We start from the raw sequence: 255022 nt of genomic DNA, 5'->3' as shown, positions 1-255022 counted from the left end.
CGTTCGGGCTGGCAATCTGGTTGTAAATCTCGGGAGGCACGCCGGAGCTGGCTTCGACAAAGCAAAACGCCGCCTCTTTGTAGCGTTCCTGACCTAGCGCCGCGATGCCATTCGCAATCTTGCTGTACGTTTTGAGGGCTTTGGCTTTCGGGTCGGAGTCGTTTACCGAATTGAGGGGCTTCAGGTGATTGCCGATGGATTTCCAGTCGCGGCGTTCAATTGCCACTCGGACAAGGAGCTTCCCAAGGTCGACAAGCTGTTCTGTCGAGCTAACCTCCGTCCTCATCTTCCAAAAGCTATCCATGGCAGCCTCGACATCGCCGATGGCTTCAAAGTGCTTCCCTAGATCCTCGTTGCCCATCTGTAAGAAAAAATTGCAAAAGTGCATCAGCTTAGTATCGTGGTTCTCAACTCTTGTCCGGTGGCACATGAAGAACATACCCTGATGCTTTCTTTGATCAAGTTGTTCTTATAACCTTGAAGCTCGGCTTGTAGATGAGCCGTAGTGTCTCGATTCTCCTTTTCCTTGGATTCCATCCATGCCTTATCCAACAAGGCTTCGGGCTCGTTGGGAGCTGCTTGGAAGAGGGAGTTGACTGCCATTTGGTACCTGAGAATGTCGCTGCCAGCCTTGGCCTCCTGTACAGCAGCTTTGAGTGCATCGACACATAGCGGTACCGAGCTCCTGCCAATATGAAAAAGACGTTCGAACCGTGTACGTCCTGGATACTTCAAGTCAGATATGAATATGTACGCCTGTGCTTTGGGGAGGAAATGTATACCTTTGTAATTCTGTATGTAAAGATCAAGGTCGAATTTTGGCGTCTCTGCAAACAGAGCAAACAATTAGCACAGGTGATCACAAAAAATCGGCAAGTATGACCTAAAGCTGAGAAAAGAGGATGATATCTGAACACAAGGGTCTATGCTGGAAGAGGGATGTTGTGAGAATTACCTTTGACGATGACGCCGCCTTGATCCTCAATAGCCGTGAAGAAGGCTAATTTGCGGTCGTCCATGTTGCTAGATTCGGCCGTGAAGCTAGACGTGTTGTCGATATGATATAAGCTAAGCAACCAAAACAATCCAGTGAATAATTGCTGCCGTTATGCTGTCGCTGCAGTGTAGGGTAGTGGTCGTGAAGCTATCACTCAGTCGTGGCTGATGGAGGGACAAGGGTACCGTGTAGGTTAGGTTGCCTGCGGTGGAGTGGCTTGGTGATGTGAACACAAGTGGAAGCTGAACGAGGTGGGATGCAGGGATGGTGGGGGTCGTTCAACCGATGTCCAGGGGCATGGCCCGGCAGGCACGACAGGGCGGGGTAGCTGGTTCGCAATGTGGGGCCGATAATCCTATGTATCCCACAGGAACGGAATTCTCTCCTTCAGCACCCCCTTCCCAACAGGGTCGAGGTACAGATACCGTACTTATGTATAAATCGCGGGAAATTGAAGTTCGGTGTCATGCAGAAGACGCAGCCTGAGGTTTGAAGCTGAGGTTTGCCAGATGCGTTCTGGCTGTCGAAGAGCATCTACGTAGTTGTTGCGGCACCTTTAATTCTACCTCTACATTCCCCAAGCTCAAAATTCAGAAACCAAATTATACTTTCAGGTTCCTTCGCCAGAAGAAACTTCCGTCACTCAAGTTCAAATTGTAACGAAACCTCAAACGACTTGTAGAGAACGAAAGTCAACCTTCACTACTAGTACATAACTTTGGCGAGCCGCATCCACTGCCCACTACAACATATTGACTTGCCCGATAAGGTCCCAAGACGCTTCCATACCCTTGAATTATGCGTTTGCGTTGATGCCTTCGGATGCGCGACATGAGTTGAGGGCTGCTGTTCACTGCCGAAGCTGAACGACAATCTTGGTTCTCGTGACCGTCTTTTACTGCTGTCGAGGATCCCCAAGATGTATCAAGTCCGTTGAAGGACAACTAGACACTTGAATGTCGGTGCTTGTTCAAATTGATAACGTGGAGTTGCAGGTTGTCCCCCGAGACAAAGTCCATCAGTCAAGTTTACCTACACTGTACATACCCCGAAGGTGTGTGCCGTCGTGATAGCCTAGTTGCTAACATCGCAGGCATTCCGATAGGAACCTTTCCGTGAGACTACCAAGTCAACTACCAGGGCTCGAGGAGTGTAGTAACGTCAGAGAGGATGGTCGTCCCCGTTCTCTTCTCAGCAAATTGCCGTCAGATCACGTTTTGATACCACGATGCTGAAGATCGTCATCCCATTTGACCCTGTGTCCTGGAAGCTCGATCCTCGCGGCTTGGGATCTTGGCGTTCAATGGTGTTTCGGTTTAGTTTAGACCGAATAGGGGCATCTTGTACATACTTTGGCGGTGGAACCATGCTCACCATGCTATGCCTGCGGCGAAACTGTCGGCAAATACCATGGCCATGATGGAGTAATGTACATGACAAAGAGTTGTAGTGTATCAGTATGGGATGCGGCGAAGGATGAAAAGCTCGACCGACATATTTTCCCCGAGATCGTCAACAGAAATTCCTACCTAGTGCAAGCCGACGCACTGGGAGATCCATTCACGATAACATATCTCCAGGTGAGCCAAGCCATACGAACCACGCATTTACGGCGTGGATATGTACAAACCATACGACGATGTGGTCTCCTAGTCAGTGCTAGTGCTGCACCGTTCCCCGGCACTAAATCTGCCCAGTTAGTCATTCTTTCCCCTGTGCTTTTGTGAGGTCTGGACAGAGCATGTCTCGGTCGAGTTTGAAGTCTTTTGGACTGAGACGGCACACAATATGGGCAGGGAACGGAACAAACTGAGGTTTGCAAGCGCGGTAGACCTGCCACTCCCGTAGTATGAGTGAGGGAAGCAGAAGCTTGTCGTTGTCTGCTTAGTTGTCAAGGTCTTGTGAAGGCGTTTATGGTGAGGTTTACCCAAGAGCCCACCATCTCTGCCATCCCACCCTCACTAGATCGAATGCTAAAACATGAGTGGGACTAATCGCGAATAGGCCGTTTTGTGGTTTGTGGTTTGCACATCGTGAAACAAACCAGATCCAAATGCCTGCGCAGATACGACACCTTTGTATTTTTGATTTTTGTGATATGGGTCGATACGCAGAAGGAGTCCTGGAGATGCATTGGACGAAAAGAGAAAGTGTCCTTGTGCGCATCTACAGATAGCGGAATAGCCTGCTACATTGCCAAGGGAAGCCAAGCGTGCGTTCTCGTATATGAACTCATGAAGCTCAATGGTGTCATGTCTTTTGGTCTTTGGAAACGGGCGCTGTCACTGAAGTGCTTGACATTTTCGGTGGGGAGTAAAAAGATACCTACGGGGGATCGAGGGGCGGAAAAGTGCGTGTGGGCTGGTGAGCGAGGTGGGATGCGGCGGAAGCTTGACCGTAAAGGTACCTTTACGGAAAACCCAATGCTTCCGCAGTGTACTTGGGGGGTTCTGGGCGCCAAGGCTTCCTTTCCCCCCTCTTTATCCCCTCTAAAGAGGGGGCGCGGAAAATTTGGGACAGCAATTAAATATGGGACACTCCACATACAAATTTACTAGCAAAGTAACCCATCTATATACTCAACACCCATATTATATATTGAAATTTATTAATACAACGTCGTTAGGAAGCCCAGTAGACTACCCAAATAGGAAGAGTATATATATAATAAGAGATCTAATAATTTATTTTATCTATTTAAGTACGTTATAGTATTGTGCGTATAGCCAATTGAACTCCCTCTTTGCTTGTACATACTTTAGACTTCCTCCTCCTACTTTAACGAGGCTTACCCCGGCCGTTACCCGCTTAAATACCTTATTCTAAGTCGGACTGTACCTTCGATTAATAGTTTTATTGTACTTCCCTATATAGTATCCTCAAATCTGCGTTCTCGTAAGAGGAGGGGAGTTATAGGGGTAATTACTAAAGAGGGATTATTAGATCTAAGTAATAAGGTTATATTAATAGTAGGGGGTATACGCTATTTAAACTTCTTCTTAGGAGTTAGTATAATTAGGAATTTAATTAATTAGGTAGTTGGCTAACCGGCTAGCTCAATCCTCCTCTTACTAAGTAGAAACTCCCCACCTTCCTTATCCTCACCGTTACCCTCGTCCTTATCCTCCTCCTCGTTATTAACTTTCTCCCCTATTACTATAGCAATATCATCCTTATAGAGATCTTCAATAAGAATCTTATCCATCTCATCCTCGAATTATATTTATATATAGGGGTCTTTAATAATTTGAGAGAAGGTTTCTAATTAGGACTGGGACTAGGACTAGGCGGCTAGCTGGCGGCTAGTAATAATTCTAATATCCTCCTTATTATTAGAAATAACTAGTAGGGGGTACTTTATATAATATTAGGCTTACTAATATACTAGCAATTTACCCTCCTTATCGATTTAATAAGGGAAATTCTCCTTTATATTAAGTATATTATTATTATAAACGGGTATATATTCTTATTAGTAATCCTTCTTATATTTTTTAAACTACGTAGTCTATATAACCTTCTTTAGCTTACTACCCTCTATATCCTTCCTCTATTGGTCTTTAAACTGTTTTTATATAATACTATTAATCTTTTTTATAGTTCGCTTTTAACGTTTTATTTCGTCTTATATCTCTCGTTGAACTCTCTTAATTACCTTAGTATTAAACTCGTTTTTTGAAAGTGATAGAGATATACTACTATTGGGAATTTTATATACTTTCCTCCTTATTCGACGGTCGAAGTTGGCTTCTCTTTCGTAGTTATATTAGTAATGTTTTTAAATTTTATTATAATTAAGAATCGCTTTTCAAGTAACTTAGAATATATAAGGGTAGTTAATACGGGTAGAAGAATTGAACGTATAAGAATAACGATTAGTAATACGGTTAATAATTTTAATAGCCTTCTTAAAGCGGTCCTTATATAGTATTATAAAGGGATAAGTAGGGTTGAGTTCAAAAGAGCGTTGCTTAGCTTTAATCTGTAACAATACCCTTTATTTATTAATTAGCTAAAGATTAGTATCTTTAAATCTATTTATAATATTATAGATTATAAAGTTATTAGTAATAATCTTATTAAACTTTCTAACGAACGTTGTACAATTGAAGTTATATTCCCCTTGTTATATAAATTTACGAAGAGCCTTCTAGTAATAGGATTTAAATAAGGAGAAAATTTTTATATTAAGCGGTTGTATAATATAGGTAGAGTGTGGCGGTAAAGCGAGGATTTGAATATCGAATACTTTAATATATTATTTAACTGTTATATTACAATAGTTATTAAACCTATTAATTATAAATAATTAATATATAGGGTTTGTATTAGGGAGCCGTCTTTTACTAACACCGGTGTTACGGTTCGCTGGGTTTGCTCAGAAACTCCAAATATCCATTGATGTAATTAATAATATTAAAGTAAGAAAGCGAGATGCAGGAAGGAAGATGGGCGGCCATTGGCCGGCCCAGACAAGGGTCCTTTTATGCTAGGTCCCTGGTCTAGGCGGGGCCTACCCTAGCTTGCAGGGCGGGCGCCCCACTTCCCGACAGCCGCCTGCCAATGGCAGCCGACGGTCCTACGCTCAACTATGGTACTGGATTGGGCATGGCCCAGTCGAGCTGTATGCCAGCTTAGCACCCTACTCTATAGCTAATCGTATATATCCGGTAATAAGTCCCGGCTCACATATAAAAGACTACTGTCCTTAGTAGTACCTCAATCCTTCTTATGCCTAGTCCCTCTCCTTATAGTAATCCTAGCAATACCCTTCTTTCCTTTTGTAGGCCGTCTACTATGTCTTTCCCAATACTCGGTAATTAATTGTCGGGCATTTTTTAATTGCTCCTCTGTTTGCCACTCGTTGTCCTTATTGCTATACCCTTTCTACTTAATCTAGTATTTTATTTTCCCTCCTCTCAACTCCTTATAGGTTATTACCCTTTTTACTTTATACCGGGGGCCTAGCTCGGGTTCGGAGTCTTCTTAAGAGTCTTCAACGGGTCCTAGAAGCGGGGGAACGTATTAGAAGGGATCTTCTTCCCGGGGTACTCTCTTAAGGTATGTAATTGAAATTACTAGGTAAATTCCCTTTATAGTATAGGGAAGGTCGAGTTTGAATACTAGTTCTCCGACCTTTTTGATAACTTTGAAGGGACCGATACGTTATTAGGAAAACTTTTGAGAGGGACGATCCTGCAAATAGTATCCGTAGTAGAGCTTTAGGAAAACCCTATCCCTAACTTTGATATTTATGGGCTTATAATTAGGGTTGTAGAAACGTTTGGCTTTAGCGGTAGCGAAGTCTATAGCGAGCCTAGCTTCTTCCCGAATATAGTCGCGGATAGTAGGGTTGTACTCTTGTGAGGTAGTGGGGTTACTAAGGGATTCTAATAGTCTTTGTAAGCGATATCCGAATAGGTATTCGTATAGGGAAGCCTTAATAGCTTCGATATATACGCTATTAAGATTCTATTGTAGGGATGGTAGTAATAATAATTAAGTATCGTCGGGGTAATCGAAAACGTAGAAGCGGATAGCGATTTTAATAGATTAGTTTTTACGCTTTAATACGCTATCTCCCTATAGGTAGTAGGCGGTTATTATAAGTAGTTTAATACCTAAAGCCTTTTATATACTTTATTAGAAATTAAAGGTAAATTTCTTATCCTAATTAAAGATAATTCTTAAAGGGAGTCCCCAATCCGATAAGATTAGGGATCGTACAAATGTAGTGCCTTATTCCTTAACTGTATAAGTTGAGTGTCTAGGGATTAATAGTAATTACTTAAATATAATATTAGTAGTGGGTATAAGGGTATCGAAGACGTTGTAGCTAAGTAGCTTCTATAGAGAGTTTATAGCTAGTATTAGTAGTAGTCCGACTATAAAGTTAATAGTTATCGTTCGTATAGGGAGGGCGCTATTGAATTTGGGATAAATAGGTTGTAAACCTCCTATAGGGGGGGAGCGATCGGTTTAGTTAAAGTTATAGGACGGGCAGTTTCGTATATATTTCTTAATTAAGTAATTTTTATTAATAATAGAAAATCCTTTTAGGTCGTAAAGTATTCTATTTTGGCCGAAATAGTATTTTTCGTCGTATACCAATTCTAGGACCTTCTACATATAGTTATAGGGAATACAAAGGGTTTTTAATCTATTTGGCTAGTTGGTATAGATTATACTATCGGTTATAAAGAACGGGTAGCCCGGCTAGCGAAAAGAGGCAACGTCTTCGTTATCCAACCTAAAGTCCTTTAAATCGTTAATAATAACAGTATACTTCTTATCCTTACAATAGGCGGCTACAAATTAGTCCTTCTAATTATTATCCAATATAACTTCAGTAATAACGAGCAGTACTTAATCGATGGCTAGCTAAACGTCGTTTAGAACTAAGGTACCTTCTAGATATAGCTATACATTATCTATAGTCCTTAATTAATTTAAAGCGTCGAGTACAAAATTTAATTTGCTAGGTAAATAATATATTTTAATATTGTATTAGGATAGGTAAATAGATGTATTAATTAAGCGGCGATTATCCCTATCCGTAGAGGAGGTGCAAAAGGATCTTTGCTCAATAATGCCCTTTATTGTCGAATAGTCGGTAAGGACAATAATAATCTTATTATAGGAGTAGATATACGTTCGAAGCCTTTTTACAGCCTAAATTAGGTAAGCAACTTCTAATTCGGAGGGTCTATATTGTGTCTCGGCGTTGGTTAGGCATTTACTAAGGAATAGTATAGGCAAGATTTAATTTGCGGGGATTTGCGAGCTAGGCTCCTATATATAGTCCTCTTTTAAGTAGAAGAGTATAACGCCAAATCCCTTCTTAATAGAGTTATCGATTTGGAAGAAGGTTTGTTTATTAGGGTTGAAGTAGTAAAGTATAGCTCTACTATAGATTTCGGACTGGATGGCTTCAAATAAGGTTAATTCGTCCTTTATTAGTATAAATTTTATTTGGGAGTAATAAGTAGTACGCTTCGCTAGCTTACTATTAATAATAGCGCCTTCTATACGGCCTGCTACAAACAATTATACTTTTCGTCGCTAGAGAGGCTCTGACAATTGGGCGTAGTAAGGGATTAGGTAGCGTAGGAAACCGGATACGTCTAGGTACTATTCGAGAGCCTTTAATTAATTAGGGAAAATAAGCTTCTTAAATGTATTAACGCGCTACTAGGTATTCCAAAGCCCTAGGCTATCTACCCGGAAGCCTAGGAGTTCAACGTTAGAATACCCTAAAAATAATTTTTTAGAGGAAAGAGAGATATTCCTAAAGGTAAATAAATTAAAGATAGTTGTGAAATAGGCTATATAATCCTCCCAAGTATTGGAGATAATAATAATATTATCGATATAGGTACGGCAATAGTTTTTATAGTTGTAAAGCAATTGGTCTATAAATCTCTATATATACGCCGGTATATTTCGAAAACCTATTTATATTATTATAGGGGCCTCCAAACCCCTATAGGTTATAAGGGTTAGGCGGTCCCGGTACGAAAGTTATATTCTAAATTAGTAAAAGAAAGTAATAGCGTTTATAATAGCAACGAAGCGCTTTCCGTATATAAAAGCGATAACCTTGTCCTACAACGGGAGGAGATAATTATCGGGGACTGTTAGGCTATTAATAACCCTTATATTAATAACGGAGCGACCCTTTTATTTCCTATCTCTTATTTCCTTCTAAACGACAAATATAAGGTATACGAATAGCATAACCCTAATAATTTACTACATCTTACTTTACTTATAGAGGGCGTCGAAAACTTCGTCGATAATAGTTTGCTCTTTCTTACTTAGGGGGTACATCCTTATAGCGACCTTCTGGTTCTACTATCCTTCCACTAGGGGCATACATATATATTCCTCTTCTAGTATATTTACCAACCCTCCTTCAATTTAGAGTAATAAGTACGATCCTACTAAATCTTCGAACTCTCTAGTATAATTTAAATCGTTGGTATAAATATAAATACCCTCCTTTATTACGACTTCGGGACCGTCTATATAGATACTTAAAGTTAAATGCTTTTTTGGAACGGCGGGTACTTTTATCGAGTCTCCGACTAAGGCTTAGGTTAGTATTAGATTAGCGGATCGTTAACTTCGTACGGCGGCTTTAATAATTAGGGTTAAGTTTATTTTAAGGTTAATTAGGGGAATATAATTAATTATTACGTACTTAATTGCTTTATTAATAGTAATTCTAAGGTCTTTGTTGAGGGCGTTAAATATTTGGATAGAGAAGGCGACGGTCTTAATTTTATTCCAATTGCTTATAAAGTACCTACTATCCTTATACTCTTCAATATAACCAACATACTATTTTTTGGGTATAATTCGAATATTATAAATAGAATTCTTAAATAGGACTAGTTTGGGGGACTTATAGTTAATTACCGCGTTAATAATACTATCGTTGCCTAAATTGAATATAAAGTTCCAGCTTTTTAGTAGGGGCTTATAATAAATAGGTACTATCGCTTCTTTACTAAATTGGAGGATAGTCTTTTTTAATACTATAACCTTCTTTATATATTTTACAGAGTGTCGTTGGACGTTGAAAGGTACTACTAACGGTCCTATATTGGGGAAGGTAATATATTCGGTATTATAATCGATATTTATTTAATAGGGATAGAGAAACGAATTTACTAATAGAAGATTTAGTTGTAGCTTATCTATTACCTATCCGGTTGTACGGATCTTAATTAGATTAGGCTTACCGTTAATTGTTCCTTCAAAATACAATATAAAGGTTACCTATTCGGTAAACTTTAGAGACCGGCCGTTTACCCCTCGGATTTTAGTAATGTATTTTATTAAAATTGAGTATTCGAACGTTAATAGGAAATTTCAACTAATAATTGTCTTCGCAATGCCTAGATTTATATAAATTTCGGTTTCTTCTACTTTAGGTAAAGTTCTAACTATAATACGAAGGTAGGTATAATTTAAGAGAGGCCCTTTAAAGATTTCTTTATCCTTATAGACCGGTACTTTGATTACTAGCAGTCCGTCGGCGGGAGATGTTAGCTTCCGAGGAGAGGGACGCCTATACCCTACTTTAATATCGGTGTAAGTATTAATATAATTAAATAAGGTATTTCGGGAAGGGAATACCTCTAGGTAGTATATATATATTTTATACGAGGGGGCGATTGCGGAGGGCGTATATAATTACTTATATATTAGACACAATTTTATATAGCGGCGTTTTACCTTTATTAAGGGGAATTCTTTATAATAGCAAGTATATTTTAATTTGCTACTAGAATTAGAATTAATTACATTTACCACATAGAAGATACTAGCACCGTTAGTAGAATTGGAATTTCCTAATAAAACCGAGATATTACTAGCGTAAGCAATTTAGTTATCTTCCAAATCCTAATTAACTTCCTTATTATTTATATTATTAATATAGTAAGTTCTATCCCTACAGTTATTGTAATAATTGTAGTTGTTATATTAATTATAATTGTTATATTAATCGTAATTATTATAGTAATTACAGTTATTATAACGGTTATAATTATCCTATTAATTGTAATTATCGCGTCGATTATAGTTGTCGTAGCAATTATCGCATCGAGGGCCCTAACTAGTACAATTATTTTAATTTTACTCGTATTAATTAGCGGGGATAACTACCTCGACCTTTATAGCGGTACCGGTAATCTTCTAGCGAACGTATAAGTATCGCTCCCGGGCAGCCGCTAATAAAATTGCCTTAATACCTTCGGTTTCCACCAAATACTCGGCGAATGTACCCTTCTTACTAGGGGGGTTAAAGTATTACTTAATTTTAAGGTCTATACTAATTTAGATCTAAATTATAATACTATGCCAATTTTCGCCAATACAATAGAAAATACCTATTGCACGAACGTAACGGAATTTGCGCTAGATGAATTAGAATAAGGTATTTTCATTGCAAACGATATCCTTAAATTTAAGGCAATCCTCGGTAAACTTTCTAGTTGCAGTAGCGGAATTGGGTAAGAAGTAATTAATTAGTATTTTAAGTACAAATTCGAGGCTATTCTAATGAAGATACTTTCGTCTAAGGGGGTCGATTTCGTTACTCCACTACAATATAGCGGCACTACTAAGTAGGGTAGAAAAGTATTGTATAATTTACTTCTCGGTATTAGCGGTAGTATTTTTATTTTCGAAAAACGAGAGGAGGCGTTTACGAAAGAGGAAGGCGTCCGTATAGACTAGTATCTTACTATTAGTAACTATACTAATATCATTCGGGTCGGCGTAGAAAGGGACGAATTGTCTAATATCTTCGCGTTTCAGCCTAAAGTCAGACTTTTGAAAATTGGAGGAGTATCTAATATCGATAGTACTAGTACGATAACGATCATCAAATTCGTCTTTAGGGTCTCTATTTCTACTAGGGGGACCGCTTCTAAAGGGACTACCACCGGGAGGGGGCCGAGGAGAAGGAGTATTTCTATCCTTGGAGTTAGAACTATCGGGATTAGGGTCGCTACAGCTACAACGGCCTAATTTATAGCGTTTATCGCAACGAACCTTCTTAATTTTACAGTATTTCTTATAGCGGTGCTTATACTCCGAATTGCTTAAATCCGACTCCTTAAAGTTCGAGTTTAATAATAGGTCGCTATTATTCTTTAACTTAGGGGGTTTACCGCTTCCGTTGCCCTAATTCGAAGTCTTAGGGCTAGAAGCTCGGGTTCTTTTGGTTTAGTCGATTATAACGCGGACCTTTGTAGCCAACTTCTTTTAAAGCTAAGTAGTAGCTTCGAGGTGCCCTTAGAGCTCAGCTAAACGATGGTCCAATGTACGGTTGTTATATTTAAGTAATAGTCGTAAATTGGGGCTAGGGAGTTAATCGTTATCGTAATAAGGGGATAGCCCTAAATAATTATAGCTAGGCGGGGTATATAATTAATAGAGTGCCTCTACCTTATTAATATTTAAGGAAAAGTTGACTAATTTAGCGCGATAGAAGCGGGCGGGGTTAGGGCTTCCGGTATTATCAACTACTGTAGCGTGATACTTATTGGGCTTAATGTTGGATTTAATATTAGGGTACTTATAGTTGGCTACTGGCTTTTCAATCGAATAGAATTCAATAGTAGGAATCTTGGGGCTCACACAAATTATTATTTCCACTAATTTATTAATAACTACTACCTCAGCATTATCGAGGGCCTAATTAATAATAGGGGAATAAGTGCCGGCCTTGCGGAGGTTAGTAATAGAAAGTAACTACTACTTAATAGCCCTAATTATATTAGACATTTTCTCGGCCTAGGCTTCGCTAATATCTATAGATTTAACTATACCTTCAAAACGACAGTCAATTTCAACCTATTCTCTACGAAAGGCCATATCTAAATGGCTAACGTTAGTACTAAGTAGGTTAACTTTTTGATTAATACTATCCAATCCGTTACCTATATTTTTAATTATACTATAAATATTCTAAGAATACTTTAGGTTATCCTTAATATCTAATATAGCATCGTCAATATCTTTATCAAAGTACAATATATCCTTATCTACCTTAGCTTTAAAATTATCGATACGAATATCGATAAGATTAATTTTAGCCGCGTTAATATTAAGCTCGTCCTAGATATTATCGAATTCGCAACCCGTATTTTAATTATAATACTTTATCCGAATAAGTATAAACTAGTTAGTATTCTTATTAGCTAGTAAGTTAAGGGGGGTATTTATATATAGATAGTTATAGCCGGGCGGAGTACCGCTTCTAGTCTAGTAGGACTTCCGAATAGGCGCTACAGTATTAGCTAATAAGGCACGGAGCTTGGGTAAAGTAAATAAGGTAACATTTAACTGGGGTAATAATATTAGAATGGGGTTGAATAGTTTTCGCGGGCTGGGGGTGAAAATTCCGCTAATTAATTCGGCTGGAGGAGGTATAATAGGGGGAAGCATACCAAGAGGGTCGGCCTTATCGGGACTATCCAATAGAAGGGGTATAGCCGGAGTAGCGGGACTATCGCCCGGTCCAACGCTTATAGTACGAGAGTCGTAGTTAAATCGAAGGGTAATTTATTTAATAAGATTCTCGGATATTTCGTAATAAGTTATTTATTTAATAAAGTTAGGAGGAAGCGGCGCCGGATTACCGGGCGGGTCCTCGTTATTAAAAGAACTAGGTATAGGGCTTACTATAGCGACGGGGTTATAGTATAGTATTGACGCTGCGATTACGGAGCCGTATGGATATAAAGTAGGGGGGGAGATCGCTAGGTGAAATTACCGAAGTGAAATCGCTAGAGCGAGGGATACCCGTCGCGTCAAAGGATCACGTCGTACGTACCGAAGTCCGCGGACGCAATAGCTTAGATTAGGGTAGTATAGTTGAAAATCAGCGGTGATAGAGGTGCGTAAGGATCTTACTGAGGGGCCGGAGTACGATCGAATAAAAGCGTGGAGGAAAGGAGGGTAAGTAACTAAAGTAACCGAAGCGGCGATGGTTAGTGAGGGGGTTAATCGCGGGGTCGATACTCGCCGGAGAGAGTTACAGGATCTGACGATCGGTTTGGAAGCGTAAGGCGCGTTGAGGGCGATTAAGCGACTTCCCAATAAAGGGATCGATTGATCAAGAATGGTTTGGTCAATTGGATTTTTTAGTTGCAGCTACCAGATGTTACGGTTCGCTGGGTTTGCTTAGAAACTCCAAATATCTATTGATATAATTAATAATATTAAAGTAAGAAAGCGAGATGCAGGAAGGAAGATGGGCGGCCATTGGCCGGCCCAGACAAGGGTCCTTTTATGCCAGGTCCCTGGTCCAGGCGGGGCCCACCCTGGCTTGCAGGGCGGGCGCCCCACTTCCCGACAGCCGCCTGCCAATGGCAGCCGACGGTCCTACGCTCAACCATGGTACTGGACTGGGCATGGCCCAGTCAAGCTGCATGCCAGCCCAGCACCCTACTCTATAGCTAATCGTACATATCCGGTAACAACCGGTAGTATAATCCTCTAATTAGCGACCGTTAATATTATACTTATATTAATTATAACCGAACTAATTTATAAAGTTGTATTCTATCTTTTCAAAAGTTGGTAATACCTTAAAATTATATAAATTAAAGTACTTTAATTAATCGAAGGTAAGCTTTATATTCGAGAAATTAGTTGGTAATTTTATAAAGCGTATATTACTAGGAAGCTTATTGTTAATAAATTCTTTTATTAAGTTAGTTTTAAAAATAAGGTAAATAGGGATATAATGCCTAATAATATTTATTCTAATAATTAGAGTATATAACTCTTTATTAGCTAGATTAGATATTTCTAACTAATTTAATAATTAGTATAGTAGAAAGTAGAGGGTAAATTGTACAATTAGAAGGGATTTTACTTAATTAAAGGGTATCTCTTATTAACCTTCTTTTTATCCCTTAATTCCTTTAATACAATAACCTTTATGCAACTATTTAACACACAGCCGATACGAGTACTATATTTATTATTATTCTAACGGTTATAAGGAGGGATAGCGGCGGCGATATTTTCGTACTTATTAAACTAGTCGTTTATAGACTCAATATTCAACTCCTAAAAGTAACGTTTGAGATCTACGGCGCAATACGTCGTTAAGCGCAATTCGGGGTAATTAGTAATAAACTTCGTAAATTAGCGTCCGTTAAGCTTAATCGACAGCGGGCTTACCCTTATCGATTATAACCAATTCGTAGCGCGTATTATTATCGATTACAATACGGGGAATCTTCCTTTGAAGTAGAATATTATATATATAACGATAGCCTCCTCCTTAATAAAGGTTAATAATTGTAGGCGCCCCTATAGTTGTAATAATATAGCTAGCTTACTAGTCTCCTATAGTAATTTTGCGTAACGGCCGATTGAGCTACGAGACTTCCTAATTATACGTATAATATCCCTTATTGAAGGTAGCTTCCTATTACTATTACTAAATCTTAAAGAACGATATCGATAGCGCGCGTTAATATACCGTTAGGCGGCAGCTATACCGGCGTAGGGGACGAGGGAGTAATTTACAGGCACTGGCACTAGTAAGTTAACTAACGACTCGATTAATCTATAGATATATAAAATTCTTACTAATTTACAGCTTTACGAGGCAATGCGACGAAAAATGGCAATTGGGCACTATTGTTGGCGTCGTTGTTGTGCGAACTTCACGATGCAAATGAGCGATTTTGCTGGGCGTTAACAGGCAAATGTGCATGGGTTATTTCGGGCACTGTCCCAGATTAAAATGCTGTCCCAAATTTTCCGCGCCCCCTCTTTAGAGGGGATAAAGAGGGGGGAAAGGAAGCCTTGGCGCCCAGAACCCCCCAAGTAATCCCGTCAGAAACCGACGCTTGAAGGTCCCTTCGCTACCGATTCGGCGATGACGGAAAAGGTCTCGCAAGGCTGACTTGCCCTGTGGGGAGTCAAGGAGTCCAAGCAAGCCCGCCGACAGCTTATCGATCGTACAATATACATAATGCTGGTTTGTGGGTTGAACAAGGAAGTTTTGGAGCTCTTATTGGCTTTGCAAAAGAGAACCTGTCCTCCGTTTACATAAAGCGATATGGGACAATGGCAAGGGTATGTGACGCCACACCAGCCTCTGATGGGTATCCCTCTCTATCTCCCCGAAGGCCTTTGAGACCGGAAGATAGGCCTTGAAGATCAAAATACCCGATAGTTACGCTTTGGCTCTGTTGTATCAGATTAGGGCAGATTTGTGCACATATCCAAATGTATCCATACACTACACCAGTCGTTATGTTGTGTGACCGGTCATAGCTGCCTGACTACGTACAAACATGCTGATGGATCGGTTGAATGGAGTCATGGAGCTGCGTGATTTTAGCAAGTCGCGATAGTTTCTTGGCCTTCCACTTGCTGGATGGAGAAGGGGAAAAACTCACCCCTGGGATGCATGGAAGTCGCAGAAAAGGGGTAAGAGATTTCTAACGTAGCATGCTATGTACGTACCGCCCCCCGTGTGTACCATAGTATGCACATGCTTCCACGTAAGGTACCCAGTAAGATGTTTGGAAGAGGCTGATATTGGGAGGAGGGGGAGAAGAAGATCTTGTTTTGTGATATCGCTGCCTACGCCTAATATCTCTTGGTATTGAAGGGCTCCAATCGATCTGTACCGTACTATGTCCGAGTTCATCGCTGAATGACTCTTGGGCGGCTCGTATCAAGCAATGAGATTCTGGTTAGTTCCCATGACGAGATTGGATGTAAGCTTCCCTTTGCTGCTGAGGTCCTGCGAGGTACCTGTACATACTTGCCGAGGCTACCTCGTATCACGCCCGCAACTCTCCTTTTTCCCAGCCAAAAAGGCTCGGTTTGACGTTGAATTTGCGGTGTTCCTGGTTGCGGCTATGTGTGAATGCTTGCGCCCAAGATTCAAGGGATATCTCTGTTCTGGCACAAGCCAAGCAGGCGTCTTGCTGGCAGAATGGGAAACGGGGAAACATCAAAAAGGCGAAGGTGGGAATTGTGATTGGCCGTGTGTTCAGATCCGAAAGGGAAAGCCGCCAGATGGATATGGGCTGATTTTTACGTTGGCAAGGACGGGGCCTACCTCCTGCGTGGTAGAGGTGCTGCATAGTAGTACGTCAGCCAAGCGATTAGCGCCAAATGGCTGCAAAACAACGATGTTCGGATCCCTGTTGGTCCCTTGTGTCTTGCCCATTACAGTGTACAACCGTCCCGTCCCAAAACCGATTTCGCTGTTCGCAGCGCCTGCCATCAACCCCCGAGCCCCCCCAAATCCAGCCAATTCCCACTTTCCCTGCAACGAGAGAATCTGGCGGCTCTTTTCTCAGTCAGCCAATTTGTTCAATCTGCGTCTTGATGCAACAAGGTGTGGTGACCGGTGTTCCAGGAATGCTTGACCTTTCTGCGCTATCTCTTCTTGGCTTCCATTCCGGCGGGGGGGTTGAAGTCAAAGTGACCTGACCGATCTCTGACCGACGGTGGAAGCGCACCTCTGAGAAGCAAAAACGAGGGTCTGCCTGACAATTGAACTCGAGGCTCGGATGCTGACAGATCAACCCCCAAAACCTACTGGCGCGCGGCTCTTGTTGGAAAAGGTATTCTACACTACTATGACACTACTGTAGTGGTCTCGCACATGACGATTCCTCAGTCGTCAGTCATCACAAGTGGAAAATCGCCAAGCAATCTTACTCGCACGGCGTGGCTGATGGAGACGCGGAAAGTTCTTTTTTTCACACGAAAATCTTCTTTTCTCCAGTCCTGAGCGGGCACCTCCTGGCTTTCCGCCTGGTCGCAAATTTTCGAAAATGTGAATGCTGGTCGCAGCACCGGTGCATCAGGTCAAGACAGACTCCAGTCCACCGCCTCGGGACCCTCATTCGCCGACTGCTTCTGCGAATGGCGCTCAACCCGAGTCCTAGGCGTGCCACGGTGGACCCGGGGCCGCTCGGCGTCGATGCCCTTCGCAAGTACCTGCCGGATCCAGCAGGCTTCCGTGCTCTTCGATCCAGCGCATCTAGCACCGGGACCGGGTCTTACCGGGTTTCCAAAGCTCTGCTTCGCAACAGTGTACGATCTGGTATGTATTATCTATGTAGTGCTGGGTCGATTGTTGAGTTGGTACCTACAATTACCTAGGTTCTTAGAGTTCTCACTCATAGCACCCGCACTGGACGAGATATATTCCAAATTCTTCTAAACCTTTCAGGGACTGAACAAAGGCTCGATATGGGTCCGACAGGCATTGACAAAGTCCAAAATCAGCATGATCAGAGTGAAAACGCCTAGGGAGGTTGCCCAAGGTTTCAAGCTAACAATCAAACCAGTATTGGACTGTAGTGTAAGCCGCGTTGGGGAGGACCTTCGCAAGGGCGGTTTCCCTTTTGGGGGGGGGTGGCTTCTCGAATTGTTTCTGACTGCGTTTGGAAAATCGAGGACAATCGCGTATGCACAGTGCATGCACCTTGCAACGATAACATGCGTGCTGGAGACGCTGATGGGGGCATCGGGGGTTGTGCATTGCGGAGGAAGGTTTTGCTCTTGGTCAGTCTTGACCAACCTCGTCCATGATCGGCCGTGGGTTTGGAGGTAGACATCCTCAAGCGTAGGTCTACGCAGAATGGGCCGTGGAAGCCAGGAAGATGGAACGGAACAGGTTCCATTGCCTCGAAATGCTACAGTCAGAGCACTGTATCATTATATGTGACTAGGTACTCATGTAACGTGTAATTGGCGATGTGAGTGGTAAATGTGGTGATGTGTACAGGCAGAGAGGTAGGTCAAGGTAAGCGTACAAGACATGCCTCCGGTCTCTGGGCGGGTGCTACCTACCTGTGATGGGCGGATGAGTGCCAAATTTTTTTAAGATTCCGCGGCCTCTGAATGGATGACTTCAGTTGGACCACTGACAACTTCCACCCATTTGGAGACGAACATCCATAGACCAGGTACATCCACCACGGGACGCTACCTTGCCTCTTGCAGCAGCATTTCTTGACCTTTGCATCCACCAGCAACTGGAAAACCACTCGTGACTTTCCTCAACACGCATGAGGGGCTTGGCATGCTATACAGTTGGCCCGAGACAAATTGTGTCTGTTCCCAAGCTATGCACTTGCTTCGTTCATTAGTAACGGTAAGGTAAGTAGACTAAACCGTCTGGAGGTATTGGTGCGGTTGTTGAGAGGCGTTGACTATCAAAATTCAAGATCATGCGCCAAGGATGTGTATCTGTCTGTCTGTGATACACAGATTAAACCTTGGGCCCTCGTCTGAATGGTTACGTCGTTCCCTTTTTTGGGGTCAATTTGGAGTCCGCTATCTTCCGTCCGGGGGAAACTCATAGATCGGACCGACATGGACAGGACCCCTCTTTAAACCCTCGTCGTCAGATGTGTGTCGCAACAGGCCCGGGCGGTTCGTGACGTCCTGACATAGATGCCATAATCTATTGGCTCGACGATGCGGTGGGAGCTTCGACAAGGACCTTCTAGCATCGAATTTGGAACCATATTCATTTTCTGATCCTCCAAGTCCACTCCCATACCTCCTCTTACGCCGGCGGCTTCCGCAGTAGTGTATATGGCAGGTAGCAAGTGGTCAGTGACAGACCAGTGCAAGCCGAAGCAAGGTAGCGTTGCCCTGTGTCCCAACAGCTTGGAGACCTGGTCCCCGTCTGGCTCCTCATTCTGTTGGTTTTTGCGTTGAATTAGATAGCGGTGAACCTCAACTTGGCCGCCGACCTTCGCCCATCTACCTGTACTGTTGAAACAAATGTCTAACGACAACAGCAAACCCCTTCCCTTCCGCCCACTTACCGGTACAGTACAAGCACATCCCTTCCGATCGTTCAAAAGACCCTTCGTTCTCTTCCTACCCAATTTCTCCCCCCCCCCCCCCTTACCCTGCAGCACCAGGTCGGTACCACTAGCCTCACGGTACCTTTACCTACCTACACTTGCTTCCCTTCTCCTGTGCTCAACCACCCCCATCTGTTCCTATGACCCCCCTTAAGCTAACGCTGTCCACCTAGCAGATACTGTACTGTGTACTGCGGATGGTCGCTTGGATGCCGTGCAACACATGCAAAGTCAAATAGACCTTACTTAACCCCTGGTTACAAACACTAAGCAGAAAAAAAAAGAAAAAAAAAAAGCATGTGTACCCCGTCTCATATCCACACAGTCCCTTGTATGCATTGAGCATTTCTTTGACCTCCTGAGAAGTGAAAAGACGACTTACTGCGATGGGCGGCTGGACAAGGGAGCTCTCTTCTTGTGCCCTGTGTAGTGTTCGGGTTGCTCGCTTGATATAAAATTTCAAGACAGGTCCGTTCGGGGTTAATTATTTCCCCAGGTTTATTTCCGCCAAAGCATCTGTAACAGAAAAAAAAAAGTCCAATCAGCAAATCTTGCGCGTGGTTGTTCTCGAAACCATTGACGCCCGCTCTGAGCGAGTCCACCATTGCCAGTCGATTTCTCAACGGGTAAATCCTTCCCTAAAACGAAACAGCTGTTGAACCCACAGAAGTCTCCAAACTACCCGGTTGGTACCTTTCTGCTGACACATCTGATCCAAAGTACCACTGGGTATCGGAACCGGCACGCCCCTCCGCTATAAAGTAGTGTACACAGCAAAACCTCTTGCCTTCTTGGACTATCCAGCCTTTCTAGCGGTTCCACCTCCACGCGGGATCTTGTCACCTCTTGCGGATCTACACTGGCTTTTAGACGCTAAGAGAAGGACAGTGTTCAAACTCTTTCCCCTGTCAACAACCTTCCCTTCTTTGTCCAGCGGAGTGAGACCGAGCCAGGTGGATAGGACATCCAGAGTTCTTCGACGACGTCCACTTCTCGCAGTTCGTCAGACTGCTGTCGGTTTCGATCCACCCCAAGTCTTCAACGGCCCTGACTCCCGGCTCGGTAAAAAATACTCCCCTGACCTTGTACATTTTGTCAGACACCAGTATACTACTACCTTGAGCTTCCCACGGTTTTCTAGAGTCTTTTTCTGTTACTTTTGGTTTGGACGTTTATGCGATCAAGTCCGACGAATCGACAAGCCAAGCAGCCCAAACCGACCACCGAAAATCAAACATCAGCCCACTACCTCCTTTCCCCTTATTATTTTATCGCCTGTTTGGTGACCGGCTCAAGCGTGGCCCAAGAAGTGTCTTTCGAGTGGGGTCTGACTGTATCCGAAAGCCCTTGAAGCCTCACACGAACATGCTGATCAGGCGAAGGGGTTGTTGAGACGGGTCACAAATCAGACGGAGGTCAAATCAGGGACACAACACAGAGTGAAAACCACACGCCGAATGCAAGTCAAGAGAACAGACAAAGTCATGGTCGACCAAAGGAACACGATTTCTTCGGACGCCAGCACAAGTTCTGGTGCCGTCACCGAGGCTGCGAGAGCTCGCCAAACCCGCCCTGCCTCACAACCTTCTAACCCTTCTGGAAACAGTACTAGTACCAACGGAGTATCACTGAGCGCCGGTGGCTCTAGAAACTCCCCCGAAATGTACGAAGATGACTCGCTGGAACTGTCCCAGCACGATCATGCCTCTCCTTCGGAAAGCGTAAAGTCCTCGGCCCACGGCCCGTTAAAATCAGAATCCGAAGACACACCCGGTGACGCAACAGGGCATGCCTCGTCCGAACCCCCGACTCTGCCGGTACAGAAACGCCGCAGAGTCACGAGAGCCTGCGATGAGTGCCGCAGGAAGAAGATCAAGTGCGACGGCAAGCAGCCATGCTCACACTGTTCAATCTACAGCTATGGTAACACAGACACCGCTTCTAGCTCTCCCCGATGTTTCTGGCCGACCCCTGCTGACGAGACTCCCAGACTGTACATATGACAAGCCGTCTAACCGACGCAGAAATCCTGCGCCACAGTACATTGAGGCACTCGAGAGCCGACTTCAGCGTGCCGAGTCTTTGCTGCGCAAGTTCGTCCCGGACATAGACCTGGCCGACCCTAATCTCGACCCGGCAATCCAGCAAGAGTTTCGGGCTAGGGAACAGGCAAGAGCGCGGGCTGCCAAACTGAAAGGCGAAGCCGCCCCAAAAGAGCCCGAGGCCCAGGATGCACAAATCATGTCCATGATCGATGCAATCGGGCAACTCGACATGAAGGAGGACGGCGAGTGCGACTTTCGCGGCATCTCTTCCGGCGCTGTTTTCTTCGGACGCATGAAGGAGCACTTCAAGGGCCTACTAAGCAACGAACACAGCATTCCGTTTCTATTCCGAAAAGCTGAGAAGACCGGCCTCTTCAGTCTCAATTCTCCCCAAACCACGGCTGGATCACCTTGGGAAGCGTCATCTGTACCAAATGTCTACGAACTACCCCCCTTAACTACGGTCCAAACTCTGTGCTATTACGCATTCAGCTGCGCTACTTGCCTTCTCCGGGTTGTGCACAAGCCGACGTTCTACGAATCACTCGACAGGTTATACGAGAAGCCCCAAGATAGCTGGGGAATCGAAGAACATAGATTTTTGGGTCTGTTGTATGCTGTCATGGCGCTCGGAACCATGTACAACATTGACGAGAATCCGGGAAATCCTACGACTCATCAGGCAGCAATGGAGGAAGGGTAAGTTAAATCATCTTCTGACTCATGGTCGGGTTACCAACCGATATGTCTGACAAGATTTTGACAGGATCAAATACTACACATCTGCACGATTGCTACTGCAAGACATCGCGGAATGCCGAGACATGACCTCGCTCCAGGGGCTTGTCTTCATGATTCTCTTCTTACAAGCTTCATCGAATATGAGCGCCTGTTATGCTTTCTTGGGAATCGCCTTGCGCTCCTGTATACGCATGGGGCTTCATCGTCACTTGCGGCATGCCAGGCTTACCCCTATCGAAGAACAAACCAGGCGGAGGGTGTTCCACGTGGTGCGGCAGATCGATATATACGTTTCAGCTATTCTTGGGTTCCCAGTCTTACTCCACGCCGACGATATCGACCAACCACTGCCGACGGAGGTGGACGACAAGTATATAACCAAAGATGCGATACTCACGCCGGATCCGGACGAACGCCCATCCTTTCTCCAGGCATTCAATGCCCATCATAGGCTGATGGGTATTTTGGCTCGACTTATCAAGTTCATTTATCCAGTCAAGGGCGTGGAAGATTGTGCTCTGAAAAGCGACAACGAAATGGCCACCTACACTATCAGTTATGCGCGGATCAAAGAGATTGAGCGACAACTACACGAGTGGTTTGACCAATTACCGCGGTATTGGCGGCCTGGTCCCGACGACGACGATATAGAGGTGATTCGGTAGGTGGACAATTTCCAACAAGGGAAGTGTACGGGTGGCTTACTAACTCGGTATCATAACAGTGTTCGAACCCTCTTACGCTTCGCATATGGCCACGTGCAAATGATGCTGTACAGGCCGTTCTTGCATTATGTCTCCGCTCGCATGACAGCAGGCAAGAGAATCGACGACCGATACTACAACTGTGCTGCCGCTGGGATCAGTGTGTCTCGCAACATTGTCCACATTGGCTTGGAGATTCAGAAACAAGCCCACCTGATCGGGCCGTACTGGTTCCTTCTTTATACGCAATTCTTCGCGATCCTCTCTCTGGTCTACTACGTTCTAGAAAATCCAGACAAGACCGGGTCCGCCGAGATCCTTGCGGATGCCAAAGCCGGTAGGGATGTGATAGCCAATCTGACCCAGAGAAGCTTGGCGGCAGATCGGGTAACGACCGCCTTGAACGTAAGTACATCTACTCCTAGCAAGTTGTCATGAACCCCTTTTATTGATGACTTCCATGTCCCTAGACACTCTTCGACCAACTGCCAGAGCAACTCAAGAATGGTACCCACCGACCTGCACCAACAAAGAAGAGGTCATACGCCCCTGGATCCAAGGCGGGCAGCAACTCCATCTCTAGCCATGCTCAGACTATACTACACGATACCTTGCCTCAGCGGAGATCCGATGAAATTGTCCGTCCACAAAGCGGCCCCGTTCGAAGAGAGACCCATCACCGCCATCCCCAGCGAACAACTTCATTCGACACTGTGGCACTTCACCAGCCTGGCATGCCTGGTCACCACTTTGCGACGCAGGTTACGGCTTTTCAAGACCTGCTGCCACTAGACATGAGCAGTATGACGGGCTCTGACACAAGCTCGAACCCTGGAGCGCCGCCAGTCATGCACAGACAACAGCATCATCGCCAACAGAGCGGCTTCCAACAAGCCCAAACACCTACAACCGGGGCGCTCTATAAGCTGGATGCCATGATGTTTCCCTCTGGGGACCCTTTCGCCTATCCCACGCCACTGCTCGACCAAACAGGAGGAGGGGGGCATCACGCAGTATCTGGCCAGCCACCGCCACCCATCTCGGCCGGATCTGTGGGACCAACGCCCGGGGCCGCCGGACCAGATAACATGCAGCTTTACATGTCCGGCTTCTACGACGACGGCAGTATTGAAGGACAAGTACTGGGCCCAGTAGCGCCCTACCTGATGCAACACGGCGGGCCAGAGCCGCCGCACGCTGGGGTTTTGGATCCTGCAGCGCAAATGTCCTACACAACAATGCTGAACTTGCAACTCCAGCATCAACAACGGCAACAGCAGCAACAGCAGCAACAGCAACACGGGCAAGATGGAAGACCGGGGTCGGGACCAGGGCGGGGACAACAACAACAACAACATCCGAGTATGCATCAGCGACATGCAAATCAGTCACATCAACATCAGCACCCGGGACTTCATCATCAGCAGCGACACCAGCAGAGCGATATGATGGAGGGAATTTTTAGGGGCGAATGGGAGGATATCCTTGGGGGTGGAGGGGCGCCGCCAGGGGCTGGGGGATACCGATGATTTAAACACAAGGAACATAGGGGCGGCTTGGTCGGTGGACGACATGAATGAAGAATTGAGCTACGTCCAGGATTCTAGCTTGGTGACAACTTGGCTGCGTTGAAAAGACCAGCAGATCTTCCGCCACTGAGTCCCCAGTCAGGCATTCTTATCAGAAAAACAAACCACCAACTTGGCAAAATCACGAAATTTATCACAAATCTGAAGAGATGGAGAGCATGGCAATCATGCAGATATCGCCTATGCCATTTGAGATGAAGAAGAAAATCAGCTTGTGTATGCAAGCTAGGTGGTATCAGGGGGAGCAACAGCGCCCCGGCGGTATCACCACCGAGCGAAATGGATAGATCTGATCTTCTCCAATCTACTTTGAAATCAATTCACTAGGCGGGATCGTGGAGCACGCTAGCACCAAGACGGTGGGGCCAGAACAACAGCGGACTTTTACGGCGCCGAAAGAAGAGCGGCAGAGTCATAGGAGGGATAGAACGCGGACGAGAATAGAGGATTACGAAGGAGGAAGGACGACAGGCGGCATGAAAAACTATTCAGTCCGCCATGCGTGAATGATAGGCACAGCCTAGTACAATGGCGGTGAGGATGCGGTTCTGATACCCGGCTTCTCATATCAGCATAATACAGTCGAAGGGGTTTCGATCACTTCAAAATTTCCTCACGGAGTTCTTTAGGTACCAGTTCGTATCTGGAGAGTTTGTATGGGAGTCATGAGTAAGGAACAGGAATACAAAGAGAAAATATAAATACCTAATCACAACTATCGTATTCTCGATTATTCAACTCAAAATGGCGCTGTTTAGTCTCTCTTGAATCCGACGTTACCCACAACACCCCGTCACATAAACCAATTCCTTCCCCAGTGGCTTGCCGTTTGCTATCTCGTTAACTAGAGGTAAGCTACACTATGCTCTATCCGCTTTTAACAACCCGAAACGATAACGGGGATTCATGATTTCCATGCCATAAAAAGCGGAAGGGTTAGGGTTGAAGCGCTTCAACAGGCGTTGATATCGCCTGATGGAAGCGAGCAAGATCTCAAGACATCAAAATGACCAACTTTCACGTAATTGGAGCATTAATACGTTACCTACCTTAGCTTTGATGTCTTGGGCTTCCACACCTTCAAGGTCAGATTTGAACAATTTCTGCCATGCATTCATATTTCGGGAGCATTCTGATGCCCTACCATAGACTGCTGACTACACCAACCACTATCCGGATAACCCCACTTCTCCGCATCGAGAGTGCAACGAGTGAACAAGTGTTGTCGGTCGGACCTTCTCCGAGAGTCATTCCTCTCTCCACCAACAACTTCATTTTCAGGGAGTTCATCCGCAATCTTAAAGTAACTTGTTTACCTCGCCGACAAAGGGCCCACACCCCCAAGTGCGAGAAGTTCGTTCAGCTTATCATCACCATCATCATTGTCAACAACAGGGACCGACACATTAGCAGACCGTCATGGCCAACTCAGGTCAAGAACATGAAATTCATTACAATCTCGTCGAGGACGATGAATTCGATATTGTGTTTGTTCAGCCTTTCCTTTGCATCTACACTCTAAAGTCTTTTTCCATCCGTGGCCCTATATCTCCCTCCTCCCACTCGTCCGCATCTCTGTCCGTTTGTCAAGTGTTCCATCCATCCTCACATGACTGCATCCGTCTCACCCACCACTCCCCTCACCCATTGACAGAATAAGTCGAGATCAGCTCATCTACAGAAACTGACCACTAAACTCCAGGAACATCGTAGTTGAAGGCACGGATGGAATCCATAGCGCTGGCGCAGCACCATCCGCGTCCGTAGGTGTGGGAATAAAGTCTCCAATTACTTCTCAACCACGCATTCCAGGGCACCCTCTCTCCCAAAAGTGGCTTCATGAGGAGCTTGGAAAGTATCCAGGTAAACTTGATTAGCCCCTTCAATTCATTACAGGTGTTGATTACCATCTCTTATACAGCTAAAACCCATGTACAAAAGGTGGTTGAGGAGCTTGATGCGCCTAAGAGCGGTCTCATTTACCTCCGAGGCTTCGATGAACCACTCTATCCATACTCGGACCAGGGGCCACCGTTTCGGCAGCAACGACAGTATGTCTTGATAGTTGTCTGCCCCCAAAACACGCCAGAAGAACACAAAACTCTAATTGCCACACTTTACCAGTTTCTTCTACCTTAGCGGCGCCGACTTTCCCGGTTGCGCAGTCACCTACGACATCCCCCGCCAGGAGCTGATCCTTTGGATCCGCCGTAACGACCCACGCCTATCCCTATGGTACGGCACCACCCCCTCCATCGACGAATCCAAGTCCAAATCCGACGTCTCCGACGTCCGCTACATTGACGGCCTCACCGCGTACCTCCATGCCGTCCTGACTCCCGAAAACGGCGGCGGCGGCGGACCTCTTTACGTCCTCTCCCCCGACCAGCTTCCCAAACTCTCGCCCTCGCCACCGCAGTACAGCTTCTTCAAGGGCATGCATGGATCTGCATCTAGAGGACTAAAAATCGACACTACCTCCCTCCTCCCCGCCATCGAAGCCGCGCGCGTGATCAAAACCCCGCACGAAATCTCTCGCATCCGGCGCGCCGTGAGCCTCACCTCGCTCGCGCACCGCATGGTCCTTCAACGGATCAAGCACCTCACTAACGAGCGCGAAGCACACGCCGTCTTCGAAGGGTTCTGCATCTCGCAGGGCGCACCGCACCAATCGTACGCGGTCATCGCCGCTTCGGGCCCCAACGCTAGCACGCTGCACTACGACGCCAACGACGAGCCGCTGGAGGGGAGGCAGACCATGTTGTTGGACGCGGGCTGTGAGTGGGGGTGTTATGCCAGTGATGTGACGAGGACGTTTCCGTTGAACGGAAAGTGGACAAAGGAGGGGGAGGAGATATACAAGGTGGTGGAGAGGATGCAGAGGGAGTGTATTGACGCTATCAGACCCGGGAGGTTGTACTACAAGCTGCATTTGGTGGCGTGTTTGATTGCGGTTGAGGAGCTGATGAAGCTGGGGATTTTGTATAACGGGACGAGGTCAGAGATTTTGGCGAGGGGGACGGTAGCGGCGTTTTTCCCGCATGGGTTGGGGCATCATGTGGGACTGGAGGTGCATGATGTTAGTGGAAGGGAGAGGCTGTTGTTGACTGGATCTACCGTTTCTTCTTCAGGCGTGAACAGTCAAAGAGTTCCGGGCTTTCAAGAACCAAGAAGGCGCATGAAGAGGGAACAAGTCACCCCCGAGGACTTGGCGGCCATGTATCGCGAGGCGATGATGGATAGGGATGACGTTGAGCAGAACGTCGTCGGGCCTCCACCACCTTACAAGGGCAGGCAAAGACTCAGGGAAAATATGGTCGTCACCATTGAGCCTGGAATGTTCGTATATTTTCCTTCCCTTTTCCCCCTTCTTCTTTTTCTCCTCCCCCAACTCTTCTCTCTTTTTCTTTCTTCAGAAGCTTCCAGCAAGACTAACTCCCTAACCCAAAGTTACTTCCACCGCCCCTACATCCAATCCTTCTTCCTCTCCAACCCCGATCACGCAAAGTACATCAACACCAAGGTACTAGACAAGTACTGGGACATTGGCGGCGTGCGCATCGAGGACTGCATCCTGGTCACCAAGGACGGGTACGAAAATCTGACGACGGCGCCCAAGGGTAAGGAGGCATTGAAGATCATTAACGCGGGAATCCCTGGGTTTGGCGGTGATGGTCAGGCTGGCGGTGGGAGCTCGTAGGTAGGCGCGCGGACGGATTGTGTGTGTGTGTGTGTGTGTCAGAGAGGGAAAGAGAGAGAGGGAGAGGGAGGGGGGAGGGAGGCCTTCTTCTATGTGGTTGGTTGTCAGGCATGGATGGCATTGCTGTGGCAAATTGAATTTTTTGTGCAATTTTTTTTTTCATCTTTGCTTTCTCACAGACAACTCCGATTGACTGACTAGTAGTGTCAGCTTTCACAAAATGAATGAAAGGACGTGTCAAAAACACCTTTCCCAATCACTGAAATCAAGACTGCAGATGTAACTTTGTACTAATCCGGCCTTTTTTTTGGCATCTCTCGAGTTGTATGCATATTCTTTGGTTTGTTTACTTCCAAGCAGAATGTTTCGGCATTGGCGCGTACCCCTGGCTTCGACCTGGAGGCACCCTGGCCCATTTCTTTAAACCCCGGCTAACTCCAGCCTACCTTGACCTTATCCCGGGTGAAGATCGCTAACTTAATTAGTGTAAATGTCTCTAACGTCAGACAGATGACGACATGTGATGAGTAGGTACTTAAGTGACTATATATATATATATATATATATATATATATATACCTTTCCTTGGGCATGTGATCATTGAAGAAAGGAAGAGTGATGACTGAAACGCCCTCTCTGAGATTCGAGTGCGATTTAAGGGGGGCTTAGGTACAATGAGAGCTCATTAGATAGATCCTGTAGTTTCGTGGTTGTGGCTGTGGTTGAGGATCATCCTCAGTTTATAGTAAGTAGGTATTCCATGTGTGAATTGCTTCAGTTTGTATCTATAGCTACTTGTACATACAGGTATAGTGGAAGAAGGAGTCGGGGATAGAAACGCAGGTATCAGAAGGGGGGATATAAAGGTATAAGAAGTACATATAACAGCAACTTGCAAATAATAATGATACCCTCTTTTCACGAAGCCAACATTTCATAAAACTTGACCAAGCAAAAAAAGAAATAATGATCATACTTGCAATGCAAATAAACGGGTATGATAAAGGGAAAAAAAAAAAAAAAAAAAAAACACAGAGTGTTGAAGTCTTGACGCAACAAGCAAACAAACGAACAAACAAACAAGGTGATGGTGATGATGACGATGATGATGATGATGATGATGATGTCTGTTACTCGAGCCCAACCCAAAATCCCTTGCAAGGAAACAACCCGAGGCTTGCTCCCTTGCGCCCTTAATGCCTCCCATTTGCTGTTGTTTGTTGCACGCAATGCATCGTAATTTTGTTCAAACCTTTTTCCTTTCCCTCCCTCCTTTTCCCCCCTTCATCTTCCCTTCTCCCCCTTCCTTCCTTCCTTCCTTCTTTCTCTATTGTATCAAAGCAGATGTTGCCGCCCGTCCGTCTATGGTTGAAGTAACTCCGTCGCCGCCGCCTTCTATTTGATCCTTTGGTATCCAATTTCTAAAGAGTTATATCGTATTTATAAAGTTTGGGTGTGTACATGCTTGTGGTGTGATTTTTTTCTCACGCCTCTAAAGAGAGAGAGAGAGAGAGGAAATAAATTCCATTTAGAAGCGAGAGATACCACGGCCAAAGACCCAGGACACGAGCCAGTAGATGGGCACGAGGAACCTGTTCCTCCAGGACATGGACTTGGCCAGGTAAGCGGAGCGCCAGAGGACCCAAGCGGCCCAGCCACGGAGCTCGTCGCGGGGGCCCTGGTGGATGGCCTTCCAGCTGCCAAGGTAGGTCATGACACCCCAGTTGCGGAACTTGAAGCCGGGAGCGTCCTTGACGTCGATGACACCCTCGTTGGCCTTGTTGAGGACCTTGGCGAGGTAGGTGGCCTGCTGAGCGGCAACCTGAGCGGTCTTGGGGAGAGTGCGCTGGCTCTCGATGACGGCGGCGTCACCGAGGACGAAGACGTCACGGAGGAGGCTGTTGCTGGAGGAGGTGGGGACGATCTCGGAGCCCTTGGCGGCATCGGTGGTCTGGGTCTCGATGCGAACACGGAAGTGCTCGTCAACGAGGATGCCACCAGTGCGGGCATCGGTGGCGAGCTTGGCCTTGGGGCGGCGGGCCTCGGCGCGGTCCTCGGGGGAGATGGGAACGGCAAAGTCCTTGGAGGCGAGCTGCTTGATGAGGGGGTTGGCCATAAGACCGGTGGACCAGACGACGAGACCGGCACCGACCTCCTTGTCGCCGTACTGCTTGATCTTGAGCTTCAGCTCACCGTACTCGGAGCCGAGCTTGCCATCGGCAGGGCGGACGCGCTCGATGTTGTGCTGGGTGCGGATCTCAATCTTTTGACGCTTGAAAGCATCCATGGCATACTTGGAGAGAGCCTGGTCAAACATGGGAAGAACCTTGGGCGAGACATCGTAGACGGTGATGCGGACGAACTTGAGGAGGTCCGGGTACATCTTGGAAAGATCGTCGTGGATGAGATCGTGCAGCTCGGAAGCGTACTCGATACCGGTAGGGCCACCGCCGACAATGGCGAAGTGGAGGAGGTTGGCGCGGTCCTCATCGGTGAGGTTGTCAACACCCTTGGGGTAGGCGCACAGCTCGAAGAGGGAAAGAACCCTCAAGCGGATGCGGCGGGCATCGCCAACATCGCGAAGGAAGTTGGCGTGCTCACGGACGCCCTCGATGCCGAAGGTCTGGGAGTAGGCACCGCAAGCAATGACAAGCTTGTCATAGGGAACGTCGAAGAGAGCGCCCCTGGCGGAGGCCTGGTTCAGCTGGCCGCCCTGGCCGATGGGGACAACAGCCTTGCTAGCAGAATCGGCGTTGGCGTTGGCCTCGACGCGGATGGTCTTGTTGGCGAAGTCGATGTCCTGGGCCCAACCCTGGTGGAAGCCGATGCCGTAGTCCAGGCGGCGGATGGGCTCCAAAACGGTACGGAACTCGAGAGTACCGACGGCAGTAGAGGCGAGCAGGGGGGTAAAGACGAAGTAGGAGCGCGGGGAGATGAAAATGCGCTCATACTTCTCGGGATCGAGGTCCTTGGCGAAGGAATAGCCAGCCCAGCCGGAGCCCAGGATGACGACCCGCTCCTTTCTGTCTTTGTCTATAAGGAATGGTAGTCAGCAATGACGCTCTCTTGGCGAGGTGGGACGACGAGGTGGCTTCAGAAGGGAAACGTGCTGTTGAACTTCACGGTGGAAAAATTTCTCGCCGTCAAGGCCAGTGGTGCTGACCGGGTGGACACCTGGAGGGAAGAGGAAGAGGTCCTCGCGAAGCGTGTAATGGAAGCCATCCTGAGACTTTAACCGGCTGGCGTTGATGCTATTATGGTGTTCGAGTAGGAGTCAATAAGCTCTCCATTACCGATAATCAAGAAAAAAAAAAGACTTTTTGGACCGCGTCCAGTGGGCGAATCGCGATTTTTATTCCATGTGGCCGTTAGTTGCGCTATCAAGGTTCAATACCCTCGGCGGCGGGTCGGCCCTAGCTAACAAGGTAGACGCCGGTATATTGCCCTCCTCCTCCCAACCTGGAGGCCGGGATCCATAGTATCCACGGGGTGTCCATGATGACGGATACATACGGGAACCTGTTGGGGGGGGACCTCCGTCCTGCACGCCAATTACATTGTTGGATTTTGTGATGTCACCGAGAATCATTGAGTCGGTCTGAGAAGCCAGTTGCACCCATTGGTGAACTGGTCGATGGGAAGAAAGGAGAGAGAGGTACAGGGACTGGGCACGATTCCGAGGCAGCCGGCTTATTATTTTTTCTTGTGTCAGAAATGGTATCGAGGTATATCTTTTTTTCTCATTTGCTGGAAATGTCCTCATCTAAGGCGCAGTGGGCCGTCTGCCTCTGGTTATGGAAATTTTGGAAGAGAACTGCCCCCGACACAGGCCGATAACAACAGACTCGCGACGAAGTGGAGGCATTACGATCGAGAGGAAAACTTTGTAGTGTACCTAGTGTAAAAAAAAAAAGGGTGAAAGGGTCGTCCGCGATCTGACCCGTTCATTCGTCGAGAGGGTGGTGTGGTGGAGGTCTCGTGGATGTCACAGACCACCAGCAAAGGAAATCATGACCGGGAGAGCCCGGCATCCCGGATACAATTTGGATTGATTGTCTATCAAAAACCCAAAGATGAAGTTGGAGTTGGGAGGTTTTCAACATGAGTCGCGGAGCGTCCGTGCGTCAGTTTTGGTAAGTTCTGGCATCTACGGTGGCTTGAGCGCTCATCTTGGCATTCACCAACCAATGGTGAAGAGCCCAGCACCTCCCGGGACAAGTGGCGGTCGGATTGCGGCTGGACTGGAGCGGCTCCCGGTCCGGAGATTTGAGGCTCCTATGCGCCAACATCGAGGCGTTTCGTCCGGAAGGCCTAGTACGTACCATCGTTCCGGCGAGGATCCCAAATGCCCTGACTTGGATCGTTGGACCCGGAGCCAAATTTAGACTTTTTGGGTTTAGGGACCTGTCAGATCGTGAATGAAGTCAGCATCAGGCCATGCCAATGAACACTGTCGCATTAACGATCCCGTCGGCGCGGGAATGGGATCATGGCCATGTGAGGAGGTATGGGTGAATGGTGATTGTGCGTGGGCATCACTCAAACCCGATATATCAAGATGGCGATATCCCGAATTACCATATGAACCAACATACATCGTGTATGCTGTACGATACATCTGATTTTTGTCTCTTGATGAATTTGGCAACCGAACCACGCAACCGCCCAGTCAGCGACAACCAGAAACAAGGATAGTGTAACCCCCCAAATCCGGTGGATCTCCGCCCTTCTCTCCCTTCCTCCGTCTCGGCACTCTGTTCAATGCCGCCAAAGGCCGACCGCGCGATTAACGTCACCATTGGCCCGTTCCAATTGTGTCGTCCATGTATCCGAAATTCAGTCTTCCAGAAGCCCGCAAGATCCGAAGACAGAGATGCCATGTCAGCACCCAATCTTGACCATGGAGTTCCGATCATATAATTGTGAACGGTTCCCCGATTGTCGATATTTCTCCTTTGTTTTCAGATCATGAATGACGGCAACCTTGACTCGGGTCAAACACGGTTGCGCTTACAAACAACATCACTACCGACAACCCCTAGTTTATCGTTTTGTTTTGTTTGCTTGTTTGTAGAAAGAACATTGTACGTGTGCCGGATCCGATCATTGTTCAAACCGGCATGATATGCTTCCAAAGTGTATGTATCCGCAGAGGAATCTTCCATGCTGTTTAGACGTCAGGAAGCGGCGTTTCTTATCGCAGCTCTTATCTCCAACACTTGCACGGCATCTTCAACTCCGGCCGTCGACGCTCTAGAGACATGAAGGGGGGCACAAACGAGATGTTACAAGACAACAACAAATATTGCCAAAAAAAAAAAAAAAAAAAAAAAAAAAAAAAGGAGTAGGATCATCATGTCACTCGACCACAGGATCACATCAGACAAAAGCCAAGGGATGACTTGAGGCCGTCCATGAAAAACACATCAGGCCGCAAGCTCGGGCTTTTGAACCGCTCTTCCAGTCGTATCACAAAGAGTCTCGAGTTGTCTCGTTGAGGCTTCGTGGTGTGCGGAAGATGGCGGTAATGAATAGGACGGCATGTGTCTCCGTAGATCTGCAAACTCCGCCATCGTGCTTCATCCGGCTGTCCCACGACAACGACACCCAGGCAAGGGGGAAAGGGGAGGAACATGGCTGTGTAAACAAAGGAGAAGGCAGGAAGGAGATTTAGGGGGGGTCAACTTGAAACATATAAGGCCAAGCAAAGACCCAAGACCTCGCCTCGCCAGGCACAATCGGCAACAGGGCACACTGGGAGCTTTTTTGCTGAGTCTAAATGGCTGCATCCAACCATCTTGTGTTTCCAATACTTGAAAAAGTATGTCAGCCACTTCACATGATTGGAATGGAAGCCTTTCTCGAAGCCCCTCTCGAAGCCCCAAGCCCCCGCAAGCTAACGAACACTGCATCGAATTCTCGATGTGGTATAATGCAAACGACTCCTCTCAAAGCCGAGTTCATCATGTGGCTTTGATGAATGCGTTCCCAGTCTGCTGAAGACTCGCAAAGACTGCCGGAGGCTTCTTCCTCCCTTGACTCCCCGCCAGACTGTGCCAGAACCAGGACGGAAGTCTGACACTGCAAGGTACACAGCCAACTGCTCATGATACATACTGCAGGTGGAGAGCTGACATGCAGACTGAGAAGCCGAATCGGGGGATATTTCGTTGCGGTGGGATAGAATCGTGGGTGTGGCTGGGCCCAACATTCAAATATGTAACTATCTTAACTAAACTGCCTCTGCTCCTGGAAGAACAAAAAGGCCGCGTCTTTCCACTGTTTCTAGACTTCCCGTCCCGGCGATTTTGAGGGGGCTGGCGGTGTTACAGATTGATTGGGAGGACCGGCTCCTGTTCAGCGTTGGTTGGCAGTCGGCAAGTCACCATCAGTGGTCGAGGTGGTCTCACTGTGGTGTATCGTCGTGTCGGGCTGGTCGGGTGGGGTCTGATTGTATGCAAGCCACATGATTTTTTGGCTTCAGCTGCGATTCGAGCCCCTCTCATAGGTGAATCATGTTTTTCGACGGACTTTCTCCCTGCAGCAGCTGCATTCGGTGCATTGAGGTTATGCCCTGGGACACTGTTCTAGGCGGCACGCTAGCCTGCTGCTAAGAGACACGCACAGGTGGAAAGCGGTCCCGTCCCTCCCTGCCTGGCTGCAGTGGTCCGCAGCAGTTGCGGGCTGTTGCGTGCGCGCGGTGCTGCCGTGGTGTTGTGCACATCATCCGTTAGTCGTACCCTAGGTAGGTACCTAGGTAGGTTGCCAGTGCGTTGTTGGGGTTGCAGTGGTCGCTCTTCCTCCAGGGCATTTCACAAGTGCAGGGCCCTTCCATCAGATTCCGGCGAGCAAAACCAAGGAACAAAATCGAGTCTCAAACCATGGTCGCGCCAGGCAAGAACGGGTGGTGCGCACCTGTACCTTGGTGTTCTAGCGTTACTACAGCAACTCCACTTTTCAAGAGAGTGAGGGGGTCAAGGCTCGTGCTGGTCGCTTCCCAGCCAATCAGAGGCCGTGGTTCATCCTGTTACCGGAGGATGCCTTCCATAAACACCACGACCAAGGTCAACCCCGGCGAGCTGGACCTCTCTCCTCCCCGTCTCCAACCTTCCATTTCCACGACTCCAAGCTGACTGCTGCTTGCCCTGCCATTGACCAACTCGACTCCCAATCCGCAACCCAACTTTGCACAGTACAGTCAACCCAACCCAAATTGCTGTCGTCGTCTTCGCCGTGGCCGTCGTCTCCTTGTTGTCAATTTCTTGCGCTCGACCGGCCATCCATCCATACCTCCGCAATAACAAGTCTGCAACCTGAACCACATCGTCATTTTTATCGCCCTCATTTGCGGTGTGAGAAACGCGTGCTTGACCGACTACTTGAATACGACCGGGTCGCCAATCAGTTGTTGATATTTCCACGAGGATTGCCAGTGCAGCACCCAAGCGAAGCGTCGCATCGCAACCCAAGCGCGTCCCTGGAAGTCCGCCATTTCACAACCCAACTTGTACACAAGCACAACGGGGACGGCCGCCTCTACCTCTCTCTACTTTCTTCTCTACTTACCACACATTTCCCTCGTGTGTGTATGCCCTTGCTTTGCGCGATCTTCAATCTGTCTCAGTGCGCGGTACCTTTTTTGCTGCCTCGCCGATCCCTTACCTACCTTGCTATGCCATCGCTATAGCAAACGGCTCCCGCATCAACGCAAAGTAATTTGGTTGTCGACCACCACTCCTCCCTCCTGCCTGCTCCATCGAGCCACGCCCAACCGTCCATCACCACAACCATGGCGTCGGAGGAACCGGTAGGGCGCACCATCTCTCCACTGCCCTGTTGGGGCAATGACCTCATTGGTTCACTCACCGCTAACTACGTGGCGCGTCTAGGTGCATCCCCTCCGCCTTTCCAAGGGCAACACTATGCCTATCCCGTCCAAGACGCAGAGTGCTATCCCTCGGCCGCTATCCGAGATCTCGCCCACGGAACAGAGAAGGAACTCGCCCGGTTCCAGCCAGGCACAGGCAAAGGTAAGCCAATACATAGCCGCTAGACCCAGGAGCAGAGCTCCATCAACTTCTCCTTGCTCCATGCATGTCGCATATCTCCTTGGCCTCCACTGCCTGTACCTGCATTCACCATGCTAACGTCGGAGGAACAGTCCAAGATGTCGCCTCTAAATACCGATTCCTCCCCCTTCCAGTCGTCGCCCATGTCGCCCGTGGATAACGCGACCTCCCCGCGTGTATTTTGGCAAACCCGTTTCAACTCGGAGAACAGTCTCGATAGTCGCACCGGATCCCCCTCGCCTGTCCGTCGCTCCTCCATCGAGCGTCTGCAGAAGGCGTCCCGCGTCAAGAACAGCAACATTCTCGCCTCCGAAGTCAAGCCGGGCCAGGAACCCCCTCGCCCCCCGGTCGAACGCCCGCTGTCCAAGATCCAGGGAAACGCATTTGGTGGTATGGGATTCAGCGGTTTTCGTGGCCATGGGAGGAGCCAAAGCAGCACCAGCATCCCCGTCTTGAGCCCCCCTCTTCGGCCTACTGCGCCTCCAGTCACCCTGCCTGCCCAGGCTCGCCCGGAAACACCGAATAGGGATAAGGAGCAAGGAAGCCAGAGCCTGTCCACCTCGCCCATGAAGTCATCGCTCTCAAGCCGATTTAGGAGCAGTTTTGACCACGATAATGGTACATGGACGACAGACGAGAACGGCAATGAACTACCAACCGGCAGAGCGCTCCACCGCCACGCAAAGAGTGTCACTTTTGATGCCGCTCCGCCTCAAGTGAACGAATACGAAATGGCGACCCCGGATCTATCGTCAATCGGCAGCAATTCCAGAGAGGGGAGCTACGATTCGGAGGAAGACGAGGACGACGATGATCATTACATGTTGCACGATGATGATCACAGTGAAAGTGGGGACAGCTTTGATGCCTCGCTTGAGGATACAGACAAGACCCCCGTTGTTGGCCCAGAGGACTGGAGACAGGGCGAGAACGATGACCCTTTCTCGAGAAGTGTCGGCTCGGAGGGGACTTCGAATGGTGACCATAGGCCATTGCCACCACTTCCTGGACAATCATCCAGGAGCGATTCTGCCTCTCCCAACGCCCTTTCTCCTGTCAGGAGCCTGCCTACTCCTCCGCCGGCTCCCTTGACCAAGGCGGATATGCAAAATATCGGCACTGGTAAAATGTCTCTTGAAGAGCGCCTCAAACTAATGATGCTTTCTGACGATGGCAAACACGCTGCTGAGCAGCAGCGGGAGCGTCGTATGCGTCGTGCTGGTACCCACGCCCGCGGCGAGGGCCACAGTTCTGAACGGGAGCCGCTGAGCAGCCCTCTTTCACATCCTGAGGAGGATGAGGAGGAAAACGATACCATTGGAGATCTTGAAGACTACCAATTGCCACCGCGTATCTCACGCGAATCGATTCTGCGTCGGGTCAACGGTAAGGGTGAGCGGGAGTCGGATTATAACTTCTCTGACCCCCCAACCTTGTCTCCGCCTCGGCAATCAGCTGCCTACGACCCAGACGTGCCAATTCCTAGCACCGAAAACGACTCGGACTTCAGCGATGAAACCGACAGCGAGGAAGAGGGAAGTGTCATAATCAAACGTCCACACCATGATTACGACAGTGAAGACGACTATTCGGTTGCGGATACGTATGATCATACCGAGACTGTCGACAGCGAGGCGGATGCATCCGAAACACACCGTGACGATGAAACCGAAAGCCAGTACTCTGTTGGCACAGATCCCGAGAAGGACGATCATGAGGATGATCAGGTATCCACCCCAAGGGCATCAATTACCCCTGCAATTGAGGTGCCCGCGGTAAGAGACATCTCTTCCTCCAGCATGAGCGGCTCTCTGGAGCTCTCCAAGGAAGACAAGGATGGAGATTTTGCCGAGGGATTGGAGTCATTCACAAGTAAACCTGCTGAGTCGGAGAAGGCGAAGGAGCCCGAGCAAGTCGCTGAGCCAACAAAGAACAAGGAAACGGAAACGCTGGCCGTGCCGGAAATCCACGTCGAACAGAGGCCAGCAACGCCCAGCAAGAAGAAGGTGCTGTCAAAGCCCGAATATGATGGCTCGGGTTGGGGAGACCCTGATGACGAAGATGAGTACGAAGAAGAGCCAGGTACTCCAGAGTCCGTGATCCACCGTCCCATGCCCGACAGTGATGAAGAAGAAGCTCGCGCATCGCCCGCCATCCCGGAACAAGTTGCGACCATTAAGTCAGCGTCTGGTTCCAAGTTGAAGACTCGGCCGTCGGCGACACCTGCCGATATTGAAAGCATGCGTGAGGCTCGTCGCCATGTTAGCCGTGAAATTCCCGCCACGCCCCAGATTCCAGAACGCCACCGTAGCCGTATCTCGAAAGACATGGAGCCAGAACTCCTGAGAGCCTCGGCCGATGATTACATGATGCGCCATCCTAGCTTTAAGAACCGCAGTCTCACCCTAGATATCGATGTTGGCCTCAGCCTCGAAAGAGATTTCGAGAGGGTGATTGAGGCGCAAAAGGTTGTTTTTGACAATTTCCTAAACAAATCCCACACCACAACCGGAGGCTTTACTTTCACTGGACAAGCGTCCGAGAGCAAAACCAAACCCGACCCAGTTCCACAAGATGTATTTCTCGATGCTAACGTTACGACCCGTAAACAGCGCGGTTATCTCATGCGACAGAACACCAAAATGGTTACTGCCAGTGATAAGGATGGCGACGATTCTCGTAACGGCTACCGATCCGCGGGCGGCTCACCCGTGAAGGCGAATCGTCCTCAGTCGTGGACAGTGGAGCCGTGGAATCCTCAACCGAGAAAGAGGAGTCTAAAAAAGCGACCCAGTACCACCGGGCCGGTGCCACCACTTCCTGGCCAGGAGAGTAATGCCACGGCAACAACCTCGACAACCGAAGACGACCTCAATGCCGGGATGGAGGGGCCAGAGAGCGGGGAGAGGGGTCGGTTGTTCGTTAAAGTGATGGGAGTGAAAGATCTCGATCTGCCCATTCCAAAGAGTAAGTCTCCTGCTTTGACGACAAAAGGCGGTTCGACTAACCATGCTGTAGACGAACGGACTTGGTTTGCTTTGACCTTGGACAACGGCGTTCACTGTGTGACGACGGCTTGGTTGGAGCTTGCCAGAAATGCACCCATCGGCCAGGAGTTCGAACTTGTTGTACCAAACGACCTGGAATTCCAATTGACTCTGAACGTCAAACTGGAGAAGCCCGCCCCGGTCAAGCAAAAGGCGATACCATCTCCTGCAAAGATTACCAAGGCCAAGACGTCGACATTCAGCAGAGTGTTTGCTTCACCCAAGAAGCGGCGCGAAATGGAGATGCGACAAAAAGAAGAGGAAGAGCGCCTGGCGCAACAGCAGCGTGAAGCTGCTGCCCGGCAAATGAAGACTCAGCCTACGGCATGGGATCTTCTCTCCCCTTTGGCCGCCGAAGACGGAAGTTTCGCTCGTTCCTATGTGTGCCTTAAGGAGCACGAAACGCGCTGTTTCGGACGCCCGTATACAGTGGAAGTTGCAGCCTTCAACGAGTGGGCTACGGAAGAGGCCGGTTTTGCCTCAAGCGTCAAGAGCAAGCGCGGTAGTACCGGGCCTGTTCGCCGTGCGCCGTATAAGATCGGAAAGCTGGAACTCCAGCTTCTTTTCGTACCTCGTCCCAAGGGAGCGACCGATGAGGATATGCCCAAGAGCATGAACTCGTGCATTCGCGAGATGAAGGCTGCTGAGGAGCGCCTGGCCCAATCTTGGGAGGGTGTTCTCAGCCAGCAGGGTGGAGATTGCCCGGTATGTTTGCGCTCATGTCCCGTAATGACTCTTGACGTTCTTGCTAACAAGGTTTGTTATAGTACTGGCGTCGCCGTTACTTCAAGTTGGTTGGTACTAAGCTGACCGCCTATCACGAGGCAACTCGACAGCCACGAGCAACCATCAATCTCGCGAATGCCAAGCGGCTCATCGATGATCGTCGCGCCCTCATGGAGAAAGAAATTACTGGCAAGAACGGCAAGCGCCGTCGCTCTGCGTTCGCCGAGGACGAGGAAGGCTACATGTTTGTCGAAGAAGGGTTCCGGATTCGCTTCAATAACGGCGAGCTGATCGACTTCTACGCCGACAGCACTGAGGAGAAGGAGGGCTGGATGAAGGTTCTCGGTGAAGTCATTGGTCGTGACACGATTCTTGCTTCCGATGACGACACGGTAACGGGCAGCCCATCGAAGCTGAAAGGCAAGTGGTGCGAGTTGGTGTTGAAGAGAGAGGAGACGATTCGCAAGCGTGCCGAGGGCCGACGGGTACACTCGAGAACGAAGAGCAGTCTTGTATAAGTCAGGCTGGCTCTCGTTTGCGCCAAACAAGTGTTGTAATGTTGAGTCATGAGAACATGCTGTGAAGAGATATGAGAGAATTGGGAAAACAAAACAGATGATGCATGGAAAGAGGTGCCTTTTGGTGGTGGAAAAGCCCGGTGCTTGGAACCGTGATAGGGCACCGCGCGTGGAGTATGACATCATAGAACCATGATCGTGCTCTTTTCTGCCCGTCGTTCAGCGAAGCGCGGGATTCACGGAATGCACACTACATTGCATACATGGCATTTGGGTGCATTGCGGTGGTCTGGTACATCAATTCTGGCTCTGGCATGTTTGACGGGTGGATAGCAAGCGTCGCATAGCCTCGCTGCCTTCTTTTTATTTCTTCGCTTCAACAGGACCAAGGTCATTTTACTACTTGTCGTTCTCTGTTTTTTTTTTTTTTTTTTTTTACATATCTCTCTCTCTTTTCTTGCCGGGCTGGTCTGGATCTGGAAGCTTGCTGGCGCGTTGGTGTTTGCTGCCGGTTGTTCTATGTTGCCATCATTTGAGTAAAGTACACACGTTGCCGAGTAACACACACTACTTAGTACCTACCTACTCTTCATTGTCTAATTGGGCTGGTGCCCTCCTTAATTCTGTCGAATTCTGGGTGTCTTGTTAGTAGAGCAGTAATAAGACAAAGAAATGCGAGCAGAGATAAAGAGAGAAAAGAAAATCTTTCTAAGAATTTGACCTTCGTAACTGGTCATGAGCTGTCCGCACATAGACTGAATTGTAGCTATTGGGGTAGGTGCTCGGTTTGCATATAAAGTTGATTCACGAACGTTGCTCCGTCGTGATGATAGCAAGGACTGACTGGTCTCTTCGTGTTTGCTCCCTGCATCGAAGTGTCGCCCACCATCTCGAATCATGAGGTTGCGCTTCAATGCTGATGAGTCAAAGAGGTAGCTGCGTCATTTCCACAATGTTTGCAGCGTGGCCTCAGCAAGACTGATGCCCGAGGGAACTTGAAGGCCTGCCCAAGGGTGAGCTAGTTGCGAGAAAGGCTCAAGATGTATCAGAGCCCTTCCGAACCGGTGTGGAAGCATGTGCTCAAAACATCCGGCACCAGGCTGACAACGACTCAAATATGATCGCCTGACACAGTTGTAAAACGCGCCGGGATGTCTTGTCCTCCCGGCCATGCCGTCCACGGCGAGCACGAGGCAAGGACGTAAAGAGGGGGTCCAGCGCAGGTGAGAACCAGAACCTCGCCTGACCCAAAAGGCAAGAATCATCAATGAGGCACAGGCCCAAAACGCGCTCCTCACCTCCTCTTCCTATGCCCGCCCTTAGCCTTTCCACCCATTCCCCTTCCTCCTCTCCCGACAGGTCCCGAGTTCTCCATACTCCTGATCTCTCTTGAACTGATGGTAAGTTGTGCGCCCCTCATCTTTCCTATACCAGGCATATCCACCGGCCTGTCTCCTCCACTCCTCTTCTTCACAGTACCCTTGCCCTTGCCGGACGCCTTCTCCAGGATGATGCCATTCTCCCTGGCCTCCCGCCTCCTCTTCTGCTCGTACGTCTCTGACGCCTTCTTGATGCCCTTGCGCATGTTCATCGGCATCTTCTCCTGCTCCAGCACACTGCCCTTTGCCCCAAGCGCTTGCATGCGCATGTCCGTCGTCTTTTTGCGGATGCGGCCCTCGGCGAAGGCGCGCGTGTTCTTATCGGTTTCGGCGGCGGCGCTAGAGAGGTAGTGCGACGCGTTGCCGCCGGCGGCGGAGAGGATGTGCGACTCGGCGATGAGGCGCTGGAGAGCGAGGTCGTTGGCGAGGAATGCGGCGCTGTCCTCACCCTCACCATCCTTGTCTTTTTTGGCCTTGGTGCCGTTTGTTTGGGAGTTGGAGTCGAGGATGGCGTTGGGGGGTTTGGAGGACTGTGGTTTTTAAAGGTGGGGATGTGTTAGTGAACTCGTCCGTCCTCCCCAGAAGAGTTGAGTAACACGATGAGAAAAGTGGAAGAACGTACCAAGTAAGCTTTTAGCTCCTTCTTTGACATCTTGGACGTATCCACCTTTGACGGGTCCTTTGAGTAGTCCACCACCATTACCTTAGGGGCATCCTCATCATCCTTTTCCTCCTCTTCACTGTCGCTGCCACTATAATCCTCCTCATCCTCTAAGCCGGAAGAGTCGTCTTCCGAGCCTGAATCTACCGCATCATCGTCCTCAAGTATTTGGTCCTCGTCCAAATTATCACCGACGCCGTCCCCATCCTCTTGGGCTTTCCTTGTCTTGTTTTTGGTCGACTTTGATTTCTCGGCCTTTGTTGTGGTAGTGGTAGCAGGAGCAGAAGCAATTGGTTTGAACCGAGCCTCAAAGGCGCGCTGGAAAACGGAAAGCGCGTCGCTGATATCTTGTTGTTCCTCTTCTTCCTCTTCGTTTGCCTTCTTCACGGGCTTTTCCTCCTTTTTGGCGAGTTTCTGCTTCTTTCTCTTGACCTCAAGGTCCTCCGCAACTCGCTTTTTCTTCTTCGCCTCGGGCTGGGCGGCTATGCTTTTACGCTTTCCTAGTAGTGTGGCTGACGGCATTTTTTAAGACGACGTTCGACGACGAGATACGAGACGGTATGCAGTTGAAATTAAGTTGGTGTTGCGATTATGTTGCAGCGGGTTGGTTTGCCGCAGTCCAAAATTTTTGGCTTGCAGTTGGTCCAATGCTGGACAAGGGACCATCTGGGGCTTATCGATAAGGTACCTCTAGCATGCATGCAGCTCCCCTTTCGGGTTCCTATACCTACGCAGTAGTCGGCATGCAGTGGAGTCAGGGAGGGATCTACAGCACTGTGTCCGGCACTGCCCGGTAGGGTACCTCTAAAGCCCACTGAACACATAGGGCTACCCTACTGAAACATAGCGAGTGGCATCCTTGATTGCGATTACGGGCTCGTCACCTCACCTAGGTCCGGCTGGGCCCAGATGGTGACGCCCGGGAATCTCACATTCCATCCATCCCATCCCATCCCGTCCTGCGCGTCACCCACACTAGAACCTTGACACCTGAAGCTTCACCTTTTATCGAGTCACATCAACAACTCAACAACTTAAACCCCCCACCCACCACCCTACACCAAAATGACGCGCTTCCGCCCCTGCATCGACCTCCATGCCGGCCAAGTCAAGCAAATTGTCGGCGGCACGCTCGACAGCGCGACCTCGGAACTCAGGACCAACTTTGTTTCTCCCCACCCCCCTGCTTACTTTGCCAAGCTGTACCGCGACAATGACTTGTCGGGAGCGCACGTCATCATGTTGGGGCCGGGGAACAAGGAGGCGGCCTTGGAGTCGCTGAAGGCTTGGCCGGGCGGCTTGCAGGTCGGAGGCGGCATCACGGATGCGAATGCGAGGGAGTGGGTGGAGGCGGGCGCTGAGAAGGTTGGTTGATTTTAGTTTTGTGTGGTGTTTTGGTCAAGCGGTTTCCTGGTTTTACCTCAAATGGGACAGGTATTGGGCATGGCTGTTGTTTGCATTTTGGGTTTGAGTTGGGGAGTTGTGGAGGGGCATGTTTCTGTTCTCCTTCCCAGAACGTTTTGTTTGTTTACTTTCCTAAAGGGGTGCCGCATGCTATCATGATCCATCCCTCTGACCTCTGACCTCGGGCTCATCGAGCTTCCCTTCCACCGTCGTTCATACCTTCCTTCTCTTTTCACAAGATCACCCCGCTAAAATGTCCGCTTCTACTATCACAGGTCATCATCACCTCCTACCTCTTCCCCAACGGCAAGTTTTCCCAGTCCCACCTCGACGCCGTCCTTGCCGCTCTTGACGGTGACAAGAGCAAGCTGGTCATCGACCTGAGCTGTCGCCGCCAGGGAGACGACAGGTGGTTTGTCGCCATGAACAAGTGGCAGACTATTACTGACATGGAAGTGAGCGAGGGTAAGTCTATATTTATGTCTTTTCGTTCCTCATTTACCATTTGCGTCCTGTTCTGGTGTATGACTCACCCATTGATCCAATTTTTTTGACTCAATCACACACAGAATCCATCAAGGCATTGGAACCTTACTGCTCTGAATTTCTCATCCACGCCGCCGATAACGAAGGGTTGCAAAAAGGCATTGACGAGAAGCTCGTCCAGCGGCTGTCCGAGTGGTGTTCCATCCCCGTTACTTATGCCGGCGGCGGTCGCAACCTGGAGGACCTGGAGACCGTCAAGAGACTGAGTGGTGGCAAGGTTGACCTGACTATCGGCAGCGCGCTGGATTGCTTTGGTGGAAAGGGTGTCACGTTGCAGGAATGCGTGGAGTGGAATCGCCGGCAATGAGTAGTGCGTTTGCAGCATAAGATGATGTGTGTGGAAAAACGAAACCAAAAGGGGGGTGAGTGCTGTGTATAAAGAGGTAGTCATATACCCTCGAGTGTATTCGGGTCTAAATACCTATGACCTCAGACGCCCTGCTCTGCCTCAAAACGCGGAATGGAACGACGATGCAACATCGGCTGATTCACACCAGTCTTTACGAGCACGTTTATTGAGACCGTTTCTTGATAAGGGCAGCATCAGCAGCATCGGAGACTCGGTGTACGAAGACTGTTAGGAAGGGAAAGAGTAAACAGCTGTGGGTGTCAGAGGTGACGTTGAAAACGTCAATAAACAAGCAACAAGATAAAATTAGTCTATCCGCAACAACTAATGCAGGGGCGACCACATCGTTTAATTTCTAGATACTTGTGACTCACAACTGAAGATGAATGGATAATGAGACGCGTGGAAGGCGCACCCCAATCCAGTTTTCCGTTTTGGCAGTATTTAGACCTGGCCTGGTGGCCCGCCACTCCTTTACTCTCCTCCAAGCCACAAATCCAGCATTTCGCCCATCATTAGAATTACTTCGTCTCAATGACGCGAATCCAATGACATCCCTGTACCCGCCTACCGTACCTTGCTCATCACTTACAACCCATCTCCGCGGAGCCGTCTCGAGACAGAACAAAACAAGCAACTGTGACCCAAAAACGGATACGAAACCATAGGCGACCCTTGCGTTTACATCCAGTCAAGGTACTGTCAACCCAACAACTATACAGAATCCCTTCGCAAGACCATCCCTCACTTCTCACCTCTTCTCTTCCTCCAACAGCAGGTCAGCGGGTCAGTCGACGAAGCCCACGCATACTCAGAGAATATCAAGACCACCACCACCATCACCACATAACACATTATAGATCATCTCCTCCTGTCATCCACCAAATGGACAACAAGCCTCCCCCAAAGCACGAATCCGTCGGCCAAAAACTCAGCGGTAAGCAAGAAGAGGAGCTGGAGAGATCAATGAGGCTGCTTCAAAGCAAGATGGACAAGGACCAGTGGGAGGCTGAGAAGAAAAAAATGCACGAAGCGGAGAGAAAGGCCAAGGCCGAGGCCGCCGAGAAGCAGAAGATGAAGGAAGAGGCTGAAAAGGGTACTGGCACTCAGTAGCAGGGGCAGGACCAGTGCCAATGACGACTGACAAGGCTACCGTGGAAACCACTGCGGAGGCTGGTGAGGGAGCTAAGAGTGGTGATAAAGGTGAGGGTAAAGGATAACAACGATGGATTGGTACGGAGGGTGAGGATAGATGGGGAGAGTGTTAGGTAGGGCATGTAAGGTTGGGAGAGGGGGTTAAAGGAAGCGGGAAAGGAAAAGGGATGATTGATTTAGAAGACGGTAGCATGCATTTACGCCCAGATGTGGGGAGCGGATTGAGAGGCGATTTACGCTTCACGCGGGCAATTGCCAGAAGGAGCGGGTGTTGATATATCATTGAATCACTCCATTATTCTCCCCTATAAGCATGTTCTGGCCTGCTTCAATGCCATGTCTGCGTAGCGCGTCTTCGTTGTGTTCTGAACCTGAGACTGATGATGCGCATCTTCCCTACTGCGATCAACAAAAGCCTCCTTCAAAAATTCAAAAAAAAAGGAAGAAGAAAAATGCAAACACCCAAATGCTTTATCTCCAGCCATCCCGCTATTCGATGGAAATCGCAAAAAGCTCGGTCGCCCAGGTAAGCTAGTGGAACGAACCACAATGCTCCAGCTGCAACGTACGAAAACCATGCCACGAGTACCGCGCACCCGGCAATGTTTTCATCAACGGAACGGAACCACTGCGCCATGAGACCAGCACAGCAGAGCCCGTTGTGGTGAAGGGGTCAGATGAGAGACGTTATATGGTGCCTGCAGGCTGCAGCCGGCAACTTTGGAGCGGGCAGGAAGCGTCTTGTCGTCCAATGTTTCAGGGTGATCATTCCTTGGTGCTAGTAGGAGACGTCTCAACCTCCATCTCCATGTCCTGGTCTCTGTCGACGTTATCACTCCCCTTGTTTTCGCCGTCCTCGCCCCTATTCTCCCCGCTACTCCCCGGCTCCGGCGCCACCGGAAAATGCAGGTGCTTCCAGTCCTCCAGCTCCTCCGTTACTGACCGCAACCGGTCCCGGATACTCTCAATCGCATAACTACCCAACAGCAGCCTCAGCGGCGGGTACGAGCAGTGGCCCAGCTGCCACACCAAGTCCGCGCACTTCTGGGCACTGGTCGGCTGCTTATCGCCCAACCACTGCACCATCCTTTTCGCATGCAGCGCCGGCGACGTCGCATGTGAGTACGGTTCACTGGCCGGCTTGATCAAGAAATGGCCCCAGCGGGGCACCATAGATGTATCAGCCTCGTCCCTCCTTACCAACCCCGGTTCGACGAGGGTGGCCTTGATGTTGAACGCGTCGACCTCGTAAAGCATCGCCTCAATCAGACCTTCCACCGCATACTTGGTCGCACAATAGGGTCCCAGACCCGGCACGCCTAGCGCCCCAGACGTAGAGCTGAAAATGATGTACCGCCCGCCGTGCCCTAACTCGCGGAAATAGGGCAGGCTGGCCTGGATGATGTGCACGGTGCCCATAAAGTTCGTCTCGAACTGGTTGCGGATCTCGTGCTCGTCCTGATCCTCGCACGCGCCGATGACGCCGTAGCCGGAGCAGTTGGCGATGCAGTCGATGCGCCCGAACCGGTCGAGCGTCTGGTCAATGACCCGGTTGACCGAGGCGTAGTCGCGCACGTCGCACAGAGTGCCGAAGGCGTTCTCTGCTTGCGGGTGGTGCAGGTGCGCCGCAGCCATCTGCTCCCGCGTGGACTCGAAGATGCGGCCTACGATGGTGACGAAGTCGCCGTGGTTGAGGCAGCTCTTGACCAGGGAACGGCCAATTTGGCCGGTGCCGCCGAAGACCTGCGGTAGGTGTGTGTCAGTCAAATGAGGGGTTTTGGAGTATGGGAGGGAATGAGGCTTCTTACGATCCAAACTAGGGGCTTCCGTGGTACGCCAGGCTGTGGTGGATCGCAACTCGCTGGGAGTGCGACCTTCCCCTTTTTACTAGGAGTCTCACTCCCGGTTATGCTTGGAGTTCCTTGTTCCATGACGGCGAGGTTGTGATGAAGGGCGGTGGTTTGAATTCGATGTACTCTGAAGCGCCAGAAGGCCCAAGTGAAGGTTCCTATTGAAGCTCAGGGATAACAACTGGCAATGCCGGCGGTGCAATGTGCGATACGCAGACGCCCGCTCTATCGAATCTCATGTCATTGTCACGACCAGTGGGAATAGCAATGATCTAATGACCGAGTCAAGGCCTGAGGTGTCGTGGACGAAGCTTGATTGAAGAAAAACGTGATACGATGATGAAAACAAGGGGTGTTATGAAGTCCCGAAGGAGCATCAGCCCTAACATGTTCACGAGATTGGATTTCACAGGACACATGAAGGTGTTAGTCAGACCCCAGTAGTTGCATTTCTCCCTTCCTGGCCCGATACAAGCATTCGCCCGCCTTAAGTGATCTCTACATTCGCTTCCTATCAATGCATGGTTATGTAAGTGTACGAATGATCCGTTTATGGTAACTTGATCGATCCTGTTAAACGTGTGTGTTTCACGATGTTTTTCAAGCATATTTCCTTGTTGAAGTAACATTTAAATCTTGTTATTAAGATGATTACCGATACCGTCAGCAGCTGCACTGACAATGGCTCATCTGGATGCTCCGCAAGGACCATAAGTCGTCACCAAGAACACGTCCCTGGCAGCAGCACAAGCAGCAACCCTGTACAACATCAATGTTTACTACCCCTGAACTAGAAATCCGGGCGGTCGTGGTAAAGCCGAGCCGGGTGATCAAGTGCCGAATCGTTGTATCGAGGGGGCGATGGCGCAATTTTCGTACAGCATCTCACCAAAGAAAAACCCCTCCATACGTCACCCGCTTTTGTCGTAGAAAAACATGGGCATGGTATGATACAACCCGGCCACAACCGAAAATTTGTCTGTGGCAGTGTGAAATCCGGTCCAAAAAAAAGGCCTCCATCTGAAGTGTTTCTTGAGAATAAGGAATGAACTCTATATAGTCTATACACATCATCACACTTAAACCATCATCCCTGAACCATCTCCAACCATCTTGTTTCCACCTAGCTTGCTGGCCCCACAATTCATCGCAACAACACCTAGTACCAAAACCCCGCGGCGTCGTCTCATTGATACCTCTACCCCCCGTTCCAGAAGCAGACAACTATCAAACAGTAAAATAGCCCGGCAAAATGAAGGCCTACTTCTACGACAACCTTCCTGTAAGCTACCTCGACACATGATCCAACGGGACTCACTTCGTTCCCTGTTTGCCTGTCTACATGGGTTCCCGTCATAGAAAATCTTCCATTCCTTCCCCAGGCCCAACACTCATCCATCACCCGTCACTAACCACGTAATAAAAAAAAATGATCAGGGTGATCAACGCCTCCCCCACGACTCCGGCAAGGAAGTGACGGTCGCGGAGCTTGAAAAGGTCGGCGTCCTTTACTTCCGGTTCCCGGATGTCGAGGGCGTAAACACACTGGCGGCGGAGCGCGGCTACAAGAACCGGGACGAGATCATCGTCTCGCCCGAGAAGATGGGGGCCATCTACGAGACGAAGGTGCGCCAGTTCTTCGACGAGCACCTGCACGAGGACGAGGAGATTCGGTACATTCGCGATGGTGCCGGGTACTTTGACGTGCGCAACGAGGGCGACGAGTGGATTCGCATCAAGCTTGTCAAGGATGATTTGATCATCCTGCCTGCAGGCATTTATCATAGGTTTACTACTGATGATACCAACGTATGTTTATCCCTATTCCTGTTTCGGTGGAATCGGCATCCGATTTTTGGAGATGGAGAACTGACATACCCTTTACCGTGTAAAAGTATATCCAGGCTATGCGTCTGTTCAAGGAAGAGCCCAAGTGGACGCCTCTGAACCGTACCGAGGGGCTTGATGAGAACCCCTACCGCCAGGAGTATGTCACTCAGTTCCTGAAGGCCCAAGCTGAACAGGCATAGGAGCAGCCAAAAGGGATGGGACATAGCCTTTATAGCCACCACAACTTGAAACAAGGAAAGCACAAAACAACACGCTAGCCGAGTTCGCTACTTTGCGTTAAGCGCCACATATCTATACCCAAATGCATGCGAAATATCTATAGCACCTATCAACTAAAGTCTGGTGTGCGACCATTCAGGTGTTTCCCTTTTTGCCATACCGACCTGGCCGCTACCTAAGCTTGTGGTAATCGGGCTTTCTGGCATAGCTGGTTTGACGTGGACCTGGTTTTACTCTTCCTCTGATATGTCATGGTGTTGTCCTGAACGAAACCGCAAGACCGCATGCATAAAGTGCGCTACTTTTGTGCCGTAGTGAATGACTGTCTTGTGTCAACTGATCCCGAACTTCCTAAAAACGCCTGGTATCCTCCTTTTGAAACAGAAATGTCAGCAAATTAGCATGACCTAACCTGTCATGCAGTTGTAGCCCGTGGTCCTGACTAGGATTGTACAACCGGCTTCCCATTCCCCAATTCACACGCCTTAGCGGACCTCGGGTGGCGCAACTTCGGGAGCGCCAGCGACTGCAATCTCGTTGTTGATACCATCCGTGGTCTCCTCGCGTGGCCGGCCCTCTTTGAGATCGTTGTTAGCATATTGTACATCGGAGCAGCAAAAGGAAGACTACATACCAAAGATACGACGCCACCACATGGGCGGGTCAAGGGGTCTTGAGCCGCCGTGAAGAGGAGGATACACGTCGGTGAAAAAGTACCAGATATGACCAATGACCATGCCCATCAACTCATCCTTGGGAATTGTGCCATGAAGGGTCAAGCTAAAAGCCATGAGTACCCACGGCAAGTAGGGTGCGCTAAACACCAGTAACCCAAGGAAGCTTAACCGGGTATCTGGGTTACGGCGAGACCATATGTAAACCAGCGTCGACGAAAGCGGATGGCCGAGAAATGGCATGGAAACGAGCGGCGACAGGATCAGGAGGAACACCATGGCGTACAGTAACAGCCATGAGAAGTGTGCTGGTGATCGGCCTGCCGATTCTTCGAGTAATCGCGAGTAGCGTTGCAGGAAGTAGACGTGAAAGAGAAGGTCGAGGGAGAAGGGCCCGAAGTAGAGGAAGGTGGTGAGTAGTCGCCAGTACTGAGCAGGAACACCAACAGCAGCCATGTCAGCGAACTATTTCTCTCGTAGAAATATGAACATGTACACGACGAACCTGTGACTTAACAAATACGGCGCGGTAGCTATAGAAGAGCTGGAAGGGAGTTATAAGCTCGCACTGGACCAAGCCACTCATGAGCATGGTTGCCGTCGTCCACCACCTTGTACAGATGGGCATCTCCCAGAACCACGTCTCGAGCGGGAAGCGGCCGGCATCGCCGCCACCACCACCGATCATCTGGTCCATGGTGAAATGTTCGTAGAGCAAACGACTGCGCAGTTGGTGTTGATTCGTTATCGGATGCTTGGCGGGTCCTGTCTGCCGGGCGATAGCGGCGTCGCTAACACGGATGGTATGAATTGGGTACCGTCTCCAATCTGGTGCAGGTTCAACGGCGACGATGCGTGGATTCGGATTGGAACGAGGAGCAATCTCTTGACGGAATACGTTTGACCTAGCTATGTGATAACGCCTACCCCGAGGGAAAAGAGCGTGGGAGGTTACGTTGATGAATGACTAGATGCCGCGGTGTTGATGATGTCGTGTCCTCTACAAGGTTTCCAATAGGTGCACAGTTTACAAGCTGGTTAGGTAGGTAGAGGTAGTAAGTAGTCTCAAGACGGGAAGCAAGGAAGACGGGGCCACGGGCTGGCGGGTTCGCTAGCGGAACTAGTGTATGGGGAAAGGCGGCTGCAGCTGCAAGTGTGGCAGTGGAAAGCGCTGAGGTGCCGTGGCCACTGGAAGCGCTGTGCGTCGAACTTTGACAGGGGCGAACGACATGCCCAGATATGATACTATCCGTAGTGCCTACCTATGCATTTATGCATACCTAGGTAGGAATGTAGTGTAAATGTATGGACGTTGACAAAGAACTGCTTGGGCCGGACCCCACATTTCCCCGCTGCCAGTGATCCAAACCCCGGGCTGCGTGCCCCTGCCCGCTGAGGTACCTCTAGCGGACTCCCATTCCTCGAGCTCCATTATGGAACCCCACAAAATTCACTGTGACCGAGCGGCGCGCCCAGTCGCGATCAAAAAGAAGCGTAGACCTACGCGTCAAGGTTCCCCATTCCAGCGAGTCGACGTTAGACCCAACCACTCCCCTTGTGTACAGACACCGTGGATAATAATTGTGTGAGTTGGCATTGCCGGCTTTGTTTAGTGGGCAACCTCGGATCTTCTTTGTCCTCTTTCTTGCCTTTCGATCCCGACAGCGACTTTGCTCATCCTTGCTGCCTTGCACCGCCGGCGCATCCACTCTAGAGCTCCCGACGTAAACAACAACACCGACCCAGCTCTCCGGTCTTTGGTCAATTGCGATCACCTAGCTTCAGCTTCCGCTACCTCCACTTCGCTACATTCAAAAACGACTTATCGATAAACAACGGCCTCAAGCTTCGCCATCCGAGTGCGTCACTAGCGAACCAACCACCTATCAATACATTCACCATCATCGATAAACAACAATGCCACCAAAGAAGGGAGGAGTAACAAAGTCAAAGGCGGTGTCTAAGAAAGCCGCGGCGGTGCCGACGCCCAAGGCCACTCCCCCGGGAAGAAGGAAGTCGCGCGCCAGCAGTGTTCAGCGTATGTCGTACCACTCCATCCACCTGGTCCCATCTACGGCGGTGCTTTCAGCGCAACATACCTAAGGCGCGCACGCGCGGAGAGTATCGATCCATTGGATACGACCCCAGTTAGGATCGCATGCAGCTAACATTGACAAATTCAGCCGGCGACCCCGTCCCCCAGGGCAAGAAGAGGCGTTACAGACCCGGCACGCTTGCGCTCAAGGAGATCCGCAACTACCAAAGGACGACAGATCTCTTGGTTGCCAAGCTTCCCTTTGCGCGATTGGTACGTATTGTTGTTTATGCATAGTACGCTTCTTCAAAAAAAAAAAACCTGATTCCGTGACTTACCCTTTCTTGTAACCGTAGGTCCGCGAAATAGCCATGCAATTCCGCCCCATGGACGAGGAAATGCGTTGGCAGTCGCAAGCCATCCTGGCCCTGCAAGAGGCCGCCGAGGCCTTTCTCGTCCACCTGTTCGAGGACACCAACCTGTGCGCCATCCACGCCAAGCGCGTCACCATCATGCAGAAGGACATCCAGCTGGCTCGCCGGATACGCGGCGTGTGGGGAGGTGCTGGGTGGGTATGAGTGTGATTAGCGCATGGCGGTGCGGCTGATGCAGCAACAGCAGCGGTAGCGGAAGCGGAAGCGCAGTCGAAAGTTGTTGCTACTACTACTACTACTTCTACTACTTATTACTACTGTAATGGACCATAAGGTTTAGCCTGGCATGGTCTGGCTATGTCAATTTGGTCCAAGTCAGTCAGATATCCTATCTCGAGCAGCGAGAAGGGAACGGGAGGTGTTAGGGAAGTGGAAGGGATGAAATTGCCAGGGTATGGGTATTCCCAAAAGTTGAAGGCGCGCGACGTTGGATCGTGTCTTCTTGCTCGGTTGGGTTGTAGGAAGGGAGAGGACACGGGATTGTGATATGTCCCGTGACTCCGCCTACAGAAAATCCCATCGCCAGTACGACGGCAGAAAGAACGATGAACGGACGGCAGCCAAGAATCTGCGCGCACTTGGATGACTTTAGCTGGCTCAAACAGCTTTAGCGTGGGGGCCAAAGAGAGAGGGGGGGGGGGGGGGGGGGGGAGGGGGTCAAACGCATAATCTGATTGGAAAGAAGGGCCATGAGTGCGAAAGGGAAATCTGGCCACTCTCTGGCATGCCAGGTCGGAGAAGTCTCGATGTGTTTTTTCGGGACGGTCAATGGTGGTCAAAACGCGACAATTCCAGTCAGTGGTTGGCGGAAAATGGCGCGGCTCGGCTCGGCATTGATCTCAAGTATGTGTATGGGTGTGCTGGTTTGATCTTTGGGTCGGCAGGCAGGCGGCGGCGGCGTTCAATGGCATCCCGTGGGGAAGATTATCATTTGATTGATTTTGCGCTCAAGGAAAAGCGGCGTTAAATATTGTGTTTTCAGAGACAAGAATGAGTATATATACGTTTTCGCATTATTGTCGAGTCTATTGGGACATGCGCCTGAACTAATATGGATCCGGAATTCGTCTCTTGGGAAAAGAGAATAAAGATAAAATATCATAAAGATAAAATATCATAAAGATAAAATATCATAAAGATAAAAGGAAAAAAAAAAAGGATATGGATTGCCCATACTAAGCACAGATTGGGTAGACAGACAGCGTCCTCTGTACACCAACGGTCATACACGAAGCTTCTGTGAATACCATCGAAAAGGGAAAAGGGAAAAGGAAAAAGGGGGCCGGCTGTTGATAACCTGGTAGTCTATGTGCTTAATTTCCCGTTGGGCACTCAATACAAGCTATAGTTTTACCCAGTAACTGATCCGATTTTCAATAATCATAACCATATGCTTAGCTAATGCCAGCATGATACGTGTGCTCAGTGTCCGCAGTGCCGCTCGCTCGACTTCTCCGCTGAAGAGCAATAACAAGTAAACATAGATATATGGTCATCAACAACTCTGAAGGTACTTTTTGAACCCTCTCAAAGCGCAACCAACCTCTACATTCTGTACCTTCTATAACGCTTTTTTTTCCCTTTTCCTTTCTGTTCTTCTTCTTCTTCTTCTTCGTCTTCCGTCGTCTTCTTCGTCTTCTTCTTCTTCATTTTTTCTTTTTTTCTTTCTCTTTTTTCTTTCTTCCTGGTTTGGTGTGTTCTGTTGAATGAATTGACATGAGGAAAGATTATACAGCTCCCGACGAAGAGAAACAAAAGACCGGGTTAAATCAACCTCCAACTCCTCTCATGTGCCCATGCCCTATCGGGATTCCGTTCCTATCCACCAAGTACATCGCACCAGCATGGCCACCGTGGCTGGGATGACCATGGCCTTGCCTCAGTTGATCAATGCTATGCATCAACTGTTCCTTTTCCCTCTCAAGAGTATCCCGTTCCTTCTCCAACGATAATATGTAACGCCTCGACATATCCAACACCTCGGCCTTGCTCAGACGCCGTTCAATACTAAAGTCAAGCGAAGGGTGTTGGCCCGGTATAACGCTACCACCACCACCATTGCCGTTGACGCCGTCCGGGTCCCCGCCACAGCCGCCGATCATGGTCATCGATGAGCGCACAGAGTCCGGGAGTACAGCCAGGAGCCTCTCAAACTGGGCATTGAGTCGGTTGCGGTACTGCTTTTCCACCAAATTATGCGAGTTGCGCGACTTTCGCTCTTCCGGCGTCTCTTCCGGTCGCGGCTGGATGTTCTTGGGAGCCCGTGAGGCGCTTCGCAGTTTTCCTTTGTTCTTGCTCAAGGCGGCAGTTGCAGACGCGGTCCCTTTCGCGGCCTTAGCAGCACCTCCTGGTACTGCTGGTGGCACTGCTGCGGCTGCGTTGAACGGTGACGCGCAAGATATCGGTGTCATGATTTGGCCAAAGGCCTTCTTTTCGCCGGTATTCCACGGACCGTCCTCGCTCTTGTTGCATCCCTCCATTGACACGGTAGTAGTTTGGACCCATCGATGTTGCTGCGACTGCTGCTGCTGCTGCTGCTGTTGCTGATGATTGGCTCTCTCATCAATGTTTGCATAAGCGACGCCGTCCGAGTGATCCGAAAATCCAGTGTCGGATGGCGCGCTGATTGACTCGAATGTTCTCGCAGTCGGTGATGCTATAGCTCTTTGGGAAGGCGTGTTCGATCCAACGCTGTTAGGCGGGTGACCGTTCGCCCACAAGAACCCAAACCCGGGCTGTATTGGACTCTGGACAACAGGCGGCGATCCGTAAGTGCTACCGTCACCAAGGCAAGAACCCGAAATATCATGCGAAGGCGCGAATTCGTAAGGTGTCAAAGCCGGAGGTGCTGGAACCGCCGTGTGTTCGCGGTTGTACAGAGCGGCGGCGCTCGTGGATGGTAGTTGTTGTTGCTCCCACCCAGCCCCTTGCTGATAGTAAGGAGGCTGCGTGGGATTCTCAGGAGTCGGAACGTGATATGACGCTGTCGTTACAGGGAAACTTGGAGAAGTTGCAAGCGTGGTTTGCCGGGCTGAAGAGGCGAAGTTCGGATAGGGTAAGCTCGGCCCGCTCCGCTGGTGTGTGGTGTGGATTGAAGTGGTTTGATTTTCGGAGTAAGTGGCGTGTTCGGGTATGCCAAGACCTTTCGGACCGCTGCCGAGACTGAAGGCTGAGGGTACTTCGGTCATCATCTCCTGAAAATGCATTGTGATATGTCAGTTATACTGCGATGGTCGGATTTGCTTGCTTGTGAGGCGTATAAAGGCATGCGTCTAGTCCCGGCCCTCCATCTCACGTTATCTCTACCAACCTCATGACTGCTTTTCTCCCTTTTCGTCTATCTGGATGACCCCGACAACGAAATTTCCTCACAGTGGTCTCCTGTCTCCCAGTTCACGATGCTCTCCTGATCGACCATGTAATGACCGGCAACTATGCCATATACGCACCGAAGTCTTAAGCATCAATGAGGACATTTTGCTCACTCGAACTCTTGGGTTTCAAGTCACCCAGTCATCCACATAGGCAGCCTTGGCTGTGGAGTCTGACTTGCTCGAGTTTCTTGACCTGTAGAGCCTGCACGACACAGCCGTCTCCAGCCACTTGGGTGTTTGAGGGAGGGCAATGCTGATTCTCTGACTGTCCCTCCGCTCACCCAGCTGGTCCAGCCCTCAAATCGCTAAGCAGGGGACAGAAATGGTTGACTTCCGAGTGAAAAGGCTCGGTTCAGATCGGAAAAAGGCGAGTAAGGCAATAAAAGTTTGCGTACCTCATATGTTCCGGCGCCGTAGTTGTCGAAACCCGGTTGATCGCCGTAAGTTCGTGCCATCTTTTGAAGCGGTTGTGTCCCAGGTTATGCGCAGCGGAAACCCAAATACGCAAAGCCGGGAAATTTGAAGTTTTCGGTGAAATATGGCGTGGCCCACAAGCAATTGGACACTTGACTCCTCGTTAAAGGTCACTATATACTTCGATGGATAGATGACGACCAGGCTAAGATCGGCTCTTCCATTCGCTGTCAACATTCAGGTGGTCCTCAGGCCGCCGACGCCTCGCTCAGCACAAATTACCTAAGTAATTTACTCCGTTCGGGATCAAGGGATCTCACAGGTTTCTCGCCTATCCAGTCCAGCCCTAATATGCGGAAGTGAGACTCAGACGGCTTTGGGAGGTTGTGCTTGCCGTATGCCCAATGCCCGTGGTAGATCGAGCTTGTTCGAGATTGGTCTTGTTTGCGCTGGCCGTTGTTCTGTCGTCCAAACTAAGTTCCGGCTACCCTTAAGAAACTGGTAGAAGCACAAGAATGGGGCAATGCTTGTTGAGAAGGATGAATGGTGGTGGAGTGAGCGCCTATGGCTTTCAGGTCTCCCCACCTGGTAGTCAGTAACTTGGGCTAAACCTAAACAAGTGTGCCGTTCAGATGTACCATGTATGTATAGGGGGCGGGACGGAGGGGATTACCTGATCTCCCGAGTTGCAGGTCAAGTGGCTGACAGACCCTCGTAGGAATACCACGTACGCAGTAATACTTCCGAAGATATGAGCGGAGGTTATGGCAGCCACTGGCTTCGTGGTTACCTGCTCGGTCCGAGCCGCTGGGCCTTCCTTAATATATGACACTCTCCTACTTTCTGTGCAGTGCCGCCCGTCCTCGATCCTGTTACATTTCTATCATCCCTTCTTGACATTTTGATTTTCAGAGGGCTATGGTTGATCCGGCTGCGGAGTGACTGTAGCCGCGGCAGCCGAGTATATAGCACCGCGTTACTCGACATGGCCGGTTGGCACGCTCGAGTGTCCAGTATGTTGCACCTATACTTGAAGCCACGTCCGCCACTATTCGCCGTCCTTACCTTACCGTGGACAATGAACGGTAAAAAGTGTGCACACCCACACAGCCGAGCAAACTTTTGACGGCGATGTGGAATCACCCCTGAGGTACTGAACCCCAGGCGCCGTCGCTCTGCCAGGGTAGTTGAGGGTCGCTGACCCTGGTCGGGCCTGGTAGAGACCGGACGATGTCTCCTAGCTTATGCCTTCTGCATCTGGAAAGAAATTCGGGCGGAGAGAGCAACGATGGGATCCATCATTTTCGAAAGGAAAGATCTCACTGCAAGAGTGGCAGATGATGAGCGAGTGACCGATGAAAATAGCAATTCCGATGCCGAGTTCGTCGTTTTACCGCCCGTTTCCGCTATGACGAAGAGAACTATTGCAGAATCCATATAGCAAATTAGTTTGGTCCGTGAATGCCAGGCTGTACCACAGCCGTCGTGACACGTTGGTGGGCAATGCTCGTCAAGAATCTTCAAGGGTATGGTGACCAAGGGTGACTGTACAGGCCAAATTGTACTGTGACATCTGTACAGAGTACTCGGGAGTAGTAACCGTCAAATACATAGGCTGCAGGGTGGGATTCATGTTGCAGCCCTAAAGGAGTCCTACATTCGACTGCTAAGACCGGGGAGATTATCAGGTTGTCTTGCAGGACGTTCCTCAGCACTGAGGCACTTGCAGAGATCCATAGTCCCATCGGCTCAACGGGCCAGCAATGGTAGCACCGTCATCACCAAAATAGGCCAGGAACTGGAGAAGCCCCATTGCGGTTTCCAGAATCAAGAAATCGGCGAATCAGAAGAGTGCAATGCTGCGGTTGATCGCGCTACGGGGCGACTAGAGTGGTCCCGTGTTGAACGAATAAGCTGCTATTCAGAACACGCCGATGGAGTTGGCTGGATTTTTTTTTAGACCCCGGCAGACCGTCTGCTCCATAGTCTCCCCTTTGGATGGTCGCCTTGGGTGTGGCCAGTCTTTCTGTCTCCTGTCTCCGGTGGGGAAGGGCTCCAGACCAGAATCGGAAGAGGCCGGGGTTGACGAAGCCGCGCGCATTGTGGAGGCACTCGCATGGCATCCGGCTTCCGGTCGCGTGTTTGCTGAAACTTGAGGCAGCAAAAGCAACGGCAGACTGGGACGTCCGAGGCAGATGCGCAGACGGGCTGCTGGACAGGCTGGTTAACAGACAGAGCATATCGTACTGAGGTGGATAATGATCAAATGCTGGTTTGACAGCTCTGGTCGTCTCGTCGCCACGATAAGACGACGGTAATATAGGGCGGACAGTATGGGGAAGGAAGCCCTTGGCCTGCTTGGGTACCTAACCCTTGGGATTCAGCCCTCGATCTTGGTAGCGCAGAGTGCTAGGACAGATGAGACAGGCCTTGAGGTGACAGGCCTTGACAGGCATCGCGCGGAAAGCGGAAGCTGGGCAGGGATTGAAACAGAGCCGCACGTGATATTTGCGGTCCAGGGGTGACGCCATCCCAATGAATGCCAGCGTAAAATGGAATCGGTAGGCAACGAAGAAGAATCTGCGCTAGGTCTTGTGTTGTTTCCATGCCAGAAATATTGGAAGATGTGAGGTGATTTTTTATGGGCGAGCAGCGGCAGATACGACCTTGGATGAAGTTGGCTCGATACCTCGACACACAAACTAGAGGAGGCAGAAACCTGGGACATACCGTGACCTGGTCCAGAGTTCAGGAGGCCACGTAGAGGTGCCTCCACTGTCTTATGCACCAAACCGGTTCGACCGAGCAAGTCCCGGTTTGCGGAAGACTTCATGACTTCCGTTGCCTTTGACCCAGCCGTGACTTCCATGACAGCAACACAATCGGAGTCGGATTGGTCGTTGTACGGGATGTGTTTGTTCGTAAAACCGAAGAGAAGAGAGTATGGCCTGATTGCAGTTTGGTTCGAAAGTCGGAGGGCAGGAGGATGGTATCCAGGTGCAGACCGACTAGACCTACAGTCGACTAGTGTAGTAGCGACCTATGTCCTGCTGGATGGATGCTGGGCGTTTCGTCCCCGCATAATGACTGGCGAGTACGATCGGATGGAGATCCCCGCCCAACTATGTAGGCTTTCAGGTTGTATGGACTAGACGTAGACGGTACATAGTAGCCCAGATGATGACCCCAATGGGACAGATGAATAAGGACGGCTTTTCGCTGTTTCTCTCTCTCCGTTGTGGACTTGCTGCTGCTGTGCCGGCCGTGGTCGGGTACTGTGTCCTCTTTCGCACACAAACAAGTTCGTCTGGTAGTGTAGAGCAACGAACCGAAGTCACATGAGTGCAGCTTGTGTGGTTTTCGCAGGCGCCTTTCATCATGATCTGCGCCGCCATTCGATTTTGCGGTCCTCGATTCCTTAGGATCGTACATACACCCCAGGTGGGGCTATTGGGGAGTTTTTGAGATGGAGCGCAGCCATGGAGAAGCGGAAGGGCAGCCTTTGTTTGTCGGGACGTCAAGTACAACTGACGGGAGTGAGGGGACACCTCAGGAACTGTTGTTCCAAGCAACAGCCCGCGGACAACGTCGGCCACATCTGTCCTCATAGCCGAACAAGCCAAGATGGATTGACCAACTAGGTGAGGCAGGAGTCCGAAAGACGGGAGTCTCCCCCGTCGCCGTTTCATCTGGCAACGACGCCTCAACCTGGAAGGCGGGCCCAGAAGCTTAGATCACCCATCTACCGCGGCCGAATTATCGTGTAGCAGAACTTGACACTTTCATCACTCCCCAGCCATGAGGAGACGCTCTTTGTCCAGGCTCAGACTTCTTGCTTCGACATTTGGCCCTTCGACTTGACCAAGCTGTGGCTCCAGCAACCTGAAGACGATATGTGTGTTTTCCTCGACATGACCGGGTTCCCCATCTGCAAATACTCTCAAGTCTCCTTGAGTAAGTGCCGTTTCCTGTCAGCCCGAGATTGAAGCAGCCGGAGGTGATACATGCGGTGCTAATGGTTCCTCGTGGTACAGCTGTAAACACGAGTCGCACCTGAGTTCGAGATCAAAATGGCCCTTTACCACAGCAATTGCCAACGCCGAATCGAACTCGAGAAAATTGAACAAAGGGTCCACGTTCATGTCAGACGACACGACACAACTCGATGTGCATTAGAGGACCTGCCTAAAAGAAGCATTAGAAAAGTTGCGCCGATGCTCGAAACGGAGCACGTCCGCGTCACGGTGCTGTGCTTGACTTTCCGTATCCCCGATGGGCTTGTTCCTGTACTGGCGCGCTGCGTCTCTGCTGGGCACTAGAGCCCGTCGCTCGCATGCAATACGACCCTCGACGGCGGCTCTGGCAGATCGCTTTAGCAACCCTATTCGTCCACGGCAACCGAGCTCGGCGAAAGTTCATGTGATGGAAGGCGCACACTGGTCGTCACAAAGGAAGGGTTATCGTTGGAATAACGTGATTTTATGCTAGGCTTCAAAACAAGAGTGGGGTGCTTCTGGAAAGTGCAAAGGTAGCCCTGATCTTCCAATGTCGTGCATTTCCACCTGGTGTCATGTTTGGCGTCCATTCCCGTTTGGCACATTCCGTCGCTCGGCTCCGCTCGCGCCGAACCTCGAAGCTTGAGCTTGTCTGCTTCCGGCTGCACCAAAGCATGGGCCCCCAACCTTTAAGCTTGAGGAACTATCGTCGCATCAATTTTGAGAGATACAAAGTCTGTAGGGGAAGCGAACGATGGCGTTACCTGAATCCGGTCCAACATGGGCGATTTCAACCGATCAGTGTTTGCCAGTGCAAGCAGAAAGCGACTGATGTGCTTTTTCCTGGGCTCTTTTTGGTGGGAATGGACAAGTCCTGCTGGTTATAATCTAGACATACTATCGCACCACCGCGAAGTCTATCCCGGATCAGGACTTGTTGGCGAAATCAAGTGACAAAGTCGCACAGAGGCAAGATATCCGCCGACACGGTTATCTGAACATAGGTCATGGATGTCCGTTAATCCTGAACGGCAGACCTTTTCTGGTTTGAATAGGACATAGTAAAGGGTGCAATAGAAACTATGTCTAGGGCCGTGTATTATCGGGGTAGTGGGAGGGGTTTCCATGAAGATTTCACTGTCTCACAGAAAGTCGAATCCATGTAGATCGCGCTTGCGCTTGTTATCAACGCAAAGACTACAGTATCACCACTTTGTTGCTTGAGGTTCGGATGGACTTTCCGATCGGATCACCGCGGCCGCTATACACAGTAGAACAGAGAAAAAAAAAAAAAAGAAAAAAAAAAAAAAAAAAGGCAAACCAATCTGCGAATCAGAATTCACGGACCTCTTTCAGTGTCCTGCGATACGTACATCCGAATTGCTGGGCTCTCGATGCCTTTATCAATCCCCAATAATGTCTACAACATTTGGGAACAAGCGAAGTCAAGCAAACCACCCAAGTTCAACCGTATTATCCTAAACCTACCGATCTGCCATCAAAGTAAAGTAAAGCCCAGCACATAATCAATGAATTGCCCCGGTACAAGCTCGACTGGCAAGATTTGCATCTCAAAGCTTCCCTAAAGTTTTATGATGAGTACATCTGAACGAGACACTTGAGCTAGTTAGGGATTGTTACACATACAGGTAGGTAGATACCTATTGGTTATAATACATGCTACATGCGACATCTACACTTCTATTGACACAGGATCTTTGACAAATGGCTTGATGTAAAGACTTCTCCGCATATATATCCCCCTCCTCTTCCTCCCCCTCCCCCGGCTCCCCCCACTTTTCATAACAGTCATAATCTCGTAAATATTTGAATCGAAGAAGGACGCAAAAGAAAAATAAAGGGAAATTTGTGTGGTGGTGGTGTGGATGGTGTGGTGTGAGTGTGTGTGTTGTCGAAACTGTGGTTGAGTGATTGGATAGTCGGTCGGTGCTGATGACGTGTGTTGTGAAGTCGAGTGATTGTTGAGTTTCAGTGAGGGATTAAAAGTGTGTAAAAGGGCAAAAGTGATCGGAAACTTTTCGTATTCCCCCTTCCGTCTGCCTTTTTTCATTCTTCTTTCGTTGCTTCCTCCATTTTCCCCCGCCCCGCACACTGCCCCTTTCTGGGACCGATTTGAGTGACTGACTGAAAACTATATAGAAAACAGCAGGATGGACAAGAACAAGATATGAAAATAACAGGAAAAAAAAAAAAAAAAAAGTGCGGTGCTTGCTCCCTGCCTGTTTGCCTCCAGATTCCCAGGGTCTATTTCTACGGAAAAGGAAAGAACGATGAACGATGCTGATGATGCTCAATGACGATGACGATGGTTGGTGATAAGGAAAATACGCCGGCCACTCCTCCTCTTCCGAGGAAGGAGATTGGCTGGTTGTTGGAAACGATGGAAAGGATGAAATCGCGCGATCACCGCGTATGCTTTATTTCAAGCAAGACAATTCGGTGCGCCGGGATGTTGATGGTAGTAATGGTAGTGATGGCAGTGTTGGTGCTTGGTAAGGACTGTTTTGCCAAACTTGGCTTCGATCATTGTCCTATCTCCTTTCTAGCTGAACGAAACTAGATCTGAGGTCCCGTCAACTTCACATTGGGAAATAGCGAAAACTGGTTCGGGGGCGGTGGCGTGCTAAGACTAGTTGTCCTTGCGCGGCCTCTGCCTGGCCTCTGCAGCCCCAGCATCGAATCCTTTCGCTTCGAGCCTGTTACTGGTGCTTCAGCACTATCCTGAGCCAATCCGACAAGGTTAGGAAAACTCTCGCCCCGGCGGAGGGACTCGTCAGAAATCTCCTCAAACTCGGGCACGGGAGGCATGGCGGCGCCCTTGGCGCTGACGCTCTCAGATCGGACGTGGTTGTTGCCGTTCGGAAGCTCGCAAACGGGCGACTCGTAATTGCAGTTCTCCATATCCACGAGCGAATTAGTGCTCAGCGTCAACCTTGTAAAGTCAGTCGAGATGGAAGCCGTCGAGACGTGTCGGCCCGAATTGATGCTCTCGAGCGTGGCAGTTGTCGAAGCAGAGGCACGATGCGGATTGTACTTTAACGACGAGATGCCGGGCTCGCAGAAGGCGTGGGCGGCAAAAGGGTATTCGCCGCGGCAGTCGCTGAAGTCTCCTTCAGCTCCGGCCCCTGAGACTTCGTCGAGGGAGTCCAAGCGCATCTGCCGTTGAAAATCGGTGGGGATCAGCAGCGAGGGAGAGAGGGTAAAGCCGTGCGATTCCTTGAAGCTGGAGGCGTCCGAGGGCTTGCGCGCGTGCAGCTCGGGGGTTTTGAGCCGTTCGGAAGAGGCGGAGCGGGTAGGAGCTTCGATCCGCGGGAGAGAAAAGTTGGAGGTTTTGTGGCTGTGGGTGAAGGTGGGCCGGGGGGCGGCCGTCATTCCTGTTGGTGTGATGGCTTCGTGTGCGGTTGTGGCCGAGTTGAGGCTGACTGGGCTTAGAGAGGGGATGTCCAGCTGGGCCGGAGTGAGCATGGAAGCACCGGGGTCGCATGACAGCTTCTTGCGGTGGTAAGGGTACTCCATGGGCGCTGTGCTTCCAAAGTCCCGGCTGATGTCCAGCGATGGGCGGTCCCATTCGTAGTCACAGTCCGCCTCGGCGGCGTGTTCGTAGCAGTAATCAATGTCATCCTCCCAGCTCTCCCGCGAAAGCGAAGGATCGCCTCCGATGATCTCATCTAGGGCGGACACCAGCGCTCGCTGGGCGTCCGCTAGGGCGCATGGTCTGAAGCTATCGCTGGGTTCACGGTTGTGGTGATCATAGCCCTGTCGTGGAGAGAAAGCCCGGAGCATCGGGACGGACTGGCTGGCACGGAGCGACGAGTTGCTGATGACGCTAGCGCGGGATGGCTTCACGATAGAAGAGTCCTCCTCGGGCACGGCATCAAACGCGGGATTCGCCGGGGCGGGCAACGGCCAGTTGAGGTCATTGTCAGGAACACTCGTCATGCGGGTGTGTCCGTGGGATGTCACCGGAGGAGTGGGACTATCTGTGTCGAGAGCAAGCGGTTGGGCCTGACGGAACCCGGTACTTGTCTGCGGCCGGCCCAAGGTGAATGGGTCGAGGCCATCTGCCGGTGTGGAAATGCGGCTGGACACTCGTGGCGGGATGCCGGGAACGGGCGGGACTGGAATGGACTCCTCAATCGGAGACCTAGGTGGACGGGGAGGCGCAATGCTCATCGAATCCTGCGACTTTGCGTGCTTGATGAGCCGTCGAGGTGATGTCTGCTTGGCCGACATGGAAGGAGGGCGGTGCGAGGGTGGCAGATCAACATCAGCAAGGGGAAGCGAGTCGGATGAGAAGTCGGAGAAGTGCAGGTCGTCGACATTGCTGCCCTTCTTGGTATGTGCCACATGCTGGAAGTTGTACGGTCCAGAGATCTGAATCTTCCTCTGGCCTACCGAGTCTTCGGCATTCTCAGCCTTGATGGTCCGGCGGCGACTAAAGAAGGCCGGGATGGACGAGTCCCTCGAAGGGGCTGACGTTGGCGCTGGCTGCGAGGTGGGGGGGAGCGGCAGATTGGCATCACTGCCCGTTTCGGCCGAATACAGATTCTGAGAACTGCTCTCACGCTTCAGCCTGCCTCGTCGGTTGAAGAGCGTCTTGCCAAAGATCTGGACGCTCTCGGGGCGGTCCTTGTTCGGCATGGCGTGGCTGTTCGTAGATCGTCCTGAAGATTTTCTCGAAAGACTGAAAGCCCCGTCGGTATTGGGTGAGTCGGTTGAAGTTAAAGAGCGTAGCGAGGAGGAACCTGATGAGGTTGTGTGGTGACTGAGATGCTTGTCTTTCTGGGAGACCTTCTTCATTTGCTTGCTTAGTTGTCGAATGCCCTCTGCTGACGGCGGGCCATTGAGGGATGGCTCCAGAAGCTCGTTGTGGATGTAGTTGGAAGGATCGTGATGTAGCAAGTGGCCGTTGTTTGAAGGAGCGAAAGCCGGTACCGGCAAAGTGGTGGATGTTGGAGTTGTTGTTATGGATGAAGTTGGTGCAATGACGGAAACTGAAGAGGACTTGGATCTGTTCTCCGACCTGCCTCGTGTACCTTGTTCCGTGTAAACGGGCAGGGAAGAGACGGCCCACAGCTTCATGGTTGCTCGTTGCTATAAAGGGACTGACTGGATGTGGACTGGGTGTGGGCGGTGTCAAGCTGGTGGACTGCAGACTGGGGACAGTGGACAGTGGAGATGGATTTGAACAGCACAGGGCCCTGCAGTGTGGACCGTGGATCTCTCTCGCTGCTCCTCTCACTCAGATACCTCTACATTCACAATCGGTGCCCTCGGCCGAAGTGGACACGGGACGGGACGGGGATCGACTTGGCGAGTTTCCAGACCAAGTCTATATTGTTGTTTGTTATGCTATGTCGCTGCTGTCGGAGCGAGTCTTGTTGAGATGAGACGGATTGACGTGGATTGGATGAGTGAGTGAGTGAGTGGGTGAGTGAGATGTTCGAGGGAGTGTCAGTAAGATAGATCGCTAGCCAACCGAAGGCTCAGCAGGGTCAGAGCCCGAAAGTCAAGGAGGAGCATCAAAGCAAAAGAGAGAGCATTGTCCTCAGGAAAACCTCGCAACTGTGGGGGATGCGACGGGCCTGGGTCCATTGTACACAGGTATGCAGGATGATTCCTACCCTAGTCAGTCCCCGTTGCAATGCGTCCGGCCCAGGATGAGGGTTCAGGAAGGGTGCCAAAGGGTGAGAGTGGTGAGTGTGTCCATGCTAGGTGCCGTGGTTGATGGTGCTCGTCCCCAATCCATCCAGCGAGGAGGAGTCCCGTCCAGTCCAGGTCCCCGCCCGGCCTCCCAAGGATGTGCGTTGATTTCCTGCGGAATCCCTTTGGTCCCTGGGAGTCAGGGGTGACCCTTGACCCACGAAGATTTTGGATGCAGCCGGTGAGGGTCCCCGGACTAGCACCAGGTGTGGTGGGTTCTGTGCTCCTGATTCCGTTTCCGCTGCAGCGTGCTTGGCGTTGAATCCCACTCATGTAGGTACTGCTGTTGGTGACGGAGCTGGACGGGTATCGCACCGTATTGTCTGGAATGTTTTCATTCCAAACACAAGACGCAGGAGTGGAAGCATCATATGCAACCTGAAATCATCAACCACAACGTCCTGAGAGTAGGCAGTCAGGACGCTCTAACAAGTTTTCTCCTTTGAGACAAACTTGTCGACGAGTTTGTTTGCTTGTCCAATCACCCGGAGAAAGGGTGTTGCTTGGGAACTCGAACCACTTGCATTCTCACGTCCTTTCCCTTGGTATCGAATCATGTTCGATGTCCTACACAACACCCTGCCAATTGGAAGCGTCGAGACCTGGACGGCCAATCAACCGGCAGCAAACTTTCCATCGTAGAAAAATCATGTGATATCTCCGTGCCCAGGGCATTAAATTCGTTAGATGATCTTGATAGCACCGGACAAGTGACGGATCAGCGCATCAACTTCCGCGCAGAAGATCGGTTACTTTGCATGCCTGGCCCCCAGGCCCCGAGACACCGTGGCTTGAAGCTGTACAGAAGCTCATAGGCCGAGCAAGAGAAAACAAGACCTCGGTGGGACTTGGAAAGATTGAAATGGGCGGAAACCCATCCCGGTTGAAGGCTGACGGGTTTGCTCAGGGTTGCACGGTACGTGATAGTGATGCAACCGTGCGCTCGGATCAAAAAAGTATATAACGTCAACGCACCTGCGGAAGCGAAGGAAGGCCGGCAAAACATCTCAGCTGCATGTTGCTGGGAGCGAAGTGAATCGATGATCCAGAAAAAAAAAAAAAAAAAAAAAAAAAAAAAAAAAAAAAAAAAAAAAAAAAAAACTCGCATACCTAGTGTACCTACCTATACCTCCACCCTGTCCGCGTTAGCTGTGTTTCTTGGCGCTAAGTCCAAAAGTCACTTGTCTACGTATAATGCTTTCATTACAATTTCACAAAGAATTCTTGCATCGGACTGATTGAACCAGCAAATCCAACCCGCCCAAAGAGGACTTTTGTGCCGAATGAATTTTACAATGAATCATGGTAGAAAAGTTAAACTGGAGCATATGGGAGAAAGAAAAGTAGCTGGAAAATATCTGGCACTTGGGTTTTTGCGTGGGCGTGGGAAGGTACACGAGGTTTGTCTTCTGCATAAGCATTTCCTCAGCACGCAGATCTGCAGTGCTGCATGCGACCGTACATATGTACTGTGTGCACTTACCTGCCATGAGTATCATGCATTTGATGTGTCTGGCTGCCTACAAACATTTGTACATAGTGTGTGGGGTGCGGGTTTGAAAAAATTCGAAAAAAAAATTCCTAGAGACCTCTAGGTTTCTTCATGCGATATACAGTACTATATCTGGCTCAAGTGGTACGTGGAAGTGGGTAACGAAAAAGCTGCCTTCGAAAAGCGAGCACTCTCCTGCAAAACATTATGTCGATGCTATTCACAGTGCAGCATCCCAAGTTCTACAGCCCACAGCTCAATGTCGGATTGGCTCAGCCAACTGCAGTGACGCCGAGGGCAGCAAGTACTTGCAAGCGAGGATTCGTTACTCGCATCGACGGGACCGTGACAAACTGTTGGGTTTTTGAAGGCCGTTCTAGAAAACCATTACCATAGAAATCGAAGCTACGACCCAATTAGCCATGTTAAGTCGCCGATATTGCTACCTCGGCGCGGGGAAGCAAGCATGGAAAGTCTTCAGTACCATGGCACGAGCGAAGGTGCCACGACTTTGATGATACAGGTACTATGAAGACTAGCGGAAAGCATGCACTGCTCCGCTGACATTAAGGATTCAGTTGGCCCACGAAGCTCATTGATGTCCCGTTCACGGTTGCACGCGGGTAATTAAGGTAATATCGAGGTTAAGTAGGTAGTTGTAGGTAGTTGGCATCGTTTTGCCTGCATCCAACTTGACCAGGGTTTAGTTTCGTCCCATTATGTCCAGTCATTCCGGCCTCGATGCAAAAGCAAATGCAACCAGCGTCCCAGTGCTCTGTCATGAGTAACGACACAGAGCAAAAAGCACCAACGATGCCTAGGTAGACATGATAATGTGTATGCAAGTCGATGATGGTGCCTCGTAAGGTAAGTCCCGATTGAGATTGGCGTCGTTTGACAATTCAACCCTAAGTCGCGGTCGGGTGCGTTAGCTTGAAACACGACCGCGCGGTTTTCCCAAGAGGGCGAGGAGGGATTTTTGGGGGCTCAACTTGACGGCGCCGGAGTTCTGTCGTGTGCCGGTCTTGTCGCCAACCTGAAAGTGTAGAACGTTGCTCGTAAGCTTCCTTCGTGGCCATTGGGCCCTGGGACGTTACACTAGTTGAGGGTACTACAGACACTAAGAGTGACGATCCTCTTGTACGCTCGTTACGGAGCTGCATCTCGTGCAGATTGTTAAGATGACGGGATTTCACTGGATTAAATTGCCTCGGGGATACCTACGTAGAGCCTTACCCAATGTTCCTTGCTGCGTCCCTGGCCTTACTGACTTCCATGGCTGCAGGTACAGCGGCTCAAGCCGGGGTGAAGATCTCTCAGCACTACACCAGAATAGAAGGGTCAACGCCAATTGCAGTCGAATCATACATTAGGAGAGCTTCGAAAAAGGAAAAAAAAAAAAAAAAAAAAGAAGAAATGTGAACAATCTCCAGTATCCTGAAGGTTATAAGCAAGAAAAATTGTCTATAAAAATGTTTTCAACTGGCGTGGCGCGACGGGGAATGAAATCATCATCATAAGCACTCGGGTCTGCCGAGGACCTCGATGGCCACCACGCCTATCTGCCCCCAAGCTTGCCCATCAACGCTTGGGTGGGCAATTGGCTCTGCTCTTTTACCCACTCAAGGATTGTCTGTTGTTGATCAAGGTGAGTCAGCAAATCACAGCCTGGAGCTTCGATGGGTGAGGTGAGAGATATACGTACAACCACCGCAGCCGCATGCTGTGAGACATGGAGTGGAAACATACTACGCTCTTCGCGACGTCCATGATATGGCCTGGAAGCCACTGACATAGCAATTGTGTGTCGCATCAATGAAGAGTGCAAATGGGGTTTCCTCGGTCATGATGATGGGCTGTCGCAATTTCCCCCACAGTCCAAGCTGTGTGCTACTATGTTTAGTGGGCTTTAGAAACGGTGGATAGTAGGACTGTCCGTTTCTAGGGTCAGACGTCATTGCCCAAAACTCTACGCTGTCCAACGCTCTCTCCTCAGGAAACGAAACAAAATCGAATTGAAAACAACCTCAAGACGTGTAGAATCTACTAGTATTCGCAGTTCCCTATTTGTTGGTCAGGCGTACTCTATGAAGACCAATCGCAGCGATCCACGGTCCGACACGCAGCTAAACCGTCGACTTGGCCGTTTGACCGTTGAGTGCCGTACTACAGCGAGGCAGTCGTGAAGAGGCTCTTCAACAACAAGTTGGGTGACAAATCCTTACCTAGGTACCTATCCAAAGGCTCAGCCTGGTTTCATTGCTTGCGGAAAGACGCCGCTCATCCCCGCTGTCGGCGTCGCCCGTGGATGCTGGAAATGGAATGGACTTAAACGCAGGATCGGGCTGCTTGCAATAGAAGGAAGGTCTACCTGCAGGAAATGGAGAGCAAAGTTGGCGCGGCTTCCATTCCCAGCTAACCAGCCCGGTTGTGTATTAGCGGATGGCTCCTTATTTGCTTACCATGGTCAGAACCAAGCTACTTTGTTGCTAGTGCATCTGCCTTGGGACTGGATTAGGAAAGCAGAAGTTGCCGTGGAGCCGTGGCATCGTTGCAGGAGCAAAGGGCACCTAGCCAAGAACTCCCCGCCCGCGTAAGGGTTAGGGCACGCTGGTCCCTACAGCCATTACGACATCGATGGCCAAAAGAACGGCATCGAGTCGGCAATCCTCATGTTTGTCAATCCTTCGAGCACGACCGGGCATTCCAACACCACGGGACCGCTTTCCAACCCGGACCGGAACCCCACGGAGTATCGTTTCGAGCAGTCCGACAGTGCAGTCGACGATCACCAAAGACCGCCGATCAGTTGACCAGTCAAATCTCCCACGAACCCCTTCACCAGCTCGCGACCCACGTCGGTAGCTCTTGGACAACACCATCGCATCCATTTTCCTGCGTCATGGTGCCCCCACAAACACTCGCAGACACACGTGGAATAGCATTCCGCAACACTCATCTCTGCCAATAAACGAAGAAAGCTACGCACCAGAGAACTGGAAATGAGGCTTACCAGACACAAACCAATGCACAAGGCTCGCGGCAGTGTCTTACAGACTCTTGGGAAGGTTCCGACTGGCCAGTTCCGGTCGAAAATCAGTTCGTATCGATCACTCTACTGTTCACCCAAGATATCGGCTCCCCCGTAGCGCAGTGGAACACGATAGGAGCTTCAGCCTAGAAACTTGCGGGACACTGCTGACGATTCCTGACACTAGCATAGCGCGGGTTGGCACATCAGCAACGCAGACACAGAGACATCACGGTACTCTCCGACCCCCCAGACCAAAAGACGGGCCATATACGCTACCCAACAAAATCTCCTCGATGTTATGCCGTCGCCTTTTACTACACCCGTCATCAGTGGTTGCGCCGTCCGCTTGAGATGTTGTTTGTTTGCTATGCCTTGATTGTCGCAATCACAAACATTCACCAGTATATCGCGAAGACGCTGGATTGCATCTCTTCTTTGCGAATTCCGTCTGCTCATTGGATCGCGGGAGACTGGCCGTATCAGCCGCCGCAGCCCCTGCATGGTCGTAATCCAAGCTTGACCAGGCTTGCCAAGGCCAAACCAGAAAGGGGCAAAGGCTTCTAGACGGCGGCAGGGGCTTTGACTCCCTCGAGGGACTTTGGTGGGCATCGATGGGCTTCTTCAAAGCTAGTCCATAACGGTATGGAATCATTGGGTCAGCCAGACTTTGGGCGAGGGTTCCCTTGCCATCAATCTTGCCCTTGCAGGACAGATCCATCCATCACGAATGCTAGTCCAGCAAAAGCCCGCTGAAAACTTCCAACAGAAGTTCCACAAGAGAGCCATGGAGGCGCTAGGCAAGCCTCCAGAACCTGACGATATTTCCATCGCGTCAACATGCTCGCACCCATTTTGGTTCCATTCAGCCCCACAGAGTCCACCGAAGAGCGGAGAGAATGAGCAAGAAAGAAAAACCAGAAGCCAAAAAGAGTCAGCGGTCACAGTCCTTGTTCTCTCACAAGTGCCGCGATCTGATAAGAAAACCAGGTACCAAGTCTACTATAATGATTGCATGATTCGGTTGCTTGTCCAAACCTACGATCTACACTACACGTGCACATACACGGTAAAGTTACTCGTTGTGTCGTCTCCCAAATATTCGCTCAAAGACCAGAAAGACCGACGAGAAACCAATGTATAAGCGCCAACATTGTACTACATCACAGATAATACCATGCGTACGAATTCCACTCTCGGCATGGGCTGTGACGAAAGGATATCGACTACAGAAAAACTCTCACAAGATGACCATCTTCAGCACACGTGGTCATTGGTTTACGTACTTACTGACAGCTTCTCAAAAGCTACGCCTCGGCTCCCCGCTTACACATTTGAAGCCTACCAGCCTTGAATCTACTGATGTTGAAACGGCCAGCCGATGTGTCTGATCAGGCCGGTATTACGTAGACTATGCCTTCAACCATTACACTTAGGCATTTAGACGGGCTTTCTTTATCGACTGTGTCCTTGCTTGGCGGCACTTTGAAGCAAAAACGTGTTCATCTCGATGTGAGGATATCGGGGACGACAACGGTAACAGTAACGGATGACGGGGAACGTCCTGACTCGTGCGTGTCAACTTCTCCGCCATGGCGATGGCACCAAAGGTCTTGAATCCAGAAACCCATCAGAGGAACCCACGTGCTGGATCCGAGTACACACATACAATGCAAGCATCGTAGTGTAGCCCCGCGAACCCCGGTGAGGGGTCGGTCCAAACTCCATTTTGAATCCATGAGCCCGGCGACCCCTCTCGGAAGTGGTGACAAGTCGGACATGTTCAGCCAATTCCACACCTCGGTCAGCTCAGGTCCTTTGACAACCGATCTTTCCCCGGCGCTGTCGAAAGGACTCGATCTACTCCGGGACTCGCTTGCCTAGCTGTCCTCACTCTTGCGAAGGGCCTCACTAGTCCTGTGCCGCTCTTCTTGTATAGGATCTAGAAATTCTTCTAGTACCTAGGTAATTGGGGCTCGCAATGCCAACTGGGTGGGTTAGGAGGAGGAACACCGGTGTGATGGAAACTATGGAAACCAAACCCCGCGCGATACCGCTTTCAGGGTTTCTAGGGCTACCTGGCCTGTGTCTACCCCACAGTTTCGGCCGACTTCCATTTAAAGTACAAGAACCGGTTACATGAAGCTCTCAAGGTTCTTCTTTTGCTGGGTCTCTTGGGCTTCTCTGCTGCTGGCTTGCATCGGCCCTAGCGTGTCTGGTGGAATACGGAGCAACACTATGGATGCCCAGTGCTCCGTGGTGATTCCTTTACCCACCGCATGCATAGCGTACTCGGCGGCCCCTAGTGTACTTAGGGGTTAGCGGTGGAGTCTTTTGCCAACCCCCTCTCATAAAAGAGGGGGAAAATTTTCTGTGGGACAACCGTTTAATATAGGATAAGCGCCGATTTATACTATATAGAATCGGCTATTAACGCCGCGCAAAACCACTTTTTAACATTGTACACATCGGTAACACAACTATATACTAACTTACTATTTCCAACCTTCTACCCTATAAAATTGTAAAAGTAAGTAATCCGTATATATCCATAGATTAATAAAAGTTAACGTACGGTAATAAATTTTAATAAATATTTCAATAAAGTAGGGGAGGCGCCCGTTAGCTACCGCAGTACGCGTATGTATTTGACTGCCCGCCAACGTATCGAGCGCTTTAGAATATCGTACAAACCGCCGACTATTAGAGAGATTACTACTATTACTAGCAAATCGCGTACCTCAATATCTCGCTATATTAAATTGCTAATAGAGTATAGTAAATTAATTATATTGTTGTACTTAAAAGGTTGCCCCCGTATATTAATAGCCGTCGAAGAGAATACTATTGTATTGTACGTAATATTTTATTTCTAAGGATGGTTTCCCGTGCTATATTAAATAGTAATTAGTATAGTAAATCGGTTATAGTCGTTGCGGGGCGCGCTAAAGAGCTGTAATGCAATATAATTAGCGAACTTCCTTAAAGACTATCTAGAATTGAAAATTATAATTTACCGTACTATTAATATTAAAAGGAGGTTCTAGGAATTAAATAAGGAGTCCGTTAATAAGTAGTTTAACAATTACGAAGCCGTACTCAAGAAGTACAATATTATTAGTAGCAACGTTTAAAACTATAATAAAATAAAAGTAAAATTTAGTTACGTAGCGGGCGGGCGCGTAAGGGTAATTGTATTTAGGGATTTAGCGAGGTAGAAGGTAAGTTAGTATATTGCTTTGCTAATAAATTTATATAGGGGTAAATATTTACCGTTTCTCTATATTCTAGCTAAAGATTAATAATATTGCTAACCGAAAGTCGGCTACCCTTATGGCTAGTATAAGTGTAATTAGTAAGACTATCCCTATTTATATAATATTTAAAATTAATTTAACTGAGGATTTTATTACTAACGACCTTAATAATACTATCTGCTTTACTAAATTACCGATTAGCTTCTCGAATGCCGACCTTACACTTAACTAGTTAAAGTATTTCAATTAATACTCCTTCTACTTATCCCCGACGTTTACGAAATTAAAGGAGGAGGACGGCTATAAGCTAGGAGATAAAGGGTTCTCTTTTTAAAACTAATTTAGGTATAATTAATATAGAATTAATTATACTAGTAAGAAATTTAATAATTTAAGTAACGGAATAGGGTTAAGAAGGCTATACCGATTAATTTACTATCTATTAATTATCGACGGATTTAGTAGTTACTATAGTATAGAAATTAAAAAATATATTAATACCTTTAATATTATATTAATAATATTACCTCCCTACTCAACCTATATAATACAACCGTTTAATATTAGGGTATTCTCGTCCCTCAAAGCTTATTACTAGAAAGTATTGCGGTAATTCGTTCAATATAGAGAGTTCAACTTTATTCGCACTATATTTATTAAAGAATTCGAAATTCACTTCCCCTCCTATACTATCGTCCTATATCCCTACTAACTATAGTATCCTTAATACTTTAATATATCCTTAATAGTAATATAATTAGGTACAATATCCTTAATGGGTTTTCTAATACTAGTATATAGCTAATTAATTGTATAAGAATCCTAATGCAAATCCGAACGAAGTAACTTAAGAAAGCCAACCCCGCTTTACCCTCATTACTCCCTAAAGAGGACCGCTTTTAAAAAGCTACTAAAATTATTACCTACATCAAAGATAAATACTACTATACATTCAACTCGCTAATACGTATCCGTTATTACGCTGCTAAAGTTGTAATTTATAAAGCGCTATTAACGTACAATACTATATAAGAGTACAATTATTAAAATCGGAAGAAGGCAGCCAACTTCGATTATAAAATAAGGAGACGGGTATATAAAGTACCCTATAAGGGTAAAGTATTAAATCTTTCAAAGGGGGATTTCAATTAATGTACTATCGAAAGGCAATAGCGAAAATAGTTAGCTAAGGAGAAGAGGCAGCTAATAACCGTCAAATTATATAATAAGAAGATTTAAAAGTAAATTTATAATAACTAGATTAAAGACCCGGTTAATAGTAAAGGGAAAGTTATATAGCAAATCTACCTTAATAATTAGAGGAAGGAGCAATTAAAGGATAAGTATATACCGGTCTATAAGGAGGATATATTCAATAAGAGGGATAAGGAGGAGGGGGATAGGTTATTTACTCGTAATACGGTTGGTATACTAGTACTAACAATCTTTAAGAAAGTATAGGGTAACCCCTCTTACCTCTTCTCTAATAACTTAGTTAATATTAATCTAAATAATAATCCCTCTATTATACAACCTACTTCTACCGTTCAACCAACCGACCCCCTATCCTCCCCCCCTCACCCACCTTAACAACCCACTATTACTATTAAAATTACTACCGACGTTGTTAATTATTTTAATATATAAATAATCGATACCCTCTTTAAAAATAAGAATATTTTAATTAATAATAATAAGGAGGAAGCTAATTATAAAGAACTCTATAAGGGAGAGGATAATAGGGATAAGGAGGAGGAGGAGGAGGTTAAATTACTACCGCTCCAATCAATTAACTACCGTCTCTTTAACCCGCCCGCTACCCCCAGACCTTATACTATATAAGCTAGACTATTAATACTAGCCATCGATCCCTCTACTCTATTACAATTATAATCTTTTGAATTAATGCTATACTACGGGGTTATAAAGTATATTGAGAGTACTATAAAACCTCAAATGCAGGTAAGAAAGTAAGCGGTACGTATAAAGAGTATACTAGTAAGAAGGGAGGCGGTAATAGAGGAGGTAGTACTAGTACCAACAATAGAGGAGGTACTAGCACTAGTACTAATACTATTAGTAGAGGGGGCGCTAGTACTAGAAAATAATGAGCAATAACTGCAACTTGCTCTTTTATTTACTTACTACCTAATTGAATAATATACTAGATTTCTAACGGCTTCTAACAATGTTGTTGTAGTGTGTAATGTAGTGGTTTAGTATGGGGATGGGTTATATTACTAGTGGTTTACTATGTGGCTTGTCCTATATTAAACGGTTGTCCCACAGAAAATTTTCCCCCTCTTTTATGAGAGGGGGTTGGCAAAAGACTCCACCGCTAACCCCCAAGTAGTGCAAGAACGCGAAACATTTCCACCTCTAACCCGACGAGCCTCTCGGGATGACTCAAGGGCGTTAGCAAAAGTGGAAAGGAAGCGCAAAGAAACGAGAAAGGGAAGGTTCCCGACCGCGCCTAACGTAAACGCCAATCATGGCGTACAATGGTGCATGAAAGCGTAACGTAGATGCCCAGCATGGATACTAGTTGTGGATATCAGAGTAGAGACCGGAATGCAACACGGTTTTGTCAAGATTGTCAAGGGGAAGGAGGAAAAAAAAAAAAAGAAGGAAAACTTTTTGCAGTATCATATCCACAAGTACATACAAGCTTCAAAGCGGGTACGTATGCTTGTCGACTCCCTCCGTTTCGATAAGACTCCCGTTCTGTCTGTGGGTGGTGGGCGTTATGCTGACCAGGAATCCTGAACCGGCATTTGGTCTGCCCGTGGGGGAGCAAGGTATCCCGCAAGTCTATAAAGTTGAGGAGATGCGGTGTGATGGGACGAAAACTCGCGAGTATGTGAGCCTGTCCCTGCTGTTTACAGGCAATTTGCTTACGAGCTGATCCCTACAAATCCGTCACATAGCAATCGATCCGTACCTGCCGAACTTCACGCAGCTTCCTTCTGCCAGATACACTACTCCGGGGTGGGAATTGACAGCTTCACTTTGTCCGACCCAACCTAATGGCCGGGCCGGCCGTTGTTCACTATGAAAATGAACATGGTGAGCCTCGGTTTTCTCATTCGCAGTGTATTTCGTACCCTACCTATGCTCGGGCTTTTTGGGGGGTAGTAGTACTGACTGGACACTGTTATTCTAACCTACCTTAACAAGTTTGCGCCTCCTGGTTCCAACCATGGAAGTTGAAGCTCTAGCTACCTGGTAGGGCACTAAGCTGTAGTATAATGCATAGCGCTACATACTAATTATCAAGCATAACTCCTGGCTAAGTACTCCAAGAGTTGAGGATTGCAACCCGCCTGGATATCTCCCTTAGGTAAGGAATCATCATACCTCTACGGGAGGCTCTGTCGCTGTTCACGACTCGTGGCCGTGTATCTCTCCAATTTCTTTGACGGTGTAAATTTAGCATCTAGGCGTCTTGGCAGGTTTGTGCCAATAAGTGGTCTTCATTCAGCCGTAGGATACACCTCTTGTGTTTACCAGTACATCGGAAACCCCATGCCTTGATAGCGTTTACTAGTGATGTAGGCGAAATGCTTAGCTGACAAGCCACGTCACCAAGTCTTCCAGTTACCTATCTTGCGTGGCGCCAAGTCAGCCAAGACACTTTCCTTTTCCTCTCTTTGTTTCTTCAAGCCCACAGGCAATTTGGTACACTTTGCTTCGCTTCCTCCTCGTCAAGCTCCAGCAGCACTTGGAACAATTTTGTCACCCCGTTACAACTGAAGGGAACCGATCACCCGAAGCCACGAGCTACGGTAGCACTCAGAGGTCGGTACCATACAATGTACATAGTCCGTCTCTCTGTGACTTGGACTATCTCCCAGCTGTATCCTTACGATGATAAATGGAACACATTGGCGGTTTCTATTTACCCATGCTGCTCTCAAACTTTGAGGTCTACACTAAAAGCACAGGACACACTGCAAGGTACCTCTACCAACCATATGCCAGGTTTGCATCCTAAGGTCGTCCAATGATAACTGGGCGCATTTCCTAGTGTAAGGTACAGCATGTGCCGTGCAGTAGTGGTACACTACAAAAACGCACCTGAGCATGTCGATCACTGGGTCTAGCCGTGATTTTGACAGCTGGAAGTCCCCGACATCAAAGGGCATCTTGACCACTTTCAGGAACGGCATACTCACGGGGGACAACCTTCGAAAAAAGAAGTTACAAAGGTCCTTAACGGTCACACCGCCGCTGCCAATAGCGTCCGGGTGGATTGTGAGTGGTGTGACAATCCCGACTGTCGCCTACGTAACCGACGCGAGTCTAGTATGGGTTCGTTGCTTCCTATCTCGAAATTCCGATGTGAGAATCCCCTAGCTGATGGAAGGGCGATGGATGCCACCACAGAGCGGTCCGAACGCGCACGGCCTCATGTCTCATTTATGTATACCCAGTCCGTCGGCTCGTCAGGGCACAGACCGCTGCTGACCGACAGTTGGAAATAAGGAAATCCGAGCCGGTTATGATGGATTTTACTCGAAGGACTCGCTCGGTTTCTCATCTGGTTTGGTCTTAGTCCGAACAGGTCTCACTCTGGTCCGACCTTCCGAGCCGCACGCAGCTCATAGCCTCTTTGCTTCCTTACCTTCTGGGTTGGGCTGCCAAAATGGCTGATGAGAAAGCCGAGCGAAGCGGAAAGAAAATAAACACAAAAAGGGAAGCATGCGGCCCTGGTTCCGTTCCCATTGCCCAACCATCTCAACAGAATCGGGCAAGGTGGTGAAAGCGACGACAAAAGAGGAAGAAGGGAAAGGCTAGATACGGTACATGATTGACGGACGTCCTTTTTCCTTGTTCAGTAGTTCCCCCCACTGTCGTCGTCGTAGTTTTCTTTCCTGGCCGGGGCTCTCTTGCTGAACGTACCGGGTGTCCATTATACCGGGACGGCTTCTTTGCAGCGCCGATTGGACAATTGGTCCGTTGTGTACGTCTTAACGTTATTGGTGGCCTCGAACGTTGTTTTCTGTCGTTCGATTTATTCTTCTCTCCCTCCACTCGTTCATTGTTCCCGAAGTCGGGATAGATGGCAACTGACGGTCTAAAGATGTGATTGCCCCTTGTTGGTAGAATTATCATCCCTTTGCGCTCCTATTCGTTGATTGGCGCTGTTTCCGAAGTTGATGACCGGCATGCCATTTGTTTCTCCTTGTGTCACCTCTGTCCTTCATCATGTCGCCATTATTTAGTTCATGGAATGTGTATACGAACGCTCGGCTTGAAGTCAAAGAAAGACATATGAAAAATGTAAAGCAGGTTTTTCAAGAAAGCACAAAGGCTGCCGTATGACCATGGACAGACAGTTATTTGATCAAAGCCGTCCTGAAGACTATAGTCAATATCCATCATTATGCCTTTTCTCCAGCTCCCATGGTTACCACTGTTACCTAACCATCCACCCTTGTCTTGTCCTAAGATTTGATGTCATTCAATAAACCACGACTGAACATGCCATTGTCAATACAACTTCCATCACACTATCGTCAATGACCTAAAGTGGTAGGAGATTGTTCAGGAGACCTGATTAGGAGTATGTAGCTGATGAATCCACATCTTGGCTTCTCTTTTATCCTTCATTGCTACAAATCTTGCACACTTTGATCTTAAACACGTCAAGAACACACAGTACCAGACCGCCCTTCATCGTGCGGTGCTTTTACGACCCTAGGTCGTATACCTTCGACTAAAAGTACATCAACATGGCCGCAGCCATAGCCATGCGAAACAGAAACACACTACGTTCGTATGTCTCAAGTGGAAACTTATGAAATAATGCGTGCATAAGTAAAATTGTACCTGTATAATACATGAGTAGGTAGGATGAGGCATAACTGGATGGCTGTGGCCAAAATACTCACTGGATGTCGGACTGCTACGGACAGAAATGGACATTCGTTCTTGGTTGAGTATCCGTACGTAAGCCAAGAGCCGTCAAGTGAATAGAAAGTATAATGAAAAATGGAGCCCATAAACATAGGCTGGACAAAAGGATTAAGGGCTGCTTATAGCATCAAGCAAACTCGAAGAATAGTTTAAAAGGGGGTATCTCCATCACGGACCCTCAAAGATCGCCACCCAAGCCAAATTATGTCTCCCACCCAGACACTCACTCTTCAACCGTAAGCTCAATCCTTTTCGACCATTAACTTTTTCGAAGGCCCCGAAATGACCTGCTATTACACAAACGCATAACCCACAAAACCAACGCTCTGTTTTCCAAAAAAAAAAAAAAAAAAAAAAAAAAAAAAAAAAAAAAAAAAAAAACGCGCCTCCATCGCCCTCACCTACCACTCCCTTCCACTTCGTCGATCATCATCATGATCATTCCCATCATCACGTCCAGAACCACCAATAACCTCAATCTCACTCGCTATATGGGTCTCAACCCTGACCACCCCGCCTCTCGGTGGATGTCCTAACGCCGTCCCAATCTGTTGATTTTCAGGCGGACTGATTCCGAGTCCCGTCGATCGATCGGAAGCGGAAGCAAAGGAGAATTCTTGGCCGACAGCGACACTGTATGATGGCGGCGGTGAAATCTGAGGAGGTCCTGTGGTTGAACGAGAAGAATGGGAGATTGGCGAGTCTTGGGCATGGCCTGCAGAGTCGTCTTTGTCCTTCTGGGACCACACGCGTGTGTCAACTCCTAGGGTAGTGTTGGTGTGGCTGGAAGCAAAGGGACTCCATGGCGCCGCTGGCATCAATGGGTTCTTCAGTGTCCCATTGCCTGTGCTGTGTAGCGTATCTGGTTCTTTCTGTTTTTGTGCCTTTCTCGTCGCCCGATATCGCTCCTCCTGTGGTGAATGTCTTGAGGAGAATGTGGGGGTTGGAATCGGCGGAAGAGGGCAGGTAGGTGAATTCGAAGGCGGTAGGATTGTTGTGGAGGAGCTGCTGAGTGTGGTGTAGCCTTGAGAAAGCTTGTTAACAGTCGTCCGTTTCTGCTTTCCCTCCGTCTTCTTTGCTTGACCCGCGTGCAGGGATGGTATGTAAATGGGTGATAGTGGCATTGGCAATGTGATAGGGACGTGGAAAGCATTCGGTCGGAGATACCATGGGTTGCGCGCTGGAGGGGAGGGATCATCTGACAAATCGGGCCAGGGATTATGGTCGACATTTGCTGTGGGTGAGGACTGGCTAGGGTACAAGTCCGAGAACTCTTTTCTGAATTCCTCATATGGAGAACGGGGACCGGTATGAGAGCCTTCACCCGTAGTTTGTGCAGGGTTTAGTCGGTTTGTGAGGGGTATGTCCTCGGTATTAGGAAGGATAGAGAAGTCGTTTCCACTATAGCTGTTCAATCAACTGTACGTTAGCATCCAGATGGTCTCATGTGATGGTTATGTTGTGAGGCTTGTGAGTTTCATACCTTGTGACTGTACCCCTTTTGCCGTTTTTCGTCATGGATGACCACCACGATTGCGAACTTGTTTGCGTACTAAGCTCAGATGGTGGTTCAGACTCATCGGGGTCATATTCTTGATACAGCTTGGGCCAAATCTTTCCTAAGCCAAGAAAAACGAGAACCAAGCGATATTGGTTATATGCCTCAACTGTTGTACCGAAGGTGATGCAAATGGCCACCGAGCTCACCACTGGAACATAATTGGTAAGAACTGTGGAGACTTGCATTCTTTCCGTCGTTGTGAACGAGACAAAGTTGATGTTGGCGTGAATGCGATGAAGGTCGAACGGCAGCGTCCACGGCCAACCCTGAATGAGGTTGAAGACGAAGAAGACGCAAACAATCGGCACAACTAACACGAGAATAGAGAGAGTGAGAAAGTAGAGCTTTCTCCGCAGGCGTTTTTGTCTCGCGGTTCGTATACTATCATCACTTGGTAGGACTTCGCGAGTGAGTTTCTCCAGCTGTCGGTACTTGTAAAAGCAAACTCCTGTATACATTGTAAGCGATGACGAAACATTCCATGGACTTGACTGTATATCTTACCTGCCAAGCCTGCTGCCCCAACCGTGAAGACTGGCGAGGGGAGAATGAAGAAAACAAAGAAGACGCCATTGGGATCAAAGACGGCATTGCAACCGGCAAGGGTGAAGACGTCGTACCGTTGCGTGATGATGAAGTAAGTGAGCAAGACCTGTAACAACGGATTTCCGAAGATGATGAGGGCCGAAATTCGGTCCTTGCGTTTCTTTTCCTTAGGACTGAGGCTGGTGACGCGCGGGTTACCAATCTTGTTGGCAAGACCGAGCATGATGTCGAAGAGAGTGGTGTGAAAGACGGTTTCAACCGCAAAGAAGACGTAAGTATGGAAATCGCACCACCCATAGCCAGCATACCACTTCTTGACGTTGTTGTCTCGCCATATGAGCGAGTTGACGACGTAAAAGAAGTTGAGCGTGACTGTCGACATGCAATGTACCGTGGCAGAAAATTCGCCATTAATCCATAATAGCCTCGCAGGCACGAGAGGAATGAGGATTCCGAGGATGCCCAGAAAGACTCTGAAGAAGAGGTTGACCTGGAGGCCAATATCGGTGTAAGGAGCGGGAGGGCCAAGTCGTTCTTCGGGTGTGGTCGTGTAGGGGGTGGTAATGTTGGCGACACTTGCCCAAGAATCAGTGTTGTTCATTTTGAAAACTCTTCTTCATAGACCCGTGACGGATGTTTCTGTGCTTTCGATGCACGGGTGATACAGAAACTCGCGAAAGTCCGAGCAGAGAGTGATTGGCGTAATGGGACAACAGATGAGGGCTGACATCAAATGGGCGACGACAAAGGCGAGGATGGCGATGATATCAGCGTTAAAACCAAAGTCAAAGCAGGGGCTAAAATGAGAAGAGGAAGTTCAAGAGAGGCATGACGCCGACGATGGCTAGAATGGAGTCGGGTCGTAGCATGATCTATTGATCTATTCAGAGACGGCAGCTTATAGGAAAGATCTGTGAATGGGAAAGACGGAATGTCTCAATCGCGCTGGTGGAGCGAACCCAAAAGCAATAAAGTTTGGTGTAGGTGATGAATGAGTCTGCCATCCGATGTCTACTATAGAGTAGTGTATTCAAACCGAGCATCCTTATTGAGGCTCTATTCAAACCCAAAAGCGGTTTAGCGCGGGCCTCAACCAAAGATGGGGAGAAAGAACGTGTAAGTTGTCGCAGGCTCATTTTCCCGAAAGCAAACTTAGCATCGCGGTTGTTTAAAAATGGAGTGTAGTTGCCGTTTGTCAATCGGCATAGTAGAAGCGGCCGAATCGAGCTTGTTGGTGTAACTTCTTTCGGTGCCGTTGAGTGTAACCCGAGATCCTCAGCATGGTGGTGGTACAAACCACGTGCTCTGCCGACCGAGAGCGCGCTCGGGATTTGGCTGTTAACGCCCGGTCCCGGAAAGCTGGGTGGCTTCCGGTGGGTAGCAGATTGCCTGTTGCCGGTCTTTGCTTAGTTGCCATCGTCCTTGGAGGGCTGAAGATCAAGCTGCTGTAGATTGTGATATGTTACCCATCAAGGGAGGTAAAGATAGTAACTTGGTGATGAGTGATATCAACAACAAGGCCTGATGAGGCAGTCGGTCGAGTGGGATCCAATTTCGGAAATCGACCTAAGACTTCCGAGGAGCTCACATCAGAAGAAGAAATTCCCACCGTTTGATGGCCATGGTTGGTGTGATGAAGAAATGGAAGATGAGAACAACGAAATCACAGGAAACGGTTAAATTGAAGTTACGGTGTTGGCTGCAGTGCAAAGCTAGGGAAGTGTTAAGTGTAGTGTGGGCAAGATGCTTTTTTGACGCCATGGTGTGCACATAGACAGCCATTACACAGGTACGTACGGAAGCAGCGCCGACGCTAACTGGATGGATCTCTTATCTTATCGGACCCCATGCATCATGGAGAAAAGAAATCGGTGGTGGATTTGGGGACCTGGACGCGACGAATTGAAACGTCTAGAAGCCAGCTGGAACCCCTCTAGAGAAGCTAAAGTCTACATAGTAAACGTCCAAATCCGATCCTCCAACAGCTTCAACACCACCCATCCGACCAACCCAACCAGTCAAGCCCTCAACATGTCCGCCTTCCTCCGCCCCGTCTTTGGCGCCGCCGCCCGCCCGGCCGTCCGCTCTTTCAGCTCTACCTCCGCCCGCGGCGTGGCTCGCGTCCAGATCATCGGCAACCTTGCTGACACCCCCGAGGTCCGCGCTACCAGCACGGGCCGTGAGATGATCAAGTATGCTGTCGCCAGCAACTCGGGTCCCCGTAGCGACCGCGTCACCAGCTGGTTTAACATTACCAGCTTTGTCGAGGGCAAGGCGCGCGACTTCCTGTTGACCCTGCCCAAGGGGTGCGTAACTCTAGCCCCAGTGGTGTGTAGTCAGCTCTCGAACGATAAAACTGACTGCCAGCGACAGAACCACCGTCTTCGTCGAGGGCGACATGTCCCTGAGGAACTGGAGCGATGAGGAGGGCCGCAACAGACAAGCCGTCAACATCCTTCAACGTACGTCACATCAGCACCAATGCGCCGTTCCATTTCACATCTGCTCATTGCTAACCCACAACAACTATAGGCAACATCGAGGTCCTCCGCCGTCCCTACACGGGACCCCGCGAGACCACCGAGACTGAGGCCGAGGCCGAGGGCGAGGCCCAGGAGCAGCAGTAAAGTTGGGCTGAGCTTGGCTTATGGCCAATCGACAGTTGCCGTTCGCTGATGGCGTCGCTACTGTTACTGAGGGTTTCACGAATGGGCTCGATGGAGTCCGGTCGTTGTACGATGGGCCAGGGGCATGTACGCCAAATATGACTGTCGATTACGAATTACGAACTTTGGGTTTCAGCAGGACGCTGTGTATAGCTTCGCGAAGCTGAGTTCTTTCCTTTATACCCATGTACCATCATCTATCTCTCTTTCTTGGAATTTGCAGAGCTTCCATGTGTCGTATGCATATTGAAGGTTGATACTGTGACGTCTACCGTCTGAAACTCGCAGAATTTCGCCATAGACAATGCAGGGTCAGAGGTATCCAACAATCACGTCCATGCTCATTGACGATCGCCATGCGACTGCTAGACCTTTTAGGTCTTTTGTTTCCTGCGCAATGGCTATGGCGATTTTCGCGAGTCTCTACGGTAGGTGTTGCCATCCTGTGCTCATGCCCCGTGTTTGTTTGGTGTCGATCGGGGACGTGGGGTTCCTGATGCCTACTAGCTACATGGCAGCAGCAGCTGTGAAAAGTAAACGCTAGATAGACCCCGCGGCGTGGTACCAAAGCCCCAGGTCAGTTTGGGTCCACTTTTTTTTCCGGTCAGGGCCGCTACATTGCTTGCCCATGTTCACTGTCTTCACCCTTTTGCCTCCATGCGATCCGCACAACCTCAGCCATGTCAAAACTCCTGATTTCTAGGAGCCTTGGCCGGCCCCTTCGGCGGCCGCTCTACCAGTTTTGGAGCACTGGCATCATCAAGACGAGGACCTTTGCGACGGTCGAATCCGATGCGAGGTGAGTACTTGACCACCCAGTCAACGACAAGCACACTATCGCCATCTACCTATTCCGAAGCCAAAAGGAAAGTACCATGTCTGACCAGCTCTTTCGATACTGTCCAGGCCCTTTGATGTCGTCGTTATTGGCGGAGGTCACGCTGGATCCGAGGCGTGCGCTGCGGCTGCCCGCGCTGGCGCGAGGACGGCGTTAGTGACACCCAGCGTCGAGAACCTTGGTGTTTGTTCCTGCAACCCTAGTTTCGGTGGTATCGGCAAAGGAATCATGATCCGCGAGATTGATGCTCTCGATGGCCTCGCTGGCCGTGTCATCGACAAAGCCGGTGTTCAGTTCAGAGTCCTCAATCGGAAGAAGGGCCCCGCCGTTTGGGGTCCTCGCGCCCAGATCGACCGAGCGCTATACAAGAAGCACATGCGCGCAGAGCTCGAATCATATCCCAACCTCTCCCTGGTCTACAACAGTGTATCCGACATTGTAGTTTCCGAAAACGATAATCCTTCCAACGGAGCGAGATCCAAGATCACTGGTGTCAGGTTGGAGTCGGGCGAGGTCTTGCCCACAAGTCAAGTGATCATCACCACAGGAACATTCCTCGGCGGCGAAATCCACATCGGTATGGAAGCATATCCCTCGGGCCGCATGGGTGAGAAGGCGACTTTTGGTCTCAGCAAGTCGCTCAGGGAGGCCGGGTTCAAGCTCGGGCGTTTGAAGACAGGAACGCCGCCACGGTTAGACAAGAAGAGCATCAACTTCAATATTCTCGAAAAGCAGTATGGCGATGATCCGCCAAACCCGTTCAGTTACCTAAACGAAGCTGTCGCTGTCAAGGACCAACTTCACTGCTGGGCCACCTACACCAATCATGCGACACATGAGATTGTGCGCGCAAATCTCGACAAGACGATTCATATTCGCGAGACAGTCAAGGGACCTCGGTATTGCCCTTCGCTCGAGTCCAAGATCATCCGCTTTAGTGAGAAGGAACGCCATCTTGTGTGGTTGGAGCCCGAGGGTTTCGACAACGACATCATCTACCCGAACGGATTGAGTATGACTGTGCCCGCCGAGGCACAGCTGGCACTGCTTCGCACCATCCCCGGCCTTGAGGACGTCATAATGACCCAACCCGGTTATGGTGTTGAATACGACTATGTCGACCCCCGCAGCCTGAAGCGCACACTGGAGACCAAGGCCATCCGCGGTCTATGGCTCGCCGGACAGATTAACGGTACCACCGGCTACGAAGAAGCAGCAGGCCAGGGTATTGTCGCCGGAATCAACGCCGGCCGGGCCGCTACTGGTCTTGAACCCGTCACCCTTTCGCGGGCCGATGGTTATATCGGCGTCATGATCGATGATCTCATAACCAAGGGCGTTTCGGAGCCCTACCGCATGTTCACCTCGCGCAGCGAATTTCGCATGACCACACGGTCCGACAACGCCGACTCGCGTCTGACCGCCCTCGGCCGCAACTGGGGCGTCGTCGGCGACCGTCGCTGGAGCCATTTTCAGGACGAGAACGGCCAGATGGCCGAACTGCGCCGCATCCTCAGCGAGACCATCTTGTCCCCACAAGCCTGGCAGAATGCCGGCTTCGACGTCAAGGCGGACAGCCGCAGGCGCAGCGCCTTGGAGATTCTCTGCTTCAAAGGAGCATCGATCGAAAAGCTCTATGAGTCGGGTGTTGTGCCTAAGCTGATGGACTTTTCGGAACGCGTGCGCGAGCGGACCTTCATCGAAGGGCTGTACGCCCCCCAGATCGAAAAGCACGAGTTGGAGCGGGCCAGGTTTGAGCGCGAGGAGGATCTCAGGCTGCCGCTTGATTTGGACTATGACCAGATCGCTAGCCTCTCCTTGGCCGAGAAGGGCGTGCTCAAGGCCACTAGGCCCGAGAGTCTGGCGCAGGCAAGAAGGATAGAAGGTATTACCCCTGCTGGATGCATGCGGTTGCTCGCGTATGTGAAGAGGAGGAATGGGGACCTCAAAAGCGGTAGCAGGTCCGGAGGTCTTGAGGAGATTGCATCCGAGTGGAGCAAAGAGGCGCCCGAAGCAGACCTTGACGCCGTTGGTGAGGCGTTGACTGCTGCTGAGGGTGATATGGAGACTGTGGATGCTAAGATGAGGGCTGCTGACCTCTGACATGCTGGCCGAGATGATTGAAGATATCACCAAAAATGGGAAAGGTGTCTGGTGTAACGATAGCATTTGAAGAAAAGCGTAGCATATACTGGATGGGAAGGTCAGGTTGATTTTTGGAGTAGAATTTGTCAATATGTATAATACTTGGTATATAGAGAGTGAAGTCCTACCGATTGTATGAAAAATCAATGCCTCAGTTTGAGAGGCAATTCACTTAACAGCTGTCTGTAACAATACAGTAGGACAGAGCAAAGGCGGATGCTCCGGTTTCGGGGCTCCGGGATGAGGCCGGTGTCAGTCCCACTTTATCGGCCGGGCGGGGCCGATGGTAGAGGACCTACAGTAAGGTGCCCTGATAATGCAAACCACTCGGGCAGGGCATTTGACTTGCAATATCTGGGCATTTGCATTTACTGGGCGACTGGTAGATGGGCCGCTGGGGTTCTGACAGCCACTGACAGCCCCACTCCAGCTATTGACACCCCTGTCGAGGAGGTTACAGGGGTGCCTGAATCCCCTGACAACCACTCAGAAAGTGCAAAATTATATGGGCAGGGCCGCTTGGTGGGCTTGCAGTTTGCAGTTTGCAGTATTATATGGTAAAAGAATTCGGGCAGCCCAGATGGCTTGCAATATGGGGGCATTTGCAATAAGGGGGCCTTGCAGTATCAGGGCACCTTACTGTATCAAAATTTCCGAAACAAATCTGATGCACTAAAATGCGAGGGTGCACCGTGCATCCGATTGCTGGCAAAACCTACTGCGAGGTACAAGGCCCGGCGGACTCCGTTCACACCCCACCAACGAACGTCCGCGCCGACGGATGAGGGCGGATCGTCGTCCCAATTATCTTGTACCGATCCGTCGTAAAGGCAGGGCTTGAGTAAACAGATCGTTTTGTCGTGGGTGTCTTGGGAACATCGTGTGCGCCTCACTTTGTGGTCATTGCTCTTCTCCTTTTTTTTTTTTTTTCCTTTTTTTTTCCCCCCAAGGAAACAAAAAAGCCATTCTGACTTACCCACATCGACAGGGGAAGAGGAGCATTGCGACGCCTAGCAAAGTCCCGGTCCTACTAAATCCGGTATTCTTCTCGAAATCGTACAGCCGACGAATGATTGACGGGGCGAGAATGCAGTGACGAAAGAGCCATCTCCATGCGATCTTCACCACATTCATTCAGCTCTTACACGTCCACACCAATCACTCATTTCAACATGTTGCGACTTAACACCTCGCCCTTGTTAGGCTTGCGCTCCGCTTCCGCTTCTCTTTCCCAGTCGATGACCTCAAGGCCGTTTGTTCAGCAACATCGCCACCAAAATGGTGGCTTGAAAACGCCCATCTTTCTCCTGCAGTCACATTCACTATGGCAGTCATGTTCAGCCCGAGGTCGCATGAACAACGGATTGTCTGTTGCGCCTGCTGTGCGTGCTAGGCATTTTACCGTGTCCAAGTGGTGGAGGAGTCAGGAAGACAAGAGCGGGTAGGTCATGATGACATGAAGACATGAGTTGATCTGGCCAAGTAGTTTGATTCTGTCCTGGCTCATCTCATCATACACTTCACTTGAGTCGCCGAGTGCCCTCGTGCCAATTTTCATCTCAACTCACATACAAATGACCCGACACTTTACTAACCCACTCCCTCCTTTCAAAGACCAAAACCACCATCTCGCCTCGCCAAAACCACAGCAGCGCTCAAAGCCGCCCTCCCACAGACCGGTGCCATCACCAAGCGCGAGAACATCCACACCATCCCCAACTGGCTGACCTTCTCTCGCCTCGTCGCCGCCCCTTTCATCGGCTACTGCATCCTACACGATCATCATGCCTGGACCCTCGGTCTTTTCGCCTATGCGGGCGTGACCGACCTTTTGGACGGCTGGATTGCGCGGAAATGGAACCAGGGTACTGTGGTCGGCACCATCATCGACCCCATGGCCGACAAGACGCTGATGACGGTGCTGACCGTGGCGCTGGCAACCAAGGGACTCCTGCCCGTCTGGCTGGCCGTTATCATCTTGGGAAGGGACGTGGCTCTGGCTATTTCTGCTTTGTACTTCCGCTGGATCTCGCTGCCGCCGCCCAAGACGATGGCACGGTATTGGGACTTTTCGCTGCCCAGTGCGGAGGTCAGACCAACAGCGATCAGCAAGTATAACACCGCCTTGCAGTTGGGGTTGATGGGGTTGACGACTGTGGCCCCGGTTGTGCCGGCATTGGATTTGGCGTGGAGCTTGATGGTGATGCAGTAAGTTCTCTCCTAATTATGGGTCATGGTGTTTTGATAGAAGATGATGACTGACAAGGTATGGCGTCAAAAAGATATGGCGTTGCTGTCACGACGATCTGGAGCGGTGCTAGCTATGTGTATAGCAAGGATGCTGTCAAGATTCTGACGCAACCTGCTACGCCCAAGGGTGCCGAGAAGGAGGGGAACACAAAGGTGGTCGATGAGGTGGAGGCGAAGAAGGTGGAGGATGAGACGGCCACCAAGCAGTAGTGATCAATTTACGGTAGCGAGTGCTAGGAGCATGATGGTTGTGATTTTCGCTTCCAAAACACTGCAAATCAAGCGCACTGGGATGGTTGCCCTGAGAGACTACAGCAACCTTAATAGGCGCGCCCAAAAGTTGAGCCCGGCGTTAACCTTTCGCACCACAGAGATACAACATAGTCGTGAATATTTCTTTTTTTTTTTTTTTTTTCGGACCACCATCGTTGGTGAGGTATATCGGCTGTTTTAGACACTGAACCTTGTGTGTTTTCTTCGGCGTGTAGGCCTGATCGACGATATTTACACGCCACCTCCAACACAGTCTACTTGTTCTTACTTAGAATGTGTTTGTAATCAATTATCGCTGTCCTAGTTACCTCACTCAAAAGAACAGGAAACAAGCAAAAGAAAAAAGAAAACGAAAAGGGGTCTAGAGATAGTGAAGGAATGGGGCAAAAATCTGGGGAAAAAAAGCCGATCCACCCAGGGGTCGAACCTGGAACCTCCTGATTCGTAGTCAGACGCTCTGCCATTGAGCCAGCGGACCTTGAATGATTATAAGAGAAAAGCCATTTTACTATATACAAATCTTGACACTTTGGTGAAGTGCAATTGTGTGAATTCTTTGCAAACTAGGTATACAAGTCGGGGGCTTTCTTACACTCGCAAGAGTGCTCACAGGACGAATGGTTCCCGTGTCGATTTCAATACCGTAACAACGTTAGCTTATGATATTCAATATCGCGGAGGACCTATCCATGGGACACCGTGCATTCAGTGCGACTTGTTCTCTAGAGGACGCGGTTTCTCTTTTAGAAAACGTCCGAGGAATCAGTTTCTCTAGAAATGAACCGTCCAATACAATCTTGCCTACTACCCGCCTGTAGCAAAAGACCTGCCGTCGATGGCACCAAATCGTAGCCCATCTGCCCGTTAGCCAGCATATAGACACGTAGAGCAAAAGGACAATATCAGAAACACTACTACTCTGGACAACACAACCAGGAGGGCGTAATAAGAGAGACGTGACAACTTCAAGAACCATAAGAACCATGAACTCGGCAAAGAGCTCAACTCTGTACGTGAAGCTTACGACAAGTCATCACGAATTTCTGGGCATTTTGCTATAAACTTATTTCGCTTCAGGTCCGGCAACCATGTGCTCGCCAGTCTAGAAAGTTCAAAAAACAAAGTAGGAACAAAAAGAAGTGGCAAAAGTATCTCGCGTGTCCAAGATGCAGACAGGAACGACAAGACAAGATCGAGAAGATATTGACAAAAAGATGGAAATAGAAAAAAGGAACAGAAACATACAGCACCTGGGATTCGCTGGTCGTCACCGACCCAACTACTAGTCAAGCGATTGGTGGCTTATCTATGGGAGAGCGGACGGGATCCCGAGTTTTCCACCATCTATGGCCGTATGTGATGGATTTCGATCCAGAACCATCTTATAAAGCCTCCCTGATATCATAATTGTTGTGCCTTGTCTACTGTACAACTTGTCTATTTTCTGTATGATGCGAGCAGTGGTTGAGACTACCGAAACCATGTAGACCTTGAACTAGAAAACCGATTATAGGGGTATGAATTTTGCCTGTCCTTGACGCCTTCGACATGATTTAACTTTTTTCAGAAGGGGGTAGATATATAAGTGGGTAGGTATGTATGCGGAATTCTCAAAGGTTACCTCCACAGTCTATCATCCACATTGAGTTCCCTCAACTTTGTTCGCCTCTGTCCGTTTGCAACCTCCTCTGGTATCCTCATCTCCTAGCCACATCACCTCCTTCTCAGTACCACCCACCTTCTTGTACTCTAATTCTCGCCCCCGTTGAACCATCAGACACATGACACATGCGACTCTATCGCCGGCTCTTGAGCAATTGCTGCAAGTAAGCCATCACGGCCTTGCGGTCCGTTGAGCTAGTGAGCGCACGCAAGAAGTCCTCGGCACCCATGCCAACGGCCGGGAACGTAACCGTCTGACAGTGACTGATGAACTTCTCGCCCGTCTTGAGGTAGATGATTTGCTCTAGACCGGTAATTTCGTTCAGGATTTGCCGTGTTTGAGCATCGGCATAAGGTCTGAAGTTAATGTCCTGCATGACTTCCCAGCACGCAGCGTGGAACTGGGTGAGCATGAACTGGTCGAATCCCGGGAAAGCGGGCGCGGGCACTCCGTTGGCGGTAGGATTTTCGCCGATGGTAGCGACGTCAGGACCACCCCACTGTTGAGCCATCCGCGCAAGCACATTGAAGCTAATGCGACTGGCCACGATGTTACCGTGAACAATGGTCTTGGCAATAGTCATGATGGAGTTCACGAGGGATTCGAAGACACCCTGGTTGGATGTGCTTACGAGAACGCCGCCAAGTTCGTTGATCAGGATAACCTGTACAAACGACACGTACTCGCGACGCAGCTCCTGCAGCTGGATCTCGTCATCGGTTCCGTTGATGGGTTCAGAGAGACCGGCGAACACACGCTGGAGAAGCGGGGTGAGGAGGAGGTCGAGGATGTTATAGATCTCGCCCTTGAAGTTATAGACGATCTGCTCCAGTAGGCGAAGGAAAAACGCCATCTCGTCCTTACTGGAGCTTTGGGAAAGGAGCCCTTCGATCCACTGGGGCAGTTGTGGGAGAATGGTAGCCCCGAGTACACCAAGAAGACGGGAAAAGGCGGAGCGGCATGCTGCACGGATCTCCCCATTGGTATTAAGCTCATTAAGAGCAACCAGGATTGCCTCGGACGCCCTGGAGAACTCTGCAGAGACGGCTTGTGGTGGCGTACGCTGGTTGTTGGGGTTCTGTGACTGGTTCGGGTCGGCAAAACCGTTGGCTAGGGTACCAAGGGCCATGATAATATGGTGAATTTGGAGGATGGCCTGCGCATCGCCAGACTTTGCACGGGGCAGATGTACGCTCATATCGGAGAACAGAGGTTCCATGACCGAGCGAGCATAGAGAGCCTGATCAGTCTCCGGTGTGGTGGAGGTAGATGAAATGCAGCCGATGGCCTCGAAAAGGTACAGCTGACCGTTGAAGATGGCGTCGGCGGAGTGATCAGACTCATCCGAGGACATATCGTCCTCCGCTTCAGTGCTCGGCACCTCGGCCTTGATAGGCAAAAGGTCGCTGATCGACTGAATAACAGTCTTCGCCACATTGCCCACTTGGGCTCTCAGCTGCTTCACAAACCGAAGGAAAAGATACCAGGACCTGGTCCTAACTCTAGGGTGCTCGTGATGGATGAGGTGTACAAAATTCTCCAGCACGGGAGCAATGTATTGGTGGTGTGACTCGAAGAACGCATGGTAGCGCACGCAAATCTCCATGTACTGAAGCAGAATAGCTGGATGGGGGAAGTTTGCGATGCCTAATGAAGTTGTTAGCTCGAAATCCAGCAGACCTTTCGGGATGAGACATCTTCTTACCAGACTCAACCATCTTGCTCATCATGACAGCAAGACGCTCGGTAGCAACGACATTGGGTTCGCTTTTGTGAGCAAGCCCGGCGTTTGGCAGAGCAAGCTCGCCAAACAGGTAGATCTCGTGCAGGGCCAAATCCAAATCCCTCCAGTCCATTTGTGGGCCTTGCTGCTCCAGCGTTGCGAACATGTTGCCCACAAGGTTACTCAAGAATTCGATATATAAAGTTTGGTCAACGGCAGCCACGCTCTTCTGAAGAATCTGTAGCCTTTTTCGGAGCTCCTGAAACTCGGCCTCATCGCTCTCTCCATCCTCAGTGCCCCAGGAAGAAGTCTCGTCGTATCTCATCTTGGCAACAATGGCACTCAGAATAGGGCGAAGCATTTGAGAATAACTGTCAGGGAGTGTCCCGACCCTACGAAGGAACGTCAGAAGGTCGGTGAGCGAAGGGATAACCGTCGAGCACACTTCGTCAAATTCGTCTGAGAATAGACGGAGAAGGGCCGGCAGGAAATCCTGAAGGTGACGTTCGGCCTTTGCTCGGGTCTCAGCGTCGACTTTGTTGTCCTCCAGAACCCGTACTACGTCCGTCATGATGGTGTTGAGGAGCTTCGCAACGACTTCTGCGAGGTCATTGTCGTAACGAGAGGTGCCCTTGAACTCGTGCAGTCCTTGGCTTGCAAGCAGCTCTGTGATGATGCCACCGAGGTTAAGGAACGATATCAGCTCCATCTTGTGGCTCGGTCCCATCTTCTTGGCGACAATCTCCGTCAACGTATCGATGGCGGTGTCCCTCACGGTATCAATATTGTTGCTCGTGTTGTTAACTCTGCCAACCAAGGGCAAGATCAAGTTCTGCATGTCCTGACTGACGACAAGGGAGATATCGATCCAGCTGACCCATTTCCCAATCACCTTAAGCGTCAACTCTACCACGCCATCATGCTTATTTGTCCACTGAGCGAGGATATCCTGCCACGACATGGCAATCTTCTGCATATGCCGTTCTCGAATTAGATCTTTGAGATCGTTGTTCCTCTTCGACTCGTTTCCCTGGCGGCTGATCATGAGGTCGGCGATTTCGTCATGGACGGAGCTTAGTATGCGGAGGTACAGCATAACGCCGCTGAGGTTGTCTCTTGAAGCACCATTCTGGGAGCTGGTCAAGGCGAGGAAGTCGTCGAAAAAAGTTTCCCAGCCTTCGCCGTAAAGAGCGACAAAGAGATACGTGAGGGTTTGTGTGAGCTTGTTCTGAACGTTCGCAGGGTCGGCTTGGTCCTGAGCGTTAGGACCATATGTGCGTGTGATATAGTCGAGTAGAGAATTTTTCACAAAGGCGAGATCGGGGGCGTCCAGCCCTTGAGAGTGGACGGCGTTATTGACCATTTCAAGGGAGACATGGCGGACGATGTCGGATGCTCTGGGGCTTCGCGTGAAGAGCGCGGCGCAGATACGCCATGCTTGGACGTCGGTCCTGACTTGGTTGAGGAACTCGAGCGCCTGGGACTTCAGGGCATGACTGGAACGAGGATCAAAGGCGATCTCAATCGCCTTTTCAAACTGTAGCAGAAACGACCGTCAGCGCGAGAAGACAGAGAGAAATGACGTGTGCCGAAGAGGTACATTGTGATCCCTCCATTCAGACGGATATATGGCGGGGTCGGCGGGTGCGAGTTTGCGGGGATGATATTTTTTTCACGCTGGGGGAAAAGCAGCCTTACCTGGGCGTCCATGGTATGGCTGTTTGGAGGAAGAGTTCGAGGGGGAGAAAAACGGGTTGAAAGGATTCGTGGTATGTTTTGTACGTCGGCGGTGGTTGTGTCTGGCTGCTGTTTGCTGGTTTAGTTGTTGGTCAAAGTGCTGTAAAATAACCCGGGGCAGCAATGGTCAAGAAAGAGTCGGCATTCTCAAAGATAGCAGGCGGAGCGCCAAAAAGACATGGTTTCCAAAGGCGGGAACCTTTTAGTTGGCTTCCATTACTGTAAATCTCCTTTGCGGTGCTAATCGGGTACTTTTGTTTTTCCCTGCTCCGGGACGTGAAGATCGAAACAGGCAGATGCTTCCTTTGGGCGCGGTATCAGGTCTCAAAAAATACCAGGACGAGTGAGAATAAATTTATCACGGTGCAGGTGTGGCTGTCCGATACAGCACCAAGGAGAGGCCGTGAGCTGATGATTGGCACCAATCAATGGCTTCTGGACTGGTCGACAGAAAACAAAGGGAGGAGGAGGAACGCGGAAATGGGTCATACCCACCGCCTTGGTGGGGCTTAACTTTGGAGCCGAATTAAAGCCCGCCCAGCTGAATGGAAGTCTGCCGAAGCGCACTCAGCAGGGACCGCTCCGCATCAACCGAAGTGCCCACCGGGCCACGCAGGGCACCACTATGTACACTAGAAGGAATGTGCATCCTAGTGTAGTGTAGACAGAGCGGGAACGCATAGAGGTAGGTACCTACCTACCAGGTAGGTAGATTTTTGACCGCTAGAGCGATACCCACCTCAACCGCCTGCACGCCCTGCAGGCTGATACATTCCATGCCGTACTTTTGGAGTACGGCCTCTATCCATCCTGCGGCCCTGAAGAAGAAGCGAAGTCTCAAAGGATGTGCCGATGTCTTATGTTCGTTGTAGTCGAAGGGGAAAAAAAAGAACCATAACGGATCAACTAGGTAGCTGACCATCTGCCTGCCGCTCTTCAGTGTTCATTAGCTCCATTGCGCGCCCAAGTTGAGGGAACATCGAGATACTAGTTTGACACTGCCGTTGGGAATGTCGTCTTTGACGCCCCAAGTATCGTATCGATATATGGTAGAGAAAATACAGAATTAACACATATTCGTGTCACGAAAGTACCGGAACGCCCCAAATACCCAGCTGCCTGCCTGCCTTCCAGCCTGTGATCTGCCTTTTTAATCAAACAAGTAACGACGCGCCAACATGAAAAATAAACCTAAGCCGTCTTCTTCTTCTTCTTGGGGCGCTTCTCTCCCTCGTCATCATCCATATCCTCATCCTCATCATCGACCCGATTGTCGACGTCGCTCTCCTCGCTGCCCGACCCATCACTCTCATGGTTGCTGTCGTATTCCTCCGCCACGTCGCTTTCGGACTCAGCCTGGAAGTCCTCATCCACGCTCTCCTCATCCTCGTCAGCGGAGCCACGATCAGCCTTGGGGCCGACGGCCTCTTCGTCCGAGCTAGCCATGTCGTCATCGCCCAAGGCGGCGGCAATAAGGTTGGTGTCATCATCAATTTCGTTCTTGACACGCAGTCCTTTGAGCTTGAAAAATTCCTCGAGAGCCTTCAAGTCTTCACGGTTAATGTTGCTGAATTGGGATGAGCCCGCGCCGTTTTTCATGTGGACTGTAATGTCGAACGTCGACAATGCCGAGACCGCACCGCCCACGCGTGAAAACGTGATGGACTGTGTCTGTTCGTATGAGATGTACGTGGCCGGCTTGGGGACAAACATAAACGCCTTCTCCAAGCAGTAGAGGAATCCTTCACTGGCTTTGATAGAGCACTTGATGCCGTACTGCTGACGGTGCCTGCGGGTTCCTAGGTCAGTACCGTTGCTGGCTATGAAATGAACAGATATAACTCACGTTGTAAAGTCCTTGGCTGGTGTAGTGACTTTCTTGTTCGCAAGTCCCTTGAAAATGTACGCCACAACCTGATGAAGTGGTTGCTCGTAGTGGCTCTGAAGCTTGTCCTTGTATTTTCCGTTGAGTTCCTCCTCGGTGATGTTCAGGTCAAGAGTCACCTCTTCGTCCGCCTTGAACTGCATCACCACAAATGGATAACGTGTTTGACCTTGACGAAGGGGCGGGTCGAGACCAATGCAAAGCAAGAAATGGAGATCGTCCGGCTTGGGAAGCACCATAAATTTCTTGATAGCATCGTATTGGATCTTGTAGTCGTATGTTTTGCCACGGAGACGGAAGGAGGCATCGTACATGTCGATGTCGAAACGTCCTCTATCGGGAGAGTTAGCACCGGAAAAGGATCAACAACCAGCGTGCAGTTTCCACGTACCTGGGCGTGAGATGTAGCACATCGAGGAATGTAGCGATAGTATCACCCGCCGTCTCACCAATCTCGGCCTTCTCAATAAGGGTGTCGTAGAACAGAGTCACGGCGTTCTTCTCTTCTTCATCGGCGTCGCTACCAGCCTCACCACCCTCGGCCTCCTTTCGTGTTGTCGTTCCAGGGATGTAGAAGCGCACCTCGACCAGCTGATCCTTGCCGGCCGACGCCTTCTTGCCCTTTCCGCCTGTTCCGCTGTGACCGTTCGACTTGCCGCCATCGTTGCCGGCGAACTCGACTGCGATTTCGTTCCTTCCGGCAAGATTTGTATTGGAAATCTCGGAGTAAGGAATCTCAAAGGCCGGTCGGTTTTGGACGTTGAAAGTGAGCTCGGCTTTGCTAAACTCAGCCTTGCCCCAGTTCCATCCTCTCAGAGAGTGTTCCTTGTTCTCGAGGTTCACGCTGTACCAGTTCTTGAAGATCTTGCTAAGGCGCTCGTAATCCTGTGGCAACACGTCAGCGTTCCTTCGCTTCGATGGCGCGTGGATAGGTTTCGTACTTCTTGGTGGAAACCATCGAGCTGAACTACGCCAGAGCTTCGCAATAGGATTTTAACCTCATAGCCCCTCGCCGCCCTGCTCCATTGAGCACCGCCGATGTTGCTCGAGTCGAGAGTGAACGCTTCGCCGCCACCCGCAGGTTTCCATCCCAAGCCATTTTCCGCGAATCTCGACTTTCCGCTCTCCTTGGACAGATCCAAGTAGATATTGTCAAAACTCTCGCTGTAAATGAAGGTATTAGAAATGGCACTGAGCTGTGATCTCCGCCGGTGAAAGCCGTGCCCTACGGCGTAGATGGAGCGGGGCACATCCGTCGTCGCAGGGTTAGACGAGCAAGAGCGCGCGAAAGCATGAAATCCAGAAAGGTATGCGACTTACATGGCAGCCATATTGCCCCTCTATCCAACTGGTTTAATGGTGAGTTGGGGTTGATGGACAAGTTGGAAATGGCGTCTGATGTTGTGGCAGTGATTGCAAAGTGTTGCAAGCAAATACTGATGAACAATCCAACTGAAGGTTCGCGTGCCTCGGAGAAAGTTGACCGTGTCGCGACTAGGCCAGTTCGTTAATTGAAGGTTAATTCGGCTGGCAGGTGGCATTCCGCTGGGCTAGGCGACGACCCATGCTGGTGGCAGGTGGCAAGTCGCAGTACTACTGTACGTGTAGGGTCTACGCAGTGGGCAACAGCTTGGTTGTAGCGCGTGGCAACTGTGAGCTTCTGATTTCTCTCCCAAGCCTGCAAGAACACCACCACTTTATTCAGTTGTCACCTTCCAAGGAAGCTTTGCCAACGACACACAGGCCTTCTTGTCGCTCTGAGAGTCATTCACTGTTTGTATCATCTTGAATGTCTAAAAGAAACTGCGTCCTCTTGTCCTCCAATCTGTCGCGATCTACAGTAACACAACACCTTCCATTCTCTTGTAGTTACGGATCAACAATTATGTTGGGTGGTTTTTTCACATTTGAATTCTTTGTATCTCGCTCCTTCTTGCTTGTATTCGTTCCGCTAGTGCTCGGCCCGTTGAACACGGGAGGGAAAGAGGACGTTCCAAGCGAGTCGCTTCGTTACGTGGGAAAAGTGTCCCCTCGCGACAAGCGTTCCTTGTTTGGTCAGAGCATTTTGAAGCTTTCAACTGGTTCCAAATATGCCACTTGGGTTGCCACTCTCAATCTACTAAACAAACTCAACATAGCTTCGGTTCATGGACATGGGCGCGATTCCCAATATCGTCAACCCCCCAAAAAGCATGTGGGGCTAGCGCGTGGAGCTTTAAGTGGTTGCATATGATATCTTCCGCGCCTGTTTCATGACATGGGATTGTATTAGAGGTACTTAGTCACCTTAAGTGGTAATGTTCTCTGCCTTGTACCACTTCTTGATCTCTTTCTTTTTCTTCCCTTGAACACAAACATAACTCTCAAGTTAGTTCGTTCTTGTTGTGCCCATTGGCTGTTTCACAAGGGCGGAAGACTCGCTCACCGAAGGTGACAATTCCCGTCGTAGACGTTCCTGCCTGCGGCCTTGACCTGGAGACCACGAGGGGCACTTATACGCCACCCCACGATTGACGTATTACATGCTTGAACTGGTGGCATCCCGCACACCCGCTCAAGCTGCCCCGCCTCGACTTCCTTCCGTCACTCGTCTGCCCTGATCGTCATATTTCGCTCGGTTTCTTTATTCAAACAGAACGAAGCTCTCCTTTGTTGCCTGGGCCGTTTGTTTGCCTGCTTCAATTGAACCTTAGCTGGAGCTATTAGTATACCGAACTTCCGACTTGCACACTTACTTGGCCCCCCAAGGATCCCAACGAAGCTTGAATCAATCTTTCCACCATCAATCACTCTTGTTGCCTTGTTGTTTCTACACCTTTTCAAAGATGAGCTTCGAGCGTCCCCTCCGTGGTGGCTGCCAATGCGGCCGCAATCGTTACATCATCCAGTTTCCGCAAACCACTACACAGGCGGCGCAAGTCATCTTCAACCCACCGCCTTCTCAATGTAGGAACCTGTCCAGCGATACTGACTCTCAGGAAATTCCGATCACTATCTCCATTTTGCTAGGAGTATAGATCATCTGACCAAATGTTGCCAATGCAGATATCTCCCATGCCTCACCATTGGCTGCTTTCCTGCGGGTACCTTTGCCATGGTACCATAGCTCGACGCTCTCGTTTTCTCCCGACGAAAGGACGTCGATGATCCATCGCGCCTACACTTCGCCCTTTGAACAGCATTCTATGCGCCACTTTTGCGGTTATTGCGGCACCCCCTTGTCTTACTGGTCCGAGGAACCTCGTAGCGAAGCTGATTTTATCCAGCTATCGTTGGGCAGCCTGCATCCAGAAGATCTAGCGGACCTGGAAGACTTGGGTATGTTGCCGGATTCCGAAAGCGAGAATGAACCTGAAACGAAGAAGCAAGAAGGAAAGGGAGAAGTAACGTATATCGGCCGACAGACTGTGGGAGGCCTACCCTGGCTGGACAGCTTGCTTGAGGGCAGCCGACTCGGTACTCTTCGCGCGGCCAAAGGTCGCAGCCAGAATACGAGTGGTACAGTTCAAGTCGAATGGGAAGTTATGGAATGGACCGAGGGTGAAAGCGGCTCCCCGAGCGGCTCCCCGAGAAACAGCAAGCGGAAGCTTGGTGACCGAGACGACGTAGCCCGGGCGTTACCATGAAGGACATTAGGCAATGAGCCTGCAGTGGGATTCCGTTTCCTGCCATGGTTCATCTAGACGCCCAAGCGCCTCCTCGGACTGTAGAAGGGCATTAGAACGCTTGGGTTGGCGGCAATTCTTTTCGGCGTTTCAGAATCATAAGAGGGTCGTTGAGGGACAGGCATCGTGAAGGCGTTTGGCAGGATTGGAAAGATTGGCAACAGTGGCTTGGATTCGTGTTGTTGGGTCGCATGTTTCCTACTCGGCGATGCACCAAACCCTTGGACCTCCGACATACTTCTAACATTCAGCATCTATACAATGACCAAGTGTAGCAGTACGATAGTTCAACCCTAGAGGATAGCTTATCGCAATCGTTTTCGAATGATTCCGGGACGTGTCTACACCTAGCAACGAAGTCTTAAGGTCGTGAAATACCCAAACCCGACGGAACACACGACGAATGTACTCGCAATAAAATCGTGAAAATGCGCTGCTGGGGCAAAGCGAGACGTGCGATTGGAATCCTAAGGGGCAGCCAAGAGATGGAAACCAACAAAGACAAAACGTGAAGCTTTGGAGTGAAAGTAGTACATTTGGAAGAGGGTTTCCTTACATACTAGTCGAAGCGAGAAGTACGCAAGCGGCTCAGGTGGACATCGACCGGATGTCTCGCCTAGCTTCATCAACAACGGCGGCAAGCAGCAGAACATGCACATCCACATATCTGAGTTGAGCGAATTGTCGTGAACTCGTGAGCAAGCAAAGGGGGGCAGCGCAATGGAAAGGCGGGCCTTAAGTCTACCAGCCGAGCCCAGTTTACCAGGCCCCGCGCGGCGATGTTGTGTTTTCAGTCGCTGGCGAGGCCGAGAATTACCCGACTCGGTTCTATGATCCGTAATATCATCCGAGTGGCTTGGCCAACCTAGAAACTATTGTGCCAAAGCTGAGGATGCATCTAAGGCCCCCAGAAAGTGCTCGGGCTGCTTTGGACTGGCAAATTGACCGTCGCTACATGGCTATCCCAATGTTGGAAGTGCTGATGCAACTAGCATCACGAATAAATAAAACATAAAGTCGAAGTTGAAACTTGACTGTCGAAGCAACTGAAGCGGCTCTGTTCTACCCTGCCATGCCCTGCCTTGTCTTGTCCTTGCCTTGCCTTGCGCCGTTTGCCCGCCCTGCAGCCAGCCAGGGTAAAACTGTATTTACAGCTGGAGGTGAGCTGAAAACCCGTGGCGGCTGAATGGATTGGATCTCATTCCTGCCGGGCTCTTTCTTTGATCACTCTTTAGTAACAACGACCGGCGCTACGGCCAACTCCTAGTCTAGGCTTCCGAAATGGTTTTGCCGAGGTTTTGCCCTGGATGCTGGTACGCGGCCCGACTATCCGGCAAACGACAAGAGGGTAAAAGCAAGAGAGGGCAGGATGGAGAGGACAGTTTATTTGGAAGTAGCGTGGGAGACATTGAGATCGAAATTGGGGCGGAAACGAGAGCAAGACGGCGCATTGTTGATGTTGTCTTTTTGGAACACAGATGGACCCTGGTCAAGTATTCTTGGGGTGGAGGATGGCAGTGTGTAAGTGTTCTCGGCCCTTTCTCATCACTTCACTTAAATCTGCGAATAGCGTCGTCGCTTTAGAACGGCACTATCATGGCTAGTATTCTACAATATCGATTCCTGACAAAGACATTCAATAACTGAAACTCAAAAGTATCACATTATCATCTCAAAAGAGAGCTTCTCGCAAGTTGAATAGTTTGTCAATGACAGAAGCTTGCTGCCTGGATCTTGATTTACCTTGCTACATGGAACCCAGCCGGCATTGCAACGACCGACGTATCGCAAGTGCTTGTCTTTTCATACCTCCCAGCTGGTAGCTGGTAGCTGGTAGCTGGTAGCAGGTACCGGTACTTACATACGTACTGTGCATGCATCACAAGTTTGCGGTTGTTTTGGCGCATGGCTTCTTCACCTTCCACATTTCCCAGCCGTCCGTCATCCTCCGTGGTCCTAAAGTGCCCCGCGGTGGGGAGGACCGTAACGCAAGGGTCCTTGTTCCGGTACCCTTGCGGTTGAAGCATCCTACCGTATGCATTGTGGGAAAATTGACCACGGGTGTGCAATGGTGACACCTTCTTTTCCCCATGAGCACCAAACCAACCCAAGACAAGCTTCGGGTTTGGTTCTCTGCTGATTACCATGACATGGGCTGCTGTGTGCTGTGTTCCTATGTGTGCGGGCAAGATTCGAAAAGCGTGGGGATGGAAGCACACAAAGAAGCGTTGGGAACCACACACACACCCAAGCACAAACGAACAGGTAGAACTACATACTGTATGGATCATGGTGTAGGTACAAATTACACTTACTAACGATGTTGTACTGACCTTGCCTGATCTCTTCTGGGTACCATTGATCTCCTCTCAGGCTATGCCTAGCTTTTCTCTCGGTGTCGACGGTCCGAAACACGGGAGAAATGGGGGGCATCAAGTATCCCCTTTGGGAGGTCGTTTTCATGGGCCATGGCTATAAGATAACCATCGCGCCCTCACTTGAGGCTGCGTTCTTCCTTCGTGGGCTCCCTTTCTTTCCCAGTTCTTCTTCAGTCCCTTTCCTCGTCTATCCCAGTCTGACAGATAGCCGGTTGCATAGCAGCTAGGGTTGAGTAGCTTACAGTCAGTTTGGCGGAGTCATTCTCAGATATCTCCCCTGACCCATCTCTGGAAAACCTCACATTGTCCAACGAGATAAGCATTTATCATGTCTCTTCCTAAGGATTTCCTCTGGGGCTTCGCTACTGCGGCGTAAGTGCAAATTCTCAGCTGAGATTCCGGACTTATTATCAGCAACACCTTATGTTCAGAGCTCAACAACTGATACGGATATCTCTGCATTAGCTATCAGATTGAGGGTGCTATCCACGCCGACGGCCGTGGCCCCTCTATCTGGGATACTTTCTGCAACATTCCCGGTAAAATCGCCGACGGCAGCTCTGGTGCCGTCGCCTGCGACTCTTACAACCGCACCAAGGAGGACATTGACCTCCTCAAGTCTCTCGGCGCCACCGCCTACCGCTTCTCCATCTCCTGGTCTCGCATCATCCCCGTTGGTGGTCGCAACGACCCCATCAACCAGAAGGGCATCGACCACTATGTCAAGTTTGTCGATGACCTGCTCGAGGCTGGTATTACCCCCTTTATCACCCTCTTCCACTGGGATCTTCCCGATGGTCTCGACAAGCGCTACGGCGGTCTTCTGAACCGTGAAGAGTTCCCCCTCGACTTTGAGCACTACGCCCGCACTATGTTCAAGGCCATTCCCAAGTGCAAGCACTGGATCACCTTCAACGAGCCCTGGTGCAGCTCCATCCTCGGCTACAACTCGGGCTACTTTGCCCCTGGCCACACCTCCGACCGTACCAAGTCACCCGTTGGTGACAGCGCTCGCGAGCCCTGGATCGTCGGCCATAACCTGCTCATCGCTCACGGGCGTGCCGTCAAGGTGTACCGAGAAGACTTCAAGCCCACGCAGGGCGGCGAGATCGGTATCACCTTGAACGGCGACGCCACTCTTCCCTGGGATCCAGAGGACCCCTTGGACGTCGAGGCGTGCGACCGCAAGATTGAGTTCGCCATCAGCTGGTTCGCAGACCCCATCTACTTTGGAAAGTACCCCGACTCGATGCGCAAACAGCTCGGTGACCGGCTGCCCGAGTTTACGCCCGAGGAGGTGGCGCTTGTCAAGGGTTCCAACGACTTCTACGGCATGAACCACTACACAGCCAACTACATCAAGCACAAGAAGGGCGTCCCTCCCGAGGACGACTTCCTCGGCAACCTCGAGACGCTCTTCTACAACAAGAAGGGTAACTGCATCGGGCCCGAGACCCAGTCGTTCTGGCTCCGGCCGCACGCCCAGGGCTTCCGCGACCTGCTCAACTGGCTCAGCAAGCGCTACGGATACCCCAAGATCTACGTGACCGAGAACGGGACCAGTCTCAAGGGCGAGAACGCCATGCCGCTCAAGCAAATTGTCGAGGACGACTTCCGCGTCAAGTACTTCAACGACTACGTCAACGCCATGGCCAAGGCGCATAGCGAGGACGGCGTCAACGTCAAGGGATATCTTGCCTGGAGCTTGATGGACAACTTTGAGTGGGCCGAGGGCTATGAGACGCGGTTCGGCGTTACCTATGTCGACTATGAGAACGACCAGAAGAGGTACCCCAAGAAGAGCGCCAAGAGCTTGAAGCCGCTCTTTGACTCTTTGATCAAGAAGGACTAACGGGGCAAGAAGAAAGCATGGGTGGATTATCTGTTATGAAATTTGTGATGAATTGGGCAAGCGTCAGCAAGGGAATGGGAATGATTTGCAAGGGTTTAGTGTTCAGGGGTCCTCTGTTTTTTTCGACCCCCTCCTTGAGTGCGCATTCGCGTATTGCGTTGTCTGGTACATAGAAGCCGTGTAATCGAGCAGCTGCATGTCGAATCGTGATGCTTGGTGTTGTACCTCAACATATTGTGTCCGTGGGCGTGCCTGGCTTGTTAGTGGGACCCCCTGTCATGTTTTCCATCCATTCTGCGTCTCGAGCGTATGGATTTCCCGTGACGCCAATGAGGATCGTCCCAAGCGGGATGACGCAAAGCATCATCCGAACTGTGCCGGCGCATTGATTCCAGGTTTGTGTCGGGGCAGATAATCTTTTACACCCAAGAGGAATCGGAATGTCCGGTCGAGGAGATGGTTTGGGGTCAACAATGGTGAGTTGAAGAAGTTGGCGGGATCCTGTATGAGACAAGGGGGACGATTTGGAGTTCAGGAAAGTTGGGGAAGCTGTTTGAGTGTGGGGTATCTCTACCGCGGGACACGGGATCCGACATTTTCTAACCGGCTTCGGCAACTTGGCGCGGGACCCCTCCTTTCTCCTCAATTCAATTCGAGATCAATTGGGGGCGCTGCTGAGTGATTACACTAGAAGCAGAGAGCGCACGAGCCACACAGTCACCTGAGACACGCCAACCCCAGAATGCGTTCCTCTTGGCAGTTTGGCCGAATCTGGGGTTGACAGGTCGGGTTCTCCTTGACCTTTTTATCACTGGCGGGGCAAGCCAGAGGACTCCAGCCAAGCAGCGGCCATGGCGAACTGTCATCGACAACTCACAACAAGGAGAACAACGAGTTCGGGATAGGAGCACTGCCAACACACAATATCACCGCCGATACTTGTTCGGTCAGCTCCAGCTCCTCTGCTGGTGCGACATCGGTTCTTCAGAAAGGTGGAGGTCTTGGTTTCCGACAACGGTTCAGCGCGGTGATGCACTGAGTCGATCGTCAGGTGTTCCTGGCCAGGCGGCTGCTTGGGGTTTGTACACTACCGTGCTTACATATCCATCTCCTCCGGTTCCATGATCCCCGGCGAGGACAGATTGCGGAGTATACCCCATCTCGACCGTGCCGACCCCGTACACTACAAACCTCATGTGAACCCCGCTGGCAACCCCGTACACTACAAACTCGAGACAACCCCGCCGATGTCGATGTTGGAACGTCCACCAAGAAGAGCGTGCGTCTCCAACACTCTGGTGCTGGTCATAGCCTCCGCCCCGTGGATTGGCTGGCTTGGCCCGAGGATCTTGGATATGATGGAGTTCGGACAGCTGGAAATGCCCAGATCCAGAAAGGCCCAACACCGTTATCCCCGTTTGCCGAATTCCCCTGCTCGTCATTCTCCAGATGTGAGGAGGCTCTGCCCTGTGATCCTTGCAAACTATAAATCTGTCTTGGTCCTTTGTGTGTCTTATACATATCGACACCTCCTGATTTGTTGTTGCTCTTCTTCTCTGTCTGTCTTTTTAACTTCCGTCACTTCCGTCCTTCCCGACTTACTCTTAGTGTGTTGAACAACCGCTTGCTTTCTTCAATCGTCCAGTTTAGTTTCGTTTTTGTGGAGTTCACGATACCTGATATTATACCCATCATCTTCAGTCGTCCTGCCTGTCTAGTTTCCAGCCCTGAGATTACACCACACGCCCAACTTATTTGTCTCGAAGAACATTCCAGCGTCGTCGACTTGACAAGTTACTACACCCCACCTCTGTTCACCACCCATCAGCCAATCACACACAACTTTAACCATGTCCGGTGCGCCATCAAGACTCAGGAGCGTCCTGAACCACCTGCTTCCCCATGGACAGCCAGCACATCACATCCACAATCTAACGCCCACCGTCTTCCTTGAGCGGGCGGCTGCCATTGAGCCTGAGGCCGAGGCCATCTTTCACATCACCGCCAACGGCAAGACACTCAGGCGTTCCTACATCGAGTTCGCCGATCGCGCTCGGGGTCTTGCCTACTACCTACGCAAGCATGGCTACAAGCGCGTTGGCCTCCTGGCTCCCAACACCCCGGCCTTCCTCGAGTCTGTTTATGGTATCGTAGCGGCTGGCGGTGTCATAGTGCCTGTCAACATCCGCCTGAAGCCTGAGGATATTACCTACATTTTCGACTTTGCAGAGGTGGATTCCATTATCGCCGATGCCGAATACGCCCACCTTCTCAACTCGTACAAGAAGGAGCACCCTGGTGTCCCCGTTATTATTGATGTTGTATGTAGCTTTTGGGAGACGATTGTAAGCTAGATGAAGAAACTGCTGACACCATGTACAGGACACTGATGCCACAGAAGGTGCGCTTTGCGGCCCTTTTGATGAGGCGGTAATGGAGGGTCTCAACCACGATAAGGCCACCGGCAGCAAGGGCTGGGCCGATCTACAGAATCAGACCGTCGCCAATGAGGATGATATGATCGCCATCCCCTTCACCTCTGGCACCACCTCCAAGCCCAAGGGCTGCGTATACACCCACCGCGGTGCTTATCTTGCCACGCTCGCCAATGTCATCGAGTCTGGACTCAACGTTGCCGATGGTCGTTCCAAGTACCTCTGGACACTTCCCATGTTCCACGCTATGGGCTGGACTTTTCCTTGGGCCGTCTGCGCCGTGCGTGGGACCCATGTGTGCCTACGCAAGATTGACTATCCCTTGATCTGGAAGTTGCTGAAGGAGGAAGGCGTGACACACTTTTGCGCCGCGCCCACTGTTAACACCCTCCTTTGCGCTGCCAAGGAGGCCGAGGCTCTTCCCAAGCCCGTTCGTGTTACTGTCGCCGCCTCGCCCCCGACTCCCCATCTGTTCGAGCAGATGACAAGTCTGAACCTCTTCCCTGTGCATGTGTATGGCCTTACCGAGACCTATGGCCCAATTACGAGGGGTTATATCCTTCCTTCGTGGGATAACCTTCCTCCTCATGACAAGTACGCCAAGATGGCCCGCCAGGGACATGGCTTTATCACCAGCTTGCCAGCTCGCATCATCAAGCCCGACCAGCCCGAGGGAGTGTTGATTGACGTGGAGAAAAACGGCCAGGAGGTTGGTGAGATTATTTTCACTGGCAACATCTGCTGCAAAGGCTACTACAAGGACCCCGAAGCGACGAGAAAGCTGTTTGCAGGTGGCATGCTACACACGGGCGACTTGGCCGTTTGGCATCCCGATGGAAGTATCCATATTCAGGATCGCGCAAAGGATATTATCATCTCTGGTAAGTAACCTAGTTTTCTAACCCCTTTTCTTACCCCGTCTTCTCATAAGAAAGAAAAAGAGAAAAAAAGAAATAAGAGGGAAAAAATTTTGGAACTAATCTTTTAGTCAATAGGCGGCGAGAACATCTCCTCCGTAGCTCTTGAGTCCATGCTCGCTGAGCACCCCGACATTCTCGAGGCCGGCGTCGTTGCCGTTCCCGACTCCCACTGGGGCGAGCGGCCCAAGGCCTACATCACCCTGAAGGAAGGTCGCGAGACCAGCTTGACAGGCCAGGACGTCATCGACTGGGCCAAGCACAACAGCAGCATCAGCAAGTTCATGGTGCCGAGGGAGGTTGAAATTGTCAAGGAGTTGCCCAAGACTAGCACGGGCAAGATCAAGAAGAACGAACTTCGGGTGTGGGCTAAGACGGGAACCATTCCTAACTAAGCGACGAAGGGAAATTTGAACAAATCTCCTGTCGCAGACTTGTATTCTGGCGAGGCAGGAGTTTTTTGGGCGGGTTCTTGTATATACTATCGGGCGCATTGTTTGGGGGGGGGGGGTTTCGGCACCCAAACCCCGGAGCGGTTATGGTGTTTGGCTGTAACGATGTTATGACTTGGATGGCATTCGCGACGAAAAAGATAATGTCAGTCGATTTTCTGAACCTGATATGTTCTGCACAACTGTCTAAAAAAAAAACGTCATGTTGTGTAGTTGGTAGAACCTCGACTGGACTTCTTTGCTAATGCTCTAAAATATGTCTGATGCTACGAGCAAAGAGCATGCATCTGGATGTTAAACTCATTTCTATTGACACATAATTGGAAGTTCAGGCGCATACTATCCGTTTGTATCTATTTACTACCATCGGTATCTGGGTCTTCTCCTTCTACTTACTCAGACTAACAAAAATGATCCTGAGGCAAAAGAAGAGAACGAGGCAGAATACGAAGGCGATTTAAAGTGAAGGAGCTGCCCGAACGTAAAGTAACGGAAAAAAAAAATAGCAACTGGGAGGATTGAGGACTGAACGCGATTTGAACGCGTGACCGTTCGGACTGCAGCCGAACGCTCTACCCCTGAGCTACCGGTCCAATTCCCAGTTATTGATAAAACGTTAGATCAATCCCTAAAATTGCCGGCGTGAAATCATGCATGAAACGGCTCCATGATTAGTCATCCACTGCTAGGCGTCATGCAACCGACCGAGGTCAAAAGAGATAATGCGGACAAAAATCGACAATTCTGTTAGAACTTTGGTGTTGACAATTAAAAACCCGTTTGTGCACAAACTAGTTAGTAGTCGCAATCATATGTAATGGTGCACAATAACAGCCTTCTTTAGAGCGGCGATATATTAGGTACCACTTTATGTTGGAAGTGGAGTGCTTTCAATCTATTCACATCAGTTAGGCCGTATGGTCTCGACGGACAGTTAGCAGGTGTAAGCAAAGACGCCAAACATATCGAGAGCGGTTTAATTTTGCCACGGATGAATAAAATATCGTTTCGAGCGCCAACAACCATTTTTAAAGATGACCATGCATGCCGCATGTCCTGAACTTCCTTCCCCCGAACTCCGACTTCCGATCAAGTCACCAAACTAAGCCCTCCTCCTTTTCCACATTTTCCCAAGGGCAATAATAATAAGTATATACACGAACGAAGTAGATCTGCTGAAAACCACAGTTTTGTAACGTCTTGTTATCCTGTTTATTTTTCTTCCCCAGATGTTTTGCATGTCGTTCGATTTCAGCCCCCCCCCCCTCTTTTCTGAGCACCGGACACTCCTCGTTATCATTACCCCCTGTACGGCCAGCATTAGTAAACCAAACATAATCATTCCGTCTTAGTACTAGCCTGCAACCTCCTCATCGCGTTCCTATGCGCTCGATGCGCTCGATGCGCTCGTGCTACTTGTAACTGTGTCTGTCCGCTACTGCGTCTTTCCAGTGTCTCTACTGCTACCCCTGTTGATGTTGGATCCTGTTGCTGCTGCGGTGGTTGTTGTCCATACCCGTAGGTGTTTCGTTGCGTTGATGTCCTCCGGCCTAGTCCCGAGTGAATTTGTTCTTGTGTCTGTGTTTGCGTGATGACGCTGGATTGATGACCAACGGAATAAGGATCGTAGACGGTGGCTGGTGGTTGTAGTGGTGATGTTGATGAGGTTATTCTTGCAGTGGTGTTGTTATTGCTATTCGATGCGTTGCGACTCAACGAGGCCCGCAAGTCAGCGGCGACACTGTCGCGGAAGTTGGCGAGTTTCGCTTCGCGGACGGCATCGGGAGTCGAAGGACCCAAGGATAGGTTATTAAGCTTCGGGCTTGATTTCGGGTTTGTCGGATCTTGGAACCTATCTCGTGATCGTCTGTTCTTGGATTCAGATGTTAAGCTGCTCTCTCGAATGATTTTGCGACGTTGAGATAGGGGGATATTGTCGATATCGATCGGAGGACTGTCACTGCCATCCTGCACCAAGTGCAGTTTCACGGCAGGAGCTCTGTCATGGAGGACCTCCACTGCCGGGGCGTTGAAAGAATGTCCCTGGGACTTGCTGCGTAGAACTGCCTTGCGTGTATCCATCAATGTCGATGGTGTCTGGTGTTGAGATGCTCGTGGGGTTTGAGCAAGACCACATGAGCCAACCGCAGAGGGAACCGCTGATACTCCCAGAGAAACAGAGCGTGATATTTGGTGCTTACGGCCCGATAGCTGTCGTGAAGCAAGTTGATGGCTTTGAGCACCCCCCTCCTCAGCGATTGTTTCGGTGCACAGTCTTGATGTTAGTCCTTTGAAGGATTCGGAAGCAGACCGGTAAGGAAAGGCCCTAGTTGTTGCCACGCGTCCCGGCTCTGGTGTAGAGTCTGAAGCATGATATGTGTCCTCCGGATATCTTTGCAACACAGGCCCGGAGCTGCTCCGATGCATAGCCCGTTGTCGAGCAAGGTAGTCTGTTACCAAGCTCGTTGTTCTGGGGATCGCTCGAGGTAAGCTAGCATTCGTTGCTGTCTGTTGGAGACCGCTGAGATCCACGGGTACTGGATTTTCGGTTGGGAGATTCGAATTCGTCTCCTTCGAACCGTCGATAGGTTGAGGCGCCGCCGGCTCCTCAGGGATATCTGCAGCATCCAAGTGCTTAGCCCATTCTTTTGTCCGGTGGTACAAAGCAACCGGTGAAAGTTCCTGTGCATGATTTTCCTTAAGGAGGCTGCTGCCTGAGGATTCATCCGACTTTGGCGACCCACTCAATCTCATCTCTGACCCTCCCATGAGCGCAGGTACATCCACTGGACTCGGTTGAGGCTTTTCCTTTTCTCCCTGGAACTCGTATGGCTCATCGAACATTAGGCCATATCCTCTGCTTGTTGATGGAATGTCTGATCCTTGGTGGGCTTGTGAGTGATCTGGCTGATTACTGTGACCCTCAGACAATAGCTTGTCTGCCATTTCCTCGGTTGGTTTGACAGACGCTTCGGTCTGTTTGCTTGTGTCTTCAGTGCTTTGGGTCTCAATGCTAGAAACCTTATCCTTGTCCATCTTGTCGTCCTCAATGCTTTCATCATTGCTGACAGAACCCAAATCATCCAAGTTTACCGCGACAGAATCCGTGTCGTTTCGTATCCTCCAAATCGCCGCAAGCCCTCCTTCACGACTATCACCTGTCTGTTGATTTCCTTCAGCTCCGCGATGTACAGGTTTTGGTGACAGGTTTCGAAAAGCCTCAGCCGAGCCGTTCGAAAGTCTTCTGATCACCATGGTAGACCGGTGCTGTTCTGTTTGTCCAAGCCAACTTCCCCCATCGTTCTCAAAGGGGACATGTAGCTCATCAATGCCATCTTGTCTCTCTATCTGCTCGAGAGGCAGTGGCTCGGCGCTTGTGTATGTCTCTGATGGAGATTGGGGGCGTGGTGTGGAAGCCGGCATAACCGATGACACCACTTTTCGCCCATCATTTACCCTGAAATCCATATTCTCTTCGTCACTTGTCGGACTTCCAGCATCGGTAGGGCACTCACTCGGGACCGTGTCATCTGAAGCTCCGTTAAGGTTGCGAGTTGGGAAGCAAGCCATCGCAGCCGCGGTAGCCTGCGCCGGGGATAAAGGGGTCATGGCTCCAGCTGCATACCCAAGATTGCTGATATTCGAGTCCATTCCTGTGGTTGACCGGGAGCGGGACGTTGTAGCTGCCGGTATGATGCGTTGACTGTGACGCAGCATTCCATTTTCGCTGTCCGTATGACCGAGATCCGAATCTTCCGCTGAAGACAGCTGTCTGACTTCTCCATCTCCATACTTCCGTTCCCAATCTCGGAGGTCGCGAGCTCTCGCTTCTTCCAGCTGACATGCCGTCTTTTCGTCTTCTGCTTCCAAATTTCTTTCTGCTTCCAGGTTTCTTCCGTGGTCCGCGGGTTTCGATTCTCCTCGATTCCTACCCAAACACCAGGGTTTAAGCTGCGAGACAATCCAGGCAACAAAGATAACCATGATAGCTGCTATTTCGGCGCAAATACCGCGGGTTAACGGATACGTGACTGTGCCGAGGGGAAAGATGTCCCCGTTTAGGTCCCAGATGTATACCCAAAATTCCTTCAAACCGGCACGTGAGAAGCAATCGATCCCCAGAACCGCAGCAGTGGCACCCGAAAAGGAGATGGCGGCAATAAGGCTGTAAGTGCGCGTCCATCGAGTAAAGTATGAACAAAACCAGGCCAAGGATAACAGAACAATGAACGCCACTTTACCGCCCTTGTGGTGAATTAGACCTCCGGGCCCAAGAGTAAGCAACCACATACTGAAGCAAAAGCCAGCGAGCAGGCAGGCTGAACTTTGGGCCAAGTCCTGGAATATGATGGCTAGGCCGCCAACGATCAGGCCAGTACAGACCGCAGCCACGACATAGGCTCCTTGGACTGCGTCACTGACTGGCGGATCAGTCACGTAGAGAATCAAAACAGTGGTTCCTAGGCTGACGAGGAAGCCGGTGGTAAGGAATGTGTGGAGCCATTTTTTCTTGGTGCCGACCATACCGCAGACGATACCTGTTAGGATGAGTATGGCGCCGGAAACTGCCCAGCCAGGAGTGATCCGTGGCTGGATGGGAAGTTGACCTTTGGGTATTGTAACTGAAAGTTGGTAAGCTACTGCCTTGTCTGACACCTAGAACACCTACTTAATCAGGTACATACCTTCAAAAACGGAAGAACCATTGGTAGTCCCGGTAGCAGTAGAGACAGTAGGGTTCGTCGTCGTAGGTACAGAGGTAGATACAGTAACGCGTATAGAACCCTTGGATGAACTTTGCACCACTGATGTTGATGCCGGCGTACGTATGGTGTTTTCGATTGTAATGGTAGGGACCTGAGTTGGGGAGAATGTAGTCGATATCCCTGACCGTTGTCTTCTCTCCGGTCTGCTCAACCATCCTGATGTGAGAGTGAAGAAGAGGTAGAGGCACAGCAAGTGCCTCACGTTAACCGAGATGGAAATCCTCATTTCGCTGCCTCCGTCGACGGCACTGCACCGAGACGGCTCGAGTCTTTGACAAGTGAGTAGTAATGTAGCCTGTGGACACCCATAGGTAGTAGTCTATCCCATCCGACCCAATGGCATGACTGATTGATTTATCAGTGGATGATAGCCAAGCAAAGCAACAATGGGCAAGAACAAGACCAGATATAGTACTGTGGGAAAAAAACACCAGAACCGGATAACCGCAAGCAGATGGAGGATACTGGCCTGGGAGATACCGGAGGGGGGTTACACGGGGCCGATCAAACGATAAAAACCTGAATCGAGATCATAGTGAAGGCAGAGGTATACCGGTTTTAGATAACATGTAATGACATGGGTACCGTCAGGAACACGACTTTTTTTTTCCCCGTCTTGTAAGGCTCTTTGAAGGAGAGTCCTGGTGAGGCACGTATAAGAAGAGCTATATATCCTGGAGAAGAGGCACAACGTCGAGGTCGACCTTTTCGGCGGCTTCTCCATGTCGGGTCTTCACCATCAGACAGAGGCAATCGATAGGCCACGAATCGAAGCAAAACGTGACGGTGGCTTGTCGTCTCATAGGTATTGGAAGTTCTATTGTCTCCGGGAGAGCGGGCCAGCTAGGTAGAGGTTGGGTAGGAGGGGATGGGACGTGTGGTGACATGGCGTTGAGGATGTCCAGGATCTCCCCTGGTGCTGTGCCGTATCTGGGAACCATGCTGCCATGTCTTCCAGGACAGGCAAAGGGGTGGATGGAAATCGAGGCGTCAAGATCCAATTCCTACTTGCCAAGAGTACGGAATTCCTGCTCTAGGAAGCGCCGCAGCGCCGCTGGGCATGGTGTCCGGGTGTCTCTCTCTCGCTTCTCCGCCGTGGGGTGGATGCCAGTGTCCAGCGAGGCCAGTCAAGCGTCCCGACTACCGAGACAGACTGCCAGCTAAAAGCCGGCCGACCAATCTTGGAGGAGGGCTGCGTAGGTGTCCATTCTGCAGCATCTCTCAAGGTGCATAACACCCGACACTGCATATTGGAACCTGCTGCAGCTGAGGTTGGTTTCGACGGCATGCCGGGGACATGTCGACGCACTGCAACTGAATGTTCGAGCCCGTCCAGCCTTCCTGCAGATTGCCAGTTTCACGTCCCCCGACCGTGTGGACTGAGCCTTCTGTGACGATCTCCTTTCCCGTTGTTCGTTTGTCCATGATCCTTTGACGAACGCATTTTCCATTGTCTAAATCCCAGAAGGCTGGGACATGATAGTACTGTACAGGTAAGAAAGTCGGCGCCAAAGTGGTGGTGGATGTCACGCTAGTCCCGACTGCGAAAGAAGATGCAGCCGCAGCCTTTTGGACCTGCTTCTGCTTCTGCCTCCGTCCCCACTGCAATGTACCTTTCTACGTAGGTTCCTTGGATGCATGCTCGAAACCTGATGTGGGAACATCAATGCATCTTGGCTTCGGAGATCCATTGGTTATCATGGTGCCAGAAAGCAACCCCAAGAAAGGCTGGAACTGTAGGTTGTTTGGAGACGGGATGGGGGACATTGGCGACACGGCGAGAACGCGAACGGACCCCCCCTCCGGCCGCGACGACTCCGGCCACTCATCCCTCCATTCTCCCTCCAACCCCCAGATTGAAAATCTATCGGGCGGGAGAGGGAAAACCGGTAAACGATGAGCTCCCCGATTACATACATGGCGGCTCTTCGCACTAGTGATGCCACCATGTCGGCTTGCTTTTGGGTGATGTCACACATTTCATCGTTGACCCAGATAAGGTTTAAGCTCTTAGCTTCAAGGTTGCACTTGTGTTTGGGCTGGAGCTACAATCCTTGATGGATCCACCAAACATTTAAGCCAGAGGCCTTTTACACAGTACCACCCTGTTAGGGCAGCCTAACTGGGTCGGCTCGTCGTTTGGGGGGGGGGGGGGGGGGGGGGGGCTAGGTCATCCCAATGATGGATGGAGGCTCGGGGCGGGCCTTTTCAGCCCCGCCCCCATCTTTCGTCTTTCATTCCGTCCGGACCAACTTCAAACGATGGGTCATCCGATGTATTTTCTTGCTCTTTCTCTCATCACCACCAGTCAACATACCTCAATCACCAAACCTCCCTTCTTCACGAGCACCCGCCTCCCAGGTACCTCCCATTTCCAAATTTAAGAACAGCTTTCTATAAAAAAAAAAAAAAAAAAAAAAAAAAAAAAAAGAAAAAGCGAAAAGGCTAGACGCATTCATCACGCATACGGGCACTTCATGTCTCAAACAGAACTCAGCGTCTCTCTACACCCTCTTGATCCTACCACTCCCGCTCACTTTCTTCACCTTCAGGACAGCTTCCATATATTACCTCCCATCTTAACTTACCTACCGATCCCTCGTGCCTTATTCTCGAGCCCTCCCCCCCCCCCACTCCTCCCCACTTCGATTTCAATGTATCCCAACCTCCCTTCGGCAACATCTACCGATCTTGATACCCCGCACCCCGGTAATATGTCTGCAACCACCCGTTTGGCGTAACTTTGATCTTGGGTCAGCTACTGAATTCACCGAGCCCGACAGCTTGGTATGGATTGTGGGTTGGATGGGTGACTCGAAGCCACATATATAGATAAGGCGGGTCGATGGTGCTAACTGATATACCACGTATGTACTGCCGGACTTCCGTTCATGTTCTAAGACACTGGGGGCGGTTTCTTGAAGCTTACCTTCCCCATCGGTCATGGTATGCTTGAGCATGGACTGATTGTTCCGGTTCAAAACGGTGAGGCGATGCGTGTCCCGAAGCCGTCAGTCAAGGTATGTATCATGGAATGGCGTAGTCGCGGTGAGTTGTCGGCGCAAGGCAAGGTAGGGTACCGCAACAAAATGAGATAGTAAGAAATCGATTTCAAAGGTATCGTCTATTTTGTAGTGATAATGTAACTTTTTGAGGTTTTGTGGTGTTGGTATCTCGCCCAATGCTCTACGCTTTCTGGCGCCTTACCGAAACAGGTCATGACAACTATGACAAATGAAACCACAAGAATATATACTTTGTAACAACAGGAACAGCGTAGGTAGCGCCCATGCCAAAAGAGTCATGGTTATTGAACCAGCCGCCCGACATGGTTCTTTTCTCATCCCTTCATTACAGTCAGTCTTCACTCATCTCCTTGAATACCGCGCCCCACTCCCACTCCCCGATGTCATTCTCCTACCACTCGCTGAAAAGCCATATTCAGCGGCCCCGCCGACGTATGGAGAGAATCCGGTCGAATTCCCAGGTCCAGTCGCAAATCCATTCCCATTGATCCCTTTCCTCGCGTCACCCATAATACCTGTGCCACTAACCTTACCAACGGCAATCCGGCTTCTACTACTGCTTCCTCCAGTTACCCCCTTCAGAAAGCCTGCCACCGCCCTCAGCGGGAACAAAACAACAAGACCCAACAATGCCTGGAACGGCATGGCCGCCGCCCAGACAATCGTATCCAGCGCCTTTGCAAGCAGGCCGAACAAACTCAACCCGCTATTAGCGCCCGAAGCACCAGTTGCGCGGCTGTTGTTCCCGTGCGGTCTGGCACCAGTGCCTCCAGCCTTGGCCGCCGCGGCTGCCAGCGCAATAGCATCGTTTAGTCTGCCATCCAGCGCGCCCAACCTTGCCTCTGTCTGGTAAGCCAAAACAGTAGCCTTTTTCTCATAGCGTCTGACTGCACGGTTGAGCGCGTCCAGATCGGGCTGAATCGTATTGCGGACTTCACGCACCATCCCGTCGCGGACTTTGGGGTTCAGGTTCTGCTGGTCCTGGCCTCCTTCCGAGCCGTCGTTTTGTCCGTTGTTGTCAAGGTTGTTTGCCGACCCATTCGATGGCTTTAAGCCTGTAGCACGTTGTTCCAGGTCGCCCAGCCGCTCCAGAATACCCTGCAACTTGGTTGGAGTTATGGCCGACTCGGAATATGGGTTTTTGTGGACGATGCGCTGGAGATGTAGCGTGCGCGCTTGAATGAGCTTGATGAGGTGCGAAAAAGGCCGAACTTCGGCTGCGAGGATGTAAAGCGTTAGGGAAAAGTCAGAGACGAGCCCGCCCTCTGACTTGAACTGGTTGCGCATGATCTGGAGTAAATAGGCCATCATCAACGGAGAGACAAAACAAAGTACCAGAGCGAGCGATTCGATTTTGTAAAGCTCGCCAAGGGCTTTGTCAACGCGGCGGGTGTGGCGAGGGCTGTGGGGTTCTTGTTGAGGGGCGATAGGTATCTCAGGACTATCTAGTTTAGCGTTTTCGTCGCTCGTAGAGGTAGTCTGCTTGCTTTCAATCGGAGTACGTGGTTCTTCGACCTCCACGGATGGTGTTTGGATAGCTGTTACTGTGGGTGACGTTCCATCTTCGTCGAGGGCTGATTCGACGATTTGCTCGTTTTCTAAGCGCACCTGCTGGGCAGACTTGTACATGTTCCTGTGCTAGCGTGTAAGTTGGAAGAGCAGACCATCATATCAGACACCAAAACGTACCACGGAACTGTGAGAGACCAATGGAGAAAGATGGCGGCGAGAACAATTAGGATAATGTCAGTAATGAAGTCGCTTCCCTTGTTGTGAAACATGCCTGCAATGGCTGGCAGTAGCGCAAATGCCAAAGGCATCAAGGAGGATTCTGAAGCCCCATGCTCATCGGAATCGAAGCTGGCCGCCGGGTTCAAAATCTCATGATGAAGATTCCTTCTTGCGGCATCTAGACTGTAGTCCGAGAAGGTTGAGCTGCGTCGCCTGAACTCTCCAAACGAGGTCCCTAGGGTGGATTGAGAATTCACGAGGCGGCGGCGAAGTTGGGCTGGCTGGGACCCTTCGCCGATGGTTGCGGCCCGGCGCATCGGACGACTATCGAGAGTGGACGGCGACATGGCGGGAGTGTCCTCGGTCTCTGTAGAAGTTACTGTGGCCATGTTTGGAGCTTTGGCCTTGGGGTGAATCGGATGTGGCTTTGGTGGCGCTTCTGTCATGGAGTCCAGGCGTTGTTGCGTCTGTCATTGACTTCTCGGGCAGGAACAGCGAAGCGAATGCGTCGTGGCTGTACTTTAGCACTTTTGAGCGAGAGCGCAATGCACCGTAGGTATATGTGCAGCTGAGTGGTGTTTTGATTTTCGCGGCGACCAGAGCCCAGGGATTGCCTGCAGATTTTGACAATAACAGGAGACGTGTTTGGCAGAGGTGACTATTCTAGGACAAGACTGAGAAGGGTGCCGGGTGTTGTTAAGTTGTATAGTGGTGCGGCCCTCACAACGAAGGGAAGCGATGTTGCAAAGCAAGGACGGGTGAGTAAGTAGGTGCAAGGCGGGACACTGTGACGTAGTCTGCGACTAGACGGATCAATTGGAGTTGCGGGGAAGATGGGTTCGTCCCGTCGCTGTCGGATGCCAGATGACTGCACGTCCGTCATTCATTCAGCTTCCGTCTTTTGGAGCCCACAGCGAGCTGCCATCCAGGCAGTCGATCCCGCAATCTGCACAGTAGCGTGAATGGTGGCGACGGACTTGATGTTGCTGCAACGCGTACTCAACTGAAAGAAACGCACGGCCTGGAAGAGATCTCCGGAGGGTTTGGGAAGCCGAGAGACAGAGACTTGCTACCAAGTGGAGAAGAAGAGGAAGTGGTAGGTTTATAAGTCATGGCCCTAGCCGCCCTGGGCTTGGCTCGTTCGAGCTTTGGATTGCGTGCAGCTCTCCTCCAGGTTGGTGTTTCACTGCATTGTGCCATTGGCAGTGGCACCTTGAGAGGTGGTGGCATTGGGTATCAAGAATGAAACCTCGATGTGCTAACAGTCATGCTCATCGACTCACCTACACACGGCTGTTAGCGACGACGAGCAACTTTCTGACATCTGATTCTCAACCCCGCTTGGGTCTCCAGATAAGGTAGTCAGGTTCCCGGCCTCGCTTGCGGAAGAGCTCGGAATATCTGCTGCAAATAGCCATGATGATTGATTTCATTGGCTAGGTAAAATGAGGCCCTGCGTCAGCGTCGGCTGGGAATCTTGTCTTTTTTTTGTCTTGTCTTTTTTTTTTTTTTTTTTTTTTTTTTTTTTTTTTTTTTTTTTTTTGTTGCGTGTGTGTCTAACCCTCTGGACGCAAAGGGCACATTCAAAGGTCTCGGACGGGAAGGGCCGCATCGGAACTCCTTTCATCCACCATGGTAAAATGAATTAGTCGACACTGAAGAGATGCTCCTCTCCTGTGGAGTATCTGTGGTGATACATAGGCAAACAGCCGTTGAGCAGTTGGGGTTGAAGTGAAAACCAAATAAAGCACACTCGATGTCCCTCTTGCAATGGACTTTTTGCACGTGGGCTTTTGGCCCTAATGCAGGACGGACATGCGCGCCCATGTGGAAGCCCCGCTTGCTTGCTTGCTTGCTTGCCGACAGGTGAACATGAAAGGCTGTAAGGAATAGGTGTAGATATGGAGAATCGATGCCTCTCTTGGGGAAACATCTATGTGAAGAACGAGCCCACGGCAACAAGAGGTTGTAACTAACCCTGCTAGCCAGGCCAAAGATTGCTCAAGCATAGTACGCTCTGGTACACTACAACACACCGCCGGTATATGTACCTGCAGATAAAATTGCGTGAACTCTTGCTTGAATTGTGTACCTTCTTTGCGCTATAGCCTTTCCCATGTGTTGGTCAGACGCATAACCCTTGGTGTTCATGCTTGGACTTGCAGCGTCCGAGCACCGCACCAAATCGGGATCGATTATGAGTTCGTCCGATATTCAGTGTCATGCATCTGTAACGGCCATCGGAGATCGAATCCGTACAATCCAGCCCTGATTTGATAGATAGTCTGGTACCAAAGAGCCAAAGCTTTACTGGATCCACTTCGATTGGGTGAACGCCGTGAGGCTGATATCATCCAGTCTTTACACTACAAAGGCCTCCAAGGATATGGAAAGAGGCTAAGAGGACATCCGTAAGAGGCTTCTGTAGCGTTCTGGACCCTTGTCGACGTTGTTGTCCCATATCGTCACGAAAGGAGGACGGTTTCTCTTTCGAAAGGGTAATGGAAGCCCCAAAACTCCCCTGTTCAACCCATGGCCGAAGAACCAAACTAACAAGCAAACTATTATCGCATTGTGATGCCATCAGGACGTCGCACGGCATGGCCGTCCCAGGCATTACAATTTGTAGACATGCTATGTTCGGGCATACCGAAGTAGTGGGAAATTGACATTCAGACAAATTCCACCAGCTGGTCATGGGCGTCGCACAAGAACTGGCTGAGGCTTTTCAACGGTGATGTTGGGTAACATTCTCGGTATGAAGGTGGTTGATACCCCTGACCAGTGAGCTTGCCAGGAACGCGGAGATTCTGGAAATGCTGAGAGATCATCTACCGCCTACGGCCGAAGGAGTAAGGGCCAAGCTTTGCTTGATGGTGACCATTGAAAAGGGGTGGCAGAATAAAAACTTCAAATACTTAGAACATCAGCTTTCTCTTCAGCGCCCACGAAGGACCAATCTGACCACCCAACCATACCTCGATCAAGCAGCTTTCTATCTGGCGTTCGCTACGGCATGCGTTGATGTTGTACAGATCGCAAATGAAGAATCAGAATTGTCGATAATCGCCTCAAACCTCGTTTCGATTTTCAACCACATCCGCCGGGTGATTCAAGTCGGTCGCTTTGCTGGGTACATCCAGGCCAGGTTCGTTGAAGACGGAAGCAAGACCAACGGTGGTGGTATTTGATTGTCGGTTGCCGCCAGCTGACAAGACCTGGGTCGGCTGGGCTGCTTGCTTGATGAGCGGCCCTGGGTCAAGGTGGAATCAACCGCCTCCACACCCACTCGTGCAGTCGAGAGAAAGGAGCCAGTCAGAGCACCCCAAGCGCCGCGCCCTGCATATCGCTGGAAACTCGCAATTATTGTCAACCGACGAACTGGCAATTGTCCGACATTGTCATTGCCGCCCTGCGCTGTCCTCGGGGCTACGGGAAAGAGAGAAAGTGTCAAGTTTGCGGCTATACAGGTTGCCTTCCACGCCGATCGTCCAGTGTCAATTCTGCCGCGACTGCTGCCGCCGTGGTTGGCGTCACTTTAATCGAGATAAGGGGAGCAAGCCAACAACTCGATCGCGAGCCAGGAGGAACCGGTGGACCTCAACGAAGACGGCTGACCTGTCGACGACGACGGGGCTTGAGCAGTCTAGCTGTCTGCGTACAGGGTTGATCGTGGTCAAGCTTGTGGTTTCGACCTGGGTCGGTACCGGAGCTTTTACACTCCAGGACTTGGGCGACTTGACAAGGAAGCAACAAATCACAAGTCGGGATCCCCTGAGTGCGAAGAGCTGCAGACGACCAACACGAACCCGGCCACCAAGCGCAAGACGGAATTTCCACGCTGTCGAGGGGGCCGTTTCTGCGGCCGCCACTGATTGCTCGCTCCAACGGCTTCACCAACGGCACCACCAGCCCACCTCTACTCGTTGCCTGAAGCAGCCGCCGTAGATTTGACCACCATCGAACCGCCATCTCCAACATACCGTTCATCGCCGCATTCTCCATACCCCTTAACCGCCAATAATCCTCAACTGCCGTCTCCGTCGCTACAACCCAACTATCCGGGCGCACACACCTCGACTCCTTCCCCTCCACCCCCCGCAGCGCTTTCTCCCGCGCTCGCGCCCGGCTTTGGCCGCTCGCCGCGCAGGGCACCCGATAATACTCCATTGTCGCTCTTGCAATCACCCTTTCGAACCCGCGGCGCAGTTGCGACATCCAACTTTCCCCTCCACCGCCAGTACGCCCAGTTCCATTCTCCTCATCGCCAATCCCCTGCTCGTCTTTGGAATCCGACCAATTCCACCCCGAGGCTTCCACCTGCTCCTGCTGCAGCAACTCGGAGGAGACGCCAGTCATCGCCTCCGCCGCCGGCGATCCCTCTCTCGCTGCCCTCGCCCCATCTCGATTTCGATCCATCATATCCAACAGCTACCGCCACCGGCGATCAGCCATTGTTAACCGTACCCGAGAACCAACAACAGCCACGGCATTCAGTCATCAGTGCTCGAGCCAGTCTGCAGCTTGAGCGTAGTACAGGCAGTGGGCAGCGTTCCCCTCTGCCGCGCACACTTCGACATTCCCTTGAAGGGAAACGAGCTAGCATACCACCTTCGCCCATCGAACGAGTGGAGGAGACAGACGCAGGACCCTCTCGCATCCGCGCTATTGAAGAAATCCCGGAATCGAGCGCGTCTGGACGAAGGACTCGGGGTCAAAGTATATCAAGCACCCAGAGTCGGGTGCCGGTTGGGCTGAGCTTCGACCACGGAAAGAAAGGTTTGGACAAAGGGAAAGGGAAAGAAGACATGGCTTCAACGGAAACCAAGCAGGAGGAGAGAGGGGGGGCCGGATTTTCTCCCGACTTGGAACGAGGACCGGATGTGATGGACGCCCGGCAGTCAATAGGATCACGGATATCCGGCATTGGTTCTGCCATTTCATCAGATGACTCGGATATTTTGGGGGATCCTGACCAGCAACCAGACGCTGGCGACGAATGGGGACCTCAGCACGCTTGCTACCCGCACCTCAACCCGCACGTCCCCTTGGATTCTCCGGAATACATTAATACGCGAATTATCCGAGTCCGTCGGGATTGGCTATTGGAGGGTGATCTGGCTCCTACGTTCTCAAACCTGTACCCCGAAATCCTCGAGCCGGCAGGGTTATCAGAGCAAGAGTTCCGGCGTGTGATCCAAAAGCTGAACTCCGAGCTTGTGCCGATATTTAGTCCATACAACTGGCGCAACATTTTGGACGGCATTCTGGGTCTCGCAACAGGCTGGTTATGGGAAGACTTTGGGTTTACCGGTGTAAAGGCACGGTTACAAAAGCTCGAGAATTGGATTGAACAGTGGAACAAAGAGATGGAGAAGACGGTGGGTAGTGAAGATGGCACAATCCCCCCCAAGATCGTGCCACTGAAAAAGACCGGTTACATGACAGTACGTCTTTTCCTAAACCGTATTCTTTACCTGCCGTGACCGTATGCTAACTTGAGGACGGTAGTTGGATATTCAAATACCGGATCCCGAGATTGCCCCTGCACCACCTACACCGGGTGCCTCTCGCGGGACTGACGGGGCCATTCAAGTTGAGCCTGTCGAACCTCCGCAACAACCACCAGCTGTAACTGTCTTATGAGTGACTTCCGCCTTGATCTGGCGATGAAGCTCTCCCCGCCTAGTGATCATACCTTCGCATGCCTCCTTTCTGCTTATTCTTCTGTACGGAGCTATCTGAAGCTCCTCAGTAATTGCGCGCGGAGCATGCTGGAGGAGTGTCAATGTGACTGATGGCTCTTGTCGGATACATCCACACGCCCCACAATGATGCATTGCTGGAGGTTGCCTCTTTTTCCTTCTTCTTTTTACCCCCTTTTTTGCACCCACTTTTGATACCATTATACCACCCTGTTCATTAGCATCGGCGTTGTTTGGATATTCTGGAAACCTGTATTGTCACTCAGCCCCTAGCGAAGCGGCTTGCGCATCAAAGGGAACTGTTTCCACAGAACAATACAATTATGGGCGAGAGAGGACGCTTTTTATGGATAAATTAATCAGGACAAAAAAATGAAGGAAATCCGGGAGCTCTCAGCTTGAACAAAATGTCTGGAGTTTGCCATGAAGCTACCATGCAATCAAAGTCGCTTGGTCGAAGACCGCCTGACGAGTAGTGTAGTAGTAGCATTTTCTCATCGCCGATCTCCAAACAAGGAAGCGTCTCCATTTGCCCTACATACCCTTGAGTACCTAAGCCATTGATTGAATCATGTCGCAACCTAGGTTCGACTGGACCGCTGCATCCGTCCAAAGCATCCGCTTTTGAGACAATAGCAACTTTCAATCACGGCACTGGCACTCATAAGTTTAGTCACGGCTGTACAGCAGCACAGTAATATATGCTTTACTTGGCTCCCAAAATTTTAACAATTGGAAAAGCTGCATGGCGCAGCGGAAGCGCGCCGGGCTCATAACCCGGAGGTCACTCGATCGAAACGAGTTGCAGCTAAATGACTTTAGTTTTTTTCTTTTCTTTTTTTGATTTCCATCTTCTGGCTTTCTTTCTTTCTTTCTTTTTCGGTTTTATTTTTTCATTGACCTTATTCTGCGTTACGCCTTTCCAGTAGTAATTCGTGTCCTGTTCTTCTTCCCTTTTCACTTTTCCCTCTAGAACATCTTGCAAACAGTTTCATCACTCCCAGCTCCAGGAACTCTTTCTTGTTAGTTGTGCACTCTTCTTTCGTCCCTAGTTGCATGAATCTTCTCTTTGCTTGAATTGGATCCCAAGCGGAAAGGAATGCACGAACCGAACAATGATGTCTCGGGCTTGTGCTGTACGTATGTATGTAGTCATGACCTTGCTTGTTTGCACGCTGAACCAATTACGGATTACAAATGGTACAAAATATGGTGTGGCTGCCACGTGGGAGAGGGGATGAATGGATCAACTTGTCGGTGCGACCCATGGTCTCGGTAAAAGTCCATCCGATCTTGCCTGATCAAGCAAGGCAGAGAATTTTGAGTGAGCAAGTGTGAAATTCGCTACGTCCGGTTGCCTAGACTAGACCAGTAATACACATATGTAGGTATGTTATCTGATCCAGTCCAAGACCATGATGCTGACTCTCACGCCTGCATACACCAAAAGATACATAGCCTTAACGAAATGCCTTTACGACATGCTTTTTAAAATTCCAACCATGATCATACTCTGTAAGCGACTTTTTCTCTTTCTTGCCAAATTTATGCCAGCAGAGTCAAAGATTATTTAACGCCTTCTGTCCCACGGCCACCGTTCAGATCCATATTACGGGATGGTAGACGGCCCTTAGCCCCTCGACAAGCTCAACAACCCACTGGCAGCCTCATCTCCATCACCATTCCCGTCTCCATCTTGCTCCTCCTTTTCACCGGCCTTCGACTGGTACGGCGTCAGGCTGGGTAGCTCAGGTTCAAGCTCAGGTTCAGTGGAGTAACTCGGGCCGGGGCCCACCATCTGGTGACTCCTGGATCTGGATTGTATGCTCTCCTCTTCTTCGTGATCATCATTGCGGTCTCTCCTCCCTGGTCCTGCTGCAATATCATTGGCAACCTCTGGACCGTTCTCTGTAGCAGGGCGTACTACCCACCCTTCGTGGGCGTTGTCCAGGTGATGTCGATGACGCTGCTGCTGTTGGGGTTGGTGGTGGTGGTGGTGTGTAAGTTGTTGAGAGTTTGGCTCCGAGTCAATCTCATCATGCTCATGCTCATGCTCATGCTCATGGTCCATCAATAGCTCTTCTGTGACCGCCCTCGACTGAAGCCGTTGATGAGCCTGCAACGCGCGCTCCGCAAGGTCCAGGCGATTAAGATGAGGGGACGTCGTCGTAGTCGTTGTCATGGCGGCGGTCGTAATAACACCAGTACCTGAACCCGTAAACGTAGTATCAGGCCGACTTACTCGATCCCCCTGATCGGATAGCAGTGATTTACTGCCGCTTCCAAGATTGCGCTGCTTCTGCTGCTGCTGACGCCGCTGTCGCTGTCGGCTTTGATCCCTAGAAAATCCATCATGATCCTGCTCAGCGGCGGCATTCTCCCAAGTGGAAACTTGATAATGATGACCATACTGTTCATACCATTCCCTGTACTGTTCCCTCTCCCGCCAAGCCGTTCGACGCTCCTGTTTCGCTTGGACAGCTTCGATAGCTGCTCCGGCGGCGTGTCGGAGGTGGTTCATGCGCTGGAAGTAACCGTGGCCTTGGTTATTACTGTTGCTGTTGGTACTACTATTGCTGATGAAGCTCCAGTTCGCTGGGTTGCTGTTGCTGCCATCATGATATCTGTCTACTGCTGCTTCTGGTGAGGCACCACCATCCGCCAGCCGTCCCTGGCTGTGGTGGTATCCCCCCAGCGGTAGCAGTGAACGCATCTCCAGTTGCTCAAGCGGGACGTCAGTCTGGCCTGTCTGAATCTTGTAAGCGGCCAGGCTAAGGCGGAGACGGAGGATTTCCGCTTTCTATTTCACGTTTTGGACAATCATCAAGTGTCAGTCAGCGCATCCACCTGTCTATGGGGAGTGAAATCGGGCGTACCTGTCTGGCCGCCTGATTCACGAAACGAAGACGGGGGTTATTTGTCCTTTTTGGTTGCCTGTGATTGTTAAAGTTGCCCACAAGACCGGCTGGGTAAGCGATTTGGGTCGCCATGGGAACGGACAGGACCTCCGCAACCGCCCGGGCCGTTCCTTCGGCCGCCACGCGGGCTGGATGCAGAGCTGGTAGCACCGATAGAGACGAAACCCTCTCGTGTCTCATGTCGGTGGATTGTGAAAGGTCGGTAGTAGTTGACTTGCCCAACAAGACAGTAGCCTCGGTAGGAGGAGAGGCTGATTTCGACCGATTTCTCCTGCCATGACTGCCAGCTCCTATCTGCTGGTGCTGGTGCCGGTGCTGTTGTGCTCCCCGAAGATCGAGGCACACCTTCTTCCTAGCCGGCTCCTCTTCACGACGATTGTTCTCACACCCTGCAGGAAGAACAGTTGATTCAGTTGCTTGCACTTCTTCCATGCGCCCCTCGAACTCAGACTTGGAGCTCTGGCACGGTGACGCGTTGGGATTCAATGACCCGAGGATACGCCGTTTGGTGGGCGAGATGGTGGTCATAACTACCCGCTAGTGAAAAAGTATTACTGATGCTCCCTCCTGCTCGTGTCTGATCAGTCACTTTCAGGTGCTGATGTGAAGTGTTGCCTGCAAAACCTGGGCATGGAAGGGGAGGCGCGTCGAAGGTTGTGTAGAGCAAGACGCGATGCCGTGGTTTTTGCTTTCCAAATCGAACCAGAGCACAAAATTGTCGAGTTCAGCGCAAGTGTACTGGCTCCAATTATGATACCTGAGTCGGTGTGCACTAACAGTGCAGTGGCAATTGCAATGATCACCTAGTTTGGACGGTACAGTGCCTATCCCAGCCGTGCGAATGTCCATCAAAGGCGACTTTCTCAGACAGGTAACTATGTTGCCAAAGATATACTATGTATAAATGAAATGAGATTGTCTACTGGTAAGAACAGAGAAGATTAGAAAATATTTGTGGGAAAACCCCAGGTGATGGATGCATGCACGAGATGTACGGTTATAACGCAGTGTACCAGGTGGTGGCACCGATCAGGGCCTGGTCTACATGCAGTGCCCTGCTGCTGTAAGGGAAAGTGGAAATACACTAACATATTGGATCACCACCTACCTGTATTGTATGTGCCGCTCTCTTCAGGGCAACCCAGGTCGACGCTTACCTAATGCTGTCTCCCAGCCCTCCAGGAACGAACAAATAAATGATTCACTCCGTTTGGTGTACTCGGAGGATGTGCATGCTCTTGGATGGGTTGCAAGCTGAAACGTATCGTGCCGCTAGACTACATCCATGTACACTACACTCCAGCGCCAGGGACTTGGGGGACCAAACGAGCTCGAGACAAGACACTCGGATGGATAGGTAGATACATAGATGTACGGCACATACGAACAAGCGAGAACGGGATGCAACCTCGGCCCCACCGAGACGCGCTTTTTTGATAAGCTTCGAAAACAGCTAGCTGAATTCAGCAGTAAGTAAATATTGTTTTCAATAGCCCCAGACAGAGTGCTCGTCCGTCGCTCTCAGTATCCAGCTGAGGTCCAAGTCCGGCGTTTGGGAGCTATGAGGTTGTTCGTGACTATGCCAAACTTCAACGGGTATCAATTCCTTTGAGGTGGAAAGAAGATAAAAAAAAAAAAAGAAAAAACAAAAAAAAAAAAAAAAAGAGAGAGATCGGCCTCCTCGGCCTCTTTCTAGTTCCCAGAAGCAGCTCCGCTGTGCCGTACGGGACATCCCCGATTCCGTTGGCGATTCCGCCTGCCTGTTTCACCCTCATCCGTTTTTTTGCTTCACCAACACCAAACAGCACGTGATATCAGTGGTATGAAGACATATCAGGAAAAGCGTTCCAAATTCCATGATTAGGCGCCGCAAATATGTAATGGCAAGGAAAAAAGTGCGACGAACCAACGATAAATGCCAAGATTGTAAGTAGAGAATCAAAATATCATCATTCCGCATCGCAAACCCCCAAAACGCCATCCCAGAATACCCTTCACATGAACCATGCGCCTTGATTTGCGTTCAATCATCTATCAACCTTCCTCCTGTCATTCTCCGCCAATACACCAGATGCCTGCTTTTCTCCACCACAAAGCGCCAATCAGTTTGTATTCATCATACAGAGCGACGTGTCAAGCTTAAAAGGCTTAGAAAAATCCATGACCGAGTCATCAAACGTGACGTTAGCATACACGTCGTTGACCATCTCTCTATCAAATGCCGGTGGTTCGTAGCCGTCAAGGCTGACGTTGTTCAAGTCGTCCATGATTTCCGGGTCCATGGTAGCCCAGTCCATATTGATGTCAAGACCCACACCGTCCGATATATCGCTGCTTGACTCCAAAGTCTTATTTGATTCTGGCGTGTCATTCGGTGTCTCTGACAACGACATGCTGAAGTCAGACGTTTGGGCTGGGTCAAGAGTCGCAAACAAGTTGGAAAGATACTGGGGATTGACTCCGGTCGCTGCCCACGTATCATCGGCCATTGTCGTCTGGGCAGAAGCCCCGTTGCCACTGCCTGGCGTACCCACAGCGTCAGGCCCCCTAGCGCCTAGTCTGCTGCCTTGCCTCCTCATCGACACGTCGCGAGCCATGGGAGTCGCTGCCAAATCTTGCTTACTCATGGGCGTCTGAGCTTGCTTGGGACTGTTCAAAGCCCTACCGGACGCGCCTGAAGGAGCACCCTCCGCAACAGTCGAAATCGCTTTGGTGTTGCCGTGCGCGTCCAAACCTAGACCCAGAGCCATGTTCTCCTGCAAGAACTTGAGAGGATCCTCATTTGGTTTCACGTGCTCTTCATGGTAATGAATATCACGCAATTCCGCTGAGGCGAAGCCAACCACACTTCCTTCACAGCCAATTTCAGGGCAGAGGTAAGGATCCGGCTGCGGCTTCGCCGGCTCTGGGGCCTGTTGCCGCTTTGTTTCCGGCGAAGGTGCCTGAATCTGAGGCGAGGCACTGGCGGTCGACTGAGCCGCTGGGGACGTTGTTTGAGGCCCACCGGTTTTGGCCTTCTTCCGAGGAGGCCACTGCAAATCTGTCGGTCCAATGGGAGGTTTATTGAGATAGACAGGATTACCAGCGGGAGACATCCCAGGGCCATGCCCGAGCGCGAACGGTGGTTGTGTTGTCGTCGGTGCAGCCGGAGGTTGCGTGATCTTGTTAGAGGCCCGATTCGGTGCTTGTTTGGGCACCTGGGTTTGCTTGTCCGAAGGCGCAGCATTAGATAGCGTAGATGGACCTGCGCGTTGATGAAGTTGAGGCTGGCCTGCTGCTTGCTCCGTAGACTGAGCTGCGGCCTGAGAAGCCCCTGATTTCAATTGGTTGACAAGACCGTCGAAGAATAGCTTAATCTCATCAATCTCTTGGGCCGTAATCGTTAAGGGGTTACGAGTCTGGCCGGTCGCTTTTTCTGATTGAATTTTGATTTTCAGATTCTGAAATTGTATACTTGTCAGCGTATTCCTTACAATATCTGGCGAAGTTCGCGGGGAGAAGACAACATACACAACGGGCAAGCTTTCTGACCAAGCTTTCATCGTTTGTCATTCGATCAAAAGCCCCCGGAATAGTGGTTAACTCATTCATCTTTTGGGTAACTTCGCGTATTTTGAGCACTGCCGATTGGTACACATCCATCGGCATGTGAACCGGCTGCAACGGGTTCTGCTCAAATTCTTTTTGCACCTGTCTTGCCTCGTCTGCCCATATATTCTTGAAACGGTCACTGACTGTTGGACGGATGGCGCTACGTTGCTTCGCCTGCGACAAACTTTGCTGCATGGGAACGCCATTCGGGCGCGGTACATCGGTCACATCACCCGGATGTGATCGTTTAAGGCTCTTTTGGGCCACGACCGGTGATGGATTTGGCGGGCCAGTTCGAGGTTGCTGGCTAATCCTTGAGACAGACAGCGCAGGAGTCGCAGAAGTTGAATCACTGCCGTCCGTCGGCTTCTGAGGAACAGGTTGTCGGTTGTTGACCGGTGGTTGCACTTGCTGCTGCTGCTGCTGCCGTTGTTGGTCTTGTTGTTGCTGTTGCTGTTGCTGTTGCTGTTGCCGCTGTTGTTGTTGTTGCTGCTGTAGCTCTTGTTGCTGTTGCTGTTGATGATGGTGCGCACGTGGTGGCGCTGGTGGTTGCGGTTGTGCCTGCAATTGCCCTTGCATTTGCTGTGGCTGCTGTGGCTGCTGCAACGATGGAGGTTGCTGTGATGGACCTGGGACCTGCATACCGGTTTGTGCGGCATATTGAGCGTGTGTTTGGGCTGCTGGTCCAGAAGAGGCCATATTTGGTTGGTTAGACCCTGCGGGGGACATTTGCACCATCGGCTTCTGGTTTACCATACCGGCGCCATTGTTCGTTGCCTGCAGCCTCCTGGCAAAATTCTCAAACTTGGTCTTCCGTATTATAACTTGAAGCGCCTGATCTGAGTGGCCGGGAAACTTCTTACGGGCCATTTCTAGTTCATGCGGGGCGATCTGAAGCACATGAGGAGGAACATTCGTCTTTGGGGGTATCAGTGGCATCCCGTTAGGTTGCTGTGAAGGACCGGGCCCATTTGGGTTCTGCGGAGCTCCGCCCATGGAGGCAGCCTGTGCTCGTTGCTGCTTTTGCAATATTACGTGCTGAATCTGGTTTTGTTGGAAAGTAGTAAGCAGCTGGGCGACCTTGTCCTGAACATGAGGAGGTAGGCCTGCTGTCTGATACCATGCCTTCAGATGAGTCCATTTCTTCAAATTTGGAGGCAGGATCGCGGGTTGTACGGATCCACGTAATATGTTTAGCGTATGTGCGGGGATATCCCAATTGTCGACCATTTGTATCGCCCGAGGGTTGGTGGCAAGGGCTACCATCGCCGCAGTTTGTGCATTTTGCGGACCGTTCAGCTGTGGTTGACCAGGGCCTGGCTGCATGCCAGGCGGCATCACACCACCCGGCTGCTGAGAGCTTCCCATGTTCAGCGGTTGATTGGGGGTGTTGACAGCGCCGATCAGCTGGTGTTGAGCTGGCATCCCGGACACTTGAGGATGCTTGGGTAACTGTTGAGCGTTGCCTGTGGTGTTCCTATTCTGGTCCCACTTGGCCATAGCATCCTTGATCTGGTTTTCAGGCAAGTTTCCCGGCACACCACCATTGTTCGGGTTCAAATTACCCAACATCGCAGCCATCGCAGGATTGCTGGCGTTAATATTACCCTGCATTGATGGCGGTCTTGCGTTTGCGTGGTGGTTGAATGACGGGTTCAGCGTTGTCCTCATCCCCTGGGCCATGGGAGCGGGGGACTGTTGCATCGGTGCCGCCATATTGTTGATTGCGGGACTCTGCGATGTTGTAGGCAGTGCTCCAAGCCCTCCAGGTTGTCCTTGCGGGTGCCGGTTCGGTACTTGTCCCCTTATCGGTATTTGTGCCTGTGTCTGTGCGGGGTTCAACGTTTCCATCGGGACCGGTGGGTGGTGGAACCCGGGCGGCGCTGAATTCGGCGGAGGCCGCGGCGTTTGGTTTGGCCCTTGCTGAGCAGCCGGCGTGTGCATGTGGTTTATCATAGGGCCAGGGGTGGCATTGCGTCCAGGGGCCCCGGGACCTTGACTTTGTGGCACAACAACCTGACCGGCTTCCTGGGCACGCAGGCCCATTTGTTGCTCATTTCGGATTGCCTCAAGATTGGGCGGGAGGAGCTGCCCATCGGTAACACCATGAGACTGCCCCGGCGGATTCATTAAAGTAGGATTGACTTGGTTGTGAGGTTGAGGAACTTGTTGAGGATGCGCTGCCATGCCTTGACGTGACTGCGCCATCATGTTCCGACGCGCTTGATTCAAACTTTGATGTTCGAAGAAGATCATCAACGGGTCCACTGCCAATCCTCGAATCTGTTGGACATGTTGGGGAGCCAGTTGCGATAGTACCTTTTGTCGAAGTGGGTCTCTAAGGGGCTCAGGAATGGCGACGAATTTTTTCAAGGCGAAATTCTTGATGAGCGGCCTGTCCCGCTCAGTGAGGCGTTGAATCTCATGGTACTCCATCAGCGCGGTGGGAAGGCTTTGTGTGATCTGCATAGCAAGTTGATCTAAGCGACTCTGCACGACTGCTGGATTGGGGACACCGACGGGCAACGGTTGGGATTGATGTGGCATTGTGGTAACTTGAGCTGGATGCTGATGGGGATGAAAGCCTGGCTGCGCCATTCCCCTTTGCATGGCCATCTGGTTGATCATCATTTGCTGCTGCTGCTGTTGCTGTTGTTGTTGCTGCTGTTGCTGTTGCTGTTGTTGCTGTTGTTGTTGTTGTTGTTGCTGCTGCTGCTGCTGATGATGCTGCTGGTGTTGGCGTTGCTGGAGCTGGTGCTGTTGAAGCTGGTGCTGTTGCTGGGCCATCTGAGCCTGTCTCATCGCATTGGCTTGCATTTGTTGTTGGATGAGAGGAGCGCGAGCCTGTCGCTGTTCTACAAGTTGTGCGAATCGCTGACCCAGTAGGTTCTCGTACGTCGGCTGAGGTTGGTCAGCCAAGTTAGCCAAGATGGTTTGGTGATGCAGAGCGGCGTTTCTCACCTTATCCGGGGACTGCACAAAGGCCCGCCGTTCGATCTCAAGCGCGAGATTCACCGCCTCTGGCCAGGTGTCGACTTGTCCAGCTAACTTGAGATTGGTAGCCCTGGAGTGAATGTCAGCCTCTAGACTTTTTGTAGATAATGGCCGAGCTTCATACAAGGATGACGTCTTCTGGACGCGTTCCGGCAGCTGAATGTGTGTAGCCTGCCAGCCGGCCGCTGGCGGAGGCTGGGACGTCAACCTAGCTAGAACGGCCTGAGTGACTTGGCTGTGATTAGGCGGTATCATTTGCCCGACCTGGGCCCTCGGCGGCATGTTAGCGGCCATGGCCGCAGAAAGCCGATGGCGGTCAGTCCCCTATCGACTGATGGTGATGCGCTGCAAAGGAGTGACGAGACAAAGTTCCCTAGGCGGTGGGAACAAAGCTGTCTGTCGGTGTTTTTCGACCACGGGTCCGGCGATGCGAGCGACTGAACGGTCAGGTAGAGCGACAGCAAGCGGCTGTGAACCGTGGGAGATACGGGTGACCTAGGTATTCGTATTGTGTGGTTTCGGCATCCGACGCGGAGGAGGCAGGAGCTCGGAGGCGGGAGGCGGAGATGGAGGTCGCTGGTGAAGAGGGCGGCGGCCTCTGGATGATGTCAGGCCAAGGGAACTCGCAGTCGTCTAACGGACTCTCTCTGCAGGCAGAAAGTAATGGCGGCGTATAGTCAGGCGGTCGGCGAAGTTGGGTCGTGGGAATGCCCGCCGTGGACTTGAAGCATCGGCTCTCGACTCAAGTCGAAATCTGGGCTCGGTGTGCGCAGGGCAGGACAAGTCGGGGCGGAGGGTCGTGAATGGCGGCAAAAAATGGGGATCCAGCAAGCAATCGGCCTCGGATTTCCACTGCAGGGTTTCCAGGCCGGGTAGAAGACGGGTCGACGCGGCAGAATGGGCCGACAAGAATGCTTGGTAGATTGAATCCGTCTTCCGCTGGAGACAAAAAAAAAAAAAAAAAAAAAAAAAAACAAGTCGTCCGGGGTAGGAGGTCCCAGAGTCGCGGCCTAGATGATGTGAAGCTGTGACGGGCGAGCGAGACAGAAGAGGCCGTCCACGAATGTCAGGACAGGATCGGGCTCCAACCTAGCGAGACGAAAGTGAAAGTAACACGAGTGCTAACTTGAGCGTAGTGCACCCCGAAAATGTAGGCAGTAGTCAGCCGAGTAGAGGATCGGCGTCGTGCTTGATGAGAAGAGCGCCCCGTGGTTGACGTGACCAAACAGTCAGTCAGTCAGTCTTGGTTGGTTGGGCTGGCTGGCTGGGTGAGGTGGAAGACTGGAAGGTGGTGAAAGTGAAGTGGAAAAAAAACAGGTGTGACCGGGTTAGTAGAAGCAGAAGCGGAAGCGGAAAGTGAAGCTTCGTTCCATACACAATTGTCACGGGCAAAAGCGACAAGGCCCAGGGAAGGTAGGTCCGGGTTGAGAGGTGGGAGCGTCGAAAAGGAAAAACCAGGATGATGTCGGTGGATGTGCTCCAGGTTTGCTTGCGGAGGGAAAGTGAAGTGGAACGGGGAGTGGCCCTGCCCTGCCCGGGGCAAGGGGGAAAAGAGGATGGAAGATGGATGGAGCGTGAAAGGCGGACGGCGGGCGGGCGGGCGGGCATGCCGGGCTGTTGTGACGAGGGGACTAGGAGTCGAGTCCCAGGGCAGCGGACAGGTCCCTTTCCAGGAGCCCCAGGAGCCCATGGAGGTCAGGCAGGGCAGGGCAGGGCCGCCAGGTAAGGTAGCTCACAAGTACACTCCATCGGTACCTCTAGGTACTAAGATAGGTACCTGCCTTTAGCTATGTGCCTCTAGGGTAGAGGTAAGTTCCACCCGCACTACCTGTAGGTCGGGCAGACTGCCGCGCTGCGCTGCCCTGGGCTTGCACCTACCTGGAGGGACCTACAGACGGGACGGGAGGTAACGACCTCGAAGCCCCCAACTGCCTGGGCTTCCATACCTTATCTCTACCTACAGTACCAGGCTCTGGGTACGCAGAACACTAGGTACCTACCTAAGTACCTAGATGTAGCCTGGAGCCAACCCACTCTTCCCTTCCCTAGAGGCAATCTGCTGCAACTGACTACGAGCCATTCAGAATCGGGCTAGCTGCCCGCCAAGAACCCACCATTTTTTACTACTATCCAATCAAAAAGCATCAATGCTGACACTGTGGACCTTGCTTGGAGATTTCAGAATTCAGGCACCTTGGCCGAACCATCGTTCTTTTTTGTTGCCTGTAGGAAGTTGTACCGACAGAGGCAACGTCGGACCAAGTGCCTACCTACCTCGTTGTCAAAGCGATGGTGAGTTTTGCTCTGCGCCTTACTAACGAGTGTATAGGTATGTATACCTTCAGTTTACCCACTTACCTATGACGCCAGGCCTCGAGAACACTTCGAAGATCGACCAGATCCGCTACCTAGTTATGGTGATAAACCTCGTAGGTACGCTCCCCAGTGTATCAGTAATCCGCTCTCGACCCCAGTTTCGTTGGGTGGTTTACCCGTTCCCAGTAAGAGGTAGGCTGAAGACGAACGATATGTGACTATTGTCAGTGTCTGTATATGTATCTACATAGACATCATCCGCGGCAACTCACTTTCCCCTTAGGCCCGCGATGGCGTTCTGGACATAATCACGGTCATCAAACGGTCTGTCCTTCATTGTACTAGGAAGATCCCCCAAGATCGACGTCGCATCCTTACCCCGGCCGGATCTGCTGGATGTACGGCACCTTCCTGAGTGCCGCTGAGTCTCATATCTCCCAGGAGGACCATCGTCAACTTCTCATATTACAGCTCATGGGAGTTTTTGATCGTGGTTCGGAGTCAACGATCCAGCTTTTTCCATTCCTTCTTTTCGAGAAAGAAGACGGGCGTTGTGGATGTGATGATGGAAACATGCACGATGGGCACGTCACCACGGCAATGGGCGATAAGGAGGGTACAAGTGAGTGACAATACTTGTCCACGTAAGCCAGTTGGGCTATTTGCGCACCTTGACTAAAATATGGGCAAGTACAGTAGAGGTAGGCACCTAGGTATGTAGGTAGTGACAGCGTAAAGTCATATTTACTCTACTGCGACGTAGGTAGCTGGAGTGCCTTCGGTCACCATAACGTTTTGTCAGCCTGTGTCACGGATTACAAGCATAGCTAGACACCTGCACCTTCCACTCAAGATGACTCGTAACTCGGCACAACCGGTACCTGCCCTGACTGGATAAACATAGTATGGTTCTCGCGAATTGAGTATCGTCAGTAAAGTTATTTCGTTGTGTGCCCGGTGCATACGTAGGTAGGAGATATCTTTCACTTTGTTACGCGGTACTATAGTAAAACCCGCCACCTTAGAGATGCAAAAGAAAACCCCGAGAAAAAGCAGCAGATACCGTCATCGTTTGCGGAATTTGAGCTGAGGTGTGCATCCAGCATATTTTGGCTCTGCCCTGGCAGCCCCCAGGCCCCAACGCCAGGTCTTTTGGATGATCAGCGCCAACAACCTAGGTTTCGCAGGTCGGCGGTGGGGTGGAGGGGCAGCAAGATGCATCTGGATCTCGCATTGCTCTTGAAGATGATCGCTTGCGCTTCTCTCGTGTCATGTCATCAACATCGATGCCGTCTTCGCTTTCATCTAGAACGTAAAAACACAGCGAGAGGTGGGATCGGGCAAATGACTGACCATCTGCAAGGAGACGGAACGAGCACGGCGCATTCACACAATTCACAGTCATATGGAAAGAGAGGTGCGACCCACGGCGGGCTCTTCCATGTCCACCGACAGCCACACATCGAAGTGGGTCTCGAAGAACTCGCTGTCATCGTGCCCTGGTATCACGCTCACTATACCGCATATAATAGCATCGAATAGTGAAGCTCACCCTCGTGGAACTGCGAGTAGACTTTACCAGGCCAGCTGAAAGATGGATAAATTTTTTTTAGTTTTCCGGCTACGGTTCATCTCTTCATACCTCTACCCTGGACGGCGGGAGACGGGAAGGAACTACGGTCGGCGTTGTCGCAACAAAAAACAGGGCCGATCCCGTCTGTCTGGGGTCCAAGCGTTAATTGCTGGGCTGCCCCTGTGGGCCCAAAATTCCATGGTCAACCCGAACCCGCGAGGCTCTCACATCGCTACATGCCAGGTACATAGGTAGGTTGTCCTTTTCATCACTCGCTAGCTGATTTTCCAACTAGGTACCAAAGTACCAACTCAGGAAAACTATGCCCGAACGGTTGCTGTATGGCGCCCAACAGAACACCGGCGAGAAAAATAAAATGCCTGAGATCTCCTTTAGGTAGGTAGGTAGCGACAAAGAAACAATAACGAAGCCTGCTCGCGCGCCAACCTTTCAGCGGCTAACGATCAAACGACCTCTTCGCTTCTTTCGCTTGCCTATGTACTAGTACCGCGCGGCTGTGATGGCGATCTCTGTATTACAGATTTTGTGAGGACACAGTGAAACGGCTTTTACTTTTTTTCTTTTACTTTTTTTTTCAAGTTGTCGTTAATCTCTTGTTTGTCAAGTAGAGGTTGGCCCGAGATCCTAACTCTAACTCATCGTCAAGATCTTCAATTGATTCATATTTCTGCCCGTTATCAAGCTATGGACTACAGCCATGTCGTCGTTTATGGCACCCTCAGGCTGACCCTTTTACACTTTTGTTGACTCGCTTACATATCTCGCCCACCCACCCGTTTGATTCCCGAGCGATCACAGATCACACTAGTCAAAGCGAACCTCAATTTCCCAATATGTCGAGGTAACATGATCTGCGTGACATATGAATCCGGGGGTGCAAGCTTTCTCCCCAACATCCCCTGTAGGCTCTTCGGAAATGGTACTTTTCATCGCAGCTCCAAGGTGACGTTTAATCCACTGCAGTGTAGACCTAGGTCATAAGTAGATCGCAGCTGGATGCGTCGAATGCAACAGCGATGCCAAAGGTTTGGTTTGGTTGATGCCCCTGGGCGCTGGGGCTTGGGCCGAAGTGTTTATCCCGCTTGGGTTTGCAGGAGATCATGAGATGTATGATCGCCGACGTTTCCTTCCGTAGGGATCTCGGGGCCTTTGTTTTCAGAACTGTTTTTTTTTTTTTTTTTTGGTTTTTTTTTTTTTTTTTTTTTTTTTTTTGGAACAGATTTCTTGGGAGGACCTGGGGCCGTTCGTACCGTTTTGAATGGCTTGTTTTCAGCGAATCACTCAAGGCCATGACTAGCTTCTGGGACTAACAGCCTAGAACCTAGTCAAATACCTGTGTCGTAGACCGTAGTGTACACGTGTACCTTGACCATTGTCACCAACTGAATTCTTCATCTTCTTCTCCGTACATTGAAACGTTGAAAGTTAGTCTACAAATATCTTTCGCCTACCTATCAGTGAACTCTGTCCTACTTTCATTTTCTTCGCACTCCCGCTTTCGGCTAGCTGTATCCATCGCACCGGCATCAGCTTTGCATGACACTGGACTGACAAATACTTACCGGGAATCGAAGACTTGAGAGTCGTGGTTTGAGATACAAGCACGCTACTTTAGGTGCCGCTGCTAGACCTTTTTAGGCGAGCGCAGAATGAATGCCTAATGACAAGATAATGCCCTCTGTAGGTCGAAAATTGCGGCGTTGCGGGGATGATTGCATCTGCTGTTCTGATAATGATGGACTTTGCAGTTCATGGTACCTCGAGGTCTCTCTCCCGCGTAAAGCCTGATAGCAACCACGATAAGGCTTCCCAAGAATGGTAAGAGCGGGTCAAGTTAATCCTGTTAAGAACTTGGGGCCATGGCCTGCCGACTCAGGACCCTGCAACTTACCTACTAGGTGCTGCCGGTTTTACGGTTCGCGGCTACGTCTTGGGTCACAATCAAGATGTCCTCCGTTCCCCATTGTCTCTTGAATTGCACGTTAGCAGGCAGGACCGATTTCACTCGGCCTTTCTTCTCTTTTCAGAAATACTCTGCAGCGGTCAAGGAACCAGAAAGAAGAGATCTAAAAGTGCGGCAGAGGGATGCTGGCGATTGGGTCCCTAAGGGTGCCACCATCTGCGAAATCCGGGACCTTCAACCTCGAACGGAGGCACAAATACCGGGAAGCCTTTGTATTGTTGGTCCAGGGTCATCACAAGCTTCCGGGTGATGAGTATCGAGACTGGAAAACCACTTGCGCTGAATGGTTTGCCATATTGATCAACATAGTTGGACGAAACACGGCTGTGGTTGAAAACGCTTTGAATTCAGCCGTCATTGTCATTAGCATTTCTCTTTCTGGTCATTGTACTGTGTGCCTTACGGTGTCGACAGTGGTAAAGGTGCGCGCAAGGATCTCCTATGCAGGTAACACCCAAACCCTGATTTCACTGTCCGGCGTCTGTGATCATTCGCCCTGAAAAACCCTGGCAGGCTGACACTGGGACTTTCCGTCGATAGGAAGGTTGCTGCCGGACTTGATGGTCATTGACCTGGTCCCTGGCAGGGAATACTGATCGACTGTAGAAATGAGATTGGCGACCTCGGATCAGCATAACAGGAAGGGCCTTTTAATATTTGATTTGTGTGTCGATGAGTGTCTCTGTGAGCTCTGTACAGCAACCGGAAATCCACGTGTAGGTTTGCCATTCCAGAGTTTCCTGCCACGGGGCCTTCGTCTCTCGTGTGGTGTCCTCATCATGTCCTTGCCAAACCAATATAATGTGCCCGAGACTTAGAACATGAACTTGGTGTAACCCACCTTGTACCATCCAAGCTTCCTCGGATGTCTTCTGACGGTAACATGGTGGCTGGCTGGCTTTGGCATTGGTAGCCTCGAGACTCGGTGAGGTGGTTACGGCCTTGATTCACCGACAAACGTGCCCGAGTGGACAATGAGCATACTGCCTTCAATTCTTGCTTGTCGGGTTGCCAAACGTCGTAGCGTGGAAGTGAAAATGTCAGCTGGGATTAGACCAGACAGAACGCGAGAGCAAAAGCTGTTTCATAGCAGCTGGCTGCTGTATTATGTTGCTCGAAATGAGCTTGACGAAGTCTTCTAGTCCAACCTTGCTGGGGGGTGAAGGATGGATGGGGATGTATGATGAGTGCATGGGGGACTGGGAACGAACGAAGCGAAAAAGGGCGGAGAAACGTACACAGTGCGCCATAGGTAGAAGTTCAGTTTCTGATGCAGTGGGTTTGACGGCCGCGGGGTGTAGTACCAGTACTGTACTTACAGTACTAGTATTTAAACGTGAGTGTTGGGGCCTCTTGCAACCTTGCTGGGATTTGATTGGTCTCCGTGCTACCTATGCCAACCGATCGTCGTGGCAGCGGTACGTACCTGTATGCCCGTCGCAACCCGTCGACAATTCATATTCGACAGAACAACAAATATCATCTCCCAGGGCTGCGATGTCATTGAGTGTTCAAGCTATAGAGGTCATCAGTAGAGAGCGGTGTACGACAGGCCGGTTGATAACAAAATGATTCAGGACTAATTGATATATTCAACAGCTATAGTATTCGACCGGCTGTCGTGGGGTTGGTCGGCAGTTGGCTCTGATAAACGACAAACGGCCCGTTCGGGGTTTATAGCGACGGGAGTCATCCGTGTCATCCTCAGCAGGTCGTCGCCCTTTCGCAGACTGTGAATCGCGAGCCCTCTGCCGCTTGAGGATGACTGCCCTTTTGCACCCCAGCTAGGTTTTCCGATTTTGATCTTCCAGTAGTTCCTCATCTGAATCACCGTCCTGTTCTGGTTCCCCTCCTCTGTGCTTACTTTTCTTTTTCTCAGACGACGTCTCTTTCAAACTGGCCCCAAAAGGGAGCTGGGAGTCCTGGACGCTTCACCTGTTGGCGCAGGGAGGCAGGGCCCCTCGCCTCTTGGCCCCCAACCTCGCTCATTGGGCAGGTCTGTCAGGTCCAAGGCAACGCAATCTAGCTCTTTTCACCCACGGTCGATCTTTTTAAACAGCAATTAGGGTTCATATTTCATCTTTCGTCTTTCGTCTTTCTGGCTCCAGTGCTTAAGGCTGCCCTGTATCAGGCTGCTCGAATGATTTTGCCCGAGCAGGTGCATGACCAGCCACTGAGAGATGAGCATCATTCAGCAATGTAAAAGTTGGGCAAGGCAAGACGAGACAAAAGCAAAAGAAAAGGCCCGTTTTTGAGGTAGGTAATGCAAGTCAACACCCTAAGGAAAAGAGCCATGTCTCATCTCAAATGGGGGGCGAAAGCGATTTCCCAATTGCCCCCTGGTTGATGAGGTCGAGCATTGTCTGATTGTTTTGTCCACCCCAGATTAGGGGGCACTGCCGAATGGATCCAGCAAAGAGCGTTTCAAACAAAGCGAACTGAAATCATGGTGAAATGTGAATGGTCTCGCCATTCCACCTCTGCTGCTTCGCACACAAGATAGACCAATAGCCGTGAACCACTAACATGGACTGAAGAGAAAAAGAGGAGGTACACCTCTGCCAGCGTTTACTCTGATAGTGCGGTACCACTACCCCACAGAATTTGACTGGTTGGCGGCGGGCATACCAATCATATTCTGTAAGATCAACAAAGTCATCGCCAATTGCAATCCCACCACGCTAACAACGCAAATGCCTGCAGAGATGTACACTACACATCTCTGGGGAGGCTACGACAGCTGTGGTGCAACACCGGCGAATCCCGCGAGAAAGGACAAGTTGTCTTGCCTGCCGGCACCAGATTGTGATTGAGGCATGATGTCTGCATCCGTCGTCTGAGCCGGGTAACCCCTCAAGTAATAGGAGGCATCTGGAGGGTTGAAGGTGGGAAAGTAATGCATCGCATCGGATTGGGTAACAGGCAGATCAGGGTTGAACTTGGACATGGGTATTTCAGTGACACCATATTTAATCTAGCAGATACTGGTAAGAGACGAGAGTGGTGAGGTTGTCCTGGTGACGAGATATATATTGACTCTCGTCACTAATACCTACGAACAGACAATGCGCAATGCGAGAAGCGATACGGACGTCCCGTTCGTAGGTTGCTGTCAAGCTTCACGATGTCGTTGCGGAGATGAACCCATCCATCATCCATGAACCATGGCCGCCTTCAACCCCGGGCTCCCCGCAACCGACGGGACCTTCCCGCCGCTTTGCCTGACTAACATTTAAGCTACAAAAGAACTTGGAGAATGTTAGTACCTTCCTATCTAGGTGAATGACAGCTACCCCGCCTATCCTATCCTAGGATCCGACGTCCCGTCGTCAATCCGTCAAAAACCAAACCCAAAAAAAGTACCTTCCTACCCCCTCATTAGCGTAGGTCCATCACGACATACGAGATCTCGATATCCTATTTTCTCACACGGCGACAAGCTCCTCAATGCTCGCCACCCCTCGAGCATCACCATCACCGCGTCTCTTCTCGGCTGCCATCCATAGCTTCAGTCTTAGACCCAACAGTAACACAGCTTCCTCCGTTCCTTTCCACGTGGTCCGCTGCCATTTCTCATCTACTGCTGCAAGGATGGCCCCTCCCAAGTCCGCCTACGGCTTTCTCGACTTTGTCAATGCCTCTCCCACTCGTATGTTCCAATTCGTTTCCAGTACAGTTGTCGTTGATTAAAAGCTCGACATCACGAGCTCGTGAGCTGACCGGCGTGAACTCCCCACACTCTCTGCAGCCTACCATGCCGTAGCCACTTCTGCCGCCCTGTTTGAGAAGGCCGGCTTCAAGCTCATTCGCGAGCGCGATAACTGGGCCTCGGTCGTCCAGCCGGGCGGCAAGTACTATCTGACGCGCAACGGCTCCTCTATTGTCGCCTTCGCCGTCGGCGGCAAGTGGAAGCCCGGCAACCCCATCGGCATGATCGGCGCTCATACCGACTCGCCCTGCCTACGCGTCAAACCCGCCAGCAAGAGGAACGCCCATGGTTTCCTCCAGGTTGGCGTTGAGCTCTACGGCGGCGGTCTCTGGCACACCTGGTTCGACCGCGACCTCAGCGTCGCCGGCCGCGTGCTCGTCAAGGATGGCGACGGCATCTTTGTCCAGAAGCTGGTCAAGGTCGACAAGCCCATCCTGCGTGTTCCCACGCTGGCGATCCACTTGCATCGCCAATCCAATTTTGACCCTAACAAGGAGGATGAGCTGCTGCCCATTGTCGGTCTGGTGGAGAAAGAGCTCAACAAGCCCCCCGCCGCCGAAGGTGCTGCTGCTCCCGAGGAGAACGCCGAGGCCGATGCCGACTTCCAGCCTCTCAAGGCCATGACGGAGCGCCACCATTCACAGTTCCTCTCCGTCGTCGCCTCCGCCGCCGGCATCTCGTCCGCCTCGGATATTGTCGATTTTGAGCTGATCTTGTACGACACACAGCCCTCTTGCCTCGGCGGTTTGAATGACGAGTTCATCTTCTCGGCCCGCCTCGACAATCTTAACATGACGTACTGCTCCGTCATGGGCCTGATCAACTCTGTCTCCTCCAACTCCTCGTTGGAAAACGACCCCTCCATCCGCCTAGTCTCCTGCTTCGACCACGAAGAAATCGGCTCTCTCAGCGCCCACGGCGCCGACTCCAACCTCCTCCCCGCCATTCTCCGCCGCCTCTCCGTCATCCCTTCCCTGAACGCCGACTCCACCGAAACCACTCCCGTTTCCGAAACCGCCTTCGAGCAAACCCTCGCCACCTCCTTCCTGGTCTCCGCCGACATGGCCCACTCGGTACACCCCAACTACGCGGGCAAGTACGAGACCAATCATAGACCGGAGATGAACAAGGGCACGGTGATCAAGGTCAACGCCAACCAGCGGTACGCGACTAATTCACCGGGCATCGTGCTGCTGCAGGAGGTGGCCAAGCGCGCCAAGGTGCCGTTGCAGGTGTTTGTTGTCAGGAATGATAGTCCGTGTGGAAGCACAATTGGGCCTATGCTTAGCGCTAAGCTGGGTGTCAGGACGCTGGATTTGGGAAATCCGCAGTTGTCGATGCATTCGATTAGGGAAACGGGAGGGAGCTGGGATGTGGAGCATGCTATTGGGCTGTTCAAGGGGTTCTTGGAGATGTATGGGGGGTTGGAAGCTAAGATCTTTATTGATTAAGCCTGCTTGGCCAGGAGGAGATGGTTGGTTTTGGAGGTAGAAGTATGGTTTGCGGGATTTGTCTGCTATCTATTAGCCCTGGAGGTGGGTTGGATGTTTTGATCCCATGTATGGATGGGCGTTTGGATGTGGCGAGGTGTTTGGGTTGGGATGATAGAAGGGAAGACGTCACTGCCCCCAGCAAGATCACCTAGAGGGCAAGATCACCTAGAGGGCGAAGAGTTTGGCATACCGCAAAAAGGAGCGTTGGAAAAGAGAATGGATCATGGTCATTGTGTAAATTGTAAATAAAGTCCCAGACTGTTGGAATTATATAGCCGGAAACGGCGTGAACTTGTGTAATCAAGTACCACTTAGGAAAGTGATAGCACGAGCGTCATCTTCTCTGATTAACATCAGTGATGTTCGATCGACCGTTCCTGTTCGTATGAAGTTACCCTGTAAGCGACCAAGAATGGTAGATCGATCCACGCTAAAAACTTCTATAGATCTAAGCACGAAAGAGGGTGATCTCGAGACCATGATAAGATGCCAAAAAAAAAAAGAAATATAATATGCGAATGTCAACTCCTCGACGCCCCAGAAACACCGTGAGATGCCGGTATGGGCGCCATGCCAAATAATATAGACAAAGGGAAAATCCATGTACAGATAAATGCTACCAGATCTCTTCTTCTGCACACACACTCTCTCCTCCATACTCTCCTCCATAAATGCTTCCCCGCTTCAAAATGAACAAGACAGATGCGTGATGTCGTCTGGACAAGCAAAATGTGGTCTGAAAACCAAAAGGAAAAATTCATTCTTTACCCTCTTGCTCCTCCAACTCACGCATATACTTGACAAAGGTCTTCTTATGTGTCTGTTCGTGGGAATATGTTAGAAGATCCGGAAGCAACTGCTGGGGAATGAAAGGGAAGGGGAGGGAGGATATCAACTTACCATGCCAGCGTACTTGCCGTCTCTTAAAATACAGATGTACCTTAGCCCCAACTTGACGAAAAGCTCGTAGACCAAGTCCATAGGGGATCGGATATCCAAAGCTACTGGTGCCTGTTTTTGGGTCCATGCGTCAGTAATAATCTGCCAATATATTCTTCCAAGATGCAGGAAAAGCAAATACGAACCGGATCAATGTAAGGCGTGAAATCCGTCGGATCCCTCCTGCCCCCACCCTCCTCGTCATCACTGTCATCGATACTTGGCACATTCGCCATCAAACAAAGTGCCGTGCTCTCATCCGGCAAGTTATCCAACGCATACTCCAGATCCGGGGCTGGGATCAGGCCCACCAGAATATCGTTCCTGATAATCGGCAAACCACCGTCCAGCTCGCCGGCCCTGTGCAGCGATTCGAGCTTGGAGCGCAGCGACGTGGCCGGCACAAGCGGCGAGTTGGAGATGTCGATGATGCGCTCGCGTCGCACACGGGGAACGATGTCGATCAATTCGGAGGTGAAAACGGGTTTGTGTTTGTTGTTGAGGAACGGGTATGAGTTCATTTCCGTTAGTAAGTCATAAATGCTGAGCGGCTCGATCGCGTCGGCCGTCCACTTGGCCACCAGGATGGCCAAACTAAAAGGGAGCACATAATCCAAACTACCGGTTAGCTCGAACAGGATGACGGCCAGCGTGACGGACAGGCGGGTCACGCCGCACATGGTGGAGCCGGCGGCAATCAGGCCGTAGACGCCGGGTTGGATGCACGAGACGGAAGAGACTTTGTTGCAGCTGCTGAACATGGCCGTATCGGGGAAGGCGAGGACGAGCCATTGCACCATGTGCCCAATGAGCCGGCCCATGAGACCGCCGACTACCATGGACGGGACATAGATGCCCGCGGGAACTTTGATGCCGAAGGTGATGATGGTTAGGAGACCCTTGATGAGGAAAGCCCAGAGCAAGTGCCAGAGGATGGGCGGTATATCGGCCTTGGAATCGGGACAAAGACCGAGATCTTCCAGGTTGTTGTCCCGGTCATCGCATGGAGCCGCGAGGTTATATAGTAGCTTGGCAACAGGCAACTTGGTAAGACCGTTCCAGTAGCCGATCAGGCCGGTAACAAGGGCGACCAGGACAACTTCCAGAAGAGGATGCTTCTTGATGATAGGAATTCTGCGAAACGTCACCGCCCACTTGCGAGAGGCCTTGATGAAGAGGGCACCGGCCGCGCCACCGAGAACTCCGACCAGGATGAAACTAACCAGCTCAAAGTACTCCCAGTCGATCAGATAGCGCACCTGAAACATGACGATCTTGTGGGTTCCATATGGATTGAGGAATTTGAGCGTCAAGGCCGCCGTGATGCAGCAGAAGAAGGTCCTGAAGAGTGTTTTGGCAGGGAAGAAGTAGGCTACCTCTTCCAGTCCAAAGAGCACACCACCCAAGGGGGCGCCAAAAGCAACAGCCACACCAGCGGCGGCAGCGGCAGAGAGAACCTCACGGCGCTTGGCATCGTTGCGATCATACTTGCTGAAAAGACGGCAGGCAATGTTGCCGACGCAGGTCGCAATGTGGACATACGGGCCTTCCTTGCCCAAACTCAGACCAGACGCAACGCTCAGAACAAGGCCAACAGTCTTGATGATGAGGGTTTTGAGACCCAGGAATCCGTGGAGGACGAAGCCACTAAGGATTACGCGAACCTCGGCAACACCGCTTCCAGCAGCCGAGTAGTAGATCATGGAAGGGGCAGCAGCGGGCGGGGCGACGGATGCCCGTCGGCTGGGAGTACCGTTGCCATTGGGGCTGTCGCCCCCATCATCCCCATTGCCTCCAGGCGACACTGGAGCAGCAGCCAGGTTCTCATCCAGTGTCGACAACCGGTATGCCGAGGGGACGACGGTCTTGGTAGTCAGGGTGAGCAAGCAAGATACGCTGGCCAGAGTAATCACCAAGCCGAGGTAGATGACAAACTCGGTCCAGCGCTCTCCGAACGGCCATCCATGCATGACCTCACCCCAGTCCCGCCAGTCGGTGCAAGGGCCATGTGGACAGCATCTCTTCTCACTGATCAGCCAGCCCCTTGCACAATAGCCATCCTTGAAGTCGAAGAATGTCGATTCCGTGACATCGACGATGTAGGCAAGAACAGCAATAATAAAGCCGACCAGAGCGCTGAGTATCCACCCCTGAGCACCGTCGAACAGAATATAGACACGGCCCCAGAAGTCCTTCCGGCTGCGGAGAGCCTTGACACGGTGAGCGTCGGCGATGCTATCGTGAACCCAGTCGGTCGAGGTAAATTGGTCATACCAGACGCGGTCGTCAGGGAAGACGGACCCTTTGGGTTCGGAGACGGGTTCCTCCTGGCGGTCGGCAAGGGCGCGTATCAGGCGCTGGCCCCAGGAGTTTGCGCGGCTATGGTGTCGAGTCGGTGGGTTGCTTCGTACCGTGTCTGTCCCTTCTCCTGCTAAAGCCCTATTGTCAAAATATGTATCAACATCCGAAAGGACGGGGATAACTTACCGCCATAACTTTGATTTCTTGAAAGGTTGGGAGCCCTGGGCGTGCCATGAGCGCTGGCTATGCGGATGCGCGAAGCACGGGTTGCTCCTAGTAGAGAAGTGCGCTCATCAGGGGCACCGCCAGCTTGGTTCATGTTGGCTCGTGTGCGGCGATAGCTTGAGGGTGAGCTTGGAACCGAGAGATATGACTGTTGCGAAGGTTCTGCCGAGAGTAGACCATCCGAGTCGTTCTGGCTGTTCTGGTTGCTGTCGTTTTGGCCATCGCGAAGCTCGCGCATCCGAGGCGCGTGTTTTCTCCCCGCCATTAGAGACTTGTTGTCTTGAAGCAACGAGAAACAATGCAGGACAAGTCCAGGGTGGAAACTGTAGCCAGGAATGTGGTGACGTTGCGTGGGGGATGGCGAAACTTTCCCAGAGGTCGGCGTCAAATGAGATGGGTGATGTCGCAGTTGGGCTGAACCAAGAAACAGCGCCGGCCACCGAGAAAGCGCAAAACAGGAAGCAACAAAGTCAAAACTCCAAAGACCAAACTTGCAAGGGTGACTGACAGGTTGCTAAGGTATGGTTACAAAGCCTGAACCAGACAAACACTGATCACCGCCGCGTTCTCCGTTGGTCGCAACGACGCCCTCGGCCTGGAAGCCGGCAAGTCACCGTCGTAAGAGTTTGGTGTCTTGGATGTCGAGGTTGTGTTGGGCAAGAGGCTACCTGACGGCAAAGGGGCGCATAAAAAGGGAAGGGCTGACCGGTATGACGGCAGTGTCTAGTCCCACGTGCGCACCCTGATAGGTGAGGTATGACTCCTCCCAGGATATTTGTTGGCGTAGCTTGAAGCCGACAGCCGACCCGAACACCAACAGGACTCGGTACTCGACACGAGGCGCAGCTGTCAGGGAAAACAAAAAGGGCTGTCAGATGGCTGCTTTTGGGGTCGGTGTAATCGGTACCCGTGTAAAGTAAGTGTGACTGAGAGTCGGTACCGTGCCAGAAAGGGCTTTCCGAAGGTATCACGGGAGGAAGTTCATAAGGGCGTTTGAGGGTGTGACAGTGGCATCAAGTGACGATATACCGAGAATCGAGAGAAGAGGTCAAAACACAAATCAACACAAAAACCTTTGGAAAAAAAAAAGAAGAGAAAAAAACATCGAGGAGGACGTCAAGCATGCAGGCGGCAGTAAGCATGCCGCGGTACATATATGTAAAGCAAGGACGGGAAGCTGGGAAGGGTGTGTGACTGGGAGGCATTAAGTGTGTAACTCCCCTCCCGTCCCTCAGTCCTCCGTTGCGTTGCACATCATGCTGCCCGCCAACCGGCGTCAGCATGCGTGGTGCATGAGGTGATTGCCGTCCTTGTCGCGCTATCGCGTATCTCGGAAGAGAACGACAGGACAAGAGAACCTTTGTGGCCCGCCGGGGTGGATTAGCTTCGGGTTGCGGGCGTGATTCGGGGGTTCGAATGGCTTCCTCAAGTCTCATGCAACGCCAGCACCGACATATGGACAAGATAGCAACAAGAACTCGGGCATCTTCCAGGCCTTTCCCCTGCTGCCAATCCATGCAGATGTCCAGGGTAGTCGTTGAGCTGCCTGGTTATGTCATGGTCAGGCAGCCCCACGATGTTGTCCCAGGAAGAAGGACCCCGAAGGAACCCCGTCGTGGGTTTCATCGTTGGAGGAGACGGAGGGGTCCAGGGAAGATACATACCCCAGACGGGTTAGGGTTGGAGGTGGTGTCGTCGTACGATAAGGCGCCATTTCCCACTGCCCGTCACCGTTGTCGTCCATCCAACAGCCCAGGGATCGGCCATCGGCTGTTTCGCAGCAGCCAAGACAGAGAACTGAGAGAGTTGCAATGCTCCACCCACCGGTCACACACCAGCATTAAAAATTACCTTAGTGACACCCTGGCACCCGACCCGACCTCAGATTGAAGAACAGAGACCCACCATGCTCGGCTGACATGGTTACATACCTATTAGTACGTGGTAGGTCTCACAATATCTTGCTTTGATCTTGATCGCTTGCTCATCTGGACTTTTTAGACTAGATAGGATGAACACCCACATCTGCTATAGACCAGTAGTACAACAGCTGCACTCACAGAACGGGGATTGGGAAAGAGACCGGACTATTCTAGAGGGCTGGGGATCAGTGGAGCTGTCTTCGCGCCGCATGGATCTCGAATTGTCCGGCTTTACACTTGGTCTGAAGATTGCCGTGCCAGTGGTCAATGGCTATTGGCATGCGGGGTACGGCCGCGCTAAAAGCCTCAGAGTTAAAAAGTGGACGAGATAAGTTATGGCGCCGATCTGCCTCAGTACTGTATGTCCTCGCCATGTTGGTCTCGCGGGTTCAGATTTGCAACCCAAATCGGCACGAAACCTTGGTTCAGATTGAGGTAGAAGAGGATGTTGTACAGTATACTACTAGTATGTAGGTAGTTGAGGTAGTAGAGGTATACAACTCTCTGTAGGTAGTGTAAGCTCCGTGCCGGTGAAAGTCGGGTGGGTCCGCTAGGGGTCCACCTGTTAGGCCATAGAGGTAGCGTTCACGGGCTTGTCACCTCTCACAGTGCCACTCCTACAGTAGGTATTGCACTTGGCAGACCTCAGACCCAACACTCCCGTCTGTTACCGCTGGCAACTGCAAATCATCCACTGCCAGCTGTCCCGTCTTCAACATCATCTACCCTTCTCTGCCTTTGATGGCATCGCGTCGACCAATATTGCGGACAGAAGCCCTCGAAACCCTGTGGATTTGATTGGAACTTATGGAGGAAATTCGGGCGTCCCACGAATCGCCATGTCGTCCAACGAGGTGAAACGCCGCGCGGTGCCCAAGTTCACCTCATTCGCACCAGCCACACCAGCCCCCACGGCAGACTCCGAAAAACGATCATCGACACTCCGAGGCTCATCACGAGATCGGGAGAAGAAGGAGGACCGTGAAAGACGACATCGCCGGAGGGATTATGACCGGAACCGTCACAAGGACGACAGTGATAGCGAGAGGGAGAGGGAGAGGGAGAGAGAAAGAGGGAGGGACAGAGACAGGCATCAGGCCAGGCAGCATGACAGACATCACAGTCGACACCATGATCGAGATCGCCATCACCGCAGACGGTCAGCCAGCCCTGCCTCACAGTTCAAAGAAGCCCATCATTCGCTCCACAAGCCATCATCTACCAGCCAGAATACCGATCTGTTCTACTTTGACAAAAGGGAGGACGCCTTGATTTTCCGTTATGGCGGAAATGAGCGCTCAAAAATACCATCTTACCGCCGCTTTGGTGCTGGAAAATTCATCGGCTCCCCAGGCTATCTCTCCGTTTCTTTCCAAGGTTCGAAGGAAGTCTTCACCATCCGAGGCCCGGGCGAGGGTAGGGGCAACGGTTCGGTCTTCGGAGACAAGACTTTGATGGCTTGGGCCAGAGCCAAGGGAGCGAAAGCAAAGCACATCAAGCCTGGTGTGGGTGGTGAAAATGGAGAATCAGCAGCAGAGGATGGCGACTTCATATCTCTCGAGCCGCCCAGAAAACGGCAACGTGCCGATAGATCACCAGCGCCTGAGGACGGTGACAAGACACCAGATTACAGGTCCATCTATGGCAAAGCCAAGTCAGAGGATGAGGACTCGGATGGTGATGAGACATTGTCCGATTCAGAGAGCGAAAACAAGGTGGGCAGTCATCTTTCGGACATGTCAACCGCCAAGAAGAGATCTCTTGAACTCCATCGCCAGGTCAAAAATAGCCCTCAGGACACCAAAGCTTGGCTCGAGTTGATTGGGTTGCAAGACACCCTCTTCATGGAGCATCAACTTGAGGGCCAGGTCATAATTGGGGATCAGGTAAAAGCTCTGGCCGAACTCAAGTTGTCTCTCTATGAAGAGGCCCTTCCCCATGCACTTGACATCTCTCTGAAGGAGACCTTGTTGAACGGAATGATGCGCGAGGGCGAAAAGGTGTGGGATCCCAAGCAGCTCGCGAAGCGCTGGGAAGAGACCACCAAGAGCAACCCCGACAGCTTCCTGTTATGGGTTTCACGACTAAACTATGAGCTTTCGCAGGTGGCAACTTTCACATATGATGAACTGAAGACCTTCATGGTGACCAAGCTGCAATTCCTCAACCGCACATTAGCAACTGCATCTTCGGAAAAGATTGTTGTCATGCTCTGCAGCCAGCTGATTTACGTGTTCGTCAGATTAACGTGCTACCTTCGGGACTCTGGCTACATTGAGCTGGCTGTGGCTGCATGGCAAGCAACTCTAGAACTGAACTTCTGCCGGCCCAGGAACGCTTTGAACTTCCAATCAGTCATTGAGGACTTTTCTGACTTCTGGGAAAGCGAAGTACCACGAATAGGTGAGGGCAATGCCAAAGGTTGGCGTCACTTTGTTGAAGACGTGGGCGCTATGACCGACCCACCAGAAGCAATACCAAGGGAGCCATCAGGGCCTCCTCAGACGAGGGATCCATTTGAGGCATGGGCGTCGCTGGAACGACGAGAGGCGGCAAAGGCACGAATGCCGGCTCGTACCCTGGACGAAGGAACAGATGATGACCCATTCCGAATCGTCATGTTCTCGGATATCAAGGATTTGGTGTTGTGGATCCCATCCCAAATGCTCCCGCAGGTACAGCTTCAGCTAGTTGATGCCCTTTTGACCTTCTGTCGACTTCCAAATACCGCGAAATTTTCTGCGCTGAAAGATCCCTTCATTGCGCCTCGTGGACAAGCCTTTCAAGCTTTGCTGGATCAACTAGGCCGCCACGATGTCTTGAATTCGGCGGAGATAGAGCGAAAGCCACCATTATTTGGGCAACAAGGTGGAAACATGGCTCTCTCACAAGAACTCCTTTTTTCCGGGCAGGACTGGTTTCAGTATCTCGGCCAATGGTCTAGTCTCAGCACAGATGCAGATGGTGATGTTAGGCCTCCCTGGGTACTCGAGACACTCCATTATCTGGTCCTTACTTGTGGTATTGAACAACTGGCTGAGTACTATCTGGCATTGGCATGGCGTAGTGAACCTTTGGGGGCTAAGAAGGTCGCCAAGGGGCTGCTGAAACGATACTCATCCAACACGAGACTATATAATGCCTACGCCATGATTGAATTTGCAAACGGGAACATTGGCATTGCCGAAAAGGTACTACTCTCGGCAACAAGCCAAAGTTCCCCCGACAGCCAGCTATTATGGAACACCTGGGTATGGATGCACCTAAACGCAGGAAACATGCAACTCGCTTTGCTTCGGCTGTTGTCTTCTGTGGAAATTACTCTAGACGTGGAGAAGGGCTTGCCTGTATCGCCAGCTCTGCTCCTAAAAGCAAGAGCTCACTTTTCTACCAAGCGAGACTACTCCCTCTCTTCTCACCAAACAGAACCGGCACTCCAATATGCCGAAAGCCTTGCTCTTCTCGACTACCTCTCAAGAACCGAGAACGGCAGCGGCAGCACAAAGTACTCAAACCAAGGCAACATCACCTCCGCTCTCGCAAACATACAATCTTTCACTACCGAGCTGAGCTCCCTAGGTCACCAAACCCTCCACGAACGACTCCTCCAAATCGGCGCTCGCCTTCTCTACCACCACGCAAACCACGGCCCTTACAAGCCTTCCACCTTACGCCAATATCTTCACGAATTCCTCCGTCTCTTCCCCCACAACACGCTCTTCCTCTCCCTCCTCGCCTGGGCAGAGCAATCTACTCTCCGGATCAACGACCCCGTCCGCTCCATTGTGCGCGAAAGCTTGTCTTCAACCAGAGACAAGGACACCAGCAGCCCAGAAGGTAGTCACACAGCAGTACCAATCCCCACCTACCGTTTCGCAATCGAATACGAGCTCCTCTCTGGCGCCGGCCTGAGGCCCGTCGGCGCCGCAACAATCCATTCCACCAAGGCTGCTTTCGAAGCCGCCGTTTCGGATCCCTCTGCATGCAGATATAACGGGGACATATGGATCGGTTACATTCGATTTCTGACGCAGGTGTATTTTCATGAACTTTCTTTATCCTCCGGATCCTCTGCCACGGCGGGGACCCGGGAGCGTGGTATAAAGAAGGCGGATGCGCAGGCGGCGAGCACCCTTAAGGCTCTCAAGGATGTGTTTTACAGAGCCGTTGCCGCCTGTCCGTGGAGCAAGAAGCTTTATATGGCGGCGTTCCCTGCTGGTTCTACTGCAGAGCCTGGAGAGCCTGGTGTGGGCGGGGGCAACGCATTGGTGAAAGCCTTGAGCAGTGGGGAGTTGAGGGCGGTGTTTGGGACGATGGTTGCGAAGGGATTGAGAGTGCATGTTGATTTTGAGGGGCTTGAGAGGAAGTGGAGGGAAAGGGAAGAAGACGAAAAGAGGGTGGGGAGGGAGAAGGAAAAGGTTGAGAAGGAGGAGAAGGAGGAATCAGAGAGGAGAGCGAGGTTGGAACGGGAGAGACGATGGGATTTGGAAGATTCGCTTCATAACAATCGCCATATGGGCTCGGATAGGGGTGAAAGGGGAAGGGGACAATAAGAAAAGTACAATCATCGTGAGAGGAGTGAAGAGTGGGATAGACGGAGGGAGGGAGGGAGATGATTGCTGATTCTACTGGAGCAAAGTAGAGGTAGCAATGGCGGCCGTAGCAGGCACCGCAGTAGACATAACGGGAATCTGTCAACTTGGTATGATTGCTGACTTGGCCGCATGTGCCTCATTTGGACCAATTATAACAAGCGTCAGTAGTGAGGTATCTTGAGGAAGAAAATAATCCATAGTCTGAATATGTGTGGGAGGAAGATAGGTAACTGCAGGTGCGCTTTTCGGCTCCTTGATGTAAACGATGATGGATATTCTACCATGAACCCTAACCCTGTGAGGACATCACAGCTTATCGCTGAACCAAGCGAGACACCTGGTCTAACACGGCCAGGTAGCGTCATAATGTGCCACTAAACAACCCCCTGGAGTTTTTGATATTTTGACCCTTGCCGAGATCAACAATATTTGACCGTTTGACACAAACACACAAAGTTTGGACGGCTTCCGTTCCCTTTTGACCCAAGCGGCACGAAGCGAGGGCGCTACCGATAGCCTGGCAAAGTGGCTGGTTTTCCACTTCCAGTCGAAGGTGGCGCTTTTTGATGATAACAACCTTCAAAGCCCTTTCCTCCATCAAGCGGTGTCCATCATCATCATCATCATCATCATCGCGCTCCTCTGCGAGTGTACGGCGACAACGAACTGGGTCCCGGTAAGGCACTGACACTGCATTGTTTGTCTTGTGGCAATCACAACTGCGAGGCCGACCGCGACCAGCGTACAACACACTTGTACATCCACCTCACGCCCACAAAAACAACTCCCTTGGACGATTAAACACACCAAAAGGGGAGGTTCAAGATCGCTATGGATAAAGTACAGCAACACTGTCATCGTGCCATTGTAACTTGAGACAGCAACGGGTATAAACCATGCGCACCCCACCAACTCTTTTCCTGGGCTTGCTGGGTCTCCACGCAGTTGCAGCGGCACTCCCAGAACCAGCATCGGTATGTGAATCGAGAACCGTCAACTACATCACCCATACCCTACCGCAACAATGTCTTCGTACTGCGTGGACGACCCCAACTGCCGTTACGAGCGCAGTCGCCGCCGACACCACCTCTTCTGAGGTCCCCAGTAACGAAACCGCAGCGCCGGCGCAAGCGAACGAGAGTCAGCAGCAACATCCGGACCAGTCCAAGCCTTCGGCGGAACACACACAGGAGCAGACAAAGGAAGAACAGGAAGATGAGGACTTGGCGGCTAGCACTTTCATGTCGTTTGAAGAATGGAAGGAGATGATGCTGCGCAAGTCTGGCGACCCCGCCAACACCAAGGGCGGACAGAAGCAGCCGGCACAGCAGAGAACCGGCGGCGAGCATGACCAGAACGGTCCCAGCAGCGATACCGACAACCACCGGCCAGGAGACGACGGCGAAAACCCCCTAAACTTCGACGCCCTCTCGGAAAAAGTCTCGGAACTGACCTCTTCACCCTCGGGTGACCCCTCGACCGATTACGGCAGCGACAAAGCCAGAACGGACGACCAAGTTGTTCACGAGGACGGCAAAACGCAATACTATCGTAGCAAGGACGCCGGAAAGACATGCAAGGAGCGCTTTTCGTACTCCTCCTTCGACGCCGGTGCTATTGTCAAGAAGACAAGCCCTGGGGCCAAGAACGCCAAAGCCATTCTCGTCGAAAACAAAGACTCGTACATGCTCCTTGAATGTCATGCCAAGAGCAAGTTTGTCATTGTCCAGCTGAGTGACGATATCCTCGTTGACACGGTGGTCCTGGCAAACTTTGAGTTCTTCTCGAGCATGATCCGCCAGTTCAAGGTCAGCGTGAGCGACCGCTACCCCGTCAAGCTGGACAAGTGGGTTGAGCTGGGAACGTTCGAGGCGAGGAACTCGAGGGATATTCAGGCCTTCTCGGTGGAACATCCTCAGATTTACACCAAGTATATCCGGATTGAGTTCCTCAGCCATTACGGAAATGAGTATTACTGCCCTGTGTCGCTACTCAGAGTCCATGGAACCAGGATGCTGGATACATGGAAGGAGCCGGATGATAGGCACGATGATGAGCAGGAGACAATCGAAGCTCCCCCAGTGCAGGAGCAGTTGCCGCAGACTCCTGAACCTGAGCAGCCGAGTCCTCAAGTTGGACAACCGAGTGTTGCGAGTGAGCCGGCGCCCAGTACTGTCACCGAACTAGAAGAAAAGACACATCAGAAAACCGAGCCTGTCCAGGTCGTGGAGCTGGGCTTCACGCCCTGGGAACCCGTATTCTATCGTGACTTTTCTCTTGAAATTTGCGACTTGCGTTCGCGAACAACTGGTCAATCCACTGCCATCTCGCCCGAAGCAGACAACAAACAGGGTAGAAACTCCAATACGGCCAAGGAGCAGGCCTCAACCGGAAGCGCTGTGCACGAGACTTTAGTGCCCAAGGGTTCTTCAGCAGCATCGAAACCTCAGGAAATAGCGAAGGCCCAACCCGCCAGCTCTGCTGCGTCTCACACTTCTGTACCGCCTCAAGTAAGCGGCACCACAACGGGCTCTCCCAGCAACAAGGGCCCCCTATCTCGTTCTAATACCGCCAGCAATGAGACCGCCCCTTCAGTTTCTCCCGCCGCGAAGCCCTCTGGCAGCAGCAACAGCACAGCCGGCACCACAAGCCGTAGCGACAGCAAAGACAACGGCAACAACGCCAGCGCCAGCGCCGGTACCGGCGGCAGCCCCGTTAACAACGGCAGCCAAAACAACAAAAACAACCAATCCCGAAAACCAGCCTCCGGCGCCGGTCACGGCGGCTCACCGACCTCCTCCGCCCCCCCTTCACCTACCGTCCAAGAATCCTTCTTCAAAACAGTCCACAAACGCCTCACGCACCTAGAATCCAACACCTCGCTCTCCCTCCAATACATCGAGCAACAGTCGCGTTTCCTGCAAGACGTGCTCTCCAAACTCGAGCGGCGCCAGCTCACGCGCGTCGACACCTTTTTGGACACGCTCAACAAGACGGTATTAACAGAATTGCGCAACGTGCGGCAGCAGTACGACCAGATCTGGCAGAGCACAGTGATTGCTTTGGAGACGCAGCGGGAGCAGACGGAGCGCGAAGTGGTGGCGCTCAGTGGACGGTTGAACGTGTTGGCGGATGAGGTGGTGTTTCAGAAGAGGATGGCGATTTTGCAGAGCGTGTTGTTGTTGAGTTGTTTGATATTGGTTATCTTCAATAGGACTGGTGGTGGTGGTGGCGGCGGTAATGGCGGCGGGGGTATTGCGTTAAACAGTAATGGAGGAACAGGGGGCAGGCCTGGTTCAAGAGGCGGAGGAGGGGGAGGGGGAGGTTGGTTTGATTCCCCCATTCAGGCCGTCCAGCGACGATCGATGAGACCTGGTTCGGGATGGATCAGCAACATGGGCATGAGTATGGGAATGAGTAGTCCGTTTCCTTTTTCCACGACAGTGTCAACGTCTGGGGTACAACAGCAAGTGACGGCAGCAGCAACAGTAGAAGCACGTTCGGGCTCGGGCGAGGATGCAGATGCCGTGGGAACAAGCACGGTTGTTGATATCGCGACAGCACAACAACGCAATCAGCAGCAGCTTCATCCGAATGATAACCACAACCTCGGGCAACGCCAACATCAACACATGTTACAGACACAGCAACACTCATATGCTTACCCACGCAACAATGACAAAGCTCTCCCGCTCACTCCCACCTCCGAGTATGATAGCAGGGAAGGGACCCCACTTGTTCACACATCGCCACTCCGGCAGACATCAACGACCATAGACGAGGTTCTGGCTGCAGAGGATGTCGACGGTAATTCACAGATATATACGCAGTCGTCGTTTGGACCCGAGCCCGAATGCGTCCCAGATCAGGAGGAGTCGTCTCGGTTTTCATCGTCTGAATTTGAATCTGGCGGGTTGACGCCACCGAGAACATTAGAGACATATCAAGAAAGCACCGAGCCTAACCACAACGGAGTTGCGAACGTACCTGTTCGTTCTAACTCCGCCGAAGAAAGTAGCGAGAGGATTGAGGAAGACGATAATGGTCTGATGCCGGTGGATTCCATTGAGTATCAACAGCAGCAAACACTACGGCCCCGAGCCAGGCCTTCACGTACTCACCTTGGCTCAGAGACCGTGAAGCCATTGCCCGCTGTACCAGAAACTTCCAAGTTCATAATAACATAATGCCTGGTGGTCGGGTTTAGCGAGATCATGCATGCCAGCAAGTCCATAGCAAAATATATGTTTAAGTAAAGATGAGCAACAAGTTGCTGGTGACCTGAAGTGGGTGCTGATACCAAAGGAACACAATGTGAACTCCAATTTCTCCCAAGGGGATCAACCGTCCATTAGGTACGCTCCTAACCCGTATACTGTGGTCTAAAATACACATTACTGATCGCCCCTTGGGACCAACTCTCCATCACAATCTCTCAAAACAGGCAATCCGGGCATGGGCCAACCATCTTTCCTAGACCGCCGTGGCCTTCAATGACCCCTTTGGCATAGTCCAATCAGGTTCCCGCCGATATACCGTTCGAACCCGCCTTTTCGCCGTTTCCCTCAAACCAACAAGAACCCATGGTGCACAAAATGATGCTACTCTTTTTCTGGTTTTCTCCATGTGGCTTTGCGAAATCTGACAAACCTGTCAAAAAGCTGACCACCAATCTCAAAACGGCCATTCCATGCCAAATTTTCCACACCTTCTCATAAACTGTCGGATATTGCAGGAAGTCAAATATCGTATGTATGTATCGCGCGGAAAGATGGTCTCGAGCCATGTCTTTGTGTGTTGTCTGATGATATTGAAGCTCGGTGCTGCTTGCACGCTTAAAGCAACTTTAGCTCACAGCGATCAGTCACTGAGCGGGATAGATGGCCTGCGGTTGGGTCTGAGTGTCGTAGTCGTACTCCTCCAGAGCCGCAAGTCTGGTGCCACGATCGTACTGTGAGCGACGACGACGCTGTTCATCGCGGAAGTTTTGACCCGCGTTCGGAGTAAACAGACCTGATACATGTGTGAGTGACATTCGTTCATCTGTGAGTCACAAATCCCAACCTACCGACATGCTCAGCATTCTCACAGCTGCGCTTCATCTTGGACTGATTATCCGGTTCAGGGAATGGCTCTTCTTGTCCAGCTAAGTCAGGTCTGGGTCCGTTGGAGGTGAAATACAGCTACGAAAGTTAGTGACAATTTAACAGCCAACAGAGTAGGAGTTTATTTTCCAACCTTAGGTCGATAGTGAGGCGCCTCGAGCATGACTGAGCTGTTGCGGAACTTCTGAACAAGGCAATCCTTTCCCTGGATGGCTTCGCAAGATCAGCATTGGTTTCTTGGGACGTGTGCAGCTAAACTTACTGGCATATGATATCTCCGCAACCTTATCACTCTTGAAGCAGTTCCAGCGCTGATTGCCCCGGGTATTGACAAACTGCATAATGTATTAGCTCTGATCCGGCAATGCAGAGTATGGCACCTACGTCGACGATATCCAAGGGCTTTGGGGTTGTCAGCTATCAATGCACTAAGTTTGGGTTTCGCGATGGAGGGAACTTACATCGACAAAATTGATGAACGCATATCCGACGCTAACAAATCAGCAAATGTTCGCATGAGAAGGGGTGGGCTATAACCTACTTGCAGTCATTGGCAAAGTCGATACGCAAGTACATAAAATCGTACTTGCCCCAGCTTGACTCGTCAATGATTCGTTTGAGCATGGCCTGATCGACCTTGTTGGGAATGTTGCGAAGCATGATCTGTGAGGTTAGTTCCATTTGCTTCATCGAGTCTTGAAATCACTTACCGTAGTCCTGACGTCGATACCCTCCCGAATACGGTTAACATCAACATGGTTATGATGTCCGGCCGCGTTGTGGTACGGCGATCTGGAGACCCGCATGGCGTTCTGGCGACGGCCATCCGGTCGTCCAAATTGCTGCATGCTCCGAGGACTGGTATAGTCATTCTGCATGGCCATTGGCGTCGCGGGCGGCGTGTAGATGGAGGAACTCATCACAGAGAGCCCACCACTGATTGGCGTCAGAGGAGTCAGAGGTGCAACGCTATGGTCGCGAGTAGGGGTCTGATCGAGTACATAGCGGTTACCACTATTGATGGGAGTTTGGTAAACCACCGGATACATAGCAATCTGCTGCTGGGGAACGGAAATGCTGGCAGGCGATTGAGTGACGCGTCCACCGCCAACCAAAGGACGGGTTGACTGGGGGGTTCTGGCAACACTCATGTTCTGGAAGATGTTGGTGATATCTTGCACCTGGGGTCGGGGAGGATTGTTATAGGCATCCGCTGATGCGAGACCCAGAGCTGGTGTGTCTGGCTGGCACAAAGTCAGCAGTAACTGAATACCCTGTAGCATTGAGTCAGCGTAACACGTAAATCAACCGAGAAATGACTGTAGTAGCTCACATTGACAGTGAAACCGTTAAACTTGGAAACAACGGCAACGGCCACGTCGACATCAGAGAACTCCACAATGGCCTTGAAGAGACCTTGGGTTGAATCAGTCAGACGCTGGAAAGCAAACAACTCCCCCTCATCCTGAAGAAAGTTGTAGACGATTGCCTCGACCTGAGACTGAGCATAGGGAAAAGCGTAACCCGAACCCGGAAAGGCGAGAACCAGGAGCTGCCCCTCAGAGACTGGGTCGACCGAAGCGCCCGGAGATGCAAACTGTTTGGACAAGTTAGTCATGAACTTGACATGCGCGTGCTTAGGAGACCTACGTGGAAAAAGTCAACCGGCGCAATGTAGGTTGCACGCCAATCCGGATTGCCTAGCTGAGCATTGTCGTGAACTTTGCGAGCATCACGGATGTCTGTCAGACGAAGCAAGACTCTGACTCCCTCTTGGATGGAATGGTGTTTGCCCTGCACAGGCGAACCAAGTCTCTCCAGCTTCTGTGAAGGTATGTCAGTTACAAAACTTCTTGTAATGGCAATGTGAGTGTGAGGAAAAGAGGCAAAGACACATACCCGGAGATACTCCTCAACGCCAGCGATCCTAATCGGCTGAGACGAATAAAAGACAAGGTAACGGGAGATATTGAGGTCAGTACTGAGCTTGTCTGCGGCCTTGGGGCTGTCCTGTTGGGCATAGGACGGCTGTACGGTGTTCAGTAAGCCTTGCATGCCATTCTGGGGCCCGTTAACAGATCCGTGGGCAACCAGGGGACCAGAAACAGAGACAGGAAGGAATGAGGAGGCCGTAGGTGACAGTTTCTGGTCCTGCTTGGAGATGGACGAGGTGGAAACAAAGGGGTCCTTGTCTGAGCCGCTGGCTGGGGCTACAGAGTAGCCGTCGGACGAGGTGTGCGAATGGAAACGGTGAGAATGTGCATCCTGGGAGCTGGCGGTGCTGAGGGCCAGAGTCCGGTTGAGAAGCTTGTTGGATCCCGCCGAGTTGTCATCCGGTGAGAACGCAGTCAGTCGGGTATCCGGAGTTCCTTCATGCTTGTACGAGTCGGCACAGCCGCTCGACGAGTGAGGTGAGGAGGGGTTGAATCCCAAGTCTCGCGCCTGCGCCATGGTGTGATGCAGGAATGGGAGTTATGGCGTCTTCGTAATTTTCAAGACTGTCGACGCGCTGGTGTTGTTTCGCCACAAAAGGACCGCAGCGAAAGAATGAACGACAGATGGGACCTCACCTGTCGAGTTTCAAGGCCTCAAAAGAAGAAAACTTTCCAGGAAAACGAGAGAGCGAGAGTGGGACCTGAGTGAGGATAGACGCTGGTAAAAAGGGAAAGGCAATCCAAAACCCGCCTCGAGGGGAAAGACAAGAAGACTCTCCAAAAAAAAAGTCTGCACCCAAGGAAGGGAAGTGATCGAGACTGACGATGATGACGGACTGCAGGAGCGGAAGGTGCGAAGGAGGGAGAAATTTTCAGAAGTTTTGCTGGGGGGAAGAAGTAGTGGCAGAAGAAGGAAGGCGGGAGGGGTCTGCACCGACTGCGCCGACCGTTGGTTACCTTCACTCTTTCATCCCGTCGGTACCGACACACGTTCAATGGCGCCAATCTGACATTTTGTACCGAACCGCAAAGGATGACACAAAAGCTACCCATTGAGGTTTGTTTACGGATGGTGAGATTTGGTAATCTCAAAGGCATTTCTCCTCGGGAAGTTACCTGGTCTTGTAGGTTGGCTTGCTGCCCCACGACATCCCCAGTCCGTAGAGGTGTCTCTGAAATAACTTGCCGACAGAGAGTAGAGGTCCAGTGGCCAAATTAACCATCTCGACAATGTGGTTTCCATCGCTGAAAGGTGAAGGGTAATGGCGTCCTTGTTCGTGACTGCGCAGCATGAGCCACCCTGCATGGGTGACTTCCTCGATTTACATGGCGTGAGTCCGTCATGACCGAAGCCAGAACCACCATATCACCCGGAAACTTGCGGTATCGGTACTGAAGGAAGTCGACCTGGAAGAATAAGTAGGAAAGAAATGCCAGCATCAGGAAGGTAGTGCGTTGAGTCTATCACCATGTGCCTGCTCGTCTAGAGCGCGCCAACTCCACCAACGAAGTTAGATGGGAAAGTGCAAAGCGGCCAACATGCAGCAGTATGTTGCAACGGGTTGAAGACAGTTATCTCGGTCATGTTGTCATGCGCATACAGACGTGGTTTCCGCATCAACTACCATCAGAGCTCAGAAGAAGAGAAGACAAGCTGGGAATCGACGAGTGAGTGTCAGCCACAACGACAAGCGTACACTATTCATCTATGGAAGCGATTGCGGCCATCATAGTCAATCCAAATCGCGTGGAGTCGGTCCGCATCACCCACCCATCGCAGAAGCACAGCTCCACGGCATGAACAAGAGAGCGAACTCTTGCCAGTACTGTCTTGAGATTGCAATGAACGTCGAGGCTGCTCATGTTAAACCATATTCACAACGTAAACGCTCAACTAGTTGGCAATCGACCTCTTGGACAGCCGTGAAGTCAGATGTCGTTAAAAAGAGGTGGCAGAGGAACATGGCCAGCTGTCATCAGCTGCATGGCTCACTCACCCATGGTTCATCAGGGGTATGGAGACCACTACTAGTAGTGTACTCTAGAATAACATCCAGAAGTCCCTCCCTTCTGAATCTGTCATGTTACAACTCTAGATTTCCTCTTGACGCTGAAAACTACTACGGAATAACAATCATAGCAAGAACTTCTGCTTGCCCCGCGAATTGTACATTAGGAGACCTAGGAGATGAAGTGCAGGAACTGACACACAGCGCTGCTTTCCCGCCCGTCGAGATGCCTGCCAGGGGTAAATGGCATCGGCGCTGAATCTCAACGCTTGGACCACCACTACCAACAGTGGGCTGCACCGTGGAGCTCCCCCCATTCCTCGTCCCTGGAGTGCGGCGTAGCGGGAAGTGGAAAGGTACCTCGACGGCTAGGCTACGAATAAGCCCAGGACCCTTTCTTCTCAAGTTTCCACGACAATTCGTGTGAACATCGTCAGTTTCGGAAACCCATGTAAGACTCGCCTGGCGCATTTGGGTTCCCGGTCAAGATGCCCAGAAAAGTGCAAACGTGGGACGACTACGACTCCGCCGTCGACCAGGTACGAGCACCGTCATCGTTGGCGCAACATACATTGCGAGCATACATCATTGCACAACACCATCCATGGCGGGCGTGGCCCCCGTTGAACGTCTATGTCGGAGTTGACCCAGTATCTGACATGGACTTAGATTATTCTCACACCGTCCGACTCCGACTTTATCGATCAGCTCATTCCTGTCCTCAAAGATGCGACAGCAAGCGGCCGAACAGCAACGCTCGTCCAGAGCCTTTCCCAGTATGCAGAGGAGCGGGAGGGCGACATCGAACGGATCGGCTTGACGCAACACGAAGAGTTTCTTGGTTCCGTCAGCCAACTACAAACGATACGCGAGGAGACTGTGGCCCTGACTGCCGAAATTCTCGATTTAAACCAGTCGATCCAAGCAAGTACCGAAAAGTTGGCGGAGCAGAAACAGGCATTGGTCGATACACGCCGCGTCCGCCAGAACATCACCGACGTCTCCGATGCGCTCAGGGAATCGCTCAAGATCATGCATGCTGTCAACAACGCCCATGACCTGATTCGCAAGAAGAAGTACTATGGCGCGCTCAAATCGCTGGAGGACCTGCAGAACGAATACCTAGTACCCATCATCCAGAACAAGTACGCCACCCAGTACCGGCTGGCCGATTTGATACAAAAGTCTATTCCCGCTTCGCGGAAAACCATCTCGGAGGCTGTCATGACCGATTTGAACACTTGGCTGTATCGCATTCGTGAGACCTCACAGTTTCTTGGCGAGGTTGCTTTCTTTGGCACAAGGCAGCGGCTGGACCGTCAGCGAGAACGTGCCGAACAAAACCCATACCTGGGTCACTTCAAACTGAACTCTGCGATCGAGCTGGTTTTCGACGAGAGTGATGAGTTTGATGTCCTCGATAACGAAGAAGTCCAGGTCGACTTTACACCACTACATGAAGCGCTTCATATTCACGAGGCGCTGGGTCAAATCGACAAATTCCGTGCCGAGTATGCGGCCACTCGGCGTCAACAAAAGGAACTTCTCATGCCGAGTTCTGTGAATTTGTCATCCGACGAGGAAGAAAACTCACTTCGTGATCTTCTGGAGCAAATCACTGGGTTCGCCGTGATTGAAAAAGCAACGATACAGCGTGCTCCGCAACTGCGATCCACAGTCGAAGTTGACGAGTTGTGGGATTCCATGTGCCAGACTGCCATCCGCCTCATTTCAAGATCCCTCACAGACGTGGACAATGCTGAACTGCTTCTGAAAATCAAGGGGGATATTGCGTTATTCATACAGACAATGGAGGTGAGTAGTCTCGTGCCTGTTGAAGTCTTCGGGACGCTAATTTGTCTTGCAGAGCTGGAATTACTCCGTTTCCACGTTGAACAACTTCCAGTTAACCCTCTTCTACAAGTATGCCGAGCTGCTCAAGCGCAGATTCAGCGATGACTTTCAAGAGATTGTCTCAACCGACGATTATATGCCCATGCAAATCAACAACGCCGAGGAGTACGAAAAGGTCCTCAAAGTCAGTTGGTATACCGAGGAGAAAGCCCCAGAAGAGCTCACGTACGTCACCTATCACCTGCTTTGCAAGTGAGTTTCTGCACTAACACGAGATCAGGTTCCCTTGTGTCCTTCCCTTTTCACAGATGTATCCCCTCTGCTGCATTGACATTAGGAATTTCCTGAATCAGTTCTACTTCTTCTCTAATGATCATTTCCAACATCCCAACATTGTTGATGAAACACTCAGAAAGGTAGCCATTTCCCTCCTTTCACATTTCAATTTTATGGTGTCGAGATCTAACGCCATTGGCAGTCACTGGACGAGCTGTTGACCGAGAAGGTCTGCCGGACCCTGGTGGAACGCCTAAACTCCCAATATTTGGGTCAGATCGTTCAAATCTTGATCAACCTCGAACATTTCGAAGAAGCTTGCCACCAATTGGAGCAGGAACTCATTCGCGCACGATCGTCCACGTCCGCAGGCGGGCCTGTCTCTCTCAAATCAACCGAAGAGTTTAGGAGCAATAAGAAGACAGCCGAGAAGCGCATTTTTGAGCTTGTCAACTCCAAGATCGACGACCTTGTCGACACCTCCGACTACAACTGGTACGTTCGACCTACCGCTCCGCGCGACTTTCTGCCTACTGACCATCGCAACAGGATGACTCCGTCTAAGCCCACTGAACCTAGTAATTACATGCAGACTTTGACGAGGTATCTAGAGAACATAATGGGTTCCACCCTTCTTGGTCTGCCTCGAGAAATCAAGGAGCTCATCTACTTTGACGCCCTTAGCCACGCTGCCAACAAGATTCTGGTAAGCTACCACCCCATTCCCCTTCCGAACTTTGACCCCTTTCCCTCATGAAAGTTTTTGCAGTCCTCACTCCTCCTGAAACCGTGCTAACACAATGTCGCTCATCTAAACAGGCTCTACCGCTATCCCCAGACGTCAAGAAAATAAACGCCAACGCTGTTGCTGCCATGGCCATGGACGTGCAGCACCTCTCTGCCTTCGTCGCCAACCTCGAAAATGCCCCTATGCTTGAGCAGAACCTAGACGAACTTCAGCAGACAATCGCGCTCATGCAATCGGACAACCACGACGAGTTCTTCGACATTTCTACGAGGAACAAGAAGTACGGTCGTGTGGATGCCATGAACGGGCCGATACTATTGGAAAAGTGAGTTTGCCGATGCGCAGCATCTCCCCCGTCACCTCCACTCTGCCCGTCTGTCACCTGAGAGATGATTCATTAATAATGTACTAACCGTATGCTCCTCTTTCCCCATTATTGTAGGCTCACTTTGGGAATCGAGAGTACCACTACGAGCCGAGCCGCTGCGCCGCTCGCTAACTTCGGATCGCGCTTCGGTTTGCGCTGATGTCTCGGTCGAGAATTAATAGTATTGCTGTTCGAAGACTTGAATTAGTAACTCAATATACCCCATATCTAGGATGATGTTTTTGTTGCCAACCGGTCCAACTACGTTTGACTGCTGCCAAACCCCTCTTCATTTGATAGACATTGCAATCATGTGCTCACAATGGTCTCCTCACGCAATAGCACGAGTTAACGAGATCAAGCTCATTTTTGTAATGTAAACTGACGTGAGGACCGAAGGGGGGAAAATAGAGAGGGAAAAAAAATGGTATAGTTGCCCAAGCCTGGAGGTATGGTCGAGGCCAGCTGTATACCTACGAGAAGATTACGTGTTTTCGGCTCTCGATATACCTACCGCATACGTTACTTGCGTTGTTGGGAGATAAGGCTTATTTGCTCCCAGTGAAGGTCCTGCCGCTTAGAAGCTGGGTCCTTATACAGTAGTGGAAATGGAGAAGGGACGGCGAGAGACGAAAGTGGTTCAGTGAATGGACGAAGAAGAGAGCCGAAGTGACTTGGCTACAAGTCAAAGCAATGCGAAATTGAAGTAGCGAGTCTGTAGGATAACGTCCACGCGTTCGTTTGTCTTCACCCTTCTGAAACGTGATGGTAGAAACTCAACTTCACTATTAGTTCATCACAATATTGGTTATGCAGAATGCACTGGATGTAACACAGATCCATGAACTAAAATACCATATAGAACCAGAGGTGGCTCAAACGCGAGACGCTCAAACAGAAAAAGGTGAAAGAGCAAAACATGATAGACATCCTTGTGACATAACCAACCGACCAGCCTTCCAAGCACCCTTCCTCCGTCCATGGTACGGAGCTGAAACAAACGAAATAACCCGTATTTACGCCACGCCTTTGTATATTGTTGGATCGGCAGTCTTTGAATCTTATCAGATGAAGATGAAGAACCATGTAAATAAAGAAGCGACCAAGGTGGACGCCATGTCAGTGTAACTTGATGCCATAAGTTCATTACTCCTGCTCCCGCCTTTAAGTTCGTGACAGGTGGGATGTAGAAGACTCTCCAATCTTATCTCCTCCAGAATGCGCGCCCTAGGCGTTCTGTGGTCAAGTTAGCATATTACCTGGCGAGCGTGATGAGTAGAGGAGCGCATAGATATATGTACCTGCTGAGGAGGCATTGTTGAGTAGTACATGCCATCAACGTCATACATGGGAGGCTGAGGCTGTCCATACGGCGCTGGGGCTCCGGGTTGTACCTGACCAGAGTACATGTTCTGCTGGCGGTAGTCGGCCTCAGGCGCAATCGCATGGCCGCCTAGCGTGTAGTCAGGAGCGGCCATGGGGTGCTGTCCGCCATGGTTAGGCGCAGCAACCCCCGGCATGCCCTGAGCTTGCTGGGCCGCGTTTTGGGCAGCCTGCGCGGCAGCAGCAGCTGACTGACCAGTCGCGCGCTTGGCGTGTGTGGAAGCTTCTTCTCTGGGTACAATGTCGATGAGAAAGTCGAACATGTCGGACTTGGATAAGGCCGAGGCGATGTCGCTACGCTGCAGAGTGCGGCGCTTGTTTTCCTCTGCATGAATCCACGCGCGCATCGTTAACTCGGTGATAAAGATATCGCATCCCTTGGCGAAGAGGATAGGTGCTTCGGCGGAGATCATCTTGACTTCCGGGTCCGCCTTCATGACTTTCTTGATTCGTGCCAGGGGCAGCTGATGCAGCTTGTAGTCGTGGGTGTCATTCTCGAGATGGTTGATGGTTTGTTGCCAGTAAGCTGTCAGGATTTCCTTGTAATTGCCCTGGAGGCCCTGATGAACATTGGCCCATGTTCCCGTGTAAAGGTCTGAGGGAGCAAAGCCTTGTTGAGAGAGCTAGCGACATGAAAGGCGTTAGACTGTCAACTATGATGTGATAGGACTGAGAAGCCCGCTTGCAAAGGGTGAGTACTAACCGCAGCACTGGCACCTATACAGTATATCATGGTGAGTAAACTGTTCCCTAACGAAAAGCGCTGAGACGGCGATTACTTACCATAATGGCCGCCTTGGCTCGTGTCGTAGACGGGCTGCTGGCGTTGTTGCTGGTTATGCCCAGCCGAAGACGGATTTTGGGGATCCATGGCAAATATCAATGTTTGGCGAGCAGCGGGGAAACGGGGACTAGTTGGTCGCAAATCGGTGGCCTGTACTGGATGACTTGGGTCAATGTGAATATACCTCTGTCTGTACCAACAAAACTTCAGCTTGAATGTCCTGCTAGCGTCGCGTAATGGTCGCGCTTTGCCGAAGAGCTCTCTGTGTTTCCCAGCCAGGTAGATCTAGCTTCTGCGCGTTGGGCTTAGAAAGAACTATCTATGATGTCGACAAGCCCCTTGGGGTCTTTGTTTACTTAGGACGGAGCCGACGAATGATGATCGCAAAGCCGACTCTCACTCAGAAATCCTGCTTGATTGGGCAGTGCGATTGATTGGCGGGACTCCCTGTTTGGGGAGAGGGGAGCAAGTGGGTGGAGTTCAATGTCAATGGACGACGACTCGCTGCTCCAGGCTCGCCTCTCGTTGACTTCGGGACGAGCCACACGGGCAAGAGCTCCAGTTGGTGAGGAAGGTGAAATGATTGGTGAGATTGGGGGGTGTAGGTCCGTCTTTTGGCGTGAAGCCAAAGGCTGGGAAATGCTATTCGCGGGAACTGGCGGATGAGGATGAGATGGACAGACTAGCAGATAAGCACGTACCTGTGAAGCAAATGGCTTTACTCAAACAGATGCTGGAGGATGTGAAGAGACGGACAATGGAAATAAGAAAGACGGTAAGATGATGATATGTGAGTGAAAGCGGTCAGACTCAGTATAATGGAGAAAACAAAAGGTTGGGCATCAGTGAACCTTTTGAAGACTTTCAACAACTCCCCCTTCAAATGACTGCCGCAGCATTCACTGCAGTCTGCAGCAGAACGACGCCGAAAGACAGCGACTGGCAGCTGTGGCGCGCTACCTGACAAGCTCTGCTCGACGTCGCGGTGGCCCCTGCCCCGAGCCCAACCGTTGACAACTGGCACTCTCCAGCCTCATTTTTTCCGCGCCCAGAGGTATGTATGACGCACGGCCCGGGGCTGTGGACTGCCAACTCATTGGAGGCCTGGCTCCAGTCGTACAAGAGCTTCACGTGACCGTGGAGCTCAGAACAAGTGATGCCAAGCCTTGGCAGAGATGGGGACCGGACGGACGCCTGGACATTTCCCCGCCGACTCCACTCAAAAATTTATCTTTTTCTCGTCCCCAATTTACTGTGAAGCTTCGACTTTTCTTCCCTTCTCTTCCCCTCTCACCAATTGCTTGCAAATCTTGAGCAGCTTTTCCACAGTCTTCATTTCCCGAAACTGTGCATTTGGCCGACCAGCAAGATGGCGGCTTCTGTACTCGGCTTGTCCGATGCTGAGATCGACAAACTCCTTGCTGAAGCCGAGTCTCGCCTTGCGAACTCGGACAGCTCAGATGCTGTCGCGGCTCCCCAGCAAGACGCTGCTGTTGCACCCGCAGCGCAAATCCCCGTAGTGGTTGCGGCTCCCTCGGCCGCTCCTGCTGAGGTGGTGAAGCCAACCTTGGAGAACAAGTCCAAGAAGTTGTCGGTTCGGGTGCCTCAATCCAAGGATAAGAGCAAGGTACGTTCAGCAGTCCTCAGCACGCATCACATCCCTTCCATGATGAAAATCTATCCCATTTTTTGATGACGCAGGTCGGCGCCCCGTCATGGGGTTGCTGTCTGCACCATAATGATTACCTTTATGTTCATAGTTACTCTGACTGGACATCCTTCCTTCTCTTCCGTTCATGCTCTGCGAGTTTGCAGATCGGTATGCTGACTAGAGAAACAGGGACCTAAGAATGACGCTGGCGCCGATTGGTTTAACATGCCCCGTACGAATTTGACCCCTGAGCTGAAGAGAGACTTGCAAATTTTGAGAATGCGTGAGGTCGTCGCCATGGGAAAGCAATACTTCAAGAAGGACACTCGCAAGGACTTTGTGCCCGAGTTCTCCCAAGTTGGCACTATCATTGCTGGTGCTACTGACGGTCGTGACAGCCGACTTACCCGCAAGGAGAGGAAGCGGACCATTGTCGAGGAGGTTCTTGGTGCTGAGGTTGTTGACAAGTACAAGAACAAGTACCACGGCATCCAGGAGAAGAAGCAGAGCGGAGGAAAGAACTTCTACAAGAAACTCGTCAACGGAAGGAGAAAGCGCAAGTGATCCGAACAACACCCTATGGTCAAAACACCTTGCGGGACACCTACGACCGTACCACAACCATCATCATATGCACGCGATTGTTGCAGCAAGCAACGATGCGACACCGATATCAAAACGCCGCTTCCGGCTCCTCGTCGGTTGACCTTGGTCGACACGACAGAGGATCGGCATCATGCAGGGCAATATTGTGTGGGATTCATAGTGTTATCTCAGTCTTGAGCTTTAGTTCGACTGCACAACAGTATCCCTTGTCCGCGTGGCGATCAGAGAAGGCATCTCTGCCAGTTATTGCGAGATTGCCAGGACTTTTTTCTTCTTCTTTTTTTTTTTCCAAAGGCAAAATGGAGAAATCTCCGTTAGATAGCCACGATGTCACAGAACTGGTGCCGTGCGAAGCCGAAAATCGGACAATCCAATGTTTGATAACCATCTGTTTTCTCCTATGCTACCAGTGACTTGTTATTTTGCTTCTGTTCGCTCTCTGTGGCGGTGATTTTTGGTAGCTTAAGAAATGGGCGTCACTAGCTCCTTATCGATAAGAACCCCGAATTGACCCCCCAGTATGGAACTTGCGCTAAAAACTCGGTTGATCCGCGCAGCGCGCGACGGCAACTTGGAGACGTTCAATCTCCCAGACCACCCAGAGCGAAGATGATAATAAGGCCAGTAGTACGGTCCCTCCAGGGACGGGCGGTAAGAATTCTCCTCATGCGTTTGTAAGATGTGTGCGCTTGTGGAATAGTTGTCTAATCTGCTTGGGGATGGCAGCCTCTTGCGACCCTCCGGTCCGCCCAGAGCGTCTTCCAGCCGTTGCCCCAGCTCCGGCGCAATGCTTCCGTGTAAGTGACCAGAGTGCTGCTGAGATTCTTGGGTATGCGCGGGCAGGAACTAAGAGTTGAGTAGGACCACAGGTCCCGATGCCGCCTCTAAGGCGAGGTTAGTACCCATTGCCGCGAATAATCATCCTCGATAACGTCGCCGTGCCTCCGAAACCCGCCCACCCGCTCGTCGAAGACCCCGCCGATGTGCACGCACTCCCTCCCTCCATCTATCGTCACACAACCGAACCAGCCCAGGCGGTGCAGAATGACTGACCGGTATATGCTGCTAGCACCACACCGATCGCCCGGATCACGACGACCACCGAGGCCCCCAAGGACCAGAAGAAAGCCAAGGCCGCCGCTGCCGCCGCCGCGGAACCCGAAGAGCAGGAGGTGATCATGTCCCGTATGCCCCGCTCCCTCGAGGCCCTCTACCTCCAGCCGCTTCGTCGCGAAGCCGAGTATGGCGTTCCCTCATGCGACCTCCAGCTCCGGTCCTATTCGATCCGAAACCTCGAGTTCTTCTGCGACTTCGCCCTACGCGCCGCCTACTACCTCGGCCTGCCTGCCTTCGGTCCCGTTCCCCTGCCGCGCATGATCGAGCGCTGGACCGTGCCCAAGTCGCATTTCATTTTCAAGAAGTCGCAGGAGAACTTTGAGCGTGTCACACTCAGAAGACTGATCCAGATCAAGGACGGCCACCCGGAGACGGTGCAGCTGTGGTTGGCCTTCTTGCAGAAGCATGCCTACTATGGTATCGGTATGAAGGCCAACGTTTGGGAGTTCAGCAAGCTTGGTACGTGGATACGTGGATTTCCGTCCCATATTTGCTTCGGAAGACTGTTTTTGGGTTGCCTGTATGCTAACCAGCGGCTCCAAACCAAACAGGTGTCAGCAAGGCCATGGACGAGAGCAAGAGCGAGGTGGAGAAACTTCTGGAGACCAGGTGGGAACACCTCAGCCATGTCAGCGACATGAAGGGTGTCGGCAACTTCGAGGACTTCCTTGCCAAGGAGAGACTCCGGATTTCGGGTGGACGCTAAACAGATACACCAACTGCTGGTCCCGTCTCAAGCCCTTTAAGCCTGGGTGGTTGTTCTTGTTGTCTGTCTCTCTCTGGTCAGGTTTGTCCCTTTTGTCTTCAGCATATGGCCCGTCCTTTGTGTATAGATACTGTAGCATAAGAAATGTATAGTACAGATCAGGAGACGATCATGGCTCGACTGTGCTGTGCACGAGGAAGGACTAGACGGAAATTGCCACTGGAGGAGATCGATGCGAGGAAGCACCATGGGAACGACAGCCAAACTCTAAGCAATACAGACCACAGATACAGACATTCCATATAGCTTTTATCTACCGAAAATGTGTCCGAACCAGATCACCCAGTATCTATCTTACAACAACCTCTCACTCTGCATGTCCTAAGCACCCAACTCCACAGCCCTCCTGACCCTACTCATCGTCCTCTCCGCACTCTCATTAGCCTTCCTCGCCCCCTCCCGAATAACCTCATCCAAATAACCTCCCTCCTTCCCCCCATCCTCCTGCAACAGCTTCAAATATTTCTCCCTAATCGGATTCAGCTCTCTCTGCACCACCTCGCTCACCCTCTCCTTCAACTTCCTTAACGGATTCTCCTCCCCTTCTCCTCCCAGCCCACCATGGTTGCCCATGACCTCAGCATTAATCTGGGCCGCGATCTCCTGCGCGGAACGATCTTGCGTGTCAAAATGGCTGAGCAGCTGAAGCAGGTTGGAGACGCCCGGGCGTTGGATCGGGTCAAAGGTGATGCCCAGGGAAGGCGTGAGCGAGTCGGTCCGCGCTTTGAGGATCTTGGCGTGGATCTCGGAGGGGGTGTCGGTAAGGAGGATGCGGGAGGAGGGGTCGGGGTCGGATTTGGACATTTTTTTGGTGGGAAGTTGGAGAGACATAACGCGTTTTGTTGGAGCTGTGTATCATATGGGGAGGTGGTTAGTTTCGTCGAAGCAGTCACTCGAGACTCGAGGTATCTTGAGCGGAAGGGCCACGGTTTGAGAAGACATGACGATGTACTTACACAAAATCGTCTCGGGAGCTACCAACACCTTGCCCTTATAGGCGTGGTTGAAGTTGGTCACGCATTCCCTAGCAAACTCCAGATGCTGCCTCTGATCTTCGCCGACGGGGACATGGGTCGCCCTGTGAACGAGGATATCCGCCGCTTGAAGGATGGGGTAAGAGAACAAGCCGTGCTTGAGAGAGGATTTGGCCTTGTCATCTAGCATGTGGGCGTCGTCTGCTAATTGTAGTTTGCTCTGTAGTAGAGTAATTTTCCACACACATACCATCAGCCGCTGGTCTCGTGTTCAACCCTTTCCCCCGCTCGTTCTCTTGCTCTCTTTCCTCTCTCTCTCTCTCTCTTTCTCTCTCATCGAACAATAACCTCAAAAGAAACTCACCTTCCACTGCGTCATTCTAGACAAATACCCCGTGCTAGCTGTACAACTCAAAATCCACTGCAACTCCGAGTGCCCTGGCACCATGCTCTGGTAAAAGATGGTGCACCTCTTGGGGTCCAAGCCGATGGCCAGCAGCGCCGCAAGCATTTCTCTCTTCCATTTCTTCAGGTTGCCGCGCTGCTGCGGCACGGTGATGGCGTGCAGGTCAACCACGGAGAAAATGAGATCCGTCGTCTCAGGATCCGCGCTGTCCTGCATGCGCTTCCATTGCTGAAGGGCGCCGAGGTAGTTGCCCAAGTGCGGTATGCCTGTGGGCTGGATACCGGAGAAGATTACTTGTCTTTGTGCCTTTTTGGTCGGTGTTGCGGTTGGTGTTGCTGTTCTTGTCTCAGATGAGGAATTAGAAGAATAAGGTCGTTGTTGGAGATTTGATGCTCTAGTGGTGAGAGAAGTAAGGCGGTGCCGGCACATAAGGCCGTAGGGCCTGGTGAGGGACTTCATGTTGTGTGAGAGGGTTTACCTCCAAAAGACTAATCACAGTGTCCTGCCGTGCGTGTTAGTTTTTGTCTTACAAACAAAAACCTAAGAACTGTCCTGAAAGGGACAGCTTTTTTGGTGAGCACATAGTGACTGGGTGTTTGAACTTACACTGAGACGTAGTGAATTCAGTCTGGGTGAAGAAGCTCGACTGGAGACAGGACGAACTGTGGTTGAAGAGAGAGGGTTGTGTATGGCAGTATGACCGCCTACCCTTGGTGCACCTGGGGCTTGGCAGGGTTATAGATGGAGTGACGCTAGGACCACGTCTAGACACAATAGAGCTCTTTGTCGAGCCCTTCCTCGCTCGCTTCATAACCCTTATACACGAGAAGCACATCATTGGTAAGTGTGTGCCTGATGATAAATTGAGTAGCATCTTGAGAGAATTATTTTCACCATATGTTGTTGTCGACTGGAATAGTAACTAGGGCCCAATTTGGCTTACAACGTTGCCTACCATGTCCGAATGATACTTTCAAGAGCCGTTGTCAAGAGAACCCGCATAGGAAAGAGCACATTCGACTTAGTACAGAGAAAAGGTTACAAAAGTTCCTTCATGATCTCTATCCAGTTTTTAGGCTCGTAAGTACCATTGCACAAGCCTAGGAAGCATATGAAAAGTTTGAACCCCTGCAAGCCAGCCAGAACTCTCTAACTACCTGGTTGGTGGCCCTCGCCCCTCTCAGTCTGCATTAAATTGTAGGTCAGCAGTGTGTAAACGGAAGAACCAAGTAACTGACAGACTTACCCAATAATCTTCCTCAAAAAGGTTGACTTCTCGTCGTTGCCTACCTGCTGACCGGGGAAACTGGGGTCGAAGAGCGCCTGTTCGAGCCATTGCCTTGAACGCACTTGGCTCGTCACAAGCTTCTTGAGAGGGTCACTTAGCTTGTCTAGCTCGCTTCTTGCAGCGTTGCCCCCGATATTTTGGATGAGAGTCTGCGATATAAGCGGCCCGAGGTGCTCCATGGCAGCGTTGATGGTTCCTTGGAGATCGGGTGAATCAGACTTGAGGGTAATGAAGTTACTCTGATTTAACATGTTAGTTAGTACAGCAAACATTTTGGTTGATCATTCAAGGAGCCCGAAGGGACATACCCAAAATTCCGCCGACGCTGTCTTCGGCAGAGGTTCCTTCCCGTTTAGGACCTTGAGCGAGAACATGAAAAAGAACTCGAGCATCTGTGACGGCTGAATCTGAAACACCACCTCCGGGTATCTTGTCATAATCTTATCCACGAAGCAAATGCCGTTTTGGGCTACTTCTGTGTCGCTTTCTGGTTCCGGAAGACTACTGAGCATGTTGATTACCCAAGGCAGTAGCTGAGCCAGTAAAGATGGAACCATATTCTTTGGTCCCCTGTACAGACTTCCGACAAATGAGCATGCTGTGCTCAACAAAGTGCCCAGCCTAGGCGTTTCGAATCTTTGTTGACTGAGGAAATCTGTCACGACTTCAGGAGGGAATACAAACGGGCCCGGCTCGGTCTCTGAAAACCCTGCTCGAAAGATGATGCATATTATCTCAACGATCTCTCCGCTGGTGTTGAAATTCTTCTGCATCTCGACCAAGACGTTGAGGATATCGGACTGGATAGCAGAGAGTTTCGGGTCCTGGTTGGCGAAGAATGGATCGGCGTCAATGTCAACCACATGCTCCTTGACATCCTGCATACCCTTAGCCATACTCTGCAGCGATCGGAGAGCACGGACGGCGAGTTGCTGAGAGACTTCATCGGCAGAAGGAACATCGCCTGGTTGCTCAACACCGCGCAAGAAGTTGGGGTCAGACAGGTTCAATATGCTGGGCTGCTGTTTGAGCTGGACAGCACGCTCGCAATCTGCCTTGATGATCGAGTAGAGGTTCTCAAAGACAGCCAGCTTCTGATTGGAATCCGGAATGGCCTGGATGATAGAAGCAATGGCAAGGATGATACGTTCCTCTGCAAGGGAGTCGAGAACCTGTCTGCTACGAATTGTTTGGTAGTGCATGATGAAGGCCGGTGCTTCGCTCGTGAGAATGCAGCGACACGACGAGCAGAGAGTCGAGATGGATTTCGCAGAAGGCCCACCAAGAACAGGGTCGCCAACGGCCGCGAATAGCAGGTTGAGCGCATGAGGAAGATACTCGGAATGGCGCTCAAAATACTCACAGTACCGCTCAATGAGCAAAAGACCTGTCTGGCGCAGACGTAGCGGAACCGGACCTTGAGCCTGGCCGAGAAGATCAAAGAAAGGTGAAGCAAAGACCTTGCTTAACTCCACGTCATATTGGGGGTCTTCCGTGATACAGTCGGACAGGGATCCAAGACAGAATGCCGATGCCTCAACTTCGGCCCATGACTGAACAGAGAGGGCCTGGAGGAAAAGTCCAGAGAAAAAAGAGACCAGAGTGAGATTCTCGAGAGTGAATATAGATTGTAGCATATCCGCTATGTCTTTTCTCGCATCCGTAAAGCCGACACGCTCATTGGAATCCCATTCGGCGAAAGTCTCTGCAGGGGGCCATTGTGCCTTCCTCCAGCAGTTCGACACGACGCTCTTGAGGTGTTGTTCAGCATGCGAGCGCCAGACGTTTACTTTTGCTTCGTCTTCCGAGTAAATATTGTCGATCATGGTTTCGACAAACGTGGCCCAGAACTCCAGGGCAGGGACAAATATCGAATCCTCGCCCACCAGATAGCCATCAGCAGCGAGAAGACCAGCCAGCCTGGCCAGAAACCTCTGGGACCGCTCGTCTGTGCTACACATGAGATCCGACACCTTGGCATCACCATACGCAAGCATGAGAAGACCAAATGAAATGCCATCAAGCTGATGGTCGCCGTGAATGACCCTGTTGTAGTGTTCTGCCGCCCATTCGCTGTCGAATAAAGAGGCCAATGACGCATAATGTGCCTCTGTGAAAAATCCCGAATAATTGCTCAGCACGTCACTGAAGAGTTCGGCAGCCGGCTGGAATAAATCGTCGATGGCGAAGCAGTTGAGAGCCGGGCCAACAAGTTCCCGTAGATGTGTCACTAGAACATCGGTATTTGAGGACAGTCGCTGAGCATAGAGAATCCAGGCCTACATGATCGTCAGCGACCTAGTTCGTCCATATCGGCAACTCTGGGATAAACCTGTTTCTTTCACTCACCTGAAAACAGACAAGCGACTCCCCCTGAGTCTGGTACGCGTCATCTGATGGGAGGAATCCGCGTGCTAGCAATGAGGCCAAGTCGAAGGCATTACGAACGAGACGTTCGTGTACATGGATGTACTTGATCGAATTCATATCCGTCTTCCCGACCTCTTCAACAAGGGAGGTTGCGAACCAGACGGCGACCTTGAGTTTCGAGATTTCAAGATTGTTGGCAATGATAGGAGTCTCTAGAGCGTCGTCCAATGCCTCGATAGGGGTAGCCCGTCCGATATCGAGACTGTGAAGGAAGTGCCGAAGGCAGTTGGGCCATAGCTGAGAAAAGTGGATGAAGAATGTGGCGAGAGCAACGCACAACTTTTTGATCACAAAGGGAGCAACACCCTGGGCACACGATGCTATTGTCCAGCCAAGGATGTTTTGGAGCAGCTCCTTTGCCTCATCGTCGTTGAGGTTGGCACTTTGGAGAGTTTGTCAGTCTGCTAAGGCCTAACAGAAAAGAGGAATGGCATGGCAAAGGTACGTACCTGTCTTTGTTGAGTTTTACAATAATTGTCAAGGCCGCATAGAATTTGATGTTGTCATTTGGGTTTCCAATCAAGCTCTGGGCAAGTTGCCAACCCTCGGGGGACTTTTGCAACCTCTGGAGAATCTCCTGGATGCGTGAGACGGTCTCAGGGGGGTTTGGCTGATAGAGAGCTATTATCAACTGTCAGCAGAAGTGAGTCGTGTTAGCCTCGTGGTCTCTACGGGCGTCCTGGTTCATTCAATAATCCGCCATCCTCTTATCACGATTCCTCTTACCTGTTCCACCTCAGCCAAACTGGTGGGTAAGGGTAGTGGCTCCATCTTCCAGTGAACTCTACCAGGTTCGTGAGGAGGAGTGCGAGTGCAGAAATATGCCCGACGGTCGTCCAACTTGGCGAGGAAAGGTGAAGGCGCGTGTTGGTGAGGAATGATGCCAAGGAAGAGAAGGTTACTAAGTAGAATAGTGGATCGTATCGGTGGGTCGCTTGGTTCCAGAACCGTCAATTTGTTATCACTCTGATATACTAGAGGTATGTGCAAGAACAGAGACGGGAGATGGACTCTTGCTGTTGAAGAGACCGCGCTTGTAGTGTTGTTCCTTTATGTTTTTGCAATGACTTAACCACATCGAAAAGAGGTTTTACAAGACCGAAGGTTGTGCTTGGTTAGTTGTTCCAGTTTTTTTGGTGATGAAAAACGATGGAGCCTGCCTGGCCTGGCTGTGGTGGGCTAGAATTGGCAGTGTTTGTCTCGACTCTCAAGTGTGCATCTCGTGAATACACGCTACCTATCGTAGGGCTTCAGCTACCTAACAGCATGTACCTATGTACCTCTAGTGGGGTGTGGTAGCGATGACGGGACCCACCTGGCGGAGGCGGCCGCAGAGCCGGTGGACGCGGGTGGAGGGTGGCTCAAGATGGAAAGTACCGACTGCCCTGGCACGCAATGATGGGCGTCGATCGTTGGGCGCAGAGGAGCTCGAGGTCCCGTGTGGGATGCGAGTTGAGCCGGGCCACCAAATCTGATAGGTACCACTACAGCAGGCAAGGTAGGTACCTGCGATAACCCGTCCCGTCGTGTGACCAAAACGTTGCGACTGGACGTGCTGTGTAGAGAGGTACCCGTCCACCAACTACGCCCAAAGTAGAAGTCCCCAAACTTGACTCTTCCATTCGTCCAAGTCAAGGTGATAGCTTCTCGGTACTAGCTGCTATCCTATAAAACCACCGTCCCCCTCTGGTCCCGTCTGCGTGGCTGTCTCTCTTCCCTTGCGACGTTACGGGAACACTCCTCTCCTCTCCATGCGGAGTTTTTGGTCCTTTCCCTCTTCTTGCCTGACAGCAGTTGCGTCTTCTGTCCCCCGACCAGCCAGCCGCTCCCAAGCCGCCAGGGTTCTACATAATCTGCCCAGGGCCTTGACTGCCTTCCCTCAGCCGTCACGTACGACCAGAGCATTCTCTCTCACATCAAGATTATTCCAACATCTTAGAGCCGCTTCGGACGAAGAGACCATGACTGTCAACACAACGGATCGCTTGGCCGCTCTACGGTCTCTCATGAAGGAGCGCAATGTTGACATCTATGGTACGCCCTGTGCCGTTCTCCGCCAAGACGATTCCACTGGCCGCTGACCCTTCTGGAATCTCGCAGTTGTCCCCTCGGAAGACAGCCATGCCTCCGAGTACATTGCCGAATGCGACGCCCGCCGTGCTTTCATCTCGGGTTTCACTGGCTCGGCTGGAACGGCAGTCGTCACACTAGACAAGGCCGCCTTGGCCACGGATGGTCGTTATTTCAACCAGGCCTCCAAACAGTTGGATGAGAACTGGCACCTGCTCAAGACCGGGCTCCAAGATGTCCCCACCTGGCAAGAATGGACAGCAGACGAATCCGCTGGCGGAAAATCTGTTGGCATCGATCCCACCCTGATTTCCCCGGCGGTAGCCGACAAGCTCGATGGCGATATCAAGAAGCACGGCGGCGCAGGCTTGAAGGCCATCAACGAGAACCTGGTGGATCTCGTATGGGGAGATAGTCGACCACCTCGTCCCAGCGAGCCGGTCTTCTTGCTTGGTGCCAAGTACTCAGGAAAGGGCACAGCAGAGAAGCTCACAAACCTGCGCAAGGAGCTCGAAAAGAAGAAGGCCGCTGCTTTCGTCGTATCCATGCTCGACGAAGTCGCATGGCTTTTCAACTTGCGCGGCAACGATATCACATACAACCCCGTCTTCTTCTCTTACGCCATCGTTACAAAGGACAGCGCAACCTTGTACGTCGATGAGTCAAAACTGAATGACGAGGTCAAGCAATATTTGGCTGAGAACGGCACTGGGATCAAGCCTTATAACGACCTCTTCAAGGACACCGAGATCCTTGCGAATGCTGCCAAGAGTACTAGCGAGTCGGACAAGCCCACCAAGTACCTGGTTTCAAACAAAGCCTCATGGGCTCTCAAGTTGGCGTTGGGCGGCGAAAAGCACGTGGACGAGGTCAGGAGTCCTATTGGGGACGCAAAGGCCATCAAGAACGAGACGGAACTTGAAGGCATGAGGAGATGTCACATCCGTGATGGCGCCGCCCTAATCAAGTACTTTGCCTGGCTTGAGGATCAGTTAATCAACAAGAAGGCCAAGCTGGATGAGGTGGAGGCCGCCGACCAACTGGAACAGTTCAGAAGCGAACAAGCCGACTTTGTTGGTCTTTCCTTCGATACCATTTCTTCCACCGGACCAAAGTGAGTTTCTCATGTGAAATTCATTCACTTAAAGATGCTGACATGAACGCAGCGGCGCAATCATCCACTACAAGCCCGAAAGGGGCGCCTGCTCAGTGATTGACCCTGATGCCATCTATCTCTGCGACTCAGGCGCACAATTTTGTGACGGAACAACGGATGTCACGAGAACGCTGCACTTCGGCCAACCGACCGATGCCGAGAGGAAGTCTTATACTCTGGTTCTTAAAGGCAACATTGCTCTGGACACTGCGGTATTCCCCAAGGGAACTAGTGGTTTTGCGTTGGACGCCTTGGCCCGCCAATTCCTCTGGGTTAGTAACGACTTGCTCCTTGTGGTAATATCCACAAATGGCTAACAATGATTCCAGAAATACGGGCTAGACTACCGCCACGGAACCGGCCACGGAGTTGGATCTTTCCTAAACGTCCATGAAGGGCCCATCGGCATTGGTACTCGGAAGGCGTACATCGATGTTCCTCTGGCTCCTGGCAACGTGCTGTCCATCGAGCCTGGTTACTATGAGGATGGCAACTACGGAATCCGTATTGAGAACCTGGCCATTGTTCGTGAAGTAAAGACGGAGCACCAGTTTGGCGATAAGCCGTATCTGGGCTTCGAGCATGTCACCATGGTACCCTACTGCAGGAAGCTGATTGATGAGAGCTTGCTAACGCAGGAAGAGAAGGACTGGCTAAACAAGTCCAACGAGGAGATTAGGAAGAATATGGCAGGCTACTTTGATGGAGATCAGCTCACGACGGAGTGGCTGCTGCGGGAAACGAGCCCGTTTTAGGTTGTTTTTGAAGCCGAGTTTCAAACCCGACCGTCCAGACGATTTAGCTCAGAGCTTGGAAATATGTTGGGCGTTGGAGTATTTTGGATCCGCCCCTAAAAATGAGACTTAACAGAACATCCACATCAAGTCTGCACTGGATGTTTTTCAACTGGACGAGTGTGCCGAAGGATCCCAGAACTGCCTTGCGCCAGGGCTGACCGGGAATCTAGCGATTTTTTTTTTTTTACATGACCGCTGCTGCTATATGGCGCTTGGGCTGGTTTTTTTTTGGCACCCATGGCGGCTCTCATGTCTTTCAGATGGCTATCTGTTGTGGCACACAAGCCGGGTGGTCAACACGAAGCTGGTCATTGGTCGTTCAATGTAGCGAAAGGAGCGAGGATAGTCATGGATGTTCAAAGTTGGAAAACCAGAACAGTCTCAAACATTGGATATCTGATAGTCTTTCAAAACGCCTAAAATGACCAATACATAGACAGCGTATCACCATCCATGTCTTGATGCCGACTCTGCAAAATTCTCCCCCGATGATGTGATAACGCCATCGATGCATCTTGATGTGTAGAGTTAATATCATTTTCTCCGTCTTTGAACCTTGCTTGATCTAGAAAGACATGAAAGCAGAAAGAGCAAAGGTTATGGCAAAGGCAAGCTTAAAGGCCATTTTGTGTTGCAACGCCTTGAGAATCTTTGACGAGTTCACCTTGTCGCGAAGATGCAACATGCCTACCAAGTCGATGCCGTATCGAGACGCAACCTATCCCCATGCTTTTGTCAGTACATCATCTTTCTTCCATTTCTGTCACGAAGTTGAAAAGCCCACCTGAACTAGCACCATACCAACACCCGCCAAAAGCACGAGCGTCTTGGAAAAGACACTGATCAAAAGACCGGTGGCGAAACCTGCAAAGGCGGCACAAGTCGACATTAGCCTCCCGTATACAACTAATCAATATCCAAGCTGGGTGGTAGTCATACCGCTCAAACTCCCACTAGAAAGCTGCTTGATCGTTTCCGGGTTCAACCACTCCTCCTTGTTGTCTTTCTGGGAATGGAGAGACCGCGACTGCTGCGAGCTGGACAAGGCGTCTAGCTTCAAAGGCTGTTGTCGCGCGGCCAGGGCGAAGGTGGTTGTGAGACCGAGAGTGACGGGCACAACGTTGCGCCGGAAGGCAGCGCGACAGGCTATGCGGGTGGCCATATTTGATGTTGGAGGGGAAGTAGTGACTTTTGGTGTTTCGCGACAGGGACTTTTGGTGGTGAGGTTCGCAATGCGACGTGAAGAAGGGGAGGATCGGAGTAATGTGAGGTTTTGTTGTTGTGTCACCTTCATGGACTTTTTGGTGGACGAAAAGGCGGAAAGCAATACGGTAGAATAAGTAAGCATAAGCTACCTCTCTAATGAGTATTACTAGATGTCGATCCTGTTGATACCGTTCGTTCGTTGGTTCAAGCTTGAAGCTCTCTCTGCTTGAACAGTTCACCACTTTCAGCAGCCAGTTACCTTAACGCTACGCTAGCTACAGATCGTGACGTAATGAGGTTCTTGGCAGGGACACAAGGAACAGCTTGAACTTCTCATTGTTGATGACAACTCAAGGGTCAGGGACTAGGACTTGAGGATGCCTCTAGTGTACTGCATAGTAGAAGTAAAAGAACTACGTTAAGCCATTGGTGCGAAGAAAAGAACAATCTACGAAAAAGCAATCGAGCATTGTTTCCTCCTACAACTTCACACAAGCAATTTGCCCAGACACAGGTGACAGACAACCTTGTCATTGGATGATCCAGTTGGGTCTGTACACCACATACTGCGTACAGCCCGTCTGGAAGTCTGTTGCCGAGAGCGGAGAGGCTTGCCTGCCGACGGCTCACCCCGCATTCTACACTACCTTACGGGGTCTCGCTACGGTACAGAGGTACTTCCAGACCGGCACGCGCTTGAAGGACCCAGTCTTTTTTGATACCCCGGTGTTGATCAAGGAACGCGTCCCGTCTCTGGGACTGCACTTTCCTCCGATCTACCTGCAACGGTACATCAATACGTCAACATCAGCGCCGACGGAATATCGCATTTACATTCACGATTCTCCAACTTTTCCGCGCGGAGGAGATTCCGGGAAACTGAACAGGACCCCCAACACCTGCATATGCACCACCACCAACTGCCATGATTTTCGCCCACACGAATTTACCCTAATACAAGTATATAATCCCACCGACTTCCCACAACTCTCTGAGACCCGATATCGACAACCCCAGGCGAGAACCCCGCGACACATTCACGATGCCCAGACCAAGGAAATCACGGGTTGTGCCGTCGCAGCCTACAGCGAACAGCTCCTCCGCCACACCACCCGTCGTCACTAAGCCGACTGCCACAGACCCCAGCAGCGATATCTACGATGTTAGCGATCGAGAAAAGGAACGCGCTAAGCAGCGCGCCGCCGCCGTGGCAGCAGCCCAACGACACATGAATTCCGACCAGGCTAAGGAGCTGGAGGACGCGAAACAGAGGCGAGACCAGGCCATGGACCGGCTGGCCAATATGACCTCAACAACCGGTACTGCCGACACCGACCGGAATCCCGATGCCGCAACCTCCTATTCTAGACGCGAGAGAGAGGAGTCCACCCGACCGAGCCCGCGAGCGCCCCGGCGATTAACAGGCGACACTTCCGGCCTGGATCTGGATGACGATATGTTTGACCTCGACGATAGTCTCGAGGACCCTACGATTACCGCCCTGAATGCCGGTGGCTACCGGTCCGCCAACACCTCTTCGTTCGATGTCGGTCTCTTCCAGCGCCACCGTCCACGTCAAAACAGTGTCTCAGGCAGAGACGACGGGCCCGTCAGGCCAAGTAGCAGGGGGCCCACTACACCGAGCGTCATGTCTACACTCAACCTGGGTCTGTTCAAGCGACGAGCACGCGAGCCCAGTATTTTGGGAACGGCACAGAAAGGACGACGACAGAGATCCCTGTCCGTGACTTCGCAGGTGTCACGCATCCCCATGACTGATGAGGAAGATCATATGGATGTGGATCGAGAAGCGGCTATTGAAGACGAAGATTCAGGTCCAGATGGCGAGTCGACGCCGCTCGACATGATGAAGAGACGGTCTGGTGCCAGCGCTTTCACAGGCGCAGCTTTGGGTGCCGATGTCACGGTTCCGGCCTCCAGTGGAGCGATGCCTGTCGACGACGATGAAGAAATCATGGAAACCGGCTCTCCATCTCGGCGCTCGAAGAAACGCAAGTCACTTGAAAGCCACTCCGGTCGTAAGAAGCGCGGCAGATCAGTGGTACATGAGCAACCTGTTCCTGAACCAGAAGAGGAAGAAAATGAGGTCATTCACCAGTCGATAGAGATGCGAGATGGAAGCGACAGCCCCATTTCATCGCCACTCTCAACACCCGCCCTTTCGCCTGTTCCAGACCATATACCGTCCAGTCCTCCCAGGCAGTCCAGGCCCCCCATCGATCCTAACGACCCGGTCAACGCACCACCCGCAAGCGATTCCTCAGAAGCTGAGAGCCCAGTGGCCTGGCCATCACTCAACAACTTGACGCACCGGTCATACAACAGCCGGCGAGCAGCACCTGTTTATACAGAACGACTTCAGACTCCCGAACTGCTACCACGCCTAGGCGCCGGGCCAATGGGGGCCGTAGACGCGGACATGTCATCTGAACTTTCCTCACCACCCTCACTCACACACTCACCAAACTACAAAGCCCCAAATACTGCAAAGGCCTCAGCAGTCGCCGCCGCAGCATTCAAAAAGGCCACCGGAGCTGTCAAGAAGCGTGAAGAGGAAAAATTAGCAACGGAGGCACTAACAAGCTTGCTGCCTGCTCGACGGAATCGCGCAAAACCCGACAGAAAGAACAAGAAGGGGAGGAACAAGGAGAACCCTTACGACATCACTAGTGACGAGGGCTCCTCCTCCTCTTCTGAAGATGAAACTGCCGCAGACGGTGACGAACTATCATACATTGCCACCGCTGCCGCCAGGAAAAAGAAGGAAAAGGCGCTCAGTGCCGCAAAGCAGAAGCAGCTGAAAGAGAAGGACAAGCAGAAAATGAAGCCGCCACATGGTACAACTACCAATGGCAAAGCCGCTGCCAAATCCAAACCCGGCTCTTCGGAGCCAAAGCGAACGTACGGTAGAGCAGGCTCCGACAAGGAGAACGCCGATGGTGCTGATGCTTCGGGCGGTGACAGGGATAAGGAGCAGGATGGCGAGGACGACGATGATGACCAGGAACCAGTTTCTGCAATGGACCTTGGTGAGGCTGAAGAGTTGCCGGAAACGACGCAAATGATGACGGAGAGACTGGGTGAAGAGCTGCTGAAGGCGGCGAAGAAGTTCAAGGAGGTGGATAAGTGGGAGCTGTCGTTTGAGGAGGTTACGCAGCCGAGTTCGCCTATTCCGGATGCTAGGTGATGTGGTTATGTTGCATTTTCTGGGTTATGGAGTTGGATTTTCATGCTGGGTGGTCTGTTTTTTAACTCGAGCACAAGCCACAATTCGGAATGGTATGTGACATGATGTATTGTGTTTCAAAGGTCGACGGGTATCTGGATTACTAGCGTTCTGCATATTCACTGGCTGAAAATAAGGCTGTCTTGTTCACCTCAGGTGTCGCCAAAAACTATCACCAAAGACCTGAACAGGCCGGCTTTGATATGCATCTTCAAATGGTGATCAGGTCGGGAGAACATCCACGATTAATAGCGGTGTTGTTGGTGCAGCTCCGCATGATCCCGATTCTATGTATCCTTAGCCAAACCCTCCTTAACGCCTGTAATGCCGTTGATCCGTCAATCATGAAGAGGTTAACCCATATTATCTTGCATACAATGCTCTAAACGTGCAAGAATCTGTCCTCAGCCCCTATCTCGGCGGCGGACGGACAAACTGAGTCTGTGGTGTCGATTGCGTTTGCCCTGGGAACCGTGTTGTTGTCGTCGTCTTCGTAGCCACACCCGGACCTAGGATAACGCTCTCAACTCCCTGCTTGATAAGCGGCAGCAGAGGCGCTACCTGGTTGGCATCACGAAGTGCGATGGTGACCTGATCCAGTTTGAGGCCTTGCATGAAGAGTTTCTGTTTCGCAGAGCCAACAAGTCGTCAGCTAACCTATTCCTTCGCAATCCTGTCTCCTTTCTCCCAAAAGAACTTACCGTCTTCACATTCTCAAACTTATCCTCCCTTTCCGTATACTCTCTAATTACCTCCTCCTTGTCAAAATCCACATACACCCTCGTATCCCGCACCCGCACCAGCACGTTATCCAACCGCATAAACATCCGGCACAGCAGCAACATGCGGTGCTCCATTACCCGCAGCTTCACGCTGACGATACTGCACCCGTTGTCATCTAGCTCGCTTTCGTAAAGGACCACCTCGTCCGCGAAGAGGATCGGGTCTCGCCGTTTCAGGAGCTCAATAGGTATATCCGGTGTGTTCTCGTCCCCATGCAACTTTGTTTCTTTCCCTTCAGCCCCTCCGGTTGAGCCGGGCCTCTCCGTCCCACAATAGTCCGTTGTATAACTCCAATCAAACGGCTTGACCACCTCGCTGATGCCCGCGCTCGTCTTCTCGCGGCTCGAGCTCCACTCGCCCGCGTACGCCACCTGCAGCATCTTTTCGCCCGTTTTGTCCACGCGCTCGAGCGCGTCCTCGGCATTGAACTCGATCGACCAGCCCGTTGGCCGGTGCGTGATCGAGACCAGGTTATCACCGAAGATCATCTCGGGAATTGGAATTCCTAGCCGCTCCGACATGGCGTCGATGGGACCTGATTTGAGGATGGGCAGCTTACGCGTAGCAACAACGAAGGCGCCTTGAACGTGCATTGTGGTGGCGGCTTCGAGGGCCGAAGGGGAGGGGTACGGCTCATTGAGCGATGATATGTGGTTGATTTTGACGGACGTCATGGTGGGCGTCGTCGTCCTCGTCGTCGTCGTCGGGTAAGGGATTCGGTCACTGTTGTGTACGGGCGAGGGCGTTTCGAGGTATTTGACGCCCAGTTGTTGCTGTGCTTGTGGAAATGTAAGAGGTCAGACCGTTATTTGAGGTCAAACGTCAAGCTTGGTACAATTCCCAGCAGCTGATGGTGCGAAGAAGGCCGATAGTTTTGCCATGTCCAGATAGTAAATGAAAACTGTCAGAGGCTCAGAGCAGCTTGGAGATCTAGCGGGGTTTAGCGGGGCCCTCCCCCCATCCAGCTCCGATGTTAGCGCGCACCTGCAGGGGCGGCAGGGCTTGATTCCGTTGCTTGGATGTCGGGTTAATCCCGTCGCTGCGACGACATCTGCCATCAAAGGTGCTTCTGCCAAATCTGAGAAAAACAAAAGATATCAGACAAATGAGATCCTCACAGTCATATTCATTGCCGTGTCAATTACCACCGAGTCAGGTCTCTCCCGGTTGTTAAGTCCAAGGGCGTGTCTCCTGTAATCCTCTGGACGCTGCTGAGCCCAGCCCACCTTCCCGCTGCACCTATCATTGCTGGTCTCAGTTGTTTGATCAGGGAGCCCAGGAGGGAAGGTTCGGCGCAGCCAGACAAGTGGAAGACAATGACTGTTGCTAGGCAACGGAACTGAGCCCCGGTAAATAAAGCCCCAATCCTGGCCCACCATCTGGGAAGTGTCGTTTCAACTCCAATCAGCATCAACTTCGCTGGCCTTGTGTAAAACCAACCTTGCTTGACAACCAACTTCAACCAATAAATACTGAAGTGGCCTGCGCTTTCAACACGACGCCCTAGGAATCGAGTGTATTGCTTTGCGCCCGCCCGCTAGTTTCCCATCATCTATGCAACATCCCACCTAGACTTCCTGGCGACTGTTTCTCATTCGCGATCCTAGAAATCGTCGTGCCCAAGATGGCGGGCCAACCAATGGAGTCACGCTTCGGGCGCATGTCGATACATGACGAAAACAACGATCCAAGCGATGGCGCTCGACTTCAGCAAAAGGCGAGAGAGCTCAAGTCAAAGGTATGATTTATACAACATTGTTTGCGTGATAGCCTCTCTGACTGATTTGCGCGATCGTAGGCAGGTCCCAGTCAAGTCCAACACACGAGCGCCCCCGGCAGGCCGAATCTCTTCAAAGTAGCCCTTCAATCGCAAAGCGGCAATACCGTAGTAAGCACCTCCGTTCCTTGTTCCTTCGCAGATCGCGCAAAGGAAGAATCCGCCCATCATCTCTAGCGAACCTCCCTCACCACGAAAACCACAGAGAACCGTTCCCGTTGCCACGAAATCTTCGACCATTGTTTCATCCGCCGCTCACAAGTCCACAACATACGCCGGCATTCGTAGAGTCGACGACGATGATCACGACGAACTCTCGCAGCCAATGGCCTCCGCTAGCGTGTCTTCGACAGGTACATCTACATCCGAGTCATCCTCTAGCGCCGGCTACGAACAGTCGATATCCCCTAAACAATTCCACCTTGGCATGTTTGAAATCGGTCGGCCGCTTGGCAAAGGCAAATTCGGCCGCGTATACCTCGCGCGGGAGCGCAGCTCTGGTTTCATCTGTGCCCTCAAGGTGCTCTACAAGTCGGAATTGCAACACGGCACTGGAGTCGAGAAGCAAGTGCGTCGCGAGATCGAAATTCAATCCAACCTACGACACCCCAATATCTTGAAGTTGTACGGACACTTCCATGACAGCAAGCGCATCTTTTTGATTCTCGAGTACGCCGGCAAGGGCGAGCTGTACAAGCACCTGCGCAAGGAAAACCGTTTCCCCGAATGGAAAGCAGCGCAGTATGTTGCGCAAATGGCATCCGCCCTCAAATACTTGCACCGCAAGCACGTCATCCACCGCGACATCAAACCGGAGAACATTCTAGTGGGCATTCACGGGGAAATCAAGATATCGGATTTCGGCTGGAGCGTGCACGCGCCCAACAACCGGAGGCAGACGCTCTGCGGAACCCTGGATTACCTGCCGCCAGAGATGATCCGGAGCGGATCCAAGGATAACTGGTACAATGAGAAAGTGGACTTGTGGAGCTTGGGCGTGTTGACGTATGAGTTTTTGGTCGGCGAGGCGCCGTTTGAGGATACGCCGATCATGACACAGAAGAGGATTGCGAGGGCGGATATGACCATTCCCGAGTGGGTCAGCAAGGAGGCAAAGGATCTGATCAAGAAGGTAAGAAGTCATTGTTTCCCATAAGGATGGTCTTTCAATGCTAACCCATTATCCAGTTGCTGGTACTCGACCCTGAGAAGCGTCTTCCTTTGGAGGAGGTGGAGAACCACCCTTGGATCTTGAAGCACTGCGTCAAGGGAGAAAGAGCTGCGAACCGGGAGAAAATGGCAAGTAAGATGGGCAACTGAGGGGTGTCTCTTGGCTTTGCTTTTACTTTGTCTGATATCCGTCGAACTTTCTTCGAGCACTGCGGAAGCGTGGAGCCTACTTGCATTGTTAGCTTGTTTTTCTTGTTTTTTTCTTGTTTTTTTTCTTCTTTTTTTTTTTCCTTTTTTTTCTTTTCCTTTCTTTTCTTGTTCATGTTGTAATACGGGCGTTCTTGGGCGTTTGAGCGAGAGGAAGAGGGCTAGGATCAGGATCCCCGTATTGTCAAGGGGAGGAGGCTTGTGAGTTCATTATCTGTGCATATACGTAACTACGTTCCGGCATTTAGCGAGCAATGGACTGGACATTGACTTTAGTTTATGTATCACATGTGTGACCAGTGTATATATCAGCGCCACAAGATCAGAGCTGGAATCTCAAGTTGAAGTGGTATCATTGATTGTACATGTCAAGAAACGTTCATCACAAAAACAGCAGGAGTACATGGTATAAAACGCCCTCTGCATCCGCGATACAGGCCCGAGATCACCTATAAATCTCCTCAAACGGCCTCTTGTCCGAAAAGCACGAGTCCCACACCTCGTTGACCACCTTTGTTGCATGTACATCGTCCTTGCACGTCGGTCGTGCCATAACCGACTGGATGGCTCGCATACGAACGCAGTTCTGAAATTGTTGGGTAAGCGTCCAATTGCCTCGGACAATAGACTCGCGTGTCCATCTGCACTCGCCGCTAAGCATTGATGCTCGGATCTGCTCAGAACATCCCAAAGATTAGCAACTGTCCTTCCAGCTCGAAACGAAACAGACGGAACAGGAAAAGGAGAGGGAACTCACCTCAGTGCAAGCAGCGTGCCTCAAACTCTTCTCCCCGAACCAATCCACCTTCCACCTCAGATGATCCCAAGCATGCACCATCTCATGCGCCAGCGTATCCTCCAAGTGTCCTCGGTTGCGCATCTCATTGGCGCACAACAGGATGCCATGATCAGGACTAAACCCACCACCCTGTCTGGCAACCTCTATCCTATCCTCCTCTCCCTTCTCCTTGTTTCCGGGAATCACCACAATCCTGCTAGGACACCGGCGACACACGACATTGGTCTCATCCAAGACACCGTTTAGGTTGGCCACCTTCTCACGCAGGAACCGGATCACCGGCGAGTTCTGAAACAGCCAGTCGCGGTCGGCCTCGCACCGCGCGCAGTCGCGCGCCTCGTTGGCCTTGTACCGGTCTTCACGGTAGTGCTCGACGCCCTCGGGCGTGATTTGGCCGGTGAGAATCTTGAAGTAGTTCATCCACCATTGGATGGAGGGGTCGTAGCCAGTGCGGGAGGGGTCGTTCGTGAGGTAGCGAGGAAGGAGATCGTTGGCTTTCGAGGAGGAGGAGGAGGGTTTCGTATCGTCCTCGGTGACGGTGGATGTGGGGAGGGAGGAGGGAGGAATGCCCGAGGACGCGGGGCCGGCGCTAGTGGTGGGCGCTGGTGACATGGTGAGCAGGTATGGTGTGGTTGTCGGTTCGGACGTTGTGTTTGCTCCAAGATTGAGCTGGAGGTTATCGTCGAAGGTGGGGGTTCCCAATCGTTGATCTGCAATCGAATCGGATCGTGTTTATGAGATGAGATGGGCACCTTGACGGGGAGGTCTGGGACCTAAAATTTACAGTGGAGACACCACTACGGAAAACAGCCCAGCTGCACCTGGCATGTCGTCACTAGAGGTACCCGGACGCCCAGTGAATAGTGTACATAGACGGAAGGTGGGTAGTAGCTAAGGGAAGTTTCCCATCGGGACGGAACCGGGAGTTCGGGACTTGCTTTACGGGCACCGCACTAGGTCACCTAGCGCGCAAAAGCCGACATCTCACGCCCTGTCGGAGACAACAAGGCCGGTAAGCCCGGAGCGGTCTGTCCCTAAAAGCGCGCCGAAAATGCCCTGTGACAATGCCCTGAAACTGGTCTTGGGCGGTGACCGTGGGATGGCCCCGTTTTTTTTTTCCTGTCCTCACGTTCCCGTCTTTGTGCCCCGATGTCGGCCGTTCGTTGGCGCGGTCAACAACGACTCGGTCCACTTTGCCAAAGTCGCGGCACCCACTGTGACTCCAGTTTCCAGGAGCACCCAAGGGAATCATGTCCGTACCGAATGCACATTGAAGGGATCAATTCCACATCGAGAAACGGTTCAGTTGTTGATCGGCCAAGCTGGGGTTGAGTGAAATCACGCGCATACAGGCCAGCTGCAGTCTGAATACTTGATAAAGATGGAGCCCGAGACGCAACATCACCATGTGTGTAAGTGCAGAACCACACTCTGTTATTTGATCTCACTCACCCATCATCCTCGAGAGCGGTCTCAGTCTACTGTTTTGAGGCGCTTATCTGCAAGAGCTGTGTGTTAACGCTTTCTTTAACATTATAGCTATGAAGAGCCCTCGTTCCCTTGGAGTGGTCATCAAACTCGGTGAGGGAAAACCCCCAAAGTTTTCCTCGAAATAGCATGAAATGCTCTATGTTCATGTGAAACGACAATATTACACGCTGGATCTCATTAGCCACGGCTCACTGGGCTAACACTCACTCCCCCAGGAACCAGTTCCATTGTGGACGAAAAAACACATGAGCCCCTTCTATCCAATCTCACCCTAATAGTCGAGACAGCGGTCAAGCTACGTAAAGATGGGCACAAAGTCATCATTGTCTCATCCGGCGCCATCGGAGTTGGCCTCCAAAGAATGGACGTTGAGAGGAGACCAAAACACATCTCAAAGTTGCAGGCAAGTCCTCCTAGTTACACGACAAGAAGGATAATTTGGCTTACACCATAACAGGCCTTGGCAGCTATCGGACAGTGTCGCCTAATGAGTCTGTGGGACAGCTTGTTCAACCATCTCAGACAGCCCATCGCCCAGATCTTGCTCACCAGGAGCGATATTTCCGATGTGAGTGGGGATCACACCACCTGAATGATGAACGACTTTCCGCTGACTTTCCCTTCAGCGATCACGATATCTCAATGCGCAAAACACTATTCATGAGCTGCTCGATATGGGCGTGATCCCCATCGTCAACGAGAACGATACGCTGGCCGTATCTGAAATCAAGTTTGGTGACAACGATACTCTGTCAGCCATCACCGCCGCCATGGTCCACGCCGATCTCCTCTTCCTCATGACCGACGTCGACTGTCTCTATGACAAGAACCCCAGAACCAACCCTGACGCCCAGCCAATCGAGGTTGTGGAAGATATCGGTGCTCTTGTTGCCGATGGTAAGAAGCTCCATTCTATTCCTGTAGCACAGGGTCTCAAACAGCATCCTAACCATGTGCCTCCACTTTCCAGTCTCTCAAGCCGGCTCATCGCTCGGCACAGGCGGCATGTCCACCAAGATCGTAGCCGCCCGCCTTGCCACTTCCGCCGGCGTCACCACCGTGATCACTCGCTCTTCCAACCCTGGCAACATTCACAAGATCGTCAGGCATATCCAAGGCAGCCGTTCCCCGGCCTCCCTTACCACGCAGATCAACCACCCGTCCACAGCGTCTCTCGCCTCGCTCACCAACAATTCCGACTCCGTCACTGGCACATCCACCCCAGCCGTGGCTGTCAACCCAAGCTCCGAGCAGGCCCCAGCCGTCATCGACCGCAGCCAGATCCCGCTTCACACGCGCTTCCTGCCCTCGCCCTCGCCCGTCCGCGACCGCTACTTCTGGATCCTGCACGGCCTGCGTCCGCATGGCACTTTGTACATCGACCAGGGCGCGTACAAGGCTCTCCTCGGCAAAGCTGGGCTGCTTCCCGTCGGCGTAGTGGACGTCGAGGGTTTCTTTGCTCAGCAAGAGGCTGTGCGCCTGTGCGTCGTTGACAAGCGCCGGTCTACGCCCGGTCCGGATGGCAAGATGTGGGAGGGTGAAGCGGTCGAGGTGGGCCGGTGCCTGACCAACTACGCGAGCGCCGAGATTGCAAGGATTAAGGGACATCAGAGCGTGGAGATTGGGCAGCTGTTGGGGTATGCGGATAGCGAGTATGTGGCGCAGAGGGAGAGTGTGAGCTTTTACAATACGGTGAGTAGGCCGGCTAGTCCTGTTGGGGGACATCGGGCTTGAAGGTATGGCTTGGTAGAAAAAGTGCGATTATACAAAAACATGGACGGGGTTCGTACCTTGAAATTACGTGTTGAAAACGACGTAAACAGATACAATTTGAGTGTTGCGTAAGTCGGGATCTGGACGAACAATGGCTTCCACAGGTATAAAAACAACGAGGTCGAGAGGATCCCATCACACTTCCTAATAAAGGATGTAGGTATGTCTCGGTCCTGCCCCATTGCTCGACGAGAAAAAAGATCAAATTATATCTGCCCAGATAAAAATGCTGGAGGTATCTGATTCTGACCAAAAGTGTATGTGTGTGTTGTAAACGCCAGGACGCCTTTATGGTACTTCCCTAAAGCAAAAAAAAAGTTCATATGACCTTCTCTTTTCCAAGCCTTCGTTAATTCCTTCCCTCTTTCTTACTCGGACCGACACTTTAACCAGCAAAGAGGGTGTCCTCATCACGGAGGTACTCGCCGCAGTCCGATTGACGGAAGCAAACGATACCCGTGGGATCAAGGCGGCGTGCCTCGGTTGTGCTACGAGCTGTGACACCGAAGCCAAGGGGGATATCAGCCATGCTGTAGACGACGACACCGGAGTGCTCGGGGCAGTCCTCGGACCAACGGCCGACGTGGGCCTTGACGACTGTTTTCAAATGCCCGTTAGTTTTCATGAGGCTAGTAGGACAGAGAACCAGGAGATGGAGAGGTATACCGTTCGAGCCGTAGAGGAAGGGCTGGGCACCGTTGTCCTTGACCCAGATCTTATGACGGGCGTGCTCCGAGAGGATAGGAACTATAAGGTTGGTAATCAGGTTGTTAGCTTTCACATACATTCCAACTGTTTCAGTAACCGCATAAGGATTCGGCATTGGACATGGAACGTACGGGCAGTGATGTGAAGTCTGAACTTTCCCGTCTTGGTCATCTTTCCAAGGCAGGTACCCAGGCTGAGGAGGGCATCGCGGCTGACACTGGTGGCGAGGTTGGCAACGGAGAGACGGACGTAGTAAACCTGTATATCATCATCTTTGTCAGTTTATCTGGCCCTTATTCTGGTTGGTGGTGGTGTGGTGGCTGTCATCGCCGTCGCAACGGCTGTCGTTGTCCTCGGTGGCGCACAGCCAAAAGGGAAGAGACGGTGTATCGAGCAAGGTCGAGAGGAAGCGAGGGAGGCGAGAGAGGCAGGACGTACGCGAGAGTGGTTCAGACGGAAAACGTATCTGTCGCCATCATCGAGAGGAGCGATAAGACTCTTGAGATCGGTGCAGTAGTTTGCAAGCTTTAGGGTGCCAAAGCAATCAGTCAGCTGTTGTTCATCCTTGTTTGAATATGACATTGTTTCGGCACTGAAACTGACCTTCTCGAAGACGGTCTTCTGCTCCGTTTCTGTAAGAGGGCGCATCTTGTCGGTGTGTTGTGAATTGATGGAGTTGGTGATGCAATGCGAGGGAATCTCCAAGCGCTGACAGCCGCAACCGATGGAGGTTCGCCCGCGTTTCTCTGCCAGAACTTTTTTTTATCGACAAGGAAACCCACTCTTCCGATAATGGGGAGACGCCAAGCCATCAATTCTCCGCTTTAGATGCAATGGCTGCAGTGGATACTCGTAGCTAAAATAGCCGAGTCCCACTTTTACCCGCTTCTACGTTTGCCGTGCGCGACCCCAGCGTGCCGCCCTAGCGACACTGTCACAGGCCGGCAACTGAAGTGACAACCTGAAGCGGATAATATGCCACATCCATGAAGTTTATATTTCCAGAGGGAACTCCTGCATCGCGATGTTCATCCAAGTCCTGGTGTGATGGAAGAAACAAACCCCAGTCGAGGCCAATGATCTCCAGCTGTATCCAGCGGGCTACTCTCTTTCAGGATTCGGTCCTCATCTACACGATTGTTTTCCTGCGCGGCGAGCCTGGCTGACTTCTCAATCGTCCTGGTAGCCCAGATTGCTGGCAGGGTTAACCGTGCAAGTTAGCTTTCCAGAGATTGTAATGCATATCGGAGTGATATCGCAGCAAAGAAGCTCGCTGTTCAACTGACAAAAGCGTAACTAGAAGGCCACTTGACGTTGGAAGTGGCAGCTTGTGGTTCTGGTCGTGAATGGGTCGAGCCATGGCCTTGCACCCATCAAAGAGGGATTATAAGTCAACTTCTACTGACACAAAAAGAAGCCAAACTAGTATCAAGCATCGAGTTGATCGATTGCCATTCAGACTCCTCAACCAGTGTCTCCGTTCCTGTCCGAGGTTCTCAAGTGGGGAGGTGTTGATGACTACATAGTGGCAAACGAGACGTGGGAGTATTGTGGTATAGAATACCACCGAATGCACCGAATTCATCCATCTCGAAGGAATATGAAGTGTGACCAACCAAACTGGCTCACGTTGGGCGCGCTGGTTAGAGGAATCTCATGATACCCAACCCACCACGATGCGCAACATTACGTATTCGACTATCTCGTCGTAGAAATCACGGATGCGCAAGGAGCTTCCCTTACGCGGTAATCGCCGAAGACCTTACTGCGCCTTCTTGGCCAGACCTGTAGATGGGAAAAGGTATGTATGGTGAGAGAGAGATGCTGGAGTGTGAGGATACCGACATTGTGGTTCGTCCAACTGGGAGAGAACGTCCCTTGTTGTTCATCTGCGCAAACGAAGACAAAGAACAACGGTGAAGGATTATAGTGGAAGGAGAAGACGGAAGTGAAAAGAAGCATTGCAGTAACGTCCAGCTGTTTGGGTCTCGACAATCCTCTCTGGTTGGAGTCAGGTCGATGCAGGTACTGCGATGACGGAGAGACAGTCCGAAAGCGCGGACCCCACTGGAAAGCTTCCATGTGCCCCGCCCTCCAGGTACCCACTTTATACCCCTCAAGCCCGAACAGGAGCCAACAGTATATGGTGACAGGAAGACCGCTGAAGATTCGAGTCGCTTCGTTCTTGCGGGCAGCCTGCTTGCTTGTCACTATGATGTCGTCGCTTCCCGTGCGCCCGCCCGCACAGCTACCTCTACTTGCGACAGGCTGCGAGGACCATCGAGAAGCAGCTAGAGGTAGATACTCATCCCACTTGCTCTTGCACGGCCAGCTCGGGCATCAACTCGCGACTTCTCTCCCCACCAAGGCTCACGAATAAATTCCACTCCTTCTGACCTCTCCCCCCCGTCAGCGATTCTTTGTTTGTTCCCCAGATCAAAACACAAAAGTCTACTAAGAGATACCCCAAACACAATTGTTCTTTTCTTCTCCAAGATATACATCAAGAGTGAAGCCTCACGTCACACTAGCTTCATCTCAACATTTCCGCGATTTTTCTCTTTTGTACATCAACAATAACACATACACACACACCCCCAATCGAAACACAACACCACACAAATTCTGTAGGGACCAACAGAGTCTCGCACACTAATTCATCATGACGTCGAAAATGGAATTTACAGACCGGGCCAAGAAGGCATTGGAGGATGCCATGGCCCTGGCAGAGCAATACGCCCACTCGCAACTCCTCCCCGTTCATCTGGCAGTCGCGCTTCTCGACCCTCTCCCAGATCCGAGCAAGGACCAGCAAAATGCACCAGCCGGGGCAACCAGCTCTCTCTTCCGCCAAGTCATTGAGAGAGCCCACGGCGATCCCCAGCTGTTCGACCGCGCCCTCAAGAAGGCCCTCGTCCGCCTCCCCAGCCAAGACCCTCCTCCCGACCATGTCTCGATGGCTCCTTCCTTCCATACAGTCCTGCGCAAGGCCAACGAGCTGCAGAAGACGCAAAAAGACACATACATTGCCGTCGACCACCTTATCACAGCCCTGGCCGAGGAGCCCTCGATCATGAATGCGCTCAAGGAGGCCAACATTCCCAAGCCAAAGCTCGTTACCGATGCCATCCAGGCCATTCGCGGTACCAAGCGCGTCGACTCTCGCAATGCTGACACTGAAGAGGAGCACGAGAATCTCGCCAAGTTCACCATTGATATGACAGCCATGGCCAGGGAAGGCAAGATTGATCCCGTCATTGGTCGTGAGGAGGAAATTCGGAGAGTGATCCGTATTCTTTCACGTCGTACCAAGAACAACCCTGTCCTTATCGGTGAGCCTGGTGTCGGTAAGACTACCGTCGTTGAGGGTCTCGCTCAGCGCATCGTCAACGCTGATGTGCCCGACAATCTGGCCAACTGCAAGCTTCTGTCTCTTGATGTCGGTGCCCTGGTGGCTGGTAGCAAGTACAGGGGTGAGTTTGAAGAGCGCATGAAGGGAGTTCTGAAGGAGATCTCCGAGTCCAAGGAGATGATCATCCTTTTCATCGATGAAATCCATTTGCTCATGGGCGCTGGCGCGTCCGGAGAAGGTGGCATGGATGCGGCCAACCTTTTGAAGCCAATGCTCGCCCGTGGTCAGCTTCACTGCATTGGCGCTACCACCCTGGCCGAGTACCGCAAGTACATCGAGAAGGATGCTGCCTTTGAACGTCGTTTCCAGCAGGTCATTGTCAAGGAGCCTTCCGTTTCTGAGACAATCTCCATTCTACGTGGTCTCAAGGAGAAGTACGAGGTGCACCATGGTGTCACTATTTCCGATGCTGCCATTGTGGCCGCTGCAAATCTTGCGGCCCGCTACCTCACTTCCCGCAGACTTCCTGATTCGGCTATCGATTTGATCGACGAGGCGGCTGCCGCAGTCAGAGTCGCTCGAGAATCGCAGCCCGAAATCATCGATTCCTTGGAGCGCAAGTTGCGTCAGCTCAAGATTGAGATTCACGCCTTGTCTCGCGAGAAGGATGAGGCTTCCAAGGCTCGTCTTGAACAGGCGAAGAAGGATGCCGAGAATGTGGAGGAGGAGCTCAGACCCCTCCGTGAGAAATACGAACAGGAGAAACAGAGAGCCAAGGCTCTCCAGGAAGCCAGGATGAAGCTTGAGAGCTTGAGACAAAAGGCCGAAGAGGCTAGCAGAATGGGAGATCACAGCCGTGCTGCTGATCTTCAGTATTACGCCATCCCCGAGCAGGAGGCAGTAATCAAGAGGCTTGAGAAGGAAAAGGCTGCGGCTGACGCTGCGCTCAACGCCGCTGCGGCCGAAACCGGCGGTGCCATGATCACCGATGTCGTTGGTCCCGATCAGATCAACGAGATTGTAGCACGGTGGACCGGTATTCCCGTCACACGCCTCAAGACCAGCGAGAAGGAGAAGCTTTTGCACATGGAGAAGCATCTCAGCAAGATTGTTGTCGGTCAGAAGGAGGCCGTTCAGTCTGTGTCCAACGCTATCAGACTGCAGCGGTCGGGTCTCTCCAACCCCAACCAGCCTCCCAGCTTCCTGTTCTGCGGTCCTTCGGGTACCGGTAAGACTCTGCTCACCAAGGCTCTTGCCGAGTTCCTGTTTGATGATCCTAAGGCCATGATCCGTTTCGACATGTCTGAGTATCAGGAGCGTCACTCTCTCAGCCGCATGATTGGTGCTCCTCCCGGCTACGTCGGTCACGACTCTGGTGGCCAGCTGACTGAGGCCCTTCGCCGCAAGCCGTTCTCCATCCTTCTCTTTGACGAGGTTGAAAAGGCAGCCAAGGAGGTCTTGACCGTTCTGCTACAGCTCATGGATGACGGTCGTATCACGGACGGTCAGGGCAGAGTCGTCGATGCCAGGAACTGCATCGTTGTCATGACGTCTAACTTGGGTGCTGAGTACCTTTCTCGTCCCAACGCCAAGGACGGCAAGATTGATCCAACCACTCGCGAGCTTGTCATGAACGCCCTGCGCAACTACTTCCTTCCCGAGTTCCTCAACCGTATCAGCTCAATTGTCATCTTCAACCGTCTCACTCGTCGCGAGATCCGCAAGATTGTCGAGCTACGCATTGCGGAAATCCAGAAGCGGCTCCAAGACAACGATCGCAATGTCAAAATCGAGGTGTCGGAAGAAGCCAAAGACAAGCTGGGTGCTCTTGGTTACTCGCCAGCTTATGGCGCTAGACCACTGCAACGTGTGCTTGAGAAGGAGGTTCTGAACCGCTTGGCCGTTTTGATCCTCCGTGGCAGCATCCGCGACGGTGAGGTTGCCAGGGTTGTCGTCCAAGACGGCAAGATTACAGTCCTTCCCAACCATCCCGAGGTCAATGATGAGGACGACGAAATGATGTTGGATGAGGAAGACGCAGTTGACGAGGTTGCGCCGGAATCTGAGATGGATGAGGATCTTTACGACGACTAGATGTCTAATAGGAAAGATGACTCAGTCATGCGCGACGACGTAGAGGTGGACTAGGAGGATTAGTGAAGAAGATAATCGTGGACGCCCCGAGTGTTAGGGAGACGGAAATTTGGTATCATGACTTGAGGAATTTGAAAATGGGATAGCCTTCGGGGTTTAAAGCATGCACATTTTGCATTTGGAGTTTGGGGCCTGTATGTTTAGGTACGTTACATGATATGAAACGAAAGATGTTATGATTCACATGAGGTAGACATGATGTATCTAAAAGAACGGCGGAGAATTGATTCTGAAGATTTAGTGGGAATCAAAATCATGTGTTTACATCAGCCGTGGTCCTTGACATACACTAGGTACATATGATACTCTCCTTCCGCGTACAGTGCAAAGATCATATACAACTTAGCTACTACCGTAACAAAGCTGATTCCGTGTTGCCACGATGACTGAAGTGAACTGCTAAATGGTGAACAAATGTGATTATGGTGTGAGTCTAACGCACCGGTCTCAGACCGTTCCCCAGTCTTGGGTCAAGGGCGAACAAGTAGTCTCGGTTCCTTGCAATAGATGTCCCGTCTTGTGTGTATGTAAGTTGATTACATGGGAGGAGGATCCGGCAAAGTGCCGACCGGCTTGCTGGTTAGACCCGACTGTTGTTGAGCATGAGCAGACGGCCAAAAACAAAGCTACCCCGACCTCAACCACATAACTGGAAGGTAGGCTTGTCTCGGATGAACCCCAAAAGCTTGTCAATTTGGATCCAGGGAATTTGTCAAAACGCAGGAGCAGGATTGTTTACACGAGATATGTATGTGCCTTGGTGTAAGAGCTGGCCCCGCGTGGAGCTTTAGACGACAGGGATTGGATTCAGCCCGCTCTACACTGTAGCTCCGGCAGGCAAAAGCCCACCTCCCCACAACTCCCGCGCATTGGAGGGCCCGAATTGGTGGAAACCTAACGGACCCAAAAAATGTTGTGAGCCCCGAGTCCCGTCCCGACCTCCGCGATCCGAGTCGACTTGCTTGCTGCTCCAGGCGTGCGCGCGAGCAGCCCCGTCCCGTTCCGTTTCCAGATTCCCCCGTCTCCGCGCCTGCCTGCCGCCTACCTGTATACCTAACCCCAACACCTCGTAACGCGATCACCAACACCCGGCTTCCTCGACCGACCGACCGACCGACCGACCGACCGACCGATTGCTCCAGCGCCTGCGCCAGTCCCGTCCAAGGCCGGAAGACTCCCCGTCGTCGTTAACGTGGGCGTGTGGTGCTACACTTTCCTTATACGTTCGTCCACACATACAAACCACACACAGTTCGCCATGAACTCTGTAACGACCTCGACAATAGGCCGCCTGGCCTTCGGCGTTTCGCGTCTCAGCGCCGTCACCAACGTTGCCGGCGCCGTGCGCCACGCCAGCACACACCCCACCACCGCCATCCCAAAACCGACCACAGCGGTTCTCAAGACAAGCCCATTGGCCGAGGAGACGGCTGTCGAGCTCAAGAGCCCATCCAGGCTGCAGCTCAAGTCAGAGCCAGGAAACAAGGGAAACCCCAAGGGCCATGGCGATCGCATCTGGGCGTTTCACCACATTGAGCAAGGCCAGGTGATCTACTCGACCAAGCCCGTTATCTCTGTACGCAACCACCCTCCCTCCCTTGTCAAGCCCTCTTTTCATCATCATCTTCTAGTTCCAATCAATCAACTAACCATTTGGGCAAACCCTTCCTACAGCACCAACACCTCATCCGCCAACAACCCTTCACCGGCAAGAACCTCGTCCCCCGCAAGATCCGCAAGGACTACTGGCGCCCACTCGCCATGATCGAGCTGGCGGGCAAGGACCAAGGTGCGGTCGGCCGATCCGTCTACCAGAAGCTGCGAGAGTTCAAGAAGCGGCACGAGCTGGACTGGGCCAACGAGGCCGAGGAAGGCCGCAAGCTGATGCACAAGTCCAAGCGTGAGCGCGGCCAGGAGCTCAACGACCAGAAACCCAACAGCGTGGCCGACATGGCGGCCGTGCTGGCGGGAGCCGGCAAGGGTAACCTCATGTGGCAGGTGTCTCGCCTTGGGTCTTCGTCAGAATTGGTGGGCGAGATCAAGAAGGCGAGCGGGGCGGTGGAAAAGGGGGCTGTTGTCGACGTCAAGAGGCAGCTGAGAAGGGCAACGGTGTACTGGACCAACGAGCAGGATAAGTTCCACGCGAGGGAGTGGAGCGATAACGTCAGCCATGAGGTTGGTATCCCTGGCGAGGCCGAGAAGAAGAGGATGCCTATTAGGATGAGCAGCGAGTAAGGGGTCATGGTCAGTCATGGAAGGGGTTAGGTGGGGTGGAAGAAGGAGGAATGCGGCCTTGTCGAGGTGCTCTCCGGTCGGAAGAAGGAGATGTGAAGGTTGAGCGCCGCAGACAGCGGGGCAGGTATGTGAGTGAGGACAACCAACCCGGAAATGGAAAGTTCTCTTAAGACAGTCCATGCCACCCTTCTAGGCCATAAACCATCATACTCTGGGTGTACAATTGTTCTGTATCATCACATGTGTGGGGGGTATTTTTTTTTTAGGTAAAAACAGGTCGGTCGATTGACCTCGCTGACCCGGGTTTGTATTCATAGTTCTCTGTAAAAATGACTATTTTATGCAATGCCGCAGTCCTCCTGGAATTTGTGTGGAGTAGACTTGAGCTCATCGATGTGGCTAAACTGCCATTGAGATCTCTCCTGTGTCGTCCCGTTGCTCATTGCAAGTACACCTTGAATTGACGAGACACCCTTCTATAATGCCGTTCCCTCTATATTTTGATGCCGTCTCGATACAAAACCTAATGTTTGCCAGCGATCCCTCGGATATTCATTGCTTCTGCCAATATTGATATTGGGGCCCTCAATGTTGATGATAACAACTCAGATGCGTGACCTGAACAAGACCCAAAACTTGGGTCTTGTCATACAACCGTTTCGTTCTCCTACTCCATCTTTTTCGGCTTCAAAGCGAACTTCTTGAGATACTCATAGTCGGCCACATTCTTGTCGACCGTCTCCCTGATTATCTTCTGTCCCTCCTCGCCGTATTTTTCCTTCCATTCCTTGTCCTCTTCCTCTTGAGTCGGTGTCTTCTGTTCCGTTATGTAACATTAGCTTCATCTTTATCAAAACGTCCGCACAGCATCCAGAGTGATGCGAAAACAAGATATAGTAAACAAGAGACTTACAGCCTTATGCGACCGCGGTGTCAGCTCGGTACTCCCAATCGCATCATCGTGAAACCCGTTCCACTTCTCAAACGCCTCCTTAGCTGTCCTCTGGCTCTCATCGTCATCCCACTTGAGCATCTTGGGGTCAAAGTCCACGCCGATGGCCTCACAGTAAGCTCTTAGCGTGCCCTCCGGGTCGTCGAGCAGGTCATCTGCGTCAACGACCGTGATCTTCACGGGACCTGGTATGTTTTCCAGCTGCCTGCTGAGCGCGGGGCCTTGCTCCAGTCGTTCGTCTCTATCGGGACCACTCCATGCCGACACGCTGTCTTCCTTCATCTGCCCAAACATCGTGCCCCTCGACTTACGCGTCTCCTCGGAATCGTACTTGCTTTCCTCGGCAATGATTCCTTTGGCATGCAAGAATTCGAAGAGCCTGCGGAGCTCGACGTAGCCTGCCTCGCTGGGCATGAACTCGTCGAATCCCGTCTTTTTGTTCAGCGGTGGAATGGTGCAGCGGTAGTAGCTCGGGATGGCCTTTCGTGGGTGGCGAATCAGGAATGTCCAATGGAAGAGCATGAGAAGGGAGGTGGGAATGATAGTCGGGTTGCTGTCTGCTACCGGGTTGGGGTGGCGATCGAGCGAGCGCGCCGGGCCTAAAGGACGGTCGCCGTTGGGAGGCACGATGTAGTAGGCCATGTCTTTGATAAAGACACGGGTCTTCTATGAAGTGGAATCGGAGTTAGACTATATAAATAATGTCGCCGGCAGATGATGTCCCGTGAGGAGAGATAGAACGAGATACAGGGTTCGGTGCACACTTACGTCGTTCTCCAACGTCTCCTTCAAGATTCTGCCCATGACATCGTCGTACCGGACTTCCGCATACCCGCTCTTCTCTCTTGCGGCCTCGTCATGGTCGTAGCGCGTGCTCATGCGTTCGGGGCCATAGTAGAAGGCATCACCAAAGGGTTCGTGCACACAACTCAGGGCATCTGGGCGGGTCATAAACACCTATGGAGTTGACATTTGATTAGACTTTTGGCTATGGTCTTCTTCTCTTCTTCGAACTGACGGAACATACCCGTTCGAAGGCCGTGGAGCAAGCCCGAGGATGGGTTGCCACGAAGATGGGTCTGCGATCCGGACTGCTGCTCATCTTAATGCTTCGAGATGCGAATAGTGGCTGCACTGCACTTGGAACGAATAGAGGACTTTGGTGAGGTTCCGTAAGCTTTTCGGCTGCTTGGAAGCGAGAAGATAGGGTCGAGTTGGTTTGGAATTACGAGGAAACAATGAGGAGACCGGGGAGGAAGAGCCCGGTACTTGTACCAACTGACATTCCGGACCTGGATGTTCGGCACCGAATGATCAGACGCAACTACTTCCCAGAACGAAGAGACAACGTCGACATCGGAAGAGTACGCTGCAGGTCCCCTGGATGATCTTTTCCCAGCTTGGTTCCCTACATGGAAAGATTGGAGTATTCAAGGGCCTTTTGCGGGGTGTACTCCTGCCATTTGAACAGGAAGCCAGAGGCAGGCGAGGCGAGATTTGTACGACTCTCGGCTGATTGGGCAAGAATAGGTGAGAAGTCTCCAGTTATCCGCGGACTTGGTTTCCATATTCGCCAGACCTATTCTGACATTCCACAGCTGACTTGAGCCACTTGGGTGGGAAAGAGATTTAACATGCACTGGCGAAGGGTAGTGTAGTGTAGACCTGCATCCTGAGAACAGAGGGAGACGACGTCATTGGGTCGCTAGCCTTGGAAGCTCTAACAGAGTAGCTTTGAAATGTGGGGAAGAAATACTTCTCCAACACGATCCCTGTTCTGTCCTCCTCGGCTGCAGAGAGCTTCATTCAACGTGGGGGTGTGTTGCCTTTTGTGTATGGTTGGGTGTTGGTAAGTGTTGACAAAGAAGCCAAAGTGTGCAGTACCACCTCTGCGGTGCAAGCTGAGCACTTTTCCAAACAAAGGCAAGGATTGATCTAATACTCCGACAAAAGAACAGTCACGAATGAAAGAAGGAAGAAGTGCCCCAGTAACATTGGGTATAGTTGCTGTGCAGAATGGCGGAGGTGCTGAAGACCTAGGAAGGAACTGTCTTGCCATGAAGCGAAGGAAGAAGCGAAAATACCTAGAACTGAAGGCAGATAGGAGACGCAAACAAACCGTGAAACAAGCCACTCGGCTTACATGCCACCGAGCTGTCCACCCCGGCATCATTCTGTGAAGCGCCAGATATCGATCAATCAAAAAGAACGAGGTGTACAAGGGCTGCAGTCAGCCTCGAATTTGCTGGCGTGACTTACGTTTAATATTTTGGATATTACATTTGTCTCCAGGTACACTTCGCCCATTCGCCTCATCCCACTCCCTTGACCATTACTGATTCTTCTTGGCCTTGACGACCTCCGCAGCCTGCGAGGGTTGGTTTTGGTACCCAGACTTTGAAAGCACGCCGAACAACTTCCACATGATCCAGGCAAAGCCAAGGAGTACCGCTAGCCCGGTGCCGCCGCTTACCCACTCCGCCTTGTTTGTGTCCAGGACTGGCACCTTGATCATGTTGCTCAAACGGCTGCCAATTGTCGGGCGAGGCTCGACATGCCAGAATACCGTCCTAGGGCCGAAAAGGCCGTCGTAGCCAAGGTTGGCCTTCTCGAACGGATTATTAGGGAACTTGGTACCTTCCTCAGCCGCGCAAGCCCAGAAAACAGCCGGGTATGGAACTTGAATATCGGTATAGCCGCCTTCAGCGGGAGATAGGTAGCGCAGATGCAAGGGGACTTGTACTGTCCAAGACTTTGATTCTTCATGTTCGGGAGGGGAAAGTTCCAGAAGAAGCGAAGACCCCCAGCGCTTCTCAACATATTCAGGAGCTTCAAGGTCCACGGGCTGAGAAATGTAGCGTAGACCAGTGAGATTCTTCGAGGCCAGAAAGAGGTCATCCGATAGTTGGTGCCTATCGGCGAAGATGGTCTTGGGAAGGGTGAAGTAGGCGTGTGGTGAGCAGTAGGCATCTTCGATAGGTGGCTTGCTGGACTCAAGCCTGAGTTTGAGGGTAGGGTGAAGACCTGTTGGCTCCAGAAACTCGGCGGAAAAGCTAGACTCGGCATCACGATGTCGAGAGGCAAAGGCAAACATAGTTGCAGACGGCTTTTTATCCTGTCCCAGCACGGTGAGAAGACCGGAAATTCCCAGCTCATGAGGCTCGAGGTGTCCTGGCCGGTCCGAGTTCAAGACTCCAACCTCGGTCCGTGTCTGTGGACGGGATGTCGCGTGGACCTCTTGCTTCTGGTAGGGCCATGTTGCAGTGAGCTTGACGGCGTGAGAGATGGCATCATATGAGATGTCCAGAGAGCTGGCGTTTGCCAAGCGGTCGGCCCTGGCAGCGCAAGATTGGTCCTTGGAAGATGAACATAGCTTCTCTTTAACGAGTGCAATGAATGGGGAAAGGTCTACCGATGGTTGGTAGAACTGGTAGGCAGCTGAGTGAGAGAAACGGTCCCTTGGCAGAGTCGTGAATGACTTCTATGTGAAGACGGTTAGCACAAACACCATGGTACAGGTGAGGAGGATGAATTCAACCCTCACCTCTGGGTTTTCGCACTGAACATTTCCGAAAATTTGATTGAGGGCAAGGCAGAGCGCTGGGGAAGTGGCATCGGCTTGCCCTGCCGGGGTGTAGAACAGATGGAAGCCAGGCGGCAGCCTAGCTAGCAAAGGGGTGATTGCCTCATATGGTTGAGAGCTGACATATCTGATGTGAAGCTCATGAGCTGTGCCCAAGAGCGCTTGTAGGTCTTTCGGTAACTCATCGATTGCAATGGTGAGTCTGTCTTCACGGGCAGCCTGGATCTCTGGGCCGTTGAGGACACCGCCCTTGATCTTGAGCGTGGTTGGCTCGATTGAGTCGCCTTGCTTCTGGATGAAGGTGATGCGCTCTCTCATGGCGGATCAACACTGCGTGAAAACGATTAGACTGATTGAGGCTGGGTGATTAGAGGTAGATGAGATGGGAAATTAGATCATCAAGATGTGTGTGGATGTAACAACTGTGTCTGGGTGGCGGTGTTAATATTGCGAGAGTACCTTAGTTGGTGTTGTTGTTGACGAGCTGAAGTGACGATAACGGGCCATCAACAGCTGCCAACAGCTCCAGTTCCACTGTCCACGTCTCGCTCCCCGCCGTCGCCCACCTTGGAAGAACCTGGTCTATGCTTCTTCGTGAAGCGAACCCTTTTGGGAAGCATGCAGACGGGATGCCAGGCTCTGATTGATCAGCTCAATAGTGGGTCAGCGTGATAAAGCCCCGCTGCGTCAAGATCATGGGCTATACCCAAATGGGTGACCGTGGCTCGCAAAGGACAAATGAACGGGGACTGGTCCAGAGCAGACGACACCGATGAGGACGAATGGGAGGAATGAGAGCAATAAGAGGCATAGATAATACCGTTTGGTATTCACGGCGATGTCATGGCTTGGGTGGTCTGGCTCAGCTGCAGTCCACGTTATTTTGTCCTGGACGAGCATGACCCCAGCCTCCATTCAAGTGGCTGCCAGTTCTGTCCTCCCTCAAACCTAAACACAGCCGCATCCAACATGAAATTAAAAAAGGGCCCTTCTTGGCCACATTCTATCGTGTTCACTTTGTGGCCTCCAAGCGGATACGTTGAGTCCAATGTCACCTAAGAAAAGCAGCATATTACGAGCACAGTCCAACCCTCTCAACCCCCAGAGACAGAGAGATGGATTCTTCGACTCCAGCATTCATCCCTATCCACACCCGGCAGCCGCATCATAGTGAAAATGACTTCATGAGTTATTCGGATTCGGCCGTATGTCGACGCTCATTTCTTTGGTCGGACTGTTACAGGAGACCCCCCGTCGCTTCACACAAAAAGAAATCTAACATACTCAGTACGGGTCAGCTAGCGAATCATGTAACCCGGCAACTCACGACGTTAGTCGTGTTAGCTACCATGTCAGGCATCTTGAAACCTTTGCTCAAGCCCTCGAAGATGTATGTCATAGCACTACGTATCGACAAGCCCCCAACCTCAAACTGATTTTTGCCCGTTGTGGTAGTCGGCCAATCGGGCATTTCCCACCACCTCGTCTTCACAGCAAAGGTACACTAAAGTCCAAGCTCTATTTCTACATTGGGCCTGTGACGACTTGTTTGTGTTGCCCGAGCTGGAGGATCTGGAAAAATGTTTCCGAGAAGACTACCGTTACGACACCGATATCTTCGCCATCCCAACCGAGAACTCCCATCTCGAACTGATGCTCAAGATTGGCGACATGATAAAACAACATGAGGACAAGAAGACCCTCTTCATTGTCTACTACGGTGGTCATGCCCGGATTGACGATTCGCGCCAGAGTACGTGGTGTGCGTAGGTGCTCTCTACATCCAGCCCGCCATGTGAATAGGTTTTTGATGCTTACTCTTTTCCACCAGGACACGGAATCTGAACTCCCCATGGCTGCAGTGAGTCCTGTTGTGCCACCCCCTACCATCTTTCGGGCGAGCTAATTCATCATGCAACAGGTGGTCCGCAATCCAGACACTCCTCGAAAGATCCCCCTCCGATGTCTTGATTCTTCTTGACTGCTGCGCAGGGGCAGCTAGTGCCACCTTCTCAAGTGGCCAAAGCATAACTGAAACCATTTCAGCATCAACGTGGGATGCTATTGCCCCTAACCCAGGCCGATACTCTTTCACCAATGCCTTGATTGAAGTCCTTCAGGAATGGCGGCACAGAACCTTCTCGGCTGCAATGTTACATGCCGAGATTCTCGCACGTCTGAAACATCCCAGGCCAGTTCTGATCAACGGCAAACACTTTGAATCCAGGTCTACGCCTGTGCATTTCATGATGACGTCCAACCACAAAGCACCGAGTATAGAGATTGGCCGACTTGTTCCGGATTCCAGACGCTCACTATCACCGTATCAGCAGCAGCATGTCGTTACCAGTCCACAACAAGACGACTGGCCGTTGTCACCACGATCAACATATCCATATCTCCCTGGCATGTCTGCTCCGATGATTGGCGAGCCAAACGAAGACGAGCCTCACGTCATGATCTCATTAGCCCTTGAAGGTGACCAGCGATTGGACTTCAGTGCTTGGGAGCAGTGGTTAGCCGGCTTCCCAGCCATCGCCAAGTACGTCAAAGTCCAAGGAGTCTTCAAAAGCCATTCAACATTGCTACTACTTTCTTTGCCTGTCATGATTTGGGATCTTCTTCCGGATGACCCAGCGTGTTCCTTCATAGCGTTCATCAGGTCCAACAATCTGTGCCGTGAACTGGGCACAACAAAATCGCCGCACGAAAACGAGGTGACTGCCAGGAACGAAGAAGATGAGCAGCAGGCGATGGATGCTGATACAGAGTCATTGATGTCCGAGATGGCTACGAACTACCCTGGAGACACCCATCGAATTGATGTTCAAGCAGGTACGTACGGACAATCTGCAAATTTCGTAACACGCGAAACGCCACAACCCAGCCAGGAACCACCCTCTCGGCCAAAGGTGCTTAGTTATATGGGGGAACAGCTGACGCGGTCTGTCAGGTCACCATCGCCTGGCCCTGCTCTGGCTAGTTCACCGGACTTGTCGACCGCATCCTTTAGTACTGTTTCGTTGACAATGGCCACCGATGATGTAGCAAGCACACCAGTTTGGCCACCGGAGCAAATTGGCGACCCTACAGATCAGGCCCGAGACTTGACTCGAGAGGCGATTGCTCACTTGGAGGACTGTTTTCGGAAGGACCCGCAGCCGAGTGAAACAATCATCGACGTTCTTGCTTTCACTCTCAATGTGCATCCAAATAAAATCAAAGTACGTTATTATGCGCTCAAATGTTATGTTTTACCTACTGATGAGGTTCAAAGGTCTGGTTTGACCAGCGCCGGCAGCATGAGCAAACAACCCTCAACCTCCAGGGTCTTCATTACCGCAGCTCAACAGACCAGACTCCTGCCACCAAAGAAGGCAGTGCTCGCATGATCCTTCCAGGCCACCTCAACACGATTCTCACCATCTACCCCCACCGAGGCGCTGTCCTTTTACTCGATCTCCGCTCCTCCACCTCCTTTGAAAAGTCCCACATCTCCTCCGCCATCAACCTCCGCTGCCCCGTCTCCTTCATTCAGCATGCCTCCCTCGAGATGATCGAAGACACCTTCACCGACGTCTCATCTCGCCAATCCTTCAACCGCTGGTACCAGTCCCGCTGTGTAGTGCTGTATGACAGCCGCATAGAATTTGACTGGGAATGCCCCATTGCCAACGCACTGCTAACCAAATTCCGCGGAAATGGCTGGAAGGGCCAGTGTTTTATCTTGAAGGGCCACTATAGGGAGTTTGCTGATAGTTTTGACAAGTGGATCACCGGCAAAGGGAAGAGTACCGCCGAATTCAGTTCGGGGAAGTTGCTCGAGAGCGAGACATCATATTATAACGATGTAGCTGAGGAAGAAGAACAGAGACAGAGGAGAGATAGGGAGTACGAGGGGTGGCTTAAGGAGTTTGACGAGAGTGGCGAAGGGCTTGGAGGGAGGCGGATCACCGAGCTGGGCCCGGTTAAGAGAGAGGAGAGGGCCCGGGCCGTTGCTCAGAGACAGATAGAGCTAGAGAGGGAACTGGAGGCAAGATTTCCGGCGTTGTGGAGGAAGGTAGTGGCCATTCGGGGCCAATGTGAAGGGCGTGCTGGTGATGAGGGCGAGTCACTTTACAGCCGACATAGAGGGGGCCCACCAACTACTATTCAAACCGACGAAATCGGTGATGGGTCTGTTTCCCCTCCTCAATCACCACCTCCTCCGCCATTTAGCCCAATCGCAGACATGTCGGTACAAGCTTCTAGCAGCGGCCAATTCCCAATGTACGACAAAGCACAACTGGTGGAGCCCTTGGTCAGTGGTCTGCAAAAAATGCGTGAAGCAAGTGGCTTGAGCTTAGGTCTGATGAGTCAAGACCCAGCCTTCGCTATGAGTTCTTCCGGTCATTCTCAGTACGCTGGTGATAGGGGACTCGGCTCTACATCACACGCATACGCCCCGGAAAAGTCTGGCTCCTATGACCAAGGAGGTTCGACGGATGGCTGCATTAACAACTCTGATGGGGTGGTCGATCCAGTTTCTGAAAGTTGGCAAGGATTTAGTGGCGGCATGGAAATGGCTAGTGGGACGGTGTCGCCGATGCCGCCGGAGTGGCAGGATGACAGTGTGGTGAGTAGCTATGGAGGAGCTGGTGAGACGGCTACGGAGGGTGAGAGGAGAGATGCGAAAAAGATGAAGAAGAGGACGCAGTTGCTTTTCTGGGAAAGGTTAAGGGGCGGCGGATGATGGAGGCGAAAGAACGTTTTTCTTTCTGTTTGTGTGCTGAAAGAGATTTTTGTTGGGTGCCGTTTGTAGGTAGTCAAATGTGTTGGTTCAGTTCATGTCAGCCGACTTCAAGTGTTGTTACTATTCTATGCATTCATCCTACAAATCCAGCTCAGTATGATTCCTCCCGCCTCTATGACAGGCTTGGTGTTTCAGCCTTTCGTCCACTGCTCTCAATGCATATTGCAATGTCCAAGAGGGCATGAAGTGGATTTTTTTTTCCTCAACATCCGGCCAGATCGCCAGCGTTGCTAACGGTTTCATAGCTACTGAACGACTTCTAAGATTCTTTAGCATGTTCCTACTACCCATTACGAAGTTTCGATGAATGCTTTAACTGCCTATGTAGTGCACAGCGGGTATTTTACCCGCGCTTGTCTTGGTCTATATTACGCCAAATTTCATTTGATCTATGGCCACAGTAAGTTTTCGGGATAGATCGGTCACAGTTCCCTCCTCTTAGATGCCTCTGCTACCATCGTCACAACCTCTGCAAGCATTGCGTTGGAAAAACAGATCGTGACAGGAATGTGAAGATATACCTCCCTACACTTATACCCACTTCTGGCTTGGGAGACACTACTAGTTATTCAACGCGGATGGTAATCATTGTTTCGAATCTCCAGATTTGTCTTTCAAGCAGACAATCAGTCACAATCAAGCAGGGTGGTAAAGGTGTAGCCATGTAACTACAGCGAACAGCAGGACAACCAGGTCCGCTTTCCTAGTGTCATTTTTGTTTATCAACTAAACCATGACTTGTCAACTTACACTGCATGGGTAGTGTCGTCTTGGTAGACTGGTAGCTACATATAGTGTTACTGCCCGGTTATCTTCAATGGATAATGTGTAGACTGGTAGCTACATATCGTGTTACTGCCCGGTTATCATCAATGGATAATATTTTACAATCATGGGAGGTGCAGTAGGTGGTGTACCTGTTCGTGCATGAGGTGAGAGCGTTGAAGGAGGTGCTGATCAAAACTGTTCTGGAAAAGAGAGAGAGAGGGAGAGTGGAGGTATGTGTTTTGATGTAGTCGTTCGCAGATGTACTTCTTTGTTCACATTATTAATGGCCTTTGGTAGATAGAGGTCGGGTGGGATGGAGTTAATGGTTGTGGACCAGGATCACCAGATATTAATGACCAGCCAGACAGCGTTTCGCAATCAACAGCCAAAGCCCACCCTGTTAGGACTGCGTGATTCGCACTCTTTGCGTTGAAGATTTCTTGTTTCTTCAGGTCACTGTGTCTAGGATGCGTGTGGATTGATGCGAGCATGGTTGTTCGCAACTACAGGATCGACAGAGAGGAAAATGAAAGTGTCACTTGTAGATTACCATTCGATGTTGCTCAGTCAAGAAGATCTTTGGCCATCGTCGACTAGTCGGACTCTGCCACATGCACTCTGTACCATCATGAACCGGACAGGAAGACCATCAAGGATAATTCTACCCATCCTCGTTCAACTGCGTTTGCCTCACCCATTCGGTGTGTCAAAGAATCATGCGCCTATCCTCAGACTTGCTGCACGTACTTGGCAGCCAGCTAGGCAACAGCGACACCATGGCAACACGACAATGATGATCACGGGCCTACAGGTTGGTGATATGCCAAAGTGTGAACGTGACCTGCGGTACATCAGTCGCGGATCGCCTGTCCCCCACGAAAGACACTCACACATCACCACCCACTTGTTGTTTGCGCCAGCAGCATGCTCAGGCCGTCAACCGATGCAGCCAAAGTCTTGAACACAACAGGCAAGGTTTCGGTCAATACCGGTATGGTATGGAGCGTACATGATGCTTGACCGGTTGATGGAACAATGGAAACAAAGCTTCCTCGTTCCTCCCTCCCCCCCTTATCTCAAGGGTCCCATGACATGCTCCTTCCCACTAGCCAAGATCATGCAAGCAGAAACCCCCTCCAAGGGAAGGAGCGAGATCCGGAGCGCTTGCACTGTTTGTGGTCTAGCGAAGGAAGAGGAAAGATCCGATCTGAGTCAAGATGACCTGTCAACTTCTCGGGTAGCATCCTTCCTTATGCGAAATTGACAAGCCGTCCCTTTAGACATCTCTACACGAGACTGCGCTTGCTCAAACATCCACATGAGTGACAGACATGCGTTCCATGACAGGTTGACAGGGTTCTTGGACAGAGACCTCTACTGACTGGCCCTCCCACTTGACATGACAGGGTGAGGGGAGTCATGGACGACCTATCGACGAGGGTTGGGACAGCGTCCCCTATCACGGCGCTACCTTCCTCTGCTGATGAGATTAGAAATGGGAATCTGCCCGTGCAAAACATCGTTTTTCTTTTTCTTTCTTTCCCCCCCGCGAACCTGCTCTTTCCCTCACCTGGCCGTGGTGCAGCCGTACCAAAATAGCATGTGGATGGCAGTTTCCCCCGAGCACCCGACAGCACAATTCCCATCTCCAGTCCCAGTTCATCGCAGTCCCCCTCTCGGTTCTACCCCACCCCGATCTCTTTCGGACTGCACCAAGATGGGAATCGGCAGCATGCCGTTCCGGTGCCGAACTCCATATCACTACCGTCCGCAGAGTCCATCATCGCCGTCATTCTACCGTCGTTATGATCCGATTTGTTCGGCAGAGCACCGCCACCACTACCAAACATCACCAACTCCAGTCGTCAACCAGAAGCAACAGCCACGACGCCTCGTATATCACTGAAGAAAAGAAAGAAGCATCATGATTCGCTACCATTGAACAATGAGCCTGGGGTTTAAGGGTAGCCTATCCAGTGAGTGGCCAGTGTCCAAGTCCCTGTCAGGCCGCAGGGCGCATTCCCATTTTCCGGGCCAAGAAAGCAATGGATGCAGGAAAAAAGCAGTCAAGTGCACACAGGAAGGGACCCTGGCAAGCCTGGCATGGCATGCCAAAGATTTCACCACAGTTCACCACCAACGGACGACAATCATCACCCTACAACCCATCCAGTGTCGATGCAGTTCAACTCAATGGCTCGGAAAGTAACGGAGACTGTTGTGCCTATGAACACCAGTTTTGCCATCTTCCCGTCATCCTTGTCATCACACAAGACGGACCCTAATCTATGCACCGAGCAGCTGGACGGCAAGGCTACAGAGAACCTCCTTCTCCCCATCGGTTCAGGATTGCCGGCCGTGAACCTGGACAACGGATGACGGACGGACGCCATGTGGGATGAGATTTGAGCACGTACTCCCGTAATTGTGAGATATGGCTGACGATACAGTGGCAGCGAGTAGATAGATGCTTGCTTCTTGCCGCTTTGCTACTGCCACACAATTCACATCTTCGTTGATGTACACTCATGATTCATTCCTCCGTTGCGCGGTTGCGCGGTTAAGATTGGGGAATGACAAGGCTAGTAAGCCAACAGATGCACGTCAAGGTGAGACAAACACGAGTCCTTTGGTTGAGTGAGTTAGAGGGGTTGGAGACTGGGGATGTTGAGCCTGCATCTGCCCTGCCACTTGCCATGACATTTGCCCTGTCTTGAATACCCTGAAGTCGCCGATCCGGGTGAATGGATCCGTGATGAAAGACGAGGTTTGTAGTGTATCAAGACCAGGTATATGTTACCCCGGATCGAAGAACGAACGGAAGGGTGTGGGTATATTTGGTCAGTACTGACCTAATCCGCTTCTGTCTCGAGATAGGCCACCCCCGAACAACACGTCAAGCACACTCGTTCTTAGCCAAGTATTGCCCCTATCGCTATTGTCAAGATGTCCCATGTCAGAAGAATCAGCAAAGACAAGTCCGCGATAAGCCTCATGATACAAAATACCAGCTAGTATAAATTAATGGTCAGGCTGTCGTCCATGCTCATGGTCATCTCGCAAGCTCAATTGGAATCTCGAGAATGTGTGCCAGGAAATCCGATCGATTCAAGAAATCCCATCTAGGCCGTCATCATCGAACCATTTTCTTCCCACCCCGGGCGGTTTGGGAAACGCCACGATAAGATCCAATCATGTTCGTTTCCGCACTGGCCAATCTCATCCCATGCCATTCATCGCCAACAATCTGCCAAAAGTAACCTCAGAGTAACCAAACTACGAAAGGATTTCCCGTTTCAGGGGCTAAAGTTGGTTTTCTTCTGCACTTCTTACTTTGCTTTTGACATGACAGGTACCCGGTTGCCGGGTTGTTGGCAAAACACCGGCATAACTGACCATCGAACAACGCTACACTGACCTGACGGGAATTGTAGCATCCGGTTCAGACAAACTCTCCGCCACCATTCACATTTAGCATTGCTTGCTTTGCCATCCATCGTCATGTCGGTCGGGGTGTTTACTACGACACTACTGCACATTTCATGATGCTCGGTATCATCGAAGCTAACCTTGAAGAAGGTAAACCCCCATCCACAATACCACCGCCTAACGCATCTTCAAGATGAGAAGGGAAAGGAATGAGGTAAAAAGCAAAAGCCGATGGTTTCCAAGATGGGAGGCGTCAGGTCCAGACCGCGAACCAACAAACCATGCCCATGTGAATGCTGAATGCAGCTTGATGCTACCTCAACCATTCAAAAGGTTGTTGCACATTCGCAGAAAAGACTTGAGTAAGTGATATCCTCAAACTCACGGCTACTGGTTTGTGATGGTTGGCTTGTTGGTTGATGTGTTGAATATAGACATGGACAGTACCTCTAGACGTCTTGCTTTGTCTGGAAGAATCTTGGTGTCAATTCGAACCAGAGTCCAAATTTCTCTGTTGCTTTTTTCCCTCTCTCTCTTTTTGCTCACTTCTCATGGCACATTGCCCACCGAGCGGGCGCGCGCTCTCTCTCTCACTCGGTTTGCTTCTTTCCTTTTTTTTCCCTATTTCATTCAATCTTCCCCCTCCTCGGCTACAATCCCTCCACCTGACTGCCTCCCTCGATCCTTCCATTCCACTCACACTGTACCGACTGGCTCCCTTTCTCGTCATGAATGAGCACTGTGAGAGCAAGAAATATCTTTGCTTTTTTCTTACCCTTCCCAGGGAAAAGCCTTGTCCATGTTGACGAATGATTGATCACCGGACATTTTCCTTGAGCGTGCTTGCTGCTGGCTGCATGTGCCAGCCCGTCCGTCCGCCCCCCCATTCAAACCCTAGTAGTCGGTTATTTGTTTTCTTGATCTCGCACATTTTAACTATGCTCTATTTGGCGAGATGTTTCGGTTTTCACCGGCCGGTGCGCGTACACTACATACAGTGAAGCAGCAAAGCTCGGGAATTATTTTCTTTGTTGAGTTGACTTACTTTTTCTTGGAATTTTTTTTTCTTCTGCCTAATTTGTCATGTCTTGATGCCTTGGTGAATGAATGGAAAGCTGATGTTCTTTCTGTTTCGCGTTGCTCTCCTCTCGGCTCTGCTTTCTGCCGGAATTAGAAGGCATGCGAGCATGTGGAGTGGAAGAATGGGAGGTTTTCGTCGTCTGTATAGATAGTGATGGAGAAGACAGACGCTCGAAGCGGAACGGAGCTGAGTCCGAAGACCTTTTCATTTGGTCTGTCTGAGAGAATCACACAGGCTTCCCCGTCCAGCGCCACTTTCTCACTTGTCCTCACTATGCCTTCTCGAGATCGTATTTTGAGATCGATCTGGTGCGCTAGCAAAAGTGTCAATAGACTGATGTAACACGGGGTTTGCCGTTTGTGGGAAACTTGGACGTATTTTACGTTACCGGCATGTGATGGAAGACACAGTAGTGAAACGTAAGATACGGTGCAGTCCGCAATACGGATTTGAAAGTGCAAGGCAAGACAACAAGACCGCAAGATGGATTTTGGAGAAAAGGATATAGCAAAGCCCGGCAGAGCCAGCATAGAGGACGAATGAAGGACTAGAGGCTGAAGGAAGGAATAGGAACAGAAAAGCACCGTTCACTGCATAGTAAGATTATTCCCAGCGGACCCAAGGAGAAGGAAATCAACACTGAAGCCAGCAAGAGCTCGATACCAGGTGCCTCCGGAAAATTCCAGCTGTCACAGCTCAGTGATCTCACGGCGGAAAAGGTATTCGTTCTACAGAGATGAGGAAAAGCAAAACGCTAGAAGAAAGAAAGAAAGAAAGACAGAAACAGACGAGCGCCCAAGCTAGACAGCACACTACGCTAACATCTACCCAGCTTGAAGAGGTAAAGAAGGAAAGGGGCGGATGGACGGTACTAGAGTGACTCAGTGTGGTGAGGTAGCTTTGCTGCGGCGTCAATGTCAAATGTCGATGCCGCCGCCGCCGCCGTAATTACAGTACAGTGACGGATCGTTGCTGGCAGTAATGTACCTTGATGAAGAGCGAGCTGGAGCCGAATTTGGAGCGAGGCAGACCATGATTATGACAGCGGGAATCGACTACCGGCCTTCAACCATCAACCGCAGATAATGGGCGGGCAAGACATGGATGTTGCTCCACGACGACCTGGGGAAAGGGAAACATTGAATTACGCGTATTCCACGTAAGTACAGGAACGGGTAGGGCAGGCGATTTTTTTATTTTTTTTTCGTTGCCCATTATAGGCTGTCTTTTGCATCTGTCACTACCAGCCGGGGCGCGTGAGCGGCAGTGTCAAAATGTCAAGTGTCAAACGAGCGTTGTCACTGTCGCAGCATGTCTGTGCACATGAGGTGTCTTCAGGCTCATACATACACATACTTAGCTGTCACCTGTGCCTTGATAGTAATCGTCCTGACAACGACCTCGACCGAACCACAGCGGCGAACTAGAGCCCGATTCCTCGTTTCCAGTCTGTACCTACTATCAAGTGGGAGCGTGACTGATGGAATTCCATCACCATAACCGATCAGGCCGTCAATGTCACGGTGAGATTAGGTTCTATATGGGCAAAGGTCCTGGAGAAAAAGGATCGGTGTGGATCAGACCAAGGAAAGGGTTGCGCCTCTCACCTCTTTTACTGGAGAGGCCCAGAAGAGCAGGCGCCAGTCGTCAGCAGCAGCTGCATTGAATGGAACCACAGAAGCTATGCTATGGGCATGGGAAACAACCCTTGATGTCTCTACTGGCGTGGCAAGAATGATGAAGCAATGTCTCGGATGCGCAGAAGTATCCGAGAAGGGAAGGACGAAAAGGGGAAGGGGAGAGTGTGGAAGAAACAACGAACTGGATGGCAGACTGTGTGATGAGTGAAAGCTTGGTCGATTCATCCAGGCCCTGTTCTATTTCCTCGACTTCGCACCCAGGACGACAGCTAACGGCTACCTAGTCACTAGTAGTGTAAACCCCATAATTTTTGCGCGATATACATATTCGCTCGCGCAACTCTGATGAGAGCCTGGGCTGAATAACCGACAGGACGAAAACCCACGGCTAATGATGAGCATCAGGAAGCATGCCATTCGCCAAAAGGGTGATCCAGCATCCCGCATCTTCCCTAGATCAACTCCAGTTTACTCCACACTAATAAGAAACATGACAGCTGCATCAAGGCACAACCCTACTCGCTCCGCTTCGCACCTATAATGGGTGGATAGGTGAGGACCCGCAAAGTGGAAGTGACAGGTACATACATGCGCAGTATACATACATGACCGTGACTGCCTTGCGTAGAGTAGAGGGGCTGTCCTTGCTCTTTCCCAGTTTCCATTGTTTCCATTGTTTCCATTGTTTCCATTGTTTCCATTGTTTCGATCGCCTGTGTCAGTGGTTGGAAAGAAATAGGTAAGGTGCCTGTTTGCTTTGCCCTTGTTGATGTCGACTTGGATGCTGCTCGTTATGATGTTGGTGTGGGCGGAAGAACCCATCAGAGCTTGCCTAGATGAGATTGACCAAGATCGTGCCAAGATGGCTTTCACAAGGACTCGCGGTTCCTCGGGAGGCTGTCGTACCTTCAGGTAGAGAGATAGGTGGTTTCCATCGCCTGTATCTGATTCCGTATCGTACTTGCGATACCAAAAATACCATTGTTACCATACCACCATACACCCTTTCCATTCAAGCATCTTTTGACAGCCGGGACTCGCAAGGGGCTTCCCGGCACAGGGACGAGTGACGAGGAAACGAAAACTTTCTTGTGACCGGGGGAAGGCGCGGATGGGCAGAGTTTGACGACAACCGACAATTTTGGGTGGGCCAAGATAGCAGTTAGTCCCACCGGCATTTCGTGAAGTGGGCGCTGCGGTCACTTCCTGGCACCAGGCCAAACAAGTCGAACTCACAAACCCCCCAATCCTCCCAAATTCCCGCGCTCGCTCGACCACACACGGTTACCCACCTCTTCGCTCCGCGCTTGTTGCCCAGGTTGCATGATGCGGATTGTGCACGACTCGTTCACCTGCCGAGCTCGCTTGCTTCTCGCCGCTTCTTCTGAGTCGTTCACCACCAGGCCGAGTGACGGGAGCGTAGAGGTATGTATGGCATAAAGGCGTTGCCTACATAGGTGAAGCTGCGGAGTGCTGAGTAATCAATCATCGAGACCCGCGCTTCAATTTGTCCTGGCCTGCGCAATTGCTCGTCATTTTGGAGAGTTGCCGTTTGGGACTTTGGGGTGTTGTTGTACTATGGCTTTGATGGGTGGTCCGAGCTTCAAACGTCGCAAGCACCTGGGGTAGGCGGAGACATGGTTACTCTGATTCGTACCTGGCTCGGCAACGTCGTTGGCTGGGTCCGTCGACATCGGCGACCTTTTCGCGTCGTTTACTGCGTAGGCGTTTCAGGACTGGCCGAACACTGGACAGAGAGAACGGGCCGGGGTTCCAAGACTGAGGCGAAGGCCCGGGGCGGCACATGTTTCTCCTTCCGGGGGAGTTCAGGGATCCCTACTGTAAGTGCTGCTGCTGTCAGTGTCGAGCGCTTGAGCACGTTGAAAGCGCCGGGATCTTTTGCCCCATCCCTTTGTCCTGGTCTCATGTCGCTCCAGTCTGATGCTGGCTAACCCCGGTTCACCTAGCTAGGTTCATCAGATAACCTTCAAGTCCCTCGCCAAGGCCTTGTTCGAGACCTCGGCTGTCAAGTGGGAACCATGCAGTGGCCCAAGCAGAGGTGCTTTCGTCCTTCGGCCATTGATTCCGTTCGTCTTCGGATCGCATCCATGGTTCATTGCAACGACCGGTTAGCTGTCGGCCGCGGAAAGAACCGAGCTCGAGGAGCACATCGCTGCGACAACCGACGACCCAAACAAGTACCACGGGAAAAAAATCAATGGGAGGGAACAATGAGAGCATGGACAGGAAACGATAGATTTATGTCCAACCAGTAAGTATGTCATGTCCCATCCCCACGCGCCCACATGAGTGTGGAGGAGGATTTCGGGCTAGGGCATCTGAAAGCGGTTCACACTTCCGCACCTGAGCCCTGTTCATACCCACCGGTACAGGAGATACTGACAGGGAGACAGGGTAGCACACGCATTGGCTGCGTGAGGGTATCTTTGCAAGATCTTGGCGCCTGTCACTTGTCGAACATGACAGCCAGCAGACGCAATCAATCATCAATGGGGAAAACCTGTCATCTTGCCCCTGCCTCTTGTGCCGGGCTACCAATACCCATGCGGTCATGTTCGCACCCACCGACTGAATGAACCATCAACCCGTTAGCTGTCTGTAGGTTTCGCCTATGCAAGTCAAAGATCAGCCAAGGTAAACCCTAATGGCCTCCCTGACACCTACCAATTTAAGTGATTTTTGCTTACTTGGCGTTGTAGTATAGTCTCCTTCCCGCTAATATAACCTCTGTTGTAGGTACTGATCCGAATGTGACGGCATCCATCACTCAAGATAGCAACCCCCCATGTCGGATGACGAATCTATGGTACGATCAACAGCCTCCTTCCCTGTGTCATTATCGGTCAGAGGCACTTCAAGGCCATATTAGGGCAATTAGCAGGCAGTAAGTGCTAATAGGGTCGCAACGTCCCGCTCGCTAGGCCATGCGATGCTAGATGTCCGCATGTCGGTAGTAGGACGTATACTGGTACCAATACTAGTTCGTTCGTACAGAGCATCGAGTACTATACCTGCTCGTACTGGTACGTATTGCTGCTATAATAACCTGACTCGCGAACTTTCCCGTCCGCTGGGGTTACTGTCAAAAGATTTTTGGAAGCGAGACCCGTTAACCCAGTTTTAAAAACGTTTTCGAAATATCATGCCGCTGATATACCTACTGGACTCTGAATCACTTCGGTTAGAGCAAAACGCCTGGATGTAAGGTTGGAAAAGATACACACACCGTCAAAAATGCGGTTCGCCCAGTTGGGTTGCTGGCGGAAAAGGTAACCAAATCAAATTAAGCAACAAGGCAGCATGTCTGATGAACTTTCAACGTTATACCCTCAAGCTGTTTCAATGTTAGATTGGGCTTACACCTGGTTAGACTTTAGTCGCTGTTGAAGGTGTGTGGTCTGCTATTGCTTGCGTTCGCATCAGGTCAGTCTCCTTCACCACTATGACCACTCCTCCCACTGTCACAATGACGGCCAGATGCATTCTGTAGGTGGTATCCCCTGTTGACCGGAAATAACGCCTTTGTGTATTCTTGTTTACCATGATAATGGGCCAAGGTAAGCTTGCGGACTATAGTCAGGCGGTGGCACACGGCTATTGTTGATTCACGTTCCAGCACCCCTGGGCCAACTACCGTTTATCATCAACTATCATCCTTTGATAGTCTCCTTGATATAAGGTTGAAGTATAAAGCTAAGCCCTTCTTGGTCTACGAAAGCAGTTCGTTGTTCGGTGCGGCATGACGTGAGTTACCATATTTTGGGAAACAGTCAGCCGGCAACCGAACACGCACGCGTGCAACAATGGATATCAACCTGTTTTTACCATGTAGATGCTAGAGACCTTTGAGAGCAACGAGGCAACCTTGTACAAGGGGAAAAGGGGGTGATGGCCAGGTTGTAGGTGCGTAAAAACGCTGATTGTCGTGTTGTTCTTGTAAGGGATTAAACAATGATGACCCCCCCCCCCCCCCCGGAGCCGAGTCAGAATGGTCAAGGCAATCTGCGTAAAGGCTGATATGGAATGGAGGACTGCATGCAAGCCGTTGGCACCTCGCCGCAGGTATGTTAAAGAAGGCAGATGTGGCAGGTAGGCAAGCAGGTCCAGATCTCTGAGTGTCCAACAGCACCTTTCGTGTGACTGACACATCAATGACAGACTGTCGCGAAACGCTTTCCTGTTGGCGACGCACAAGATTTCCAAACGGGGGCCAGTCCAGCCAGCCTTGGACGACGACGAATACATATAAGCTTCTATGGTTCGTCGGGGGGACAAAGCTTCTCGCCTGCGTGCCCGTGTAGCATCGTATAATCGGCAAACCGATGTCGACCATGCCAAGGTAGCGAGAGCTGTTTCGGAACGGCTAAAACTCAAGAACGGTTCCTCCGACATGGAATCATCCCAAGGTTCTCTACGGTTGGGACACACAGAAGGGTGAACCAAACGAATCCTTGTGTACACATGAGAGAGAAATCATCTGGCAGAGGTACGGGCTGGGCCTGTGGACGCCCGTGGACTCCCACCGTCTAAAATCTTGTATCGGCCAGAAAGGCGGTTACCGTTGCATTCGTGCCAGGACGAAGAGAGCGCCGCATGCCTCTCGTGTCACCTCTGCCCCAACTGATTGCTCCATGTATAGTACACGCGGCTAACCGAGTTGTAACCAGGGAAAGAAGACGGAACGTGTCGTGAAGACTGGACCCCTCCAGATTCGTAACCAGGGGATCAGTCGGAGACCGTTTCAACGAGGCGATTGCTGCCCAGAAGTTACGTTCTTTTGTGGTGTATTTGCCCAACATGGGTTCGTTCCACCAAACTCGACAACGTGTGTCTACCGCAAAGTTGATTTGGAACTCGGACAAGAAAACACTGTGATACCGCGGCGTTGGGTCGCCTTGACATACGACACAGTATTCGCATGCGCGGTGCTCTCCGTCAAGGCTCCTGGAGGTTGATTGGTCGGGTAGGGTATTCGGCCGCGAAACGGAGCGTTCAGGTTTCCATCCTCGGGATAGATGGACTGGTTTTGCACAGCACATGTTCCCTCACTGTTTGGTTGGCTGGACGCTTCACGTCCACTTAGTATCATGTCATGGTGGCCTTGACAGCAATACCTGATCCAGAAACCCCTGCAGCTTGGGGGTTTTCATATGGCGATCTTCGGAAGCGGGATCGACCCACCCATTGTCATTGCCCTTTCCTTTCCTCCAGCATGATTGATCAGTCCTCTGTTTCTGCCATCGGCATACCTCAACCAATATCATTCTCATGCTCGTCCTCGTTCTCTTTCTCTTTCCACTCCTCGTCCCCGTGCGAGGCGGCCATTTGTAGAACCTACTTTGCGTGGGGGCAAGCTTGGCAGCATGCCTTATTCTCGGACGGAAGCAAGGAAAGGATTTCCATTCAATCCCACCTCGCCTTCCAGCGTGGGGATGAAATGTTCCGAAGAAAGCTGGAAGCTTTTTTTATGGATCGGATCACGGATCATTATCTTTTCTCCCATTTGACCTAGTACATACCACTAGCGGCAACGCCAGCACACACATGAAGGGAACGAAAGGAGGCAAGCAAAACCGTTGCTGAGCCTCCATGCAGAAACCAACCGTATCCCGATCCCGCGATCCCGCGATTCCACATACAGCAACATACATACCTGACGGGCCTGCGGTGGGCGTACCATTTCAAAACGTCTTTTCTTTTGTGTGTGCGTGCCTGACATATCTACCCCACCCCCCTTCTGCCTGTCGCTGGATACGCCATTGTGGGTATCGACAGATGCTTTTGCGGGTTTCTGCCGTTAAAGGAACTCCGTGTTTTGTTTCCACGAAAATGTACATGGACTAATCCGGATGGGTTTGCTTGGGGGGTAAAAGCAGTCCTCCGATAGCTTGAGTGTGCGGCGTTGCTTTTTTCATGATGTTTCTGTTGAAGCTATGATGTCGGTCACTCGAAGCCTACAACATAGGATCAGGGAGGGAAGTTCCACAACAAGTCACTGAACCAAATGCTAGTTGTCGTCAGGCGGTTCATTGTCCATCACGGTTTCGGTAACTGAGGCTTCCATAGCTGCTATCTACCTCGTTCGAATTCTCGACCGTATCCATCGAGGCCATCATGCATACGGATTCGTGTTGCCACTGCAGGAACCCAGCATGTCGCCGAGCTTTGGAAGATGTGTGTTCACCGCCAATTCAGTGCACTCATGAACCGGTGACGCTTGGAGGGCAGCTAGGGGCGCTTCAACGAGTGGTCGGCAAAAGCCTTGGGCAGTTTGGCTCGCATACGGACCCGGGTACTAGATACTAGAAGTGCGTATACAAGGCATCGGAGATCTTCCACACCATAGGCATGTTGACGAGATCGTGCATCGTGAAGAAGGGGAGGGGGGCGGTGGCTAGTACGTCAAGATGTGGATGTCAGATTCACAACAGCTCACCCGTTTTCTGGCAAAGCTGGAGAAGGGTTTTGATGAACGAACGAAGGAGGTTTGCTACTGGTAATGGTGGTGGCGGCGGCGGAGAAGGCGGCGGCGGCCACGAGCCTTGCTGTGTCACTGTCACCGTTGTCACTGTCACTCCTGCAGTGTCAGCTTTCTGTGTGTGTGTGTGTTCAGCAGACCACCTCTTGGTTGGTGAGAAGACGAGAAAGAGGGCCGGTGGTGGTCCGGTCTGGCTGGGTTGTCTGCCTGCCTTATTCCCTGATCCGATCCGATTTCTCCTGCGAGTGTCGTGTCCTTCGGGGATCTTTGACACTCGCTGCTGCCGCTGCAGCAGGTATCATGATGGGCCGATGGGACGAACAGAGGATTCTGCCGCACCAGTATAAGGCGTCTCTTTGAGGAGACGAGGAGCGGTTCATTAAATCCGCTCGCATGTCAGTTCGATGGTCGGTAATCGCTGCCGTGATCCTTCATGACATGGCAAAAATGGGAAGCCCCGACGAGCTAGTTGCCTTACTTCCCGCCGTCTGCTTTACGCCATGACGGTTCCTCAAGTATCACCGTGCTCAGTTCAGCGAAATAGGGAGCAAACACACATCCCATTCTCGTTCTGTCCCTGTTCCGGAAAATAAGGTTGCTTGGCTTGTCGAACAGTGCGCGGGAGCCGGGTATTTGTAAAGAGTCCTTGGGAATCATTCGGTTCCGAGACTGGTGAACACCCTCCGTTTCCCTTCTTGACTGGATTGTCCCTTCTTCAACAACCTTTCCAGCACCCTGGCCCCGTGCATCCGTCTACCCGGGGGTTGCTCCAGGGGTTCGTTACAGACATCCAGTGCCCTGGGGCCTGTTTTGGTTGGCCCAGAAAGTCGGGACGTTACTTATTGGATGAAGTGAGGGCTAATTCGACGTTTTGTAGTCATCTGCTGATGACTGAGCAGTTTTGAGTCCCGATTTCGAAGGGCTTCAGGCAATTTAGTTTCTGATTTAGATTTGCTTCTTTCCCTCTGGTATCGAGGCGCCGAGATACATTCCAGTCCATCACTCTCCAGCTTTCTGGCACATATCAGTACTTGAGTAGCTTCAAGCAGACCCAAACAGTGCAATTTTGGCAGAGGTTGGCCCCTTGCCTGTACGTAAGGATATGTAATTGCAATCAGGACGGAGCCCGCTCCGGATGCTACCTCACTTGCCCCAAGTCTAATTGCTAGTATCTTTTAGCCAGGCAGCCTGACAGGCCTAGCAGTGCCCTAGCAAATCGTCAGAAACATGCCCGGTTGGGGCAAAAGCGAATGAAAAGAAGGTTATTTTCTCGTTTTGCTGAGGATTTCTGCAGCGTTGCCCTTGGGACGCTCAAAACTGGATATGGTAATGTCGCTGGTGTGCATAACTCCTTACGATTGCAGTGATCACGGGTTTCTGCTTTTTCTCCAAAGCGGTCATCCAAAACTTAACTTTTGCTTGAACATACACATGCAGCTACTAGATTACCTTGAATCCAGCCTCGCGAGCAGAGCGAGAAAAGTGAGGCCCGCACCTGTGCACCTCTCGCAGGTGAGAACGAAGGGTCTAGAGGCAGGGCCATAGCCCATGACATCTTCGCGCTTTGGTTCAACCTTGAATGTTCGTACAGACAGACCTGTGATCGGACAATGTCGTTACTGAAGTCACAAAGAGTTCGTTCGCCAAGAGGCACCCTAGAGGTATCTTGGTAGCAATTTTCCTCGAGCCAGCTGCGACCGATGAAGTCCGGTCGTCCCCTCCATCACCGAAGTCTCTTCATGTTCCGTGTTCCGGTTGAGTGGACTGAGTGTATCAAGAACAAGAACCACACCAGTTCAAGTTAATCAAGTATCTGCCGTCGATGCCGTGATCAGGTACGCCGCCAGCTGGTCGGCAACGTAGGATTGCGTCTGCAGTGGATGTCGGGTCTGCCGTGTGTCCAGATCCGCCAAATGTTTGCCATGACGGAATCAACCAAACAGCGTTGGTCGAGATCATGAGTTGCTTCCATAGTCTTTCCATCATGGAGAAAGGAAAAGCCAGAGACTCGTCCACTCCACAAACTGCGGGAGCTTTATTGAGCTGGATTTCAACCCACGGTTCTGAACGCGCTAGCAGATGACCACCGATGATGTGCAGTCCTCTGATTTTCCGCTGCCATTTCGAAGCTTCAAGGCCACCTAAACAAGTTCGACAGGGTGCGGGACGGCACGCCGGCGGCATCTTTCCTCGGCGATACACGCGCGCACTGCATGGCTTCCCGGCCGAAGCTGTGACGTGTTTTGCATTCTGGATGCCAGTTCTCTCTCCCTAAGTGTCGGTCTTGGGTCTGCGGATGCCTGTATCATGAACAGAGGCATGTGTCGGGGAAAGGGCGCTCCTATATTATGGGAAGCTGTTGGAGGCTTGGGCCTTTAATACAGGTCACAAGTTGTATAGAAATTGCATAACTTGGCTCTGGTCCCTCTATCTCCCGCGTTCCCGTCCAGGAGCGTATCATACAGCAATTGTTGGCATGTGAGGGGGATAGGTAGGTGAAGGAAGGTACAAGTTGCCTCTTGGGATGTCCGGGACGTGGGTACCGACCAATGTACCATTGTACCGTAGTACCTTGGGCCGTGCTCCTTGCCCCTTGTCCGGTACGTGCATGCACCGACCGGCATTGACATCTCAGCCAAACCATGCGCCATGCTACGTAATTACTTGTATTGGGACACCCTGGCAATACAGTACGGACCTGTTACAATACCATACCACATGTCTTCAACCTCTAGCAGAGCACTTAAGAGAGGTTGCGTGATGCCGAGACGACCAGTGTTGGGACCCTGTCCATGTCGTCCGTCTATTGTCACCAAAACCCATCCCCGGTTTTCACTTTTTTTTTCCTCCCCCCCTCTCTCTCTCGCGTTCGTTATGAGCCGTGGGTTCGACATGCCGGGGGACTCCTGACAACGGTGTCTACTGGGCGCCTTTCTGTCCAGAGATACATACCTACTACGAAGGACATTGCATCCGCCTATGGATGGTACACGCGCGCGCCCTCTCGCAAAGACGCAGCATCCGTGAGAACCGCCAGAGAAGCTCAGTGGGAAGCGCAGAACACCACTCGAATGACACATTGAAGGCTGCTTGCGATCCAGAGGCATCCTGCAGCAAGTGCGTTCAACATCTCTGCACACAACAATCCCGAACAACATATTAAGCGACAAAGGTTCCATATTGCAGCTCCGAAAGGTGTACGCCAAGAGAAGTCGACCCTCGACATATCAATACACACATCAATGCCAACAACCTTGAGTGTCATCAAGTCAATTCGGCCACCTTCGTGCTATTTACCTATTCGGAATTCCGCCGCAGTCGATGAGGTGAAGGCTATCAACCAACATTGGGCTTCTTTTCTTTTTAAACTTTTTATAAGATACCTATCCTCCCAGAGAAACCTGGGCCCTTTTCCTTCACTCCTTGTCACTCTTCACTGTGCCATATTGTCCCACAAGCACTCTTGAGTCCGCTCTTCCGTCAACATTAAAGACCAAAGGTAACGTGCCTCTGACACAAAACGGTCAAGACAGATAAAACTGACAAATCGAGTGTTAGCACAGGCTGGCTTCGTTGCCGCTAGTCGTCCATTTTCTATAGAAGCACTACCCTGTGTCTAACGGGCGCCTGACATCTGACAACACCACATCACAACATTCCGCGAGACCGTTGCCCTCCCAGTTCGATATTTCTTACTTCATCCAAGATGGCGACATCATTCTATCATCATCCACCGCACCACCGGCCTCAGACAATGCATGGCCTGAACGTGAGTAGCTCACATAACGACCCGCGGTCGCTTCCATCTCCCGGCTCAGCACTGCCACCCATCCGGTCCATTATTCCAGATTTTGATAAGCTGGACATGGACTATGGCCGCCGGCAATCTCAGGCGCAAAAGGATACTATTGATGGTGGAAATTCCCAAGGATACACCACTGATCGTCTGCCAACAACGGGCTCCAGCCCCAGCATCAATGTCTTTTCGCAACATAGTCATGGCCAGCAAGATTCTGGAGCACGTACCTACCTAGATGGCCCGCTTCCGCGTCTGCCACCGTCAAACGCTTTTGCTCAACACAACGGCTATCATCAAAACAGCGAGCCACGGCGTGGCTACCCTCAGTATGGCCAACACCAGCCCATATACCGTCAGGATAGCTACCCTCCTCACGGGTATCCTCAAGATTCCTACTACCCCCCACTAGAACACCGTCATGGGCCCTTCCCTCAACCCGGATCCCAGCAGAATCTCTACGAACAGCGTGCCCGCAGCGAGCGCTTGCACTATGCTCATCCTTGGGGGGGCCACTCTGATTCTGCGGTGAGCCCTCGGGGCGGCGATGGGGGCAAGAACAAGAGACGTGGCAATCTTCCCAAGGAGGTTACGGAGAAGCTGTACGCTTGGCTGTACGGCCATCTAAACCACCCCTATCCGACCGAAGATGAGAAGCAAAAAATGATGAGAGAAACAAACATGCAGATGAGTAAGATAATCCGACAGCGTCTCCTTCGTAAGTACCACTTTACTGACTGTTGGCTTTTCAGATCAAATCTCGAACTGGTTCATCAACGCCCGTCGCCGCAAAGTCCCCCTCCTCATCGAACAGGCGAAGGCCGAAACCGAGGCCGCGAAGCATTATCGTCCCAACTCGTCACCCATCGCCCGCCGAACTCGACCGGTTTCGGTTTCCCACACGAGACACTACAGCCGCTCGGGTCCGGGCCGTGGCGTGCCCAGTCGCCGCAGCGTCAGTGTCGAGCCCTCAATCAACCACCTTCTCAATTGCCCGGAATCTGACGCGGATGTCCGACCACCGCAATATGCCACCCCCATGAGCGACAGAGGCGTCCTTGATTACAGCAGCCGGGAGAGCTCCGAGTCTTATGAAATGGATTCTCGTTACCAAAGCTATGGGCATGGACATGGCCATGGGCACCACGCCAGCATTTAAACCTCTCGGGGCCGTCACAGCCATTTTCCTCCCCAACCGCTTAATATCTTTTCTTGAGATTCTTATGTCACGGCATGGTAGGAGTTCTGGACAGCATTTGACAGCAAGGGATTGAGTCATCTGGTTCTTTCTGTCCCTGCTTCAATTTTTTTTTGTTTTTTTTTTTGGTTTTTTTTTTTTTTTGGATAAATTTTTTTTAGCACATCCTTTGAGAGGATGGCATTTTGGGTGGCAGAGTATACCCTACGGTTATTCACAGCGTATTTGGCGTTTCGGCTTGGATAGATATCCATCGGAGCTAGAACGTGGCGCCCCTGTCGTACCTGACAACGCGCTGAGTGAATTTTCTTGATGGCTTTTCGACACTGACGAGAGTCGCTATGGTGTAACGCAGTGGCCTTTTTGGCGACGCGGCTATGTCGTGGTGGCGTAAGTCGTGATGGAACAAAACGGAGCGAAAAACATGTACGAGAGATGAAGCAGGTTATCAAAACTACTAGTCTTAGTTGCTTAGATTAGTTACTCAAGCATAGCGTGAACAACACACTTCTGACAACCTCTCGGTTGATCTTCTCCAGGAGTGATTTGTTCGTCAATAATATGTTACTCGCTTCACGTTTTCCATTCGGACTGTGATGAGAGTCAGGCAGGCAGGTAGGAAGAAGATAGACAGCAGGCAGTTCAGGTTGTGCAAAACCCACCTAGTGTTTTCAAACCCGCAAACTCATTGTGCGCGAACAAGTCAAGTCACGATTTGCCCGTGATTGTAAATAGTTTTGGCTAGTAAAAGAAGATGGACAGTGGCAACGGGCATCATTCTTCTACCAGTTCCTACCCTAGGTACATGAACCATGGACGTGGTATCCTCTGTTCCCGCTACCAGTGCATGTAAGACATTTTTCTAGGACCAGGCTCACCAGGCCCACCCGAGATGTTGGACGTCAAGACATGCATCAAAGGATTATCTGGGCCTTGGGGACACAAAAGCGTCAAATCGAGCAAGGGTCTGTCTGTTTGCTCAAGGTGTATGTGTACGAGTGTGGGCGAGTGTGGGCGGCTGGACTGGACTGGGCTAGAACATGAATGAATGATGATTGTGTGAACAAAATGGAAACTTTGCGGGTTATGGTTTACCTACCGGGTTGGATGCTGGGGATGGGTCAAGGTAGATGGGTAGATGCATCGAAACCGAACACGTCGGACCTTGCACAGATTCCATCCATGTCTGGCATCGGAAAACTGGTCCTTCAGGTAGGTTGGATACCAACGCATGCCTGTTGCCATGACGGGGAGTTCTTTGATGTCTGTTCATGGGGTTCAGGCCCCTGTTTCTTCCTATCTCCCGTCTGATGCTTTATTGTTCCGAGGTCGCGAAGGGGCGCCCGTCCCAGAGACAGCTGGCGGGAAAATGGATGACGACCAGACCTCTCTACATTGCCTGATGGAATTGAGGGGCGCTCTTTCTCGGTGCTTACATACCTACTTCTATGCATAAACTCGCATCATCTGTATGTCCGATATCGATGCTTCTGTAGCTTGCATACCTCTACCTCTAGCTGCACATATCGAAGTGTGGGGTTCGAAAAGTCTCGTAGAACTGCAAGCAAATAATGGATGAGAAGTGATACTTTTTTGCATTTCTTTCGATGTATATTCAACCGCATGTTGGCATCATTGCCACGGTTACTTTGCTCTCATCACCAGGTTTTATATTTCTTACTATTACCGGTATGGACTTGGTTCGCTATCATATCATTAACATATCATGTAAAAGAACAATAAAGACATCCATAACTTTCCTCTTCACCACTATGATTGATCCATTTAACTGAAACTGAACAAGACGCAACAGATCGTCAGCAAAATACCATGTTACAGTAAAATGCTCAGTATCTTCCGCCCTCCGGACGTTGGGTACAGAATCTCTGCATGCATCAATCCTCACCTACATCACCCAGATCTACCATACAAACCATGACTGCCCGGACCCCTCATGCCGAAAAGAAAGAGAGAGAGAAGAAAAAAAAAAGTAGTTAAGAGAAAGAAAAGCAAATCTGTGGCGCAAGCGAGCGAATTCCGAAAATATAACCCACCACGATACCTCTTGTACAGGATGAGCCGTTCCCTGACCCCGGGCGGCTCTCTTTTGAAGCCATTAGTCGTTTTCATTCCTTCACAGCCGGTTGCAGCTGCGTCTGGTTTTTGCAGAAGAACCTGTCGGGCAGGTGCTGTCTTCCACCTCCCCCCTCCTCAACACTTAAAGGAGTCACTTGCAGTCCCAAAGTGACGGAAGCCTGCAAACAGAAATTTGATTTTCTTTTTGTTCCTTTTTTGAATTCATTTTCACCTTCTTCTGATCCAACCCATCATCAAAAATATGACAAAAACCCTTCCATTTTCTTTGGTTTTTTACAAGAGAAAAAATTTTAATAATGTGATTCTTAATACACCTTACGCCTCCTGACCGCTTGTCACGCGAAACTGTCACTGGCGGCCATCATACAGCATACGGCTTTCCTCATGTTAGTAGAGAAATATTATCTTGCTGGAACGTGGCAATGTAGAGGTATATGTCTCACAAGCCTGTCAATACCGTCAGTGGCAGGGCCGTCTAGAACATTCAACTTTCGCAGCCATTCTCTGGTCATGGCCAGAGCCTGACCATAATTCCTGCAATCTACCGGGGCGACAATCACGTTTGGCGCAAAAGGCAAGAAGCGCCAGCACGCGAGTGAAGTCATGGATTACTGTGGCTGGAAAGAGCTAGGCCCTAGGCAGCCGGAGTGATACACGACTCCTTCTACCGAGAACAAGGTCCAGCTAAGACAGACGGGAACTGGCGCGTCATACAAGACAATTTCTGTCTTATGCTTTCAGCACTTCTTTTCAAGTTGGGAGCTATTGGAACAGGGAAGACAGCCACAAGAGCTGTCCTGGGGCCAGAATTGCGGTGTGCTCAAGGGAGGAAGGTTTCGCTGCCGCGAGTTTCCGCCATTGTTCTAGTTGGAGAAGGTTCCCGCAACCCGCGTTTTGCCAAACGACTGTTGACAGTTTGTGTCGACGTCTCTAGCATGAGGATACCAGTTTGTGATTCCATTTGTCTGACGAGAAGCGGCACAGAGAGAAAGAAGGCAAATGGTAGTTGCACCAGAGCCCGTCAACGACTGCATGGGTGAAGGCTTGGTTGGGTACCAGTTGCCTCAAATCCTGTCCGAATACCGCGTGTGCGGATATGTTCCTTCTCCATGAACCGTCCGCTCCTTCTCAAAGACGTTTCGGAGAGATTTGGCCCGCAACTCCCGGCTCCGAGATCTCTGACATCTCCCCGCCCTCCTGATTGGCTCTAGACCCCTCCGTCGTCAAGCGAGACAAGCGTCATGCTTCTTTCCCTCCCTTTCGATTTCAACGCAGGACACCCCTCAGGTTTTCGATTTGCCTGCGCGAGATCTTGCCACTCCATTGTGATACCCTGACGCAGCAGGACGGGGAAGTCCATAACAGGCCGTCCGCCAGTGGGCCGGGCCAACTAACTCCCTTACTCAACCAAACATCTTCTTGGGGGGGGGTTACGACACCAGAGACATACATCACGACATGACACGACACGGCAGCCAACTCATGTCGCTTGCTGCTTTTGACGCTGCTGTCACCCATCCGATCTTCTGGTGGCACAGATCTCCAACGAAAGCTGTCCTTGTCCCGGGCGCGCATACTCGTCTCGGCAACAAAAGATGCTGGGATAACCCATTTTCGGCCATATACCAGTGAGACAAGCGGTTCCCGATCGCTGACAGACCGCTTGTTCTGAGGTGTCATCATGCTGGTGGTGGCAGCTGCGGCGGCGGCGTGGAGCGATGGCCTCGGGCGAGTGGGAAAGATATTGCCTGTTTACCCCCCCATGTTACCGAACGGCCACAGAGGGAAGGTAGGAAGAAAGGGAAAGATGATGGCAGAATGGGTGAGTGGCACTGAACACGCGAGGAATGGAGTTTGTTGACCCGGGTTGAGTTTTGGTATTCATCTCTCACCCTGTTCTTACCTTCACCTCCACCCCAGGCGGCGCCTGGAAGGAAACGACAAAGCGGTATGATCTGGGGTAAGCAACAAGAATCCCATTCCATCAGACCCAAAATCATCCATCCATCCACTCAGAGTACTGCCCGAACACAGGCTGGCCTTTTTCCATGTCTCTTCCCCCCGCCCCCGGCTCGTCTCTGCTTGATGACAACCTTGTTGGACAATGTGTGAGAAACAGACGGGCAGCAGGAAGGTACCACGAGATACGTCTGTTCAAGATAACTGTCAGATTGTGCCGGCGAGGCAGCTGAGGCAGACAGGTAGACAGGGCTTCTAACTGATTGGCCGACTGACTGACTGACTGACTGAAAGTTTGCGGTAAGCAGTCATGGCAGTCAAGTCAAGCTAGTCGGTCACTCTCGACTCTCACAAGATCCCAAACCTTGGCTGACAGAGAATTCCCGAGCTTGGACTTGCCTGGACTTGACTTTCCCTCTTGAATGGCAGCACAAGAGTTCTGATATGGTAATCTGACCTGAACTGTATCGACATTACGAAAGGTACAAAATGCAGAGCAGGCGACGCAGAAAGAGTGCCTCGACACAACTGCAGCTGCAAAACGACAGTCTCCGCGTGAGCATCTTGGTGTTCCTTGCATTCCGGTACCCTTTGCTAGTTGGTGTTTGTGGAAAAAAGGGAGGGGCCGACAAAATCAAATGGACAAATGTGTTCTTGTCGCTGCCAGTTGTCGCTGCTGTTACCATCTGTGAGATGTCAGTGACCCTCCTTCACTTAGTCACTCACTCACAGAACGTTTCGGATCCTTGACCGCCTCTCTTTCGGTACATGATAGGCATCTGATTGTTGTCGTGCTGTGTTTCCTCAAGGTTGCGCTGGCCTGATGGCCTCTTGGCCTCTCATACTTCAATCTATGCTGTGTCTCGTATGGCTTTATCGTCCTGCATTTTCGGATCGCCCTCGTACTCCAACCGCTGGCATAATGGGCCATTGCTGAAATCTGGTGGTGTCAAGTGTGAGGGCGTGCGTGTTACCAATACCCGGTCGACAAGAGGGCTGGAGGGTTATCTGCCTGCCAGACATGCAACTTTGACATGGATACCCCTTTTCTAAGGTCTGCCTCTGAAAGAACCCTCGGAGGAGGAGAAGGAGAGCGATAATGAGGAAGCATGGTTTATGTAGGGTGTCATGTCATGTACAGGGACGGCAGACCGACATGTGCCTGGCGAGTTTTGCGGTTTTTGGTTGGATGAGATAGGTAGGGGTATGGGTGAACAGGAGGCATGATTCGGTGAAGCCGAGGACGAGAACAAAAAAAAGTAAATAAGCAATAGAAAAAGAGGCAAAGGAAAAAATAAAGTGACGTGAGTGAAGGTTGCTTTCTTGGAGGCTCTATCGCCTGCTGTATTGATGGTGAACGTTGCGGATTGGTGAATGGTGTTGTTGTGTGTACGGACATTGTTACGCAGATATGCTCTGTACAAAATAAAGCTCGCTGAGAGCCTGACCATCCGTGCATATGGGGTGTCTCTTGTACGGAAACTGAGAAACGTGCGGGCGTTCACAACAAACCAAGCCGGCGCGACTAACGCGGAGTAGTGGAGCACATTATTGGCTCTCTATAGGCTATAGCACAAGCCCTAATTTTCAACAACATCCGGTATAGTGTAACGGTTAACATATCGCGTTTTCACCGCGAAGCTCGGGGTTCGATTCCCCGTACCGGAGTTCTTTTTTTCGTTTTATCATTTCTCTCACGAACTCTCATCTCCGGCCCATTACCTAGGGAGAATCTCCCGGGGTTTTTTTTTTTTTTCTGCTTTTTTTTCCTCATGATTGAATTAGCATTAGCTTACATCATGCCGTGGAAGCTATGTGCAAATGTCCAGTTGTGCATTCATCTTGGTCTCATCAATGTGGGTGCTGACGAAAATGATGTATATGAAATACCAACTTGATGAAAAGAAAACACAGGTCTAATAAGCCAAAAGAAACTGGTCGCGATTAAGCTTGCGACTTATAATAAATGTCAAGAGATTACCATCTAGTAGGAAGGAGGAAGAAAATAAACCTAGCTCCTTGACAAAACATTACTGTTAGTTTGGAATCCGCCCCTGTGCCTTCATGTCCCTTTCTAATCATGCGATATTCTCGAGTCCTTGGACTAGCGAACGTAAGAGACATTGATCTTGATACACAAACTGACAAGACAGCATGGGACCTGGGAACAAAATTGACAGAAACCGGAAAAAAAGTAAATGTATTGCGCCCTTTTTCATGACCATTTTGCCGTGTAGCTACCTCGAAGCTATACAAATCATCAAAATCAGATCGACAATGCGAAGTGAACGGGGAACACTTCTTCTCCCTCAAACTCCTTTCATTCTCAAAACTTTGTCCACACGCCCCCTTGGCGTTTTACTCTTCGTCATCATTGGCGGCGGCCTTGGCAGGAGAAGCCGCAGGCGAGCCAGCCGCCTCCTTCACTTCGTCCTTATCACCACCCTCTTCCGCATCTGCCTCAGCGGCTGCTCCACTCTCATCCTCATCCTCATCCTCATCGTCATCGTCATCCAGAATCCTGCCTCTCCTCGATCGCTTGTTCTGGCGTCTTGTTGAGACTGTGGCCTCTTCCTCCTCATCATCACCACCAGCATCGGCCTTGGAGTCATCGATTTCCATCCGATCGACACTCTCCTCTGACCGGCTCCTGCCCCTCCTGGATTGCTCATCCTCGTCATCATCGTACTCCCCACCACTACGGGGAGAATGGCTGCGTTTCTGCTTCTTCTCAAGGGCCCTCTCAGCCCTCTCGAGAGCATCCATCTCCATACCAGGCTCGTCGCTCTCGTCACTATCAACCACAATTTCGGCACTCTTGTACTTGCCAGTGGGCTCAGTCTTCCTGCTGGTAAGCCTCTGCTTCTTCTTGGGTGGTCTGCTTTTCCTGCCGCCCTCTTCGGCATCCGAGCCTGAGCCGTCACTATCGTCATTGTCTCGGTCCCTTCGGCTCGTCTTCTTCTTCCTCTGAGCACGGCCCTTCCGCTCCCGCTCCTCGCCACCTCTCTCGCGCTTGGCAGGCGTGCTGCTGGCCTTCTTAATCTTTTGTCTCTTGATCTTTTCGCCGGTCTCGCTGTCGGTGGTCATCTCGGCCTCCCTACGCTGTCGGTCTTCCTCGGCTCTCTGCTCAGCTAACTTGCGGTCACGGGCGGCGATCTCCTCTCTCTCGCGCTTGATCTTCTCTTGGCGCTCGCGCTCCTCTTCCTCTTTCCTGCGAATCTCTTCCTCCTTCTTCTTGAGTGCTACTTGTCTCTGCTCAAGTGCTAGTTGGAGCTTCTCCTTGTTCTTTGACTCGTAATCCCGCTGGGAGGCGAGGGCACGCTCGAGCTGTTTACGTTGAGTGTTGCGAGCCATGTTGGCACGCTGCTCGATATCATGCTTTGGATAAGGTGGATGGTCCGAGGCCGCGATCTCGTCGAGGGCGGTGATAGCCGACTCGAGACCGGATGCAGCTTCCTCGAGTTGGGTAGAGGTGCGCTGGTGCTCAGGCAAACCGTTGATGAACGAGGCGAGCTGGATCTGCACAAAAGCAACGTTGAACTTGAAGTGGACCTGCTCGGGGGCAACTTCGAGGGTCTGAAAAAGTGTTAGTCACTGCCTTCAACTTTGGTGTTGGAATCAACATACCTTCTGCGCATACTCCAATGCTGTCTTGTAAGCGTCCAAGTTACGCTCAGCGCGGCCCTTGTTCAGCCACGTACGACCAAGGCATGAGAGAATGTTGGCATCCTTTGCCTTGCCCTCCTTGCCAAGCGCGATCTCGTAGCTTTCGATAGCCTTGGTGAACTGCTTCAACTCGGCGTAAATGTGGCCCAAGTTGACAAAGACGTGAACGTCCTTGATGGTCTCGCGAACCTTGATGAAGATTTGCAATGCCCCCTTGTAGTCCTTCTTGTCCTCCACGAGTGCAATAGCAATTCCCTGGGCTGCGTATGCGTTCTTGGGATCCAACTGGAGTGCCTTGTCGAAGAACTCAACAGCACGGCTGTAGGCGGCACTCCGCTTCTGCCTGTCTGCCTCCGACTCGCGACGCATTTCCCTAGCAGAAATAAGGTGTAGATTGCCCATGCCAACGAGAGCATAGCGGTCATGCTTATCGTAGTTCTGCAGGGTGTGCTTGTAATGGCGTTGCTCTGGGTCTTCGGCGATGTTGTTGGGTCGCTTCCTGGAGCTAAGCTTCCCGAGAAACCAGCCGTACAAAGCACGCACCTCAAGGTCGGAAGAGTTCTCTTGATACAGCTTGGCGACTGCATCCGGGCCTTCCTTGGTGCCGGGGTTATTCCGAAGCTTGATATAGGCCAACCTGGTACGAGCATCAGTGTAGTCATCGTGGCGTTTTAGCAAGCCCTCATACACCTCAACGGCCTTCTCAGACATGCCACGAGCCTCGTAACTACGGCCAAGATTGAAGCTGATGGTGGTAACCAAGGCGTCGGTGTCGGTGTCATCGTCCTTCTCACCAATTCTCATGCAAGAGCTGAGTGCAGCCTCAAACAGTTCGCTCGCAAGCTCGTGCTTTTCTTCCTGGTAGTAGAAACAGCCGATGTTATTCAACAGCTGCGGCGGGAGAAACCTCCGGAGCGCAGCCTTGATAGCGGCTTCGCCCTCAACTTCATCCGGGCGCTCTGATTGGGGAACCTGGTCAAGCTCCAGCTGCTCGACTTGCTGAAGGCACTGGAGGGCCTTGTCGGGGTTCTCGGTCTCATAGAGACGGGCTAGGTTGAGAAGCACAGCGGCATCTGGCGCGAGGCTTTTCTTAGGATCCTTCCACGCCGTCCGCACGCTCTCCAGCAGGCTGATGGCCTTCTTTGCCTCGGCGGACTTATCCTCCTTGACCGGGGCAAACTGGTTGGCGAAAACCTCCTCGGCATACAAGTTGCCGAGCAGGATCATGGCTTCATAGTTCTTGGACTGTTGAATCATCTTCTCGAGGCGAAGTTTGGCTTCACCTAGGTCGTTCTTGATGACGGACAGCTGCGCCGCACCGAACTTGGCCGGCAGGTAGCCGCGTTCAGTGCCACCTCGGGCGTCATCCGCACGACGGTAGTAATCGGCGGCACGCTCGAGGTTATTGGCGTAATGTTCTTTGCGCGCGAGCAGGTACCAACCATCGCTCGCAATGGCGTTGACGTCAGTAAACTGTATGGCCTTATGGGCCAGAGCTTCCACATGATCGAATTGCTTTCGCGAAAGAAAATAGCTGGCAAATGTGGCACATGTAAGGGGAAGATCTTTGTCAAGCTTGTAGGACTTCTGTGTGTACTCGGTCATAGCCTTCTTGTACAGCTTGATGAATTCCGGGCTGTTGATGGGGACGTGTCCGCTCGCGTCGAGGTAGTAGAGACCTAACAGAATGTTGCCGACCTTGGACTCAGCATTGATCTCGAGAGCTCGTTCCCAGGCAATCCTGGCGTCATCCTTGTATCCTAATTGCCAGAAGCAGCAGCCAATGCCAATTCGCGGGTCGGGGTCGACGAGATCTGGGGCTCTGGCTAGGGCGTCCTGGTAGGCGACCAAAGCGTCGGCATATCTGCCAAGCGAGAAGAGTGCGCGGGCCTTGCCAATAACGGCAAGCATGTTCTTGCCGCTGGAAACTCGGAGGGCATCGTCGAAAGATTTAAGGGCGGCGCGCAGGGTTTCGGTCTTTTCGGGGTCGACTGCTCCGGGAGCCTTTGATGGTGGCTGGAGGGATGCCCTCAGAAGCTGGAGGACGCCACGAGCCAGGAAGAGCGGAGGGAAAGCTGGATTGATGCGGGAAGCTTCGTTGAGGCTCTGGGTAGCGAGCTGGAGGTAGTATTCTTTGGTCTTTGCTTCGGAGACAAGGGCGTCCTCGGGGGCTACCCTGGGTGCTTCCCTGCTCTTCCACAAATACATCCAGCAGAGAGCTGAGACGATACTGAGCTTCTCCCTGGGGTTGTTGGCCTGCATGGCGTTGGCTCCTTTGATTAGCATCTCGATGGCGAAGTCGATCTTTTTCTGCTTGGCGTAGGCGAGGGACACTGTCATCCAATATGTCCGGGCGGCGCCTTCCATCTCGAAAAGGGTGCAGAGCTCGGTCGGGTCATCGGCGAGGACTTCAAGGTCGATTTCGACAGCTTCGTCATCTTGGTCTTGGACGGGAATGTCGATGGTAGAGGGGATGTCGGTGAAGCGCTTGCTCTTGGGAAAGCTATTAGAGCCTCCCACGGACGAGGCAGGAGAGACACCACGGCCGTTGGCGGCAGCGCCATTAAGGGCAGCTGAGGCCATTGTGAATCACTGGTGAGGATTGTTGGTGCCGCGCGGCTTAGGGGTATTATGAACGGACAGGGGCGCGGGAGAGGGTAACGAGTCGCCGAAGTGTTCCCGCTCGCAGCCGTGCCCAAGCTTGGTAATCGGTAGCCTTGGGAATTGAACGGGTAGAGTCGCAGATATAATTGTGGGCTCGAAATGTGATGACTGTCAAGCAATGGTTTAGGAGGGGTCACGGTGCATTGCGCTTCTGTGCAGGCGACGAGTTGGCGAAAGCAGCCGAGGCGGAAGTAAGAAAAACTGAAGGCAAGGTAATAAAAGTTTCGTAGCTGAGCGCTTGTATCAATGGGGGGAATGCCGTGTGTGCTGGGCTCGTAATTCAGTGAACTCCCGTAAGTCGATGTGTCGGAATGGTTCGGCCTTGGATAATGGTGGTTGATGGGAGCTGAGATGGCACTCAGAAAGAGCCCGGTGCACGTCGCGTTTGTGTCGCTCGCTGGAAGTGGAACCAAGTCGAGAACCGGATCCCGCTGATCAGGATGCGTCCAGGTCCCGGCAGAGAGACGCACCCCGTACCGTCGCGGCAGGCTATGTAGCTTGCCCCACCGATGATGACCTTTTCTTTCTGTGCAAGTATCCACTGTCGGCACCACTATCACGAGTGTGAGTCTGTCCAGTGACAATTGCGAGCACCAGTTTGTTTGTTTAACGCCTCTAAACATCACAACCAGTCTGGCCACCGAGACTGATGAACGAGCGCACAGCCAAATTCGAGGAGGCTGAAGACTACAAGTGAATACACACACTATTCCGAATGACAGGGAACCCGTGTACGCCCACTCTTTTACCCCTGGTTGACGACTTTGATTGGCTGGTCAAAGCTGAGAACAAACAACCTCCGCCAAGGCAAACCTCTTCGCCAATAAGAAACCCCTGAATAACCTCACCTGCATTGAGGGAGAGAAGGGGGGGGGGGGGGGGGGGGGGCTACATACGTACACGACCAAGCGAATTTCAAATACATAGATGCAGGAGAGAACTCAAGGAGGCGCAGTAGTAGATGGATGGACAGATGGATATGAAGAGGTAGGAGAAGGTTGGAAAGTTTGGGCAATCTGAGAAAGGAGGAGAAGAATACGAGATATTCTTGTGGACGACGGAAACGGAATGAAAAGAGAGCTATTATGCGTGTTCTGATGGAGTATGCGTTTTACTTCTACCGGGTGGCATATCACCTCTACTAGTAGTCGGCCCGGGCCGCGTAAGGCTGAATGTGTATTCTTGTCATGCCACGCAGCAGAACCAGGTCGTTTGCCGGTCTTCAATGGGTAGGATTTGCTACAAGTGCTCCTTGCTCATACATGTAAGACAGAACATGTAGACGTAGCCTTTGATATGCTATGACACTTGTAAATCGGCGCAATTAATGCATCGGGCAACTTTCAACACGCCTATCAAATTCCAGTGCACAGTCAACTCAGGCTTTGTGTGCTGTGAACTTGTCCATGGCAATCGTCAAACGTAAGAATGGTAGCCAAGTAACAAAGTAGAATATCTCAGGCACTTCGCGGGCATTTGACAGAAAAACACGAGTAGAGATCGGAAAATAACTAGGTGGGGACTCGAAAGTAAGCCAACACTCTCAGAGGAAACAAACCAACGAAGCGAGACAAATCCGGAATTTTTGTCGTCGGACATTCCAATCTTGAGTATCAAAATGGCCAACTGTATACACTCGTACTACAGCAGTCAAACAAGTGCGCCTCTCTCTTCATCCACATTCACCGGTTAACCCCCTAACGAACAGGTCAACACGTGAAGAAGATCGAAACCGATATACGCCGTATCTACATTTTTTAAACGATAATCCACAAAAGGTATGGAGTTGCTTGAGGATATATTAACGTATAGAATCATGTTCCACTTCCGAGCGAGTTCGGATCTTGGGTGTTTTGTTGAGTAGCATTGTCGAGTTCATGTTGCCAACAAAAACTTGGTGGACTTGGGCCGGAGGAAGAGACATTGGCGCAGGTAGCCGAATATTTCCACCGTTTGTTTGACAAACTTCCACAAACTTGCCCCAATTGATGTTGATGTGCCTTCTAGACGGGCAAGTGTACCGATTCTTTAATGTCGGTGAAGTCAACCCTCACATGCTAGAGAAGATGAAGAAAACCACAAACATTGCCAACGAAATCGCAGTTCGGCACCGAAAGAGAAAATCGCGTTTTGTCGACATATGAGATAGAAAATGTTGGCAATGGAGAATCAACAGCAATAATACACGCTCGTCAACGCAGGCCAATCAGCTAACCAATCCAGCCAACTCATCTTTCGGCGCTCCGCCCGTCGCCCAACGAGTAAGATGATAAACAAACTCAAAAGTAAAAGACCATGAGAGAATATGGTTACCCATTGAAATAATAGTAATAGCCAACACTCCTTGTGAGAGACATGAAGAAAGATATAAAGCCAAGGACTACCCGCAGTCTCCCATCGTTTTCCAGTCCAGTCCAGTCCAGTCCAGTCCAGTCCAAACCATTCAGATCAGCATTCATCAACCACATCTTCAGAACGAACAAGTCATACAATTACACTCACAGTCACAAAGAGAGAAGCAGAAAGCAGAAAACAACTTGGCGCCATTTTCTTCTCAAAAAGTTACACACCACAGACTCCTCCCAACATCATCAAAATGAAGCTGTGCGCTCACGCCAACAGGTCATGCCTCTGTACGAACTCTGTCGAAGATGGCAAAACGCTCTGTTCCCATTGTGATGCAGGTGGCTGTGGTGTTCTTTGAGCTGAGAGTCACTGGAATCGAAATTCACATGCGAAGGAGAGTTAGTGGGGGAACTCTGCGATAAAGGAGGGACGTTTTTCGGAACATACGGGGTAGAGTGATGGAATGGGAGTTGCAAAGCGGCTTTGTGGTGGTTCGGGCAAGGAAGAAGAGTTAGAAGGTATACCATGATAGAGGAGGTATATGAGGCTGAAAAAGGACCAATGCCCATTACGAGTAGGTAGAAGGCATCGCCAACAGCATCATAGAAAAATTTCATCGACTTACCTCCCGCGTCGCGCAAAACCACACACCCTTTCCCACCCCTCACCATCAAGAACATAGATCTATATCACTGAGACCCGAATTCATCATCATTTATTTCTCCAATCGAAGAGAGAAGGAGTAAAAAGTTCAGTCGCCCAGGAGGCCTAGGAGAACGGACCAACATACACCAACTGTCAACCTACGGAAACTGGAATTCGGGGCGCCACACACACCGGCAATAATTCGATCAACGGGAACCACTAAGCCACAAGATCAGACCACACTGCCGGCCCGTTGTGGTAGAGGGCTATGTACTGGACCTTATATACCCGTTGATGTATTTGGGCTAGGTTCAGGTTCTGCGGCGGCGGCACGGGGTGGTGAGTTCAAGTCGTCTCGACAATTGGGGGAAAGAGGGTCGGCTGGGCGCCAGCGAAGGCAGGAGCGGTGGCAGATACCTGGTACTGAGTACGAAGCCTTTACGCATTCTAGACTTCGTTGTTAATGAGAATGGCTATGGGGGTTTGGGTCACCCCCTCTATCACTTGGCTTATAATCTTGCCCTGGTGATGCCTTGCACCCAAAAATTGTAGCTTTTGCCTCGAGAAGCCACTTGGCCTCCCACGCTTTCTATGGGCACAACAACTCCTCACCACCTCCCACCATTACTCAACCCTGTCCCTCCTCCAACCTTGTCCGCCATCCTCCTAAATCTCCCCATCCTCGACATCCTATAGATCCCTGACCCCCTCAACCTCAACCCCGCCTCGATGACCTCATTCAAACAAACCGCCCCCCTCTCCTTGACACACTTCCCCTTCTTTTTCACCACACTCCCTCCCTGACCATCATCCGCCACCTCGTTGTCACAACAACTGCCCACCAGGCACCTGAAACCTTCCCCGGTCTGCCCTGATGCTGGCGTCAGGCACTCGACGTCGGTATCGCAGCCAATCTCGTTCTGGCACCAGTCATCTAGCGAGCAGAAGGCTTGGCCGTCCGGGTCGAGGCCGCAGAGACAATCACCCAAGGGGGCGGAAGGGCAGGGGGTGAATGTGTAGGTGCCGCAGGTGCCGGGATTGCAGGAGGCGGAAGGGGTTGGGGTGATGGCGGAAGTTGTGGTGACTGTGAGGGTTGAAGTGGTGGTTATTGTGGATGGGGGAAGAGTGGTTTTGATGGTCATCGTGTGGCAGATTGACGAGGTAAGATAGGGATGAGTTGTGCTGGAGGATATTGAAATGGTGTTGTTGGTGGTTGGGTATGGGATTTCGGTTGACGTGGACGGATGGCTTGGGAGATCCGAGTGGTTATGGGCCCATCGAAGCTGGTTTTGGGCAGATGATTCGGCGCTTGTTGACTTTCCAGTGATGGACAGCATGGCCGTAATAGTGACTTTTATTGTGGACGTGGTGTAGGATGTCTGGATACTGGATGCGTCGGACCAAGTTAGCCACATGAACTAAAGTACGGCCATAAAGGTGGTTGGGAAGAGAGAGAAAGAGGGGGGCACCAGGAAAGGGTTAATTGCCTTGGATTTGGAGTAAAGGTAGTGAAGACCGTTGTTGTGCAGTTCTGATGATGATGTACGTCTTCGGTAGTCAAAGTCGTGGTGGCATGGTCAGCAAGAGACAAAGCCGCGAGGGCCCAAAGCATGGCCAAGGCTTGCTTCATGATGTTTGATGTCCAACGTAGACAACAAGGCTGGCTTAGACAGCTCTTCCACAGACAAGGCAGTAGAGCACACGGGCTGAATCAGTCTTATAGGGAATAGAAGGGGGGAAACTCGGAAGGCTCAAGAATTCTTTACATCAAACACTAGTATATACCCTCTGCAGAACACAACAGTAGCGCGGCAAGTTGTCGGACTTTCTATCGGCGAGTTTCTCGGAGACCGACACAATACTTGATATGGTGGTGAAGTTCGGGTTTGGAGAGAAGCAAGGGTTGTCAGCCACTTGAAGCTAATCCTGGGTTGTGTAACTGATCGGAACGAACTCGTGCAGGGACCTGTTGAGCTGAATGCATGTTTGTGGTAATCGTAAATGGGTATCATAAGTTAGCCCAGCCTTCGCAGGCCAGGTATTGATTGTATCCTAGTCCTCCTCGAAAAAGCCCCCGTCGTCGCTCTCGTTCGCGCTCTCCTCCTCCGTCTTGCCGAATTTGCCCTTGGCTGGGCGCTCCTCGCTCTGTGACGAAGACTTCTTGGCTGTCTTTTTGGAAGTGGGTTTCGAAAAGTCGCGTTCCGGTCGCCTGTCGCGAATCTTCTCCAGAGCACTCTTACCCTCTTGGCGGGCCTTTTCGATGGTGGTCCACATTGGGGGTCTTGAGGAGTGAAGGTGGTGTGCGGCTGAACTCTTCTCGTCCTTCTCTGCGGCTTCGTCCTTGGGCTTGGGATACAAGCTGATGTAGGTCTCCATGTGAGGGTGGTAGAGAGCATAATCGAGGTCGACCTCGGCAATGTGGAGGTCGGCTTTTAGCCTGGCGATCTCGGCTTCGTCTTTGGTTTCGTCGAGTTGCTTCATCAGCTGCTTTGCGAGGCGCATGGCCTTCTTGCGCTCTGTTTCGTGAAGGTCTGGGTCAGTGATGCGATACGTGCAGGCATCCAAAACTTAGACTACATACCAAAGAACCTGACCATATGATACTTGCTGATCATCTTGCTTCTCAACTTCCTGTCACTCTCGTCGACAATCCTCTGCTTGTGGGCTTGCAGTTCGCGCTCGAGGTCGTTCCTGACATTGGCAGGCAGCTTTTCGTTCTTGTGTTCGAGAAGGCGCTCAATTGCTCTGACACGCTTCTTGATCTGACTAAGGTTGCCATCGTTGATCTTCTGGGTGGTCTTCTGGCGCTTTGCAATGTTCTTGGGGTTGAACCTGTTGTGCGGGTTTCTGTTTCTTTTCTGGGCCTGGTTTTGCTCCTGGCCATCGGCGTTCGACCCCTCGGCCTCTTCATACGATCGCTTGCCCATTTCTGCGGCGCGCTAGGGAGATATGTTCAGATGATAGAATGATTTATTTGGTGATGGTGGCGGCGGTAAGGTGCAATCTGGAACGGGCAATGGGTCGTTGTCGCAATGGTTCGTCTTGTGTTTCTTTCAAGTCGAGAAAATTAAGTGGAGACTCGCCGAAGGAATGGACGGGAGCAAAGAGCTGCCAGTGAAACCCCTGCAGCCCCTGCTATCGGCCTGCAGGGGGCGCTGGCTCACTGCAATAGTATTTATTATGTACACACATAGGTGACAGAGTGCTGTTCGTCATTTGGGTTAGGGTTAGGTAGCACCCATCAGTAAACGGACTTTCTCAAAGCCAACAGCGCGGCTTGAGGTTTCTTCTATCATGGAAACCCAGTCTCGTCTTTCTTCCCTACGTCCGCCTTCAACAACCACAGCATGAAGCTGTAGTCAAGACGGTAGTTTGATCGATTTCTCTACTCTTAATGAACTTTCATGGGCATGGTTTTGATTGTTGATGTCTTCATCTCTTCGGAGCGGGATTCATGAAGCACGGGCGATCAAAGGTCATCTGGCCGAGAAGGAGCGCTGAGGAGCGTTTGGGTGATCTCCTAACCTACAGTACCAAGTACCTGCTCAACAAATTCATCTTCTCATCATAAGTACTTAAGTCCTCACTTGAAGCCGCGGTAGCGAATGAAGGGCCCTTCTACATCATCTTACCCCATCACATAACTTTATACAAACCAGGGCACAACGACATCACGGCAACTCGCCAGGATGGATCGCCCAGAGCCGGGTCTCATCAGGTGGTCCCCGAACGCAGGGCGCGACCTCTTTCTTCACATCAACCTCCAGCACCACGTCGTGCAGCTCCATGAGCCGACAGGCTTCGCCCGGAAAGGCAAATTCGAGTCGAGGACGCTCGGCAAATATGACGAACTACCCCCTCTTACCACCTTTGACTGGTCCCCCTCTGTGCCCGGCCTGGTCGCTGTGGGCACCTCGACCGGCGTTGTCAATATCTTGCGCGTCGACGACAACTCAAATGCAGTCTTGGATCTCAATCTCAAAATGTCCCGTACCTGTCAAGCTGTCGCCTTTAGTACCGCTGGAAAGCTTGCTGTTGCCCTGGACAGAGTGAGAAGTGATAACTGCCTTTACATCTGGGACGTCAACCGGCTATCGACCATGGATACCAACGCCCATGGGTTCAGCAGTGTAGTACCCTTTACCGATCCCATAGATCGTCTTGAGCCCAGTGTGTCAGTATCCAGCGTTAGGTTCTTCGAGGACAACCCCAATGTCCTCGTGGCCGGTATTAAGGGCCAAGGTCTCCGGATACATGATCTAAGAGGTAGCGTCCGAGTTCACATTCAAGCCTTCTTTTCACAAAGTGCGAGCTGACCTGTCTTCCAGAACAAAGCCACAGCTCGGTCGTTCATTTCCCCACCAAATGTTGCAACAACCTTGCTATTGACTACGCAGACCAGAATTACTTTGCTTCCTCGGCCTTGGACCAGCCGGGTGTCATGGTTTGGGACCGACGTGCGACCCACCGCCAGGTTGCAAGGCCCTCGTACAACGAGGCCGTTAAGGACGACGACTTGCCCTGGGGCGGAGCCTTGCGTCTGGAAAAAGCGGTGCGCGTCCTTACTCAGGATCCGGCCCAGGACACCAACACCTCCTACATCCGTTCCATTCGCTTTTGTCGAGACAAGCCCGGTATGCTAGGCGTGCTATCACGGGCCGGCCAGCTCCGGATCTTGGACACGAGACATGAATACGTGGAGCCTAGTGACCAGTTTGAGCACAGCCCGGAGCTACTCGAGGTAGCCAGATCGTACGAGATGGACCCTTTCTATCTGGACAACACCCGCCACAAGCACGAGAAAATTGTCTCCTTTGACTGGATCACAATGCCTTCACCCATTGCCCAAGCCAGAATGCTTGTCTTGAGGAAAAATGGCAATTTCGATGTATTGGAGAAACCGTCCTTTACGTCCGAGTACCCGTTTAAGCTTATCCCGTGGCAAGCACCCCACCGAGGACTGGAAGGTAAAGAACCACCTGAAGATCCGTCCTACCCTTGGCTCCCGGGCGAACAAAAAACTCACAGTGTTCTAGAAAGGATATCTTATCATCAAACCATGGACTTCGAGATTCCTCAAACGCAGGAAATCCTGGGACCCTTCTTGACCGAGAAGGCGTTGGCAAATAAGCAGCTATTCGGGCCAGACAAGGCAAACCTTACTGCGGTTGTTGAAGACGCCATGCAGTCGGACGTGTACACTGACCTGATAGGCCCGGACGGTTTCAACAGGATTAGCGATTTGAAGTTCCCCGAGGGGTATTCTACGACCGCGCCGATTGCCGAGAAGTTGGCGGCCCTGAGGATGACGGTCGGAGGAAGGTCACCAAACGGCTTGAACACGCGAGGTGAACCGTTAGGACAATTGGAGCGCCATGAGAACTTGCTAATGAAACTCATGGATCGAAGCAACTTTCCTAGAGAGGCACAAGTGATTCTTGACCATACCATGATCTTCCGTGCAAAGGAAGGGTATCTATTCAACTATAGGAGAAATCAGCAGATCGTGGCCGATGACCCATGGCTTCAAGATATGTGGGCTTGGATTACAGGTAAATTCATTCTCAGCCCCAAGCCAACGCTGCTGGGTTTCTAACAGAGTCGTGTCTGCGACAGGAGCCGACGAAGCAGCTTCAGATGGCGGGATGATGTCTCATCCTCTTGATTTGAGCTATATGGGAGTGTACACATTGTGGACAAACGATCTTGGTAAGTTCCAATTCATACTTCTCTCTGCTTATCACTACTTTGACACGGAAATAGGGAGCAAACCTCAAGCAAGGCTATCAGACCACTCACATGCTCCTGACCAAGCTGGTTGGGAGCGTTGCTTGAACGCCATCAACAAGAAATTAGGGCTCCCAAAGTTTGATGGCGTCGATACGAAGCGTCCTCACCATCGCGAAATGTGTCTCGAGATGTGCAAATGGGGTCGAAACTATGATGCAGATTTGATCGATGGACAATCTATCTCCAGCCTGAGCAAAGACGCCTCAGTATGGCACACAATGGCGGCTGCTCAAGCCCTCTTCAGAGGCGATACTAGGGGCGCTGTGCAAGTGCTCAAGCAAGCCAGCACCGATCATCCTGAACTCCTCTTTGTCTCCCTCGCACTGCAGCTCGTAGGAAACGTCACGCAAGAGGGAGACAGAATGAACAAGAACAACGCTGTCAAGGAAGCGCTCGACTTTGACGAACGCGTGGCCTCCAAAACCGACCCCTATCTGCGCGCAATCTCATCCATTATTGCCACGGGTGACTGGCTGACCATTGCCAACCAACGCTCTCTCCCTCTCCGAGATCGCGTGTACGTCGCCGTGCGCTATCTGCCCGACGACGCCCTGACAGTTTGGCTCCGCGCCGAAACCGAAGCAGCCATGGAGGCCGGCAACATCGAAGGAATCGTGTTGACCGGCATTACGGACCCTCTCGTCGACATCCTCTCCCGCTACGTCTCCAAGTTCGGTGACTTCCAGACCGCTACGCTCGCGCTATCCATCTGCTCACCGCGCTTCATCGACGATGTGCGCGCCGCGGCCTTCCGCACCGCCTATCGCGCCTACCTTCAGCGGCACCACGCCTTCTTCCTCCGCGCCAAGTTCGACGTCGAGTCGACCAAGCGGAGCAAGCACCAAGGTCGTCCGACTCTCAGGCCTCCAGGTCGTCAGATCGCCCTGCGCTGCGTCTACTGCGATGCCTCGACGAGTCTCCACACTCACAACAATAGCTCCTCCAACAACTCTAATCCTAGCGGTCACTTACCTGGAAACGCCTCCCCGTCTATACCAAGCTTCATGGTTCAACACGCTGCCGCCCAACAAGCCCAAGCCCAAGCCCAAGCCACCGCGGCCGCAGCGGCTGCAGCGCAGCAACAACCAACATCTGGAACCTCGGGTAGTGGTGGCGGAGGCGTAACCACGCCCAACATCCCGATTCCTCCTCCGCCTCCTCCGCCCGACGCCCTGCAACTCCCGCCGGCGGCTGCGGCGGCGCAAAGCAGTAAGAACCCCTTCACGGAGAAGATGGTGCAAGCGGGCATCTCCTGTCCGAACTGCAAACGTCACCTGCCGCGGTGCGTCGTCTGTCTAGAAATCGTCGGCATGCCGCGCAGTGACTTATCGGGCTCTGGCGGTACGGAAGGGACGGGGACGATGGGTAGAGGAGGCCCAGGAGGATCAGGTACAGCTGCGGGAGGTGGTTACGGAGGAGGAGCAGGAATCCAAGCAGGTGGGACAATGGGTAGTCTTCATCACGGAGGCGATGATCTTCATCATCAGATGTCGGCGGTGGACATGACGAATAAAATGGCGGCGAGGTTTCCGACATTTTGCTTGCAGTGTGAGCATGTCCTGCATTTAGATCATGCTAGGGAGTGGTTCGCTAGGCATCAGGAGTGTCCGGTGCCAGAGTGTAGGTGTAAGTGTAACTTTAGGGCGAATCCGGAGTTGAGGTATCGGTAGATGAGTGGGGAGGTGGAGGCAGGAGGGAGGGAATGAGGGAGGAAGGAAGGAAGGAAGGCTAAAGGGAGAGAAGGTAAAACGGGTCGGTTACATAAAGGGGATTCCACTGCTGGGTGATACACTGTAGTGAGGGTTCTGGTATGTAAAGGTGATTGTCATGTTGGCATCATATTTATGAGTATCGTAGCACTTACCATATGGGCCGACACTTTCTTCACTCTACCCTCCTTCTTTACTTACCATCCAACTCCCTCACGCTCCCCTGCCCTCCTTTCCTGATATGAGCCAAGATGCCTTTGAACTTCTGTGGGTCTCTTGAACATCGGATGACTATGAACTAAAATACCATACACAGCCAATAAACTGAACAGCAGAGACCATTCCACGGGGTTTCTGACCTTACTAGTGTATGTGTATGTGATAATAATGAATATACGTTCATTGGGCCTCTTCGTTCTGCGAATACCGATTCCGTCACCGATAGACTCCGACTTGCACCCCTTTCGGTTTCCCTTCACTATGTATACACAAGCCAAGCAAGGCTCCGCCTCATACCAACTTGTTCTTGGTCTTCTTGGTCCTCTTGGTGTTCTTGGTAATTCTTGTAATAGTGTTGAAAAAGCCTTGGGACGTCTGTCTTGGTCGTCTTGGTCGTCTTGGTCGTCTTGGCTGTCTTGTGTGTTTTCTTGGTTGTCTTGTGTTTCCTTGGACACTCTCTGGGAAGCTTGGAGTTCTTGGCTTTCCTGGGCGGGCGGCTCGCAGGACTCAGTGAACAGTGACCAAGCAGTGTCACAAGCAAGCCAAGAGCTCTTTTTTCCTGTTTGTCATCCAGCTTTCCCTTTCTTCCAGAAGTTCCTGGTGTTGCAATGGGAGGCTGGGCGCCAAGATGTCTTCTACCGTGTGGCTAAAGATGGACGGACGGGAGTGGCTTCAATGGTGGGCAGCGTGCTCGCAACCCTTCAAAGTCCAGAACACGCAATGTGTCACTTGCACTGCTCGCTCTCAATATATTTTGACACAACCGGGAACGTCTTGGGTCATGACGATGAGAATGAAGAATCGGCCTAAGCCACAAAGAGCAAATAATATGTGAGCGTGAGAGATTGGAGAGGCGCCGGAGGAGGCTCCGCTGGTGGATGGCCGGGTGGACGCCTGTACCCATAATGCGTAGTGTAAATATCGAATCCACTCGCGAAGAATCCAGACCACGAACCTCTGTCCCAAGCTTGACAGGCGCGGCTTTGCGACTGCAGTCGGGGTGAGCACGTGTCTACCGTCTCCGGTATCGAGTCGCTACCTAGAGAGGCCCGGGGCCGTGGAGATTAGTTCTGGGCGCTGGAAATAGGTACCTCTAGGATGTTCCGGGGCTGTTCTGAAAAGCAACCTTGGCGGATGGCAGCGCTTGGCATGGTCCTGGTCTCCGGCCCTGTCCACAGCCGATGTCCTTTTTGGGTGTTGACAGATTGGTTGTGTTGGAACGATGGCTTGGATCATCCACCAGTTGGACTGTCTACCTATCCCCTGACTGGGCCATCTTGCTCTTCGACGATGGAAGGTTAGAGCTTGCCATCCATAGATGGATTGTCTCGACGTTGAAAACGGGGCAGTTGTCGATGTCGCAGATGCCATCTACAACCGCTATTCTACGTGTAGTGTATACCTCCACCGTACGTACGTACCTGCCTTCCGTCATGCATTGTATACTACCCTACATTGCGGTTGCCGAGAGATACCAAGTCGCCAAGTTGGCCAAGTAAAGACCAAGAGCACCAAGAATGACCAAGCCCTTGGCTGACTTGGCAGTACTCAGCGTCATCTTTTGGCTTCCATCTGATGAGATACCGATGCCACTGTCTGCCGTTGTGCCATTGAATAACATTTTGTTCACCTTCCTGCTGCCCCTTGTGAAAAGCCATCCCCAGAAAGCATTTTGCTGGGCTTGATCAATCATCGGGCAATTGGTCCCGTCCGATGGCAGTGGATTGCGGAACACAGCTCGGCGGCTTTCAATCCGCAGAGGCGGAAAACCTACAATCGGACATGCTCATCCGCCGTCAACCGACCATGACCAGGCCGCGGGGCCTTTCCCTTTGCAGTCTGGCAGTCAAAGAGTGCCCACCGCCCTCATGCGCGGGTGACTTTTACCCCGTACACTACTCCTGGCCATGATTGGGAGGGGGTGGAAATGGGTCAATGGGGTGGTAAATGGGTAAGAGGACAAAATTCACCAGACGGGGTTGACCAATCACACGAGCCAGCAGCCGGACGATGGCTCAACGGCCCCACCTGTAGCCACCCACCCACCCACCGCGATGAAGAGAGTGGGAGTCCACAAGCACATGCACGCTCAAAGACAGCCCAAAACACAAAAGGGACTTCCTTCCTACTTGAGATTGGCCATGGGATCGAATAGATGTCGACAGACGGCATCGAGAAACCAACCGTCTACCCAAGCGATCTTGAACATTCAAAGCAAGCCCCAAAGCAGGAGAAACAGGATGGCGCGCAATCGAGACAGGCGACAGCCGTAGGAGCCAGTGAAGAGTCCACGACAAGTGTGACCACTTCACCAAGGGGGCAATGAGGGGAGACGAGACTGTGGAGGATCGCCAAGCCATTTTCTGTAATGCCAAGGCTTGGCACGGCCTTGGCGCCTCTTGGCATACAAGTCGCGCTGTTAGTGTCCCCGAGTGGCGCGATCCCTGTGGTTCAAGCTGGCCGGAGCTAGACAGCGCGTGCTGTGTGGTATCTTTCAGTAATCCC

At 51.2% G+C, this 255022-nt stretch overlaps 63 protein-coding genes and 7 non-coding genes across 86 annotated transcripts in view; 37 read left to right on the top strand and 33 right to left on the bottom strand.

The window, feature by feature from the left end:
• csn-1 (COP9 signalosome-1) overlaps positions 1 to 1378 on the bottom strand; it is a 2491-nt gene extending 1113 nt beyond the window's left edge. The window contains exons 1-4 of the mRNA XM_951577.2: positions 956 to 1378; positions 783 to 827; positions 442 to 722; positions 1 to 361 (exon numbers count right to left, since the gene is read on the bottom strand). The exon at positions 1 to 361 is cut by the window's left edge and continues 404 nt beyond it. Coding sequence (XP_956670.2) covers positions 1 to 361; positions 442 to 722; positions 783 to 827; positions 956 to 1019 — 751 coding nt within the window. The 5' untranslated portion in view covers positions 1020 to 1378. The remainder of the gene's footprint in view (positions 362 to 441; positions 723 to 782; positions 828 to 955) is intronic.
• A 248-nt stretch (positions 1379 to 1626) lies between these two features.
• On the top strand, positions 1627 to 2473 carry NCU14116. Its single transcript, XR_897872.1, has 2 exons — positions 1627 to 2036; positions 2091 to 2473. It is a non-coding gene; the product is annotated as a ncrg43 (non-coding RNA).
• A 17521-nt stretch (positions 2474 to 19994) lies between these two features.
• On the top strand, positions 19995 to 25218 carry NCU00155 (C6 transcription factor). The gene is made up of 6 exons (XM_951575.3): positions 19995 to 20012; positions 20107 to 21309; positions 21377 to 22130; positions 22198 to 22833; positions 22897 to 23281; positions 23347 to 25218. The coding sequence occupies exons 2-6, from the start codon at positions 20844 to 20846 to the stop codon at positions 24403 to 24405; spliced, it is 3300 nt and encodes a 1099-aa protein (XP_956668.3). The 5' UTR covers positions 19995 to 20012; positions 20107 to 20843; the 3' UTR covers positions 24406 to 25218.
• A 286-nt stretch (positions 25219 to 25504) lies between these two features.
• On the top strand, positions 25505 to 28425 carry NCU00154 (the record flags this gene model as incomplete). Of its 2 annotated transcripts, XM_011395471.1 has the most annotated exons (5): positions 25505 to 25952; positions 26168 to 26328; positions 26387 to 26516; positions 26590 to 27804; positions 27916 to 28425. In XM_011395471.1, 5 exons carry the CDS (start codon positions 25885 to 25887, stop codon positions 28163 to 28165), a joined length of 1824 nt encoding a protein of 607 aa, XP_011393773.1. In that variant the 3' UTR covers positions 28166 to 28425. The 2 variants fall into 2 exon arrangements, with proteins under 2 accessions (XP_011393773.1, XP_011393774.1); XM_011395472.1 differs by lacking the exon at positions 25505 to 25952 and having other exon boundaries at positions 26305 to 26516; positions 27916 to 28409.
• Positions 28426 to 28922: 497 nt separating this feature from the next.
• Positions 28923 to 32223, bottom strand: ndi-1 (NAD(P)H dehydrogenase (internal)-1). Its single transcript, XM_951573.3, has 2 exons — positions 31276 to 32223; positions 28923 to 31198 (listed from the first exon to the last, which is right to left on the bottom strand). The coding sequence occupies exons 1-2, from the start codon at positions 31385 to 31387 to the stop codon at positions 29694 to 29696; spliced, it is 1617 nt and encodes a 538-aa protein (XP_956666.3). The 5' UTR covers positions 31388 to 32223; the 3' UTR covers positions 28923 to 29693.
• Positions 32224 to 35266: 3043 nt separating this feature from the next.
• On the top strand, positions 35267 to 41234 carry bud4 (bud4-like; the record flags this gene model as incomplete). Of its 2 annotated transcripts, XM_011395470.1 has the most annotated exons (6): positions 35267 to 35972; positions 36055 to 36195; positions 36327 to 38702; positions 38847 to 39201; positions 39253 to 39986; positions 40049 to 41234. In XM_011395470.1, 6 exons carry the CDS (start codon positions 35955 to 35957, stop codon positions 40523 to 40525), a joined length of 4101 nt encoding a protein of 1366 aa, XP_011393772.1. In that variant the 3' UTR covers positions 40526 to 41234. The 2 variants fall into 2 exon arrangements, with proteins under 2 accessions (XP_011393772.1, XP_011393771.1); XM_011395469.1 differs by having other exon boundaries at positions 35955 to 35972; positions 36327 to 39201.
• NCU00151 (hypothetical protein) lies at positions 41212 to 43173 on the bottom strand. The gene is made up of 2 exons (XM_951571.2): positions 42527 to 43173; positions 41212 to 42434 (listed from the first exon to the last, which is right to left on the bottom strand). Exons 1-2 carry the CDS (start codon positions 43085 to 43087, stop codon positions 41820 to 41822), a joined length of 1176 nt encoding a protein of 391 aa, XP_956664.1. The 5' UTR covers positions 43088 to 43173; the 3' UTR covers positions 41212 to 41819.
• Positions 43174 to 43430: 257 nt separating this feature from the next.
• his-7 (histidine-7) lies at positions 43431 to 45257 on the top strand. 3 transcript variants are annotated; one of them, XM_011395467.1, is made up of 4 exons: positions 43431 to 43930; positions 44245 to 44434; positions 44539 to 44898; positions 45052 to 45183. In XM_011395467.1, the coding sequence occupies exons 1-3, from the start codon at positions 43631 to 43633 to the stop codon at positions 44820 to 44822; spliced, it is 774 nt and encodes a 257-aa protein (XP_011393769.1). In that variant the 5' UTR covers positions 43431 to 43630; the 3' UTR covers positions 44823 to 44898; positions 45052 to 45183. The 3 variants fall into 3 exon arrangements, with proteins under 3 accessions (XP_011393769.1, XP_011393770.1, XP_011393768.1); XM_011395468.1 differs by having other exon boundaries at positions 44245 to 44275; positions 44440 to 45257; XM_011395466.1 differs by having other exon boundaries at positions 44539 to 45257.
• Positions 45258 to 45279: 22 nt separating this feature from the next.
• On the bottom strand, positions 45280 to 48250 carry NCU00148 (short chain dehydrogenase/reductase). The gene is made up of 2 exons (XM_951568.2): positions 47828 to 48250; positions 45280 to 47762 (listed from the first exon to the last, which is right to left on the bottom strand). The coding sequence occupies exons 1-2, from the start codon at positions 47948 to 47950 to the stop codon at positions 46785 to 46787; spliced, it is 1101 nt and encodes a 366-aa protein (XP_956661.1). The 5' UTR covers positions 47951 to 48250; the 3' UTR covers positions 45280 to 46784.
• On the top strand, positions 45315 to 46356 carry NCU00149 (hypothetical protein). The gene has a single exon (XM_951569.2). The coding sequence runs from the start codon at positions 45750 to 45752 to the stop codon at positions 45975 to 45977; it is 228 nt and encodes a 75-aa protein (XP_956662.1). The 5' UTR covers positions 45315 to 45749; the 3' UTR covers positions 45978 to 46356.
• Positions 48251 to 48822: 572 nt separating the features above from the next.
• NCU00147 (ARD/ARD family protein) lies at positions 48823 to 50285 on the top strand. Its single transcript, XM_951567.2, has 3 exons — positions 48823 to 49151; positions 49307 to 49678; positions 49765 to 50285. The coding sequence occupies exons 1-3, from the start codon at positions 49122 to 49124 to the stop codon at positions 49897 to 49899; spliced, it is 537 nt and encodes a 178-aa protein (XP_956660.1). The 5' UTR covers positions 48823 to 49121; the 3' UTR covers positions 49900 to 50285.
• Positions 49961 to 51848, bottom strand: NCU00146 (ER-associated proteolytic system protein Der1). Its single transcript, XM_951566.3, has 3 exons — positions 51119 to 51848; positions 50574 to 51042; positions 49961 to 50516 (listed from the first exon to the last, which is right to left on the bottom strand). Exons 1-3 carry the CDS (start codon positions 51308 to 51310, stop codon positions 50425 to 50427), a joined length of 753 nt encoding a protein of 250 aa, XP_956659.1. The 5' UTR covers positions 51311 to 51848; the 3' UTR covers positions 49961 to 50424.
• A 173-nt stretch (positions 51849 to 52021) lies between these two features.
• Positions 52022 to 53713, top strand: hH3v (histone H3v). Its single transcript, XM_951565.2, has 3 exons — positions 52022 to 52651; positions 52797 to 52921; positions 53005 to 53713. Exons 1-3 carry the CDS (start codon positions 52531 to 52533, stop codon positions 53224 to 53226), a joined length of 468 nt encoding a protein of 155 aa, XP_956658.1. The 5' UTR covers positions 52022 to 52530; the 3' UTR covers positions 53227 to 53713.
• A 473-nt stretch (positions 53714 to 54186) lies between these two features.
• Positions 54187 to 61125, bottom strand: NCU00144. Of its 2 annotated transcripts, XM_011395465.1 has the most exons (4): positions 57544 to 61125; positions 57153 to 57438; positions 56852 to 57087; positions 54187 to 56276 (listed from the first exon to the last, which is right to left on the bottom strand). In XM_011395465.1, the coding sequence occupies exons 3-4, from the start codon at positions 56909 to 56911 to the stop codon at positions 54852 to 54854; spliced, it is 1485 nt and encodes a 494-aa protein (XP_011393767.1). In that variant the 5' UTR covers positions 56912 to 57087; positions 57153 to 57438; positions 57544 to 61125; the 3' UTR covers positions 54187 to 54851. The 2 variants fall into 2 exon arrangements, with proteins under 2 accessions (XP_011393767.1, XP_011393766.1); XM_011395464.1 differs by having other exon boundaries at positions 54229 to 56276; positions 56852 to 57447.
• On the top strand, positions 58159 to 58830 carry NCU00143 (hypothetical protein; the record flags this gene model as incomplete). Its single annotated transcript, XM_951103.1, has 2 exons — positions 58159 to 58250; positions 58452 to 58830. The coding sequence occupies 2 exons, from the start codon at positions 58159 to 58161 to the stop codon at positions 58828 to 58830; spliced, it is 471 nt and encodes a 156-aa protein (XP_956196.1).
• A 1388-nt stretch (positions 61126 to 62513) lies between the features above and the next one.
• On the bottom strand, positions 62514 to 66122 carry NCU00142 (hypothetical protein). Its single transcript, XM_951102.2, has one exon. The coding sequence runs from the start codon at positions 65966 to 65968 to the stop codon at positions 63443 to 63445; it is 2526 nt and encodes an 841-aa protein (XP_956195.1). The 5' UTR covers positions 65969 to 66122; the 3' UTR covers positions 62514 to 63442.
• Positions 66123 to 80659: 14537 nt separating this feature from the next.
• pre-1 (pheromone receptor-1) lies at positions 80660 to 84067 on the bottom strand. Its single transcript, XM_951098.2, has 4 exons — positions 83862 to 84067; positions 82354 to 83784; positions 81772 to 82297; positions 80660 to 81695 (listed from the first exon to the last, which is right to left on the bottom strand). The coding sequence occupies exons 2-4, from the start codon at positions 82994 to 82996 to the stop codon at positions 80690 to 80692; spliced, it is 2175 nt and encodes a 724-aa protein (XP_956191.2). The 5' UTR covers positions 82997 to 83784; positions 83862 to 84067; the 3' UTR covers positions 80660 to 80689.
• A 139-nt stretch (positions 84068 to 84206) lies between these two features.
• Positions 84207 to 85388, top strand: NCU00137. 2 transcript variants are annotated; one of them, XM_011395462.1, is made up of 3 exons: positions 84207 to 84701; positions 84769 to 84857; positions 84928 to 85388. In XM_011395462.1, the coding sequence occupies exons 1-3, from the start codon at positions 84217 to 84219 to the stop codon at positions 85020 to 85022; spliced, it is 669 nt and encodes a 222-aa protein (XP_011393764.1). In that variant the 5' UTR covers positions 84207 to 84216; the 3' UTR covers positions 85023 to 85388. The 2 variants fall into 2 exon arrangements, with proteins under 2 accessions (XP_011393764.1, XP_011393765.1); XM_011395463.1 differs by having other exon boundaries at positions 84305 to 84857; positions 84928 to 85305.
• A 315-nt stretch (positions 85389 to 85703) lies between these two features.
• On the top strand, positions 85704 to 88181 carry NCU00136 (mitochondrial translation optimization protein). Its single transcript, XM_951096.3, has 2 exons — positions 85704 to 85860; positions 85968 to 88181. Exons 1-2 carry the CDS (start codon positions 85742 to 85744, stop codon positions 88000 to 88002), a joined length of 2154 nt encoding a protein of 717 aa, XP_956189.2. The 5' UTR covers positions 85704 to 85741; the 3' UTR covers positions 88003 to 88181.
• A 583-nt stretch (positions 88182 to 88764) lies between these two features.
• Positions 88765 to 90714, top strand: NCU00135. Of its 2 annotated transcripts, XM_011395460.1 has the most exons (4): positions 88765 to 88926; positions 89033 to 89485; positions 89659 to 90252; positions 90327 to 90714. In XM_011395460.1, exons 2-4 carry the CDS (start codon positions 89157 to 89159, stop codon positions 90502 to 90504), a joined length of 1101 nt encoding a protein of 366 aa, XP_011393762.1. In that variant the 5' UTR covers positions 88765 to 88926; positions 89033 to 89156; the 3' UTR covers positions 90505 to 90714. The 2 variants fall into 2 exon arrangements, with proteins under 2 accessions (XP_011393762.1, XP_011393763.1); XM_011395461.1 differs by having other exon boundaries at positions 88904 to 89485.
• A 259-nt stretch (positions 90715 to 90973) lies between these two features.
• On the bottom strand, positions 90974 to 91045 carry NCU15234. Its single transcript has one exon. It is a non-coding gene; the product is annotated as a tRNA-Arg (tRNA).
• A 760-nt stretch (positions 91046 to 91805) lies between these two features.
• On the bottom strand, positions 91806 to 91907 carry NCU15648. Its single transcript, XR_897871.1, has one exon. It is a non-coding gene; the product is annotated as a 5S ribosomal RNA (ribosomal RNA).
• Positions 91908 to 91927: 20 nt separating this feature from the next.
• Positions 91928 to 96134, bottom strand: NCU00134. 2 transcript variants are annotated; one of them, XM_011395458.1, is made up of 3 exons: positions 95652 to 96134; positions 93936 to 95490; positions 91928 to 93877 (listed from the first exon to the last, which is right to left on the bottom strand). In XM_011395458.1, the coding sequence occupies exons 1-3, from the start codon at positions 95661 to 95663 to the stop codon at positions 92364 to 92366; spliced, it is 3081 nt and encodes a 1026-aa protein (XP_011393760.1). In that variant the 5' UTR covers positions 95664 to 96134; the 3' UTR covers positions 91928 to 92363. The 2 variants fall into 2 exon arrangements, with proteins under 2 accessions (XP_011393760.1, XP_011393761.1); XM_011395459.1 differs by lacking the exon at positions 95652 to 96134 and having other exon boundaries at positions 93936 to 95588.
• Positions 96135 to 96617: 483 nt separating this feature from the next.
• NCU00133 (FACT complex subunit pob-3) lies at positions 96618 to 99153 on the bottom strand. The gene is made up of 5 exons (XM_951093.3): positions 98896 to 99153; positions 98517 to 98739; positions 97967 to 98460; positions 97537 to 97908; positions 96618 to 97479 (listed from the first exon to the last, which is right to left on the bottom strand). The coding sequence occupies exons 1-5, from the start codon at positions 98904 to 98906 to the stop codon at positions 96882 to 96884; spliced, it is 1698 nt and encodes a 565-aa protein (XP_956186.1). The 5' UTR covers positions 98907 to 99153; the 3' UTR covers positions 96618 to 96881.
• A 946-nt stretch (positions 99154 to 100099) lies between these two features.
• On the top strand, positions 100100 to 101621 carry NCU00132 (hypothetical protein). Its single transcript, XM_951092.2, has 2 exons — positions 100100 to 100521; positions 100621 to 101621. The coding sequence occupies exons 1-2, from the start codon at positions 100401 to 100403 to the stop codon at positions 101199 to 101201; spliced, it is 702 nt and encodes a 233-aa protein (XP_956185.1). The 5' UTR covers positions 100100 to 100400; the 3' UTR covers positions 101202 to 101621.
• A 1725-nt stretch (positions 101622 to 103346) lies between these two features.
• Positions 103347 to 105761, top strand: gh1-1 (glycosylhydrolase family 1-1). Of its 2 annotated transcripts, XM_011395456.1 has the most exons (3): positions 103347 to 103759; positions 103842 to 103990; positions 104084 to 105761. In XM_011395456.1, the coding sequence occupies exons 2-3, from the start codon at positions 103947 to 103949 to the stop codon at positions 105468 to 105470; spliced, it is 1431 nt and encodes a 476-aa protein (XP_011393758.1). In that variant the 5' UTR covers positions 103347 to 103759; positions 103842 to 103946; the 3' UTR covers positions 105471 to 105761. The 2 variants fall into 2 exon arrangements, with proteins under 2 accessions (XP_011393758.1, XP_011393759.1); XM_011395457.1 differs by having other exon boundaries at positions 103655 to 103990.
• A 631-nt stretch (positions 105762 to 106392) lies between these two features.
• Positions 106393 to 107183, top strand: NCU16661 (hypothetical protein). Its single transcript, XM_011395742.1, has one exon. It carries the CDS (start codon positions 106592 to 106594, stop codon positions 107084 to 107086), a length of 495 nt encoding a protein of 164 aa, XP_011394044.1. The 5' UTR covers positions 106393 to 106591; the 3' UTR covers positions 107087 to 107183.
• NCU00129 (AMP-binding domain-containing protein) lies at positions 107052 to 109494 on the top strand. Its single transcript, XM_951089.2, has 3 exons — positions 107052 to 107791; positions 107853 to 108786; positions 108901 to 109494. The coding sequence occupies exons 1-3, from the start codon at positions 107321 to 107323 to the stop codon at positions 109215 to 109217; spliced, it is 1722 nt and encodes a 573-aa protein (XP_956182.1). The 5' UTR covers positions 107052 to 107320; the 3' UTR covers positions 109218 to 109494.
• Positions 109495 to 109795: 301 nt separating this feature from the next.
• Positions 109796 to 109867, bottom strand: NCU15233. Its single transcript has one exon. It is a non-coding gene; the product is annotated as a tRNA-Cys (tRNA).
• A 745-nt stretch (positions 109868 to 110612) lies between these two features.
• NCU00128 (hypothetical protein) lies at positions 110613 to 114195 on the bottom strand (the record flags this gene model as incomplete). The annotated part of the gene is made up of 2 exons (XM_951088.3): positions 110613 to 113896; positions 114006 to 114195. The coding sequence occupies 2 exons, from the start codon at positions 114193 to 114195 to the stop codon at positions 110613 to 110615; spliced, it is 3474 nt and encodes a 1157-aa protein (XP_956181.3).
• Positions 114196 to 117136: 2941 nt separating this feature from the next.
• On the bottom strand, positions 117137 to 119863 carry NCU00127 (hypothetical protein). Its single transcript, XM_952158.3, has 2 exons — positions 118756 to 119863; positions 117137 to 118699 (listed from the first exon to the last, which is right to left on the bottom strand). Exons 1-2 carry the CDS (start codon positions 119241 to 119243, stop codon positions 117409 to 117411), a joined length of 1779 nt encoding a protein of 592 aa, XP_957251.3. The 5' UTR covers positions 119244 to 119863; the 3' UTR covers positions 117137 to 117408.
• Positions 119864 to 120865: 1002 nt separating this feature from the next.
• On the bottom strand, positions 120866 to 123156 carry NCU16659 (hypothetical protein; the record flags this gene model as incomplete). Its single annotated transcript, XM_011395741.1, has 2 exons — positions 120866 to 121705; positions 121776 to 123156. One exon carries the CDS (start codon positions 123154 to 123156, stop codon positions 122398 to 122400), a length of 759 nt encoding a protein of 252 aa, XP_011394043.1. The 3' UTR covers positions 120866 to 121705; positions 121776 to 122397.
• Positions 122324 to 125051, top strand: NCU00126 (hypothetical protein). Its single transcript, XM_952157.3, has 2 exons — positions 122324 to 124244; positions 124309 to 125051. The coding sequence occupies exons 1-2, from the start codon at positions 123606 to 123608 to the stop codon at positions 124441 to 124443; spliced, it is 774 nt and encodes a 257-aa protein (XP_957250.1). The 5' UTR covers positions 122324 to 123605; the 3' UTR covers positions 124444 to 125051.
• Positions 125052 to 125241: 190 nt separating this feature from the next.
• On the top strand, positions 125242 to 125313 carry NCU15232. Its single transcript has one exon. It is a non-coding gene; the product is annotated as a tRNA-Met (tRNA).
• Positions 125314 to 125852: 539 nt separating this feature from the next.
• Positions 125853 to 128134, bottom strand: NCU00125. Of its 2 annotated transcripts, XM_011395455.1 has the most exons (3): positions 127379 to 128134; positions 126914 to 127302; positions 125853 to 126841 (listed from the first exon to the last, which is right to left on the bottom strand). In XM_011395455.1, exons 1-3 carry the CDS (start codon positions 127946 to 127948, stop codon positions 126133 to 126135), a joined length of 1668 nt encoding a protein of 555 aa, XP_011393757.1. In that variant the 5' UTR covers positions 127949 to 128134; the 3' UTR covers positions 125853 to 126132. The 2 variants fall into 2 exon arrangements, with proteins under 2 accessions (XP_011393757.1, XP_011393756.1); XM_011395454.1 differs by having other exon boundaries at positions 125961 to 127302; positions 127379 to 128112.
• A 1120-nt stretch (positions 128135 to 129254) lies between these two features.
• NCU00124 lies at positions 129255 to 135490 on the bottom strand (the record flags this gene model as incomplete). 2 transcript variants are annotated; one of them, XM_011395453.1, is made up of 4 exons in its annotated part: positions 129255 to 130860; positions 130931 to 133912; positions 133973 to 134075; positions 134130 to 135490. In XM_011395453.1, the coding sequence occupies 4 exons, from the start codon at positions 134297 to 134299 to the stop codon at positions 129523 to 129525; spliced, it is 4593 nt and encodes a 1530-aa protein (XP_011393755.1). In that variant the 3' UTR covers positions 129255 to 129522. The 2 variants fall into 2 exon arrangements, with proteins under 2 accessions (XP_011393755.1, XP_011393754.1); XM_011395452.1 differs by having other exon boundaries at positions 130931 to 134299.
• Positions 135491 to 135561: 71 nt separating this feature from the next.
• NCU00123 (hypothetical protein) lies at positions 135562 to 137152 on the top strand (the record flags this gene model as incomplete). Its single annotated transcript, XM_952154.1, has 5 exons — positions 135562 to 135727; positions 135969 to 135981; positions 136335 to 136434; positions 136667 to 136943; positions 137085 to 137152. The coding sequence occupies 5 exons, from the start codon at positions 135562 to 135564 to the stop codon at positions 137150 to 137152; spliced, it is 624 nt and encodes a 207-aa protein (XP_957247.1).
• A 5943-nt stretch (positions 137153 to 143095) lies between these two features.
• NCU00122 (aspartyl aminopeptidase) lies at positions 143096 to 145429 on the top strand. The gene is made up of 2 exons (XM_952153.3): positions 143096 to 143527; positions 143627 to 145429. Exons 1-2 carry the CDS (start codon positions 143326 to 143328, stop codon positions 145036 to 145038), a joined length of 1614 nt encoding a protein of 537 aa, XP_957246.2. The 5' UTR covers positions 143096 to 143325; the 3' UTR covers positions 145039 to 145429.
• Positions 145282 to 149821, bottom strand: NCU00121 (CLC channel protein). Its single transcript, XM_952152.3, has 4 exons — positions 148507 to 149821; positions 146166 to 148450; positions 145981 to 146091; positions 145282 to 145900 (listed from the first exon to the last, which is right to left on the bottom strand). The coding sequence occupies exons 1-4, from the start codon at positions 148808 to 148810 to the stop codon at positions 145838 to 145840; spliced, it is 2763 nt and encodes a 920-aa protein (XP_957245.3). The 5' UTR covers positions 148811 to 149821; the 3' UTR covers positions 145282 to 145837.
• Positions 149822 to 151138: 1317 nt separating this feature from the next.
• Positions 151139 to 155298, top strand: NCU00120 (hypothetical protein). The gene has a single exon (XM_952151.2). The coding sequence runs from the start codon at positions 151307 to 151309 to the stop codon at positions 155018 to 155020; it is 3714 nt and encodes a 1237-aa protein (XP_957244.1). The 5' UTR covers positions 151139 to 151306; the 3' UTR covers positions 155021 to 155298.
• A 155-nt stretch (positions 155299 to 155453) lies between these two features.
• Positions 155454 to 159328, top strand: NCU00119 (Sad1/UNC domain-containing protein). Its single transcript, XM_952150.3, has one exon. It carries the CDS (start codon positions 155959 to 155961, stop codon positions 159247 to 159249), a length of 3291 nt encoding a protein of 1096 aa, XP_957243.2. The 5' UTR covers positions 155454 to 155958; the 3' UTR covers positions 159250 to 159328.
• Positions 159329 to 159390: 62 nt separating this feature from the next.
• NCU00118 (hypothetical protein) lies at positions 159391 to 162618 on the bottom strand (the record flags this gene model as incomplete). The annotated part of the gene is made up of 11 exons (XM_952149.3): positions 159391 to 160075; positions 160131 to 160245; positions 160301 to 160380; positions 160430 to 160502; positions 160552 to 160569; positions 160629 to 160659; positions 160709 to 160830; positions 160878 to 161441; positions 161501 to 161764; positions 161818 to 161991; positions 162067 to 162618. 11 exons carry the CDS (start codon positions 162616 to 162618, stop codon positions 159927 to 159929), a joined length of 2142 nt encoding a protein of 713 aa, XP_957242.3. The 3' UTR covers positions 159391 to 159926.
• Positions 162619 to 164170: 1552 nt separating this feature from the next.
• NCU00117 (exocyst complex component Sec15) lies at positions 164171 to 167781 on the top strand. The gene is made up of 8 exons (XM_952148.2): positions 164171 to 164649; positions 164780 to 165925; positions 165978 to 166189; positions 166245 to 166380; positions 166443 to 166735; positions 166790 to 166946; positions 167060 to 167313; positions 167431 to 167781. Exons 1-8 carry the CDS (start codon positions 164599 to 164601, stop codon positions 167513 to 167515), a joined length of 2334 nt encoding a protein of 777 aa, XP_957241.2. The 5' UTR covers positions 164171 to 164598; the 3' UTR covers positions 167516 to 167781.
• A 283-nt stretch (positions 167782 to 168064) lies between these two features.
• aab-1 (am alpha binding protein-1) lies at positions 168065 to 170454 on the bottom strand. 3 transcript variants are annotated; one of them, XM_011395450.1, is made up of 5 exons: positions 170224 to 170396; positions 169522 to 169685; positions 169442 to 169455; positions 168657 to 169361; positions 168124 to 168591 (listed from the first exon to the last, which is right to left on the bottom strand). In XM_011395450.1, the coding sequence occupies exons 2-5, from the start codon at positions 169607 to 169609 to the stop codon at positions 168583 to 168585; spliced, it is 816 nt and encodes a 271-aa protein (XP_011393752.1). In that variant the 5' UTR covers positions 169610 to 169685; positions 170224 to 170396; the 3' UTR covers positions 168124 to 168582. The 3 variants fall into 3 exon arrangements, with proteins under 3 accessions (XP_011393751.1, XP_011393752.1, XP_011393753.1); XM_011395451.1 differs by having other exon boundaries at positions 169522 to 169672; positions 170224 to 170391; XM_011395449.1 differs by having other exon boundaries at positions 168065 to 168591; positions 169522 to 170454.
• A 324-nt stretch (positions 170455 to 170778) lies between these two features.
• On the top strand, positions 170779 to 172167 carry NCU00115 (rRNA-processing protein FCF2). Its single transcript, XM_952146.2, has 2 exons — positions 170779 to 171149; positions 171363 to 172167. The coding sequence occupies exons 1-2, from the start codon at positions 170892 to 170894 to the stop codon at positions 171735 to 171737; spliced, it is 633 nt and encodes a 210-aa protein (XP_957239.1). The 5' UTR covers positions 170779 to 170891; the 3' UTR covers positions 171738 to 172167.
• Positions 172168 to 172336: 169 nt separating this feature from the next.
• NCU00114 (30S ribosomal protein S10) lies at positions 172337 to 173934 on the top strand. The gene is made up of 5 exons (XM_952145.2): positions 172337 to 172430; positions 172506 to 172576; positions 172641 to 172673; positions 172849 to 173354; positions 173447 to 173934. Exons 1-5 carry the CDS (start codon positions 172389 to 172391, stop codon positions 173599 to 173601), a joined length of 807 nt encoding a protein of 268 aa, XP_957238.2. The 5' UTR covers positions 172337 to 172388; the 3' UTR covers positions 173602 to 173934.
• Positions 173883 to 175694, bottom strand: NCU16657 (tryptophanyl-tRNA synthetase). Its single transcript, XM_011395740.1, has 4 exons — positions 175648 to 175694; positions 175000 to 175543; positions 174618 to 174855; positions 173883 to 174509 (listed from the first exon to the last, which is right to left on the bottom strand). The coding sequence occupies exons 2-4, from the start codon at positions 175498 to 175500 to the stop codon at positions 173983 to 173985; spliced, it is 1266 nt and encodes a 421-aa protein (XP_011394042.1). The 5' UTR covers positions 175501 to 175543; positions 175648 to 175694; the 3' UTR covers positions 173883 to 173982.
• Positions 175695 to 175901: 207 nt separating this feature from the next.
• Positions 175902 to 179930, bottom strand: NCU16656. Of its 2 annotated transcripts, none has more exons than XM_011395738.1 (6): positions 179486 to 179930; positions 179209 to 179390; positions 178679 to 179141; positions 176638 to 178608; positions 176288 to 176568; positions 175902 to 176226 (listed from the first exon to the last, which is right to left on the bottom strand). In XM_011395738.1, exons 1-6 carry the CDS (start codon positions 179528 to 179530, stop codon positions 176142 to 176144), a joined length of 3027 nt encoding a protein of 1008 aa, XP_011394040.1. In that variant the 5' UTR covers positions 179531 to 179930; the 3' UTR covers positions 175902 to 176141. The 2 variants fall into 2 exon arrangements, with proteins under 2 accessions (XP_011394040.1, XP_011394041.1); XM_011395739.1 differs by having other exon boundaries at positions 179209 to 179380.
• A 338-nt stretch (positions 179931 to 180268) lies between these two features.
• On the top strand, positions 180269 to 183270 carry NCU00112 (aminopeptidase P). Its single transcript, XM_952143.2, has 4 exons — positions 180269 to 180793; positions 180860 to 181943; positions 181996 to 182257; positions 182315 to 183270. Exons 1-4 carry the CDS (start codon positions 180511 to 180513, stop codon positions 182738 to 182740), a joined length of 2055 nt encoding a protein of 684 aa, XP_957236.2. The 5' UTR covers positions 180269 to 180510; the 3' UTR covers positions 182741 to 183270.
• Positions 183120 to 184204, bottom strand: NCU00111 (hypothetical protein). Its single transcript, XM_952142.3, has 3 exons — positions 183722 to 184204; positions 183567 to 183646; positions 183120 to 183500 (listed from the first exon to the last, which is right to left on the bottom strand). Exons 1-3 carry the CDS (start codon positions 184128 to 184130, stop codon positions 183348 to 183350), a joined length of 642 nt encoding a protein of 213 aa, XP_957235.3. The 5' UTR covers positions 184131 to 184204; the 3' UTR covers positions 183120 to 183347.
• A 416-nt stretch (positions 184205 to 184620) lies between these two features.
• On the top strand, positions 184621 to 187456 carry NCU00110 (hypothetical protein). Its single transcript, XM_952141.3, has one exon. The coding sequence runs from the start codon at positions 185031 to 185033 to the stop codon at positions 187194 to 187196; it is 2166 nt and encodes a 721-aa protein (XP_957234.1). The 5' UTR covers positions 184621 to 185030; the 3' UTR covers positions 187197 to 187456.
• NCU00109 lies at positions 185042 to 189255 on the bottom strand. Of its 2 annotated transcripts, XM_011395448.1 has the most exons (3): positions 189164 to 189255; positions 187937 to 189096; positions 185042 to 187859 (listed from the first exon to the last, which is right to left on the bottom strand). In XM_011395448.1, exons 2-3 carry the CDS (start codon positions 188690 to 188692, stop codon positions 187647 to 187649), a joined length of 969 nt encoding a protein of 322 aa, XP_011393750.1. In that variant the 5' UTR covers positions 188693 to 189096; positions 189164 to 189255; the 3' UTR covers positions 185042 to 187646. The 2 variants fall into 2 exon arrangements, with proteins under 2 accessions (XP_011393750.1, XP_011393749.1); XM_011395447.1 differs by having other exon boundaries at positions 187937 to 189255.
• A 92-nt stretch (positions 189256 to 189347) lies between these two features.
• On the top strand, positions 189348 to 191550 carry stk-13 (serine/threonine protein kinase-13). Its single transcript, XM_952139.2, has 4 exons — positions 189348 to 189756; positions 189817 to 189906; positions 190001 to 190927; positions 190984 to 191550. The coding sequence occupies exons 1-4, from the start codon at positions 189643 to 189645 to the stop codon at positions 191113 to 191115; spliced, it is 1263 nt and encodes a 420-aa protein (XP_957232.2). The 5' UTR covers positions 189348 to 189642; the 3' UTR covers positions 191116 to 191550.
• Positions 191477 to 192871, bottom strand: NCU00107 (mitochondrial inner membrane protease ATP-23). The gene is made up of 2 exons (XM_952138.3): positions 191930 to 192871; positions 191477 to 191845 (listed from the first exon to the last, which is right to left on the bottom strand). The coding sequence occupies exons 1-2, from the start codon at positions 192581 to 192583 to the stop codon at positions 191618 to 191620; spliced, it is 882 nt and encodes a 293-aa protein (XP_957231.3). The 5' UTR covers positions 192584 to 192871; the 3' UTR covers positions 191477 to 191617.
• A 118-nt stretch (positions 192872 to 192989) lies between these two features.
• pro-4 (proline-4) lies at positions 192990 to 195467 on the top strand. The gene is made up of 6 exons (XM_952137.3): positions 192990 to 193383; positions 193511 to 193552; positions 193678 to 193865; positions 193920 to 194030; positions 194089 to 194359; positions 194433 to 195467. Exons 1-6 carry the CDS (start codon positions 193353 to 193355, stop codon positions 195194 to 195196), a joined length of 1407 nt encoding a protein of 468 aa, XP_957230.2. The 5' UTR covers positions 192990 to 193352; the 3' UTR covers positions 195197 to 195467.
• NCU00105 (ribosome biogenesis protein NIP7) lies at positions 195274 to 196692 on the bottom strand. The gene is made up of 5 exons (XM_952136.3): positions 196547 to 196692; positions 196382 to 196468; positions 196075 to 196201; positions 195902 to 195982; positions 195274 to 195832 (listed from the first exon to the last, which is right to left on the bottom strand). The coding sequence occupies exons 1-5, from the start codon at positions 196589 to 196591 to the stop codon at positions 195621 to 195623; spliced, it is 552 nt and encodes a 183-aa protein (XP_957229.2). The 5' UTR covers positions 196592 to 196692; the 3' UTR covers positions 195274 to 195620.
• A 1418-nt stretch (positions 196693 to 198110) lies between these two features.
• On the top strand, positions 198111 to 201814 carry hsp98 (heat shock protein 98). The gene has a single exon (XM_952135.3). It carries the CDS (start codon positions 198606 to 198608, stop codon positions 201387 to 201389), a length of 2784 nt encoding a protein of 927 aa, XP_957228.1. The 5' UTR covers positions 198111 to 198605; the 3' UTR covers positions 201390 to 201814.
• Positions 201815 to 202352: 538 nt separating this feature from the next.
• Positions 202353 to 204036, top strand: NCU00103 (hypothetical protein). Its single transcript, XM_952134.2, has 2 exons — positions 202353 to 203025; positions 203124 to 204036. The coding sequence occupies exons 1-2, from the start codon at positions 202708 to 202710 to the stop codon at positions 203682 to 203684; spliced, it is 879 nt and encodes a 292-aa protein (XP_957227.1). The 5' UTR covers positions 202353 to 202707; the 3' UTR covers positions 203685 to 204036.
• On the bottom strand, positions 203949 to 206516 carry NCU00102 (hypothetical protein). The gene is made up of 4 exons (XM_952133.3): positions 205664 to 206516; positions 205405 to 205593; positions 204598 to 205302; positions 203949 to 204501 (listed from the first exon to the last, which is right to left on the bottom strand). The coding sequence occupies exons 1-4, from the start codon at positions 205736 to 205738 to the stop codon at positions 204352 to 204354; spliced, it is 1119 nt and encodes a 372-aa protein (XP_957226.1). The 5' UTR covers positions 205739 to 206516; the 3' UTR covers positions 203949 to 204351.
• Positions 206074 to 208688, bottom strand: NCU00101 (pbn-1). Its single transcript, XM_952132.3, has 2 exons — positions 208181 to 208688; positions 206074 to 208117 (listed from the first exon to the last, which is right to left on the bottom strand). Exons 1-2 carry the CDS (start codon positions 208535 to 208537, stop codon positions 206969 to 206971), a joined length of 1506 nt encoding a protein of 501 aa, XP_957225.1. The 5' UTR covers positions 208538 to 208688; the 3' UTR covers positions 206074 to 206968.
• Positions 208689 to 209187: 499 nt separating this feature from the next.
• Positions 209188 to 213118, top strand: NCU00100 (hypothetical protein). Its single transcript, XM_952131.3, has 6 exons — positions 209188 to 209424; positions 209508 to 209609; positions 209675 to 209985; positions 210051 to 210080; positions 210141 to 211443; positions 211497 to 213118. Exons 1-6 carry the CDS (start codon positions 209335 to 209337, stop codon positions 212949 to 212951), a joined length of 3291 nt encoding a protein of 1096 aa, XP_957224.3. The 5' UTR covers positions 209188 to 209334; the 3' UTR covers positions 212952 to 213118.
• A 10820-nt stretch (positions 213119 to 223938) lies between these two features.
• Positions 223939 to 224199, top strand: NCU00099 (hypothetical protein; the record flags this gene model as incomplete). Its single annotated transcript, XM_952130.1, has 2 exons — positions 223939 to 224012; positions 224109 to 224199. 2 exons carry the CDS (start codon positions 223939 to 223941, stop codon positions 224197 to 224199), a joined length of 165 nt encoding a protein of 54 aa, XP_957223.1.
• Positions 224200 to 230377: 6178 nt separating this feature from the next.
• On the top strand, positions 230378 to 231437 carry bek-1 (beak-1). The gene is made up of 3 exons (XM_952128.3): positions 230378 to 230553; positions 230637 to 230942; positions 230977 to 231437. Exons 1-3 carry the CDS (start codon positions 230463 to 230465, stop codon positions 231381 to 231383), a joined length of 804 nt encoding a protein of 267 aa, XP_957221.3. The 5' UTR covers positions 230378 to 230462; the 3' UTR covers positions 231384 to 231437.
• Positions 231438 to 234785: 3348 nt separating this feature from the next.
• Positions 234786 to 236462, bottom strand: NCU00096 (hypothetical protein; the record flags this gene model as incomplete). Its single annotated transcript, XM_952127.2, has 3 exons — positions 236205 to 236462; positions 235423 to 235446; positions 234786 to 235267 (listed from the first exon to the last, which is right to left on the bottom strand). Exons 1-3 carry the CDS (start codon positions 236407 to 236409, stop codon positions 234786 to 234788), a joined length of 711 nt encoding a protein of 236 aa, XP_957220.1. The 5' UTR covers positions 236410 to 236462.
• Positions 236463 to 237074: 612 nt separating this feature from the next.
• On the top strand, positions 237075 to 237146 carry NCU15231. The gene has a single exon. It is a non-coding gene; the product is annotated as a tRNA-Glu (tRNA).
• Positions 237147 to 237521: 375 nt separating this feature from the next.
• NCU00095 (tetratricopeptide repeat protein 1) lies at positions 237522 to 242192 on the bottom strand. The gene is made up of 2 exons (XM_952126.2): positions 239106 to 242192; positions 237522 to 239054 (listed from the first exon to the last, which is right to left on the bottom strand). Exons 1-2 carry the CDS (start codon positions 241725 to 241727, stop codon positions 237837 to 237839), a joined length of 3840 nt encoding a protein of 1279 aa, XP_957219.1. The 5' UTR covers positions 241728 to 242192; the 3' UTR covers positions 237522 to 237836.
• Positions 242193 to 242367: 175 nt separating this feature from the next.
• On the top strand, positions 242368 to 243495 carry NCU14115. Its single transcript, XR_897856.1, has 2 exons — positions 242368 to 242372; positions 242851 to 243495. It is a non-coding gene; the product is annotated as a ncrg42 (non-coding RNA).
• A 1759-nt stretch (positions 243496 to 245254) lies between these two features.
• Positions 245255 to 246001, bottom strand: NCU00093 (hypothetical protein). The gene has a single exon (XM_952124.2). It carries the CDS (start codon positions 245939 to 245941, stop codon positions 245408 to 245410), a length of 534 nt encoding a protein of 177 aa, XP_957217.1. The 5' UTR covers positions 245942 to 246001; the 3' UTR covers positions 245255 to 245407.
• Positions 246002 to 246487: 486 nt separating this feature from the next.
• Positions 246488 to 247842, bottom strand: NCU00092 (rRNA-processing protein efg-1). The gene is made up of 2 exons (XM_952123.2): positions 247381 to 247842; positions 246488 to 247315 (listed from the first exon to the last, which is right to left on the bottom strand). The coding sequence occupies exons 1-2, from the start codon at positions 247724 to 247726 to the stop codon at positions 246852 to 246854; spliced, it is 810 nt and encodes a 269-aa protein (XP_957216.1). The 5' UTR covers positions 247727 to 247842; the 3' UTR covers positions 246488 to 246851.
• A 262-nt stretch (positions 247843 to 248104) lies between these two features.
• Positions 248105 to 252628, top strand: NCU00091. 2 transcript variants are annotated; one of them, XM_011395446.1, is made up of 5 exons: positions 248105 to 249065; positions 249128 to 249766; positions 249836 to 250351; positions 250416 to 250508; positions 250563 to 252628. In XM_011395446.1, the coding sequence occupies exons 1-5, from the start codon at positions 248489 to 248491 to the stop codon at positions 252257 to 252259; spliced, it is 3522 nt and encodes a 1173-aa protein (XP_011393748.1). In that variant the 5' UTR covers positions 248105 to 248488; the 3' UTR covers positions 252260 to 252628. The 2 variants fall into 2 exon arrangements, with proteins under 2 accessions (XP_011393748.1, XP_011393747.1); XM_011395445.1 differs by having other exon boundaries at positions 248135 to 249065; positions 249128 to 250351; positions 250563 to 252467.
• The last annotated feature ends 2394 nt before the right edge of the window (positions 252629 to 255022 follow it).

Source organism: Neurospora crassa, linkage group III (genome assembly GCF_000182925.2).
Source record: "Neurospora crassa OR74A linkage group III, whole genome shotgun sequence".
Classification (NCBI taxonomy): Eukaryota; Fungi; Ascomycota; class Sordariomycetes; order Sordariales; family Sordariaceae; genus Neurospora; species Neurospora crassa.
This window is presented reverse-complemented; position numbering and strand designations above follow the sequence as displayed.

Bases quoted from the DNA above. Each gene is read 5' to 3' on its own strand.
- NCU00148 (XM_951568.2), bottom strand. From the start codon at position 47,950: ATGGAACAAGGAACTCCAAGCATAACCGGGAGTGAGACTCCTAGTAAA. The intron at 47,763-47,827 runs GTAAGAAGCCTC...CACCTACCGCAG, and splicing joins GGAAGCCCCTAGTTTGGATC to GTCTTCGGCGGCACCGGCCA.
- NCU00137 (XM_011395462.1), top strand. From the start codon at position 84,217: ATGGATCTCTTATCTTATCGGACCCCATGCATCATGGAGAAAAGAAAT. The intron at 84,702-84,768 runs GTGCGTAACTCT...TGCCAGCGACAG, and splicing joins CTGTTGACCCTGCCCAAGGG to AACCACCGTCTTCGTCGAGG. The intron at 84,858-84,927 runs GTACGTCACATC...CAACAACTATAG, and splicing joins AGCCGTCAACATCCTTCAAC to GCAACATCGAGGTCCTCCGC.
- ndi-1 (XM_951573.3), bottom strand. From the start codon at position 31,387: ATGGCTTCCATTACACGCTTCGCGAGGACCTCTTCCTCTTCCCTCCAG. The intron at 31,199-31,275 runs GCACGTTTCCCT...CATTCCTTATAG, and splicing joins TTCCACCGTGAAGTTCAACA to ACAAAGACAGAAAGGAGCGG.
- NCU00114 (XM_952145.2), top strand. From the start codon at position 172,389: ATGATAATAAGGCCAGTAGTACGGTCCCTCCAGGGACGGGCG. The intron at 172,577-172,640 runs GTAAGTGACCAG...AGAGTTGAGTAG, and splicing joins CTCCGGCGCAATGCTTCCGT to GACCACAGGTCCCGATGCCG. The intron at 173,355-173,446 runs GTACGTGGATAC...CAAACCAAACAG, and splicing joins TTGGGAGTTCAGCAAGCTTG to GTGTCAGCAAGGCCATGGAC.
- NCU00132 (XM_951092.2), top strand. From the start codon at position 100,401: ATGAGCTTCGAGCGTCCCCTCCGTGGTGGCTGCCAATGCGGCCGCAAT. The intron at 100,522-100,620 runs GTAGGAACCTGT...TTGCCAATGCAG, and splicing joins CAACCCACCGCCTTCTCAAT to ATATCTCCCATGCCTCACCA.
- hsp98 (XM_952135.3), top strand. From the start codon at position 198,606: ATGACGTCGAAAATGGAATTTACAGACCGGGCCAAGAAGGCATTGGAG.
- NCU00146 (XM_951566.3), bottom strand. From the start codon at position 51,310: ATGGACCAGATGATCGGTGGTGGTGGCGGCGATGCCGGCCGCTTCCCG. The intron at 51,043-51,118 runs GTTCGTCGTGTA...GTTCCTGCTCAG, and splicing joins CCGTATTTGTTAAGTCACAG to TACTGGCGACTACTCACCAC. The intron at 50,517-50,573 runs GTATGTAGTCTT...ACGATCTCAAAG, and splicing joins GTGGTGGCGTCGTATCTTTG to AGGGCCGGCCACGCGAGGAG.
- NCU00107 (XM_952138.3), bottom strand. From the start codon at position 192,583: ATGTCACCAGCGCCCACCACTAGCGCCGGCCCCGCGTCCTCGGGCATT. The intron at 191,846-191,929 runs GTGAGTTCCCTC...TGTTCTGAGCAG, and splicing joins GGCACGCTGCTTGCACTGAG to ATCCGAGCATCAATGCTTAG.
- NCU00136 (XM_951096.3), top strand. From the start codon at position 85,742: ATGTCAAAACTCCTGATTTCTAGGAGCCTTGGCCGGCCCCTTCGGCGG. The intron at 85,861-85,967 runs GTGAGTACTTGA...GATACTGTCCAG, and splicing joins ACGGTCGAATCCGATGCGAG to GCCCTTTGATGTCGTCGTTA.
- NCU00133 (XM_951093.3), bottom strand. The intron at 98,461-98,516 runs GTACGAAACCTA...GTGTTGCCACAG, and splicing joins TCGATGGTTTCCACCAAGAA to GATTACGAGCGCCTTAGCAA. The intron at 97,909-97,966 runs GTACGTGGAAAC...CTCTCCCGATAG, and splicing joins GTGCTACATCTCACGCCCAG to AGGACGTTTCGACATCGACA.
- NCU00102 (XM_952133.3), bottom strand. From the start codon at position 205,738: ATGAGCAGCAGTCCGGATCGCAGACCCATCTTCGTGGCAACCCATCCT. The intron at 205,303-205,404 runs GTAAGTGTGCAC...TCCACTTCATAG, and splicing joins AGGAGACGTTGGAGAACGAC to AAGACCCGTGTCTTTATCAA. The intron at 204,502-204,597 runs GTAAGTCTCTTG...ATAACGGAACAG, and splicing joins CACCGCGGTCGCATAAGGCT to AAGACACCGACTCAAGAGGA.
- NCU00142 (XM_951102.2), bottom strand. From the start codon at position 65,968: ATGAAGCTGTGGGCCGTCTCTTCCCTGCCCGTTTACACGGAACAAGGT.
- NCU00135 (XM_011395460.1), top strand. From the start codon at position 89,157: ATGCGATCTTCACCACATTCATTCAGCTCTTACACGTCCACACCAATC. The intron at 89,486-89,658 runs GTAGGTCATGAT...CTCCTTTCAAAG, and splicing joins AGTCAGGAAGACAAGAGCGG to ACCAAAACCACCATCTCGCC. The intron at 90,253-90,326 runs GTAAGTTCTCTC...GGCGTCAAAAAG, and splicing joins TGGAGCTTGATGGTGATGCA to ATATGGCGTTGCTGTCACGA.
- NCU00095 (XM_952126.2), bottom strand. From the start codon at position 241,727: ATGGCCTCAGCTGCCCTTAATGGCGCTGCCGCCAACGGCCGTGGTGTC. The intron at 239,055-239,105 runs GTATGTTGATTC...ACACTTTTTCAG, and splicing joins CATTGGAGTATGCGCAGAAG to ACCCTCGAAGTTGCCCCCGA.
- NCU00127 (XM_952158.3), bottom strand. From the start codon at position 119,243: ATGACAGAAGCGCCACCAAAGCCACATCCGATTCACCCCAAGGCCAAA. The intron at 118,700-118,755 runs GTACGTTTTGGT...ACGCTAGCACAG, and splicing joins TGGTCTCTCACAGTTCCGTG to GAACATGTACAAGTCTGCCC.
- NCU00134 (XM_011395458.1), bottom strand. The intron at 93,878-93,935 runs GTAAGAAGATGT...CAACTTCATTAG, and splicing joins GAGCAAGATGGTTGAGTCTG to GCATCGCAAACTTCCCCCAT.
- NCU00147 (XM_951567.2), top strand. From the start codon at position 49,122: ATGAAGGCCTACTTCTACGACAACCTTCCT. The intron at 49,152-49,306 runs GTAAGCTACCTC...AAAAATGATCAG, and splicing joins ACTTCTACGACAACCTTCCT to GGTGATCAACGCCTCCCCCA. The intron at 49,679-49,764 runs GTATGTTTATCC...ACCGTGTAAAAG, and splicing joins TTACTACTGATGATACCAAC to TATATCCAGGCTATGCGTCT.
- NCU16656 (XM_011395738.1), bottom strand. From the start codon at position 179,530: ATGGAGCCACTACCCTTACCCACCAGTTTGGCTGAGGTGGAACAG. The intron at 179,391-179,485 runs GTAAGAGGAATC...TTCTGCTGACAG, and splicing joins GTTTGGCTGAGGTGGAACAG to TTGATAATAGCTCTCTATCA. The intron at 179,142-179,208 runs GTACGTACCTTT...AACTCTCCAAAG, and splicing joins GTAAAACTCAACAAAGACAG to TGCCAACCTCAACGACGATG.
- NCU00125 (XM_011395454.1), bottom strand. From the start codon at position 127,948: ATGACCACCATCTCGCCCACCAAACGGCGTATCCTCGGGTCATTGAAT. The intron at 127,303-127,378 runs GTACGCCCGATT...AACGTGAAATAG, and splicing joins TGAATCAGGCGGCCAGACAG to AAAGCGGAAATCCTCCGTCT.
- NCU00103 (XM_952134.2), top strand. From the start codon at position 202,708: ATGAACTCTGTAACGACCTCGACAATAGGCCGCCTGGCCTTCGGCGTT. The intron at 203,026-203,123 runs GTACGCAACCAC...CCCTTCCTACAG, and splicing joins CGACCAAGCCCGTTATCTCT to CACCAACACCTCATCCGCCA.
- pro-4 (XM_952137.3), top strand. From the start codon at position 193,353: ATGGAGCCCGAGACGCAACATCACCATGTGT. The intron at 193,553-193,677 runs GTGAGGGAAAAC...TCACTCCCCCAG, and splicing joins TGGAGTGGTCATCAAACTCG to GAACCAGTTCCATTGTGGAC. The intron at 193,866-193,919 runs GCAAGTCCTCCT...ACACCATAACAG, and splicing joins AACACATCTCAAAGTTGCAG to GCCTTGGCAGCTATCGGACA.
- NCU00100 (XM_952131.3), top strand. From the start codon at position 209,335: ATGGATTCTTCGACTCCAGCATTCATCCCTATCCACACCCGGCAGCCG. The intron at 209,425-209,507 runs GTATGTCGACGC...TAACATACTCAG, and splicing joins TGAGTTATTCGGATTCGGCC to TACGGGTCAGCTAGCGAATC. The intron at 209,986-210,050 runs GTAGGTGCTCTC...CTTTTCCACCAG, and splicing joins CGCCAGAGTACGTGGTGTGC to GACACGGAATCTGAACTCCC.
- NCU00109 (XM_011395447.1), bottom strand. From the start codon at position 188,692: ATGACGTCCGTCAAAATCAACCACATATCATCGCTCAATGAGCCGTAC. The intron at 187,860-187,936 runs GTAAGTTCTTTT...TCTGCGAAACAG, and splicing joins AGTTTGAGAATGTGAAGACG to AAACTCTTCATGCAAGGCCT.
- NCU00120 (XM_952151.2), top strand. From the start codon at position 151,307: ATGTCGTCCAACGAGGTGAAACGCCGCGCGGTGCCCAAGTTCACCTCA.
- aab-1 (XM_011395449.1), bottom strand. From the start codon at position 169,609: ATGGATCCCCAAAATCCGTCTTCGGCTGGGCATAACCAGCAACAACGC.
- bek-1 (XM_952128.3), top strand. From the start codon at position 230,463: ATGGCCCGCTTCCGCGTCTGCCACCGTCAAACGCTTTTGCTCAACACA. The intron at 230,554-230,636 runs GTATGGCCAACA...ACCCCCCACTAG, and splicing joins CCACGGCGTGGCTACCCTCA to AACACCGTCATGGGCCCTTC. The intron at 230,943-230,976 runs GTAAGTACCACT...TTGGCTTTTCAG, and splicing joins AATCCGACAGCGTCTCCTTC to ATCAAATCTCGAACTGGTTC.
- NCU00144 (XM_011395465.1), bottom strand. From the start codon at position 56,911: ATGGCACGAACTTACGGCGATCAACCGGGTTTCGACAACTACGGCGCC. The intron at 56,277-56,851 runs GTACGCAAACTT...ATGCATTTTCAG, and splicing joins ACGGCGCCGGAACATATGAG to GAGATGATGACCGAAGTACC.
- his-7 (XM_011395466.1), top strand. From the start codon at position 43,631: ATGACGCGCTTCCGCCCCTGCATCGACCTCCATGCCGGCCAAGTCAAG. The intron at 43,931-44,244 runs GTTGGTTGATTT...CTACTATCACAG, and splicing joins TGGAGGCGGGCGCTGAGAAG to GTCATCATCACCTCCTACCT. The intron at 44,435-44,538 runs GTAAGTCTATAT...AATCACACACAG, and splicing joins TGACATGGAAGTGAGCGAGG to AATCCATCAAGGCATTGGAA.
- gh1-1 (XM_011395456.1), top strand. From the start codon at position 103,947: ATGTCTCTTCCTAAGGATTTCCTCTGGGGCTTCGCTACTGCGGC. The intron at 103,991-104,083 runs GTAAGTGCAAAT...TCTCTGCATTAG, and splicing joins TGGGGCTTCGCTACTGCGGC to CTATCAGATTGAGGGTGCTA.
- NCU00105 (XM_952136.3), bottom strand. From the start codon at position 196,591: ATGCGCCCTCTTACAGAAACGGAGCAGAAGACCGTCTTCGAGAAG. The intron at 196,469-196,546 runs GTCAGTTTCAGT...GGCACCCTAAAG, and splicing joins AGAAGACCGTCTTCGAGAAG to CTTGCAAACTACTGCACCGA. The intron at 195,983-196,074 runs GTACGTTCCATG...CCAACCTTATAG, and splicing joins CAGACTTCACATCACTGCCC to TTCCTATCCTCTCGGAGCAC.
- NCU00093 (XM_952124.2), bottom strand. From the start codon at position 245,941: ATGACCATCAAAACCACTCTTCCCCCATCCACAATAACCACCACTTCA.
- NCU00122 (XM_952153.3), top strand. From the start codon at position 143,326: ATGCTCGCCACCCCTCGAGCATCACCATCACCGCGTCTCTTCTCGGCT. The intron at 143,528-143,626 runs GTATGTTCCAAT...CACTCTCTGCAG, and splicing joins TGTCAATGCCTCTCCCACTC to CCTACCATGCCGTAGCCACT.
- NCU16661 (XM_011395742.1), top strand. From the start codon at position 106,592: ATGATCCCCGGCGAGGACAGATTGCGGAGTATACCCCATCTCGACCGT.
- NCU00092 (XM_952123.2), bottom strand. From the start codon at position 247,726: ATGGGCAAGCGATCGTATGAAGAGGCCGAGGGGTCGAACGCCGATGGC. The intron at 247,316-247,380 runs GTATGTAGTCTA...TTCACGAAACAG, and splicing joins TCATATGGTCAGGTTCTTTG to AGCGCAAGAAGGCCATGCGC.
- NCU00115 (XM_952146.2), top strand. From the start codon at position 170,892: ATGGCGGCTTCTGTACTCGGCTTGTCCGATGCTGAGATCGACAAACTC. The intron at 171,150-171,362 runs GTACGTTCAGCA...CTAGAGAAACAG, and splicing joins AATCCAAGGATAAGAGCAAG to GGACCTAAGAATGACGCTGG.
- NCU00101 (XM_952132.3), bottom strand. From the start codon at position 208,537: ATGAGAGAGCGCATCACCTTCATCCAGAAGCAAGGCGACTCAATCGAG. The intron at 208,118-208,180 runs GTGAGGGTTGAA...GTCTTCACATAG, and splicing joins TTCAGTGCGAAAACCCAGAG to AAGTCATTCACGACTCTGCC.
- NCU00129 (XM_951089.2), top strand. From the start codon at position 107,321: ATGTCCGGTGCGCCATCAAGACTCAGGAGCGTCCTGAACCACCTGCTT. The intron at 107,792-107,852 runs GTATGTAGCTTT...CACCATGTACAG, and splicing joins TCCCCGTTATTATTGATGTT to GACACTGATGCCACAGAAGG. The intron at 108,787-108,900 runs GTAAGTAACCTA...TTTAGTCAATAG, and splicing joins AAAGGATATTATCATCTCTG to GCGGCGAGAACATCTCCTCC.
- stk-13 (XM_952139.2), top strand. From the start codon at position 189,643: ATGGCGGGCCAACCAATGGAGTCACGCTTCGGGCGCATGTCGATACAT. The intron at 189,907-190,000 runs GTAAGCACCTCC...CGAAAACCACAG, and splicing joins CGCAAAGCGGCAATACCGTA to AGAACCGTTCCCGTTGCCAC. The intron at 190,928-190,983 runs GTAAGAAGTCAT...CCCATTATCCAG, and splicing joins CAAAGGATCTGATCAAGAAG to TTGCTGGTACTCGACCCTGA.
- NCU00155 (XM_951575.3), top strand. From the start codon at position 20,844: ATGCAAGTCAAGAGAACAGACAAAGTCATGGTCGACCAAAGGAACACG. The intron at 22,834-22,896 runs GTAGGTGGACAA...GTATCATAACAG, and splicing joins GACGATATAGAGGTGATTCG to TGTTCGAACCCTCTTACGCT. The intron at 23,282-23,346 runs GTAAGTACATCT...CCATGTCCCTAG, and splicing joins GGGTAACGACCGCCTTGAAC to ACACTCTTCGACCAACTGCC.
- NCU00151 (XM_951571.2), bottom strand. From the start codon at position 43,087: ATGCCGTCAGCCACACTACTAGGAAAGCGTAAAAGCATAGCCGCCCAG. The intron at 42,435-42,526 runs GTACGTTCTTCC...TAAAAACCACAG, and splicing joins AGGAGCTAAAAGCTTACTTG to TCCTCCAAACCCCCCAACGC.
- NCU00149 (XM_951569.2), top strand. From the start codon at position 45,750: ATGGACAACAAGCCTCCCCCAAAGCACGAATCCGTCGGCCAAAAACTC.
- NCU00117 (XM_952148.2), top strand. From the start codon at position 164,599: ATGCCCAGAAAAGTGCAAACGTGGGACGACTACGACTCCGCCGTCGAC. The intron at 166,381-166,442 runs GTAGCCATTTCC...CGCCATTGGCAG, and splicing joins TTGATGAAACACTCAGAAAG to TCACTGGACGAGCTGTTGAC. The intron at 166,736-166,789 runs GTACGTTCGACC...CCATCGCAACAG, and splicing joins GACACCTCCGACTACAACTG to GATGACTCCGTCTAAGCCCA.
- hH3v (XM_951565.2), top strand. From the start codon at position 52,531: ATGCCACCAAAGAAGGGAGGAGTAACAAAGTCAAAGGCGGTGTCTAAG. The intron at 52,652-52,796 runs GTATGTCGTACC...TGACAAATTCAG, and splicing joins GCGCGCCAGCAGTGTTCAGC to CCGGCGACCCCGTCCCCCAG. The intron at 52,922-53,004 runs GTACGTATTGTT...TTGTAACCGTAG, and splicing joins AGCTTCCCTTTGCGCGATTG to GTCCGCGAAATAGCCATGCA.
- NCU00126 (XM_952157.3), top strand. From the start codon at position 123,606: ATGGCTTCAACGGAAACCAAGCAGGAGGAGAGAGGGGGGGCCGGATTT. The intron at 124,245-124,308 runs GTACGTCTTTTC...TGAGGACGGTAG, and splicing joins AAAAGACCGGTTACATGACA to TTGGATATTCAAATACCGGA.
- NCU00091 (XM_011395445.1), top strand. From the start codon at position 248,489: ATGGATCGCCCAGAGCCGGGTCTCATCAGGTGGTCCCCGAACGCAGGG. The intron at 249,066-249,127 runs GTAGCGTCCGAG...CCTGTCTTCCAG, and splicing joins CCGGATACATGATCTAAGAG to AACAAAGCCACAGCTCGGTC. The intron at 250,352-250,415 runs GTAAATTCATTC...TGTCTGCGACAG, and splicing joins TATGTGGGCTTGGATTACAG to GAGCCGACGAAGCAGCTTCA.
- NCU00110 (XM_952141.3), top strand. From the start codon at position 185,031: ATGCCCAGACCAAGGAAATCACGGGTTGTGCCGTCGCAGCCTACAGCG.
- NCU00111 (XM_952142.3), bottom strand. From the start codon at position 184,130: ATGCTTACTTATTCTACCGTATTGCTTTCCGCCTTTTCGTCCACCAAA. The intron at 183,647-183,721 runs GTATGACTACCA...CCGCCTTTGCAG, and splicing joins TTCTAGTGGGAGTTTGAGCG to GTTTCGCCACCGGTCTTTTG. The intron at 183,501-183,566 runs GTGGGCTTTTCA...GCATGGGGATAG, and splicing joins TTGGTATGGTGCTAGTTCAG to GTTGCGTCTCGATACGGCAT.
- NCU16657 (XM_011395740.1), bottom strand. From the start codon at position 175,500: ATGAAGTCCCTCACCAGGCCCTACGGCCTTATGTGCCGGCACCGCCTT. The intron at 174,856-174,999 runs GTGAGTTTCTTT...ACTCTACTACAG, and splicing joins CTAGAATGACGCAGTGGAAG to AGCAAACTACAATTAGCAGA. The intron at 174,510-174,617 runs GTAAGTACATCG...TATGATACACAG, and splicing joins AGCTCCCGAGACGATTTTGT to CTCCAACAAAACGCGTTATG.
- pre-1 (XM_951098.2), bottom strand. From the start codon at position 82,996: ATGAACAACACTGATTCTTGGGCAAGTGTCGCCAACATTACCACCCCC. The intron at 82,298-82,353 runs GTAAGATATACA...CAATGTATACAG, and splicing joins TGGGGCAGCAGGCTTGGCAG to GAGTTTGCTTTTACAAGTAC. The intron at 81,696-81,771 runs GTATGAAACTCA...TTGATTGAACAG, and splicing joins AAAAGGGGTACAGTCACAAG to CTATAGTGGAAACGACTTCT.
- NCU00112 (XM_952143.2), top strand. From the start codon at position 180,511: ATGCGGAGTTTTTGGTCCTTTCCCTCTTCTTGCCTGACAGCAGTTGCG. The intron at 180,794-180,859 runs GTACGCCCTGTG...GGAATCTCGCAG, and splicing joins GCGCAATGTTGACATCTATG to TTGTCCCCTCGGAAGACAGC. The intron at 181,944-181,995 runs GTGAGTTTCTCA...ACATGAACGCAG, and splicing joins ATTTCTTCCACCGGACCAAA to CGGCGCAATCATCCACTACA.
- NCU00121 (XM_952152.3), bottom strand. From the start codon at position 148,810: ATGGCGGGGAGAAAACACGCGCCTCGGATGCGCGAGCTTCGCGATGGC. The intron at 146,092-146,165 runs GTTCGTATTTGC...ACCCAAAAACAG, and splicing joins TCACGCCTTACATTGATCCG to GCACCAGTAGCTTTGGATAT. The intron at 145,901-145,980 runs GTAAGTTGATAT...TCCCACGAACAG, and splicing joins ACGGCAAGTACGCTGGCATG to ACACATAAGAAGACCTTTGT.
- NCU00119 (XM_952150.3), top strand. From the start codon at position 155,959: ATGCGCACCCCACCAACTCTTTTCCTGGGCTTGCTGGGTCTCCACGCA.